This window comes from Magnolia sinica, chromosome 2, assembly GCF_029962835.1.
Source record: "Magnolia sinica isolate HGM2019 chromosome 2, MsV1, whole genome shotgun sequence".
NCBI lineage: Eukaryota > Viridiplantae > Streptophyta > Magnoliopsida > Magnoliales > Magnoliaceae > Magnolia > Magnolia sinica.
Window position 1 is genome coordinate 19764678 of NC_080574.1, and position 235323 is coordinate 20000000.

At 39.5% G+C, this 235323-nt stretch overlaps 14 protein-coding genes, 2 long non-coding RNA genes and 2 other non-coding genes across 24 annotated transcripts in view; 16 read left to right on the top strand and 2 right to left on the bottom strand.

The window, feature by feature from the left end:
- Nucleotides 1–4435: 4435 nt before the first annotated feature.
- On the bottom strand, nt 4436–5986 carry LOC131227086 (uncharacterized). The gene is made up of 2 exons (XR_009162067.1): nt 5821–5986; nt 4436–4689 (listed from the first exon to the last, which is right to left on the bottom strand). It is a non-coding gene; the product is annotated as an uncharacterized LOC131227086 (long non-coding RNA).
- A 9781-nt stretch (nt 5987–15767) lies between these two features.
- Nucleotides 15768–32103, top strand: LOC131224175 (major strawberry allergen Fra a 1.08-like). Its single transcript, XM_058219717.1, has 3 exons — nt 15768–15948; nt 31446–31619; nt 31720–32103. The coding sequence occupies exons 1-3, from the start codon at nt 15768–15770 to the stop codon at nt 32019–32021; spliced, it is 657 nt and encodes a 218-aa protein (XP_058075700.1). The 3' UTR covers nt 32022–32103.
- A 14057-nt stretch (nt 32104–46160) lies between these two features.
- LOC131227098 (pathogenesis-related protein 1-like) lies at nt 46161–47113 on the top strand. Its single transcript, XM_058222808.1, has 2 exons — nt 46161–46587; nt 46688–47113. The coding sequence occupies exons 1-2, from the start codon at nt 46329–46331 to the stop codon at nt 46987–46989; spliced, it is 561 nt and encodes a 186-aa protein (XP_058078791.1). The 5' UTR covers nt 46161–46328; the 3' UTR covers nt 46990–47113.
- Nucleotides 47114–50090: 2977 nt separating this feature from the next.
- LOC131227107 (pathogenesis-related protein STH-2-like) lies at nt 50091–51028 on the top strand. Its single transcript, XM_058222820.1, has 2 exons — nt 50091–50530; nt 50633–51028. Exons 1-2 carry the CDS (start codon nt 50263–50265, stop codon nt 50932–50934), a joined length of 570 nt encoding a protein of 189 aa, XP_058078803.1. The 5' UTR covers nt 50091–50262; the 3' UTR covers nt 50935–51028.
- A 6612-nt stretch (nt 51029–57640) lies between these two features.
- LOC131227114 (pathogenesis-related protein STH-2-like) lies at nt 57641–58285 on the top strand. Its single transcript, XM_058222832.1, has 2 exons — nt 57641–57824; nt 57927–58285. The coding sequence occupies exons 1-2, from the start codon at nt 57641–57643 to the stop codon at nt 58226–58228; spliced, it is 486 nt and encodes a 161-aa protein (XP_058078815.1). The 3' UTR covers nt 58229–58285.
- Nucleotides 58286–61232: 2947 nt separating this feature from the next.
- On the top strand, nt 61233–61820 carry LOC131224184 (pathogenesis-related protein STH-2-like). The gene is made up of 2 exons (XM_058219726.1): nt 61233–61416; nt 61519–61820. The coding sequence occupies exons 1-2, from the start codon at nt 61233–61235 to the stop codon at nt 61818–61820; spliced, it is 486 nt and encodes a 161-aa protein (XP_058075709.1).
- Nucleotides 61821–65454: 3634 nt separating this feature from the next.
- Nucleotides 65455–66039, top strand: LOC131224193 (major strawberry allergen Fra a 1-3-like). Its single transcript, XM_058219735.1, has 2 exons — nt 65455–65638; nt 65741–66039. Exons 1-2 carry the CDS (start codon nt 65455–65457, stop codon nt 66037–66039), a joined length of 483 nt encoding a protein of 160 aa, XP_058075718.1.
- A 3761-nt stretch (nt 66040–69800) lies between these two features.
- Nucleotides 69801–70399, top strand: LOC131224201 (pathogenesis-related protein 1-like). Its single transcript, XM_058219741.1, has 2 exons — nt 69801–69984; nt 70098–70399. The coding sequence occupies exons 1-2, from the start codon at nt 69801–69803 to the stop codon at nt 70397–70399; spliced, it is 486 nt and encodes a 161-aa protein (XP_058075724.1).
- A 4727-nt stretch (nt 70400–75126) lies between these two features.
- Nucleotides 75127–103494, top strand: LOC131236543 (probable methionine--tRNA ligase). Its single transcript, XM_058233794.1, has 17 exons — nt 75127–75367; nt 75498–75642; nt 76249–76402; nt 76576–76731; nt 77041–77271; nt 77468–77611; nt 82965–83055; nt 83309–83415; nt 83525–83639; nt 86695–86813; nt 86928–86993; nt 87084–87212; nt 87363–87503; nt 87622–87742; nt 88770–89002; nt 89105–89206; nt 103103–103494. Exons 1-17 carry the CDS (start codon nt 75241–75243, stop codon nt 103331–103333), a joined length of 2412 nt encoding a protein of 803 aa, XP_058089777.1. The 5' UTR covers nt 75127–75240; the 3' UTR covers nt 103334–103494.
- A 3646-nt stretch (nt 103495–107140) lies between these two features.
- On the top strand, nt 107141–109663 carry LOC131236546 (photosystem I reaction center subunit N, chloroplastic-like). Its single transcript, XM_058233796.1, has 3 exons — nt 107141–107578; nt 108625–108750; nt 109516–109663. Exons 1-3 carry the CDS (start codon nt 107282–107284, stop codon nt 109603–109605), a joined length of 513 nt encoding a protein of 170 aa, XP_058089779.1. The 5' UTR covers nt 107141–107281; the 3' UTR covers nt 109606–109663.
- A 40-nt stretch (nt 109664–109703) lies between these two features.
- LOC131236545 (probable polygalacturonase) lies at nt 109704–114297 on the bottom strand. Its single transcript, XM_058233795.1, has 5 exons — nt 113835–114297; nt 113327–113447; nt 111624–111798; nt 110980–111050; nt 109704–110862 (listed from the first exon to the last, which is right to left on the bottom strand). Exons 1-5 carry the CDS (start codon nt 114267–114269, stop codon nt 110219–110221), a joined length of 1446 nt encoding a protein of 481 aa, XP_058089778.1. The 5' UTR covers nt 114270–114297; the 3' UTR covers nt 109704–110218.
- Nucleotides 114298–129933: 15636 nt separating this feature from the next.
- LOC131236547 (uncharacterized) lies at nt 129934–131193 on the top strand. Its single transcript, XM_058233797.1, has 2 exons — nt 129934–130469; nt 130643–131193. Exons 1-2 carry the CDS (start codon nt 130059–130061, stop codon nt 130727–130729), a joined length of 498 nt encoding a protein of 165 aa, XP_058089780.1. The 5' UTR covers nt 129934–130058; the 3' UTR covers nt 130730–131193.
- Nucleotides 131194–143779: 12586 nt separating this feature from the next.
- Nucleotides 143780–152616, top strand: LOC131236549 (ras-related protein RABC1-like). The gene is made up of 7 exons (XM_058233806.1): nt 143780–143932; nt 144042–144204; nt 145900–145968; nt 148990–149055; nt 150288–150409; nt 150859–150987; nt 152246–152616. The coding sequence occupies exons 2-7, from the start codon at nt 144063–144065 to the stop codon at nt 152351–152353; spliced, it is 636 nt and encodes a 211-aa protein (XP_058089789.1). The 5' UTR covers nt 143780–143932; nt 144042–144062; the 3' UTR covers nt 152354–152616.
- A 6754-nt stretch (nt 152617–159370) lies between these two features.
- LOC131224211 (uncharacterized) lies at nt 159371–166934 on the top strand. Its single transcript, XM_058219750.1, has 4 exons — nt 159371–159712; nt 163087–163392; nt 165972–166110; nt 166536–166934. Exons 1-4 carry the CDS (start codon nt 159371–159373, stop codon nt 166718–166720), a joined length of 972 nt encoding a protein of 323 aa, XP_058075733.1. The 3' UTR covers nt 166721–166934.
- Nucleotides 166935–185317: 18383 nt separating this feature from the next.
- Nucleotides 185318–185424, top strand: LOC131238133 (small nucleolar RNA R71). Its single transcript, XR_009167546.1, has one exon. It is a non-coding gene; the product is annotated as a small nucleolar RNA R71 (small nucleolar RNA).
- Nucleotides 185425–192140: 6716 nt separating this feature from the next.
- On the top strand, nt 192141–192247 carry LOC131238134 (small nucleolar RNA R71). The gene has a single exon (XR_009167547.1). It is a non-coding gene; the product is annotated as a small nucleolar RNA R71 (small nucleolar RNA).
- A 10578-nt stretch (nt 192248–202825) lies between these two features.
- On the top strand, nt 202826–217195 carry LOC131236548 (probable protein phosphatase 2C 11). 7 transcript variants are annotated; one of them, XM_058233799.1, is made up of 9 exons: nt 202830–203013; nt 205379–205521; nt 205790–205888; nt 205984–206142; nt 207975–208061; nt 208184–208275; nt 215677–215748; nt 216476–216616; nt 216703–217195. In XM_058233799.1, exons 1-9 carry the CDS (start codon nt 202964–202966, stop codon nt 216781–216783), a joined length of 924 nt encoding a protein of 307 aa, XP_058089782.1. In that variant the 5' UTR covers nt 202830–202963; the 3' UTR covers nt 216784–217195. The 7 variants fall into 7 exon arrangements, with proteins under 7 accessions (XP_058089786.1, XP_058089788.1, XP_058089782.1 ...); XM_058233800.1 differs by having other exon boundaries at nt 202833–203013; nt 216476–216596; XM_058233802.1 differs by having other exon boundaries at nt 202835–203013; nt 216472–216616.
- Nucleotides 217196–231470: 14275 nt separating this feature from the next.
- LOC131236550 (uncharacterized) overlaps nt 231471–235323 on the top strand; it is a 10816-nt gene continuing 6963 nt past the window's right edge. Inside the window, exon 1 of the long non-coding RNA XR_009166786.1 lies at nt 231471–231757. This is a non-coding gene — a long non-coding RNA (uncharacterized LOC131236550). The remainder of the gene's footprint in view (nt 231758–235323) is intronic.

Below are 235323 nucleotides of genomic sequence, written 5' to 3' on the forward strand. Positions count from 1 at the left end.
GACAAAGGCGGTGATTGTGTAAGTTTGCAAAATTTCCAAGTTTATGTAGAATTGTGAAATTTTTAACTATAAATGATTGTTTTAGACATTCCTAGACATCATAAAGAGAGAGCTTGGAGGAGCACTGACGATACTTTCATTCGCAAATTTCTTCTTTGGTTCTATTAGTTTTTATGTTTTTCTTTTGTTTTTTAGTTAGATATATCTAACTACTTGATCATAATATTTTATTTTATTTTATTCATACATTGGATTTTATAATGATTATTTAATTGAATTAGATTTGAATTTACTTCAAAAGTTTTGAGTTATTTATTTTTTTAAATTCGTTGTGAAATCCGGTTACATTAAACGCTCTAATTCAGTAATTGCTTAGTTTAATTAGAGAATGAATCGATTTGTAAAATTCTTTAATATATTATAAACTTCAGGCATAATAAATGATTATGTGATTAATATTCAAGTGCTTTATAAGAGAACTGCTCAATTAAAATTATATATTTTTGGATGTTTATAATTAATTTAATAGAATTATCTTCCGATTAAAACAAATTGAAATTCAATTCTAATTAAGTTATCAAAAATAAATTGATAAATTAAACATTGTGACTGCTAAAAATGAATCCATGAATCATTTATGTCTTGTTTTTATTGATTTTACCTTAAATTTATTACTAAATTCTTAATTTTAGAAGTAATTTAATCTTATTGTGATGTTAACCATATAATAATCTTGGTCTCATCAAGTTATTACCACATCGCAATCCTACATTTAGAATAGACCATCAAATATGATGGTCAATACACATGAAATATAAAACTTGACGTAGAGTGGGTCGCGGATACTTTCATATCCAAGATTAACCAGAGAAGGCCCGATCAAAGGCAGAAGTCATCAAGACCGTCAAAACCTTAAAATAAGCATATCTCGCAAACCGGAATGAGTTACTCGAAGTGTCATATATGATTTTGAAGTAGGACGAGCTACTTTAGCCAGTCAACCCAGCTATTCCGGGTTGACCACGCCAAATTTGTGAGATTTCATCATATCGACGGTCAAATTCCATGTTTATTTCTGTTTCCACTATAAATAGTAAGTTTTAATTTAATTATAACTCTTCATTCGTTGGGCTTTAGGAGTTGTGTCCAATATGAAAAGTGCTTAGAATAATTAGGAGAATAATATGGTTAAGGAACATAGGAAACTTACTATAAAAAGTAAATTTACTATTTATAGTAAGTTACGAATTTCTATGAGTTTTAATTTTAGTTTGCTTCTGATTTCTCTCCCATTGATTGGTATCTCTATTTAAAGGGTTGTGAACTCGTTTATTTCAATTGATCAATTAAATTTTCAATTTATTAGAATTTATTTCTATTTTCTTGCTTTCTTTCCTCGTGGATTCGAGAAGTCTCTGTGAGGAATCTAGAGAAGTTTTGTGGATTCGAAGTAATTATCCTTGAGGAAGATAGTGATCGACATCATCACGTTCATCCCTTCGTCAATTGATATCAGAGCGAGGATTCCGCTCGGGCCAATGGCAAACAATGAAGGTATGAGCCAAAATCATGTAGATAGTGATCTAGGGATTCGTTATCTCTTAGAAAGAATGAAAGCTTTCTATCGGAATAGTCAGTTGACCATACCAAGGGCTGGGAGCAACCCTCAACCGTATTGAGGATGCTCTAATTTCGCCCCGATCTCGAAGCGATGCTCAACCGCCCGTGGTCGCTGTACGACATAACCCTGATTTCTGCAAACCACCACCAGATGATGGTAAATCTATAACGTCTCAGAAAAATCCGTACAAAGACCCGAGTAGCATCTCAGACAGAAATCACTTAGGACCAAATCCTTTAGAAATTAAACGAAAATTAACCAGTGCTAAACTATATTACTTGTGAAATTAGCAATAATCACTTTAAATACGATCTGTAAGACCCAAACGAGTAAAACCGTTAATGCTACATTACCTAGAAACTTACGATCCATCTCAAAACTCAGTTGCTCTCTGGAGCATCATGAAACTCCGTTTCGGACATGGACCGCACGTCGAAAGTCCGATTACCGCAAAACTATACGGTTATAACCGGCTTTTCTGGACTTGACAACCATCTCAGAAATCAAGTCCTAATAGTATCCTGAAACGCACAACTTGAGCCTGAAGTGAAGTACGTGAGAAACACAAATATCTTTAGAAAATGAACTGAAACTTAAGTGAATTGAGTCGTTTCACTTGCAGGCCAAATCTAAGGGTTCAGACCGTCGGAATCTGACCCAATTACACCCTCGGATCAAGAAAAATTTTCAACACATGTCAGTACACTTGTGACCCTGATTGAGTATCGGTGACCGTTGAACTGAAACTGGTCCGCCACGGTTGATCTGTAAATCCGATCGGACTAAAAACTTAACTCTATATAGATCCAATGTTAGGGAGCTTAAGTCTGACCACATGCAAAAAATGGCTTCCGGAAGTGTTCCGTTGGACCGAAACTGTCGCCCTTTGGCTATAACCTAAGTATACCTTGGCCCTGGGGCCATTTCCATCGGTCCTGGGCTTATATAAAGGCCTAAAACTCTCTCTCACCCTTCACATACGAATTTCTAACCCTAGGTGAGAGAAGAGAAAAAGAAAGAGAAGGAAAGAGAGAGAAAGTATGAGGGAAAGCTAGGGTTTATTGCAAAGATTCTTTCCTGCCGCTCTACGTATCATATCACCGCTACCGTATCGCTATACCAGCGATTTTGGTTCCGTTTTCAGGTAAGAAATTCTAACCCTAACCTATTTTAGGGTTTCAAATAGAGTAAAGGATGAAATAACTAATCTGTTTCATACTGTAGGTTGCAGTTGTGCCGTAGACGACGAGTTAGAGAACGAACTGAATTCGTTACGTGTCTACCGACGTAAGGTGCGGACTATAAACGTTTAGGTTATGGTTTTTCAAGGCTTTCAATGTCAGCAATAATTTATGTCTGACTTGATTGTTATCACATGTACTTAGATACGAGGGTTTCTGTGTATTATGTATATATATAAAAATTATGTTGATTTATAATGCATTCCATGTGTTTGTTGAAATGTGTGAATGAGTATGGAATTGTGATGTATGCTTGTCATGTTTATTGACTGAAAATTCATGATTGTTGTACGTATGGTGAACCCTTTGTAAAGGGATTTACTATAATACCTATTATAACTACCTTACTACATGTATATGATATGTGTAGCCTAAGTGTTTGATAAAATGCTTGAATGTAAAAATGCTTGTTTAAATGCATGTAATGAGGGTGTTGAGGTAGGATTCTCAATCCCTTTAACTATGGTTGTAGTACCCTTTATATAACCTATCTTACTACTATGTGCTGTATGGATGAAATGTCTGTGTATGGTAATATGTGTAGCATGTGTTTGTTAAATTGCTCAAGTAAGATTTATATTTGATTTTCAGTTGTCACATGCTGTTTTGGATTATTATATGTGAATGCTATTATCTGGAATATGATTGGGGCTACGATGTAGTCCAGGTAATCGGTAATTGTCTGTGAACGATGGTTAAACTGCTTAACCACGACAGACATACCCGATGAATCCGAGTCGTACATTGCTTGTCGGCAGTGGTTAGGCCACGCGGAGTGCTTACACGCTCCATGTCGATCGGCTCGACGTATGCTCATACCAGTCGAGCTTGTCAAGCAACTCGGTTGACCTGATGTATGTTTACCATGTATGGATGCTACTATTTGAATATAAGGTACCAATTTACCAGTGTCAAAATCCGTTTAACTTGGTACCTTGATCCGCTAAGACTCATGAGCCGGGCATGGTGGTATGGGACACCGTGGTCGTGCCGTCGGCCTACGCTGGGGCGACGAGCCTCCCCGTAGTATCCAGTGAGCAACCCAAACTCGTGAGCCGAATACGGTGGTATGAGACACTGTATTCGAGTTGTCGACTTACGATCATGTGACGAGCCCGTAGTGACCTCGAGCATACATTAGAAACTACGTTGAGGTGACGAGCCTTTCCGTAGTAAACTAGAGTATAAACCAGGCCTACACTGACAGTGACGAGCCTCTCCATAGCAACCTGAAAATCATCTATCGTATGTGACTACTAGGATTGACGACCTTAGATGGATCAATGTTTGGGTTATAATATAAAGGGAGATACCTTAACTTCTCAATCTTGCTGTATGAATATGACTAATTAAGAACTTGGCTAACACGACCATGCATTGCATTGCACGGTGCTTTGGCGATGAAGTGCATAAAGGAAGGGGTGCATGCCTGTAACGCCCTGGTTTTCAGGACCCGAGTATATGACCCGTGTCCCAAAAACCCGAGTGTTAGCTTTAAAGGATGGTCAAATTCAAGTGTACATTTTTTTTTCCTTCATCAGAGTAAGCAAATGAGCGTAGTGTGGACAAATCGACATAAAGGAAAATTTCATTATCATTCAAATTTACAAGAATCTGCCCATAATGACTTATACAAACCAATGTCTCTGAATTTAACAAGTACAAGATTTACAAGAATTTAATACATGAAGAATAGCGAAAAACATATAAATATAAGCCGCAAGATCATGCAGCTCCTCCAGGTAAATACAGCCATACCTCCCTGGCAATTGTACCCTACTCCTCATCAAGTCTGAACATACATATTACTAAAGCCACCTGTACTACCTGTATGGTTGTATATTTGATGGATGAGTGGCCAACTCAGTGTGAATTCTCCTCAAGATTACACACCGCCGCATTAGGTAAGAGATAGTATAAAACATCCAGACAACCAAAACAGAGTAAATGCAGTCTTATTAGGTGCATGGATGCATGAATGCAATCATCGACCCGGGTAAATCATCCGGACGGTCGGTGCCCCAGGAAAAATATCCAGACGGGCAATGGGATCGTCACCCAAAGATGTGAGTGGTCATCAGCGCAATACGCAGCGTAATCGTATGGGCATGAGTGATCCAAGTCATCATCATAAATCGATCGGCTGGTCATTAGCGCAACTCGCAGCGTAATCGTATGGGCATAATGATCCAAGCCATCATCATATGTCATGCATGCATGATTAGCCAAGTCATTATTAGTCCATTTACAACCAGCCAATTTAGATAAGCTCAAAGGTCACTATGGGGAGCACATGGCCCAGCGTAGGCCGACAGCTCGGGCATAGTGTCCCATTACCACCATCCCCGGCTCATGAGGCTACCATCTTAGGATGTTTAATGGAAACCCGTCGACTAGTGGCCAATCATATTACAGCATATGGGGCTTACCATCGCATGGTTACACAGTATAAAATATCGAACCGATATAGGAAAAATATCAGAACAAAGCCACATAGGGCGATATCAAACAAGCCACATAGGGCAATTATCAAAATAGGCCTCATAGGGCGAGTGTCAAAACCATGCGATAAAAGACCATCCTTAAAAAAAACCATTTGGACACAATAACTCTGGATGGTAGGCCCACATCAATGATCCATTTAGACTACTACTCAATAACCACCAAGTCGAAGGTCCATTTTAATCACAACTAGTCGGGTTACATCCCAAGTATGGGTGTACATTTATAGGTGGGGGTTTTCCACTAATGTACTAGTTCAAAGTCCATAAGCAATACACAAATAATTCACAAGCATGAACATATATACAGGATGAACATTAAGTAGGCAATATAGCAATTCAATTTCCACCAGCTAATACATGTGATTATAAGAGAGAGATATCAATTATAATTTTTAATAAAAACTATAACTTAAGCTAATGAAAAGATGAAAAGCTCAAGGGGAAGAATCATCACCTTATGTTTTGAATTGCCTTCTAGTGTCGCTAAGTGCTTGCGCCCTTAGAATTATATCCTACCACAAATCATGAACTTGTATAATTAGGTCAAAGTTCTAATCACTACCTAGGGTTTAAGATCATAACCTAGGGTTAACTTTTAGGGTTTTAATGTAGAGTTAGGGTTTTCATCTTAGGGTTTAGTTATAGGCTTTAGATTATAGGATTTATTATGCCAATTGATTGTACGATTAACCATAATTATACAAATATTAATATTCATAAAGATCGCCATTGATACTACCGATATATGATTATTATTAGCTAACATGAAACTAATAACCATTGTGATGAAAATGCATAGTACACTCTTAATATCAATGCTAACCTTTAATAATGATAACATGAAACATTAATATTTTACAATTTGTAATTTATCTATAGTAGTTAACATTAGTATAGGTAATTCATAAATGGTTATTCATATATAATATTAATAATTCTAATAAAAATGATAACAGTGCATTGAAACAAGTCCGGAAAGGGGGAGAGCATGTTGACTTACCTTGTTGACTTGGTTCGAGTCGAGTTGACTCGGCTCCACTTAACCGCCACCTTCCCTCATTCTTCTTCCCTCTTCCTTCCTTTCATTTCTTTCTCCCTTCCTATTTTCTTTCTCTTCTCCCTTTCGCTAAAAGATGTCCAGCGATGGACTCAATAAAACACGGGCTAACTCGACCTAGTGACTCATCGAGTTGACCTAGGAGCAAAGCATCCCATGCTCACTCTCTTTCTCTCTCTTTTTGTATTTCTTCTTCTTCCCTTTTTTTTTTCTCCAAACCTAATGTCCAGCAAGGTGGCTAGGTTAAACCAGACCCAACTTACTCAACCCAGGCTAGCCCCATGGCCGACTCGACCCAGCTGACTCAGCGAGTCAACCCATAACTCAAGCCAAACCTCTCCCTTCATCTTTCCCTCTTTTTTTTTTTTCACATTTCCTTCTTCTTCTCCCTAACTCTTTTTTTTCCTATCTCTCTCCCTTTCCCTAGACTTCCCCCAAAACCTGAAATGAACTAAACCTAGCTAGCAACTCGCACCAGCGAGTCAGGGGTTGACGACTCGGATGGCTAGGTCGAGCTCCCAAACTCAACCCATTTCCTTCTTCTTCTCTCATTCTCACTCTTCTTCTTTTTCATCTACCAAGGCCAGCAGCATCACTGGACGATCCAACTCGTCCCGGCCTGAACCGAACTCGGCAGCAATGCAGCAAGGCAGCCCTACTCCTCGTACTCATCCTTTCTTCCTCCTCTCTATTCCTTTCTTCCTTTCTTCTTCCCTCACTGGGAATGCCCAGCAACCAGCCTATACCGGACCAGACCCGCACCCAATCTTGGCAGCGAGTCGGGCTCTTAAGTCCGACCCATTATCAGTGGTTGCACAATGGCTCCCACTACTCTTCCTCACCTTTCTGTTTCTCTGTTGTTCCAGAGATCTGATAGACCCCAAGGCTCAAACCAAGTAGCTTCACAACTCATCCACAACTCAACTGATATAGCAGGGAGGAGGCGGCTCCAACGAGGAAGGAGAAGATGCCATTAATGGCAGATCTCAAACAGATGCTTCCACCTCCGATCGGCTCCTTTCAGAAGGTTCGTATGGACCCCTAATTAAACACATGTATTTTTGAAGCTTGGGAGAGGTCTGGCTAGTGGGTTCGCGGCTGGAAGTTTTTGGTGATTTTTTCTAGGTTTTCTACAAAAAGGCAGGGAAGCTCCCATTGCATTCGATCCTTTCCTCCCTTATAACGTTACCTTAAGCTATCAGAGACCGTCGGATTAAATCGGAAGGCTTGGATGTAATCCCACCATCTGGTTTTCTAAAACTGTGGGGAGAGCTGTGCCAGTTTTCATACGGGAGGCCTAATCCGCTCAGCTGGGACGGAGGGCTGAGATTTTCCTTAATGAATGGCTGAGGTTGAGGGAGAGGAGTTCACGCGGATCGCCCTGCTGGCGCATAGAAAGCAGTTTCCGTTTTTGGAAACTGATGTGTTTGTAAGGATGGTTTGCAGTGAAGATAGTGTGTACATGTGTGCAAGAAAATCTGTAATGACCGTTGGGTTTTGGTCAGGAGGAGTTCCCTGACACGATGGACGGTTTGGATTAGAGATCCGACTTCATTTGGTGGGCCACCGATCAAAATCTCATGGACGTCATCCATCCGTTGCCGTCGCTGAAGGAAGGAGAGGAAATTTCTCCTTTGAGAAGGCTCGGTCAAGGCAATTTTGACTGCCTTTGTAGGTACGGTGCACAGCGAGTGCATCCACTGTGGTGCACATGCGATGCGGGTGTGGGGTCCATCGTGATGATTGTGAAAAATCTACTCTGTCCATTCCATTTGGGAGTCCCCAGGCAGGGCTCAGGATCAAAGATCAGGCCGATGAATGTCTAGGTGGGGCCTACAGCTTGATTTGTAGTCCTAATGGTGGTTTTCCGTCAATCTAGTGGTCGGATGATTCCGAAATTGGACGTCAACGGTTAAAAGGGTCTTAATGGGCCATTTGTAAGGCTTTTGTTATATATTACTAACTGATACTAATATTAATATAATTTTTTTATTATTTTTATATCTTACTTATAATTACAATATTTAAAATCTCATACATATATATAAATATAATTTTAATATTAACATACCACTAATTACATGCTGCCATTAACACATTTATTAATTTACATAATTCTTAATATACAACATTATATTTAATTAAAACTATATTTGTATTTAATAATATTGTTAAATATAAAATTTCATTAAAATATCTAATGATTTTTGTATACATAAGGATATAAAAATATTCACTGCTTCATTATTATTTAAAATTTGATTTTATGTTGTGAAATTATTTTTCATTGTGTTTATTTAATATAATATTATTTTCATAATGTCTTATATACATTAAATACATATGTATCATTTTAGCATGAAATTTTAAATCTTTACAAAGTATATACACTTCACAGTGTATATATATTTAGGTTGTATTATTCTTTGTATTTATATTAAATTAAATTACATGGTAACACTGAGTACTGGAAAGTACGGGGTGTTACAATGCCGCGATCGTAAGATGTTGTCACAAGAGGGAGTGTAGGCGATGACATACATCATTAATACATAGCATGTTTGCATTAACCAGAGTACTTAGGGATGCTTGATTGTATTGCTTTATCATTACTGCTTGATTGAATTGATAACATGTTAACCTTTGCCTTATAGTTTCACTGAGTTGATCACTTACTCCCACGTTCTGAGAAGGTGTTTTAAACATCAACCAAACTCTGTCTTGGATGCAGATTCTGGCGCGACGTATAAGGCCGAGCCAGACTTTTATGATGATGAGGATGAGTTCTCATACATGCAGTTATTAGGCGGGTTTACGTAGGTCGCTCTGATCGATGGGATTACAGGGATATATGATTAGTTAGACATTCACATTTTAACATTCTGTATATATTTTTTGGGGACAGAAATGTATTTATTCAGCTCAGTAATGCTATTATACTCAGGAGGTTGAGAAATATATCTATGTACTTTATATATCTATCACAGTCTTCCGCTTGCAAAATTTAACTGTCTCTGAAGTATGATATGCTGTTTGGTATAATCTCACTCATGTTTAAGGCACTAATACAGGCAACATTTAATCATCATTATCTTTGTTGCATAAGTGATGCGTTGGAACTCGGGAGTCGAGTTTATGCTCGACCCCCGATTTTCAGGGCGTTACAAAATCGCAGGCAACCACTTCGATAATGAGGAAGCCATTATACATGCTAAAGGTAGAAATAGAATTACAGCGAGACAATATCTTTCGAACAAGATGCACTGTAAGCCAAAAAGTCTGTAATGTAATCATCGATGTAAGGAGCAGTGAGAATCTCGTGTCGAAAATAATGGTTGAAAAGCTGTAACTGAAAATAAAAAAGCATTTATCTTCGTACATGATTGGATGGATCAAAGAAGTCAACAAAATAGAGGTAACCGAACAATGTATCGTCTCGTTTTCAATTGGTAAAAATTATAAGGATCAAGTACTTTTTGACATAGTCGACATGAAAGTTTGTCATATGTTACTTGGTTGACTATGACAAAATAATATTGATGTTATCGCTACACATAGAGGTTAAGATAACGTATTTAAATTTACTAAAGATGATAGAAAGATTGGCCTCCTCCCTATGAAAGCGGAGAACTAATCCACGACTTCTAAAGTTGAGGAACAGTCTCTCACAACTGAACATACTTTTGTTAAACAATATAGGAAAACAAGAGATACATATGCATTAGTTAAAAAGAAAAAATATATGAAGCTTATGATCACCCCAGGGGATTTGAAACCAGTGTTGCAGGAGTTCAAAGCGATTGTACTCGATGAACTCCCTAATAAATTGTCTCCCATATGAGATATATAAAACCACATTAATCTTATCACAGGGATAAGTTTGCCTAATTGCTCACATTATCAAAAGGAATGTGAGATCTTGAAGGTAAAAGTGAAGAAACTGATTCATACTAGCCAAGTTAAGGAGAGTGTGAGTACATGTATTGTATCAACTCAAGAGCCTAATGCCAAGTACAAGAAAATGGCTAATAAAATCGGCATAAAAAATTATCTCAATATCATGAACCAAATCCTTTGAATAACTCGAGTACAAGTTTTTTCCAAGTGGAGGGGTCTGACATAAAACGTGTTATAAATACATTCCTAGCATGGTTGGACCAAAAGAAGGTGAATCATAAATTGATCATAACTTTTGATGCGGGTATCGTTACAGTGCACTAGACTGAGTATCATGAATTGAAGCAACACGAGAACTCGAGGACGAGTTCTTTTGAAGCAGAGGGGACTGATGTAGAGCGGGTCGCGGACACTTTCATGTCCAAGATGGACCAGAGAAGGCTCGATAAGAGGCAGAAGTCATCAAGACCATCAGAACCTTAAAACAGGCATACCCGCAAACCGAAATGAGTTACTCAAAGTGCTATATATGATTTTGGGGTATGACGAACTACTTTAACCAACCAACCCGGCTATGCTCACGTCGAATTTGCGAGATTCCATCATATCGACGGTCAAATTGCATGTTTATTTCCGTTTATACTATAAATAGTAAGTTTTAGTTTGATTATAACTCTTCATACGTTGGGCTTTAGGAGTTGTGTTCAACATAAAAAGTGCTTAGAATATTTAGGAGAATAACTTAGTTAAGTAACATAGGAAACTTACTATAAAAAAGTAAATTTATTATTTATAGTAAGTTACGAATTTCCAAAAGATTTTGTTTTAGTATGCTTCTGATTTTTCTCATATTGCTTGGTATCTCTATTTAAAAGATTGTAAACTCGTTTATTTCAATTGATCAATTAAAATTTGAATTTATTAGAATTTATTTCTATTTTCTTACTTTCTTTCCTCGTGGATTTAAGAAGTCTGAAATAATTATCCTTGAGGAAGACGGTGATCATCAAAACTTTACATCTACCATATATTTAGTCAATCAGGCTGACTAAGTCCGGAATCCATTATCCCTATGTAACATTCCCAAAATGAGATCCACGTGGACAATCCTATTATCTTATTTGTGAACACTTATTCGTTAAAAACACATTCTCAATAAGAGGGTAGTTTTGTAATTTAGTAAAAAGAGTCCACCAAATCTTAAGTATTTTAGTGAAACTTGACCAAGTTAATAAAATAGTTTAATAATTTGTACTAGATATAAATTCTATAATAATCAGGCATTGATTTGTAAAAACTTTTATTTATTTATTGTTCTATCTTATGGCCTAAGGCCATTTGCCCTGTTTATTTTTTGAACCAGTCAACACGTGTAATATATACCGTCCAAATGGCTTGGATATGTGACCAGAACCGTCCAACTGGTAAATTCATACCACGAATGCTCTGACAAGGAGACTAAACAGACGCCAGAAATTACGTCTGATCTGTGGCTTCAATAGAAATGGCAAGCATGTTCACATTCAATAAGCAAAAGTCTATTGCTTGGATGGTTGGAATTGTAGAAGCGCTGCGTTTCTTTTCTCATGGCCCATCAATAGTGGGTCCCAGAGGATCGGTGTACATGCAACATTTGAGCAATGGTATCAGACCGAGCCACCGTTTCAAGTGGTCCTTCCACCATTTCAAGTGGTCCTTCGGGCTACCTTGGCCGGCTCACAACTTGCACTGCGCCACTATTTGAAGTAGTCCTTCGGGCTACCTTAGCCGGCCCATGACTTGCACATGGGAGGGGGGTGAATTAGGTGTGCGCAGGGTAAGGGAAATTATGGAGTAGCGTCAGTAGAACAGGAATATTATACACGTGGCAGGATGAAATGTCAATCTGGAACGCCCATCTATTTGCCCCACCTGTGGATGGAAAGGGAATGGATGGACCACCCAGTTAGGTGGTGGTGGGTGCTGTTGGGCCCACCGTGATGTATGTGTTTTATGATCAGGCCGTCCATCGGTATGGCCGGCTCATTTTAAAGCACGAGCACAAAAATGAATCAGATCCAAAGCTCAGGAAACGGTGGGGATAATTACCCCCACCGTTGAAACTTTTCCAGGGCCCGCCTTAATGTTTATTTGTCATCCAACCCGTTGATAAAGTCACACAGATCTGGATGAAGGGATAACGCAAATATAAGCTTGATCCAAAACTTTCATGATCCTCAAGAAGTTTTTAATGGTGGCCGTTCAATCACACGGCTGTTTCTTGTGGTGTGCTCCACTTGAGATTTTGATATGCTTCATTTTTTATATCTTGACCTAAAATGAGTCGGTAGAACGAAGGGACCGTGTAGATAAAACACATACATCACGTTGGTCCCACAACGTTCAACGTCACCTAGCTGGGTGATGCTGGGGTCACCACCCAATCCCCTTCCGGATGGAAAATGGTTAACGATCGCATGCCTGCCTACAGTGTAGTTACCGTACGTTTGACCTTTGTGGTGCCCATTTTATGGTGCATGTGTAGAATCTAGACCGTGCATCTGGTAGGCCTCCTCATTTGTACCGTACATGCCAAAAATGATCATGATCCAAAAACCAGGTGGGATGTGCCACAAGGAACAATGTAAAGTCACTCTTAAAACCTATATATTCGCTGGTTGTGGCCTACCTAAGTTTTGAAATGCCTTGAGTTTAGATGTGCTCCTTCATCTCGGTGGGGGGCTCACTTGATGAATGGTTGGATGATATAAATGCACAGCACAGTGGACCCCACAATCCATCTCGAAGTTTCTATGGTGACCGCTGCCTCTCCAGTGTACCCTAGGGCGCATGAATATCTTCGTGCCCCTGTTGTTGGAAGCTGTATGGGGCTACAGAGATTCTCGTGACAAATCCACTTCGTTCATCAGCTTTGCAAGACCATGATAAGACATAAATCTAAGAGCCAGGAAGATTCAAAACTCAGGTGGGCCACACGTAACGAGACAGTGAGCATGTAAACTTCGTTCATCAGCTTTGCAAGACCATGATAAGACATAAATCTAAGAGCCAGGAAGATTCAAAACTCAGGTGGGCCACACGTAACGAGACAGTGAGCACGTAAACGTCCACTATTCAAACTTTCCTGGAGCTGACCAAGATGTTTATATGCCATCCAATACCACCCAGATAAACTGTAGGCACAGATATCATCCTCCCCTAAAAAGTTTCCAGTGGTGGGCGTTGAATCCCTATTTCATGCGGTATGGTCCACATGAATTTTGGACTTGCTTGATTTCTAGATTTATGTCCAGTGGACTTTTGCTGCAAAATACATTAATGTAAATTTTGTTATATCTGTTTCTTAATGCATATTGCAGCTAAAAAGGCCATCTGCCATAACAGCAGTGCAGGCGCATCTCTTTCATGCAAGTTCCCAATGTCTTCACCATGTACAGTCATTCGAACGCTTGGTTGATTGGTCACTCGGGAGGCCCTCTAATCCTGTACTGATCGAGTATTGAATGTCATCGGTTGTCGTCCATATATATTTTTAATCTAGTATGCGCTCACACGCGCATTTGTGGATACTTAGGATTAGAAACCTAGGAAATTGGTAGAACATTGACAGTTACAAACCCTGAGCTCAAATGACTAGGAAATCCCGAGCGGACTCAAACCTTAAGCAACGTGGAAACTCTTAAGGGTCCGTTTGGCCGGGCGGATTGAAGGGATTGGATGGTATTGGGAGGGATTGGAAGTTAAAGCCTAGGATTGGCCTGGCGTGCCAAACAGACGGGATGATATGATCCCGGGATATAGCAATCCCATAGATTTTAAGACAATCTACTGACAACTACATCATTACCTTTAAATCCCATCCAATCCATCCTAATCCATTCAAATTTGCCTCGCACGTGTTTGGCTCAAGGAATTGGAAGGGATGGAATGGTTTAATTGCAAGATTGGCCGGGCATGCCAAACAGACGCGATATAGCAATCCCATGGATCTCAAGACAATCCACTTACAACACCATCATTGCCTTGAAATCCATGCCATCCACCCTGATACCATTCAATCCCTTCCAATCAACCCGTCCAAACGGGCCCTAAGTGAGACAACCGTGCCCGTAGCGATCAACTAGATTCTTTGGCACCGACTGTGGGACCCAGCTCATCGGATCCTTGGTTTCCATGACCTCATATGTAGAAAGCGTAACTTGTGCCAAAACCCATCTAACGGAACTCTAGGTTCTTGTGTGACACATCGAATCTAACCAACCCGTTTTGTAGATGCCCGTGCTTGGGAGGCCGTCCCAAACGTTGTACTTTAATGCTAGCTCAACCTAGAAAACCTCACTGAACCTTTCCTTGGACATTAGTGTAAGAACTCTATTTAGTGGGCCTTGTTGATCAACGGTCTGGATTGTCATCCAGTTAGACTGGATGAGTGAGTAGAACAGTGGGCCCCACTTCAGGTGATGCGTTGCGCAGTCTATCTGCGCAGCTTTGCGTAATAGGGCTGGAGTGCTATAACTGTCTTACGCAGACAGTAATTTGAGTTGTACTAGGATGCTACAATGTGGAGCATGGGAGAGAGAGTTGTGATGGGTTTCAAACTCTCTCTCCACAGACTCTATAAAAGAGAGCTGGGTCCCCAATCCTACACCATAGCAGAAATTCGAGTCCCATCTACTGATTTGCAGAAAGGGTGTGAAGGAGAGGAAGATCCTAAGCTCTACAGGTTTTCTGGTAATCTTATCCGGCTTCCATGGCGGCATCTCAGCTAGGTAAGCTATCCGACCCCTGATCGCCATGTCCCATGTACAGACAGATCCGTGGGCCTATTCCGCATATAGATTAAGTCCCACAGTAGGTACTAAGTCCCACAGTTGGTATCAAAGCCATCTGTGCAAAGGCATGATGATCAGATTCATCTAATTTTCAGATTCAGGTTCGTATTAGGGATTTCAGATTCAAAACCCATATAGATAATCAGGGTTTAATTTTTCCCAAATTCGAAGCTGTGTTAATGTTTAGGGATTTTAATCCCAAATCCAATATTGGGATTTCAATCTCATAAACCCCAAAAATCCAGCTAAGATTAGGGATTTAGAATCCCTGTATTCAGCAGATAATTAGGGTTTTCAATTTCGAAATCCCCAAATCCAGTTAAATTAGGGATTTTGGATTCGAACCCCTAAACACAAATATCTGATTAGGGATTTTGGAATCAAGATTCCCAAATTCTGACAGTTAGGGATTTTGGATTCAAAACCCCAAATCGGGATTTTGGAATCCAGTCATCCAATTAGGGATTTCGAATCCCAAATTCGGAATTAGGGATTTTAATCCCAAATCCAGATGTTGGGGATTTCAGATTCGAAACCCTAAATCCCGTTAAATAGGGATTGTGATTCCCAAATTGGAATTGGGTATTTTGTACCCTACCTACATAATCTGTGATAATGGACATGGATTCACTGTCCATCTTCGACAGCATCCTCAGCCAGTCGCCTGCCGTGCTTCTCCTCCGCTGCAGCCATGGATTCCGACCATACTTCCATGGATGTCCAGGGTTTCTGAATCATGTAGGAGGTCGCGGCGGCGATCTTCCTTCTTGGCAGCGGCGGGCGGCTTCATACCAGCGTCTTTCAGACGCCGCTTACACTAGGTCGACAACGACCTGCTTTCAGACGCCATAGCACTGGGTCGAGATCGACCTTATATGTAATCGGGTCTTCGGACCCGATTACGAGTATTTGGGTCCGACTCCTGTACCCGCGAACGGGATGTATTCCCATTCTCTCGTGGGCTCATCACTAGTAATGGCCCAATATACTGTTTTGATGGTGGGCCCTGAGTTCAATCTGGTCCATTAAGATTTCTAAATATTGACCATCAAATATTATTTCATATTCATAATATGGGCTGACTTATGGACATATTATATGTCTAATTCGCTTGGTAGATGATTACGTGAACTTTCATCTAATAAATATTAAGCGTTTAAACTAAATCTATCCATCATGTGGACACCAATACATGGACCTAATCATCCAATTGTAAAGTTCCATACTATTTGTCTATCATATGGATATCAGGAACTGGATTAGTCATGCTCATTGAACACTTTCAGATCGTATAGAGTACAGGTGTGACCCTATTATTGGCCCATCACCCATCTTTAAGTGTTGATATGGACCGTTGGAATATAAGGTGTGAAACCTATTTATATATTTCACTTTGAGGAATTCCAAAAGGTCAGTATCAACTAACTTATGGACCGCATCGGACTTATTAAGAAATAATCCATAGAGAGGTAGGATTATAATAGCAATCTTGCAGTCTATATTTATAGTTTTGGATTCGGTTGTGTTAGCCACCATAGTGACCTCAATCGATGAAAATTCTACAAGTACAAACTTGTAACATTGGGATAAACGAATTGCATACAGTTGCGTTCATGTTTTCATGCGTACGGTAACGAAAATATAGATGATTATCGTATGGCAGTCAAGTGAACGAGTGGAGTAAATGGTGTAGGTAATGTAAAGCTGAAAGACTCATCTCACCCACAGGTGTTGAGTGTCTCAGATTTACATCACTGACATCACTTAGCTTCATATTTAGGAGGATTACTAACATGTTGTCATTACCACCCACAGGAGGAATGATGATGATGTAACAGATTCTCACTAGGATGAGATGGTTGGGCCCATCGTCATCCTGGATAATTCAGTTGATGCCTCCCTTAGCAACTGAATCAGTTATCTTTGCCTGATATTTTGTTTACTAAACCGTTTTGTGAAATAATGAACTAATGTGAGTATATGTGTATCTCTTATATTTCAGTCTCAATTCCAACTAATACGCATCAAGTCCCTGCCTTAAATGAGTCTAATTATACTCAATGGAAGAACGCCATTGAAGTTGTACTGGGCTGTCTTCAATTAGATCTTGCCCTGATAACACCAGAACCGCCAAAGCCATCTGATAATGCCACTGAAGCTGAATATAATAGATGGGTTGCATGGTTTAGATCAAATGATACATGCTTGAAAATCATTAAATATTCAATTTCTGAATCGATGAAGGGTGTCATGCCTGAAACAGATAAGGCCAAAGTTTTCCTGACTGAAATGGGAAAACGATTCAAGAAATCTGATAAATCTGAAGTAGGCATTCTTCTGAATAAATTGACTCGCTCGTCCTACGATGGAAAAGGCAACATCCGTGAATACATTGTAGAGCAGATCGAAGTTGTTTCTAAGATTCGTGCTCTAGGGCTTGTACTCACTGATGATCAACTGGTTCATTTGATCATGAACAACCTACCTCCCCAATTCGGCACATTCCTGGTAAACCATAACACTTTGAAGGACATGTGGACATTGGATGAATTCATCACTCAGTGCGTCCAAGAAGAAGACAGGATCAGACAGATGATAAAGGTTCAAAATGTTAACATGGTGACTTCAGGACAAGGGCATGGGCAAGGGAATAAAGGTAGAAGGAAGAGGAAACAAGGTTCTAATAATGGATTCTCTGGTCCTCCATCTGGGAACCATGAGAATCAATCTGGAAATGGATCTAAACGCAAACGGGTTAAAGACAAACCATGCTACTTTTGTAAAAAGACGGGTCATCTAAAGAAAGACTGCGAAGGTTTTAAGGATTGGCTCATAAAGAAAGGTAATCATTCTGTTCTTGTCTGTTTTGAATCTAATCTGACCGATGTGTCAGTGGATTCCTGGTGGATAGATTCAGGAACTACTATTCACATATGCACTTCTATGCAGGAATTACTACAGGCCAGGCCACCAACTGATGCGGAGCGCTCAGTATACGTAGGCAATGGTGTCAAAGTTGACGTGGAGGCAATAGGAGTCTATAGGCTTAAGTTGAAGACTGGTCATTTTTTGAATTTAGTAAATACATTCTGTGTGCCGTCTATAAGGCGCAATTTAGTTTCAATTTTCTGTTTGGATAAGTTGGGATATTCGTTCCACTTTGGAAATAAAAGTTTTAGTATTTACTTTAATTCGATTAAAGTTGGAACCGACTCTTTAGTAAACAACTTATACCAGTTAGACTTGATTGCCTCTCACGTCTATAATATTAATACCTTGCATGGAAATATAGCGGGATCCAAGCGAAGACTAGACTATGAGAATTCCTCCATGTTGTGGCACAGGCGGCTATGCCATATATCTCGTGAGAGATTAGACAGGCTTGTGCGAGAAGGAATTTTGCATTCTCTAGACTTCTCTGACTATAAAGTATGCATTGATTGCATAAAAGGGAAACAGACTAGAATGAGAAAGAAAGGTGCAACCAGGAGTATAGATCTATTAGAGGTTATACATACAGATATCTGTGGACCATTCCCTACAGCCTTATGGAGTGGCTACAAATATTTCATTACCTTTATAGATGACTAATCTCGCTTTGGGTACCTATACCTTATCAGTGAGAAATCAGATGCCCTGGATGCTTTTAAAATCTATAAGGCCGAGGTTGAAAATCAACTCGATAAGAGAATTAAAGTTGTCAGATCTGACCGTGGTGGTGAATACTATGGCAGATATGACGAATCAGGACGCAATCCAGGGCCATTCGCTAAATACCTGCAGGATTGTGGCATTGTTGCTCAATACACTATGCCTGGTACTCTAGAGCAAAATGGTGTGGCTGAGAGGCATAATCGCACCCTTATGAATATGGTGCGAAGTATGGTCAACAATTCAACAATCAGAATCTCCGTGGGGTGATGCGATCAAAACCGCAGTTTCATATATTAAACAGGTTCCCAATAAAAGTAAGCAAAACTCCTTTTGAGTTGTGGAATGGGAGAAAACTAAGTCTTCGATATTTACATGTTTGGGGTTGTTCTGCTGAGGCCAAAATTTATAACCCGCATGAAAAGAAGCTTGATCCTAGAACCATAAGTTGTTTCTTCATTGGATACCCAGAAAGATCAAAAGGCTATCGATTCTACTGTCCTTCCCACTCCATCAGGATTGTTGAGACTGGGAATGCCAGATTCATTGAGGACACTGAAAACAGTGGGAGCACAAACATAAGAAATTTTGTATTTGAGGAACAAAGGACTGTGACTCCTGTCATAGTCAATCCAGATCACTTGAACATTAATGATGCAGTCGATTCTGCAATCACTGCAGAGCACCACGTAGAACCTCATATACAAACCACTAATGAGGAAAATCAAAATCAGACCCAACAAGCTGAACCATTGAGAAGATCTGAAAGAGAGAGAAGGCCTGTAAATCGAGACGATTACATCGTATACTTACAGGAATACGACTTTGACATAGGGGTGGAAAAGGATCCTGAATCCTTTACACAAGTCAAACAAAGTACTGATCCTTCTCGTTGGTTTAATGCCATGAAAGATGAGTTGAAATCCATGCAGGACAATAAAGTATGGGATCTTGTAGAATTACCCACTGGAATAAGGCCGATTGGTTGTAAATGGATATTTAAAACCAAACGGGACTCCAAAGGTAATGTCGAACGATATAAAGCCAGACTTGTTGCCAATGGTTTTAACCAACGTGAGGGCATTGACTTTAAGAAGACTTTCTCACCAGTCTCCAAGAAAGACTCATTCAGGATCATAATGGCTCTTGTAGCTCATATGGATTTAGAGTTACATCAGATGGATGTAAAGACTGCATTTCTCAATGGGGATCTGAATGAGAATGTGTACATGTTGCAGCCCGAAGGTTTTGTAGCTACTGGCTCAGAACATTTGGTTTGCAAACTTAAGAAGTCCATCTATGGGTTGAAACAGGCATCGCGACAGTGGTACCTTAAGTTTCATGAAGTAATTTCTTCATATGGCTTTGTAGAAAACACTGCAGATGAATGCATTTACATTAAAACCAGTGGGAGTAAGTTCGTTATGATGATTTTGTATGTTGATGACATTCTGTTAGCTAGCAGTGATACCAGGATGTTGAGCGACACCAAGAAATTTTTATCTCAAAAGTTTGAAATGAAAGACCTTGGTGAAGCTTCTTATGTCATCGGCATTGAGATTCGCCGTGACAGAACACTTGAACTGGTCAGCTTGTCACAGGGGACCTATATTGCTAGGGTACTCGAAAGGTATGGCATGCAAAATTGTACTTCAAGAAAGTCGCCCATTGTGAAGGGCGACAAATTTGGTTTATTTCAGTGTCCAAAGAATGATTTAGAAAAGAATCGAATGAAAGAATTTCCATACGCATCAGTAGTAGGGAGCATCATGTATGCTCAAGTCTGTACGCGACCGGACATTGCCTTTATCACTGGAATGTTGGGAAGATATCTATCTAATCCAGGAATGCAACATTGGATAGCTGCAAAGAAAGTATTACGGTATCTTCAGAGAACAAAAGACTTCGGACTCACATACAGAAGGTCTGATCAGTTGGAGTTGATCGGATATTCAGATGCAGACTTCGCAGGCTGCGTCGATACTAAGAAGTCTACTTCAGGATACATCTTCATGATGGTGGGAGGAGCTGTGTCGTGGAAAAGCGTGAAACAATCTACCACAGCCTCATCTACTATGGAAGCTGAATTTATTGCCTGCCATGAGGCATCTAATCAGGCACTATGGTTACAGAGTTTCTTTTCAGGTTTGCGGGTACTGGAGCATATCCCAAAACCATTGAAAATATTTTGCGATAATTCGGCTGCTATTTCCTTCTCTAGTAACAACAAGCATTCATGAAGGTCGAGGCATATCGACATCAAGTACCTTGTTGTAAAGGAAAGAGTTCAGAATCATCAAGTGTCCGTGGAATTCATCGGCACTAAGCAGATGATTGCAGATCCGCTCACTAAAGGCCTCCCTATCACGCCATTTCAGGAGCATGTAACATCCATGGGAGTCATTGATCCCACAGATGTTTTCAGTTAGTGGGAGCTGAGCGTACTTTGATTTTCACAGACACTTAGAGATCTCGTTTTATACAGTTTGTTTGGATGATTTTGATATAAAGATTCATGTCTGCTTATTTTTATATATGCGCAAATTTTAAGTAAGTAGAACTACAGTTGTGTCTCGTTGGAGACATGAAAAAGCTTCAGGACCTCTTAAGGATAGACACATATTATCATACTAATGTGTGTAATCCTTATACCACATTTCCTAGTTCGTGATCTATGTCGTTAAGATTGAAAGTATTTGTGATCGTGCTTAGACTCACTTCGCCTAAATTAAATGTTGTGATGACTACTGCGTTTTGATACTGACTGTCTTGATGGACCAGATTTAATAGCATTACTCATACTATCCAACTGTTTCATTGGTTAACCATTTGGATATTTTCTTAAAATATCAAAACTTGTTTACAAAATTATTATATATATGACCATCATTGATGTTGCTCAATGAGGCCCAAGTGGGAGAATGTAAGAACTCTATTTAGTGGGCCTTGCTGATCAACTGTCTGGATTGTCATCTAGTTGGACTGGATGAGTGAGTAGAACAGTGGGCCCCACTTCAGGTGATGCGTTGCGCAGTCTATCTGCGCAGCTTTGCGTAATAGGGCTGGAGTGCTATAACTGTCTTATGCAGACAGTAATTTGAGTTATACTAGGATGCTATAATGTGGAGCATGGGAGAGAGAGTTGTGATGGGTTTCAAACTCTCTCTCCACAGACTCTATAAAAGAGAGCTGGGTCCCCAATCCTACACCATAGCAGAAATTCGAGTCCCATCTACTGATTTGCAGAAAGGGTGTGAAGGAGAGGAAGATCCTAAGCTCTACAGGTTTTCTGGTAATCTTATCCGGCTTCCATGGCGGCATCTCAGCTAGGTAAGCTATCCGACCCCTGATCGCCATGTCCCATGCACAGACAGATCTGTGGGCCTATTCCGCATATAGATTAAGTCCCACAATTAGTGCAGCCAAGGGCCCCATAGGGAGTAGAATTCAAGTTTGGTTAGTCAAATCGATTGGCTTATTGATCCAACCCATCTAAGTGGCCTAGGAAGCCTGAGTATTCGTGTTTGGCTGGCCCGACCGGTAGTTTTATCGATTCTCGCCGGTCAGACCAGTATCACCACTAGTCCAACCATCGAGCTGCATTTTTATTCTATTAACTCTCCTAGTTAGTAAGCCGTCCAACTGAACCCTTGGGGCTATAAAAGCTTTTAATTCTGATTTTTATTTCATTATACTCATTTCTCGGGGGGGGGGCTCGGAGCCCATCTCGTCGGTCGACTTTTGCATTGGGTCAGTCTCAGTCGCTTGTAGGTTGCCCCGGTCTCTTCTGCCACAGAAATCCTTGAGCCAAGGATACGTAGACCGTGTCACAGGCAGTAGCAAGCCTTCCAACCCTTCTACGTAAGTTTTTCCCTTCCATCCTTGTTTATTCAATAGGAATTGCTGTGATTTTCTCGCCAACTCCTTAGGTTCCTCAATATCATAACTCTAGGACTAGTGCAAGTCTGGTTTTGGGTTTTTTGACGGTCTGAGGGATGCACCCCAACCGCATATGTGCGCTGTGCAAGTCCTTAAGGCTGTAGGCCCACATTTATTGTGACAAGGCAAAAAAAGCTCATTAAGAAGAATTAGTCTCATTTCATTTCATTAGTTGCTTAAAAGAAATGCAATATTGGTGGCCAGTAAGACTTTGGATCTTCAATCCTAGCATACAATTTGTCCGTTTTGAAGAAGGGGACACCAACAATTCAATCAACCCTTGAGTTAGGCATACTATGGCATGCCTATGTATCCTACTCTCACATATATTTATACAATCTAGATCTTTGGTCACACGGGTGGTCTTATTTGATTGAATTGGAGTGCAACAGTTGCGATTGAGTATTATATTTGGAGAATGACCATTCAAAATCATTCTTCCAATTTGGATGGTTAAGATTGAGTAGTATATTTCATGTATGCATGTTCCAAATGCATGCATATCAAGAGTCACACTCTATTAGAGCATCGAATGACCCTCTCTACAATCACTTCCCTACCCCTCTCCGATGTCTTGTGAACCAAGCATGTGACAATTTTCTCATGATTCAAACCGGATCTAGTAGAATAAGAGAATAACGTTGCTCGATCGTTGGCTTGTCATGCTGGTTTGAGGTCCACATGGACGAGATTACATAAGCTGAGTGGACTCAATTTCAAGACCGAGTCATAAAGAACATCTGCTCGAGTTGACAAGTGAGGCTATTCAGAAATCAGAACCATAATAGGCAGTAGCTCACAACTCACCCATCTCCACTGTGCACATGGTCCATGTGCAATGGTTGTAATTTGTTCATTTGATTATCTTTGAATCAAATTAATCCCATGATTATAACCACCTAATTAATACCTGAGTTTTGGCTCTTCATGATTTTCATATTCCTGGGCTATTGTGGTTTTTCAAAATCGATGGACGGAGTGGATTTGTCACAGGAATCTCTGTGGGCTCCACACAACTTTTGACAATAGGGGGCACAGAGATATTCCTGCGTCGAGGGGCACAAGTAATCCGCTTCATGAATTGTGCTGGATTTTGGGACCTAGACATTAAATAGGAGGACACATGTAATGAATGGATTGGTTGGCAATCACACATCATGGTGGGCCCCACACAGTCGAAACGTATGGCAATTACAATACCTTCAAAGTTTAAATGTGTGTGGTCCCTCACCATGGTTTCGAAGAACAATTCAATTGAGCCATGGTCCACCATGATAAGGCCCACTAAATGAGTTGTCCCATTCAATATATCTCTTTGCCATCCACATCTAGGAGAGAGGGCTTGACCACTTCTAAGCTAGGAAATTTTAGTGGGACCATCTACAAATCAAGGAGATCAGACAACCATCAGATTCTCCTTTTCTTACCCCCCCTCCCCTATAAGTGGATTAGGTTTGGTCCTAGATTCCGAGCCCATCTAGTAAGAGTTAAGCGTGATCAAACCCTAACCCAACACATTTCCATCCGTAGATGGGCTCTACACCTTTCAAAAGGCTAACCTTCTGAAGTAGTATTTTGAAAACGGAAGCACTTATATCTCCTCTCCTCATCCATGTTGCATTTTTTAGTATTTAGTTCCCTTCGTTAGGTGGCCCACCACATGGCCAGCCCCAGCCTGGGCTGTCCTACTAATTTGATCAGCTGCAGGCGTGTGTAGGTGATCAGTTGTCTTTCATGAAAGTCCCCAATGTCTTCACCATGTACAATAATTTATATCCTTGATTAAGTGGCCACTTTGGAGGCCCTCTTATAAATTTCATGTTGACGGGACTATTTGAACAACTTAATGAATGAATGGAAGGCATGAGCGACTATAGAAAGTTAAGCAAAATACAAATTTGGATGGTTAAAATTGAGTAGTATATTTGGACAATGACCATTCACAACCATTCTTCAGGATGGTTAAGATTGAGTAGCATATTTCATGTATGCCGGATCTAAACGTATGCACATCAAGAGTCACACTCTACTAGAGTATCAAAACTCTCATCTTTACGGTCGCTTCCCCGCCACCTCCCCATGTCTTGCAAACTAATTTCTGTCTCCACATGACATTTTTCTCGTGATTCGAACAAGTTCTAGTATCACAAGAGAATAACATCGTTAGATCTAGATCATAACCATCTAATCAATGCCTTGTTGCTCTCAAAGTGAAACATAGGTAATTATATTTCAAGTTGTCCAATTGATAGGTCAGGATCACCCCATTAATGAATTGTTACACCCCACCACACAAGCAATTCCAACAATCATGGGCCGTATGTATGGGTAGAAATTAGGCAGGGTTCAATAATGGTCATGTAGTTTACCAAATCGAGCCTTCTATATATATAAATAATAAATAACATTTCTTAAGCCACCAGAAAGGCCCTGAAAAGGACTGCTAATTAATACAAACGGAAGTGGCCCCACATGAGTGTGACATTTCATTGGTCCATTAGGTGGTGCCCACCTTCAAAATTACCTTAAGCAAAATGTCTTCAAGTGGGCCACTCCAAAATGAATAGAACAGACGGTTTGAAAAACCCACCAAAGGTGACTCCACATGCATGTCCCCTGCCTACTAAGTGGACCGTCCTGTGATGGGGACATCACGCACACTCACGCCGCCCCCCCTACGCACGTACGTACGTAAAAGGAAGACCCCACCATCGATCTGGCTCGATGACGACGTCTAGGGAGGGCCTCCTAACTAGAAGTCAAGTTTTGGTTCAGAAAAGTGACCCGATAGTCAAGAAAAGCCCACTATGAGATCTCATGATCGTGGCCCTCTCGTCGGATTGATTTTATATTTTAGGTTTTGCTTATTATTATTATTTAGAACATCGTGAACGCTTTAGATTTTCTTGTTTGGTTTTTATTTTAGTTTACTTCATCGCTAAGTAATAGGTGTCGCACATGATGCGAGTTTTTGGGTATAGGGTTCTCCCTATAAATAGGCACCTCTTGTAGTTCTTTTCATTCATTGAAGTTAATAAAAAAAATTATTGCTTTATTTTTCTACTCTCTTTGTGAGTTGTGGAAGAATTCAAAAGTGGGTGCGAATCCCTCCCTTTTCGAAGGGTTAACTACTGTGGTGCGAAGCCACATCTATCCCCATCCGTCCCTACCCTCTCTCATCTATATATCTCATCTTCTATCATCATTATTGCTTTGAATTTCCTAGCTTTTGCAGTTATTCATCCCCCTATAGCCAATTTCCAGAATCTGAACCTGTATTAGAGTTGAAACTTTGGCGGAATCCATCCCTGGCCGACCAGGGCCAAGGTAGTCTTTTTCTGAATAGTGGGCCCTACACACGTGCGGCCGGGATCACACGCACGTCTGTCTGGGCCATTGTTGCTGTCAACACGCGGGATCATCTTTTAGCTCAGGTTTTTATTCTCTTTTATCTTCTCATAGCAGTTTTTCATGAATCCTAACCCTAGATTACATGATCCCTAATTAATTTGCCCATTTTTATCACCTTAGGGTTCCTTCAATTGAAATTAGGGAATCCCTTGGATTATGGACTAATTTTTATGCATGAGTAATTGATTTTATTTCCTTTTGACATCGTTTAGTTTATAATTTTTATTGGTCCAATCCTAGCCTGTGTCGGCTTGGACCCGCATAGATTTCCCTTTTTAATTGAATGTTTGGATTTTCATGTGGGACGTGGAATTTGTGTGATTGTTTCTGAATTGGTAGGATCTAAGCCTGAAATCTTGCATATCATATTTAATTTTCCATGTCCCGCATCATCCTGATTATTTTCATATATTCTTTTCAGGGACCACCTTATACACATGTATGCTGCATGTGAAGGTGATATACAAAAGGGTGCATGTGGGGGAGTTGGGGAATTTCTTTACCGCAGAAGACTTTAAATTCCGTTGCTTGGGACCAAATGCTTTTCTCTACTTTCTCAAAGCATAACACTTTGTTTGCAGTTTGGTCTAAGAGAAGGGCATTTTTTGAAATCATCCACACCGCCATTTTGTGGATAACAGTGTCATGTGGGTGGAATATCTGATCCCTGCAAAAGGTGGGCCGCACTCTGACAATAACCTGTTGTAAAGTCAGACCCATGTACTCATTGGGTGTGCCATACTAATACATCTAAGTCTTGCCATTAGCCGTCCATTGATTTTGACCCGTCCAACTTGACCATGGTTTTAAGATTCAGTGACGGGTCTTGAGTCGAGTCCATCGGGCATAATTTCAATGCTGGATTATGGTATAAACGGACGCGGGTTAGATACTGACAAAGTCAGTAGCCAAATCCTACTGAAGTGACGTCACCAAGCTCTGTGGACCCCACCATGATGCATGTAATGTATCCATACGGTCCATCCATTTGGAGAGATCGTTTTATGGCATGAGAAAATAATGAGATAGATCTAAAGTTCAAGTGGACCCCACCATAGAAAAAAGTAGGGACAGTGACATCCACTATTCAAAACTTCTCAAGGGCCACAGAAGTTTCCGATCAAGCTGATATTTTTGTTTTCAATTCATCTATCTCTATGTTAACTTATGAATAGGTTGGATCTAAAAAATACATCATGATGGGCCCTATAAATATTTCAACGGTAGGTGTGACTGATCCACGGTTTTCTGTGACAGATCCACTTTAACTTTAGATCTATCTCATTCTTTTTCTCATGCCATAAAACGATCTCTACAAATGGTAGGATGAAATGGATATAAAGTATGCATCATGGTGGGTCCACATATCTTAGCAACGTGGCTTCAGTAGCAATTTGGCTACTGACTTTGTCAGTATCTAATCTATGTTGCGTATAAACCTAATTAAACTTAGCAGGTCCCATATAACTTTTGAATTTGATCATCAATAAAGTCGTCATTTTGTTTCGATCAAAAATATAAGTTTGATATTGAAATATCTATGTTTAATACTAATGAAAAAATAATTAAAAACACTTATCATCAAATAACGTCATAATAGTACCAAAACGACCAGTGTGTTAGGGATTGAACCCAAAATCTCTATTTTTGAGTTGGAAATCAAAATATCTATATTTAATATTAACAAAATAATAATTAAAAAAATGCTTGTCATCAAATGATGCCAAAATGAAATAAATTGTCAATCCTTACACTCTACTGGTATGTTTACATGACTTTTAGCACTAAATGATTTTATCATCATGACATTGTGTACCACTGGATGAGTGGTTGGAATTTTACGTGTCTACATACAACGGATTGGACGGTGACATAAATGGTGAAGGACCCCTACTGCTTTCATAAAAAAAAAAAAAAAAAAACGTTTTTAGTGTGTTCTTTGCGAGTATTTGAAAGAGTGGATAGATGAGGTCTTTGGGTTCCATCAACTGCTACCAATGGTCCAACTGTTATTTTCATAGTAGAGGTTGGCTAGCTCTATACGCACCCTTGGTTAGTGGTCCAAATGCCAACCTGGTGCGTGGGACATTTGAATCTGAGCCGTGCATAAGTTGGTCCCCACCGTTAAGATGACCATGTTGAGAAATCACCTTATGAACCCATTGAATGGAATATAAACATTATGGTTGCCAGGGAAAAAAAAAAAAGTTTCAACTGTGGACATTTTCATTCACACTATTTGCTATGGTGTGGCATGAGGGGTGCTAATGGGTCAGATTAGCCCGGTGGGGCTCTTGGGATGGGCTTAGATTCAAGTATTAGGACCGAGGGCTGGACTTGAGCTTGAATTTTAAAGGTCATTTGTAAATAGGCTGGGCTTGGACTAGAAAGTCCAAAAGGCTGTCAATCCGGCCAAGCTTATTAAAATTTACAAAACTCCTTTCCAAGAGTGATTAAGATGCGACATGGTATGTGGGTCTCATGCCTCAGTGGTAGACACCCAAGAGTTTCAACCCGGGGTTATGGGTTCAAGAACCCATTGTGGTGAAAAGTAAAACCACTCTGTGTGAGTGCGTGTTAAAAAAACCTATTGATAAGGTTATACAGACCTGGCTGAAGGGGGAAAATACAATTGGCAACTTGATCTAGAACTTTTGTGGCCCTTAAGAAGATTTTAATGGTGGAGTTCAATTCCTATAGGGTGGTCCACTTGACCCTGGGGGGACCTCACCCACTAAGCTGCTACCTCTGCCTCACTCACTTGTCTGGTCTCATTCTAATTGGTTGGGTTTTTTGGTTAAGATGGCCTTGTATTATGACATGGTCACGGTAGGAGCCTATACGACACACCTGCTTCTTGTACGGTTCTCAAAATCTTAAAGTTTTTTTTTTTGAAATGGACATGGCCCCACAAAAAATTAAAATTTAGCCCACCTCTTGGACGATCTGATCTGTTCATTTTAATTGGACAGCTTAAAACCCATAAAAGAGATTTTTCAGTTTGTTGTTTGAAGATGTTTGTGACCTACAACTACACTAATATTATGCATTAATTTTGAATTATTTCATTTGGTGTCGTCCATTTATGATAAGCTTTGCCCTCAAACTTGAACTGATGACATAAAATTAAAATCTTTACCTATAGACAGGTTGAATTTGCTTCACGACAGCCCAATAGACTTAACATAAGATGTGGATGGGTTCAAAAGGTGATGCCTTTCCGCATGAGGGTTATTTGGTCATTTCGTTCTTCCTTTCTTAGTTTTTTTCTTTTTAAATCATGTGAGGGGAGAAGTGTGTGAAAGAGAAGATGATGTTTTTTTTTTTTGTTCCCTTCTCCTTCATTCTTCCTTCATTGGTTTCCTTTATAGTTGCTTTTTGAGTTATTTTATTTTATTTTATTTGGGTATAAATGATGAGAGTTTGTAAAATGGGGGATGGTAGGAAAGAATGTTGTAATAAATGAATTTTTATAATGTAAGGATGTTGTAACGGATGAATTTCATAATGGAAGAATATTATAATGAATTAATTTTGTAATAACAGAATGTTGTAATAGATGAATGTGATGAATGTTGTATGGTAGATCATCGATATTTACTATGGATCGCCCGTATTCACCGTGGATTGTTGATATATATATAATGTGAATCGCCGATATTCAATGTAGATCATTGATATTCAGTGTGGATCGCCGATATTTACTATGAATCACTGACATTCGTTATGGATTGACGATATTTTTATTGTGAATCGCAAATATTCTCACTATGGATTGCAGATATTCAATATGGGGAACCAATCCCACGAAAATGGCCATAAATCCATTATTACATTGTCTAATCAACGAGACTCTTGGTCATGGTCATCCACTTACGGGACAAAAAAACAGCAATGGCCAGTGCGGCATCATTCTCCCCTTGTCAGAATAAAAACCCACATTTTGTGCAATGATGTGGCCCATTAAACTGACGGAATGAAAGATCCAGGCCAGCCATCTGGGCCATTGAATTTGCGCTTGGCACACATGGCCCACTTGGCCTAGGGGTTGTTTGGGAATATGGATCTCAAAATTTGGATCTTCACTTCTATTTGCACGTTTTATTTTGTAAATCCCCGGATTTAGAAATTGTACCGTTTAGCAATTTGAATTGTTGTCATGAGGATTCCTGAAATTATGAGACGATGAATATGATGAAGTAAATTATCTCCAATGTTTTAATATGATATACATGTGTAACATTTCAAAAAGTATTATACCAAGCCCATTTAAAGATAGCCTTGGCTAAAAAGAAAAGGAAAAAATTCAAGAATCTGGTAGCCCACCAAAGTGGCCCATTAATTCATAAGTGATTGTATAAGCAATTCAAAAGTTTTATATTTTTTTTTGGGTGATTGTCAACTTTTATATCGTATGGTTGATACGTGATTTTGTAAGCTTAATTTTTATAATATCACATCAGCATCACATCATTATAATAGGAACAGAGGTGAAATATCCAACAATGTTAATGAACATGAATACCTATAACACTGGCGTCCTTAGTTCGAGTGCCCATGTGAGGTTTGTGTAGGAAAAACACAAAAAAAAAGAGAGGAGAAAGGGAAAATTATGTTAGTTGGAGAGGTTTGAAAATCCAGAATTTTGCAAGCTACTTGGATTTTGAATCACCATAATCTACTCTATAAATATACTGTTATAATCCATTGTTTGGCAACATATTCATCTTTCATATAGACGGTTTGGTTTCATTTTTCTAAACATCCATTCCTTGGTGTCAACGAATCAAGTAGGACCATTGTGTAAAATAGGGTTTGATCAATTGCTAGGTCTGCTAGGCCCATCTAAGCTCAGGCTTTGGGCTTTGTAGTGTCAGACCGACTTGGCTGAGCCTATTGCGATCCCTGCCCATTTCCAACAAATGCACCGTTTTAACTCAAAACGTATTGAACATGAACTCTTTAAAAGATTTATTTATTGCTATAAACAGTCAAAGCTTAGTTTCCTCTTCCTCTTCCATTCCCCTCATTACAATACAAGCCATAGCATCTCCATATTTTCATAATCATTTGTCTCAACCTCCAAACAAAGCCTAATTAAGATTGGAATATCACATAATTTTTAATGAATTCAATGGAGCTAATTCCTATGAAAGACAAGTCACATCTCCCACCTACCTTTCTACCCTCCACTTGTATAAATCTCCATGAAAATTCTCATCTTTTCACGACCTCAACCCCATCTACTCACTGAAAAAACATATTATAATACAATTGAAATCATGGTTGCAGGTACAGTCAGTCATGAAATCCAATCTCCGATTTCACCATCAAGATTCTGGAATGCGATTGTGAAGGACTCCCACAACCTCATGCCCAAACTTATGCCCGAAATCATAACAAGCATTGTTATCCTTGAAGGTGATGGTGGGGTCGGAACTATCAGACAATCCAACTTCACCGATGGTAACTAACATAACATTTGTGCTTCCCATGTATTTCAATGAGCTCCACAATGGAGTTATAATATTATTGGGAATGTGTTTATTTTGTGAAATTTATGCAGCTATCAAGGACTTCAGTTATTGGAAGGACCGCATAGATGACATCGACAATGATAAGCACTTATTCAAGTACTCAGTGATTGAGGGTGGCCTGCTTGGTAAGAAAGTGAAGTCGACTACATTTACTCTAGAATTCAAAGGTGGCATTGAGGGCGGGAGCTTATGCAAGTTCCATGGGGAGTTTGAGATAGTTGAAGGAAGCGTGCCGAAAGAAGACGAAACAAAGGAGATGAGGGGAAACATGGTAGGAATGTTTAAGGCTGTGGAAGGATATCTTGTTGCAAATCCAAATGCATACATTTAGCTTTGGGTTTTATGTTAGGGAGGTTGTAAAGCCTTTCATGAATGAGTTTCATTTACTTGAATGTGTTTGCTTGGGAATAGGAAGATCGCAATTTCTTTTTCATCTGTACTTCATGTCTTGCTCTAATAATAATAATCTGTTTCTTCATTGTGTTTCTTGTGTCATGGAATCAACTCATGGGACAAAAAATCAGCCAGGTCAGAAACTTTGGTGGGCCACACTACGTGGAGAATTGTAGAGGGATACCTACCCATTAAAACCTTCAAAAACCATTGTGGGCCTAATGTGGTGCCTGTATGACATCCAATCCAAGCATCAGATGCACTCCACTAGGACAAAGGGACATCTTGAAAATCAGGCCATTTCATACCATGTGAATTTAGAGATTTTAGGCTTGATTTTACATTGTTCCATTGCATGGACCATTCTTATAAGGATAGGCAGAAGGGGGTGATTCACCAGCACATGAGCCAACCTAGCTGGCATGCGTGAGCATTCAACACGTGGGGCTGTCCCAAACCAAAGATCAGCTACTGCACTCATCAAGTGGGCCAGATGTGTTTGAGAAAAAAACAGATGGTTCGAAAAAAAATTGACCGTTGTTGAAAACATGCATGTGGCCCACCTAATGAGTTGACTAAGCAATTAATTACACTCTGATCCCCGCGGTCAATATCTGCTTCAGGTATATATAAAAGGAGACCAGCCGGGCTCCTCTCTGCAAGTCCTTGTAGAATATCTCCTTCAAGTATATATAAATGACCAGGTTTCATTTACATGAATGTGTTTGCTTGGGAATAGGAAGATCCCAATTTCTTTTTCATCTGTACTTCATGTCTTGCAATAATAATAATAATCTGTTTCTTCAGTGTCTCGTGTCATGGAATCAACTCATGGGACAAAAAATCAACCGGGTCAGAAACTTTGGTGGGCCACACTACATGGAGAATTTTAGAGGGATACCTACCCATTAAAACCTTCCAATTATGGGCCTAAGGTGTTGCCCGTATGACATCCAATCCAAGCATTAGATGCACCCCACTAGGACAAAGGGACATCTTGAAAATCAGGCCATTTAAAAACCCGGGCGGGCCATCATACCACTTGAATTTAGAGGTTTTAGGCATGATTTTACATTGTTCTGGGACAGTGTTCTATTTCTTGTCCTGATTAGCATAAGATTGAAAAGCATGTTGTCTACAAAATTCAAGTGGGTGAAGGAAATGGAAATATGCCACTAGAGCTTTACGTCAATGTTGTGTACTACTCATATAAGAAGGAAAATTTTATAGGATAATAATGTTAGACTTGGTGTGACCCATTAGACAATTGTTGAGACACACACACACACACACTTGATTATATTGAACTTGTTCGATATTTGAGTTTATATATAGGAATATGATTGCTTAATATTGAGGTATGTTATAAATATTCAAATCCGTTGTTATGATGGGGTGTAGCTAGTATTGATCAATTAAATGTTTTGTTTGCTTCTCGCATGGCATAGATCATTGTGCACCAAACTGACAGCCAAAATTGTGAATTTGTGACAGACAAGAACCGTCACAAAAAGAAATTAGCTAATCTTAACTGATAGTAGCGATCCGTCACGAATATGCGACGGTTTTAGGCCGATTCAAATAAATGACGGATTCGATGTCGCAAAAGATTAATCTGTCGCGAATCTACGGAAAAACCCATTTGAATTATTCGTCATAATAATTTTTTGCGATGGATACGGTTCGTCTCTTACCGTTGGAGATTTTTTATGCAAAAAATGTGAATTTGCGATGGACCAGATTCATCGCAAAAATGCAATTAGCGACGAACTTAGTCCTTCGCGTTTTCCTGCGTCGCAAAAATTGCCAGGCGAGGCAGGTTTTTTTTGTTCTTCGCTAATCGGCGACTGTTCTAACCCGTCCCAAGTAACCAACAACGACGGATCCCATTCATCATAAGAACAAAAATCTGTCGATGAACTACAGGAAAATTCACCCAAATTATTGGTCATTATAAACTTTGGCGATGGATAAAATCCAGGGGTGTACTAGATCCGTCGCTGATCTTAGGAAAATGTATACCAAATTTGCAATTTTGCGACGGACCAGAACCGTCGGAAAACTCAATTAGCAAACAACTTAGCTCTGTCGTGATAAAAATTGAACAATGGATGCGATCACTAATCTGAGACGGTTCTAGTAGTCCCAAATAAATGACACATCCTATCTGCCACAAAAATTAAAATCTGTCACCAAACTACAGAAACCTAACCAATGTCATTATAAAATTTGGCGACGGATACTGTCCGTCGTTGATCTTAGGAATATCCCGAAATTGTGCCTGGTTCCATCGCTAATTGGCCCGTCACTGTTTTCTGTGTCGCAAAAATTAGAAAATGGGTTGTCGCTAATGTGTGACTGTTTGTCCTTCTCAAATAAACGACGGATCCTACCTGTTGCAAAATTTTAAAATCCGTCGCTGAACTACAACCCACTTGAATTATGTCGTTGTAAATTTTTGCGACGGATACGGTCCGTCGCTGAAATTTCTGCAAATTAAGATAAAGAACTGCGTTAAATTTGTTTTTGTTTTTGTTTTTGTTTTTGTTTTTTTTTTGAATATGTTATACCCAAGTCATACAAAAATATAAAATAAAAAAATACACAATTGTTTAATGCGAATCCGATTAACGAAATTCAAAAGATTGCTCTGAATATGAAACCGGACTACATATCATTTTTGTTTGGATGATTAGTTGGCCTGAATAGCAAACTGAACTAAATGTATAATAAATAGACAAATGAAGTGTGACGACATTGCTATCTTACCATTTACTAGTCAAGCATGCATTAATTACGAATATATCTCTTGTATTATCAAGGGACTCCCTCGAGTTCAAAGAATATTGTAACGCCCTGAAATTCAAGGGCCGAGTAAGAACTCGGCTCTCAGATTTTCGAGTGTCATGTGTTCCCTAACGGGCCTCGTATGCATGTAAATATGGATATCAAGAAGTCAAAGAAAGATTAAATCAACATAAGGTAACTAATCATCGAAGACTTGAATATAAACCATCCACAATCCAAGTGCTATTAATAAAGCTATGAACCAGCATAAAAACCTCATAATCTCAAGAAACAAATATTCATTAGGGACCTAGTCCCATCCTCTCGCCTCTCCTAAAGAAAGTTGGGCTCTGGCCCAGGCTCGAGATCATCCATCGCGCTAGTAAGGTCCGCCAAATGTCTGGAAGTACGCTAACTCCCCGTCGTCGTCCACGCAGACATCGTTTAATGCGTCTCGCCTAAGGTTCTTGCATCTATGCCAGTCTGGTTGGTGTTTTAGAACACCGTTCCAGAGTGGGAGTGAGTGATCAACTCAGTGGTACCATTAGCAATAGATAGCACAAATAATCATGTATAGAATAGATTTAGCAAACAACATACATCACAGATTCCTAAATACTCTTGTTAATGAAATGCATGGTTCATGATATGATATATGCCTCTTTCCACCAACATTGCTTCGAGCGACAACATCTAATGATCGCGAATGACCAACACTCCCTCAGTGCGACCTCGACTCCCTAATCGTCAAAGTAAACAATGTAATGTTATGGATCATGTTAGCCGAGTTGATTAATTAGGTTTATTTATCTAGCAGGTTGGGGAAACCGTAATACCCTTAGTAAAACGTTGCCCTAACCTGATCACACGACTGAGGGCCGTGGTCAATTGGCTCTCGCAATCCTTAGCTCTCATGGGTTCAATAATTTCATAGCTCTTAAGCTCATACAAAGTCAATTAGGACTTTTAAGTCCAGCTCGCGGTCACTATGGGAAGGTCGTTACCCCAGCATAGGCTGACAGCGCGGGCACAGTGTCCCATACCACCGTCCCCGGCACATGAGTCTTGGTGCTCATTGGTCACTACGGGGAGGCTCGTCACCCCAGCGTAGGCCGACTGCATGGGTATAGTCCCATACCACCATCCCCGACTCATGAGTCTTGCGGGCCGGATATTATAGTTAATAGTGGGCGCAAAGGTCTCAGGGTATCTCGGGTTCCTACATAGGTATGTGGTCATGGTTAACACACAAGGATGACCAATTGTGAGTCAATATACCCCCATAAGTTGCAATATGAATCGAACGGTTTGAGAGCGACGTCTTGTGTAGTCTAACTACAACCACCGATCCATAGCTGAACTGATCGGGCCAGGTTCACTCGAAGGCAAGACCAACGGAAGGTTGCCCAAATGATTTAGTTAACCGGCTAATCCATAAGGGTCTATGTACTAGTAAACAACATGTATCATCAATTTCAGGAATAAGTCGTACAAAGCAAGTATAAATCAGTAATTTAAATGCATGGACAACAATGCATCAAATTTAGCTAGACTATACAAATCCCATTCAACATGTTCCAACACAAACAACCATAAGGATATCCATGCACAAATGTACAACAGTTCGGTCTTTCATGATTCAACATAAATCGTGCAATTCAGTTGCATGTAGAGGATCAAGTACAAGAAATTCAACAAATCAGGAAGTTGTCAACAATTCATGCCTTCTCTCCTAGCACATTTGACATGCAACAGTGATTCATCCAAAATCAGTAATATTTGGAAAAAATCAATTGCCTATACCCTACAAGAATATGCAAACAACAATTCATACATTGGGGTATTCGGGGCTCAAACCCCCTTCCTTACGAATTTGAGAAATCCCTAGTCTCTAGTCCCATCCATGCAATCCAAAGAAACTTCAACATGCACTAACAATGTACCATACACATTCACTAAACCTATGCTAGGCATGATAATCAGCCACCTAAAGGTAATGGTCCACACTTATTGTTGACCGGAAGTCGGTGAAATCGTGCTAGCGTCGCTGGGTCCACAAACTCGACGTGCCAAGGCCTTGCATTGCATAGAGTGATGGTCAGTGACATGCATGCAACTAGAGATTAGGGAGAAGTGCTTTGGAGCTCAGCCTTACCTTAGATCGGGTAGGATTTCGCTCCAACAACGATTTGGGTTGGCGTTTTCTGGTGATTGGGAGGTGTGGGTGCGGGGATTCCCAAATCTCAAGCACCATAGCCAAATTCACACCCCAAATCACCCTTGCTCTCTCTCTCTCTCTCTCTCTCTCTCTGCTATTAGAGTTTATGGGAGTGAGAGAGAGAGGGTTGGATATTTATATCCAAATTTTTATTTCAGTTGACCCTACAGTTAGGTGAAATCCCTCCAATGGCCCTGTGGGCCCATTTTTTGGCTATTGGGGCCACCCTGATGGGCCCCTGGCCCATCCAATTCATGGATAAGGTGTCTCCTAGTTTGATGAAGGGCTGTGTAAAATTTGACCGCAAACGGATGCGAGGTTTTGCTGTAGCGGTCCGATTTGCGATCAATGGTTATCGGCCTTCGATCAATGATCAGAATTTGTGGGCAAGGGCAATGAAATATTTCTAGCCTTCGGTGTAAATTCAAAAGAGATCCAATGTTTGGAATGTCCGAATTATCTGATCTAAGAAACAGGGCCAATTGATTTAAAATTTTAAGGTTTTTCTTCTTTAGGCCTGGCGATTCGCGATTTACAAGTGCTGGTTGGACGGCCATGGTTTATCCATATCTGGGCATCATTTGAATCCGTAGTCTGCGAGGGACCACAAGCCCAGTGAGGTATATAACTTCCTAGAGTTTCAGAATTTTTGGTCCTTCCTCAGGTGGTACACGGCTTGTACGGACAATCGTCAAGTGTAGACCGACCGTCTGACTCTACGATCCATGTCCAGCCCGAACATAATTTGACCTAATCGCATTAGCGGCTTAATCATGATTAATTTATGGGTAATAAACCCACATGTGTGACCGAAATGTACGGTCCTGCATTAGTTCGCACGGGAGCGCCTCAGGACACTGCTCCAGTTTTGGGCCGAGTGTTACAAATATGCTCGAATCTATCAGCTATACTTACTAGCCCCATATCACCATGATCAATTAAAAACGGGCATAACTCTCTCGTTACATGTTCAATTTAGGTGATCTTATACTCGTTGGAAAGATAATTTGATAAAATTTTAAATGTATTTGGAATTACCTCATTTAGACATCATTTGATTGCCAACAAATGAGCCCAAAGTTCATTATTCATTTGTAGATCATTGATATTTATTGGGGTATACTTTTGGTCAATCAAATGGTGTCTAAGTGAGATGATTCCAAAGCCATTTGAAAGTTCATCCAATTATCTTTCCAAGGAGTATAAGATCATCTAAATTAGATATACAATGAGGGACTTGTGGTCATTTTTGTGGGATTGGTACCCCACTAAATATATGCAATCCATGGTGAGAATATACGCGACCCACAATGAGAAGATTGGTGATTCATACTGAATATATGCGATCCACAATAAATATCGACGATCCACACTAAATATCGACAACCCACAATATATATTGATAATCTACACTGAATATCAATGATTCATAATATAAATATAGATGATCTACAATGAATATGGGTGATTCACATAATGAATATGGGTGATCGACCATACAACATTATTCCATTACAAACATTTATCAATTACAATAGTCACACATTATAACATTCATGTATTCCAATATTCATCATATTTATCTATCAGAACATTCTTCCATTACAGAATTCATCCATTAAAAGATCCTTCCATTATAAAAATTTATCAATTACAATATTCTTACACATCCTCATCTCTTTTACAAACTTGCATGATTCATATCCAATAATTTTTTTTCAAAAAATAACTAAAGGAAACCAATGAAAGAAGAATGAAGTGAACAAAAAATACCATCCTTGCTTTCACATCCTCTCATACCGTGAAAAAACTAAGGAAGAAGAAAATGACCAAATGAATCTCGTGTGGAAGGGCCCACATTTTGAACTTATCCGCATCTTATGTGGGGCCCGCTAGTTGTCGTGAAGCAAATTAAACCCCTCAACGTGTAAGGGGTTTTGATTTCATGTCATCAATACAAGTTTGAGGGCAAAACTCATCAAGTGACAGTTGTGGCAGATGAGCATTTTTGTCCTCTAAAAAAAATGAAAAAGTAATTTTAGGGTTACAAAATCTTAAGTTTGGTTTGTACGGGCTCCTAACATGTAACATCCAGGATTTTCACTATTTTGGATTTTAAAAAATCCTTGAAATTTTTCATTAATTAACTAATAATATCACTTAATGACCATTAACACTCAACGTTAGTTTATACAGGGGTGGTACCAGTAAAAAACCGCACCAGTTCGATTAATCAACTGTAGGAAGCCAACGAATCCGCTCGATCACTTAAAAATCAGGTGTAGCCTCATGATTTACTCACATAGGACCCAAATCTAACCGATCCATCACTAACTAATCAAGACAATTATGACTAAATTAAAGATCTAACCGGGGCCGAGTCAAATAAGGCCCGGATCTTGAATAATAGACCAAATCAACCTCGTTACTCTTCATCCTAAAACCAACGGTTTAGAGTAATCATGACCAAATCTTCACTTTCACTAGTTATAAATAGGCCACACTATGAACATAGTTAATCCAAACCCTAATCATTGCCCATGAGAAATCTCAATACGTAATTCATTTCAGAAATGCCCCGATTTCCCGTACAAGCTCTAGACCGCTCGTTGGTGAGCCACTAGTTCCAAAACTATAGGATAATGTTCTTCTTACTGGGCTTGACGTCCATCGCGGGAGTCAGACCTAGGTGCTGTCCAGAACCGCTCAACTTGAACTAAAGGACGAGTGCATGAGAAGTGCAAATATCCTAAAGGAATGTATATATTGAAACTTAAGTGAATTGGATCGTCCACTTTTATGTAAAGTTGAGGATTTCAAACCGTCGGTTTACGACCAAATTGTACCCATGGAGTAAGGATATTTTCCTGCTCGTATCCGTATAACCGTGGCCCCAATCGACTATCGGTGACCGTTGAACAGACTTCTAATCATATCTGTCAATCGGCGCATCCAAATGGCGGGCTGATTATATACATACATAGATCATCATTATGGCTAACTATCCTACGGTGTATATCAATGTGTACACACCATAGTATAGTAAAAACCTAGCCCATGGGGCCATTTACACCAAATATGGCATTATAAAATGGCCTCATTTGGGCACCCCTCCTCCCATACGAATTTCATGCCCTACTTTGGGTGGAGGAGGAGAAAGAGAATGAGAGATGGAGAGAAGATGAAGAGAAAGATAAGAGAGAGAGTGTTTGTGTGGGTGAGAGAAATCTTGATGCTTGTAGGGTTGGTATTTCCTTAACCAAATCGATGGTTACTACAATACTTCTACCAAACCCACCCATGCTAAGAAGCGGAGGTAAGAATGATTTTTAGGCATTAATGTTGTCTTTCTTAATTTTAATTTAGGAATTAACAGTTTTACCCAAATCTCCAAACCCTAAGATCTTAAAGAATGAAAATCTCCTCTTAAGGTGCGGACTATTATCATTAGGTGGCCTAGCACCAATTTTAGTATAAGTCTAATGATTTTGATTGGTTCGATGATGTATTTAGAGGATCCAGAGAAAGCCTAGGAAAGACCTTTTCTTAATCCTTTCAATCAACATGGAATAGTTAGGGAATGTTTATTGTTGTTCACATGATTGGATATGAATTGTTGATTACATGTCCATGTCTTGTTTGATTCGTATATCCTCTCATTTAACATAAAATAGTTATGGAATGTTGTTGTCTCTCACATGATTGGGCATAAATGTGATGTTTGCATGTTCATGACTTGTTGATTCGTGTATGATGTTACATTATAGCTTGTAGGATTCATTAACCCTTGTGCATTTTGTTCCTATGACATATATATGAAATGCTTAGCTTCCTCACTAACCCACACAACACACATGCATCGTTATTTCATAACATTGTTAGCTTTGCTTGGTAGAAAAATCTGAGTTTTATGTTGAGGAGTATAAATGCATGATATTACATATGCTAGTTGATAACCCTGATTGCTAGCATGTTGCAGATTACTACTAGGACCCTTGGGTTGGTTAGGAATATGAGGAGGGTGAAGATAGTCCCATCGATAGGACTATCCTGAGGCTAAACCTGTGGATTTGGGCACGTGCGTGTGGGCGACAATAGTTAGACTACATGGGTCGCTCGTACCCGATGTCGTCCGTCACGTGCTCGCTTGAAATCGTGCAGTCTAGTCTACTTACTGACCAACCATGTTTGTTAACCATGTCTGTTCATGCCTGAATGGAACCTGGGACACCCTTCGCCCACTGAAGCCCATTGATAACCATTGGAAACTGATCCACTGTCTCGAGAGTTGGGCATGGTGGAATGGGACATTGTGTCCGAGCTGTTGGCCTACGCTGGGGTGACGAGCCTCCTCGTAGTGACCGCGAGCGATCCCTTTCCCAACACTCCCCATGTGCTTGAAATCGAGGATGGGGAACCCGATGAGATCAGGGATCGCGGGGTTTGGGCCTCGCGTATTGAGGGGTCTTGGCCTTGCAATTAGTTAAGATTGATATTGTGGGGTGTACCGGATTCCCCAATCCGCTGGATGAATGGAATTAACTAAATACTCGGTTAACATTATTCATGCATTGCATTAGTTAGGATTTGGCGACTCGGCAGTTGAGGTCGCAATGAGGGAGTACTGGTCATGTGCGATCGTTAGACGGAGTCGCTCGAGAGAGTGTTGTGGCGAGGTCATGCATCATATCATTTATCATGCATATGCATTAACAATATTAGTTAAGAATTTATGAATGCCTGCCTTTCATTAAATTCATAATATGATTGATGCCTGATGTAACTTAAGATTAATAGCACCCACTGAGTTGATTACTCACTCCCACTCTGGGACGGTGTTTTAAAACAGTAACCAGACTCTTTAGTAGATGTAGGTGACGCTGTGTACGAGGAGCCTTTCGGCGTGAGCCTGGATGAGGAGGACGAGCTGTCCTATTTCCAACTAATGGACGGTTCCCCGTCGGCCCAGTAGACAAGATTTGGATCGCTGAGTGGCAGACTTACCTCTATTCTTTTGGACGCCTTGTGCGACTCATTTATATTCTTTTGGACCTATATATATTGATCTCTTTCATTTCGGTAGACTAGTTGTGATCGCTCTTCATGTTTCAAGTAATTTCATATTGCGCATTACCCTGATTACACATAAATTGGTAAAAACTGGATAAAGGTGATACCCGGGAACTTGGGAGTCGAGCGTGTGCACGACCCTCGATTTTCAGGGCGTTACATAAGATGGCCATGTCACAATATGGGGCCATTTGGATAAAATCCTAATCTGTTGGGAGTAGGGCTATCAACGTGCCGGGCTTGGGGTAGGTCTCGGCCCGGATTTTGTAATGTTTCAGGCTAGGTTGTCGGGCTGACCTTACTTAAAATTCTGTTGTTTTAGGCCCAAGCCTGGCCCATTGACACCCCTGGTTGGGAGCGGATTAGGTGAGACCCTGATCCACCAAGGTGGGTGGGACTCCTGACTATGGGGCTCACAATGATGTATGTACCTTGAATCCACACCATCCAACCATTTTGAAAGTTCATTTTAGAATATGATCCCAAAAATGAAGCTGACTCACATCTCAAGTGGACCACACCACAAGAAACAATCGTGATTGAATATCCACCATTAAAAACTTCATGGATTCCACAGGAATGTTTATTTGCCATCCAACCTGTCGATAAGGTCACAAACACCTAGATGAACAGACCACACAAATTTCATCTGGATCTAAGGCTTTTGTAACCCACAAGAAGTTTTTAATGGTGAATCACCATTGTTTACTGTGCTATGGTTCATATGGGATTTGGAATTGCTTCATTTTTTGGATCATGCCTAGATGGGGATGAATGGCGTGGATGTAGTCACATACATCAAAGTGGACCACACATTTAGGGCACCCACCTACCTTGGTGGATCCAGGTTCTCACCTAATACGCTTCCCAATTGATCAGGTGGTGCATTAATTAATGTTAATTAAGAGGAAGGAGACGCGTTGCTGGCTTACGTGGGTCCCACCATAGTTTTGGTTTTTGTGAAATTCACCCTAAACATTATACAAGCTTCATCTGTTTTTAAAGTGGACCACTCAATTGGAAACAGTGTATAATACAATATTCGCCTTCCGAAGTGTTTCCTTTTGGAGCCCAATTTTTACTGTGGTATTTAATAGTTGGAGTGAATTTTATATAATCATCACAGTGGACCTTGTAAAGATCAAGGGCGAATATCTCTCCCAACTATTTCCCTTGATGTGGCCAACTTGAATCATGGGTCAGTTTGGTTTCGTAGACATGAGCCTAATGTACATCTAATCTTCAGAGTGGATCTCACTCACACATCAAGGTGGGCCTACTAAAAGATAAAGTGTGGTGTTTAGAGGAGACTTTTAGGATATATCCTAAAAGAGGGTTGGCGGCTTGGGTGGGCTCCACTTTGGTGTTTATGTAAAATCCACCCCATTCATCACTTGTGTCATACCATGTTAGATCAGTGCCCCAAAAAATCAGCTCCATACGTGATTCGAGTGGGCCACGTGATCCTAAACATTATGCAAGGCAAGGCTTATCTTCCGAACGGTTTCCCTTGGTGTGTCCCACCTGAATCATGGATGGGTGTGAGTTTTGCGTCCTGTATATCTAAATATTAGTGTGGAATCTAATGGTTGGATTGAATTTTTTACAATAATCAAGGTAGGATCTGTAATAATCAAAGGTGGACATCTCTCTAGAAATTGTTTCCTTTGGTGTGGCCCACATGAATCAAAACTAAACCTGATTTGTTGGTCCTTCCCTTAACATTTGTTGGAAATGGACGGAGTATATCTTACATACACAACACAGTGTGCCCCTTAATAAAAATTGTGCATCCCTTTATTTTGAAAATTTCTTCCCTGTATAAAAATTGTGGATGTGCTCGTACTGGACATTTAAAGCCCAGATTAGGTATGAGCTTAGGTGGAAAGATGTGGGCCGTGCTTGGACAGAGCATGGCGCAGCCCTAACCTTGTCCGTTGACACCTCTACATGGCACACATATCCTTAGTGAGCTGGTTCTCCAGTTGGATGAATTGGATATAAGACAAATATCACAATGAGTCACTGTTCTTGAACTTGCAAGTAATCCGCATGCCTTTTATATGGGTCAGATGTTCCACGCATTTGCTGAGTTGTCGTGCTGTGTGTAATGGGTGAGTGTTGGAATAGAAAAGGGATTTATTATCTTCAGTTTTCATTAGTTCATTAATGTGATTATAAACCTTTTTTCACGTGTGAATCACCTTATCATGTATACAAGAAATTAGCATTTCACTTTTTTTTTTTAAAAAGATGTCTTACTCTCTTGATGAAATGAGGAAGTTTCTAACTTAGGATTTAGTGTGCTTTCTCTTTTCTCTATGACATTTCTCTCTTTTCTTTCTTAACCGGAACAAATAAGGAGATATTTGATAATTGAAATCTATATGAATGTATTTGACAACCTATATTTCAAATGCATTAACGGAGAAAAAGGAAAGAACTCTTAAAAAGAAAGCTTTTGGCATATTTGATGTGAATTGGAGGAAAATACACCCTCCCAAATGCACCAATTATCAGTTTGGTTAAGCCCAACCTGGTTCCAATTAAGTGGGGCCGGGTTGAGTTCAGGCTCTATGAATTTTAAGCGAATTGGGCCAGGCCACTGGCAACAGGTCTCTGCTCTGGTTGGGCTAAGCCCAGGCTTCATGGCCCATTCCGTAAACAGGTTGCTGGCCCAACCTAATCAGACCTTGCAATCCGCTTACCACTTTTCTATGGATGATCAAGTTCCCAAGTGTAAAGATAAGCAATGTTGATCATCTTATGAGCCTGGATTTCGAAACACGGGCCATCCTTAATGGGCTGTACAGCATCATTCTCCCCTTTTCAAAATAAAAACCCACATTTTGTGCAATGATGTGGCCCATTAAACTGACGGAATGAAAGATCGAGGCCAGCCATCTAGGCCATTGAATTTGCGCTGGGCATACATGGCCTGGTCGGCCTAGGGGTTGCTTGGGAATATGGATCTCAAAATTCGATTTCGACTTACACATTTTATTTTGTAAATCCCTGGATATAGAAATTGAACTGTTTGGCAATTTGAATTATTGTCATAAGGATTCCTGAAATTATGAGACGATGAATATGATGAAGTAAATTATCTCCAATGTTTTAACATGATATACATGTGTAATATTTTAAAAAATATTATACCATGCTCATTTAAAGATAGCCTTGGCTTAAATTTTTTTTTTTTTAAAAAAAAAAAAAAAAAAAAAAGGTAAAAATTCAAGAACCTGGTGGCCCACGAAAATGGCCCATTAATTTTATAAGTGACTGTACAAGTGATTCAAAATTTTCATTTTTTTTTTTTGGATGATTGTCAATATTTATACTGTGTGGCTAACATGTGATTTAATAAGCTTAATTTTTATAGCATCACATCAGCATCACATCATTATAATACGAATGGAGGTGAAATATCCAACAATGTCAATGAACATGAATACCTGTAAGAGAGGAGACTCAGTGGTAGATGCTATGCATTTCAACACTTGGGTCCTTAGTTCGATTGCCCATGTGAGGTGTGTGCAGGAAAAACAAATAAAGAGAGAGGAGAAAAGGAAAATTATGTTAGTTGGAGAGGTTTGAAAATCCGGAAATTTGCAAGCTACTTGGATTTTGAATCACCATATTCTACTCTATAAATATACTGTTATAATCCTTTGTTTGGCAACATATTCATCTTGCATATAGAGGGTTTGGTTTCATTTTTCTAAACATCCATTGCTTGGTGTCAACGAATCAAGTAGGACCAATGTGTAAAATAGGGTTTGATCAATTGCTAGGTCTGCTAGGCCAATCTAAGCTCAGGCTTTGGGCTGTGTAGTGTCAGACCGACTGGGCTGGGCCTATGCGATCCCTGCCCATTTCCAACAAATGCACCGTTTTAACTCAAAACGTATTGAACATGAACTCTTTAAAAGATTTATTTATTGCTATGAACAGTCAAAGCTTAGTTTCCTCTTCCTCTTTCATTCCCCTCATTACAATACAAGCCATAGCATCTCCATATTTTCATAATCATTTGTCTCAACCTCCAAACAAAGCCTAATTAAGATTGGAATATCACATAATTTTTAATGAATTCAATGGAGCTAATTCCCATGAAAGACAAGTCACTTCTCCCACCTACCTTTCTACCCTCCACTTGTATAAATCTCCATGAAAATTCTCATCTTTTCACAACCTCAACCCCATCTACTCACTGAAAAAACATATTATAATACAATTGAAATCATGGTTGCAGGTACAGTCAGTCATGAAATCCAATCTCCGATTTCACCGTCAAGATTCTGGAATGCGATTGTGAAGGACTCCCACAACCTCATGCCCAAACTTATGCCCGAAATCATAACAAGCATTGTTATCCTTGAAGGTGATGGTGGGGTCGGAACTATCAGACAATCCAACTTCACCGATGGTAACTAACATAACATTTGTGCCTCCCATGTATTTCAATGAGCTCCACAATGGAGTTATAATATTATTGGGAATGTGTTTATTTTGTGAAATTTATGCAGCTATCAAGGACTTCAGTTATTGGAAGGACCGCATAGATGAGATCGACAATGATAAGCACTTATTCAAGTACTCAGTGATCGAGGGTGGCTTGCTTGGTAAGAAAGTGAAGTCGACTACATTTACTCTAGAATTCAAAGGTGGCATTGAGGGTGGGAGCATATGCAAGTTCCATGGGGAGTTTGAGACAGTTGAAGGAAGCGTGCCTAAAGAAGATGAAACAAAGGAGATGATGGGAAACATGGTGGGAATGTTTAAGGCTGTGGAAGGATATCTTGTTGCAAATCCAAATGCATACGTTTAGGTTTGAGTTTTTATGTTAGGGAGGTTGTAAAGACTTTCATGAATAAGTTTCATTTACTTGGAATGTGTTTGCTTGGGAATAGGAGGCTCCCAGTTTCTTTTTCATCTGTACTTCGTGTCTTTCTATAATAATAATGATAATCTCTGTTTCTTCACTGTGTTTCTTGTGTCATGGAATCAACTCATGGGACAAAATCAGCCAGGTCAGAAACTTTGGTGGGCCACACTGCATGGAGAATTTTAGAGGGATACCTACCCATTAAAACCTTCGAAAACCATAGTGGGCCTAATGTGGTGCCTGTATGACGTCCAATCCAAGCATCAGAAGCACTCCACTAGGACAAAGGGACATCTTGAAAATTAGGCCGTTTCAAAACCCAAGTGGGCCATCATACCACATGAATTTAGAGGTTTTAGGCATGATTTTACATTGTCCGGGACAAAATTGAGAAGCATGTTGTCTAAAGAATTCAAGTGGGTGAAAGAAATGGAGATACACCTCTAGTGTGTTTTTCTGTCAATGTTGTGTACTACTCATACAAAGTAGCTAGAAGGAAGATTTTACAGGATAACTATAATGTTAGACTTTGTGTGACCCATTAGACAACCATTGACAGGTTGGATACCATGCACAGACAATGCGCCCCATCTGCAACCAGTATAAGATTAAGCTTATTCTATAAAGACAAAGCAGTCATTTTTCCATTCTCCCAAGTTATACTTTTCTCATTTAATCGAGTGCATTAGCATTCTAATTACGACAACGTGTACGAATGGGAGTTGATTACATTCATGGTGAGGTCCACCTGATCTACAGACCTGATATCCCACACATGTTAGACTGGCACTTGTGATGGGGTGTAGATGTGTATGGAAGAAGCACTCCACTAGGACAAAGGGACATCTTGAAAATTAGGCCGTTTCAAAACCCAAGTGGGCCATCATACCACATGAATTTAGAGGTTTTAGGCATGATTTTACATTGTCCGGGACAAAATTGAGAAGCATGTTGTCTAAAGAATTCAAGTGGGTGAAAGAAATGGAGATACACCTCTAGTGTGTTTTTCTGTCAATGTTGTGTACTACTCATACAAAGTAGCTAGAAGGAAGATTTTACAGGATAACTATAATGTTAGACTTTGTGTGACCCATTAGACAACCATTGACAGGTTGGATACCATGCACAGACAATGCGCCCCATCTGCAACCAGTATAAGATTAAGCTTATTCTATAAAGACAAAGCAGTCATTTTTCCATTCTCCCAAGTTATACTTTTCTCATTTAATCGAGTGCATTAGCATTCTAATTACGACAACGTGTACGAATGGGAGTTGATTACATTCATGGTGAGGTCCACCTGATCTACAGACCTGATATCCCACACATGTTAGACTGGCACTTGTGATGGGGTGTAGATGTGTATGGAAGGAATATTCCTGTGTGGAACTGTTTACATGGACGGAATTAACCATGTTCAAGAATGTTTATACGAATGGATTAAGATGGTATGAAATAAAGGCTCTCTCTGGGTGTTAGTGAATTAATAGAAGCAAGGAAATAACTATTTCTTAATAAGTCATTTTCATCAATTTAAAAAAAGGATGGAAAGAATTCAAGAAAGAAAAAGGTTGGAAATAGAACATTTGTTTGGGAGTTCACAAAATTTTCTTAGAAACCATTTTTTTTTTTTTTTTTTCCATCTTTCCGTTTCTATTTTAAAGTGAATGATGTTCCATGAAATATATTCATAATATTGGAAGGCTGGGATGGCACTAATCCACCATCTCCCTTTGCCAATGTATGTATAGAGAGTAGATGGTTCCTATTAATTATAGCAAAAATGTTGGAATATCTGTTGAATTAAATAGACTATATAAAAAAAATCAAAAACCAAAAAAGAAAATAAAATCTGAGAAAGAAGACTTATTGAACGGAGTGGAGGCGTGACGTGAGCCACTCTGCTTGAAATCGAATTTTCTCCCATTGGACAGCGTCCCAAGTGCAACAGGTTTCCAGAGCAATCGACCTCCAGGATATGATGACTATGACCCGATCCCAGCAGTAGACTCACTATACGCGGGCTCGAACCACTTGCAGTTTAACCCGAAAATGCTAAGTTGACTCAGCAATTAACTTAGCAAAATTTCTTAAACCAGAACCAGAATAACAGAAACAATTTTTAGAAGAGGAGAATAAAATGATTTTTGTACTTTAAAAACTAAAATGGAATGGACATATCTGTCTGGTTTAAAATGAAAAGGCACAAGTGCGCATCGATTATAGCTATTGGCATAATCCTCCCATAGGGCAAAATTCACATGCCCCCTAAATAGGGCTCAAGCCCCAAAGTAAAAAACCTATCTTATAAACAAGAAATTTTTTTTTGAGAAATGCGATGTGGGACAAAACCTACAACCCAAAAGGCACTAAATTTTCAAATGTGGAGGGAAACCGAAAAATTTGAAAATCAAATTTTAATGTTTATTTTGAAACAAAATACAACAAAAAAAAAGGTCTAATCTTAGTTTGGACCATCGATCATGTGAAGCCAATATTTAATGGCTCATTCCTGTAAAAGAAGCAATTTGATTAGTAGATTTTAACTATTTGATTAAAGGCTTGGAGAATGGATGGCTCATGTTGATTATACTACAATTGATCAATGATTTGTTAATCAAAGATCTGGAACGGCCATCATGTGCAGCCCAGCTTTAGTGGGCCATCCCTATTTTAAAAATCACTTTGATAGGTTGTTCTGACAATTTGATTAATGGCATGGAGAATGGACGATCCATACTAAGCATCCTAGAAAAGGCCCGATCATTGATCTGAATCGTCCATCCTTTGCAACCCACCTTTTACGGCCCATCCCTCTCTAAGAAATCAATTTGACAGATTGATCCTAACCATTTGATCAATGCTTAGGAGAATTGGATGGTCAAATTAATTATAGAAGATAAGGTCAAATCATTGACCTGGATCATCCATAGTGTGCGGTTTGTATTTGATGGCCCATAACTCTCAAAATTACTTTCTTTTAAAAAGCTGTAGTATTACTTAGTTAACCTAAGTTTCCTCCTCTTTCATTCCTCTCGTTACAATACAAGCCTTAGTATCTCCACAATTTCATAATTACCATTTGTCTCAACCTCCAAACATAGCCCAAGATTGGAATATTACAGAATTTTTAATGTATTGAAATGGAGCTAATTCCTATGAAAGATAACTCACTTCTCCCACCTTCCTTTCTACCCTCTACCTATATAAATCTCCATGCAAATTCTCATATTTTCACAAGCTCAATCCCATCTATTTACTACCCAAAAAAACCCACAATACATTAATACTATTGAAATCATGGTTGCAGGTACAGTGAGTCATGAAATCCTTTCTCCAATTTCACCGTCTAGACTCTGGAAGGCGATCGTGAAGGACTCCCACAACCTCATGCCCAAGCTCATGCCTGAAATCATATCAAGCATCGTTATCCTTGAAGGTGATGGTGGGGTTGGCACGATCAGACAGTCCAACTTCACTGATGGTAACTACCATAAGCTTATGTACTTCCTATGTATTCCAATGAGTTTGACAATGGAGTTATAATACTATTGGCAATGTGTTTGTTTTATTGGAATATATGCAGCTATCAAGGACTTCAGCTACTGGAAGGACCGCATAGACGAGATCGATGATGATAAGCATGTGTTCAAGTACTCAGTGATCGAGGGTGGCCTTCTTGGTAAGAAAGTGAAGTCGACTACATTTACTCTAGAGTTCAAAGGCGGCGTTGAGGGCGGGAGCGTATGCAAGTTCCATGGAGAGTTTGAAACTGTGGAAGGAAGCGTGCCGAAAGAAGATGAAACAAAGGAGATGATGGGAAACATGGTGGGAATGTTCAAGGCTGTAGAAGGCTATCTCCTTGCAAATCCAAATGCATATGCTTAGCTTTGGTTTTTATGTTGGGAAGATTGTTGTAATCCTTTCATCTTGGGTTTTGCATGATTGTTGAATAAGTTCCATTTCCTTGGAATGTGTTTGAATGGGAATAGGATAGCTCTGTGTTAGCTAGTTTCTCATTTGTAGTCAATGTCTTTCTATAATAATAATCTTTATTTTCTCATTGGGTTTCTTGTATTATTTAATTAATTTCAAGGATGGATATATACATGAGATCTCTGGGTTCTATCGTTAAACGCGATCATAGTAGAGGTAGACGTTTGCTAGCTCCATATGCACGTTTTGTAGCAGTACAAGCGCCAACCTGGCAAGAACCTGTAACATTTGAATCAGAGCCGTAGATTAGTTGGCCTAATTTAGTGGCCCATGCACCAGAAATCTCAGAGATGGAAAATTGGAGCCTCTCAATTAATGGCTAGATGGTTTGATGGAAATTACAGCAATGATCTATATTCAACCAAAAATCCCTGGCTGAAAATTTAACTGCTAGGATCTTTCAATTAGGGGGATTTTCGGTGCAAAAGCATCCAAGGCAGACGCGGATTATCTACTACACTGTTGCGACATGTCTTAAATCTGAGTCCTTTCACACCTGGGATGCGAAAGAGTCCTTTCGCAACTGGGATGCGAAAGGGAAGTTGCCTAAACTATAAATAGGTGTTCCTAGGGCTTTTCTAGGGTATTAGAAATAATTCTCAGGCTTTCTAAAGGAGTTCTAGGGAAATCAAAGGGTGTAGCAAGGGTGAGATTCGAGGTTGTTCGAATCGGGTAAGTCCTCTCTCTTTGTAATTTCTATTTTCATAGTGGAGATCTGTCGCTTTGTGCCGTGGTTTTTTTCCGAAAGGGTTTTTCACGTTAAATTTGTGTTCTCTTATGTGTGCTTAGTGTTATTGTATTATTATCTTAGATCTAGATCTGTGTGATTTCGCAGCACAAATCCCAACAAGTAGTATCAGAGCTATCGTTGGGGCAATAATCTGAATCTGAGGGAATAGTAATAATAGCAAGCAATAGGTATGAGATTGAGAAGTACTCAGGGAAAAATAATTTTGAGTTATGGAAAATCAAGATGATGAGTTCCTTAATCAAGCAAGGCGAAGTTGGTGCTCTTGAGGAGCGGAAGTCTACTATGACTGATGATGATTGGAATACTCTTGATAAGAAAGCTTTATCATCGATCCGTTTATGTCTCACGGATGAAGTTCTCTACAATGTCATGAGGAAAAAAAACTGCGGGTAAGTTATGGGCGAAGTTAAAGGATGTCTATGCGAAAAAATCCTCTGAAAATCGCCTACACTTAAAGCGGCAGTGGTATATATAACTTGAAGATGGCAGAGGGTGGAGATCTAGAGGCTCACATCAGAAACTTTAATAAATTGGTTTGCAAATTACTAGATATGGAGGAAGTGATGAAAGATAAAGAACAAGCATGTTTGTTGCTGAATTCTCTTCAGGAGTCTTATGAGTCATTCAAGGATATAATGTGCTCAGTGAATAAAACCCTGAGTGTCGACACCGTTATTTCGGCTCTTTAAAGGAAGGCCATGAGAAAACTCAACGTTGACATGGGGATATCTTTTGATGTACTGTTTATAAGGGGTAAGAATTCTGAACAAGGTACAAGTTTTTCAGGTTCTAGATCCAAATCCAAGGGCAAGGGCAAAGGAAAGGTAAAGTGCTAAAATTGTGGGAAGGAAGGACATGTGAAGAAGGATTGTGAAAATCAAAAATCGAAGAGAGAAGATTCTGAGGCTTCATACAGGGAGGCCAATGCTGCCACGTCAGATGGATCGAGTGGATGTGATGGTAATGTTTTGTCTATGTCTACTATCAGACGGCTATATGATAATTGTAAGGACGAGTGGATGCTAGACACAGGGGCATCTTTTCACATGACTCCTCATCGAAGTTGGTTCGCCAGCTATAAGGAGTGCGATGGTGGACAGGTGTTTATAGGCAATGGCTTTGCCTGTAATGTTGTGGCTGTTGGTACGGTGTGTATCAGGATGTTTGATGGGGTGGAGCGTACCTTGACTGATGTCAGGCACGTTCCTGATTTGAAACAGAATCTGATTTCTCTTGGTGTACTTGAGGCAAAAGGATGCAAGTACACATGTATTGATAGTGCTCTTAAGGTATCTAAGGGGGCACAGGTAATCATGAAAGCGCAATGACTCGGTAACTTGTACAGGTTGATCGGGAGCACTTCAAAAGGTGGAACTGCAGTGGATGCAACAGATTCCACCTCTACATGTGTGTGGCATGTTGGGCATGGCCACATGAGCGGGCAAGGTAGGAAGGCTGAGACGCGCGGACAGGGATACAAAGCAGGTGGAGCAGCCACCTGTGAGAATAATCACACGGCATGATCGTAGGATATCGGCGAGGTACATGGACGACTCCAATATCGCAGGGGATTTATCTTCTATTCAGATGACTCTAGATGAGCCTGGTGCTGAGAAGTGAAAGGTGACTATGGGCAATGTGATGGATTCGTTATACCAGACTGACATATGAGAGTGGGTGGACCTTCCAGTGAGCCGGAGAGTGGTTGGATGCGGGTGGATCTTCAAGAGGATACAACATAAATACAGGGCGAGGTTGGTAGCGAAGGGTTATGTCCGGAGAGAAGGAATCAGCTTCTTAGAGATATTCACGCTGACGGTATAGTAAGTATCTATTAGATCCGTGATTGGCGCTGGTTGGCTAATGTGATCTTGAGCTGGAAGGATAGATGTGGAGTCTGCACTTCTGTAAGGGGAAAGTGAAGAACAGATCTATATGAAGCAACCAGAGTAGTTCGAAGTTAAAGGAGCTAAGAAAAGACTTTGCAGGAGGTCATGGTTCAACCCGTCGCTTAAGCAGTGGTTTGATTCCTTTATGATGAGTTAGGAATTGATGACATGTAGATCGCCAATTATGACATGTCTGAAATCAATGTACTGAAGACTCGGCTAAGTGGGACATTCAGGATGAAGGATCGGGGGGCTGCAAAGATGGTTCTCGACATTGAAACTGAAGGAGGAGTAGGTTTTGGTACTCACAGGAGGAATACCTTGTGTGTAAGTATTGATCAAGGATGTGATGGGTCAGGTAAAGCCAGAGAGCGTTCCCTACACGTCTCTCCTCAAGTTTTCCTCAGGACATGTCCCAAAACAGATGAGGAAAAACATGATATCTCATGAGCCTTATTCAAATGTGGTTGCATTTACAGGTATGTCATGTCATAAATTAGACGTTATTTCACAACCGTGACTAGTTGTGAGCAAAGAACACTTGAACAATATTGGGTAGCGGTGAGATGGTAAGAAGACAACGTCTTGAGAAGACAAGAGCAAAGATGGTTGGGCATGTGGATTACTGTATCCAATGGACATGCTCTCTGATCTTACCTAGTAAAGAAAGCATAGATCTCCCAAACTTCTATGAGCTTTTGGCGAATGGTAATAAAAGGAAGACTGGATTCAGAAGTAAGCTATGATGTGATGTAGAAATACAGAAGAGAGTCAAACTACATTGATTCAGATTGAAGACATGAGTGGAGATTGTTGCGATATGTCTTTCACAACCTCGAGTCCTTTCGTACACCAGAAGATCGAACAGGTCACTATCAAATCATGGTGAGCGAAAGGAAAGTTGCCAAACCTATAAATAGGTGTTCTTCGGGCTTTTATAGGGTATGAGAAATAATTCTAAGGCTTTCACCAGGGGTTGCCTGATAATCAAATGGTTACTGAAGGGGGTGAGATTCGGAGTTGTTCGTCAATCGGTGTAAATCTCTCTCTTTATAATTGATCTATTTTCATAGTGGAAGATCTTCGCTTTTTTCCTTGTGCAATGTTTTATTGAAAATGGATCTTTCACGTAATTACTTGTAGGTCCTAGTGTGTGATGGGTAGTCATTGTATTGCTATCCTAGATCTAGATCGGGGTGTGATTGATGTCGGTGTATACGATGGAGCCAAGAGTTCAAAGGCGGCGTTGAGTGTGGGAGCGTATGCAAGTTCCATGGGCCCCATGGGCCCCACCATGATCTATGTGTTTTACCCATGAAGCAGATCAAAATCTTAGGTGGATCACGCTGCGGGAAGCAGTGGTGATTGAACGCCCATGATTAAAAACTTAATTACTGGGGGCCATAAAGGTTTTGGATCAAGCTGATATATTTGTTTTCCCTTCATCTAGGTCTTTGTGACCTAATCAACTGGTTGGATGGCAAATAAACATTGCAATGGGCCCTAAGAAGTTTTTAATGGTGGGCGTCCATCAAAGGTGGGTTCCATCATCACAAAGACTTCAATTGTGGAAAATGATTTCCATTTGTACAAACTAATTAAGAGACTTGATTATATAAGCCATTATCAATGAGTTGGTGCGTCCCAGTTTTCCTTAGAATTGAAAAAGAGTGAAAATTTTGAATTTTTTGAAACACCATAAAGTTGAAATCCTGAATTTATTTTAGGGGTGCGACAAATCCCCACTTTTATAAATCCTGGATTTTAATTCCCAACCACACAAAATTCAAGATTTTGGGGGTGCCAGATGATCCCTTGGTCATTTTCGCCAGACTCTTTAGGGAGGGGATGTGTTTTATTCTACATATACGCTGTTCTAATCATTAATTAGCAACAAATGCATCTTGTAAGTAGACAAGGGCCCACTTAATTGGCTTGGTTTTGGGACCAGGCTTGGGCCTATTACCTTGGCCTGTTGTCTGGTCTTAGGCCTGATATGTGTGGCACAATCAATATTGGGGCTAAGCTTGTGCTCAAGGCATTTTAGCACAACTCGATAGGTTGAACCTCATATGTACGTGTATTCTATCTTATAAATATGTTATTCTAATCTTTGGTTTGTCAATAGATTATTCTTTTATATAGATGGTAGGTTTCATTTTTCTAAACATCCAATTTCTTGGTGTTAACCAATCAAGTAAGAAATTTTACATGTAAAACAAGGATTTGATCAATTGCCAAGTCGGGCAGGTCGGGCAAGGCCTATCCAAGTTTTTGGCCTGGTGATGCACCTTTTATTAGCTCAATTTAAGAGAAATGCCTAGCCTATGAATGAAGACCAGTAAGGAAATCTTGCCCATTATTTCTAACTCAAGTGCATTAATAATGCATGGCCAGACCATGTTGCATGCATGGAAAAAGAAAAGAATTTTAGATTACAATGTCTTTAAAATGTTTTTTTGCATGATTTTAAAACTTGAATTTTTGTCTTAAAAAGATGTTCCATGCATTGGAAACCTATGGTTGTTATTAATGTATTTATATAAGGACTATTTGCGATGAGAAAGAAAAAATCTATTATTTTTTAGTTCTAAAATATATAAATATTATTTCTTGCAAATTTTCAGAAGAATAAAGAAATTAGTGATTACTCTTTGATTGCGAGTGAGTCCAACTCATACTGGTCGATTGATTCCCAGTTCATCAGCACTATTGTGATTGCAAAAATTTTCAGTTTGGGTAGGTTTATTGCTTGCAAATTTTTTTACTTCTAGTTAATTAGTGATTTTTATCATTTTTGTGGTAATTCATCATCAAGTTTACTTCATCTTAAAAACTTAATTTCATTTTGATTTTTGAAAAATTATCAAAATTCTTGAAGTACCAGTTGCTTGAAATTGATAATTTTCTGGATAGTTTCAAAATGTCCTGAAATCAACTTTATTTGACTTTAAATTATATATTTTTTTCTTTATTTCTCCATGAGAAAAGACTCGTCAAGGTTTATTTTGATTTTTGAATCACCTCAATTGGATTTGTATTAAAAAAGATATACTATTTTGAAGTTGGTATATGCTAGCTATCAATTGCAGTCAATCCCAACCACATCGAACTGCATCATCTGGAGGTAGGCGACCCTGCTAGCTAGAGTGCGACTTGGCTGTGATCCTGACTGTAGGTCCCACCTCAATGTATGCAATGTATATCCATGCTGCCTATTGGTTTTGCAAAATTATTTTTATGTATAGTCCAAAAATGAAGCAGACACAAATTCCAGGTAGACAACACCACAGGAAACAGAGGTCACTGAACTCTCACTGTTAAAAACTTTCTAGGGTCCACTGTAATGTTTATTGACCACATACAACCTGTTGATAAAGTCATACAGACATGGATGAAAGGAAAAGAAAAAACAAATATCAGCTTCATTCAAAACTGTTGTGGTCGATAAAAGGTTTTTAGTGATCAATAAACGTTGTTTCCTGTAGTATAGTTCACCTGAAATTTGTATCTGTTTCATTTACAGGACCATGCACTAAAATAAGCTGGCAAAACCGATAGACGACGTGGACATACAATACATACATTGAGGTGGGCCCTACGGTTAGGGATGCACTCGCATCGCTGGTTCTGGGTTGCAGCCAAGTCGCTTTCACACTGCTAGGCCCAGTCAAGCTCAGACCTTAGACCTTGTCACAGGACAAGCTATAGAATCTCCGCATTTTCATAATTACCATTTGTCTGAACCTCCAAACATAGCCCAAGATTGGAATATCACAGAATTTTTAATGAATTCAATGGAGCTAATTCCTATGAAAGAGAAGTCACATCCCTCACCTCCCTTTCTACCCTCCACTTGTATAAATCTCCATTCAAATTCTCATCTTTCACAACCTCAACCCCATCTACTTACTGCCAAAAAACTCCATAATACATATTAATACTATTAATTAAAATCATGGTTGCAGGTACAGTGAGCCATGAAATCCTTTCTACAATTTCGCCGGCCAGACTCTGGAAGGCAATTGTGAAGGACTCCCACAACCTCATGCCCAAGCTCATGCCTGAAATCATATCAAGCATCGTTATCCTTGAAGGTGATGGTGGGGTCGGCACCATCAGACAGTCCAACTTCACTGATGGTAACTACCATAAACTTCTGTACTCCCTACAAATTTCAATGTGTTCGGTGATGTCTTTATACTACTTTTGCCAATGTGTTTGATTTATTGAAATATATGCAGTCATCAAAGACTTCAGCTACTGGAAGGATCGCATAGATGCTATCGACGAGGATAAGCACGTGTTCAAGTACTCAGTGATTGAGGGTGGCCTTCTTGGTAAGAAAGTGAAGTCGACTACGTTTACTCTAGAGTTCAAAGGCGGCGTTGAGTGTGGGAGCGTATGCAAGTTCCATGGGGAGTTTGAGACAATTGAAGGAAGTGTGCCAAAAGATGATGAAACAAAGGAGATGATGGGAAACATGGTGGGAATGTTCAAGGCTGTAGAAGGCTATCTCCTCGCAAATCCAAATGCATATGCTTAGCTTTGGTTTTTATGTTAGGGAGATTGCTGTAAGCTTTTCATCTTGGGTTTTTCATGATGGTTGAATAAGTTCCATTTCCTTGGAATGTGTTTGAATGGGAATAGGAAAGCTCCCTGTTAGTTTCTCATTGTAGTCATTATCTTTCTATAATAATAATAATAATAATCTTTGTTTCCTCATTGGGTTTCTTGAGTTATGGAATTTGAAGGATATGCATGGATACATTGAGAGCTTTGGATTCCATCAAGTACTGATACCGCAATTCATGTGATCATAGTAGTAAAGGTAGACGTTTGCTAGCTCCATACGCACCTTTGATAGCAGTTGCCAATATTTCAAGATCCTGGGACATCTGAATCAGAGCCGTGCATTAGTTGGCCAAAATTTAGTGGTCCATGCACCAGAAATCTTGGAGATGGAAAATTGATCACCTTTCAATTGGTGGCGAATGGTTATGGTTGAAATTACAGCAATTGATCTATATTCAATAAAAATACCATGCTGAAAATTTAATTGCTAGGATCATTTTTGGTGCATAACCATCCAAGGTGGGGTCCATCATCAAAACGACTTCGATTATAGACCATTATCAACGACTTGGTGCGTCCCAATCAGACCATTGACCGTTGATCTTCTCTGTGTGACCAATTAAAATGTTGATCATAATCGCTATTCTAATCAGACCATTGATATTCACTATCACACCATGTGAACCATTGATCCTCATTATGGGCCAGATGGGACTGTTGTATAATTATAGGATGAATCCAACTGTTGATCTTCATTATATACCTAATTAGACTGTTCATCTTAAAAATTGGCCTAATCGGACTTGATTTTCATCATCGGATCACTCCAACCATATTCATGTTAGTCAGCATCATAAATTGACAGTTCATCCTACCAATGGGAATAAATTGACTGTTGATCTTAAAAATCAGCCGACTTGAACTACTCGAGTGTTGATCTTCATCAACAGGCCAATGAAACCTTACATCTTCATCAACGGTCTAATCACATGGTTGATCTTAAAAAATTGGCCTAGTCAGACTGTTCATCTTGGACCGTTCATTTTCATCATCAGCCTGATTAGAATGGTGATTTTAATCATGTTCATAGTTGGAGAATACACATTTAGACACAATTACACACATAGTGGCGAATGATACATGAACTCGTTCCTTATAAGGTACATAAATGTACTGAACTTGTACCATCCCCTTATATTCTCTCTGCCAAACAGTGGAGTAGATGGTAGGCCTATTCGTTTGAGTACACGCAATTGGACCACTGGATTTCGTTATCAGCCAAATCGGACGGTCTTTATCATGCTAATCAGACCACATCTTATATATCGGTTAAACCAAGCTGTTAATCTTCAATATCGTGCTATAATCAGACAATTTATTTTACCCAGTTAGTGACGCAGGATGGACGTAATGAGGTCGATCAATGTCTTCCTAAGGTATAACCACTCCGAATCCACTTAGATTTTGTTATCACCTCACAAAGATTCCTCGAATTGGCGAGGAAAAGTAGGAAAATAAAAATAATTTTAATAAATTTGTAAATAAATAAATTAATAATAAAAATAAATTTACAATCCTTCAAATAAATAGTGATATCAAGCATAGGAATAAACTTCATAATCAAACTCCAACATCCTAACCGTCATGATTTCTACTACTTCATGTTTTTTGGCCAAAAATAGATAGTGTCCAATTTAGCCTAACCATGTTATTCTCCCTATTTTTCTAAGTTATTTTTATCTCGTTGACGACTCCTGAAGCTCAAAGGATCAAAAGTTATGATCGAACTAAAATTTACTATAAATAGTAAAAATGAAATTAAAATTGGATTTTAACCGTCGCTATGATGGAATCTTACAAATTCCACGTGGGCAACGCGGCGTAGCAGGTTGGTTCGCTAAAGTAGCTTATCATACCCCAAAATCATATATGGTATGTTGAATAACTCATTCTAGTTCGTGTGATATGCCTAATTTAGGGTTCTGACAATCCTAATCACTTCCACCTCTAATCGAGCCTTCTCTGGTCCATCTTGGCCATGAAAGTGTTGGTGACCTGCTCTACATCAGTTGACCATTGGTTGGTATTCGATGTGGGGCCAATCAAACTCATCTTTGATATCAATCTTCCATCTTCTACATCTGTCCAAAATTCAAGCCTATCGAAAACTTCAGTGGGCCCCACCACAAGGAGAAATTGTGAGGGAATATCTACCCATTAAAATTTTCCACATTTATTTGAGACCCACCATGGAGTGTAATGCTATCCAATACATGCATCAGACACACTCCAATTTGATGAAAGGACATTCTGAAAATTAGTCCATTCCAAAACACTACTGGGCCACACCTGAATTTTACATCAACCTTATATTAAATTAACAGTAATTATGTACTGAACTCTGGAAGGTTTCAATAGTGGACAGTTCCATCCCTACTGTTTCCTGTGGCGTGGCCCACTTAAGTCTTGGATCTGCCTCATTTTTAAGTCATGTCCGAAAATGGGCTAGCACAACCAATGGACGGTACGGATATAACAAAGACACTAAGGTGGCCCCAACGGATCTTGGGGTTACAGGAGAAGTTGCAGTCCATCCACAAACAAACGAAGAGATCTTTTTTTTGTTCCTCAAATGTACCGAACATACATGGACTCCTAAAAGCTATAACATTGAATAGTTTCCTCTTCCTCTTTCATTCCTCTTATTATAATAATTCAAGGCAAAGCATCTCCCCATTTTCATTATCATTTGTCTCATCCTACAATATAGCCTAAGCTTGGAATATCACAGAATTTTTAATGTATTCAAATGGAGTTAATTCCTATGAAAGATAACTCACTTCTTCCACCTCCATTTCTACCCTCCACTTGTATAAATCTCCATGCGAATTCTCATATTTTCACAAGCTCAACCCCATCCACTTACTACAAAAAAACTAAAGGAGTCCATAATACATATTAATACTACACAAATCATGGTTGCGGGTGCAGTGAGTCATGAAATCCTTTCTCAGGTTTCACCGTCCAGATTCTGGAAGGCAATTGTGAAGGACTCCCACAACCTCATGCCCAAGCTAATGCCTGAGATCATATCAAGCATCGTTATCCTTGAAGGTGATGGTGGGGTCGGCACCATCAGACAGTCCAACTTCACTGATGGTAACTACCATAAACTTCGGTAACCCTTATGTATTTCAATGAGTTGGATAATGTGGTTATACTCCTATTGACAATGTGTTTGTTTTATTGAAATATATGTAGCCATCAAAGACTTCAGCTACTGGAAGGACCGCATAGATGCGATCGACGATGATAAACGCGTGTTCAAGTACTCAGTGATTGAGGGGGGCCTTCTTGGTAAGAAAGTGAAGTCGACTACGTTTACTCTAGAGTTCAAAGGTGGCATTGAGGGTGGGAGCGTATGCGAGTTCCATGGAGAGTTTGAGACAGTTGAAGGAAGCGTGCCAAAAGAAGAAGAAACAAAGGAGATGATGGAAAACATTGTGGGAATGTTCAAGGCTGTAGAAGGCTATCTCCTTGCAAATCCAAATGCATATGCTTAGCTTTGGTTTTTATGTTAGGGAGATTGCTATAAGCCTTTCATCTTGGATTTTGCATGATAGTTGAATAAGTTCCATTTCCTTGGAATGTGTTTGCATGCGAATAGGAAAGCTCTCTGTTCATTTAGTTTATCACTTGTAGTCAGTGTCTTTCTATAATATTAATAATCCTTGTTTCGTCATTAGTTTTCTTGTGTTATTGAATTCGAATGATGGATACAAAAGAGCTTTGGGTTCCATAAATGTTTCATTTTTTTTAAAGGAAAAAAAAAAAAAAAAAGGACTATGAAGTGTTTCATGCAATCATAAGTAAAGATAGACGTTTGCATGGGACCATTGATCATTGATCTTCTTTATGGGACCAATGAAATGTTGATCTTGATCATTATCCTAATCTGATTTTTGATATTCATTATCAAACCATGTGAACCATATTGGTCCTCATTATGGGCCAGATGGGACTGTTGATCTTAATTATCAGGTGAATCCAACCATTAATCTTCATTATATACCCAATTAGACTGTTTATGATCTTAGAATTGGCCTAATACCACCGCTTATCTTAATAATTGGATCATTGGACTTGATTTTTATCATTGGAATACTCCAACCATTCATGTTAATCATCATTATAATTGGATGGTTCGTCTTAATTACCAATGGGAATGAATGGACCGTTGATTAAAAAAAAATCAGCCCAAATGAACTACTCAAGTATTGGTCATCAATGGGGCAATGAAACCGTACATCATTGGCCTAATCATATGGTTGATCTTAAAAAATTGGCCTACTCAGACTCTTAAGCTTAATAATTGGCCTAATTTGACCGTTGATTTTCATCAGTTTGATTGTTGCTTTTAGGAGTTGTTTGGATGCTTGTAAAGTTGTTAAGTTTTAAAGGGATTACAGATAATCTGATTATAGGGGTTGTTTGGATGCATGTATTTGCTTGTAATTAAAGGCTGTAAATGTATTATAACTTTTAGCTGTAATATAAAACCTGATAAAAAGTTATATTTCAGATTATAGGTGAAGTATTTACAGCTAAAAAATCATTATATATGTTAGAACATAATGGTTAATATACACTCGTGATATATGGGGCCCACTGTAATGTGTATGGTACATCCAATCTATCCATCATGTGCTTCCCTTGATGCTCTCTTGTGGCCTTAAAAAAAAACAGCTCGTCCATTATCACATGGACCACATGAGGGAAGAATTGGACGTCCACCATTAAAATGCATTTGGGGCTCACTCTGATGGGTGGAAGACATCCAATTTGTTTAATATCGGAATGCTTTGATGCTTCCTTAGGGTCGTTTTTAAAAAATCAAGTCCTTATGTGATTTATGGATTTTGGAAGGTTCATTGCCCAAACTCTACGGTATGAATATCTACTTTATTAATTGTAAACACTTTACATGCTATCCAAACATCCAATCTGTTTACAACCAAATTACCACTTAAAAGACATAAGGAATAAAATATAAACCAATTCAGGTACAATGTTTTTACAACTAAAAAAAATTACAGGCATCCAAATGACCCCTTAGTCATTTTCATTGCCGGAAAACACACTTAGACACATGCGTGCGGTGAATGATACATGAACTTGTTCCTCACAAGTTCCATATATTTGTAGTGAACTTGAAAGGTTGATATCAAAGATAAGTCTTGGGATGTTGAATACCAACGGTCTAATTAAGTGGCTCAATATTGAAGATAAGCTGTTTGATTAGAGAGACATTGAAGATCAGCAGCTTGGTTTGAGGGATATAAAATATGTGTAGTCTGATTAATTAGCCTGATATTGAAAAGATAAACTAATCAACTATACATATATATCAAACATGAGCGGTCTGATTAACCTGATTTTGAAGTTCAACAATCTGAAATGATCAATATCGAAGATGAGCTGTCTCGAGAATCCAATATCAAAGTATAGTTGTCTGGTTAGCCTTATAAAGATCATCAACAGTCTGATTAGGCCGATGATGAAATCTAATGGTCCGAGTAGGCCAATAAAGATGATCAGTAATCAAATTGCAGGCACTCACACGAATACGCCTACCATCTACTCCACTGTTTGGCAGACAGAATATACCGGGATGGTCTATATCTGTCCAGTCAATCTGGATCCTCTGTTGGCAATAAACAAGAAATTATTATTTTCACACATTGTGATTGATTCATGTCATCATTGACGTTGTCAGCACTGCTGGCCTAATCAGTTTGCAACAAACATAAATTTTCTTTTTATGATAAACCAAAAGATCTGAATTCCTGTCCAATTCAATGATTGGTCTTCAATATTAAGTCAAGACTCCACTCTTCCACACACACACCACAGTGGCCCAAGACACAATAAGTTGCGTGAATTTCTCATCTTCAACAGCTTGCAAGTGAGACGTTCCTTAAATATTTGTTACAGAGTGCTCGGATGGTATCAGTACCATAGGGGTACTGAGCTATCATGGGCAAAATATGTGATTTGTGATCAAATCCATCCGTTTGTTAGATTCACCCTTTGAAATTAGGCCATGGACCTAAAAATCAACCCCATTGGAAACTCAGGCAGGCCCAACACAATGAGAAATTGTGAGGGAACATCCACCCATTAAAATCTTCCACATTTATTGGGGCCCACCATGGTATGTTAATGCCATGCGTCAGACACTCCACTATGATGAAAGGACATTAGTCCATTTCAAAACAGGCGGGCTAGATCATGTCAATGTAGAGGTTTTAGGCATGATTTTACATTATACCCTCTGGTGTGCCCCACCTGAATTTTGCATCAACCTGATTTATTGGGCTCTATTGTGTTTGGAGGTTATGCTAGGAGAGAAAGTATTGGCCCTGTTTGGTATACATCTAAAAATAAGTTAATCTCATTTTAATTAACAGTAATTATGTATTAGATTGAACCTAGCTAGGAAGATTTAAACAGTGGACACTTCCATCTCCACTGTTCCCTGTGGCATGGCCCACTCAAGTCTTGGATCTGCCTCATTTTCGGGTTCATGTCCGAAAATGGGCTGGCACAACTGATCAACGTAGTGGATATAACATAGACACCATGGTGGGCCCCACGGAACTTAGGATTAAGAGGATCCTTATAACCCAGGTTACAGGGAATTAAGTTGCCGTCCAGCGTCCATTCACTACCTAAAGAAAGGGACCTTTTTATATATATATCTTCCTCAAATGTGCCGAACATGGACTCTTAAAAGCTATAACATTGAATAGTTATACTTAGTTTATTCTTTTTCATTCCTCTTATTACAATACAAGGTAAAGCATCTCCACATTTTCCTCTTATTACAATACAAGGTAAAGCATCTCCACATTTTCCTCTTATTACAATACAAGGTAAAGCATCTCCACATTTTCATTATCATTTGTCACAACTCGCGCAAACATAGCCTAAGACTGGAATATCAATGAATTTTTAATGTATTCAAATGGAGCTAATTCTTATGAAAGATAACTCACTTCTTTCAACTCCCTTTCCTACCCTCCACCCCTATAAATCTCCATGCAAATTCTCATATTTTCACAAGCTCAACCCCATCCACTTACTACCAAGAAAAAAAAAACCCCATAATATATACATATTAATACAATTGAAATTATGGTTGCGGGTACAGTGAGTCATGAAATCCTTTCTACAATTTCTCCGTCTAGACTCTGGAAGGCAATCGTGAAGGACTCCCACAACCTCATGCCCAAGCTCATGCCTGAAATCATATCAAGCATCGTTATCCTTGAAGGTGATGGTGGGGTCGGCACCATCAGACAGTCCAACTTCACTGATGGTAACTACCATAAACTTGTGTACTTCCTATGTATTTCAATAAGTTTGGTAATGTCGTTATACTACTATTGCCAATGTGTTTGCTTTATTGAAATATATGCAGCCATCAAGGACTTCAGCTACTGGAAGGACCACATAGATGCAATCGACGATGATAAATGCGTGTTCAAGTACTCAGTGATTGAGGGTGGCCATCTTGGTAAGAAAGTGAAGTCGACTACATTTACTCTAGAGTTCAAAGGCGTTGAGGGCGGAAGCGTATGCAAGTTTAATGGAGAGTTTGAGACAATTGAAGGAAGTGTGCGGAAAGACGATGAAACAAAGGAGATGATGGGAAACATGGTGGGAATGTTCAAGGCTGTGGAAGGATATCTCCTTGCAAATCCAAACGCATATGCTTAGCTTTGGTTTTTTTATGTTAGGGAGGTTGTAAGCCTTTCATCTTGGTTTGCCTGATTGTTGAATGAGTTCCATTTCCTCAAGGATGTATTAGCATGGGAACAGAAAGCTTTGGGTTTACCTTTCATTTGTACTTCATGTCCTTCTATGATAATAATCTTTGTTTCTTCATTCTGTTTCTTGGGTTATTGAATTTTCCACAGTGGGTTTGTCACTACCATAACTTATGGTAGCGTCGTTGCCACCAATTCATTTCCCATATGTGGGCGTGTGTAATGCTCGAGAGAACGGTTGTGTTTGTTGTACTCAAATAATCTTTGACTACGTACGAAAACAAACATGATTTTTCAGGAATAGGCGCTTGAGTTAGTTTTATTTTGGGTCATTTTCGTCCAAATATATACAAGGTATTTTTGTGTGGAGAAATGCTCCAATGCTCTGAGTGCACTAAAGTTATGTGCTCCTAGTTGACACTTATCCAGTCCAATCTGTTGATCTAGACCGCTGACCAGGTCCAACAAACTTTTCGTGGCCTACCATGCAAATGACACAGATCTAACAAATATTAACAATTTGATCAATGTCCTTTAATATGGACGGTCATGATTGTTTACACTAAAATATGTCTAACCAACATGGTGATCCTTCTGTTTGGTGAGGACCATCATCGATTGCTTATTCTAAAGAAACACCAATCGTAACTATCCCATCCTTGGTTTGGAGAAAGGATGGCTACGTAAAATAAGGATGTGTTTATGAAGCTTTCATACTTAAATTCAACTTATTGCTCTAAATTTGGGACGTTCTAATCAAATTGTAAACTGGAGGCAATGTGTAAAATATAAGTGGATCCTTACTCTTGCTTCGGTGGTAGACTATCAGGAGTTTCAACACCCGGTCAAGGGTTTGAGTATCCATAGGTGGTGAAATCCTGCTACGGTGTGAGTGTGTGCGTGTGTAAAAAAAATAAAAATAAAAATGGTGTAAAATATAAGTGTTTGTTGCATGTGCTGAGAAAAATTCAATGGTTTCAACTATTTTTGGTTTTAGAATATAAATAATATCATGCGTTGCACACCTTGGTTAGTAATCACATGTCATAATAGTGAAGCCCGCCCACACGTGTATTTAGATCATAGGATAGGTGAAGCCTGTTTCTTTTTGTGGAACTTTTCATCTAACAAGGTAATAGTTTGACATTCCTACCTTCATTAAAAAAGAAAAAGAAAAAAGAAAAAAAAAAGAAAAAAAGTACTGGCCTGCAATTGGCTGATAGAAAAATCTGTCAATGAAATTTGTTTGAAGAGAGATGATCTTTTTTTATTCACACGCTGAAACCGTGAGTATTGATCTTAACCATCCATCTACTATGCATGGATACCACTTTTAACCATTGGAGCATAAAAGTGGATTTAACCAGTGTTCCAAACATCCAGTGATTATAGTGCTTACAGACGGTTACTACAAGTGCCGGGCACCGGTCCATAAAATTAAATTGAGATATTGCTCACCGAAGAGGTGACCCATTGAATGAATGACCAGGACACCATTTTTCAAAATAAGAAATAGGATTAGACGAATTCTGGGGTACACTTGTACGTAGGATTACTCATCTTATTTTAAGGGTATGGCAGATGCGACGCATGTCAATAGAGGAAGGGAGAGAAATTGGGGGCCATGATATCCATACGTGAGACTTTAGATGTGTTGTCGAAATTTCACTATGGATCCTAAAATTCAATTAAATTCAGCTCTTAAATATTACAAACATAAAGAGAGGTGAAAATTATGCTTAAACTCTTTAAATTCAATATCGTGGGGAAGTTCCTTATGGATAAAATATATATAAACTATTGGTTAACTTTTACTAGTGAAATTTTACCCCTCTGTCATTCAATACTAGCCACATTTTCAAGTTTCTTAAATATCCTTATGGATTGTTGAAATTGTGGAAAACAGAGAATAAAGAAAATAACTTTAAAGACATCTCACCATATTTAAATAACAAAGGAAACATCAGATTTCAAAATAACCCAAACAACATTGTCAAATTCTCATGCAAAAAATAGGATGCAACTTTTGCAAGAGCTTTATCAAGATTTTCTCTTAATCCAAATAAAACCTCTAAAATGACATCCAAAAGAACCTAAATTGATATGAAATCTTGGAAAATTATAACTTTCTTTTCTTTTCTTATTTTTCTTATTCCCACCATCCAAACAAGTCCTTAGGCCATGTTAGGAAATCATGGATGTAAAGCCAAACAATTTAAAAGGGAACGAGTGTTTTCCTTTGAAGTGACAATTTATGTAATTTGGATAGCAAATAAAATGGTGGATTACACGAACATATAAATATTATCATTCAATCAATATCGTCTAATATAGACAGTCAAAGACATTTGTGCAAAATAAGTCCAGCCAACAATTTGATCTACTTATTTCTCAGGGTCCATCATGGGTTGCTTATGATTCTAAAGAATCACTTTTTTTGACAACTATACCATCCATCAACGGCTTAGAAAAAGGGATGGTATAGAAAATAAGTCCAAATGAAGGATTGATTACATCATTCAATTAGTATGTGTTCTACACTTAGTAGACAAGTGAGCCAAGTGAACCAATGCAAAAAAGAGCACAATATTTTATAGTGTTCTCAAAGCATTTGACAATTTAATATCTTAGGCCACCAATAGAAAGGTTAAGACTGTCCTATCAATGGTCTAGATAGGCAGCCAATACAAAGGTTAAGAATGTCCAATCAATGAGATTTTTGGGGTATAATCCATGGGGGATATGGGTTGCGTGCTACACCTGCCCACAGGAAGTTCTTGTGGTCGGGAGCTATATATGTAAATCCACCGGTCCCTCAGTTTCTCCTGCTCACGTTGGGACATGATTAAGAAAAAGGCAAGGCCAGAGGAGACGTTTTGGATCAGTCTAATATTTGTGTTTTCAATTCATCTGGGTTAGCATGACTTATGAGCAGTTTGGATGGAATATAAACATCATGGTGGGCCACTAGATGGTTTCATTAATGGTGGGCATTTCCATCCTATACTGTTGCCTGTAGTGTGTTCCACTTAAATCTTAGATCTGTCTATTTTTTGAATCATGTCCTAACATGAACTGAAGAAGCCAATAAATAAGGTGGACATCTCAATGAGACCCACTTAGGGGGTGCATGCAACTTGTAGTACACTAAGATTGCATTTTTGCGATGGATTTTGCGACGGACTTGGTCCGTCTGGATTGCTGAAACCATGGCCCGCACTTCAAGAAATGTATGCCCATGCAAAGCCACGGTTAAAGATCCTTTAGCTCTTGAGAGATAGATTTCTTTTATTTTATTTTATTTGGAGCGGGCTGTTGACATTGAAATAAAACCACCCTCTTGTTCTTCCCTAATCCTAATACGTACAGAGCATGAATACTAAAAAAAAAAACTATATAATATTGCATAGTTAAGCATACTTTCCTCTTCCTCTGTCGTTCCTCTCGTTACAATACAAACCATAGCATCTCCACATTTTCTTAATCATTTGTCTCAACCCACAAACATAGCCAAAGACTGGAATATCTCAGAATTTCTAATGTATTCAAATCGAGCTAATTTCTATGAAAGATTACTCACGTCTCCCACCTCCCTGCCTTCCACTTGTATAAATCTCCATGCAAATTCTTATCTTTTCACAACCTCAACCCCATCTATTTACTACCAAAAAATAAAATAAGTCCATAGTACATAATAATACTACAGAAATCATGGTTGCAGGTGCAGTGAGTCATGAAATCCTTTCTCAGATTTCACCATCCAGACTCTGGAAGGCAATTGTGAAGGACTCCCACAACCTCATGCCGAAGCTCATGCCTGAGATCATATCAAGCATAGTTATCCTTGAAGGTGATGGTGGTGTCGGCACCATCAGACAGTCCAAATTCACTGATGGTAACTACCATAAACTTCTGTAATTAACCCCCATGTATTTCAATGAGTTCGGTAATGTAGTTAAACTCCTAGAGCCTATTGACAATGTGTTTGTTTTATTGACATATTTACAGCCATCAAGGACTTCAGCTACTGGAAGGACCGCATAGATGCGATCGACGATGATAAGCATGTGTTCAAGTACTCAGTGATTGAGGGTGGCCTTCTTGGTAAGAAAGTGAAGTCAACTACGTTTACTCTAGAGTTCAAAGGCAGCGATGAGGGTGGGAGCGTATGCAAGTTCCATGGGGAGTTTGAGACAGTTGAAGGAAGTGTGCCGAAAGAAGATGAAACAAAGGAGATGATGGGAAACATGGTGGGAATGTTCAAGGCTGTGGAAAGCTATCTCCTCGCAAATCCAAATGCATACGCTTAGATTTGGTTTTTTATGTTAAGGAGATTGCCATTAGCCTTTCATGTTGGGTTTTGCATGATCGTTGAATAAGTTCCATTTCCTTGGAATGTTTTTGCCTGGGCATAGGAAAACTCTCTATTAGTTTATAACTTGTAATCAATGCCTTTCTATAATAATAATCTTAATTTGTAATTTCCTCATTGTGTTTCTTGTGTCATTGAATTTGATAGAGAAAAGCTTGACATATATATAATGAGACTGTATCAATAAGTTACTAGGTGTTTTCCCCGCTCGATACAAGTGTTGGACGTGGGCTTGAAAACCAACATGCTCCATGGAAGTTTCCAATGGCCGTTAGTTTGCTTTTCCACTCTCATTAGACAAGAAAATAGTTTATGTTGTACCTACGATCATATCAGCCAGCTGATTGTTTGCATACATACATCACTTGTCGGAAATGATTAACACACATATATTGTTCCGACAGGACGACCAGGGTTGCGATTTGTAAGTCATCTGCTTCAGCTGCTTATGCCTTAAGTAGGACGTCTGAATATGTTTAATTAGTTAATCCTCGAAAGAATTTATAAATTATAATATACATAAATTACTTTTTACAACATCACTTTTAAAGTGGATTACCCACATTCAGACCTACTCTCGATGTGGGGCATTCATCACGTGACGTCCACCTTTAATATTTATAGTCAATCACGTAATCGTTCAACCTTTGATATTGGAGACCAATTATTATATTGGGCCACTGGCCCTATCTTCAACGTAAACCGTTCATCATGTGGGGCCTGCTCTCATTGCAGACCATCCACCTTGTAAGGCTCACTTTTGATCGGGACTATCCATTTTGAAGGGCTCCACTTGGATGACATTAGATGTGGATTGTCCATCATGCATAGCGAACCTTTAATGTGGATTGTCCGTCATACAAGGCCCAACTTTGAAGTGGGTCATCTATCATGCAGAGCCACCTTGGATGTGGGTTATTTATCATTAGAGGCCGACCTCTGATGTGAATTGCCACGTGCACGGTGATTTAAGGCATGTTTAGATAGGTGTAAAATGCATAAAATGAAATGAAATGGGAGGAAATGGGCTTATAAATGAATATTCTCTTTGAGAGAAGATTTGAAAGTTCACCATACATGTGGCGCACTAATGATACTCCAGAACAATCTAACTCTTGACTACATAACTAAAATCACACTAATAGAATGATCCAAACCATACGAAGGGTGGGCATCTAAATGGATGGTTAAAAAATGTTGACAAGTTGCTTGTTTGCGATCCTTACTTTTGTGGGCCACTTGAGGTTTGAAATTTTCTCATTTTTAGCACGGGTGCACGTGCGCGTGCACATACACACACATATATATATCAATGGATTTATTATAATCATTTTGTTAAATATCATATATGTACGCTAGTTTGGGATATTAAAGCTAATTTGAGACATTACAATACATTGAAAATTTTCAATACATTTTAATTACTCACATTTATTCTAATTCAAGCACAATATTTAAATGTCAACTAGGCAAATTAGCTAGGAGAGGACAAATTAGTGTAAGGGCTCACCATGATGTATTTGTTTATCCATGCCATCCATCCCTTTTCTGGTATCATTTTAAGGTATGAGCCCAAAAAATGATACATATCCAATGCCACAAATGACTTCTGCATTTAATGTAACCCCAGGTGATTTGCATTTACTGCTTTGTGCATTTAATGCAATCTAAGGTTACTATTTGGTGTGGTCCGCTTAAGTGTTGAATTTGCCTCATTTTTGGGCTCTTACTTTAAATTTTTTGAGAAAATGAATGGACAACGTGGATAAATAGATACATCACGGTGGCCCCCACATGGATCTGCCCATTCCTGGTTACGGACAGGCTAGTAGGTAGCAATCTGCTTTTTAAATTTCAAATGCAATTCAGTTACTCCCATTTAAACACAACTTTGTAAGCCATTTACTCCTTATTCATTTACCTCCATTTACAGGCTCCTAAACGAACTCTAAGTTTTAATCTCATAAATACGTGTGAGAAAAAGGTCGGAAATCTTGAGACGGGTTGTACTAATCTTGTACATATATGTGAGAAGTACCATGTGCACTTTGATTGCTAATATGGGTGCATATCGAACCAGTAGAACCATGTAACCGGACTGGAACCGTTGGATCGGTTCGGTTTGGTTTGGTTCTAGAGTGCTAACGGTTCGGTTCCGGTTCCAAAATTCCGAGAACCGTTGGATACGAATCGATTCCGGTTTAGGACCCTGTAGAACCGAACCGTGACTCGAACTTATTGTTCTTAATAATAATAAACAGACTCTACGATCCTGCCCGAACAAATTCAAATTCCTAAGCAAATTCCTTTATAAGTCAAAATGCATTTGCTGGTCATGACTAGAGATTAAAGTTAACAGCCCGTTCATATTAGCGGGCTAAAATACCTTTCATACGGAACCCTATGGGGCTGTGTTGCTTGACGGTTATAGAAACTCCTCACGAGAAGCCTATGGATGTATATAAAAGCCTCTTTTTTATTTTCTCTTTTATTAAGTTTAAGCTTTTTTTCCTTTAAAAGAGAAGAAAACAAATATAGAAGTACATAGAACAAAGAGCCCCACCATGGGACCTTAGTAGTACTGACATTTCTGAGTAACAAAAACACAAAACAGCAGGACCAAGCACGCCCATGTAGCAGGCGACATCAAATTGATTGAACTTTTACCTTCAATCAACAGAGAGGCCCAACAAGACGCAAAAAAAAAATCAGCTACTTTCCACAGAATCAAGCCTTACTTAGCTCAAGAAATAGCATTGCGTGCGATATACATGAACTGTGGAACCAATCCGGAACCGAACCGTTTTTCACGGTCCGGTTCCGGTTCGGTTCTAGGGTACTAATGGTCTGGTTCCGGTTCCCAAAATCATAGAACCATTAGGAACGGTTCGATTCCAGTTTCACCCCAGAACCGGACCGAACCGACCCGTGTGCACCCCTAATTGCTAACATGTGAATCCACCCGAGTAGAAAAACATACAATACACCCACGTATTGTTTCTATTGCCTATAGGTGTGCCCCTGGACACCTCTTTGAACAAGGTTGTGTAGGGTTATGCTACTAAGTTATTATATATAGTGAAATGCTCACTTGTGCACCCGTTCTCATAAAGAGCTCTTAAGAATTTTTGAGAGCTCCTCTCACCTGATATGTGCCAAAAATTTAAACACTCCATGTTATGTAGCACCCCATGAAACCCAATGGGCCCAAAATTTGAATGGTCCATGTGAGCATGACTCTCTCTCTCTCTCTCTCTCTCTACACACACACACACACACACACACATACATACACGTATAGAGGAGTGCTCACTAGCACACCTTCTTACGTGGGCACCCATGTGCACTTTTACACACGTGTCATGGGCACAAATTTTGAACAATTCATATAATGCGGAACCCCTTGAAACTCTATGGGCCCAATTTTTAGCCAGATCCAAAACTCTAGTCAGCCATAATAAAGAGAAGTGTAAATCATGAAGGAAATTGTTTCCTTTTGTCATGGCCCATTAAAGTTTTATATCGAGTTGAATGTTAGGCTTATATAGTTTCAAGGGGTGCCACATCACGTGGACCGTTCAGATTCTATGTCTATGACACGTGTACAAAGGTGCACATAGGTGCTCAAGTAAGAAGTGCATAGGTGAGCATAGGCATTTTTGAGAAATCATCACCCGTTATAAGTCCAAAATTCGAATCGTCCACGTGATGCAGCATCCCATGAAACCCCTTGGGCCTAACTTTTACCTTGATTTAAAACTTTGGTGGGCCATGGAAAAAGATCAAAAAGGTAAATCAAGTGAAACTATTTCATTTTGACATGGCTTACTAAAGTTTCCAATCAGGGCAAAAGTTGAGCCCTCGGAGTTTTACTGGGTGCTGCATCTCATGGATATTTCAGATTTTACACTTATAATAGGTGATGTGTTCTCATAAAGTTCTCATGAATTCTCGTGAGAACTAGTATGGGTGCTGCATCTCATGAACATTTTAGATTTTACACTTACAATAGGTGATGAGTTCTCATAAAATTCTCGTGAATTCTGGTGAGAACTACTGTGCAGGAGTGTGTGTGTGTGTGAAAAAGGTTCTATGCGGTGGAACTCATGGGAGCTTCCCATGAGGTCGAGCTATGCCCCCCCCTGCCATATATATATTAGCTCCCAAGTCTAATAAGTTGGACTATAATTTGCAGCCTGCACATCAAATAACTTCCAACCTGTGAAGTCTGTGCATCATCCAACCCATCTAATAGGATTGCCCTTTCATGAAGATAGCAAAAATCAACCGCATCCACTTTTCAGGTGGCCCGAACTTGTAACTTGCTAGTTATCATTGACTAAAAAGTGTTTCACATGTGGTCCAGCCAATGAGCAGATGAGGTTGATTTTTTAACTAGGCAATCCTTATGGTTGGGCCAACCTATTCAAGGGGTTCGATGTCATATGCTCTTAATTGGTTGGAAGTTATTAACTGGATGGACTATGCCAACTCTCCAACTACCCCAAGGGAAGAAAAGAGCCGGGTTTGAACTGGGCAATCATCTTAATGAAAAGCCCAAGCCAGGCCCAAAGCAACCTCGACTCGGACGGGCCAGGCCAGTTACCAAACTAATCGGAGGCTTAGGGGTAATTTCGTCATCCGTGCCCTAAGACGTAGCTTTTTCCATTTGCCAAACCAAGAGAAATAACACTAGCATTTATGCGCACTGAACTCATCTCCTCCTCCCACCTCTCTATACAGTGGAAGGATAAACCCTAACCCTAGAGAAGAGAAGCCATGGGAGATGTCCCACCATCGAAGGGCAAAGATCGGAAGGTTCCGATCCCTGGCCAAAGAAACATCTTGATTACCAGCGCCTTGCCCTATGTTAACAACGTCCCTCATCTTGGCAACATCATCGGAAGTATCTCTCTCTCCCTGCTTCCTTCCTTCTCTCCTCATCTCATTTTGTAACCGAAGATTACATTTACATGCCTGCAGAAATCTCTGATCTCTCTCTCTCTCTCTCTCTCTCTCTCTCTCTCTCTGTTCAGGTGTTTTGAGTGCAGATGTGTTTGCTCGCTACTGCCGTCTTCGTGGCTACAACACAATATACATGTGTGGGACGGACGAGTACGGGACGGCGACCGAGACGAAAGCCATGGAAGAGAACTGCACCCCTAAGCAGATCTGCGATAAGTCAGACTTCAATTCCGTGCTTTTAAATTCTAATTTATCTTGTTTTCTTGAAAATCTGCTTAGTTTTGGAATTGCTTTATCTGAGATGGCCAGTTGTATTTTACTATGGTAGCTAAAAGTCTGCTTAGTTTCCCCTCACTAAATCTTGTTTTCTTGAAAATCTGTTTAGTTTTGGAATTATACCTCCAAGTAATATTCCTAGCAATATGGATAATGGACATACTCCCACTGAATGTGGACTGTTGCCTATATTTTTATTTTAACCATCCATTTGCAGGCCAAAATGGAATGGGTAGTGTTTTTTGTTTTTGTTTTTGTTTTTGTTTTTGTTTTGTGGGAGCATCTCTCATTCATGTTCACCAGATGAATGGTTCTGATCACTGAAAGTGGGCCCACCTCTATGATAGGCTGGCCCAACCCTCAAGAATTGCACATTTCCTACTTTTCCTCCTTTCCGCTGTCTCTTTTTGTATTATTGCTCGTGTTGACATTTTCCATTCCCCAACTTTACCTGTTCTTGTTGCTCACATTCACTTTCCATTCCCCAACTTTACCTGTTCTCCATATCCATGCCACTGTCTCAACCTAGCTATCCTTCTTATGTAGATACCATGCAATCCACAAGGAGGTCTATGATTGGTTTGATATAAGTTTTGATGAGTTCGGGCGGACATCAAGTCCCCAGCAGACTGAAGTTTGCCAAGCAATATTCAAGAAGCTGATGGAGAACAATTGGCTTTCTGAAAACACAATGCAACAGGTATGTTTTTTCCTCGTTCTCACTAGATGCTGTCTGATCTTTTTGTGTTGGTAAAGATGCTTATGAATTTTCTTTTCAAGGGATCTGTTCTGCTATTGACTTGCATTTAGATTGGTTTTCTTCGCCAAATACAATACTGGCTCTTGTGTTTATCTTGGCTTTCAACTGTGCAGCTTTACTGTGACACATGCAACCGCTTCCTAGCTGACCGTCTTGTGGAGGGCATATGCCCTACGAAAGATTGCAACTACGAGTCTGCACGAGGGGACCAGTGTGAAAAATGTGGAAAGTTGTTGAATCCAACTGAACTTAAGGATCCCAAGTGCAAGGTACACCATTTCTTCTTAGGAGGTCCTAGTCCCACTTTGCCTTGTTTGTTCACTTCACTGCTGTCAACCTGATTTAAATTCATTGTTTTGGAGGTGTTCAAAACCATACATATCTCCTTACTATTTTCTCTACTTTAGAGATGGTATGATTAAAATTCCATGATTCAAATGTTCAGGACCTTACAGTTCTCCTTAACTTTGAACTACTTATAAAAATAAATAAATTCCGTGTTCTAGAGGTTTTCATGACCATCCGCACTTCTCCTTTCTATATGCGCCATTTCAGATTTGATCTTCTTTTGCTTGTAGGTATGTCGGACCACTCCACGTATTCGTGATACAGATCACTTGTTTCTAGAGCTCCCATTGTTGAAGGATAAATTGGAAGATTATATCAATCATATGTCAGTGGCTGGATCCTGGAGTCAAAATGCTATCCAAGCAACACATGCTTGGTTGAAGGAAGGTTTGAAACCCCGATGTATAACTAGGGATCTTAAGTGGGGTGTTCCTGTTCCACATGATAAGTTTAAAGACAAGGTCTAGTAAGTCTGTTTCAATTATGTAACTCATACGTTTCTTCCATGATCCTTTTACTGTAATTCTATTCCTTGTTGTGACACGAACTATGTTGTCTGTCTTTTGTATATAAATATGTTATACCACTTCTCAACTTAAAAGTAGCATTTCATGAATTTATTGCTTGCATCTGAAAAAAAGTTATTGTCATGTTCAGGTTTTTTATGTATGGTTTGATGCACCAATTGGGTATATCTCAATCACTGCATGCTATACCCCTGATTGGGAGAAGTGGTGGAAGAATCCAGAAAATGTGGAGTTGTATCAGTTTATGGGCAAAGATAATGTGCCATTCCATACGGTAAGAATGCTTGCAGCTGCTGCAACTTGCTCCCCCTGATGCCCTTAAGATTACATTATTACTTTGTCAAACTATACTGTGATGTTTTTTGTTGGATAAATGAGATTTTAGTAGGCGGACTATGGTTGCATGAAGCATGAAGGCGAAGCGGCAACAAATTGGGGAGTGGGAGTGGGAGCAGGGAAGTGTCTCTTTCAAAATATAAACAAATAGAGATTGTTAGGAAGCGGGAGTGAGAGTGGAGTCCAAAGTAGGGATTCGAAGTGGGAGTGGCACCTAGTTTGAAAGATCTTGCACCCAAGAGGTGGACCCGACCCAATTTTTAAGGGTCCAGGTCCAATTTTCTACAGCTGTTTAGAAATCGGGTCAGGTTCAGATCCACCCTTTTGGACCTAGATAAAAGTCAGGTCTAGTTGGGTTCGGGTTGGGTCTAGTCCACCATATTAGACTGGTTAAAATTGGTTTGGGATGGTTCCAGTAAATTTTATTACCATTTGCTTATATATCAATTGAGATTTGCTAAGCCACACACATGTAAGAGAGCCCGTTTATGCACCATGCATGTTTCAAAGGAGCACATAGGTGTGCAATCTAAGCCATCTGTTGGGTGGTCTTGACCATGTAAATGCCATTTTTTTAAAGGATGACAAAAGATTTTATTTATTTATTTGAAAGATGAAGGGTTTCATTAAGTAAAAGGCAAAAAACAAAGAGAATGATTGCAGAGAGAGCAGCCCACAATTACAGGCGTAAGAAGAAAAAGTCTTGACCATAAAGGTCTTTAACATTGGAGGCTCACTCAATCATCAGACGCTTGGCCTTAGTTGCCACTGAGCTAGGCATATTAGAAATATTCCTGAAACATCTACTGTTCCCCTCCCCCCATACCGACGACCAAATTGCAAGAACCGACATTCTCCAGATGATTGTCTTCACCCTGCCAATATGCACCCCGTGCCATGCTTGAAGGAATTGGTTAAACTCACCCGGAAAGCACCAATGTAAATTGAACTCATTCGTAATCTCAACCCAAATGGATTGAACGAACAGACAATGCAACAACAGATGGTCCACTGTCTCTTCAGCCCGCATGCAGCATAAGCATATGTTGGGGAGAACCTCTCCCTTTTTCCTCAGATTTTCCACCGTAAGGATTTTCTTTTTCCCTGCCAGCCATCCAAACACTATGATTTTCGGGGGAGCATCGTACTTCTAGAGAAAGGAGAGGTTTTTCTTAAGGATGACAAAAGATTTTATTAAGCTAAGAAAGAGGATGACAAGGCGTCATCTAGAATACAAAGATGAGAAGACCGCCAAAACCCTTACATCAATCCCTTAATGCACAACCCCAAGTTACCCAACCTGAAATACATTTGCTCATTCAAATATTTGGCGTTTGACCCTAACAAAGACAACATCAGGGTGACTTGTCTTGTGATGAAAGGTCTAGTTATTCTGCTCAGCCCACACCTCCCACATGACAATCACAATAACCATCCACCAAACTTTTACAATTCTTTTACTACCCTTTCTACTCCCATGCCAAACTTCCATAAGCTCTCCAATAGATTGAAGCATTGACTAAGAGACCCCAAAAAGAGGTAAGATCTTCCCCCATATGTCATGTACAAATGAGTAATGCGTGAACAAGTGATCCACTGTTTCCGCCTCCCAGAAACACATTATGCAACCATTCGTGATGTACATACGACTCTTCCTTGGGTTGACAATGGTAAGGATCTTCCTTTTACCCACCAACCATGACGAATTGAGAGTCTGAGGCTAGCACTCATACTTCCATATGCGAGAAATGGGATTCGTAGGCCGGTTAGTACCACCTGCAACAAGGGCACGTAAAATGATTTCACTGAGAAGAATTTGCTTGAATTTGCTTTCCACATCCGGGAATTCTAGTCCGGTCACACTATTCTGCATTGTTGAATGAGACTCATGAGGCAAATATATTCTTCAATCTCTTTGTCAGATAAATTCATCCGAAAAGTTGGAGCCCATATTATCACGCCCTCATCTAGGCCGGATGCGAGAGAAGAAATGGATCTTTCTCTCTTAGATGCTGCCATGAATAGCATTGGAAAAAAAAAACTAAAAGGGAGCAATCCTCGCACCAACGATCTAACCAAAACCTCATTATGGTTCCCTCCTAGGGTCTGAATGAGGTTTCCCTAAGGAAAGAAGGCTCCATTTTCAACACTTTCAAAGCCTCGAAGCTCTATATCTCAATGAAAATTGTAGACTCCCCCCTTCATCGACACCATATTTGCTTCTAACGTCTCTGTTCCATAAGCAACCTTCCTCTCGTGCAAACTTCCATAGCAATTTGCCTAGCAAACTTGAATTAAGCTCCTTAAAGTTTCTCATATCTAGACCGCCATTCTCTTTAGGTTTGCATACATCATTCCCACTGACTAGGTGGAATTGGCTTCTTTTTTTTGTTTCAGAACCTTGCAATAAGAAATCCCTTTGGATCTTTTCCAATTTTCCTACAATGCTTGCTAGGCACTAAAATAGAGACATAAAGTAAATCAACGTACTGGTGAGTGTTGCTTTGATGAGCTTAAAGTCTTCCCCACCTAACGAAAGATGTCTACTTTTCCACCCAGACAATTTCTGCTCAATTCTTTCCACCATCACATGCCATAAGCGCTTGGCCAGGTTGCCAATGCACAAAGGGAGGCCCAAGTATGTGGATGGGAGACTCCCCACTTTGCAGCTGAACCCAATGGCTAAAGACTTCACGTCTTCCTCATTCATCTGGATACCTAGCAGCTTGCTATTATGAATATTAATTTTTAGCCCAGACGCAACCTAAAAGTATTGGAGAACTTCCCTTAAATTGTCAACTTGCCCCTTATTTGAGTGATACATTAACATACTCTCTCATCCAACCTCGAAATCCCTTACCAAATCTTCAATCACATCTTCATATTAGCCGCTATATCTTCAATTGCATCTCCGCATGTCTCCGATCACATCTTTAAATCAACCTCCATATTTTTCACTAATAGTAAATTGCAAATCTTGATATTTAGGCCCCAAATTTATAAATAAATAGTCTAAATCAGCATATGTTGGGCTTTGAGGTTGGTCATGGGCTAAGTCAGTTGTGGGCCTGCATCAATTCTCTCTGGCTATGAAGAACTCGTCCACGAGTTGAACACCATTCTCAACCTTTGAACTTGTACTACCTTTATGATGAATCTTCTTCTTTGGTGGAAGCTAGTAGTGCAACCCTAAGCGTCAGCTCAACGCGACAGTTGTTGGAGTCCACTGTAGATGATGTCTCTTTCGCTTGCATTATTGTGGGTTACAACATGTTTGTTGTGGCTTTAAAGTTCTTTGTGGATCCTGAAACATTTGCCTTATTTTCATGCCACAATCATCTTTTGCAAATGTGCGTAAATTTGAGTGTTGATACATATTTGCATGTCTATCAATCAAGGTGTTCAAAAACGGTAACGGTGGCCACAATGGCCAGCACCGTTTTTGTTATAATATGGGTCGTAATGGCTATTACAGCCCCCGTATCAGCTATTACGACCCTTTTTTTATTTTTCTGAAAAAAACTGTTACAGGACCATTACGGGCCGTTACGACCTATTTTTCTATAACGGCCGTTACGGCTGTAATGCGTAACAATAACGGAACGGCTGTTATGGCTGTTACGTAACCGATTTTGAATACCTTGCTATCAATGTGACTACCACCATCAGTGGATCCATTAATTGATCAATTGGTGAATTCAAGTGTAGGTCCAATGTTAATGCATCAATTACTTTAGATGTCAACTTTTCCTTTAATTTTGTGGATCTTTTTATCGTTTCTAGAATTTTTACTTCAATTTTGAGTTCTTTGTCATGTTGCAACAATCGAAAGATTCGATCATTAGTCTCTTCATGAGCTGGGGCTGCCCGTTGTTGGATAGGATCTTGATGGGACTTTTCCTATGTGTCCACATGCTCAAACTTCAGTCTCCAGATTCATTCTATGTCGGAGCTCCCCCACTTGATTAGTGAGATTGCCTACCGCAAACATGAGTTGATCTACCCGCTCTACGAATGCGTGGATCAATTGGAGTACTTGCACAAACTCTTCTAGTGTCACCCATTTCAAAGCCATTAAGAGGTGATATAGAGTCGGTAGTTTTCCAACAATCACACGCCCTAATACCAAAATGTTGCAATCCGGTTATTGAGATGATGGTGACACTCGAATTGCAAAGAAATGGACAAGAGTAGGCTCATAAGAATATTTTAGAGAGAGAGAGAGAGAGAGAGAGAGAGAGAGAGAGAGATTATTGATTTCGAACTTCTTACAATACTTACGAATACACTCACACTTAGAAAATTTTGATTTGTATTTCTTTTGATTTAGTTTGTAGAAAATTTTGATCTGTATTTCTTTTGATTTAGTTGGTAGAAAATTTGGATCTGTATTTCTTTTGATTTAATTGGTAGAAAATTTGGATATGTATTTCTTTTGATTTAGTTGGTGTGTCTAGTTTAATGTTGGCGACCAGTAGCTTTGTGTTTGATGAAGTGACAAGAGAATCACTTGTTATTGGCCTAATCCTTTCCTTGTATCAGTGTGTCCCCTATCTTTTGGTTAATAAATTTTTCCTCATTCAAAAAAATAAAATCATCATCGCCTTATAGTAGTTGGCTACATGAATCCTTTTCCACCATTCCACTCTATCTCTACCCTTGCCCTTTTATAAGCTTCAACCGGTACGAACTCCTCCTAACTGGCACAATTCTCGGTCTCGGTTGCACATGACCAAACCACGTAAGTCTACTTTCCCTTATCTTGTTACCTATTGGTGCTACTTCTAACTTCCCTTGAACACATTCATTTCTAATTTTATCCTTGTCTTGCCAATCATCCATCTCAACATCCTTATTTTATTTGCACTCATCCTATGGACATGTTGCTCCTTAACCGCCCAACATTCTATCCCATAAAGCATGGCTGGTCAGTAAAAAATTTTTTTAAAAAAAAATTAACAAAAGCTCAACTCTGGTATTCTAAAGGTTATAGGAGACGTCAGCCCTCATGCATGTCATGGACTTGGACTAATGAGCACACTTGCATGTGCATGTAGATAGGGCAGGCTTCAGGATTGAATAGGTCTCTGTTTGTACCACTGAATTTTATTATGCTTTACTAATCCTTATTTCGAGATAAATGATGCATGTTCGCCTTTTACAAATGGATATTCATCAAATCAACTCTTATATTGAAAATAAAGTTTCTTTGATTGATTACGGTAACCATGTGGAATTCTGTCTATTGTATTTATCACATAGCTCAAAGTTTCTCCATATTCTGATTTCAGGTAATGTTTCCTTCAAGCCTTCTTGGAACTGGCGAAAACTGGACGTTGATGAAGACTATCAGTGTTACGGAATATCTGAACTATGAAGCAGGTCTGCGTAGCTATTCGGTCATTGTTCTCAGCATTGGCACTAATGTAGTGGTTTTCACTTTGGAAAGATGCTGAAATTATGTATCGTTGTTGCAGTGTCACGACTGTCATCTTCCCTTTTCAGTATTGACTGCTGTGTTATAGTTCGAATGTTTTAACCACATAGTATATCCATCTTGTGTCTGTTGACTTTCTAGACTCCTGAATGTTTTTTATTTATTTATCTGGCATCCTGCTGTGAATCATATATGCAGGGAAGTTCTCCAAGAGTAAGGGTGTGGGAGTTTTTGGCAATGATGCAAAAGATACAAACATTCCAGCAGAAGTATGGCGGTACTACTTGCTGACTAATAGGCCGGAGGCAAGTTCTATTACTGAACCATACAGTTTGGTTTGCCTTTTACTTGTTTGCTGACATTGCTGTATGTGTTGGAATGATGGAAAATGCTTACTGGTTATGTGTGAATCAGGTTTCAGACACATTGTTTACATGGGCAGACTTGCAGGCCAAACTAAACAGCGAGTTGCTGAGTAACTTGGGCAATTTTGTTAATCGGGTCCTGAGTTTCGTTGCTAAACCTCCAGGTTGACAAGTTGTGTTTGAAAGAAATGTGTTAGTTTGAATTATCAGCAGTTTCTTGAACATGCAAGTGCTATTATGAAATCTAATTTAATGAATTTTGATATTCCTACAAAAAATGAAATGCTTCACTCTCCAAGTGGACCAAAAAATGATGGGAGCCAGTGGCTGATAATCTGAATTTTCCACTGCCATGAAAACTGCAGCTTTATTGTGTAGTTTGTGTTCTCGACCATCGGAGCATCATGGTTTTGTTGCTTTAAATATAGTTTGCATATTATTTATATTGACAAGGAAAGAACCCCAGGTTGGGTCTCTATAGCTTATTCATGAAATTCAATGATTCACTCGAGGCATTCCAGAGAAGAAGGGTGTCTAGAGACAACAAAGGGTCCTAGATGTATTTTACTTGGACTGAAAAACATAGCTTATTGAAAAGGAAAATAGCATGTTGGTATCATCCCATGAAAAGAGAGCACCCTTTTTCTTTCCCAATAAAGTGCACGCTAATCCTTAATGCGTCTATGGTAGGGTGTAGGTATCAATCAAGGTATTCAAAATCGGTTACGTAATGTCCGTTACATAACGGTAACAGTCATAACCATTACATGTTATGGGGTCGAAACGACCGTAACGGCTGTTACAGAAAAAACAAGCCGTAACGGTTTTTTTCAAAAAACAAAAAAGGGCTGTAACGGCCGTTACGGCCCGTATCATAACGGCAATGGTGGTGGCTGTTACAGCCACTGTTACCATTTTGGAACACCTTGGTATCAATACATCCATCCATCCATCCACATCCACACACACGCATGTGTGCACACATATCTCGATAATGAGAAACTTTATTAAAGACATTTTCATTCTAAAGATTCACATAAAGGAAAGTACATGCATATGTAATGGATTTTATTATGGATTATGGTTTAAACTTTGAAGTTGCCTTCTGTTTAAATTGATCTTCAAACTTTTTGCCAAGGTTTCATTAAGAAAGCTTTCCAGTCATATAACATGTGAAACCCAAACAACGTCCACTGAGCTCTGCTTATTCTCTGATGTCTACTCCATCTTGTTGCTATCATAGAATGGCAATCTTAAGTAGTTCTTCCATCTCCATCTAATGAACTGTAAACAACTTGATGGTGTGTATGCAAGTTATCATTCATTTCTATGATCTATCACTTTTAGCTATAAAGCCTATAATGTGTTGGAAAGTGGTCCTTACTGGTTCTGATTGAAGTACATAATTCCCTTTCTTTCTGGCTTGATTTACCACCCATTTGGCATTGCCTTTAAAACCCTTCAAAATGAGAATAAGAAGTTCCAATTCTAAACCCTTCCCCAGTAGAAATATTTTTATGTGCATGCATTATCATGTGTAGAAATATTTTCATGTGCATGCATCATCATGTTTACTTAGGTAAGAAATAGTTTTTAAACAAAATCTTGTTTGGAGCGAGGTTTACCATTGCGGTAACGGTGGGTGTAACAGTGCCCACCATTACCGATACGGTTACGGGCCGTATCGGCCGTTACGGCCGCTTCAACGGTCAGAATTTTTTTGTTCTAAAAACATTCAAAAAATATCTATTAAATCCAGAAAATTCTAAATATTCCAAATACTTCATTTATAATTTTGAACGTGTTTATGGTGGTGTAACGGTTCACTCTTTGGTGAGAAAGCTGTATTGGGTGGTTCAATGAATTTATGAACCCGACAGCCTGGAATTGACTGCAAAACTCATATATTTAATTTTCTAACTATCTAATAGCAATGATAGATATATTATAATGAATTTAATATCAAAATATCTCACATGTGTATGTGTTTGCTAAATTTAAAAAATTGACCGAAAATAGTCCGGAAATTTAGAAAATACAAAAAAAAAGAAAAAAAAAAAAAGAAAATCAGTTGCATAATCTATAAAATGCACATTCATATGTTGTAATTTGAATAACGCATCATATTCAACTATAACAACAAAGATTTTTTTTTTTATAAAAAGGAGGTATAAATACCTATGTTTGAAGATTTTTTGAAAAATGGTCCACAGAGCTTCGATTCAACAAAATCCTTGAAATAACTTGTTTTGATACTCAAATTCAAGCTAAGAGTGGTCGGAATTTGCAGTAGAATAGTTTAGGAAAGAATTCGGAAGAGAAAAGTGCCAAAAAAAAAAATGAAAGAAAAATCGCAACTTAAAAAGAAAAGAAAAGAAAAAAAACTAGCCGTTTATGACGGTTACGGGGCAGTGACGGCTATTATGGGGCGTAACGGCCGATCCGAGCCGTGGGAGGAAAGAAACGGGGGGGTTGTTTCTTGGCGGTCTGGTGGTCGGTTTGGGAGGAAAGAAACGGAAGATGTTTCAACAACACTTCTAATTCAGTGGATGTTGTTCTTCAGAGAGTTCAGCAGCACACAGCGGAATGGGCCCTGTATTTCCTTAATATCAAGGTTGTAATCTGTTTGCTTTGGGAGGATCCCTTTCTCGCTAACTCAGCGGGTCGATCCTCCCCCTTGTAATCCTTTCTTCTTTAATATATTTTCTGTTATCTCTAAAAAAAAAAAAAAAAACCAGCCGATCCGAGCCAAAAACTGGGGGTTCACCGTTTTGACCCCCATATCGCGTGACATATCGGCTGTTACCGTTACGTATCAGCCATTACGGCCGATACGTAACCGATTTGGTACACCTTGGTTTGGAAATACATTGACATGTCATTAGGGTAAAACTACAGTTTTCTTCCTTTTTCTGTTTGCTGTTTGGTAATTCCGTTTTTTGCAATATGATTGTAATTCTGTTGACAGTTTTCTCTTTTTGCAATATGATTGTAATTCTGTTGCGATGCACTTGTATATAATGTGTCCTTAGAATTAGAGGTACTTCTATATAATGAGATATCTTTAGTTACTACTGTATAACCTGATAGGCAAATGCTTGTAGAGTTTCACTAGACCGCCAAGTTGGCCTCCTTGTATCCATCTCTCACACTGATCGTGTCTGTGTCCAAGCCATATAGGTTGAATGCTGCTCTTATCAGTAACCTGCTCCTTTGCAGGATCAGGATACAATTGCACCATTCCTGATGCTCCAGATGCAGAATCGCATCTCTTAACTAAGACGTTAGCAGAGAAAGTTGGCAAATACATGGAGCAGTATGTAGAAGCCATGGAGAAGGTGATTAAATGCATCATTGGCTTGCGAGGCTTTTCCTTGCTTTTTAAAACTGGACATGAAGCCTGAATCATGCAAATAATCAGACGGAAACATTTTTTGTGTCGTAATATGTAGGTTAAGCTAAAACAAGGTCTCAAAACTGCAATGAGCATTTCTAGTGAAGGAAATGCATATCTACAGGTAAGCTAGTATTATTTTGTTCTCCTTCCATTTTAAAAGCCTATTTATTGCAGTGCTCAAGTATAACTGCCCTTGTAATTCATTATATAGGACAGCCAATTTTGGAAGCTTTATAAGGAAGATCCAACTTCATGTTCCATTGTGATGAAGACTTCAGTTGGGCTTGTTTTTCTTCTTGCATCTTTGTTAGAACCCTTCCTGCCATCCTTTTCTGTTGAGGTAATATAACTGAGCCCCGTATATGCATTTGTCAGTCAGCAAGAAACTCAATTTGCAGCCAGATGTTTCAACTGCTAATGCTGTTGTATCTTATCAAGTTTTTAAGTTCTGCCATACTGAGGCTCTCTTTGTTTCCTGATGGTATTTAAGGTACTGAAGCAGCTTAATTTACCTCCTGAAAAACTCTCATTGTGCGATGAAAAAGGAGATGTTGACAGGGCAAGAAGACCTTGGGATATAGTTCCTACTGGCCACAAAATAGGGACACCAGAACCCTTGTTTAAGGAACTGGTATTTTATCATTTCTTTTGTTTTATCCTCCTTACACAGGCATGTGGGTGTTTCATTCACCTGCTAGCTGCCAATGGCATGATGCTTTATTCATCTGGTGAAACTCATTTTCCTACAGAAAGATGAAACTGTGGAGTTCTTGAGAGAGAAGTTTGCTGGAAGTCAAGCTGATAGGATTGAGAAAGCAGCAGCTGAAGAACAAAAGATTGCTGAGCAGCTAAAGAAAACGAAAGTCTCAGGTAGTCATCTTTTCATTTTTCATTTGACTTTGTCAAGTTTTCGTTTTCTTCATAGCAGATGCATTAAATAAGTTACCCTAGTGGCATCTAGGTATTATGTGAATATGGAAATTGTCATGCGATACTCCTCAAAGAAAATCCTTTATTGACTAGGGTTTTTCTAATGTCCACCATATTGGTCTAGTATGTTAATGTTTACCAGATGACATGTTTATTGATCTGGATTGTCAAATGTATAGCTTGCCTCCTGGCTTAGTCTTATTCCAAAATGTAAACCAATTAGACACTCAACTTCCTAAAAATGGACATTTTGTGGATGCTTGTCAACCCTCCAAATGTTAGGTGATTGATTGAACAGTTAATCCAAATGCTGTGGTTTTTTGGTCTGGATTGTTTGGATACTTACGTAATGACTTTTAGTGGTTGTCTATCAATTGTAATGTCCAGATTTGTGAGGAAGAATAGCACATTGCCCGAATGTTTGATGCGATTGTCGGCAACAGTGGATTTTTTTTATTTTTTATTTGGGAGAAGAAAAATGGAGAGATTTTATTGAAAAGGGAAAAAGAAAAGAACTGCAAAAGAGAAACCCCTACTAAAGCAGAGCAGCAAGAGTACCACACTATTACAACATCGCTTGACAGTGGTCTAAAAGAGATAATGAGGCTTGCTGCCCTCCATCCTTGGCCAGCCTGTCAGCCCAGGAATTAGCCGACTGGTGGACATGGGAGAAAGACACCATGATCGCTCAGCTCTAAGACTTCCTCTAAAATATTAGCAATCATCCAAGGAATATGACCCTCTTTGATCAATTTTATCGTGTTGCCTGAATCCCACTCAATAATGATTATAGTCTACCACAAGTTTGATTCCAAAACTGTTTTTGAATTTCGGACACTAATGTAATTTCCTTTGTCATGGAACAGATTCCATAAAAGCATTTGTTGATGTAGATGATAGAGATATAGTTACACCATTCAGTTTTAGTCTTAATAAGTTCCTGTGTAATTTTTAAAATTTCACGCAGATGGAAATGTTAAGAAACAACGCCAAACTAAGCCTGCAGCAGAAGGAAAACCGAACGCAGCTGAAGTGGAAATATCTGTTTCGAGACTCAATATTCGTGTAGGCCTCATTACGAAAGTTCAGAAGCATCCAGATGCTGATTCCCTTTATGTGGAAGAGATTGATGTGGGTGAACAGTCACCACGTACTGTTGTTAGTGGCCTTGTCAAATACATTCCTCTTGAAGAGATGCAGGTTCGTTTTCTTTGCCAGAATCAGTTAAAGAAGTCTCTTTGGACATTTGTAAGCGCTGCTTGTTGATACCATCCATGTTTCTGTTCGTTAACCCATTGTCAGAATCGGAAAGTTTGTGTTCTTTGTAATCTGAAACCAGCTACCATGCGTGGGATAAAATCACAGGCAATGGTGTTGGCTACTTCTAATGATGACCACACAAAGGTAAGCAACAAAAGAGACCTTCAAGCTTTTGGTCTTTTCTTGGTTTACTAATGTAGCGTAGGTAGACAATGCTTGTACCTGCAGCGATTGATAGATATATGCTCCATTTTCTACTTTGGCAATGCAATTGTAGCAACAGTAGGAATAGAAGGTGTGTTTATCAATCAAGCTGAGTCCAGATATTGATTTCCATAATTCAAACAAACTCATAATTTTTCATTTATCAAAACGAATTGCTTTTAATTTGAAAGAGAAAATGATTTTGTTCCAATTGGTACAGTGGAGTGGCACACCCTAGTTGGACAGGAACTGCACTTGGAATGCAATCACATGAGTATCAATTGGAACACATGAGTCAGGACGACCATACCAGCTTCATGGGCTTCATCATTTTTTTAAAAAATATTTATATTCTACTATATGTAGTGGTGAAAATTATTGAAACTTCCCAATCTCTTTGATTGAATGACTGTGGATGGATTAAGAAAGGAGGAAAGAGAAGAAAGGAGAGAGAATGAGGATTGGGGGTCGCATGTCCCTACATAGCTCGAGTTTATTAACATGGTTTTCAATATTTACAAGGATGTCATTAATAACAAAAGCAAAAATACCCATTATGTCGTAAACCTAGATGGGCTTAAGAATGGGCCATATAAGAGCCCACATTCACATTCGATAACATTCCCCCTCAAGCTGGAGCATATATATCATGCATGTCTAGCTTGATAAAGAAACAATCCAGTTAAGTACGACAAAGAGCTTTTATAGTGAAGTGCCAATCAACTTCGATGTGCTTGTTCCTCTCATGATAGACATGGTTATGAGCAATATGAGAGGCTATTGGATTATTACATTATAGCTTCATAGAAACCTCAACTAAAACCCAAGTTCACCCGTTTTTGTTTTTAGCCAAATAAGCTTACATTTGGCATGGGCCATTGCTTTGTATTCCACCTCATCACTTGAACAAGCCACAACACCTTTGCTTTTTACTCTTCTAGATAATAAGATTACCACCTACAAAAGTACAACAACCAAATGTAGATTGCCTATTGGATGTTCACGAGTCGAGCTAGCTCGAATAACTCGCTCGACTCGGCTCGAGTCAGCTCGGATTGACTCGGCTTGAATGGTTGAGTTGAGCCGAGTCAAGCTGAAATACTGCAGCTCGAGGTGAGTACGAGCCGAGTTCGACCATGACCCGTTTTAACTCGACTCGACTCGAACTCGAACTCGACTCGAAACTCGAACTCGTGCTCGACTCGGCTCGTTAGAAATAGGTTTTTATATATATATATATATATATATATATATATATATATAAAATCGTAAAAATTAAAAACCCTACCTCACGTCCCCACCCCACCCGCAACTGCCTCCCTTTCCGTTTCTCCCTATTCTAATTTTCTTCTCTTTCTCATCTCTACCCCACGGTCCCCACCCAGCCCGCTGCCCCTGCTCGCCGCACGCCCACCCGACCAACATCATTAAGGTAAGTTCTTTTTCTTCTTCTTTTTTTCTTCTTTCTTGATTCTGTTGGAGAATGGGGTCCACCTGATGAGTGGCTTGGATCTCAAATCGGGTTCTGTGATGGCCCGCCTGATGAGTGGATGGATTAGATCTCTCATGTATCTGCCTAGCGTAGCGTGGGTATAAGAACAATGGTAGGATGTAGGAGGTTGGAGGTGAAAAGGATGGAATGGATTGGCTACTTCCCGGAGAATAGGGATGCAGGATAGGGACGCAGGTTTTTTTTTTTTTTTTTCAGAGAACGAGATACGGATTGGCTACTCCCCCTGACACGAGCCCCAGAGGTGGTGGTGGGTGCTCTATGGGCCCCACCATGATGTATATGTTTCATCCATTCTGTTTGTCCATTTTTACATATCATTTTAGGTTTTCATCCTAGAAATTAGGGGATATAAATTTCAAGTGGACCACACCACAGGAAAACAACATTGATTGGATATCCATCATTTAAATCCTCCTAAGGCCCACTGTACTGTTTATTTGACATCCCATCTGTTGATTAGGTCATAAAGACCCAGATGAAGGGAAAAAACAAAGATCAACTTAATCCACTACTTTTATGGCCCTGAAAAGGTTTTTAATGGTCGAAGTTCATTCAACACTGTTTCCTGTAATGTGGTCCACTTGAGACCGGGATGTATCTCATTTTTTGTGTATTACCATAAATTGATCTAGAAAAATAGATGGACGGAATGGATGAAACACATACCTCATGATGGGGCCCACAGAGCACCGACCACGAGTAGCCCATCCGTTTCAAAATAAGTCAAAAAGAGATTTGCTGAAACGTCATCTCAGGCATGGCTGTGAAGCTCCTCCTTGGAATCTACGCTGGAGGAAAGGATTTTGTGTGCCCAGTGGTTGGTGCTACTTGGGGCCCACCATGATGTATGTGTTTTATCTATGCCGTCCATCCATTTTGAAATATAAATTTAGGGCTTGACCACAAAATTGAGGTAGATATAAATCTCAGGTGGACCACACCGTGGGAAAACAGTAGTGATTGAACTACACCATTAAAAATCTCCTAGAGCCAACTGTAATGGTTATTTGACATTTAATCCGTTGATTAGGTAATAAAGACTTGGAAGAAGGGAAAAAATATTTATCAGCTTGATCCAAAACTTTTGTGGCTCCCATAGGGTTTTTAATGGTGGGCGTTCAATCAACACTGTGCGGTCCACTTGAGATTTGGATCGAACTCATTTTTGGGCTGATATCATAAAATGATCTGAAAGAATGGGTGGACCGTATGGATGAAACACATACATCATGGTGGGGCCCAAAGTGCTTGGGCTCCACAACCTACCATTATATTAATATGCCTGGATCTCTCACCGAGAAACACCTTTGATACTCTGGCGAAGTATCATAGACGATACGCATGCACTTGAGACATGCATACATGGCATAAAATTAGTTCAAATTAAATTGTCTGAATTATGGGTATCAGTTTATATTTAGGAAAAAATTATGCCCACTTGATCATCTAATATCAAATTTATGAAAAAATATTAGACAGTTAGAAATTAATCCTATCATATGGTTTGATTTCAACAAACAAGTGTTTACCACTCAGAGGTTATGATTTTTTAAGATATGGTGGATTCTGTAATTTAATTTGTTTAATTTGAGTTAATATATTCTAAAAATATACCATTTTTAAGTGACTGCATATCAAGCGTCATAGGTAGGCAAGTAGAGTATCAAGTAATTTCCCATCTCTCTCTCTCTCTCTCCGAGTTTACATTGGTATACAAATAATTCAAATGAAACCATTCAAATATTGGGTACTGGATTTTATGTATCATGGATCCAAATATGAGATTATTAGATAATCTAACAAGTGTTTAAGAATCAAAGGCCAGGATTGTTCAACTAATCTGATTTTTGGATGGTAACTCAATGAGGGTGGATCCTACGAGGAAAAACCAATTGTACAGGTGATGATTTCTCTTTCATCCATGACGCACACTTATATTGATATACAGTGCCCAAATCACGGCCCCCAATAGTCACATTGATCAAATGGTCCTGATTATCTAAGTATGGCCACCAAATGGACGGTTAAAAAGATGATCATCTATGGTCCAAACCTTATAGGTAAGGCCGTATCCTAAGTGAGCTATTTTGGATGGTCGGGATTAACAGACATGCATGCCACTTACATGGTTAATAAGTCATCAATATTTAAACAATTGTACAAAAAGTACACAGGAAGGTAGCTATGTTGGTAGTAATTGACTTAATTAGAATTACTGGCTGTAAGATATCATAAAAATATAATAATTACAAATTACAATCTCTCTTTGATTTATTTATTTATTTTAACGTAACTTGACTAACCATTTTTATATTTGAATATAAGTGGTAAAATCATAATAATAATATTTTTACATTACTAAAATATTAAATTAATAGAAAAAATATTATACAAATTATTTTTTTCCATACAATACAATATAAAATTATGATGATCACAAATATCTTTTAAAGTCCACTTGATGAATTACATGTGACTGTGGCAACTAATTAGTATCGAATTTTACAAATATTCGGAGAATATAGGGAGGTGCTGCCGATATTGTTTGTATTATATATTTATACTTGTTAACTTTTGATTTTTAGATGACTACTGAAGAAAACCCAAGTACTCCTGGCCCTGGTGCGTCAATCAATTCTCCTTTTTCTGTGGATGAAAAAAAATTAGAGAACAAAGTTGAAACAGCTTCAGGTTCTGTGAGGGGGGAAAAAAGATCGGCAATATGGGAATCTTTTGATGAGATCACGCAACCAGATGGTTCTGTCAAGATTAGATGCAAGTTTTGTAAGACTCTTTACAGCAAGCATTCTGGTTCTTCTACAACTCACTATCAGAGGCATCTAGATAAATGTGTGAAGAGACCAAGAATATCGAAGGGTGGATTGCAGCAACTGCTTTCATTTAATATTTCTGAAGATGACGACTCTAAAGCTGCACTCTCAACGTATAAGTATGACCCGGATAAACTAAATGAGTGGTTTGCGAGGTTAGTGATAGTCAATGAGAAGCCATTCAGCATGGTGGAAAGCAAGGTTTTCATGGGATTTTGTAAATTTCTAAATCCCAGATGTGAGAAGGCCTCTCGATCTACTGTGAAAAGAGAGTACATGAAGATGTATGCCGTTGAGAAAGCTAACTTGAAAGCTCTCCTTGAATCTGTATCCAGAATAAGCTTGACATCTGATATGTGGACGGCCTCAAATCAGAGAAAAGGATATATGTCATTAACCGCACACTTTGTTGATGTGGATTGGAAACTACAAAAGAGGACTTTAAACTTCTGCCACGTTCCTCCTCCCTATACCAGTGTAGTCATGTCCGATTACATTTACAACTGTCTTGTTGAGTGGGGCATTGAAAAGAAAATTTTATCAACTACTTTAGATAATGCCTCGTCCAACGATACGTTGATTTCTTTCTTACGTACTTAGTTCAAAGTTGTTGGAAATTTATTTTTTGAAGGTAAAATATTCCAAGTTAGATGTTGTGCTCGTATACTTAACTTGATTGTACAAAAAGGGCTGAAAGCAATTGATTCAACGATTGCAAACATATGACATAGAGTTAAATATATAAAGGGGTCACCTTCAAGAATGAGTACATGGAATGATATAATCAAATGCTTGGATTTGAAATCTAAACAGCAGTTGAAGTTAGATGTCTACACTCGCTGGAATTCCACTTATGAAATGTTGGATACGACTTTTCAATTTAAAGTTACATTCCCTGAACTTGCGGCGCGTGATAAAATGTACGCATACGTGCCAAGTGATAAAGACTGGAAAAAAGCTGAAGATGTTCATCGGTTTCTCAAAGTTTTTTACGACTGCACGAAGATTTTTTCAGGAAATAAGTATCCCACGGCAAATTTATTTCTTCCTGAAATTATTTTCATTATGAACGCGCTTAAAAAATGTGCTGCTGATGGTCCGGAATTTTTAAAAGTGATGGCTCTAGGAATGCAGATGAAATTTGATAAGTATTGGGCTGAATGCCACTTGTTAATGGCTATTGCAGTTGTCCTGGATCCACGATACAAGATAGCAATGGTTAGATTTGTTTTCAGATCGCTTTATTTCAGTTCTGAAAGAGTTTCAGCAGAGACCGCCATTATTAATGCTGCAATTGAAGAGCTGTTCGCATCATATGTTGATAATTCGGCCGATCCATCAAGTGCAATAGGTGCTTCTCAAATTGCGAATAGTTCTTCTACTACTAGCGGGCGACTTCATGACTTTATGTCTTTTTTAGACGAAGAAGAAACGGAGACGCAGAAAACTGAATCCGAAGTGGACAAGTATTTAAAAGAACCGGTCATAAGGATAAAAGATAATGATTTCGATGTTTTGCAATGGTGGAAGTCTCGAGCTTGTGAATACCCTAGACTTTCTTTGATGGCACGAGACATTTTATCAATTCCAATTTCGACCGTGGCATCGAAATTAGCTTTTAGCACCGGAGCAGGGTAGTTAGCAAGTATCGAAGCTCACTCGCCTCGAATACAATTGAAGCACTGATATGTACGCAAGATTGGTTGCATCCAGTTTGGGGCGGTAGCACTTTCGATGCTGAAGAGTATGAAGAGGACAATGAAATTGAAAGCGTGGGCCAGAATACTTGAAGGAATGAAAGCTTTAAAAATTTTCATGAACGGATTTATAATTTTTAATATATTTTAACTATTTTGAATTGATGTTGATGTTGATTGTTGAGGACAAATTATGTTTTTGTGGTATGATATTGATAGTATCTAGAGGTTTATCATTTATGTCTTAGTAATATGGCATTTAATATATATTTTTTAGCCAAAATTTTAATAACTTAACCTATGATGAATGATATGAACAAGCTCGAGCTCGACTCGAGGTAAACTCGACTCGACTCGAACCACTAGCTCGACTCGAACTCGACTCGATAGCTTCGGCAAACAAGCCAAGCTTCAATGTTGAGCTCGAGGCTGAGCTCGAGCTCGAGCTCGAACTCGAGTACACCATGGACAAGCCAAGCCAAGCTTAGCCCAGCTCGACTCGGCTCGGCTCGATGCCCACCTCTATAGATTGCCTATTGGATGAAGAACCAACCCAATTTGCATCTGAATATCCCTCCACTTGAAGATGACCATTCCACTTATAGAAGATATGATGGCTAGAAGCTTTCTTTAAATACCTAAGGGTAAGAAGCACGGTCTCCATATGAGCAACCTGGGAAGCTTGTATAAACTGGCTAACTATGCTAATTGAATCTGTAATATCAAGTCAGGTAATTATTATATAAATTAATTTTCCTATCTCATTGGATCATCAATTAATTCACCTTGATCCACACCAAGTTTCTAATTTGTATCCATGGCAAGGTGTTCCAAAACTGTAACAGTGGCCGTAACGGCCACCACCATAACCTTTATGATACGGGCCGTAACAGCCATTACGGCACCCATATTGGCGGTTACTAACCTTTTTTTATTTCTTGAAAAAACTATTACAGGACCGTTACGGTCCATTACAGGGCCTTTACGACCTTTTTTTTCTGTAACGGCCATTCTGACCGTTTTGACCCCATAACGCGTAACGGTTATGACCGTTACTATTACGTTACGGCCATTAGGTAACCGATTTTGAATACCTTGATCTATGGGAGTTTTGGCATGGTTAGCTCCTAGAAGACCTCATCTAATAAATCCATCATACATTTTCATTATGACAAGTTGATCACCTTGGACCTAACCATCTCTACACCCAAGAAATATCAAAGACAACCCAAGTCCTTACATAGGTGTTGTTATAAGTTTTTTTTTTTCCTTGTCAAAACATGTACTATTGCTGCCTATGACAATGATGTCGTCTACATTTTCAACCAATACAATAATGCATGTCTTAGTTTGTTGGACAAAAACAGAATGGTCAGCCTAGCCACGTTTCATCCCGAAGTTGAACACCACTTTACTAAACTTGTTGAACTAAGGTCTTAGAGACTATTTCAATAGCATAAATTGATTTCTTGAAACGTATACCTTATCTGACTCCCCCTGAGCAACAAACCCAAGTGATTGCTTCATATAAACTTATTCAACCAAATCTCCACTAAGAAAAGCATTCTTCACATGCAATTGGAATAATGGCCAATCAAAATTTGCAGCACTACTTGCACTAAATGAAGCTTTGCCATGGGTGAGAATGCTTTTAAATAGTTGACCCCAAGAGTGTAACGGTATCCTTTGGTAACTAACTAAGCTTTTAAACGATCCACTAAGCCATTAAAGTTGTATTTTTCTGTATACACCCACCCATCTACACCCAACTGCAAGCTTTTCAAGAGCTAATTCAATTAATGTCCAAATTTGATTTTGATAAAAATGCAACCATTTCTTCTTCCATTGCTCGTTTTCACCCATCATAACTCAAAGCCTCATGAAAAGAATGAGGAATGAACACAAATAACAGAGAACAAATTGCCGAAATGATGTAGATAAATCACTGAACGAAATAAAGTTGGAAATATGTTGTGTGCTTGAACAAATGCTCTTACGAAAAGCAATGGGTGGATCACCTTCATCTGATAGTGGAGGCAAGGACTTGGACGAATGACCATCTTCTTAATGGGTCAAGAGGATTGGTAGGTGTCATGATCATATGTACCCCGTCTCCACATTTGAAATGTCTAAAGGAAACCTGCAAAGGCTGATCTGCACGTAGCATAGACATCTCCCCAACTCTAGTAGTAATATCCGGTATAATGGAAAGAGTAGTTATGAATCTCTCTTCAAACTATAAAGACTTTCCTTCCCCTTAGAAATATAGAGCTTATTCAAAGAATGTGACTTCGGCTAATGCATAACATCTCCGATAGACAGGATTATAATATTTGTATTCCCATTGGGTATGAGAATATCCAAGAAAGATACATGTGATAACTCATGGTTCAAACTCGTCATGAACCTGATCAAGCTGATGTGCAAAGCATACACAACCAAACACCTAGGGAGGAATAGAGTTGGAGGAAATATGAGTACACAAGACAGTGGTTTCTTTCCATTCAAGGATAATTAAAGGCATCCGATTTATTAAGTAGCATGCAGTTAAGACTGCATCACTCCAAAATATTTTCGGAACCTTCATATTCAACAATAAAGCTCTAACAACCTCAATTAAATGACGATTCTTACATTCCATGACCCCATTTTGTTGTGGTATGGGTATATGAAGTTCGATGAATAATGCCATGAAATGAAAGGTATAATTAAATTCATGAGATAAATATTCTATAGTATTATCTCAGGAGTTTCAACACCCGGTCAAGGGTTCGAGCATCCATAGGTGGTGAAATTCCACTAGCGTGAGCGTGTGTAAAAAAAAAAAATATATATTCTATAGTATTATCTAAATGTAAAACACAAACCCTAGAATCAAATTGAGTTTGTGCTTCTATATGAAATTCTTTAAAGCAATAAAACACTTCTAATCAATCTTTCATCAAATATAGCCATGTCATAGGAGAATAATTATCTACAAAAACAACAAAGTACTTGAAAACGAATAAACCAGTAAGATGAATTGGAACCCAAGTATAGGGTTGTGATGTAGTAATAAACTCGGTGAGACCGAGGTCGAATCCACAATGACTGAAACCTGTACGTAATTCGAAACTAACTAGAACTAGAATTAGAATAAGATAAAATCTAAATCAGATGAATTTGAGGAATAATGGTGAAATAGTAAACTAAAATATGTAGAATTCAGAGGTAGGGAACTAGGGATTCAGAGGATCCGCTTGTAGAGATCAGGGAGATCTACGCTTGATTCATGAACTCAACTGGACTTTGAGTCCCATCTTCATCCAGTTGGAAGATATATCACTAAAGCACAATCTGAACTTCCTTTGATCTAGTTTTTAAAGAGATGAAAGGTATAAGAATTAGATATGAATCCATCACAAATCCATGCCCATGAGACAAGGTAAACAATAGAACTAAACCAATCCACAACCAATCAGAAGACATATGAATGTTAAGAAGAATTCTATCATCCCACCATGTCTAAGGGGCAATGGTGAACAACAGGGCTTCCTAACTGCATAATCACAATAAGCGAATGGACATACTCAAAGCCATCGCAGATATATTGTAATTTAAGTCACAATACATCATTAAAAACTGAAAGCATTCCATAATATCAACTAGCATCAAAATCAAGTCAACATGAATCAAAGCCGTAGGAGTACTCCCATCACGCCACAAGCTTCACCTCTTAGCCCTAGCTAAGAGGTTTAGCCTGGCATAATTGGGCTAAATCTCTCAAAAATAATAATAAAAAAAAACAAATAAAAACTCAAAAAAATAATACTCTCTCTGTCTCTTCCACGGCTGCCTCCAACCTGCCCGTCCAAAGCTTGGATCCCAAATCCCCCTGGTTCGATCCCCTCCTCTCTCACTCTTTCTCCGTTTTATAGCTGAGAAGGTCGGCTGGGAGTTGGTGCATGTGCGTAAATCATTACGCGGCAACGTCTTGCGTATCACAACGGAGCTTCTTTCGGATGAAGATCTCGTCCACCTTGGAGTTCGTCTCTACATTCAACAGGTCGGGTCTAAGACAATTTTGTATGGGCTTCCTGATGGACGGTGTGGATCGGAGAGATAGCTCATCATGGTGGCCCACAGCCGCCTGCAAAACGCAGATAGCTTCCGATTTCCGCAAACAGAGCCGCAGGAAATGGAAATTTCCGTTTTCGTGGCTGAGGTCGGTGGGGTCCACTTAGCGACTACACACCTCATCAGAGCTGGCCATTGGCTCTGTGGGGTTGATTTAGCACATAATTCCGATTTTGAAGAGGATCTGAGCTTTTGGTGGGCCACCGCGTGAATCAACGTCCGGTGAAAGCTCCAGCACTAGCGATCTTATCTGTATAAATGATTGCAAGAAAGGTAGGGGTTTTGGTTAGAATTCTTGTCTGGATACAATGGACAGTCCGGATTGGCCGTCCGATCACGATCAAGAAGGTCGTATCGCCCACGGTGATTGGTCATCCGTTACGCACGTATGTGCGTATGGAGTTACGCTGGGATGCTCGGACGGCCCCTGATCATCTCTAGAGAAGAGATCCACTCCATCCAATAGACTCATGTCGAAAAACCGTTCGACCATGGACGTTTTTGTATTGGATTCGGTGTGACCCACCGAGTTTTCAGTAAACCATCTGAATTGTGTTTGCACGGTGAGAAATCGATCATGCTGCTCTCTTCAAATTCTCTCTCCTAGGTCCACATTATCTGGGCTGTTGGAGTCTACTGAACGGTCCAGATCGGCCTGAAGACCTCAGATGGTGGCCCACTACAAGATCACAACTGCCCGTTCCTTGAAACAAAGCCTTCTCTGTTGCGTGCAGCAGCTGTTTGACCGCTCGTGTTAGTTCAGTGCACAGCGCGTGCACAGTCGACTGTGCACTCCTGGCATGCAAAGTGGGTCCCATATTGATGTATATGTGAAATCGGATCCGTCCATCTGTTGTCCTATCTCAGTTAAGGGATTGAGACCAAACGTGAAGTATATCCAGATGTTAGATGGGCCGTAAATCGACGATTTCTGGGCGGATTTGTCTATTAGACTACTTCCACCAGGATCCAGTGGCTCAAATTTTATGTGTATGGTTCATTTATAGGCCTCAGTCCACGTATGAAGTTTTGGGCTGAACGGATGGTGGAAACTTTGTTGTCTAGCATTCTAGACATCTTTCAGACCACTTGAGCTTCAATTTCTCGATTTTTGCAGATCCTTGGTGTGTAATTCCATCGATCTTGGTCCCTTGGAGTCCGTTCCTTGCCTTTGGTGTCATCGGAGCGTTAAATCCATGCTTTAAGCACCCTTTTTCAGTCCATGCTCGTAAATATACTCTGCATCACAAACACGATTAAATCGGGTCATTAAACGGTATCATGCTTGTAAATCCAGGCAATAATTTGGGTCTAATATGCAATATTTGACCCTCAACAGAACCCAAATATAAGAATGTACTAAATAAAAAAGCTTTATCACTTCTCTTGTCTAGACGACAAGAAAAGATACTCTATGGTGTTTATCACTTCTCTTGTCTAGACACATGTGACAACGAATCAACGATGAGATTAGATCTTCAAACTACTTAAAGAGGGATGACCAAGCCTAGAATGCTACCAATGAGGAGAGATGTATGTCTATAATGTAGCTCCAGTTATTCTACGATTGAGGTAATAGAGTCCATTTGCTTCATATCCTCTACCAATCGTCCACCCTGTTTTTAGATCTTGAAATTCACAATACGAAGAATTAAATGTGACGGAACAATTTAAAGATTTAGTTAGCTTACTCATTGATAACAAACTCAAAGAAAATTTAGGAATGTAAAGTATTGATGACAATGAAAGCAATGGGCTAGGACAGGCTGTACCCAACCCAGACACAGGTTGAAGTACCATCTATTAAAGTGATAGAAGACATAGATGACGATTGTCCTAACTGAGATGACTGACGCACTATGCTTACCTATCATATGATTGGAAGCTCATGAGTCAATGACCCGAGGTACACGATCAGATGGTGTAAGACAAATGGTATCTGACTACGCGAGATGGTGAGAGTAGCTATGGATGATGATGCATGGGTGGAACGGATCTTCGAAAGTTCGGCATATTCTTCCCTAGACAGTGTAACTATATCACCTAAGTATTGTGCTCATAAGTGGAGGAGATAGGATTGGAGACATAACCCTCGATGCCATCATGGAGGAGATAGGATTGGAGACATAACCCCTGATGCCATCATCAGAGGAACAAACTTGATTCCCAAGTAGGCTTATCAATAAGATCCCGACATGTGTCCACTGTGTGGTTACTAGACGGCAGTGAGTGCACTGTCGATTACAACAACCACGGCTGCATTACCATTGAAATCTGTACCACGGCCTCCCTAAATATTTTGGCCTCTAAAGCGACCTCTCCCTGTATCTCTATCACCAAAACAGCGGCGGCCACCACGACTTCCCCCATCTCCTCTACCAGATGCAGACATTAGTGCAGAACTATCTGATGAACTTTGTCGACTGACCACATGTTGAACATGAGCAAAAGCCTTAGTAGTAGATGGAATCTTGCTTGCTACCTCCAAGAATCTAAGTTTGATCAGGCTTGAACTCAGGATGAAAATCAGAGAGGAATTTGGCAACATGGAATTCTTCTCCCTACCATCGCATAGTCTCATAATCTGTTGATAGGGGCTGCTATACGATTTAGTTCCTCACATATACCTTGCAAGGCAGAAAAGCAACCCAAGCTCTCATTCCATAACATGTAATGTCTCTCTCACCAAAGGGCGAAAGTCCTGAAGGTGCTCCATCAACCTCAAGAATTCACCTACTTCTTCATCTGTCAGATTCCTGTGACATTGAGTGGTCTAAACCATGAGATTGACCGACCAAGAAAGCACCACGCTATAGGAATGTTCGCTTCCGGGGAAAAGCCTGGCTAAACTCGGAAAGTCTTCTTTAAGCTTCCTCTTGCCAAGCCATACGTCCTCCTAGAATGGTATCGTGTTTTCATCTCCTACTGAAAATCCAATCTCCTCCTTGATCAAAACATATTTTTAATTTGATCAGGACATAAATCTCCATGAGAATCAGCTCAGAGATGAATATGTTCTGTTACAAGCTTGGTGACAATTCTTGTTCCTGGAAATTTCTCAGGACATCTTCATATTTTGAGGGTTTTCTCAGGATGTCGTTGGGAAAATCATGCTTAAAATGACTATTAGAAAATATCAATAAACAATCTTAGAAGTCTTCATCCTTCAAAAAAGAAAAAATCTTAAAGTCTTAAATATATAGAATGGAATCACAAAAATTAACTCAAAATAGCGATGATATCACAAGAAAATTGTGGAAATGTTAAGACTCAGATTTTTTAAGTTCCTGTGATATTAACACAATTATATTGTTCAGTTAATAATTTGCAAAAATATCGTGAGATTCTCTTAATCTTGGGGACCTTTGTCGCAGTGGTTAGAAGGTGCAGCCCGTAGTGCTCTTTTAACATCCCTCTCCTGGCCTTGTGAACACAAGGCCCACCCTTTTAAGACACTCAATCCTCTGTTGTTGTTGATGGGTGCAAGTATGCCCATCAATGTCAAATTACAGTTGAGAACTGTTTCTTTGAAAAAAAATACAACAAAAAAGAAAGAAAGAAAGAAAGAAAGAAAGAAAAACCCTTCCCATAGTGGTTCCCTATCATTATAATATTTTCAGATTGGCATATAAATTTTGAGAAGAACTGGCGGTGATTGATTATGGACATGGGATTTCAGGTGGAGTTGGTGGATCCACCTCAGTCCGCTCCTGTTGGAGAGAGAGTAATGATTCCAGGGTTTCCTGGGGAGCCAGATGATGTGCTCAACCCGAAGAAGAAGGTTTGGGAGACGGTGCAAACTGATCTACATACTAATGCAGAGCTGGTGGCCTGTTACAAAGATGTGCCCTTCACTACTTCAGCAGGTGTTTGTAAGGTCTCGTCCATATCTGGTGGGTCTATAAGGTAGACATCTCATGCAAAGATATTGCATTCATCTTCTCGCATGCATGGATGGATGTAACACTAGTTTGTGTCCTGCACTGTGGGCTCAATGTGCGCGTTTGGCTGCCTGGTGACATGGTAAATTTGGTTTTGCATGTTATGCACTATTTTGCCAAGAAAGGGAAAGGAAAAGAAACAGTAGACGGTAGAGATGTGCCGCATGTGTTCTGAAGTCAATTTTGACACTATTGTTTTTCTTATATTCCTATAGTTGCTCATTTCGTTGTCACATTTCATATTATGGTCCTGTCCAGTATTTCTGTGGAGTCTAATAATGTATGAGTCTAATAATGCATGAGACTTGTCAAAAGATATGGTGTTAAATTTGAATTTCTTGAAATATTTATTGCCCATATTTTTCAGTGTTGGTAGAAAGAATTGAGTTGAATGTCGGTAAAAGAATGAATTGAAAAGTGCCTATTTGTTTAATCAGTTACCACTGTAATGTAAAGGAAATGTGCAATGATTACAAATTACTTTATTTGTCCTGACAACATATGCATTTGACCATTGATTGCCGCATTTGGTTGGTCGGTTGTAAAATTGTAATGGTGGCATTTTTACAATACTTTAATGGTAAATCATCACCAAAATACACTATTGTCATAGTTATACGAAAAAGTGCAATGATTACAAATTCTGTAATCCCTTTGTCTCCTAAATGCATCTGCATTTGACCAACCATTCTCATGTCGTAATGATGACATATTTTCTTTACATTGCTAGGGAAAATAGCCCTAAAAATCTGTTGATTGCTTCCATAGTAATAGTAAATGATGGTTAAGAACAGGTTTAAAATATCCGCCCCAAACTGCTATGTATTGGCCGATCTGTACTTGTCCATGAATGATACGGCTGTATTGGCCCGTAACAGCCTGATACAGGTTGATATGGCACGATACGGATGCTGGTGATGCTGGTGAACGATATGGCACCACTACATTAAACACCTTGGTTATGAATAATCTTTCTTAAACATAGCAGGTACAAGAAAACAGGAAAATGGGGATTGATGGTGCTTTTCCTTTTTGCTATGGTAGGATAAAGGATCTAGCTGGCTAACTGTATAGAGACCTTCCCATGCACCTAGTTGCATTAGGATACGTGGACAATCCATAGCACCAATCTGGCCATCTATTTGTCTTGACTCACTCTTTATACGCTGCTTTTAGAAACCATAGCAATTAATGATCCAAGCTGTCCTTTCAATGGCATGAAAAGACGGATGGATTCGATTGTTCATAGAATATATTGTCCAGTCATGGATGTTCTAAGGCCATCCTATTGCCGTGGTTTTTGCACTGCAGCAGAAAATAAGAGTACATTGGACACGATGGACGGTCCAGATGGGTGATGGGAATGGTAGTGGATCTAACTGCAACTAGGTGCATGGAAAAGTTTTTATACGCATGCTACATTAGCTCTGTTTCTCATATATGCCAATTGACAGCGGTTTTATCCCTATTTGCATTGACAAATACTAGGGTGATTTGCTGCCATGTGTCAATTTGACAACCTGGTTTTGTCATCAGGTGGAGCCAATAGCTATTACTCATCACATGGGCTGCACCTGAATGAGGGTGCAAAAAAAAAAAAAAAAAAAAAAAAAGGATGGCTAGAGAATAGGGTAATCAACACTGTTAATTCATTGTACACATGGCCCTCCGTGATGTGAAGATCGCCAATATTTTTGGGGCAGGGTCCGCTCAAAGTTCCACTTGCCTGATGAATGGTTTAGATGGCGCTGTCTTCATGTTGACTGGTGTGCTGAGAATTGATTTTCCCTGCGCAAATGCCCATAGCATTTCTCATTTACGTCAATTTCAGCTGTAATGGTGTAGAAACTGGCACTTCAGACCTTTGGTTTCACACCAAATCAGCTGATACTATCTGCCCAGTTGCGGTGGAGAGATTGTATTGAAACTCAATTTTACGTGGGAACCATGAAGAACCCCAATTGAGTATCTCTCATTCATTTATAGGACTGCCCAATCCAGCGTGTTGAGTGTACTATTTAATAAGTGGTATCATCTTCGTCATTTATAAGATTGGTGATGACTGATAAGAGCTGTTGATCAATCCAATATATTGGGTGGTCCCATGGGCCTACCAATCTGACATGGTTAAAAGATGGACTTTGGTTGAGCTTAGCAGGTTTGTACTGGGTTTGGGTCACAAAATTGTAGCCTGTTAAGTAAGCTGGTGAGGCTCCCAACACATCTTTCTACAAGTGGGTCATATTGGGTCGGGCTTGAGATACCTAGAATCCACGGGGAAGAATATAAATTAATTTTAGAAAATTCGAAATAACTTTATTGATAGATAATTGTCTGATATGTCCCTGTTATAATATTAATATATAAAAAAAAATCAAAATTTGTAATTACCAAAAATAATAAAATTTCAAGTCTAATAAAAATCCTAATTTTAATAAAACTCTTCTAAAATCTAATTTTTAAAAATAAAAATTCCAAATAAACTTTTGCTAGAAGAGTCCTAGCATGATTACAAGCTGTTTCTAAAAAAAAAAGAGGAAAGAATAAAACTCTAAAACTAAGAAAATATTAAAAGTTGGAATTACTAAAAATAATAATTTTTCCTTAAATTTCGTTTTTGAGATGAAAGCACGTGTTTTCTGGCGAAATGGAAAAAAGCTGGGTTGGTTCACCTCAGATGACCCATTTCAGTAAAGATTGATAGGTTGTGCGTCCCGTTATGATACCCAGATCAAAAGTTACGATTAATTTATGGTCCATCTTCTTTTGGTCCAACCATGCTAGGAATATATATGTGCCACGTCCTACGTCAGCCTGGGCCTGGGAGTCTGCTCATGGAACGGGTCTGGTAGTCTCATCTTTGGTCCGAGCCTGATCTATTGCAATCTGTAACCCGAACTGAGCGACTGAGAGCAGGTACCAAGGATGGGCCGCTCAGAAATTGTAGGAGGCTCTTCTTCTATGTATCAATTCCTCTAAAATTTCATTGACGATGCGTATTTTGGGCTATGGCTTATCCAAAAGGGGTGGTCTGCCGATTGAATGGTCCCGTACATCAGATGGATCCGACTCTGTAGATGCCCCATTCCAAAAATCAAACTGTGTCCATTCATCAGGTGGCCACTGTGTTAGAATTTAGAAACAGGTAAGCAGCTTAGAATAGCTTTGCCAAGTTTTTTCCACTGTCCATTGTTTTCCAAACTGTGGCCCATCTGATGATTGGACTAGCCTGATTTTTGGGCTTAGATATCTACATGGACGGTGTGGATTTCACATACATATTCCACTCGGGAACACGTGGCTGCATACAGAAAGGAGGCTTGGCAAAAAAAGCTTTTCTTTTAGTAAGCAATAGCATTGATCAGACTGGCCAACTGATGGGCCACCTCTTGAATAAGCGATAGAATCCTGACCATTTGACAAATGGACTTTTGTGGATTGCCACTCAATTTTCGATTACCGTTCAAGCGTGGGCCATTGATTAAGCATACGAGTAAGATTTTATTACAAGATAGCTCAGCCCAACAGATGGTCCATCGATTCATCGGTGTGGATCAATAGGCACGTGCAAAGGTTGAACACCACCCTTCAGTTGGTACATGCCCCTCCATTTCAAAATTCTGTTATGGACCAAAATACCTGTCTTCCTATGGAGATTTTGCTTGTGTGGGGCCAGCCATTATTAAAGTTCTACCACTCAAAACTACTTGTGGGGGCAGTGGAACAAGAAAAGATGTATCCTGCCAATGGGCATGAGGCAATCTCACCTTATCCACACTCTCACCACATTCCTCTATCTCTTCCATCCACACCCTTCAACAAAAAAAACAAACTTCAAAAACTCGCAGCAATCTGTTTTTTAGTCTCTCTAGCACTAGCACTTGATCCATCTTCACTTCGATCTCTATAGAGAGGCAATGGCAGCAATGAATTCAAGTGTCTTGTCATGCAATTACGCTCTCATGGGCACACCTGCTTCCGATGCAAGTTGGAAGCTGGCGTCGTTGCCACCTGCTTCAGCATCTTATCCGAAACTCCCAGTGATCAGAGCCCAAAAGACTAGAACCTCTGGCTTGAAGGAAGGTGAAAGAAGTGAGGGAAGAAGAGCTGCACTTCTTGGCCTGGCTGCAGCCCTTCTCACTACCGCCGCCACAGCTTCATCTGCCAATGCCGGCGTCATCGAAGAGTACCTTGAGAAGAGCAAGTCTAACAAGGTCTGCTATTTGTTGATCCTATTGCATTCATCTTGATAATCATTGTTGAATTCAGTAGACCCTCAGCACAACGACATTCTTAGCGTGTGCAGTGCTTCTAGATACATGGACATGGACCGTCAGGATTGCGTATTAGGTTAACTCCACTTTTCATGGGCTAGCATGAAGTTTTCACAATGATTAAGAGGAACTCTCTATCTGATCAAAATGGATGGTTTGGATCAAAGATGGTCCAATTTTTCAATAGTAGTCCCTTCAATTAGAGACCACTATGGATAAAATGTCTGTTAGGAATTATTTTGATGAGATGACCATTACCATCCCATAAGTAGCTTGGAAAACCAACAGTTATGAAAAGAGAAGCCAGCTTCATCCAACCAACATGAATTTTCATGATGTCCCATGAAAAGTGGGCCAAGCCTAATGGGTGGTCCAGCTTGATGATTAGACTTTCCATGTGTCTAAAAGCATGTAGGCACGCTAAGTGTGTGAGTGCGCCATGGGTGCAGATGAGCTTTTTCATATTATTAAAACTACTACAACCGCCGTAGATGCATGGACCTGACTGTTCTTCCAATGGACCCCACCATGGATGAGCCATATCCCAAAGATCACACATTTAGGGGGACTTTCTCCTGTTGAATGTGAACTATAGATTAAGTTCTTGCGATCTGTTGCTGTGTACTTCTGAAAGTCCTCTGATTAGATGGATATGATTGTTCAACTACTGACTTTCTGGCTTTGGCCTTTCCATGGTGAGGATTCTCAGATGAACATTCATGATCCTGTATACATGTGTTCCATATGGAGGGAAGGACATGTTTCCTGTTGAATATGGAGCACAGATCAACTTCTGCTGTATTTCTGAAAGTCATCTGATTGGATAGATAGGATTGTTTAATCAGTGCGACTTTCCGGCCTTGGCCCTTCCATTGTGGAACTTGTTAGATAAACATTCATGATCCTCTATATGTTTGTGCCGTATGTGTGGTACTGAAGCTCAAAGTTTCAATAAAAGCTTACTAGAGAATATGAATGCGTTGTAGGAGCTGAATGACAAGAAGAGGTTAGCCACAAGCGGAGCGAACTTTGCGCGGGCGTACACAGTAGAGTTTGGCACATGCAAATTCCCTGAGAACTTCACTGGGTGTCAAGATCTTGCAAAGCAAAAGGTTTGAACTGATACACAGATTTCCTTCTTTCTATTTTCGGTACCTGAGATCTGCATTCACTTGTGTGCTTTTGTCGATGTTCAAGAACTTGTAGATTGACTAGGAACTCAGCTGAGATAAATTGGGTTTCCTAATTCCAAGTTCAGAGTGCCGAGCTAAATTCGGTTTCCTAATTCCAAGTTCAGAGTGCTGATTTGATACTTTGGCTTAAAAGTTTTTCATCATCTAGGGCAAGTCCAACTAAAACAGGAGTCCAAAACCAAGCTATTGAACATTGGCCAAGAATTTGCAGATTGACTCAGAACTCAGCCTTGCCAACTTGGTTTTCCTAATTCCAAGTTCAGAGTACTGATTTTCATACTTTGAGTCGATAAGAACTGGGCCTTGTCTATGATCAACTTGACCTTTTGAGTTTTTATTGACTAGGCCAAATCCAACCCAAAAACCAGTTCAAAACGAGTTCTTGAACCATGTTCGAGAACTTGATGATCGACTCAAGACCCGGCTGAGCTGAGTTGGGTTTTCCAAAATTCCAAGTTCGGAGCGCCGAGCTTGATAAGAACTGGGTTCTTGTCTATGATCAATTTGACATTAGAGTTTTTCATTGACTAGGCCTAGTCCAAGTCAAAAATAAGTTTGAAACCAAGTTCTTGAACATGGGTTGTCTGCTTTTGAGTTATTTCCATTGTGAAGCTAATCAGGCCCTGTCGCTTCTGTTAATTTTTATTTATTTATTTATTTATTTTTTCTATTTGGGTGATGCAGAAAGTGCCATTTATATCTGATGACTTGGAGTTGGAGTGCAAAGGGAAGGACAAATACAAGTGTGGTTCCAATGTGTTCTGGAAATGGTGAACTAGTAAGCCCAATCTGTATTTAGTTCCTCTCAATTAAATGCTCCTTTTTAGCCCTTTTAGATTCAATTCAAAATAAATAAATAAATAACAAAACAATTCATGAAAGAATATCCTCTTCTCCTTTTACTTCCTCATTCACATGGATTAGTAAATGAAAATGCATCATACAACCCACTTCTTTACATCATTAGCGATAACAATATAAAAAATAAAAAATCTACTTACAAGGGGGTCTGATAAACCCCGATTGACCTGTCAAATAAATTTAAAAGGAAAAAAGTAATAATAATCCAACCCAGATCCTGTGACACTTATTTTGTGGTCCCTATCTTAAGGAGTTTGCATTGATTCATTCATAACACATTGACAAACATTTCAATCCGAGCAGATTTTTTTGAAGTATATTTGTATGGTAAATGAGGCTCAAGCATAACAAGATTGCCAGACCATGCCAATAAGAAAACACATTGAGAATGTGATCACCTGAGGTTGCGTGAGTGAATCACATCCCATCCATCAAAGAACACGTTTAAGTTCAACCTTAGTTTTTGGTTTGTCGTGTCAGCTAATGCGAGTGCAACGTCGAATCTATTTTCAAATCCAACTTCTTACTAGGCAGTGTTAAGACCGCTACACCATGATGAAGAATCATTACTCTTGAGTTGTGGGCACGGCTCTGGAAAAACTCCAATTGCATCACCTGCAACAAATTCACAATGCCATTTTGCTGGTGGAGCTATCCCATCTAACTGAATATTGATCATACATATCTGTTCAAAGGGTGCGCCGTCCAGCCCATCTAAGACAGGTGCCCTGCCAATGCCCCTCCCAACCACATTATTTATGTAAACACCCTTCACCACCGGAAGGGCCTTAGAGTCCCACCCCTCATCCGGGTGGTCATTAGCACCCCTACTAAATCTTATGGGTATCTTCACCCTGTCCAAAGTCATGTTGGTTATGGTAATGTTGGTTATGTATCCCCCTCTGCCCCTGTCTGTCTTCATACGCACCCCTGCTGCTGAATCCCACACATGCAAATCCTCAACAACAATATTCGATATCCCACCAGACATCTCACTCCCGATCCCGACCCCAGAGCATGTGGGAGTCGTACCGGACACCCTCCTCACGATGATGTTTGAACTTGGGCGGGACATAGCAATCCCATATTGGTCCCATCCACTCTTCACTGCTACTAGATCATCCCCGCTCTCAATGTAACAGTCTTCAATGCACACGTGTGAGCTCGAGTCTGTAAAATTACATAGAAGATTAGCATCCAGTGTATCATCATCATCAATGCAGTCCATGCTAGACACCTATTAGTAAAAAGTACATGAATGAGTGCAGACATGAAAGGCCTACACACCTGGGTCTATACCATCTGTGTTCGGGGAGTTGAGAGGTGCCAAAATCGTCACTTCTTTTATCACCACATTACTGATAATGAAGAAATGTTTCTGAATTAGTTCCTTTTAAGAAATAATCTGTAGAATTTGAAAAAACTGATTCACCTACAACCAATCCTGCTCAAAACATTAATAGAGGAACTAACCACTGTGAATCTTATCACCGTCCAATCAAGATCAGAACATACACCCTACTTGGCCTTGGCTTTTTAGGTGTGGAAAGAGTAATTGTTGCCCACTTCACATTAGAATCAGAAGGTGATAATATTCATGAAGCGGAAGCCTATGGTATTGGTTTTCTGCACCTGAACATTTCCCACGTGTAAAGAGAATGATCTAATGGGCGTCTTCCAGCTCAAATTTCAGAGAGAGTTGTCATTACTGCCTTCAGTTCTAGATGGAACAACTTTGTGGAACCATCACCAGGTGGTGGGTGGTCCCACATGTGGTGGGCGAGAGAAGGTGTTCCAAACACTTGAAAAGCAACTAACCAATCAAGAACTGACGGTTTTCATGTGAACTCACTGAAATTCTGCATCAGTCATGTGTATATTAAGAAGAAGATGAAAAATGAAGATAAGGAAACTAGAAAAGAAAATGGGACCTGCAAAAAACAGGATGGATGGTCCAAAATGGAGAGTTGAGGAAAGTGAGGTTGGAGATGAGAATATTGTGAGAATTCATGAATTCAACGAGGTGACCCCTTGTGTGTTCTAAGGTCCTGTTCCACCACAGCTCCCACCACATTCTTCCCTGGCCGTCAATTGTCCCGTTCTGTCCTGTAACCACACAAAAACCTTCAATTTTCACTTTGGAACATCGAGGCTGTGTTCGGATGGACGACAATTTAATTGAATTGTGCACATTCAGTTTAATCAGGAAAATAGCAAGAACTAACAACGTCTTCTAGTATTCATGGTGGGGAAGTAGCTTTCAAACTGCAATTGTGTTTCGTAAAACATGAAAGTAATGTGATTGTTGTTTGGACCAGCAAAATGAATCTAAAGAAGCAAATTATATATTTCCACTTTATTAGGCTAATATTACAACTCCATTTGATAGTCTATCCAAGCGCCCTTTTTTAGTAGTCACATACTTCACAAAGAATTATGTTTCTAATAAAGAAATTGTAGCATGGAACCCAGACACTCAACATGAATCCAAGTAAGAAAATTACAATTTGGTTATTTCCACTTTAGTAGGCTAATGACTGCAATTCAATTTGATAGTGTATCCAAACAGCCTCAGAAAGTATTGACATCTTTCCCTAGAAAGGGAAATGAAAAACTAAAGGAAATAAGATGAGGAATATCCATTCATGAAATAATGTCCTCTGCAGGATGCAGATGTCAAGAGGAGGGTATAAGAGATGTAAGTGCCTGTTTGGTAGGCGCCTAAAAATGTATTCATCTCATTTTAGTTAATCATAATTATGTTAGAGATCGTGTTCCTTTTTGGTAAGGATGAAAAACAGTCTTAATAACCAACAATCATAATCTCTAATCCATAACTACAATTAAATAAAATGAGATGAACTCATTTTCAACTGGCACCCAAACAGGCCCTAAACAATTTGGGACCATGCAAAGCTTCATACAAATTTCTTAGTTCATTTAGCAAAAACCACCCAGTGTTTAAGGACAACTAAAACCTTAAAGAACTTCTAGTCAACGATGAATAGTATAAATATTTTATACAATTTGATTAAACCCATGATCAAAACATCCAATCCTAGACCTAATGTACTTATTAGGATAATGATATGTGAAGACCAGTTCATCAGAAAGATCCAACTGGATACCTTTCTCATTGGCACCTTACACCACGACCCACAAACAGATTGTCGATCGGCTATTTCAGTTGTTGCGAGCAGGCCCTGTTGTACAGCACCAACAAAAGGTGCCATCTTTCATTTGTCAGATGGGTTCGATGGTGTAGGCCCACTCACCCAGCTCCAGCACAAGCCTGAGCCAGGGCCAGCCGGCCCATTTTCGGGCAGATTGGTAGAATAAATAAAGCAACCCAATTGTAACATTGTATTAGAGAAGGGAAGGGATTATTTAAATCATTAAAAAAAGAAATATATGAATATTAAAAGATGTTGACTTCTTCATAATATGCTCAGGCCTGTAAAGAAATGGAACCAATGTCCACACCACCTGATTGATTTGCATATAAAACAACCATATTACAACGAACTATTTCAATTCCCAAAATATTTTTAAAAGGGTGTATGAAAATCAACCAATGTAGATTGTATATATTAATTTCCAAAACAAATAAGAACAAATAGATAAGTTGGATTACCTGTAACGACAACATCATTGAGATAATCTCCATGTATTAGGCTAATATGCCGGCCTCCTAATCTCTCCCTCCCACGCCCATACGAAGGCAATGGCTCTATAATAGGCCATTCCTTGGGATCCTATTCCATCATTCAAAACAAGGAAAAACACCCAAATGAATAAACAAATACTACAAAATTTGTAGGATTTGAGGTGGAAACATGCTCAATAATCTAAAATTTTAGACCTTGTTAACAACGATACAAGGCCACAAAACAACGATTACACCGTTCGATCTATCAAGGGAAACAGATAACAGTATACCAGAAATAATGAAACCCAATTACTCATGTTCTTAACATGATCCGAAAGATGGTTTTCGAAAAATCATACGATAGAAATACAACAAAACTCATCATATGATTAATCTGAACCATTCAATCCATGGACCATCTTTTTGACTATCTGTTTGCATTAATCAACAACATACATATAAAAAACAAAATAAACAAGAATTGTAAACTTACCGTAGAACCCAAAATAACTGCACCCTTCTCCAAATACAAGGTGAAATTGCTTGTGAGATTGAAACTACCAGTCACCCATCTCCCCTCGGGTATATTAAGCTGTGATCCTCCCTTATCACCATACCCCTTGAGATATTCTACAGCCCTATGGAATGCGCCGGTGTTCGATGTCTTTCCATCGCCGACGCCACCGAAATCGGCTATAGACATGACCATCTTCCTTGGTGGGCTTGATTGATAGAACCATGAACAAGTCATCGGGTCCGCTGGACAGCTAGTACTGGCATCGTTGGAGACTACCGTTGGAAAAACCTTCGTGGATGTCATGTGGAGCCATGACACTGTTAAAATGGTCATGACTATCAATATAAAACCCCATGAAGGCCTTGTAAAACCAGCCAGTATGGTAGTAAGCAATGGCTTTTCGGCATCCATGTTTGAAAACAAGAAACAACGAGATGAATATATATATTTATACAGAGAGAGAGAGAGAGAGAGAGAGAGAGAGAGCTGGCGTTCTGTAATCGCCTACCATAACTGTTTTACGCAGCACGTACGTAAAACATACGAAATATGTGGGGTCGACTATGCTGTGAATGTAAAATCCACTCCGTCTATCAGATGACCACAATTGTTTGGACCGTGTATTTAGAAGATTAATCCAATTAGAAACCTCACATGGGCCACGCCAATGGGAAAAGTATAAAATTGATTTTTGTATCTTCTCTTCATCTTGGTGAGTCACATCTGATTAACGTGTTTGATGAAAGATTAATAACATGGTGGGCCCACACACGAAGCTATGGTCGGTAATCTCATCTCCATTGTTCCATGTGGTGTGGCCAATAAGAGTTCTGAGTCTAGCTGATTTTTGGTATTAGGGCCTAACATTGAGTGTAGAACCTGATAGACGGAGTGGATTTTACATATACAATATAGTGGGCCTTGGAGACTAAGTGGGGCCCACTACAGGTTGTACGTGTATCTTGCACGGACGCAGATCTGAAATTGTAATGCCTTTTTTGTTTTTTTTGGCTTTGATATATGTTTGGGTAGAAGCAAGGGCGGAGAACGCGTGATCCGTTTTGTTCGGCGCGGACGTGTTTCCACAATTGAAAAGCGCATGCCATTAAAGGCATCTCCCCGCCTTTCACGGGGCTCGGATTTCCTACGATTCGGGGAGCAGGTGAAAGAGAAGGTTTCATGGAGCCCCACCGTAATGCCTGTGCGACATCCACTCCGTCCATCAGTTGCGGCAGCTTATGGTGGGACGTCAAACCAAAAAATAGATAGTTCAAATGGTTGAGTGGGCCACACAACAGGAAACAGTGGAGATGGGAATGCCCGCCATTCTCCTTCTTGCGGTCCACCCAAGTAACAGATGTGCGGTGCATGCATCACCCTTCAGCACATTCAACCAAATGTCAAACGACACGCACGAGGAATATAACGGAAATTTCTGGAACGTGGAACAGAGCAATGCGGATTAGGTGTTACCCGGTAAGACCTTAGCGGGTGTTACCGTTACCGTTTGGGGAACACATTGATGAATTTATTGTAAATCTACGCCGTCCATCCATTTTTAAAGATCAGTTTTGGACTTGATCCAAAAAAAATTTAAGAAGACTCATTTCTCATATGGACCACACCACTGGAAAAAGTGGTGAATAACCATTAATTTTTGAAAATTTTAGCACCGCAGACGCTGTGTTTATATGTAATTTTTTTCAACGGCTGCAAGTTTTTATCCCCAAAGTAGGTTTTTAAGGTACGGAAATAGAATTTTGGATGAATATACCCCCGATTTCAGGTAAGAGCAGGTGAAAAAGGAGGGGTAATTTCGTCCGAAAGTAGGTTATCCGTACAACAGGAGCTACATTGGTGAGGTAAGTTTAGGGTCGAGAAATTTACAATGTACGACCCATTTATGGCCCATCCACATTCGTAAATCCACCTCTTTTTACCTTTCAAGAATAATCCCCGTACGTACGGACGGATTGCCAAAGGTCGAAAATGCGCCTGCTTTTCCTTCCGCAGAGGATCGGCCGCTGACGCTCCTCGAACTCCGAGTTGTACGAACGGTTCAAAAGAAATCAAAGTTACATGGGCCCCACAGTTATGTATTTATTATATCCACAACGTTCATCCATATTTTGAGATCATTTCGGAGCATTATCAAAAAGAAAAAATCATACCCAAAGATCAACTGGACCACACCACAAAGAGCAGCCAGAAAATTGATTTTCACCGTTAAATATTTTGTAGGGCCCACCATAACATTTATTTTCCATCCAATCTATTCGTAAGGTCACAAAGACCTGGATGAAGAGGAAAAACAAATTTCATAATGATCCAAAACTTCTACGACCCCTAAAGGGTTTCAACAGTAGACGTTCAATCCTCCACTGCCTTTTACAGTGTGGTCCACTTGATAGCTAAATCTTTCTTATTTTTCGTCTCAAGACTTAATACGAGTTTGTCAAATAGATGGACGGTTTGGATATAACACATACCTCGTAAAAGGACCCACAAAGGCCGTGGAGATTATAATAGGAAAAAAAACCTGGATCTATGGCTACGGATTATAACCGTAGCCATAACCGAAGCCATGCTTTTAAAATATGTCCTTTGCTATGTATTGGAGGTCTTTCGACATGCACTAATATATCGAAGGTCTTTCAATATGATCGAAAAGGGTTTAGAACTGTTCAACGAGTTTGCATAAAAAATCCTGCAATTTTCGATACGTATCGAAGTGTATTTGATATTATCTAAGCTATTGCTACGGATTATAGCCGTAGCCATAACTGTTGGCTGTAAATGTCTGTGCAAATTTTTTATTTTTTTATTTTTTTATTTTTATTTTTGACATGGAGAACTTTATTCTGCCTACAATTTTCTCTAATACATATTTATAAAAATATGTGTATATAAGTATATTGAATTTTTTTCTCTCTTTTTTACATTTCTTTCTTTATTCATTAAACAAGAATATCTTTTAAACCAAAATTAGTTACTTGACGAACCATATATGATTTTGGGGTAGGAGAAGCTACTTTAGCCAACTAACCTTGTTGTTTTCCAAGATTCCATCAAGTTGATGGTCGAAAATCCATTTCATTCACTTCATAGACAATTTCAATCAGTTTGCAGTCATTTTCATTTATTTTATTTACTTCACGATCAATTCCATGCATTTTAATGAGAAAAATTAGAATAATTATAAATTTCTCCTAAAAAATCAAATGCATTTCACTGATCATTTCCATTCACTTCACGGTCATTTCCACATATTTCAACACATAGAACATGTTACTATCCATATGCATTTCATGTCATTTATGCATTTCACTGTCATTTTCGGCGATTGTGTTTAGATTCACGGTCATTTCCATGCACTTCACGATCAATTACCTTCACTTCACGGTCATTTCCATGCACATCATGGTCATTTCCATGTATTTCACGGTCATTTTCGACGATTCCGTTTAGATTCACGGTCATTTCCATGCACTTCACGATCAATTCCCTTCACTTCACGGTCATTTCCATGCATTTCATGGTCAATTCACTTCACTTCACGGTCATTTCCATTCATTTCACGGTCATTTTTGGCGATTCCGTTTAGATTCACGGTCATTTCCATGCACTTCACGGTCAATTGCCTTCACTTCACGGTCATTTTCAAGCATTTCAAGGCCAATTCGCTTCACGTTAGGGTCATTTTCATGCATTTCACGGTCATTTCCGGCGATTCCATTTAGATTTACCGTCATTTCCATACACTTCACAGTCAATTCCCTTCACTTCATGATCATTTCCATGCATTTCATAGTCAATTCGCTTCACTTCACGGTCATTCCCATGCATTTCACGGTCATTCGGTGATTCCGTTTAGAGTCACGGTCATTTCCATGCACTTCACGATCAATTGCCTTCACTTCACAGTCATTTCCATGCATTTCACGGCCAATTCGCTTCACTTTAGGGTCATTTTCATGCATTTCACGGTCATTTTCGGCGATTCCGTTTAGATTCACGGTCATTTCCATGCACTTCACAGTCAATTCCCTTCACTTCTCGATCATTTCCATGCATTTCACGGTCAATTCGCTTCACTTCACGGTCATTTCCATGCATTTCACCGTCATTTCTGGCGATTCTGTTTAGATTCACAGTCATTTCCAAGCACTTCATGGTCAATTGCCTTCACTTCACGTTCATTTCCATGCATTTCACAATCAATTCCTTTCACTTTAGGGTCATTTTCATGCATTTCATGGTCATTTTCGACGATTCTGTTTAGATTCACGGTCATTTCCATGCACTTCACGGTCAATTGCCTTCACTTCACGGTCATTTTCATGCATTTCATGGTCAATTCACTTCACTACACGGTCATTTTCATGCATTTCACGTTTATTTCCAGCGATTCCGTTTAGATTCACGGTCATTTCCATGCACTTCATGGTCATTTCCACGCATTTCACGGCCAATTCGCTTCACTTTGGGGTCATTTTCATGCATTTCATGGTCATTTCGCATCACTTCATGATCACGATGCATTTCACCATTAATTCCCTTCACTTCACGTCATTTCCATGCATTCGGTCAATTTTCTTCACTTCACGGTCATTTCCATGCATTTCACGGTCAATCCGATTAGTTTGATTCCATTTTCATTTTCCGGCATTCCCTTCATCAGTTCATTTCCATGCATTATGGTCGCTTATTCACGGCATTTCACATTTAAATCCCGACGATTCCATTTCATTTCACGGTCATTTCATGCATGGAATTGGCCGTAAAGTGAAGGGAATTGACAACGGAATCGCCGGAATTGTGAAATGCATGAAAATGATCATGAAATGAAGCAAAGAGATTGGCCGTGAAATGCATGGAAATGACCGTAAGTGAAGCGAATTAACCATGAAATGCATGGAAATGACCGTGAAGTGAAGGAATTGACATGAAATGTATGGAAATGATCATGAATTGCCAGGATTAACCGTGAAATGCATGGAAATGACCGTAAGTGAAGGAATTGACCGTGAAATGTATGGAAATGATTGTGAAGTAAAGGGTATTGACCGTGAAATGCATGGACATGACCGGGAATCAAAACAGAATCGGGATTGGCCGTGAAATGCATGAAAATGACCGTGAAGTGAAGCGATTCCGTGAAATGCATGGAAATGACCGATAAGTGAATGTAATTGACCATGAAATGCATGAAATGACCGTAAATCAACATAATTGTTGGGATTGATCGTGAAATGCATGGAAATGACCGTGAAGTAAATTAATCGTGAAATGCATGGAAATGACCGTGAAATGAAGTGAAATTGACGTGAAATGCATGGAAATGACCATAAAGTGAAGGTATTGACCATGAAATGCATGGAAATGACCAGTAAATCCAAACGGAATCGCCGAAATGCATGGAAATGACCATGAAGTGAAGGAATTGACCGTGAAATGCATGGAAATGAGTGGGAATCAAAAGAAGCGAATTGCCGTGAAATGCATGGAAATGACCGTGAAGTGAAGTAAATGGCCAGTGAAATGCATGGAAATGATCGTGAAGTGATAGGGAATATGCGTGGAAATGACAATGAAGTGAAATGACCGTGAAATGAAGAAAAATGACCGTAATCAATCTCGGCTCGATGAAATGCATGGAAAAATAACCATGAAGTGTAGGGAAATGACCATGAAATGCATGGAAATGACCATGAAGTGAAGGAAAATGACCGTGAAATGCATGAAAATGACCATGAATCAAAACGAAATCACCTGGATTGACCATGAAATGCATGGAAATGACCGTGAAGTGTAGGGAAATGACCATGAAATGCATGAAAATGATCGTGAAGTGAAGGGAATTGACCATGAAATGCATGGAAATGGGCGGGACAAATATGAAATTGAGCGAGGCAAACTAGAAATTGATCGGGGCAAACATGAAATTGAGCGGGGCAAACCAAAAATTGAGCGGAGCAAACATAAAAATGATCGTGAAGTAAATGAAATGACTGAAATTGACGGCGAAGTGAATGAAATGGATTTTCGACCATCGACCTAATGGAATCTTGAAAATTAACTTGGTTGGTTGGCTAAAGTAGCTTCTCCTACCCCAAAATCATATAGGGTATGTCAAGTAACTAATTTTGGTTTAGAAGATATTCTTGTTAAATGAATAAATAAAGAAATGAAAAAAAAGAAAAAAAAATTATATTCTAATATATAAATATTTATATAAACATGTATTAGAGAAAATTGTTGGTAAAATAAAGTTCTCCATGTAAAAAAATTTAAAATAAAAAAATTTTGCATGGAGTGACACCGACTACAGTTATAGCTACAGTTTTAATCTGTAGCTATAGGTAAAATGACCTTCGATACATATCGAATATTCTTCTGTATGTATTGAAAATTACAAAAATTTTGAGGCAAACCCGCTGGACAATTCTAGATCTTTTTCGATCATATCGAAAGACCTTCCATACATATCAAAGGACATTTCGAAAAAACAGGGGCTACAACTATAGCTACGGATAAAAACCGTAGCCACATGAAATCCGTAGCCATAAGTTCCTGGTTTTTATTATTGTTATTATTATTATTATTATTATTATTATTATTATTTTCTGTTTTAATTCCGTCGCTTTTTGTGGGTCCTATTATGAGGTATGTGTTATATCCAAACCGTCCATCTATTTGGTGAACTCGTATTAAGGCTTGAGACGAGAAATGAGACAGATCTAGCGATGGAGTGGACCACACGGTAAAAGGCAGTGTAGGATTGAACGTCTACCATTGAAACCCTTTTAGGGGTCACAGAAGTTTTGGATCATTATGAAATTTGTTTTTCCTCTTCATCCAGGTCTTTGTGACCTTATGAATAGATTGGATGGAAAATAAATGTTATGGGCCCTACAAAATTTTTAACGGTGAAAATCAATTTTCCCGTTGCTCTTTGTGGTGTGGTCCAGTTGATCTTTGGATATGATTTTTTTTCGATAATGCTCCCAAATGATCTCGAAATATGGATGAACGTTGTGGATATAATAAATACGTAACTGTGGGGCCCATGTAACTTTGATATCTTTTGAACCGTTCGTACAACTCAGAGTGCGAGGAGCGTCAGCGCTCGTCTTCGAGCACCACCGATCCGCTTGAAGGAAAAAGCAGGGCATTTTCGACCTTTGGCAAGCCGTCCGTACATACGGGGCTTATTTTTGAAAGGTAAAAAGAAGTGGGTTTCCAAATGTAAATGGGCCCTAAATGGGTCGTACAGTTGTAAATTTCTCTTTAGGATCGGTTGAGAAAAGGGAGGAGGGTAAAAGGTGGTGTATATATTAAAAAATTACCCTTAATTTTTTTAAGCCACAAAAGTTTTGGATCAAGCTGATATTTTAATTTACCCTTCATCCAGGTCTAGTTGACCTTATCAAGTGGTTGGATGGCAAATAAACATTACAGTAAGCCCCGTGGAGTTTTTAATGGTAACCGTTCAATCACCACTGTTTCCTGTGGTGTGGTCTAGTTAATATTTGGATCTTCTTGATTCTTGGCATCTGTGAATAAAATGTACTGGAAAAATGGATGGACGGCGTTGATATACATTACATAATTAGGTTAGGGCCCACGGGAAGGGTAACACCCACTAAGGTGGATAACACTCGATCCGCTCCCGGAATAGAGACGTGTGGAATTTGAATTCGTTTGCGTTATCTGAAACGTGCGGCCGAGCTGCCATGTTTCGGGCCATTTTCCACAAAGTTGCTTGCCCCACTCGAGGAGAAATGTTTAGATACAAAGGTTGTATTTTATAGTATCACACATCCAGTTTAGTTCCCGCCAACGTGTGACATGTGTTGAATATCCAATCCCTGAGAAGGTGGACCCCACCATGAAGATCACTTGATATTAGAATCAGACCAATCCACTCATTGATCGGAACAAAATCAAAATCAATGGACAGAAAATGGTATAACTCATTGTACTGTTGTGGGCCACTGAATGAGTCGCTCGTCCTGGTTTCTGTTTTAGAAGATAATCATGGTGTGGTCCACCCTTTGTGTTGATTGGATATGCTCTACATGTCCTAACTTGTGAGATGTATCTGATCATTTTGATTGGACTACTCGGAGAATGACTGACAAGCTTAAATGATTATACCCACCTTTAATTCGATTGAAAACTTGTTTTTTTCTTCTTTTTAATTTTAAATGTGGTAAACCATCATCATAAATCATATGCTTTTTTTTTTCTTTTTAATCTGCTTTACGATGACAAACCTTCAAATTGATTTTTTTTTTAAAGTGGTCGCACCATCGAACTTTCCACGATCACACCATATGGCCCACCATCAGGTAGGGATGTGTATGGCCCACCGATCAGGTCCATACATGCTCATATCTACATACTTGATAGCCATTGAAATAGCATGTTGTCAAGGTGTTGATGGTTTTTCCGAGCCATATGAAACAGAAAAGGTGCGGCAACGTGCTGGGCTAGGGCCTGGCCGGGGTTGGACCTAGCCCCGGCCCGACTCCGGGCTTGGCCATTTCTTTTCTAAGGGTGGCAGTGGACCGTGCGGCCTGGACCAATAGGGCCAGGGCTTGGACCACTAAACTCAGCCCACCGGGCTTGAAATCTATGCCTGGTGATCAGACCAGCCTGTTGGCTGGTCCAATCATCAACTTAGAAATGCTTTTGAACGGTCCTCGTTGAATGTACATGTATACTTTAAAAGTAGCTTTTGGGTGTTGTTTGTTTGATCAAAACCATTTAGACCCATCGTAGACTGAGGGAATGCTCCAAGAAGTTTCTTAGATTTGGATTAATTAAGACCTTCCATCATTTCAGGGTTTCCCTTACAAGGCAGGCCCTATGCAGAGGGAGTGGATTGGGTGAGACACCCTCCTCACCCAAGGCAGTGCGGCCCTTACCATGGGTTCCACCTTGATGTATGTATTCTGTACTCACCGTCCATCCCTTTTTCCAGATCATTTTAGTGAAATGAAGCAGATCCAATTATCAGGTGGACCATACCATAGGAAACAGAGGTGAGTGGCAGGCTGCAAAAGTTTTAGATTAAGCTGATGTTTGTTTTTTCTTTTTATCAGGTTTATGTGACCTTATCAATGAATTGGATGGGAAATAAACACTACATGAACATTAAAGTGTGCCCTAAGAAGTTTTTAATAGTAGGCATTCAATCGGTATTGTTTCCTAAAGTATGGTTCATAAACAACATGGATAAAGAATAGATACATAAAAGTGGGCCCAACGGTGAGGGCCGCACTGAGTACCAGTCTCATCTAATCCGCTCCCATGCGGGGAAGGCCTTGCTAGCCAGATCAGGTCTAGGACTAGAGGGTTCGCGTGGAGCTAAGGCCGACCCCTGTCCACCCTTCAAAAACAAAATAAAAAATAAAAAATTTAGGCCATTGTTTTCATAACCATACATTGGTTGATTAATTGTGGCCCACCTAACTTCTGGACCAACCTGATTCTTTGAATAGGACATATATATATATATATATATATATATATATATATGGGAAAAGGTACTATGCGATTGACCTCACGAGTCCGTCCAATGAGGTTGAGCTGTGTAGGCCCCATCTTGATGCGTTTTGAACATCTAACCCATCAGTCAGAAGAACCATTCCGTCTCAGGACTAGTCTCAAAAATCAAGTCAATCCGACATACAGAAGTGGGGAGGGGCCGTGTACCATTAAAACATTCATAATCAGTTTTTTAGGCCCACAGAGATGTGTTTTACCAATCCAGCCCATCCATTATGTGTGTACTACTTGCATTAGGGTTCAGACCAAGTTTCAGCAGCATTCAAAACTCAGGTGGGCCCCACCAAGCTTTTATATGTTTTAACGGTGTTTCACATGATTTTAGATGGTATGGCCCACCTGAGTTCCATATACGGCTGAATTTTGGGGTATCCCATAATTTAGAGGGTACCCATCAAATGCACGGTGTTGATGGTCGACACGCATGACGGTGGGGCCCACACAGCTCGACTTCAGGAGGATTGCTGAAATGGAGAGAGCTTAGACTCGAAAGCTCTTTTTGGTCATCATCCTTATAAATGAATAAGATCCTATAATTTGTCAGATCACTGATATATTTGAGGCAAGGGGCCATTCATTCCACGATGTGGCAAATGCTGACAAATGTATTAAACACTGCCGCCAACCTGCGGACGAGATGGGACAAAGGGCTGTCAATGGGCCGGGCCTATTCAAAATTCAGATTTTTAAGACCCCAACCCAGCCCATTAACACCACCGCAAAGGGCCACTCTTATTGTCCCCGGTCCAATTTCGCCCGAGCCCTGGACCTAGATTTCAAGCCCGTGCCTGGTCCTCAGGCCGAGTACCATGCCATAGAGGCCTGGGCCACCCCCAAAACAGAGGCATCAAGCCAGATTTGTTTTGTATGATCCATTTCTGCCCACTGGCACTCAATGTACATCGAGTTGAACCGAGGTGAGCTGGCCTCGGCTCGGCTACTAGCTGATATGAGCTCGAACTCGGCTCGGTCCTTGAGCCTAACTTGCCGGCTTAGCTTGGTTTGGTCAGCAGCCCGGGTCAATTCGAGGCGAGTTCACCCTGACAGCATTTTCACAAACAACTAAACTGTGACCTTCAAAATCTCACTGTATTTGAGACAGCAGCAATGGTTTTACAAATATTTTATCAAAAACCTTTTAAGCAATATGAAAATCAAGAAAGAAATAGTATTTGTTTTATATACACTTTTCTTGCTGCCAGCCACACTTCTTTAAGTCATTTCATTTAACACTTAGTGAACAACATTAATATCAAAGTAACCAAATCACCGAATTAGTTCAATCCAAGTTGAGTCGAGCCGGGCCAGCTTGAACTCGGCTCAAACTCATTTTTGAGCTCAAAAAATCAACTGGAACTCAGCTTCAAACTGAGTCGAATCGAGCAGCTTTTTTGAGTCAAGTACAACAAGCTAACCGAGCTAGCTCGGTTCCTGTACACCTGACACTCATGAAATGGGCCATGTGGGACCAACATGTTTCCGAATCGGCATTGAATATAAGGCCCACTGCGGTTTTGTATCTTGGGCTTGATCTCAGCCCACTCACTAACAAAGGGCCCAGATCTTCCTCTTCAGTTTAAGGGCCACCGGCATAGCTGGAAAGGTACAGGAACTCGCCAAAAGAAGGAAAAGATATGGAATAATATAAACAAATGCCCCTACATTGGACAGTCGCATTTTAATTTCTTACGACAAGATAGTGATTGTGATGTAAAACAAACTTGCCTCGTTTAAATACTTACGATAGTAACATAGGAATGATATTTACACCCCTTCAAATTTGTAACTGCACCCAAACACTGGCGATTTGGTTCATCTGTGTATGATCTGGTCCATACACCAGGTGGGCCCATGATGCATGTATCATATTCTAAAAACCATCTAGGAGAACTCATTAGGTGGAGTACATATACGTGAACGTGGAGAGTTGATTATTTATTTCGAACCGTCTATTGTTCCTCACATATGTGTGCCCCAGATAGTGACTGGAATAGATTACTTTTGGGCTAGGCAACTGTCACTCTGGGCGACACATCACGAATGGTCCGGATATCTCACAAGTGCGCTACGTTTGCGGATGTGATCCGCTTGTGTTTTTTTAATTTTTTTAATTTTTTTTTAATTTTTAATTTTTAAAGTTCCAAAATCTAAACGTATCGATTTTCCAAACATCGGTTACCAAATTAGGGCCCACCAGACGAACAATCCAGATTCCCCGATGGTACGTCAGCGCGTACGAGAACGATCGGCAGTGTAACGCTGACGCAAGACTCGTTTACATGAACCGCGACTAAGCTACATAATCGCTGACCGAGAGCCACGTGGATTTAGCTTTCATAAGATCCACTCCGTCCATCAAGTGTGCTGCCTTATTTTCACCATGAAATCCCGAAAGTCATGATGATCCAACACTCAAGTAGACCCACCATATGAAATAGTTGGTATGAGACGGACACCATTAGTTTTGTGCAGGGCCCACCACAGTTTTTTCTTTCTTTCTATCCAATCCATTCATATGATGTGCCGCATCAGGATGAAAGAATCACCAAACAATCACAGTATTGTAAATGGACCATACTCTACATGAATTATACGTTTTACATATAATTCTTTTGGGGTGGGCCGCATGAGTTTTGCATCAGCTTGATGTATGCGTTTATATCCACCCCGTCCACCCGTTTTTTAAACTCATGTTGGGGCATGAACCTTAATAAAGAGGCAGATCCAAAGCTCAAGTGGACCACACCACAGGAAATAGTGGGATAATGACACGTACTATTGAAACTTTTCTAGGGCCCACCGTAATGCTTATTTGCCATCCAACTTGTTGATAAGATCACTCAGAGGTAGATGAAGTGGTAATACAAATATCAGCCTAATCCAAAACTTTTGTGGCCCCCAAGTAGTTTTTAATGGTGGTCGTTCATTCACCACTGTTTCCCTGGTGTATCCCACTTGAGCTTCGGATATGATTTTTGGTACATAAAACCACAATATTTACGGTTACGATTGACGGTCCACTCATTTGTAGGCCCCAGTGGGCGGCGACACACGGTGAATTCTCAGTCGCGACAGAGGCAAAATGACCAAAGCGTGTTGACTTGACCAGATCCACGCGCGTTTAAGAACCGAACCCTCAAAGAAGCTTCCTTGACAAAGTCTGGCGGAATGAACACGCTGTCCTTGACGAAACGAGCCTAAGCAAACCGCTCCAAGGTGTTGCTACTTTAAACCCCGATTGATCAAAAATTGCAGAAATGCCACTCACTTGGCAGCGGATTCCCATATGGGCGAGAGCGGCTTAGGTGGGGTTACGGTCGGGCCCACCTTGATGTATTTATTATCTATCCAAGCTGTCCATCCGATTTTGGAGATAATTTTAGGACATTATGCCAAAAATGAAGTAGATCCAATTATCAGGTGGGAAACATTGGTGACGGACCGTACTACCGTTAAAAACTTCGCAGGGCGTACCTTTAATGTTTCCGCAGTTTTTATTTACCATCCAATCCGTTGACAAGGTCACATAAGCCTGGATGAAGGGTTAAAACAAATATCATATTGATCCAAAACTTTTGTGTCCATTAATGGTCAATCACCACTGTTTCTTATGGTATGGTCCACCTGATTATTGGATCTTCTTAATTTTTTTGGATAATATCGTAAAATGATCTTTAAAAACGGATGGACGGCTTGGATACATAATATATACATCAAGGTGGACCCCAAAGTAAAGGCCGCACCGTCTTGCGTGCGGCCCGGGTCTCACCTAATACGCTCTCCATCTCGGCTGTTCACGCAGCCGTAAATATGGTGATCCGGACCGTCCTTCCTGTGCGCCTCGCGAGTAAATGCCCTAACCGCTGACTGGCTGAGCCTGGCCATCGAATCTGGAGCCTGCAATTGCTTGAATAAAGGTGGGGGATGGTCCACCTTGACCGAGCAGAAGAAAATGAATGGTTGAGGCCATCCGATAAGTGTGACTTTAGAGGTTATGGTCAACTGATGCTTAGGTGCCACCAGATAAACGGTCCAGATCACCATACACGTCACGTAACAGATGAACGGTCAACATCACTGTACGGAGTGTCCAGACGGAATAGGGACGGCAGTGAATTTTTCTTCTCTGTGGGGTTTGTCGTAGAAAAAGAGAATCTAAGCTTTTTTTTTCTTTTTCTTTTTCTTTTTCCTTTTCTGTACACGTGGCATGTGTACGATGATGATCCGAGCCAATCATTCAGTGGGCCCATCACTGATAAGAAACCAAGTCAAATTTGCATAGATATGACAATCATGATCGTCCAATAAATGAACATTTTCTTGCAGAACATGAGCCGTTGCTGCTTTTTATCTTTCATTGTCCAATTGTTGCCGCCAATTAAAGGGTCAAGATTGAGCCAACGAGGCAAATGGTTGGGAGATTCCTATACATCAGGTGTTCCCACAATTTAGAGACCCTTGCACAAAAAGCTGATTAGATGCACAGCAGATTATATAGCCTGCCGTCCATTTGTTTCTAACGCTATGGCCCACCCGATGAGGTCTACTGCATCACATCAGGGTCGTTTCCTTTTTTAACTGTCTATACCACCTTTTGGGGCCCACCGATCTTTTGGAAAGCTTGCTCACACATGAATCACACTCACACATGTGGTTGCAATGGTACAAGCGCGTTGGGTTAACCAGCCTCACTATTTTAATAATAATAACCTTCCAACAAACCCACTCTGTACTTTTTTTGTTGAGAGATGATCCAATCCACATAGCTACATCGGGACATCCTCACGGTCCATTTGGTTGATCTAGACTGTCCATTAGGTCCAGTACACATCTCGTAAGCCACCATGCAAAAATTACACTAATGGCACGATTTTAACCATCCAATCAGTAAATAAAAGTTGGACAGCCAGTTCATTTATGTAAAAAAAAAAAAAAAATGCCAATCTACAATCTAAGCCACCCATCTGTACCCATCATGGTATGGTTCTCAAGAATCACATTGATAGGACATATTAACCATCCCATCCATGGCTTGGGAAACGGATGGCTATAAGAAAAACCAACCAACTTATAACTGTGCCATCAATACGACTTTTGGATATATGATGAACCTAATTAACGGTCCGGATCAATATGAATGTCCAAGAGTACCAATGTAACGAGGAGAGTGCAAAAGGATTTACAGCAAATGTGTCGGTGGCTCTGGTGGGCCTGCTGTGATGTTGATGTGGAATCCACTCCAACAACCATAGCACGTGCTTTATTTGTGATTCAAGTGAACCACACTATTTGGAATAGTCTACAGTGCAATGCTTACCATCCAAATTGTTTCTATTACGTGGCCCGTGATTCACGGATGGATATGATATTTGGGATACACGCCTATGATATTACGTGGAATGTAATTGTTGAAGTGAATTTTATATAATTATTACTGTAGACCTTGTAAAAATCAAGGGTGAAAATTTCTTCCCCAACTCTTTCCTCTAACGTGGGCCACCGGATCACAATTCAGCCCGATTTATTTATTATTATTATTTTTTTAAGACCTAATGTGGGACTAAATATTTAATGATCATAATGGATTTTACATGACATAAAGCCAAGAAAGTTGATTTTTGGTGGGTTAATGTATATGTGAAATCTACTCATGCCACTAGACGCAAGGTGACTTGTGATTCTACTCGGACGCACTGGAAAATAGTTGAAAGAGGGAGGACCATGCTTGATATTTTAATGGTATCTGATGATTATATGAAATCCACTCTAACCATTAGATGTGTACGTAACAATCTAAATCCATCTATGACTCAAGTGGGTTGTACTTAAAAATCAATTCCATCCGTGAATTAGGTGGACCATATCGAGGAAAATAATTTAGATAGTGTTCATTACCCTATACACTATTTCAATCAATTGGACCATTGAATCACATTTAGATGTAAATTTTGAGCCCTTGTCTACAATAAGGCTACACACCTAATGGTTAGGATGGATTTCATGTAAAAATCCCATAATTGAAGGTAGGAAAGTGGTGATTGACTATTAAAGACAATACAAAAGCTTTGGATCAAGATGATATTTGTGTGGTCTATTCATACAGGTGTTTGTGACCTTATCAATAATTTGGATGGCAAATAAACAATCAGGTGGAATATATAAGTTTTTAATTGTTTTATGTAGTGTGGTCCTCCTAAGATTCAAGTCAGCTTCATTTTTTGGATCATGACCTAAAATGAGCTTTCAAAATGGTTGAACGGTGTGGATTTAAAGCACACACATTACTTTGAGCCCACATTCAAGGGTCCCACCCACCTCGGTGGATCACTTAATCCGCTACCGCAACGGAAGTTCGTGGAATGATAACATATTAGAACCTCTTTTTCAGAAAGGTATCGTAATATGAATTTCATATTAATTAGGTAGTTTCTTGTGAACTTCCCGTCATTTATTTACATCCCTTCCAGGGTTTGTAATTTATGCAAAGACTAGTGGCATTTTCCAGATCCAAAGTCCACCTAATCTTTATATCTCTGTCCCGAACAAAATCCCAACCCCATCTTTCCTTCGCTCCAATCTCTCCGATCCAATTTCCTCCCAATCCAAAACCCTTCTCTCCAATTCATGGATAGAGAACCTGAAGAACTCCAATTCCTTGGAGTCTTTGGCATCTACAAAGAAGCCTACAAGATCTTCACAACATGTCAAAAGATCTTTTCCAAGATCACCCTAGCTCTAATCCTCCCTCTATCCTTCATCTTTTTAGCCCACATCCAAATATCCGATCTCCTTTTCTCCAAGATCGACCACAACGAAGAAGCCCTAGACACCACCCAGGTTGGAAGTCCCACTCAAAAAGAGATCCTCCACCGTCTATCTTCCGAATGGACCACCTATATATTATTCAAGGCCGCTTATCTCGTCCTCGTCCTCATCCTCTCTCTCCTATCCACATCCGCCGTCGTCTACACAATCGCTTGTGTTTACACAGCCAAGAACCTAACCTTTCGAAAGGTCATGAGCGTCGTCCCTAAGGTATGGAAGCGGCTCATGCTCACATTTTTCTGGACCTTCATAATTCTGTTAGGTTACAACGCAGTTACAGGTTTGATTATGGTTCTATTCATAATCCTCCTTCCAAATACCTTCGGTTTAACAATACTCTTCATATTGATTGTTGTCTACTTCATCGGACTCGTATACATCAGCATCGTCTGGCATCTGGCCAGCGTCATATCAGTATTAGAGGATGTTTATGGACTTGCAGCGATGCAGAAGAGCAAATCATTGATTAAAGGCAAGGCATGGGTTGCAAGTGTTATTTTTCTTAAGCTCAATGTCGCTGTGACTATTGTCCATATATTGTTCGCGATCTTTGTTGTACATGGGGAATTTGTTGGTCCCATCGCTCGGATTGGGTGTGCGATCGTGTTCTTCCTTTTGCTATCGGCGTTGATCCTTATCTGGCTCGTAGTCCAGACCGTAATTTACTTCGTTTGCAAGTCTTACCACCATGAAAACATCGATAAGTCGTGCTTGGCGGACCATCTTGAGGTTTACTTGGGAGAGTATGTTCCCCTTAATGAGAAATCAGTGCAATTGGAGCAGCTGTATGTTTGATTCCGTTCTATAGCAGAAAGGGGAAGTTCTACTTCAGTGTATTAATTTCTTATGGAATTATGGTTAGCTAAAATTGTGTTGTATTATAGTTGAGAAACATGTTTGATAAGGCAATGAAATGCTTGGAGATGTTATACAATTGCTTTGTTAAGCAGTTTATTTTGCAAAATAGAATAGAGTTGGGATTGGATGTCTTGTTTGGGGCTTCCATTTCAGACTAGGTCCATCAGATCAATGGCCTGGATCATGAAACCATAGACCCCACAAGTTGTGTCATGCAGATTAAGATCATCAAAAACAGAACCATGCCCTGTTTGTATGAAGACTGTGGCAATGTATAAAATAGTATCTTGCTTATTTCATTCCAAATTATATCCATATAACTATTTGTAGTACCCATTTCTATGCTCTCAAAAGAATCAGAGAAAGGTGAAATGGGAACTTATTATAGATGGTTAGTTCCAGGATGAGTTGTGTTCCATCTTCTTTTTACTTAGTTTGAGGTGCCATGTCCCATCCTTGACCAAAAAGGTTCAAAATTCAACAGATTCAGAAACAGAAATCCCAAATTGGTATTGCTTTATTTCATTCAAGATTCTCAATACTATCCAACACATCAAATTCCCCATGCGTGTTTGCATAGATCATGTGTGCATATATATAGCAAACAGTACAAAAGCCAGAATATTCAGCTTATGTAAGGCATGGCACTGGTACTACAGCTCATGGCTGGCATAGACCTTGTTGATGTCATTAGCTATGCTTTGTGCATCCATTGAAACTCCAGCCAATCCTCTCCTTTAGAGACCTACACAGTAGAGCCCATTTCTTCCCTTCCAATGGTTAGTAAAGCCGGGCCTCTGCTTCCCATCTTCGTTGAGTAGATAGTCAAACATCCTGTAATGGAATACATCAACATTTACTCGAAACATAACATGAGGAAGAGGGAAACCATAAGTAGGGCAGTCAATGGACCGAATTGGCTCAGACGGAGCTGTTGGTTCTAAAATACAAATATACATAATAAAAAATCCAAGAAATAATAAAGTAGAATCTCCTAGGTACATTACTGTCACTGTCTTAAATACAGGTTTGCCTAGAGGAAGACGATCCCTTATGCATTGGGTCCAGCCATGAACCATGTGTGTGCAAGGTTGCTCCCATGGCATATATTTGTTTTCTAATTCAAAGGATTAGTGAGGGATTTTAATTTAAAGGATTAATTTTCATAACAATTTTTCAACGTGGGACAAAACTAAACACAATTAAGACAAGTTAGTTAACAAAGAAAAAAATATTTTTTATATTTTCAAATCATTTTTAAAACTCATTTTAATCTAACAAGAGCGGCCATCATGGGCCCACTTGGTTCCCATTTTTAGGCCATGACTGCAGGATACAAAATAGGCATTGAGTCATTCTTTGGTTGTGCATATGTAGTTGATGGCAAAGATTATAGCATCAAAGTGGTGTATCTTTACGTTTGCAAAGACTGCCTCTCATGCTCACCAATGCAGGCATGACCTCCTGTCATTGCACACATGTGATTAATGGCCAGGCCTAAGATGGTGTTGTGTGTGCCCACCCCATGGCATGCCAGGGCTTAACTAGGCATGGCGCCATGGCTCGACACATGCATGTCATGGCCTACATTTTCCCAACTTATGGTGGTCCTGTAATGGGCCAATCCCACATGGGCAACCAAGTGCTTGACACATGGCAAGCAATAAAAACGGGGCCAATTCCACATGGACAATCAATGACATGGCCCAACCATCTAGCCATCCGATTGATGGGCCACCTCATAGATCGGGCATCCCTTTAAAATGCACAAACAAACAGAAGCATCCCAACCATACAATCAAAATAATTAGGAACATCTTATCTGTGATTTATCAAGCAGTCAGGGAATCTTATCGAAGAGATGGGCCATTGATAGGACACTCTAGACCGGTTGCACATAGTGATGTTTCGTAAGCAAAATTTCATGGAAGCATTATTTAGGTTGCAAATGGGTTGGCCGCATGGGTCTGATCCCGTTCCGGATTAGTATGCATTACAATAGTTTTGAACTAAGCTTATTGAAAGTGCACTTGTTTGTTAATCACGTGTATCAATGTGTTAGTAAGTCAGTTGAGCTCATGGAAGCTGAAAACTGAAGACACATAAAAGCTTGGAGCATCAAGGAGTGAAGAAACAGGTAAATTGAATTGCCTTGGTAACCCTGACCTTTTACCCTTTTCGGTTCAAAATAACCTTAGTCTCTAAATGATGTATTCCATAATAGGCAAACCTTTGTTTAATCATTTTATAACCTTGGGAGTTTTTATTTGATCATGGCTAGTTAGGCTTTAGAGGTGCAAAGCTGCTGATAAACAAACAACCCAAAACAACAGTTTTGAGTGGATCTTGATCATATCGACAAGCCGTTGATAAGACTTGATATGATCGAAGACCCCACTCAATTTGATCGAAGATCGGTCTACAAATATCTAACAACCAAATTGCATATATCTTGAATTATTCGATTGAAGGACTCTTTGATCCTATTGAATGAGAGTTTGATCGAATCGATGACTAATTTGATCTTATCGACAGTGTCGTTGAATTAGTCATTTTATGGCCATTGCAAACATTCTTGCCACTCAACCCAGCCATCAAGATCATGCCATGTGACAATATTGAATTCTAGCCATCCAAACACTTACTAACCCTACAGTTGCCAAGAATTACCAGAAAATTAGGCTTGGTGCTATAAATAGCCCTCTTCCCCTCTCATTTTCATGATCCCTTAGAATCCAAGCATCCTCAATGCACCTTCCCATTTCCAAGCCTCTCCCACACTACTCTTAGCCCTTTTCATTCCTCCACTAAGGAGAGGAAAGAGCATTGAGGAGTTCAACCTATGACAACTTAGTATAGCCCAATCCTTAGACTCATGAGCAACTAAAGCCTTGATCTAATACTTGCATTATTATCGTCCAACTTTCAATCAGCTTTGTTTATCTTAGCATTAGCATTATGCAAACATCCATCCATCAATCTTGCATGGCATTGTGCACCTAATTGACAAAAGCGTATACTCTCTGGCTTGCCTATCCATAAAAAATTCTGGTCGATTAGTCTACGCATGACAAGTGGGAGAGTCAATGTAGATTTATCCAGCCTGGGTTATAACTTGTCATAGGCGTTGCATTTAGCACCCCATCACACACGCAATATATATGTAACATTCTGAAAATCGGCACCCGAGTACAAAAACTCTGATCTCGAGTTCCCGGGTGTTAACTAAATGAAAATGCACGTGTGACCTCATTCAGATTCACATTTATTTCACACACGAGCAATCAGAGTAGCGTAATTCAATTTAGCGAATATAAAGCGAGGTAGAGATAACAAAAATCAGAAATATAGGGCTAACAATAAAAAATACAATTCAAATAATGGTGATCACCCACAATGAGGATTACACAAGCCACAATGAACATACCATAAAATCAACATACAGAGCACATTGAGTCAGAACTCCAACATATACAAGCACAAGATTAAATAAGTGCATGGTATTCCAGTTTCGCCTGACGCTCCTAAGGCATCACGGTGAAAGTGCAAGCCGATCCAAGCCTACTCGCCAGAGGCCTCGATAGAATCTGCATTAACAATAATGTCTGGTTGGTGTTTTAAAACACCGTCCCAGGTGGGAGTGAGCAGCTAACTCAATGGTCTCATTAGTTCTAAGTTAAACATGTTATCAACCCAATCAGCGCAGGTAATGATAAAGCAAGAAATTAAACAATTCCTAAATACTCTTATTAAATACGCATATGAAGATATGACATTATGCATACTCTTTTTAAACAACGCTCCCTCTTGAGTGACTTCAACGCCTATTTTACATATGCCAACACTCCCTCATCACGCGACTTCAATGCCAAATTGTTACATCCTATCTAATGCAATGCGATTAATGCATATGTTAGACGAGTAATTATTAAGTTCTATTCATCCAACATATTGGCGAAGCTAGGATACCGACGTCATATCACTAATCTTTATCCGAATTACGTAGCTCATTACGGCACGTAACGGCTCCTCACTAGTGTCCATCGATCCAAATTTAGATGTCACCTGTTTTTCTCACAAATCAACGATTACAAATATATGACATGATACCTAAATGTACGAGGATCAACCCGGCATGAGTTGTCACCCGAACACCGAGTATGATCACTCTGTTTCGAGGTGCGAGATTGTCATATAAAATCAAATCACTACAAAGGAAAGGGCTCGTCATCCAATTTCATTCAGGCCCAAGTCGTTCGAATAGTACTCTAGCATGGAAACATTGGCCGAGTAATTTGCCAAGGCCTATTTGAATAATGATTTATCACCTCTATTAGTGCTCACTGGTCACTATGGGCAAGCTCATCACCCTAGCGTAGGTAGGCAGCTCGGACACGGTGTCCCATACCACCATGCTCGGCTCATGAGTCTTAGTAGAATCGTATCGCACTAACAGTTATGAATGGACTCATCCATTGGGAACGGAGTATCTTATATTTTATTTGGTCGGCTTACACATTTTGAACATACATGATCAGTTGGCTAGTGGACTAATTTAATTGACCTGGGAGAACCCCAGTGTAACTAGCATTGGGTGTAAGCATCTCGTGTAGTCCAACTACTGTCGGTCATCCGTGTTTAACTTGAGTCGATCGAATAAGCCTAGGGTGGTCACCCCAACTCGGCTCACCCCTTTTGTTCTGCAGTTAGCTAACTAACCCAACATCATAACAATCATAAGTATCGGTATGGACTAAGCACAATTTCACTCAATTATAGCATAAGTTCTACTACATAACAATTTAGGCATTTTATAAACTTGTAAGCATCAATAGAAGCAACACACCTTACTTAGGCATTTTATCAAACATGTAAGCATTAATAAAGCAACACATCTATTTAGGCATTTTATCAAACATGTGAGCATCAACAAAATAACACATTCAATTGAGCATTTAATCAAACATATGAATATCCATAAAACAACACATTCAATCACCTAAACATTTTATCAAACATGTGAGCATCCATATCCAACCAATAACATATATTATAGACAAATCAAAATATTAACATATTAGTATGCACAAATTCATTTACAAGCATCTACTCGTTAATTGAGACCCTTATGGGTCGATAAATGATAACCTAGAGATAATGATCCGCACCTTTATAATGATTCGCCCGACTCAAAGTGTTCATAGGATTAGAGTTATAGGAAAAATCCACCAAAGCCTAAACAATTATATAAACCATTGTAAGGACTAGAAAACTTAACCCAAATATTAGATTAGATAGTATAATCTATTTCTTACCTCCAATCACCGCCGAGAAAATTCCGACGACGGCTCTTATTATGGCGAAGCGACTAGAGAGTGGACGAAAGGGTAGAGGTGCACCATCACTCACACCCAAGCTCTCTCTCTCTCTCTCTCTCTCTCTCTCTCCCCCCCCCCCCTCTTTTATTTCTCGTCCCTTTCTCCATTTTTCTCTTGTTGAAATTCGTATGGGATGAGGGGGTACCCAAATAAGGGCCTTATATAGTGCCAAAAGTAGTGTAAATGGCCCTAATGACCCTTTATTCATTATACTAACCCTGTAAGGGATTGTTTCCAATCAATAGGACCCATTATGAGGCATACAGGTCAATCCAAGCAATGAAATAAGTGTCCAACAATGCATTCTTTGTTTGGACATAAATATACGATGATCGGACGTGTCGATCAACCAAAAAGGCCCTAACTTAGATCGACGGTTACCGATGATCAATCAGGGCCGTGGCGATATGAATATGTGTGGAGAAATATCTTTAGTCGGTACCCCGAATTTAGTCATGAATCGATGATTCGGAAGTTACAACTTCACGAAAGAGCAAATGGGTCAGTTTCACTTAAGTTCCAGATTTACATGTAAGGTATTCGCATAACTCAAACACTCCCTTTGCAAGTCCAAGTTGATCGATTCGATGTCCCACGATGGACGTCAAGTTCACTAAGACGAATGTCTTTCTATAATCTCAGATTTAGTGGCCCATTGACAAGCAGTTTAAAGCTTGTTTGAATAGTCATGGCATTTTTGAAATGAGTTGGATATCGAGATTTCTTGTACGCAATTATTAGGGTTTAGATTAGCTAAGTTCATAGTGTGGCCTATTTGTAATTAGCGAAAACAACGATTCAATCCTAATAATCATAAACCATTGGTTCTTAGGCTAAAGGAGTAACTAAATTGATTTGCTTTGTTAATTAAAATCGGATCCCTAGTTGTTTCAGCTTTTGGCGGGTCTTTTTTTAGTTACGATCATCTCGATTAATTAGTGATAGGTCGGCTAGATTTGGACCCTACGGGAGCAAATCCTGAGGCTAAGCTCGATGTTTAGGTGATCGAGCGGATTTGTTGGCTTCCTATGATTGATTAATCGGATTTATGCGATTCTTTACTGGTACCACCATCGTATAGGTTCACTTCGAGCGTCAAGAGCCAATAAGTGACAATGTAAGCTAGTCATATCAAAAGTTTTCAAGGGTTTTTGAAAATTCAAAATAGCGAAAATTCGGGAGGTTACAATATAGCGTTGAACACTCGATGAGTACATATGCTATACAACTTGCTAAGTTAGTTGGATCTTGTCCATAAAAAAAACTTGGACTGATTGATTGATTGCATGACAAGTTGGAGAATCAGGGCGAATTTAGCCAACCTAGGCTATAGCTTGTCATAGGCTCTACATTTAACATGTCATTGCACACACCTTGCATCATTAGTGCACACAAAGTAATTCTAATTGTCAATAGTTCATGAGATCTTGTGAAGTGGAAACCGTACATCTGTACGGGTAGTGGGTGCCTAGCTCCCTTCCCTATATGTAATTGTGCATGGTTCCTTACTCAAATTCTTCAGCCAAAGATCAAAGAGTCATCTTAGGGCATGGAATCCGTAGATCGTTTATCCTAACGTTTCTATGAGGTCTAACTGACCGTGGAATCAAATTAAATAGCTGGTGGTGACTCCAGTCAAATACAATCTTACGTGACAATCTATACAATCATTACATAGGATCCACTAAATCATAAGATGATTCATCCCCCTTGCAATACCTAGGCTTACATGATCTAACTAGACATGGAGCACGTGCTGATCTATATGGGATTTCATCTTGATCATCTCATAGATTTAGGGAGAGGTACATCTCATATATGCATGCATTTCAACATACAATACTTTTATTGGATTTACCGACATAATGATTTATGTTGTTTGAGAAGCAGACCAAGCCTTTTAATCCATGAACATCAATGAAAAGTTATTTGACAATGTAGACACCCTACCCCGGGCTAACAAGCTGATGAAATTTGACCAAGTCAACTCGTTAAACCCTGACCCTATGAATCATAACCTTGTAAACCTTAACCCTAACCAAATCATATAATCCTAGAACCTTAACTCATCCCAGTCCGACCCATTCAAACTCAACCCAGTTGAGCTCAATTAAACCCTGCCAAAACCTAGCGAAAATCTGGTCACACCTGGAGTCAACCTGTCAAGTCAACTCACCCAATCAACCTATCCAGTCAACCCATCGAGTCAAATCAAGCCAAAAAACAAGCTCAATCTCAAGGCCCAGAAAAAACAGTGCAATAACATTACAACTCCAAAAGAGATAGAGCCTCCACACATGCACCCTCACCCACCTACCAAAGTAGAGGGTGTAGAGTGGCTCTAGCGGCACCTTGGATGCTACCGGCCACGTGGCACACCCCATCTTGGCGGGAGGGGTGCAACGCAAGTGGGGTTCTCCCTAGCTCGGGGTATACACATGTGGCAAAACAAAATGACTAGGTACCCCATACTTGAGCAATATTTACCATTTTACCACTTAATCCAGCCATCAAGATCATGCCATATGGCAACCTTGAATCCTAGCCATCCAAACACTTTCTAACCTTACTCTTGCTAAGAATTACTAGAAACTCGAGCTTAGTTTTATAAATAGCCCCCTCCCCCTGTCATTTCCGTGATCCCTTAGAATCCAAGCATCCTCAACACATCTTCCCATTTCCAAGCCTCTCTCGAGCCATTCTTAGCCCTTTTTATTCCTCCACCAAGGAGAGGAAAGAGTATTGAGAATGAGTTAGCCTATGACAACTTAGTCTAGCCCAATCCTTAGCCTCTTGAGCAACTAAAGCCTCAATCTAGTCCTTGCAGTATTACCGTCTGTCTAACCGTCCAACTTTCAATCAGCTTCATCTATCTCAGCATTGGCATTGTGCAAACATCCATCCATCAATCTTGCATGGCATTGTGCACTTAATTGACAAGAGTGTATGCTTTGTAGCTTGCTGATATAATTATATTATACCCATCAGAAATTCTGGTCGATTAATCTATGCATGACAAGTGGGAGTGTCAATATAGATTTATCTAGCCTGAGCTATAACCTGTTATAGGCGTTGCATTTAACACCCCATTACACACAATATTACATACAGAATTTCATTTCTTGGCACATATAGCACTCAACACTCGATCAGTTCAAACATATGCTCTGCGACTTGCTGAGTTAGTCAGATCTTGTCCATAAAAAACTTGGACGGATTGGTTTATCATATGACAAGTGGGAGAGTCTGGGCGGATTTAGCTAGCCTAGGCTATAACTTGTCATAGGCACTACATTTAACATGACATTGCACACACTTTGCATAATTAGTGCACAAAAAGTAATTTTAATTATCGATAGTTCGTGAGATCTCGAGAAGTAGAGACCGTACATCTGTATGGGTAGAGTGGGTGCCTAACCCCTTCCATCTCTGTAACTGTGCATACTTCCGTACTCAAAATCTTCAGTTGTAAATCAATGAGTCATCATAAGGCAGTGACTCCTCAGATTTTCTATCATAATGTTTCTACAAAGTCTAATCGACTGCGGAATCGAATTAATTAGCTAGTGTTGACTCCAGTCAAATACAATCTATTTATAATCACCACACTTAAAACGTTAATCCATCCGTACGAGCACGATCCACCCAGGATCCAACGTTCACAGATAGTCAACTCAAATAATTACTCGTTATATGCATGTTTGATTATATCATACCATGTAGTTGTACCATACCTTGAAAAGTATCCACTTAAAACAATTCTTCTAAAGTGCAATAGCCGAATTTCTCTACCAGGTCATTTGCACAATTAGCAATTTCATGTGACATTTAGATGTTTTGGACAAGCACAAGTAGGGGTGGCAATGTGTTAGGTTCCTGGCTATGCAGGGGCAGCCTAAAACATGAAGAGAGCTTGGGCAGCCTTGGCACGGTCCAATCACCAAGTCATATTTGAACCATCCAAACTGTTTATATGATAGGCCTAGCCATAGTAAGAAGACACGAAGACGGAGAAGATAAAATCTTAGATTAGACTATCTTTACCTTGGATCATTTATTCTCCTGGTATCCCAAGAGACGTGAACCATCGTATGCTCTGGTTTTAAATTTATGCAAGCGCCAACCCCCGTTCCCTTGGTATGATGAGTATGGCCCACGAACGAGGATCTCCATGCCTAGAAGATCCTAGCCATTCAAAATTTGGCCTTTCTACAGTGAAATACGGACGGTAGAGAGGTAGAAGTTGGACTCTTGATAAAAAAATAAAAATACAGACTATCAATACGGTGCAACGCTTAGGTTACAACCAGCGGAGAAAATGCCCCATCTTCTAAAGAAGTTGTAATGAGATGGGTTTATTTATTTAGGATTTTTGGTAGACTCATTTTAGGTGGCCTAACCATTAAGTTAATTTGGTGGCACCAACTACCTTACCTTTCCGTTGATTTTTATATTTTAATTTAAGAGAAAAAACAAAAAGGTTAGAATGATAGATTGGTATGATACACAGGTCTTCAATTCCGATAAGTAGGGCCCATGGTTCTGTAATTCATTTCAGACCATGGTTCTGTTGTGTCCCACCTATCACTGGAAAGAGGTGGGCCTTTCTGTTTGTCCATTTGGGGCGCGGATTGCCTGCAACACCTAGTGGGCAGTGAGTTCCTGCTTGGAAGCTAAGACGGGGCCCACCATGATGTTTGTAAGAAATCCACCCTGTTCATTTATTTTTTCAGCTCATTTTAAGTTATGCAACTAAAAATGAGGTAGATCCAAAACTCAAGTGGGTCACACGAGAGGAAACAGTCGGTTTTGAACAAGCACCATTGAAATATTCATAAGGCCATAGAAATTTTGCATAAGTTTTTCGTGTTTTCAGTTCATCTCAATGGGAATGACCGTACGAATAGTTTGGATGGCACGTAAACATCAAGGTGGACCGAGAAAGGTTTCAACGGTAGACATTTCTTTCCACTCTTTTTGCTATCTTGTGGCCCACTCGAATATTGGATCTGCCTCATTTTTTATCGAGATTTCCTAAAATGAGCAGGCAAAATGGATGGATGGGATGGATTTCTCGCAAACATCATGATCGGGGCCCCACCTAGCTTCGGAGCACATGAACTTCCTACTACGGGTGTCCCAGGCAATCCGCGTCCGTTCATTACGTTTCGACCCCTTCAGGTCGTAGATTTTACAAGTGAAGCTCATGGTTCAGGTGCGTTTGGTTGCTCCAATGTTTTAGATACAATGGAACGATCTACCCTACACACAAACACATGGTAGATCTGGAAGAACCTCAAGGCAGACATCTCCTCCGTACACATGGTTGGACTGTATAGATTGGGATCGTTCATATTCTGGGCCCTATCATGGATGTCCTATTATTGGAAAATTAAAAGAATCTTATCATTTCCACATTGGTTGAATCTTATCATTGGATGTCCTATCATGTTTGCTTTCTACCGTCTGTTAGAATGCCAGTTAAAGGATGGAAAGGATCACCTGAATCCTGCGGTTTTTAGAGGATAGGCCGTTTAGAGTACAACCCACTTGATGGATGATCCGGATTGATTGATAATCCTATTTTACTATGTCATTCCCACATGCAACTTCCACCACTACATTAGTTGTTTGCCATTTGAAATAATAATGTGTGGAAAATATAATTTTAAAACATAGAAATTTATATAATATAATAAAGTAAGAAAAAATAATTTATTTGTTTGATTTGAGGTGTGATCGAGTCACTCAACTTAAAACTAAATTTATTCTTTTACACCGCATCTCAAGTGCAATATGTATCCTGGACAACCGGCTTCTAGAATACAATGACTATTATCCAATACCAACAGTGCAATTGTTGTACGCAGGCTCAAATCAATGTGTAGAACTTAACTGAAGTAAATTGGTTTGATAACGAACTTAGTTGGTAAAACAACACTAAATCATAAATGAATTTTAAAAAACTAGAGAGAAAACATTAATTTTTAATTAATGAATTCAGAAAAGAAGTAGGTCTATATATAAATAATGATAAGGTGCTTAAAACACTGCTTCAAATGAGTTAAGTTCATTGGGTTGGAACTCAACTAGTGCGACCACTCTAGCAAACACATCCCTGGTTTAAAATTCATACAAAACTAACAATTGTGGGTATACTCACGGAGAATGAAACCAAACTGCTAGTGTGAGTATACTCTCAGTCATCATGTAGATCTGGACCTAAAAATACATTAAAAGTAAAACACTTCTACCATATGAAATGAAAAAAAATTAAAATTTTAAAACACATTTTTTAAAAATACCACACTCATCCCATCCCCATCCATTGATGGGAGACACACGGTTTCACCCACACACGGCTTTAATTGATGGTTGAAAACAAATAACCCATCGCTCGGGGGGTGAATATTTCTAAATAAAGATAAAGGCAGTCAGCACCGTTACTTGATACTCTGACTCAGTGCGGTAGCCTATATGCAGGCCCCATCCACGTCATGCGACGCACGTTAACAAATGGAATAACTGTAAGCACTTCCACTCTGGTTAGTTTCACTCATGTTATACGGTAATCAGAGAGCGTACGACGCTTGATATGCGGGCAAGAAAATTTGCATACGTGGCATGCATTACCTCAGTTAAACCAACCGCCCACTTCTTTAATTCACCGCCAAAAATCCAACTGGTTGAACGATCCTAACCAACGGTTGGTAGACAGGACCATGGGAGACTTTTCATTTTCAACCGTGGCTTTAATGTCCACCAATCCATAGTCAGAAAATCAAATAAGTGTGATTTTCCGATCGTAATAAATCTAAACTGGAACCCTAATCTGGACAACTTAATCTGATTTAATTGTCTACCACGTGTGCCATTTCTAAGTGTCTGCGTATCACCATTACACCCTACCAGAGTATCAAAGTTTTTCTCTAACCAGTAAAACCTTAGATTGTGGTACCCACTTTATATAGGCAAACGTCCATAGTTCATATTGGTTGAACGATCCTAGCCACTGATTAATTAGACTTTTGTTAGCTAAATTGGGACATATGATTAGTTTTTATTTAAACCACTCGCTAAAGTCTATGAATCTGCCATTTATGGAATAAAAAAATGCAATTCACTGTCAAAATGAAATTTAAAATGACATACAAGATTTGGACGGTTTAATTTAAGTTACCTTTACTTCAAGTGCGCAATTTTTTGAGAGGCTGCGTATCAACCATCGCACTCTCCCAGAGTATCAAACATTCTCTCTTCCGCAAATAGGAAAACGACTTTCGCCTCTCTTTCACCGTTCTTCAAAAAGTCCATCTCTTTACGAAAACCCATATATGATATTTAACGATTCGCCATCGCATTGCAGATAGCAAGCATCAGATCTCTTTGTTTCACACTCACTCCAATCTTTTCAAGGGATATACATACAGTTTCGGTGTTTGTCCCTCGATCGATCCCTTCTTCTTATTATTTAATTTTCTTTTATTTTTCTGTAATATGAACGTGGATTGGGCGTGTTTGTGGAATTGAAATTTCATTTTTTTAGGGTTTGGAGAGGTCGAATTCGATGGATTCGTCTATGACGAGCCAGGCTCCGGAATTCGATTATCTATTCAAGTTGTTGCTGATCGGAGACTCTGGGGTTGGAAAGAGCAGCCTCCTCTTGAGTTTCACCTCCGATACCTTTGAAGATCTCTCTCCCACCATCGGTACTTGTTCGCTTCCTTATATGAAATATCTATGACAATGCCATATGTTTTGATTTTGCTCGAGTTTCGATGAGTTGTCTGGATTTGTATGCTGCGGGTGGGGTGCGTTTGGACGCCCGATCAGATTGAATTGCAATTTCGGAGTCATATGTTACTCAAGCAGTGTAGGGACGCTTGAATTGCTAACTCTAATTAAAACGACTGAATCGCGGAACTCTCTGTTGCAATGTCACAAACCTAAAATCAGATTGGTTGAACAATCATGATCTCTGATTATTGAGCGCTTGTTTGTTGAAGTAGGACCATGGGATTTTTATTTTTCATTTTAACTGTGCAATAAATGTCCACCTATCTAACAGTCGGATAATAATCAAATAAGTTTGATGTTTGGTATATGATGCATTGAAATTGGGAAACATAATTTGGACAGTTTAATTTGACTTATTTGTATGTGAATGCAATTTGTAAGTAATTTTTAAGTATTTCCATATCATCCCAAAGTTTTGATTTTTAAGTGCCTTTGTATCATCCATCACATGCTGCCAAAGTAACAAAAATTTTCTCTTGTCTAATAATAAAATGGAAAATAACTATATTACCCTGTAATCGATACTAGGAATGCCATACAATTCGTGTCATATCTTCCTGTTTAAACCGAGTGCTTGGAATTCAGTTCCTGATGTGCATCCAAACCCAGCCCTAGGGTGTTTTTATTTCAATTTCAATTTTGTTCTTTGTAGATTCTGATATAAGTGTGGGAAAAAAAAACAGGTTGATCTACAGTAATGGATGTTCTTCATAGCCATCATTTTTGTGTGAACTTGTACAGCTTGCATTGAGTGTATTTGATTCTATGATTGGAATGTGTTAAAATGGATTTAATTGTTCAGGAATGGTTACTTCATCTTTTTCTTTATTATGAAGAGTGGCAGAAACAGCTCATATTAAGTTGGTATTGGAAATGTACATGATGTTGCATGAAAGAAAGGTTAATCTGCTATTGAGGAATTATAAGATCCTCAACCCAAGGATATGGATAGCTTACTCAGGCTTTGGGTTTGTCCAGGCCGTGCCTCAGTTGACGATTCAGACCATTGTCTGTTAATTCCCATGCCCCAAAAATCTTTTGGATAGGAAAAACATACCTTTCAATTTATTGCCAACAAATAGACAGTTAAGGGAAAAATACAGCAGCGGTCCATGGAACAGGAAAAGGCTGGACATTGGGAATTGGATCTTTCAATCTGGGAGATTTTCTGTGCTGCTGTCCATCATGGCAGGTTGCATCAGACCAATTGTCAAGATCACTGAACAATGAGGCTCACTTGTATAAACTGAAAACCCAAGTATACTATGCATATCCTCATGTGGAGGATCTTTTATTCCCTCTTTGCATCAGCACTTGTGCTGTGCAGTTTGTATTCTTACACTGTAAACCATCTAAAATGTTGATAGTGCTGAACTCATTTCATTTTCCCAACTAAGCTCTCTTGCAACTGCATCAAAGTAATTTTTATTCCAGTCCAATGACGAGTATATGATTACCAAAATTCAGCAATATTTCCCGTGTCTAAAATTCTACCGGATTACGTCTGCTACGGGAAAACTGGACATTTAATATATTTGTTTATTCAAGTTTATAGTTGCATTTTCTTGTTTCTTTGTTGTGCTAATTTCCATTCGTTTCTTTTTAAGGCGTGGACTTTAAGGTAAAATTGGTTACCATTGGGGGAAAGAAATTGAAGCTTGCAATTTGGGACACAGGTAACTGCAGTTTTTGGCTTTTTTTCTTTTTTACTTCTGAAATAAATAGTCAACATTAAGGATCATGAAACAAATTTCTCCTTTTTAGTTATCATCATCCTATTTCCCTCTCTTGATTTCTTGTTGCATATCTTTTAAGCTCATCTTTTTCCACTCCATAAGCCTTATTGTTCTTTTTTCATCAAATCGATAATTCATAAAACAAGGAATAGATAATGTCACAAATTACAACTCGATTTTGATTCTTTTCCTTGTTCTCTTGCCCATAGGTAGCAGTGGAGCTTGGGTTTTGGCCCTAAGGCCACATTAGTTTGTTCGGGTATCCTCTATGTCACCTTTGCTTCCCAACCTATAGAGTTCTAATTCGATGAGGTATCAATAGATAACTATTAGTGGGCTGCAGTTGGAAACAAGTAAAGTGAGTACAAACATTTCAGAAAAGAAAAGAAAAGAAAAAACATGGAAAGCGAGTACACACTTTCGGCAAAAAATGCTACTCTTCTCCATGGGTTCTTAAAGAAACATAGATCTTTAAACTTGAAAAGGCAAAGATAAACATGGATCTTAGAACTTGAAAAGCAATCTTTACAAACTTCTGCTCAGGCATTGCCTTTGAATATCAGAGCCATTCAATGCCAAAATAAAGGGTGACAGGTCTTTCAAATTTTGCCTGATTTGGTAGAACTCAACAAAAAAAAAAGGGGGTCGCTAATCAAGGAATCGATGTTGCTCTAATACCATGAAAGACTTGGAAGATGATGAAGGGAAACAACTGGGGTTAAAAATGTGTTTCCATATAACATACAGTTGTTCATAAATTTTATGTTAAGAAAACAATTACTTGCCTTTGGCGGATAAAGAATAAGCAATATACCCCTTCTTAATTATCAAAAAGGAAAAATAGAACCTATTTCTTAATTATTAATTGGCTTTGATAACATGTGAATGTGGGCTGATATTTGGGCTGCTGATTCAGAATTCAATTGGAGGTGAAGAAGAAGAAGAAAGAATGTAGCTCGGATGAGGGTTCTTTACCAAGATAATTTACGTTGTATAAATCTTGTCTGCTATTGTATTGAGGGTATCACACGTGCACACAGATATATATAAAATGACTAAATCTTAACTGATAATCCATAATCTACTGTACATCTGGGCACACGATGCGCAGAGGGAGGGAGGGAGGGAGGGAGATTGAGTGGGTTAACTTTCAGCCATCCATGGACTTTTCGTCGGGAGAATCTTAACCATGTTTTGCCAAGCAGCTACACCGTCAAATGCCCTTATCATTAATTCAAATACCTTCTCATATCATTTAAATATTCAAAGTTAGGTGCTTTTGGAAAAATAATTGTGGATAAAATTGTCCTTCGCTACTCGCATTGTATGTTGTAGAGATCAGATACCTAATATCTATCATATAGCTGTACACATGCCTATACTTATACTAGCACAACAAGTCGTGGTGCTTCTATACTGCACATTAGGAACCTTTTTTTTGGCTACATATCTCAGTGCATTACAATTTAAGGTGTGGTCTATTTGAGGCAAGTTTGTCACATGGCCTTTCCACGTCAGAAAGATAAAACCTCACAATGTTGATTGGTGAGAATAAGATTGCATGCAAACCTATTGGTTGATTTGGAACCTCAGTCTCCTATATTTTGGCAGTGCTGTGAGGGATCAGAATGAGGATTAATTTTCATTTTGTGCACAGATTTCCTTTCTCTATGTCTCTTCCCAGGCTTAACTTGCTGCTTCCGATTGAAGGGCTACGCCTAAGTATTGACTTTTAAGCATACATGCAAGTCCCTTTTCACCAAGAAACATATTTGGAAACTCCACATGCTGCTAATTTCTGGAGAATGAGTTCTCCCCTTTGAAAACAGTTATTAAGATAAATTTTGGGTAGCATACTTACTTGGAACCGCTGAAGATGCATTCACTTTTGCACCATGTTCTAATATTTTAGTGTTAAGACTGTTTGTCCTCTAGGAATGTCTCATTATGATCTGAATTGCATTCTTATCTTATCCTTAGGACCAATCCGCTCTAATCTAATAGAATCAATAGAATCTGCTATAACTAATATGGATTTAGTTATATATAACTATTTCAAACGTAATATTTTGCATTTAAAGAAAAAAAAAATCGAAATCAAAGAAATAGAAATTTCTAATAATAAAATTTCTAATCTAATAATAATAGAAAATAGAATAAGAATTAATAGAATGATAATATAAATCACTCGAATTTTCAATAAAAATTCTATATAGTTATAGTTATATTATAATATACAAGAATATTCCCATTGGTGCTGTTTCTTGTGTTCATTTACTTTTTTCAGCATGATGCTGTTTTTCCATAAGATCATGGTAGTAGACAAACATCTGTCATTATAGACAATCCAAGATGTGTCTTTTTTTTTGGAAAGATGACGATATTATTAAAAGAAGAACAGAAAACAGAAACAAAGATGATCCGCTGAGATAGCAGATCGGAGGCTAGAAACCTAGAAAAAGACAATCCAAGATGTGTCTGTCTGTGGTTTTCTAATATTTGTGAATATTAGAACTGTTCTTTTTGTCAGAAGAGGCTGTGTATTAGTGAATTTAATCACCATGCTCTCTCTCTCTCTCTCCTGACTTTCTTTACTTGTTGATCATACAGGACCTGTAAAAGCTAAAGCAGCCTATGAGCTTGTTTATCACCTTTAATAACAGTGTTATAGGACTTTTTTACATGTGTTCTCATATCGTTGGGTTTTTTCTTGTTATTGTTAAAATTTGTTCTGGTCCTGTAGAACTTTTTGTCAGTTTTTCTTCTCCTTTCTTACCAAGTGAATGAGGTTCCTCGATCTGGCACAATTACCTTATCTGGGTGTGATGTTGGATAAGATGTTGTGATCGTCTTAAATTGGTCTCAATAAAGAACTTTTAATTGAAAATCTCAACACTTCTAAATATAGATGTTGCTTGTGTAAATATGCTCTTAACTATGGATGTCTTGCTCATCTTGCAGCTGGACAGGAGAGGTTCAGAACATTAACAAGCTCATATTATAGAGGAGCACAAGGTGTTATAATGGGTATGCTTTTTCTGATTTTCTATTTTCTTCCATTCACATGGAGAGTGCTGTGTGTTTCTGTATTCATGCCATTTCCTTTTGGTCCTACATTCCCCATGCCAAGATTTCATGTGCGCAGCCTTATTGATATCATATGTGTAGCCTTAGTGATATCATGTGTGAATCACATGGCTATATCAAACCTATCAAAGCAATCCCATTCCTAAATATTTTTTCCTATCCACAGCAATCTCATTCCTAAATATTTTTCCCTATCCAATCCCTCTATTCTGTGATCCAATATTGTGCTTAGGACTGCTGAGCACTAGTTTAATACCTTGGAATTCAAGGCATAGCGGGAGCAGGAACCTGGAATCTGGACTCAAGAGTTTGGAGTGCAAAAGGGTTGTCCTTATCTATTTTTAATGGACCTGCATTGCTGACCTTTAAATGGCTTAGGAAAGCAGGCCATGTTATCATGGCCATTCAATTGCAGCCAGCAGAATTCAGTGGCTTCTTCAACGGCCGCTACTGCTACATTCCAAGAGCAGCACATTGCATCTTTTCCCACACATAGGAAATAGTACTTGCTTTTCAGTCACTTATTGCAGATCTCTCTTTCATAGACTTTGAGGACTATCAGTAGAGCAACCAGAAATTGGTTAGGCTTGCATGTGGAAATAGGAGATGTTCACAAATCATCTAGCAAAAACTTCGTTTGTGCAATATTATTGGGTTTTTTTTTTTTAAGGTTTTCTCATGGTTATTTAGGAAGGAGTCATTCATCATGCCATTAAAAAGAGGAGCCATTCGTCATGCATTAAACTGCATTGGTTAGGAGTGAGTTGGTTCAAGTTGAAGGCTCTAAAATGGTAAGGGGAAGGCCCAAAAGGACATGGGTGGAGGTAATAAGAAAAGATTTGTGGAACTATGGATTAAATGAGGATTTGGCCCATGACAGAGTGGAATGGCATAACAGGGATCATGTAGCTGACCCCCATTACTTGGGATAAGGCTTTGATGATGCTGATGATGATAGTTAAAGCAGGGGGCTGCTCTTGATTTCTTGTGCTCGAGCACATTTGGCCTTCCCACACATATAGCCATGGAGGGAGGGAGGGTGGAAAAAAAGGACTGGATGTCTCATTCTGTTGCTCTTTGTAGTGATACTTACTGTTAATTCTAGGTTTTAGTTTTCTATAATGTGGAAATTTTGCATAAAGCTATTGTAACTTTATTTGCAATGTTTCCAGTTTATGATGTAACAAGACGAGACACATTTACAAATCTTGCGGATATATGGGCTAAGGAAATCGATCTCTACTCAACTAATCAAGATTGCATCAAGATGCTTGTTGGAAACAAAGTTGATAAGGTAATTCCTACAAAGGTTTACAACAACTATACCTCCATTCTCAGAGGACTTAAATTGGCTGGTCGGTGCCAAATAGATAACAGTTCAAACATTTCTATCTCATGTATATTACTACCTCGGGCTGCTTTTGGGGTACCTTTCAATTGTGCTTCAGCAGAATTGATTTTCATCCAAAATTGATAGCCTGCTCGTTTCATCTCCTGCATGAAACAAGTGGAATAACAATTTCGGGTCAGTTTGATGGAAACAGATAGCGACTTAACAAGGAAAGCAGTTGCCTTGCATTTCAAGATGTGGGGCCTTTTCAACGCAGGGTGGCCTCAGAACTTCTATGCTGTAAATGTGGTTTAAGTGCACTTCCAATCACAGCCTTATTCTCTTGAATTATATATCATAAAGATTTCCACAGTTTAAATACAAGATATGCATCTTGATGTTTAATTTTGCAGGAAAGTGGAAGGGTTGTCACAAAGAAAGAGGGAATTGATTTTGCTCGGGAGTATGGATGCCTTTTCCTTGAATGTAGTGCAAAAACTCGAATTAATGTACAGCAGTGTTTTGAAGAGCTTGTTTTAAAGGTGCACGCTCTGTCAACATTTATTTTTATTTTATTTCTGGATAATCATGTGGACATGGAAAAAGTTGTCCTTGGCATTTGTGATGGAAGTCTCTGCCGCCCAATAAAACCGATTAAAAGAAACATCTGCTCCTGCTACTATGGGATTTAGTATCTTCAAAGAGTGGTCTGACGGATCGATTTCCGTCAGAAAAACCGCATAAAACAGATAGCCCACTTGTTTCAACTCATAGTAGAAATGAGTGGAGTCTGTTATTTCAGGCCGTTCAGCAGGAAATAGAGAGCCTAGTAACTGCAGAATCCATTTCCTCATCGTAAAGCTGCTTTTTCAGCTATAGGTGGCCTCAGAAAGTTTCCTCTAGAAATGTAGCTTTGAGGGCTACTTCCAGTGCATAATTAAATCACCAAACCCCCTACATTTTCCATTCTGTATCGTGCAATCCAGACTATGGGTCTTTTGCTCCAGATTTCTATTTTTACTGATGCAAAAGGATGGTCCTATATGCTTATTGTTGATTAAGTTTTACTGGGAATTTATAATTAGTATTTAGGTTTTTATACTTTGATTTTGCAATAGGCTGCATACAATATAACACTATGTATGCAGGGTCTATAATAATAGCATTCATCATTTCATATATAAATTGCAATATGAATCTGTAGAGCTATGCTAAGCGCATCATGTACGCATGGTACATGATAGGTCTGAGATCCAATCCATCCATCTGGAAGGAACCATTGTATTTATGCCCTAGCCCAAGAACCAGGATGATCCACTGGTCAGGTGGGCAACTGTTTGCAAAACAAATATATGGCTCTGAAAAACTCGAAGAAGTTGACCAGATTTATTTTTTGGGAAAATGTGTGGAAGTTCGGACCAGCCTGATGGATGGATTCGACACCCATGTGCTGTGCTGGCACATGTGTGTCGTCTACACAAGCTTTAATGCAACAAGCGTGTGGGCTTAACAAAGCGCTCGGTTCGTATATAAGAAATTATATTTTACAGTGTGTGTACTGGAGCAATCCACATGATCCTTCCCCAGCATACCACCTATTGGAGGAAGTAGCGTACCACATCGTCATTACCATACCATGTACCAGGCAACAACTTTGTCCATTGCAGCCCAAGTCCCTGATAAAGTTCCAATAACCTTAATTTTTGGGTACTTAGCCTGTGGATTTAAACTTTTTTCTGGCTTATTTTTTCAATAACATGGAAGGTTGTGAAGGATAATATGCCATGAATGGTGGTGCAGATATTGGATACACCTAGTCTCTTGGCGGACGGATCAACAGGTGTCAGGAGGAACATTTTCAAACAGAAACCACCGCCTACTGATGCTTCTACTAGTGGCTGTTGTTGACAAATGATGATTATAGGTACACTTTGTTTTTCACACATTTGCAAAATCTCCTTGACAGATGCAGTGGGTGTAATGATGGTGTTGGTGGTAGTGATGGATTTCTTCTTTTTCTATGTTCGATGTGAATCTGTAAAGTAAGACTCAAGATATTTCATTTGATTGCAAGTTTGCTACCCTTGGTAAAGTATATTCCTGAAACCCCACCACCCTTCAGTGGAATTTTTGCATCTCTTTTGTAATAATATCTGCACCATTTAGTCCTACATTGATTTTCATCCTTTCAGTTGCAAAATCTCCTCCGATCTAAGGGTGTGTTTTTCAAGGTGCATTGGGTTCACCAAGAGTTGTATGCCTATTCTATTATCTTTTGCCATTCAAAGATGGATGGCTGTAATCGCAGCAGCATTTCAAAATTCAAAAGAATGTATGTTAAGATTCCCACCCATCATTTTTATGTGGGAGGTGAGTGTTTGCTGACTCTTGGTGAACAATGGGTGCTCTGCATTGTGATATTTACTCATTAAAAAATCCCTACCTAGTTCGTGTCAGACTGTCATTTCATTCACAAAAAATGTCCCTACCTATTAGATTCCAATTTGAAGTTTTGTTCAGGTTTTTGGTGATATATTTCCATAAACCACCATCCATATTATTGTGGATGTCAACTCCAATGAAGCATTTGTAATCTCATGTCCAATCACCATTCCTTTTATTTTTATTTTAGTAGGGTACCAGGCCATCGCCTGCTGAATGCCCGAGGAAAGACTCAATCCCAGGAAATACAACACTTTTCGGGTAATAACTTTACAGCACTATTTAAATATTTGTGCCAGTTATTCCCAAGATAGGCTATTGTTCAGTTGCAACTAGGTAATCCAAAATTTTGTTACTCTCAAAATGTTGGCAATTTTTCACCGTATAATGGTAGATAATCAGGCTATTAATCAATACACGAGTTCCTACATCAAAACTCAGTTTATAAACATATTCTGTTACCTGGGCCAGTTATATGCCACTGTGCCAAAACAGTCTGATGCATAATTTGATGCATCGTCCAACCATGCTAACCCAACGGTAGTTGGCCTGTGGCCCAATACAATACTAGACCCAAACCAAGCCTAACCCAAAGTATTGAATACTCAAGCCTAATTCAATTCGGGTGGGTTCGTTTAACACCTGAAACTAGTAAACTACCACATAAAATCATACGGCTCACTATTAAATAACACATGTAACTATTGAAATAATTATAGTAAAATAAAGTCTGCAATCACCACCTGTAAACAAATAAAACAAAAGAAATAGATTTTATATATATATATATATATATATATATATATATATATATATAAAAGAAACTCCGTAATGCACCTTCAGGCAAAGAGAGATTATAAAATACGAGGACATTCAGCACCTCGTAAATAGGGGGATTTGGGGGGAAATGGATTTGGATACCTCTGAATCCTCCTGAAAGCGTCGTTTCGAAATCTCAGCTCTCTTTCTCTCTCCAGTGGCCTCTTCTGCTGCTGCCACGCTGTTCCAGAGCTTGCCATTGCTGTGCGTCAGTGGCATTCTGCCACTTGCCTTGGATATGCATCCTAACAGCACCTCAGTTGTGCCATCCTCCTGCTCGCCATTGCTGTGTGTCCTAACAGCACCTCAGTTGCACCATCCTCCTGCTTCCAAACCGCTTCTCAATGAATCTCCACTGACTCCCATGTATTTTACCATTTTCTGCCATTCTTTTCCTAAAAGAAATCACTTTCTGCTTCCTGTGTTTATTTTGCTTCTTCTTCTTTTTTTCAATGATGCGTTGCTTGGAGAGTGGCTTTTTCTTGGATTGAAATGGGTCAGCTCTGTTTTTGGTTGATGGGTTTCTTTTATTTCTTGGATCTTGAATGGATTTGGGGACTTGTTTTTCTTTGTTTTTTTAGACCATTTGTGAACAACAGTTGAAGAAAAACTAGTTGTGCATTGTTTTTTAATTTCCTTTTTTTTTTTTTTTAGTTGATAGGTTATTGTTATTTCTTGGATCTTGCATGAATTTGAAGGCTCTTTTTTTTTTTGGTTCTTCTTTTCGTTGCAATTGGAAGGAATGGTTGTGATAATTATTTATTTTCTAATTCAAATGTTGTTGAAAACAATGTACTTTGTACGGTGCATGGGTTTGGACCGTAGATTTATACAAGAGAATGGATAGCTTTCATCATCTTTAACATGTAAGGTTTTGCGTTGCGGGCCCACTTCTGTGGCCCTACTGAGTCTCGGAATTACCTCCTAATTAGGAAAAGCATATATTTCAATGGGCTTGTTGCAATGAATGTTTAAAGTGTTACATATGCATGCTATTTTTGGATATTCAAGGTAACCAAATTCAGGTTTTTATGAAAAACTAAATTCAATGCATTCTAAATTTGGGATGCCAAATGTACATAATTTTTGGATTCCACATGATTTCAAGTACAGGCTGCTGAACAAAATTGAGGATTCCATAACACTTCGATTCCATAGTGACTGGGATTCAGATTCCAATACATTTCAAATACAAGGTACCAAATGGACCCAAAACTGAGGATAACCTTTGAATTAGATGGTTGAATCTTATTGCTTAGGAGACCATTTGGCACCCTATCTACCATGGAGATCAGAAAATCAACCATTTGATTGGGTGACTATGAGACCTACTTGTACACCAACATTGCTGCCGTGAATACTATTGTCCCATGATCGTGATTCATTGGTGATCCTAACCTTTGGTTTTTAGAGTAAGCCACACACACACACACACACACACACAATATATATATATATATATATATATATATATATATATATATATATATATATATATATATATATATATATATATATATATATATATATATTTGAAATTCATCTAAAGATGGTGATGGTAAAAAGTCATCCCTTAATGCAACTTTGTTGTCATGGCAAGCATAACATAAGAGGCCAGAGCATGGATGGCTCCTATAGGGGACTGCCCGGATTATGAACCCCGACTATGAACCCTATTTTCCATGCGTAGATTGATTTAATTGCGAGCCCTATATAGCATAGGGTAAATTACCCGAGGATTTCAATCATGAACCCTATTTACCATAGACCATGATTTTTGCATTTATGTTATATATGTTAGTCATAACTCATATATATATATATATATATATATATATATATATATATATATATATATATATATATATATATATATATATATATATATATATATATATACTGGCCAACAATCCAAAGCCAACCAACCTATGTTGGGTTGAGGATTTTTAGTCCAAGCCCAACCTAACCTTGACCTAACTGACCTGGAGTTTTGAGTTCAGGTCGGCCCAACCCCAGTTGACCCTTGGCATGTGTGGTTCTGTCTTCCGACCTGGTGCAAAAGATACATTTTCAAGATGTTCACTGTACTTATATGAGAAACAAGTTATAGAGCTCCTAGTTGTTTTGGGAACCTAGACAGTACAATCCATTGATCTATAGACTGTTTAGTAGTTCGAACACATATTTCATGGGCTACCGTGAACACACCACACTGATTTAACAAATTTAACTATTTGATCATTGGTCTTAAAAATGGGCGGTCAAGATCATTTATACAGAAGTAGGTCCAATCAACAATTTGATTAATCTATTTGCTAGGGACTGTCATGGATTGCTTATGATTCTAAAGAATTACTTTTGTTAGGAATTTGCAACCATTGCAACCATCCCATCCTTGTCTTGGAAAAAAAAAAAGCTCAACTTAATAGGTGGTTCCGGTCAATCGATAAAGTTTTTAATGGTAGGTGTTCAATCTTCATTCTGTGGGGGGTGTCCATTCAAGCTTTGGATCTGACTCATTCATTGGCTCATGCCCTAAAATGGTCGCTCCAAATGGATAGACGGTGTGGATACAACACATACATCATGGTGGTCTAGCCACTCAACTTGTCGGTAATCCACGTTTTAGCGCACATTCTTGGGCTATCACCCATACCCGAAGATAAAGCTGATCTAACAAATATTAGTGTTTATCAATATTCTTGAACATGAACATTGTTATGGGTAAAAACTGGGCTGACCAGGCAACTGGAATCCAAGGCAAACAACTCTGTTGAGAGATTGGGAAAGAGCTTGGCCCCATATGCCGAGCACAACCTTTGCGACTAATTCAGGCACTAGCTATGAGTTGTGGCATTGATTGTCAAGTCGACATTTCACCGTCACGACCAAGGGACAACTATGAACACCGACTTAATCACGTAACTCGACCCTGATCTTGATCATCGACGAAGCTTGGTCTACAGGACCCAACTAAAACGACTTAGAAGTCAGCTTCAGTTATCAACCACAACCTCCTCGAATGCTAACTACTAGGAGATGTCCTCTCCGTATACAAAATGGATTACCTCCCCGAGATCTTTGCCGAGGATCACGCCGAGATAAGCGTCATATACACAGGAAAAGATTACTTGTGTGATTCTTATCTACACAGCAGACTCATTATCATATATCGAAGTAGAGCTGTACATCGAGCCCAGTCGAATCGAGGTGGGCTAAGATTGGCTTGACTCGTCCATGCTTTCCTCGAGTTCAAGCTCGAGCTTGAGCTTACCATTGGAGCTTGGCTTGTTTTTCGAACCTTTCAAGTCAAGTTTGAGGCGAGCTAGTGGATGGAGTTGAGGCAAGCTTACCTCAAATCAAGTCGATACTGCTCCCAATCCGACCCAACCCAACACCCAACTTGCACCTGACTCAACTCAGCAAACCGACCCAACCCACACTTGATTTAACCCAGCCAACTGACCCAACCCAACTTCCAAATCAAATATTTAATTAATATATATATATATATATATATATATATATATATATAGAGAGAGAGAGAGAGAGAGAGAGAGAGAGAGAGAGAGAGAGAGAGAGACTGTGGAGCTCGAGCGCGGCGAGTTAATATCATATAGGCGGCGGCGCCAACCAACCAAGTCGAATCCAACCAAATATATATATATATATAATTAAAGAGTGTCCAATCCAACAAAATTTCTACCAAGTTTTAGTTAAATTCATCTGCTTGGGGTGTAAGATGATTGTGTTTGGATTAGAGCTGGGCAGGACCCGACTCAAGCCGAGTCAAGCTAAGCTCGATCGAGCTGGGCCAAGCGAGCTTTTTGAGGTAGCTTGGCTCATGTACAGCCCTACATGGAAGAAGTCCGGAAAGGTTATAAATAAGCCCCAATTTAATTAAACCCCTAATGTGTTTATTCTAACATATGCATATAAGGGTTTATGACTACAATCAATGCCCCCGTTGTCAGTTATTATCCAACTCAGCTCTGATGGACGAGGTAATTGATTCTTGAACACGAGCCATAATTTCCAAAAGGTTATAAATAAGCCCCAATTTAATTAAACCCCTAATGTGTTTATTCTAACATATGCATATAAGGGTTTATGACTACAATCAATGCCCCCGTTGTCAGTTGGTTTTATAGGTACACTGCTGTCCAGCAGAGATGACTGGATGTTTACATCAACAAATGTCAATATATTTCCAAACAAAAATAGGTTCAATCAACAATTTCATCCGTCTATTTTTTAGGGAGCCACCGTGAAATGCCTGCGATTTGAAAGAATAATTTTTTATTAGGCAATTGTAACTCTCCCGTCCATGGCATGCCAAACCATTAGGGTAACAGGAATTCTCTGTTGACCTGATAACAGAGGATCCCGACTCGCTGATGAAATATGTCTGGAGTTAAATGGACAGTTTAGATCAATTAAATGGACTGTCCAGATGAACCAATGCAACTAAGCGCACGGTAACTTATGCTTCTCGGAGAGCACTGCTGCATTTCTTTCTCCAATAACCAACCATCCTTCTTCTCCCCAAATCGACAGAGCGGATTCCGTACTCAGTGCGCTATAGCGTGCTGCTGAGTAAACCCTGTGGAGGCCAACCATGATGTATGTATCTTTATCCATGCCGTCCATCCGTTTTTAAAAATCATATCAAGGCATGAATCCAAAATTGAATTATATCGTAAGCTTAAATGACCACACCACAAGAAACGGTAGAGATAATGACTTCCACCGTTGAAACCTTCCTACGGCCCGCAGTGATGTTTATTTGTCATCCAACCGTGCATAAAAGTGATGTTTATTTGTTATCCACAAATATCGGCTTGATCCAAAACTTCTGTGGCCCCAAAGAAGTTTTCAACAGTAGCTATTTAATTCCCACTTTTTACTGTGGTGTGGTCCACTTGAGCTTCTGATATGCTTAGATTTTGTGATCATGTCGTAAAATAAGCTTTAAAAACGGATGGACGGCGTGGATAAGAAACATACAACACGGTGGGCCAACAGAGTTTACCACGTACGAAATCTGCTTCCAAGTCCATAACACATGCAGGAACCCCAACGGAAGGAAGCGGATTGCGTGGTAACCCCAACGCCACCTAGTTACGTGGTTTCACGAACGTGGGGCCCACCGTGATGTATGTGTTTTACCCAGCCGTCCAACGCCTTTTTGAACTCATTTTTGGGTACGCTCCCAAAATTGAAGCATTTACAAAGCTTAAATGGACCACAGTTATGTTTATTTCTCATCCAACCTGTTCATAAGAAGTTTTCAACGGCAGTTGTTCAATCTTTACTGTTTCGTCTGGTGTGGTCCACTTCAGCTTTGGATGTGCTTCAATTTTGTGTCGATACCTTAAAATGAGCTTCTAAAGTGGATGGACGGCATGGATAGAACACATACATCACGGTGGGTCTCACGGAGTCTTGTCAACACGTTGCAACGTGGTGTCGGGGTCACCACGCAATCCGCATTCGAGTAAAACAAGAGGCGGTCAGGTCAGGCCCCATCGATCAGATGGTCAGGATTAAAGGATTGCCGTCCATACAGTGGAGATTGTGTGAGGGGGAAAAAAAAAAAGACGGGTTAGAGAGAGAAGAAGAGGCCATCATCGCTGAATTGCAAAATAAAATAAAAAATAAAAAATGGGTGCTGCCAAACCGTCCCTCCTTCATCTTCTTCCCTCGAGCCCAAAACCCAAAACCTGCAAAAGCGGTAGCAGCCTACAAAAGCCCTCTGCAATCCAACCAACAACGAGGAGAAGTATTCTCTTCTCTCTACCAATCTCCACCACTCTCCTTCTCTTCCCCAACCCCACTCCCATTTCCTCCGCTCCCCTTCCCAACTTCGACCCTGTCAGCCCTTCCGAGAAGGATGCCAGTCTGGCACTCTCCCGCCGCATCTCCATAGCCGTCGGATTACTCGATAAAGGCAGGGAATTTCAGGCCCAGGGTGACTTCAGCTTAGCCCTGGAGTACTTCACTCAGGTACCCATTTCTTGCTTCTTGTCCACATCTTCCTTTCTGTCGAAATTCGCAAAATTCTCTAAGATCGGTCTTTCGGGGCATAATTTTGATTCTTTATTTGATTCACATGATTCTGTTCTTAGTACCCAATTCATGGGTTTTGTTGAATTGCCTTGTTCACCTTCGATTTCTTATTAAGGGCCAGTTTGGTAGCTGCAAAAGTTTAGTCATGGACAACCTATCTAGTGAGGCTCGCCCTGGCTGGTCATCTTGTCCTAGACTAATTATTCTCATGCTGTTTGTCAAGCACTTGGAGTATATTAGTATTTGGTATATGTGGCGCATTTGCACATTGAAAACTCGGAACATGTGGCATATGTGTGGTGCTTGAAAATATATGGTGGAATATGTGGTGCATGCAGGTTGTTCATAGATGCACGGGGAATTTGTGGAATGATTAGGGTGCTTGATAATGTATGGTGGCACACGTCACATGCATCAGCCAGTACAATGTGGCCCATGTGGCAAGCATGATGCATGAAGTTCACAAAATGTTGAATATGACATACTTGTTGCCCTTGAAGATGAAAGATGACCCTTGTGACATATTAGCTCATGTTTCACATGTGTACCAAAAGAGAATGGTCTACTGTGTACTATAATGAGGACAAGATGGTCTCTTTTTTTTTTTTTTTTTTGAGGAAAAACAAAGCTTTATGATGGATAAAAAAGAATAAAAATTCTACAACTTGTTTGGATTTTTCTTTGAAACTTCAGGACATGCCTAAATACACATATTTATATATTAAGGAATGAAAATTTTGCAAAAAGAATGCTTTAAATTAGAAGTTTCCATTTAATGGGGGCCAAAAAAGTATGCGTTGTCGTAAGAAATCACTCAAACAGTAACTAAAATTAGTTTATATAATACAAATGCAAGCTTACAACAATTAATAAATGCAAAAGTAAATGAATTGAAAAAAATAAACATTTATGGACATGTTTCATCACAACATAGATTGAAGAGGTGGCTAGAAATCATTGTCAGGATCTGTGGCGGTTGAGAGTAATACTGCTGCCCAACATATTGGCAGTATTGTTCCCAAGTCATCCTCTGCTCATACCAATTGAGGAACTCTCTTATGTACCTCGATAGTCATCCTCCCCAAACTGTACGAGACGCCCAGACGTGGGAATTGCGTGACATACATCGACGGTATTTCCTGAGCGGGTGCCGAGGGAACAGATCAAGTCCAACCCAGACTCCTTGATAGTATTACTGTCAGTCATACGGGTACCCCGAATCCTCCTGTCAAAGGGTCATGACTCGAAGAACTATCTTCCGGCCTATACCCATGGGTAGAAGAGCGTGGTGAATGTTAGAGTTGTCATGGCCATACCCGTGATATCTCCCATGAGCATAAGGTGGGACGGAGGTGGAGCTCCCCTGATCGAACTTATGTCCATAGATGACAAGTTGCGTGTGAGAGCATCAGCCGCGGCGCGTCCGGCTTTCTTCTTCGAACGACGCTCGAACATATATCTCTGATGCTCTCGCCCTAGATGGTGGACGAGATCCATGAATGGAAGGAAAATGAAACAGTGGGAATAATGATCTGGGCTCTGGGCTCTCGCCCTAGATGCTCTCGCCCTTCGAACCAAATTTGAAGCACATACAAAGCTCAAAGTGGACCATAGAAAAGGAAACAGTGGGAATAATGATTTCCACCGTTGAAACCTTGCTAGGCCCCAGAGTGATGTTTATTTATCATCCAACCTGTTTATAACATTAAAAAAAACATGGATTAAGGGAAAACACAAATATAAGCTTAATCCAAAACTTCAGTGGCCCTCAAGAAATTTACAATGGTAGATATTCAATTCACATTGTTTCGGTGGTGTGGTCCATTTGAGCTTTTGATATGCTTCATTTTTTGGCTTAAATCATAAAATTATATGGTAATATGAATGGAAGGAATGGATAAAATATATAAATCACGGTGGACCTAACAGAGTTTACTCAGTACGGTCAATCCGCCTCCGTGTTGAAACGGGTATCACCACTCAGGCTGCATTTTGAGCTGTGCTTCTGGGCGTCTTTGGCTACAGCTTTTATCTGTAGCCAATCCAGAAATCAGCTTCCCTCCTGATTTCAACAATACGTTCTAAGTTGGGCCCACTTTTCCCTTGCCATGCTCTGTGGGCCCCACCATGAGGTATGTATTTCATCCATGCCATCCATCTATTTTTATAAATTATTTTATGGTAAGAAAAAAAAAAGGATGTATATCCCATTCTCAATTGGACCACATTAAAAGAAACAGTGTTGAATGAACTTTGACCATTAAAAACTTTTTGGGGACCATAAAGATTTTGGAACAACCTGATCTTTGTTTTTTCCCTTCATCTGAGTCTTCATGAGCTAATTAACAGATTGGATGTCAACTAAACAATACAGTGGGCCTTAGGAGGATTTAAATGGTGTATATCCAATCACTACTGTTTTCCCGTGGTGTGGTCCACCTGAGACTTAGATCTACCTCATTTTTTGAGGAAAGCTATAAAATAATATTTAAAAATTAATGAACAGCGTGGATACAACAGATGCATCATGGTGGAGCCTATATAGCACCTGCCTGCACCAAAGTCCAAGCCGTGGTGGGTGGTGAGATTCCAACGGTGAAAGTGAAGCAACCGCTTGCATCGTCAAAGCCCACCTGTGGGTCCACCATGATTTATGTAATTTATCCACTCCGTCCATCTATTTTAACAGATAATTTTAGGTCTTGAGCCTAAAAATTAAATTTATCGAAACCTCAAGTGGACCACACCATAGGAAACAGTAAGAATTGAACATTTACCGTTGAAAACATCTTGGGGGCCACAGAAGTTTTGGATCAAACTTCTATTTGTTTTTTCCCTTCATCCATGTCCGTGTGATCTTATGAACAGGTTGGATGAGAAATAAACATCACCGTGGGCCCTAGAAAATTTTTAACGGTGGATGTCATTCTTCAAACTGTTTTCAATGGTGTGGTCCACTTGATCTTTTGGTACCCTTAAGTTTTTGTCTCAACCCCTAAAATAATATAGAAAAACGGATGGACCGCATGGATGGACTAGATGCATTCTTGGTGGGCCCAACTGAGTGTGCTCAGTACGATAAAAGCGTACAGAGTAACCCGGTACGCAATCCTATTCACCCCGCGGCCCTCCCGATCCCCAAATTGGGAAAAAAACCTCAAATCCCTCTCCCATTTTGAAAATTTTAAAAATTCCTTCCTTCCCACCGATTTCTCCGAGGTTTTCGACCGCAAATCTCTCTTCCTCATCACAAATTTTTTAAAAAAACCTCTAATTTCGAAGAAATCTCGGCCCGCAAGCGGCTTCCGCAGCTTGCAGAGGATTCTTCGACGGGAAAAAAAAGCGGTAGCAGCCTACAAAAGCCCTCTGCAATCCAACCAACAACGAGGAGAAGTATTCTCTTCTCTCTACCAATCTCCACCACTCTCCTTCTCTTCCCCAACCCCACTCCCATTTCCTCCGCTCCCCTTCCCAACTTCGACCCTGTCAGCCCTTCCGAGAAGGATGCCAGTCTGGCACTCTCCCGCCGCATCTCCATAGCCGTCGGATTACTCGATAAAGGCAGGGAATTTCAGGCCCAGGGTGACTTCAGCTTAGCCCTGGAGTACTTCACTCAGGTACCCATTTCTTGCTTCTTGTCCACATCTTCCTTTCTGTCGAAATTCGCAAAATTCTCTAAGATCGGTCTTTCGGGGCATAATTTCGATTCTTTATTTGATTCACATGATTCTGTTCTTAGTACCCAATTCATGGGTTTTGTTGAATTGCCTTGTTCACCTTCGATTTCTTATTAAGGGCCAGTTTGGTAGCTGCAAAAGTTTAGTCATGGACAACCTATCTAGTGAGGCTCGCCCTGGCTGGTCATCTTGTCCTAGACTAATTATTCTCATGCTGTTTGTCAAGCACTTGGAGTATATTAGTATTTGGTATATGTGGCGCATTTGCACATTGAAAACTCGGAACATGTGGCATATGTGTGGTGCTTGAAAATATATGGTGGAATATGTGGTATATGCAGGTTGTTCATAGATGCACGGGGAATTTGTGGAATGATTAGGGTGCTTGATAATGTATGGTGGCACACGTCACATGCATCAGCCAGTACAATGTGGCCCATGTGGCAAGCATGATGCATGAAGTTCACAAAATGTTGAATGTGACATACTTGTTGCCCTTGAAGATGAAAGATGACCCTTGTGACATATTAGCTCATGTTTCACATGTGTACCAAAAGAGAATGGTCTACTGTGTACTATAATGAGGACAAGATGGTCTCTTTTTTTTTTTTTTTTTTGAGGAAAAACAAAGCTTTATGATGGATAAAAAAGAATAAAAATTCTACAACTTGTTTGGATTTTTCTTTTAAGATTCTGTGACCGAGTAGTAGACAAACCATGGACAGGTCTTAGGACTCAACTTTTGCGGCTAACAAACAGCTCCTTATTCCCCGAACATGACTGAAACTTTTCAGAATTTTTGTGTTGTTCCCTCAGTTTTGTCAAAATCCACAAATTTCCATTTGGCAGACTAATCCATGTACAATTTGAGTTTGTTATTCAATCCACATGACAAAAAAAAAACCATACGTACTCACACTCCACATAGACCCACGCACTGACACCACAATGGGCACTCGAACCCATGACCTTGTGTTGAAACTCTTGTGAGTCTACCACCGAGGCATGAGTAAGGACCCATTCAATCCACACGACATTTCTTGTTTTTCTATGAATAAATGTCGCCTTAGTTTTCACTGAAAATTAAAAAATCATAAGGTTAGTGTATCCATCCCATGGCCATATGGTACTATCTATATACAAGTGTATCGTGTTTGGACATGTATGAAACCTAAGACTTACTTGAACCTCTCCATTACAGTCTGCTCCCAATGTAAAGTGCATTTTTCACCAGCTATAGAATAGTCAACTCTAATCATTTGACCAAAATGTTGATCCTTCGATGTATGATACTAAACTTGGATCTCTTTCAGCTTAGTTCAGACAAATTGAGATGCTTATTGCATGGTTTCAAATATTATTCGATACTGAGTCAAGTTGGCTGAGACAATTCGGAATCAGTGGTGAAAGAAATACTCACTGGTTGGTTCACTACAAAATCAGACCGAGTAGAGGAACCAGTTAGGGAGAGTCGCAATTAGATACTGGATCGACGCAGAACTTCTGTGGGTGAATCGTACTAGTTTTGCTCTCCAAATGAGTCACACTTTGAGACCAATATTTAAAACCTTGGGCTTGGTGTGAATATGGCTGGATGTGTGATTTATGAGGAAGAAAATGATATGCTACGAAGGTATAGCATGCTCTTTGATTCATTTAATAGAATCATTATAGACATGTATTGTTGTTTTTCCAGGCCTGGGGGTGCTGCTAGAAGGTTGTGTGTATGCGTGCACGCGCAGGTGTGTGGTGTGGGTGCGTGCGCGTGTGAGTGCACCTGTGCATGGTTTGGATGGGCGGGCATGGATGTGGGTTCGCACGCCATACTAGAAGGCTAAAGGGGGCTACTAGAAAGTTGCTTGCCAACATGGTTCCACTGAAAGAGCGCTGGCTCTCCCATTACTTAAACCGGGACAACTTGCCCCAACTCGTCTGGTCTCACAGTTTGACTTGCCTAATGATGTGTTCATTCTCCACTGATACTGATTTGACTCAGTTTCAGATGATTTATAACCATGAGCTTCCCCCGGAGTACATGTAGTTGTAGCTAAAAGTGTTTGGCGTGTATACTGTATAATGACTTAAAGAGTTCAGAAGAATGTTGCTTCATCTTGATTTGGAGAAGGTTTAAGCTAGGAGTAGTGGCCTTCTGATTTATGGGAGCACGAGTGATGAGCATATGGAGCGGCTTCAATGACGTTTATCACTGGTCCAAGCCCAGTGATGACTGATGAAGCATGCAGGTTTTTTGCTTGCTAGACAGAAAATAAAATGATCATCAAACTGCTGCATGCGGCATGATTTGGCCATTTTCATGCTTGTTGCTTGCATAGCTTGAAAGCTCCAGGCAAACCTGCAACATCAAATGCTGAAATGTCAAGCTCACACGAGTAATTAACACGCGCGCATATGTATGTTTGTACATATGTATATGTATGTATGCTGTTGTGCCTCGTTTGTTAGGTTGTGTCCACAAGCCAGCCTTTTTTATGGCATCTCATTAGTTCTCATCCTTTCAGGTGGTCAATGATTATAAAGAATTTGCATTTTCGGACTATGCAAGAGTTGGGAGGGCATTGGCCTTGTACGAGGTTGGTGATAGAGAAGAAGCCATTGCAGAGATGGAGGATGTTTCCATATCTCTAAAGGGATATCCAGGTACCATTGGTATTAGAGGTGTTCCTTAAATTAACATAAATGATCATCTTGTCAAGAGGTTTGCTAGCCCCAGACTCACCCTCTACAATCTACATGCAGCACACATGCCGACTTGGACTGTACACGGGACATCTGTTCAGTGTATATAAGGCGGCTCCATCCCATAATCAGTCTGGCCACGCATTGAATGTGGACTGTTGGCATGTTTTCTCCTTATCTGTTCATTATTCCCATACATGGTGGCCTGCCCAATCCATTGACCGGCCTATTTTTGCTCCGGGTCATTGTCCCACCTCACAAAGGGCTCAGGTGACCCACGCGCAGGCTAGGTTGGCACACTTACTGCATGTAATTGCATGTTGGGCTAGCAAACCTCTCTTTTAAAATGTTCTCATTGGATTTTTCTTCTGTTGGGCTCTCCACAGAAGTTCATGCAGCTCTAGCCGCAGCCTTGTATACAGACAAGCATGCTCCATTGCTAGCTGAAAACCAGTTCACAATTGCAACTTTGCTTGATCCTCACTATACAGACATCTCGTATGTAAGAGAAATGAAGCATTGGCCTCCGAGCCTGGTTTGTTCTTTGCAACACTTCATCACCCTTTCCTAGAATTTCAGTAAATGTGTATTATCAAAATGATTTTTTAATCTTTCCATACTCCACAGTCATATATCAATTAAAAGTAAATATATAGCCATTTGTTCTTTTTTCTTCTTTTTTCCATTTCTCTATTGATTTTGTATCACCATCATGTCATAAGCATTCATCAATGCTAATGTATCATGTTATTAACTAAAAAATTATGGTGGAAGTTTTTATAGTATGATGAGTTTCTTTCGTTCTTCCAAGTTGTTCATTTTGGTCCCTTGAACATTTGATTTGGGATGCCACCTTTCCTAGTTCGTGTCTCCAGTACTTGTAAATGTTGGAAGAATCATGAAAAGGAAATTATAAAAGCTATAGAAGATTTCTCCATCCACTGCTGAGGAAAATGTTTACCTTCCTCACTAATTTCTCCATTGACAATAAGATATTTCCTATTGCAGAGATATATGGGTTTGGCCATTCCATCAGATGGCCCACACCAAATACATCATCTGCTTCATCATTCACTCATGTCATGTGTAGTAAGGAGGGACAGTCAGTGTCACCTGGGTTTTTAATCCTTGGCCCATCTGGTGCAAAATATTCTCTTAGATCCTGAGATGTTGAATGGTACCTTGAATGGTCAGCATTCATTTCCTTGTATTTAAGAAGAGAAACCATATGATGTTCTTAGTGCACGTCATAATCTATTCAAGTACAAAGCCGTGTTTGTGTCAGATGTTTATGACAATCAGGACCAGTTCTCTGATGGTCCCTCTATGACAAACTACAATATGAATTTCGCAATCATACACAATCCTGATTGCCTAATCAGTGGCTTGGGAATGGTTGGCGAATGACAGATGGTTTAAAACAAATGAGCAATCGCCCAACTTTAAAGTCAACCTCTTGGGTGATTAGATCCTACATCTAGTTTACAGGTGGGATCCTCAGATGAACTGTCAAGATGACCATGTGCATGTGCTGCATGTATGTTCTTGATAGCCCTACACACACAATCTGTGGGCCCAAAAAATCATATAATTCCACCCTTTTGAAAAGGGTTTGTTTCCTATCTGCATGGATAGAAAGCATTCACTGTGGAATGTATGATGATGTAGACTGTCCATCTAGTGGCCTACAATGTACAGGAGATGACCCAAGTTTTTCACTTATTGCACAATCCTATGCTCTGAAAATTGATGACTAAAACAAAAGGGGACTGATTCAATTTCATTAGCAAAACTCCATTATTACATCTTGTATCTTGGATGGTGCCTTGTCATCCTCTTTTTCCATTCGGTAAAATTTTTGGTATCCTTGAAGAAAAGAACTCCATTATTACATGGGTTATGCTTGGATAGATACAGATATCTAGCTGTCTCATTTTTATTGCGGGATCATTCGTTCCCACTTCCTGTCTATTTATAATTGTTTACATTTTGAAATAGACATTTGCCTGCTCTCATTTCGTGTAACTATGGTCTCATCTAGGGCTGCCAATTGGCATGATCGGCCCATACATCATGTACACCACCTTGTATTTTTCGCCTTGATCCTAGAAAGCATGTCGATTCAACGCTCGAGAGTAGGCCGAACAATATGAAATTCTCCTAGTGTAGCCCACCTGAGTTTTCGAATTGTGATTTTTGGCTAGTTCTTTCATCCTGATGAGGTACATCATATGAATGGATTGGACGGCATACAAACATGGCGGACCCTACACAAAACTAATGGTGGGAGTGCCCATCCAAACTATTTCTTAGTGTGTGGCCTACCTGAGCTTTGGATCATTATGATTTTTGGGTTCCAAGATGTGTTGATATCTCATGCCTCCACATACCAACGCAGTAATGTGAGCCTCAATGCTACAAGAATACCCCTACCTTTAATTTAAATGCCTTCCTATATTTTTCCTATGAATGTTCAAAGCTGGATGCTGTTGTAAAACTAATTGCATGGGTAAAATCATCCCCGGCTACTCGTGTTATATATCATCAACGTGAAAGATTGCATGACCAATCCAAGTAGCTGATCATCCCATGGCTAGGGAGATCAGCTCCGTGCGTGGCCCCCCAAACTTTATCATGGCCCAAGCACTTGGTTGTCTTTGATATTGAAGCATAAGAACATGGTCCCTTGAAATTTATGAAAGCACGGCTGGCCAGTTCGTTTTACAATTATAGTTGAACTGTGCTGCATAAGGGGGTGGGTCCCTTATCACCTGCCCATGCGCTGTCAACTTGCTGGTGGTTGTGGCTCACCATCTTCCTTGCCAAAAAGGTGTAGGTAGACATAATGGAAGGAGGAACTAGATGATCCTTCACCTGAGGATATGAATCATGTTCTCAGACCCTCGATTTGTTTAGGTGGGGTCCAGCGTTTGGTGATCTAGACCATTGATCTGGTGGGCCCCACTATGGATGAATCATTGCCACAAAATTTGCCAGCTAGGAAGATATAGGAATTCAATCTGGGGGTGATTCGCACCGGGAGAAAGTGAAAAGACTATTTCAGCACGAGTGCCAACATGGCACGTGTGTGAAAGATCCGGTCTGGTCATCGGGTGGACAACAGTGCGGACGTTTTCTGTCCCAAAAATTAGGCTCCTAAACTCATGTAGGTGAGCCACACGTGTGAGAAACTTTTGATGGTTAGGAAATATGTGGTCATTGATCTACACCCAGTTCAAATTTGGCCCACCTGATGAGAGTGCCATCTCGATTTTTTTTAGTATTAGGGTATTTAAATGGTGGGACCCACCTGCATGATTAGCCGATCTTATCACGTGTGACGCAATAGCGCAATTGTTGTAAATTGCCTTTTAAATCATTAAATTGCAACACTCAGCTACCTAATTTTCTTCCTCTGGAATATGGATCCTCATTCAATGGGACGAGGAATCCTGCTGACGCCGTCAGTAACCAGTAGGTACTGGACGGTGCTCGGTGGGCCTATCATGATGCATGTGTTTTATCCACGCTGTCCATACATTTTGAAAGATCATTTTAGAGCATGAGCCCAAAAACGAAGCATATCTAAATCTCATGTGGACCGCACCACATGAAGCAGTGGTGATTAAACGGCCACCATTAAAAACTTCTTCAGGCCACAAAAAGTTTTGAATAAAGCTGATACTTGTGTTTTCCCCTTATTTAGGCCTGTGCAACCTAATCGTAAGTAGACATTACAGTCGACCCTAGGAAAAATGGTGAGCGTTCAATCAGCACTGTTTTCTTGTGGTGTGGTCGACCTGAGACTCGGATATGTCTCATTTGGGTTCATGCTCTAAATAACCTTAAAAAATAAAGGGACGGCGTGGATAAAATACATACATCATGGTAAGGCCCACAGAACACTATCCATTGGGCACCTCTCCAGTGGCGGCGTCGGAATGCAATCCGCGTCCCATTCAACGATGGGTCCTCGTGTTGGATGATGGAACAGGAGAGTGGATTGGCACAGCCAGATCCATAGCTCAACTGGCAGACTGAGTGGAGATACATCGCTTCAACACTTGAGGTTTTGGTATCAATCCCTATTAGGGGTGGCTCACATGGAGTGTGTGTACTGACATGGGTGTGTACTAACAAGCTAACCCAAAAAAAAGAAAAAAAAAAAGGAAGCGGATTGGCTGCCAACCCCTGCTTCAGAGAGTGGGGCCCGCCGTTTGTGAGAAATCCAATCCACCCATCCGCTTTTCCAGCTCATGTTAGGACATAATACCGAAAATGAGGGACGCGGATTGCGTCCTACCCCCGCCTGCCGAAAATGAGGGACGCGGATTGCGTCCTACCCCCGCCTGCGAAATCGGATTGAAACTCAGTACGCTTTTATCGTACTGAGTAAACTCAGTTGGGCCCACCGTGAATTTATGTGGTTTATCCACACCATCGTCCATTTTTACTGCTAATTTTAAGGGTTGATCCCAAAATTGAAGTAAATCCAAAGCTAAAGTGGACTACTACACAGGAAACAGTGTGGAATAATGATTTCCACCGTTGAAACCTTACTATGGTCTAAAATAATTTTTATTTGTCATCCAACCTGTTCATAAGATCACAAATACATGGACGAAGAGAAACCACAAACATCAGCTTGATCCAAAACTTCTTTAGTCTCCAAAAAATTTTCAATGGTAGAGGTTCAATCAAACTGTTTCCTGTAGTGTGGTCCACTTGAGATTTTAATTTTCTTCATTTTTGGGATGAAGCTCTAAAATTATCTGTTAACATGGATTAACGGAATGGATAAAATAAATAAATAACAGTGGACCCCACACAGTTTACTCAGTACGCTAAGGGTAGTGTTCTTCTCAGTACGCAATCCGCTTCCGCCGCCTGGACGGTAATCCGTCTGGGCAGGGCTCCGTGGGGCCAGCGTGATGTAAGTGTTTTATCTCCGCCGTAGTCGCTTTTCTCAGATCATTCTAACGTATTATGCTAAAGTTGAATCAGGTCCGCAGCTCTAGGGAGCACAGTAAAGGAAGCTGCCGTGATAATGACACCCACCGTTGGAACCTTTCTAAGGCCCAACGTAATATTTTTTTTACCATCCAACCTATTCACGGGGTCATGTAGGATGGACTTGAGAAAATATGTAATTCACGGTGGACCCCACGGAGTTTAATCAATACGCTTACCGTACTGAGTTACTCAGTATGCAATCTGCTTCCGCACCTGCCTTATTTTTAGGCTCATACCTTAAACTGATCAAGAAAAACTGGCTTGGATAAATCACTTACATTACGGTCGGCCCCACAGATCCCTGGGGGCAGGACGCAGTTGGCATCCCAAAATGAGATAGTTCCAAAACTCAGTGGGCCACACAACAGGAAAGTATGGATTGAACACTCACCGTTGGAGCATTTGCAGGGCCATAGAAGTTTTGGATAAGGCTAATATTTTTTGTTTTCAGTTCATCACAGTGATAATGACCTTATGAACGGCTTGGATGCCATATAAACATCAATGATTACCCTGAAAAAGTTTCAATGGCAGGCATTTCCCTTCCCACCTTTTCCTGCTGCATCGCCCACTTGAGTTTTAGATCTACCTCATTTTTGACTTAATGACCTAACATGAGCTGGAAAAATGGACCGACCAAGTGGATTTCTCACAAATATCACAGTGGGCTCCACCTAGCTTCTAACGGGTGTCGGACCTTACCTACTGTCCCTCTGTGATGTGTATCTGGCATCTCAACCATCTACGATGCCTTCAAAATCAGATGCCTAAAAGCTTTATAATTACTTGTTGGAATATTTAGTTGAATTAAATAAACTATTAAAAATTGAGAAAAAAATAATATTAAAGATAAAAAACTTATATATTTAAGTCAAGGCGTAACTTGAGTCACTCGGCAATTTGCTTCCACTTGTAGTTTAACTCAAAAATGCTGAGTTGACACAACAATCAAAAATTCGTAAATCAGAATAAGAGAAAGGGACCAAGGCGCAAGTGCGAGTATAGCGCATGTGTGCAGTCAATGGCATGGATTAAAGCTATTAGCATAGCTCCCCTACAGTACCAAATTCACATGCCTCCTGAATGGGGTAAGCCCTAAGGCAAAAAAGCTTATATTATATACAATAAGATTTTTTTGAAAATTCGATACGGAACAAAACCCATAACTCAAAATATCAAAAATTTCAAATGTTAGGGGAAAACAAATATTTCAAATTTAAATATAAATTTTGAAACAAAATACAACATTGGCATCTCAACCGTGTACAGAAAATGGAATGCCTAAAAGCTTTATAATTACTTGGTGGGCCAACCTGAGTTTTGTAGTGGACTGACATTTGGTCAGCCCCTCATCCAGGTGGGGCCCACACAATGAATAGTTCGGATGTCCTGTTTCCTATGGCATGGCCCAAATAAGTCATATATTAGTCTTGTTTTGCAACTGCTGGCCAAATTGGAAGTCGGGCCCACTTTTCTCAACACTGTCCAATCGGCATGTGAGAATACTCCAGTGTATAGGCCATCCATTGAGAGGTCCACCATATCAATGGCTGAAATTTAAAAAAGCAACAAAAAGAAGAAGAAGAAGAAGAAGAAGCTTGGATCACTAAATCGTGGACCCCACTAACACACATTAAAAGGCCTGAACAGAACTAAATGATCCTTCTCATTCAATTGGTGGCCATCAGATATGCGCCAATTGATAAGAGAATTACCAGGACTCTGATTTGACTGAAAAGGTTGGATGATTAAGATCGTTAGATCAGTTTGATCTTACCATAATGGGACCATGATTTGGACGGGCCAGATTAACATGCATGGATACAGTTTACTCGCAAAATATGAGGCCATGGTTTGGCGAGATAGGAGCAGATGATGTCTTTCTTGAAAATCTTCAAGATTGGAAGATCCTAACCTTTTATCATTGCCAATAGGAAGATGATCTATTATGGAATGGAAGGAGTTCAATGATAAAATGGGCATCAATGGTGAGGCCCATCATATTAACGGTTTGGATAACTAAAACAAGGCCCTACATGTATGGAATATTCATTCATGTTTCTAATGAGCAAGACCCTAGTATTCATCCTAGAAAGAAATATGATTCTGATTCCATGCCTACTGATGAGGTCGGATCCTCTAAAGAAGTTTGTAATAAAAGCTTTTTCACTTTGGTCTAAAGGTTATTAACATGCCATAAGTTATTAAAAACATGCATGGAACTTGCATGTAAATGCTTACTGTCTGTGTGTGGTCCAACATGTTATTGTTGTTAGAGTAGATATGTATATATAATCTTGATTAGATTGGTATAATATTTTATTAGGAAAATTTTAGATGATTATATCTTAGTGTATTTTAAATTTATCATAGTACCAGAGTCATGGTTTAGCTTAAACCCTAAACATGCATCGTTTTTTTCTTTTTCTTTTTTCTTTTTTGTGTCCAACTGTTCTTATGTTCAGTCCACCATCCCCCTGCTCCTGACCAATTTGCACCAACACTCAACTTCTTCTTGCTACAAACCCACCAACGATCATATCCATTGTTAGACCTGTGCCTTGCCATCAGATCCGGTAACCCTAACCTCCACTGATCCATTCTCACTTACCATCATCAAACCTACATCAACAAATTTTTTTTTTTCTCAAAACTCAAAGGAATAAAACATGATTTAAGAAGTCCAGATTTTAAGAATACCCTCATGAATCTCTGTTTTGATGTATGCCATATTTATAAAACACAAAAACATATAAAGACAACTTCGTACTTAGTCGTGCAAACCGTTCTGTTTTTTTTATTTATAATTTTTCAACATAAAAAGTCTCTTCTTGATCTATTATAGATGTAAGAGAGGTGGAGAACTACAGCCAAACCCTGGGTTCCCCTTCTGAATCTAGTGATGACGTTCAAAGGGTGGACCCCTCATGTTAGTGGTGCATGTGGAGACATGAGTGCACCTCTCTCTCTCTCTCTCTCACTTACCATCATCAAACCTACATCAACAAATTTTTTTTTTTCTCAAAACTCAAAGGAATAAAACATGATTTAAGAAGTCCAGATTTTAAGAATACCCTCATGAATCTCTGTTTTGATGTATGCCATATTTATAAAACACAAAAACATATAAAGACAACTTCGTACTTAGTCGTGCAAACCGTTCTGTTTTTTTTATTTATAATTTTTCAACATAAAAAGTCTCTTCTTGATCTATTATAGATGTAAGAGAGGTGGAGAACTACAGCCAAACCCTGGGTTCCCCTTCTGAATCTAGTGATGACGTTCAAAGGGTGGACCCCTCATGTTAGTGGTGCATGTGGAGACATGAGTGCACCTCTCTCTCTCTCTCTCTCTCTCTCTCTCTCACACACACACACACACACACACGGGGGCTCTAGTGATGATGCCCAAATCTATTTCTAATAAGGAAGACTTTGGTACTCGAAGGGCATCTGTTTAACTGCCTAATCCTTGCAACTTAACCATCCAATTCTCTTCCCTCGCAGTGGTTACCCTCCTTGGGTAATTTCCATGTTGACTCAAAGAATAGATCAAAAAATATTAGTCGTCTGATATCCATAAAGTATGATTAATAATAAATCAATGGTTAAAAATAAAAATTAATGATTGAAAACTTATAACTAACTAATAAAAAAATCTTAAATGTGCCGGCCAACTTTTGAAAACTTGGTAGACCCAAACCATAAGACCAACCTACTAATTGTGTCTTGGGTAAAGTGGATTACTTATTGAATCGTGTGTACTTTGATGATCCTTATGAATGCACCCTATTACACTTACCTTCAATGGCCAATATGATCTCATAAACTGAGTCAAAGCACATTTAATCAAGACCTCTCCATCCACACATCCTCAAATTTAGGAATTTGACAGAGCTAGTACATTTATAAATCTCACTGGTTTGGGCAAAATGATTTCCTAACCTAGATGCTTGCAATTTCCAAGGTAAAGTGGCTAAAGATTCCACCAAAATACCATCCATGGCACGCTCAAGCATTCATGTGGAGTAGGGCTAAAGCATATGACACCAAGTTGGACCCAAAGGTAAAGACTGTCCACCCAGACGGACCCAATGGTAGAGGCCCAATGTGAGGTAGGGCTAAAGCACATGTATGTTATGCATATGGTTACTGATATTAATGATTAGATAACAATCAGTCTTTCATCCTGTAGTCTTTAAATTTATTGGTTGTATGCCGTCTAGCCAGCAAAGTGAGTCTTCTTTAGACGGTGAAATTCCTATAAACTCAGCTCTCACAATCATTCGGTGGGCCACTCCGTAGAAAAAAAATAAAAATCTACTAACCTCCAAATTCTCGTGGCAGACAATGTCATGGTTGGATCCGCCGTCTTTTCGGGGCTTCCTCACCCACGGATGTTCCAAAGTTTATTGCTCTTTTCAATTACGCATTTTCAACCACCTCTATCTGTCTGAGCTCTTTTCAATTACGCATTAATAATAATAATAATAATAAAGATTTAAAAAAATTCTTGGGAAGGCTGACCACCTCTGTCTGAGCTATTACCCTCTCTTGCATTTCTACCATACATGGGGCGTGTGTTGAGGGTGATCGGGACAATTAGCCTGGTGGACCACAACATATATGATTCTTTGATCTGACCATCTCAGACGTTGCATCCGGCTTGAAAATTTGACGATAATAAAATGTGAGAACTCCGATCCAATGTGCAAACAATGACTATAAATTGAGAGCTGGAACTTGGTAGTATTGAACAATATGTTATATATCTTTATAAATAAATTATTTTTGGGCTAAATCAATATAGACAATAAGTAGAATTTTCCAAAATATCTCCAATTTCCTGAGTTATCAAGGTATTAAAGTGGTTCATGTAGGTTGTTGATATTTGAGTCATTTTCTCCTTGAGTCACCGCCATTGTCATGATTCATTGCTCGTTGTCATCGTTTTGCATATTATTGTTGTCAACTCGTCACAAATCCTGCTGTCCCTCGAACTCATCATCGTCCGAAACCCCAGTTGTTGTCCTGCAACCCCATCCGCATTTCTACCTTGATAGCCAATCAAACTCTTCCCCATCACCTTACAAACCCATCTTCCCAAATCACACCTATCTTCCCCAAACCCTTGTCTGATGACCCTTTCCAAATCATGCCGCGGACTTGTCTTCAAAACCCAAACCCATCGCCCACGGAAACCCTGCTCATTTCAATCCAAAATCCTGGTCAGCAGCCCTTGCACCCCTATAGTGTCTACCATAAAAACTTGTTAGTGCACTGATTTGTTTATCTTGTTGGGATTTGGTTTGCAGAATCACACAGGTCTAGATCTAGGACAGTAATCTAATAGCACCAAGTACACACAAGAGAGCACAAAGATTTAACGTAGAAAACCCTTGCAGGAAAAAACCACAGCACAAAGCGACAAAAATCCACTATGAAAGTATAAATTACAAATTGAGAGGACTTACCCGATCGAACAACCTCGAATCTCACTTTTGCTACACCCTTTAGAAACCCTAGAACCCTTTAGATTATCTTTAGGAAGCCTTAGAATACTTTAGAATAGTCTTAGGGATCCCTATTTATGGTTTAGGAAACTCCACTTACGCACCTCCTTTGAAAAAGTTCGGAAACCGTCTCAAATTTATGCAGTCTACGCAGGATCTGCGTAACTCTCGACTAGTCAAAGGAGGGCCTCAACTGGTCGAGCATCACGGACACCCAAAAAACGAGCTTGTTGGACTTTGAGTCGAGCAGCTCCCTCAACCGGTCGAGCCACCTTGAAAATTTAAGGCATCTGTTTGAATAACAATCTCCACCATGTCTTCAATCTTCAAACGTGTAACTCTTTGACCTCTTCTCTTATCTCTGCATCACATCATAGCTTCTCTTGCACACTCTATCCTTCTTTTCCACCATCGCTAAGCCTAGAGAAATTGCACATAACTTTAACTTCTCTTCGGGAACGATCTAGGAGAGCATGTCTGCCGGATCTGAATCTGCATGCCCAACCACCATTGCTCTTGTCTTCTCAAAAGGAAAGACGTAGTCTTCTTACCATCTCACCGTTACCCAATATTGTTTGTCAGGGTATTTGCTCACAACACTGATAGCCTGTGAAATAACTGGTCTAATCCAGACCATGGCATATACTGTCAACTGCATTCGAATAAGGCTCATGAGATATCATGCTTTTCCTCATCTGTTTTGGGACATGTCCTAAGGAAAACTTGAGAAGAGACGCGTAGGGAACACTCTCCAGCTTTACCTGGCCCATCACATCCTTAATCAATACCTACACACAAGATATTCCTCCTGTGATTACCAAAGCTTACTTCTCCTTCAGTCTCAATGCCGAGAACCATCTTTGCAGCCTCCCCGATCCTTCAGCCTGAATGTCTCACTTAACCAAGTCTTCAGTACATTGATTTCATATATGTCATAATTTGCGATCTATATATCATCAATTCCTAACTCACTATAAAGGAATCAAACCACTGCCTAGGCGACAGGTCGAACCACGACCTCCTGCAAAGCTCAGCCCATTTAACTTCGAACCGCTCTGGTTGCTTCATGTAGATATGTTTTTCTAATTTTTCTTACAGAAGTGCAGACTCCACATCCATCATTTCAACTCAAGATCACATTGGCCAACTAGCACCAATCACAGATCTAATAGACACCTGCTATATTGTCGGCGCGAATATATCTGAGAAGCATATCCCTTCTCTCTGAGCATAACCCTTTGGCACCAACCTCGCTTTGTATCTATGTTGTATCCTCCTGCATCTAACAGCTTCCTGGCCCACTGAAAGCTCTACCAGCTCCCATGTGTCGATCTGGTACAACGAGTCCATCATATCGCCCATAGTCACATTCCACTTCTCAGCACCAGGCTCACCTAGAGCCATCAGAATAGAAGACGGATCCTCCTGCGATATTGGAGTCGTCTAAGTACCTCGCTGATATCCTACGATCATGCCGTGTGATTCTTCTCATAGGTGGCTGCTCTACCGGCTCTGTATCCCTGTCCGTGCGTTTCAGCCTTCCTCCCCTGCCTGCTCATGTGGCCATGTCCAACATGCCACATACGTGCAGAGGTGAAATCCGCTACATCCACTGCAGCTTCACCTTTTGAAGTGCTCTTGATCAACTGTAAATATTATTGAGTCGTTACACTTTCATAATCACCCGTGCCCCCTTAGATACTTTAAGAGCATCATCAATACATGTGTACTTGCAGCCCATTGCCTCAAGTACACTAAGAGAAATCAGATTCTTCTTCAAATCAGGAACGTGCCTCATATCAGTCAAGGTATGCTCCACCTCATCAACCATCTTAATGCGCACCGAACCAACAACCACAACATTATAGGCAATGTTATTGCCTATAAATACCTGTCCACCATCGCACTCCCTGTAGCTAATTAACCAACTTCGATGAGGAGTCATGTGAAAAGATGCTCCTGTGTCTAGCATCCACTCGTCCTTACAATCATCGTATGGTCGCCTGATCGTAGACACAGACAAAACATTACCATCACATCCACTCGATCCATCTGAAGTGGTAGCATTGGCCTCCTTGTACGAAGCCTCAGAATCCTCTCTCTTAGATTTAGGATTTCCACAATCTTTTTTCACATGTCCTTTCATCCCACAATTTCAACACTTTACCTTTCCTTTGCCATTGCCCTTGGATTTAGATCTAGAACCTGAAGAACATGTACATTGTTCAAAATTCTTACCCCCTTGTAAACAGTGCATCAGAAGAAATACCCATGTCGACGTTAAGCTTTCTCATGACCTTCCCTTGAAGGGCTGAGATAATAGTTTCGACACTCAGGGTTTTATTCGTGGAGCACATTGTGTCCTTGAATGACTCATACGATGCCGGAAGAGAATTCAAAAACATACATGCTTATTCTTCATCTTTCATCACTTCCTCCATATCCAGCAATTTACAAACCAATTTATTAAAGTTGTCGATGTGAGCCTCCAGATCTCCACCCTCTGTCATCTTAAAGTTATATCATTGCCGCTTTAAGTGTATGCGATTTTCAAAGGATTTTTTCGCATAGACGTCCTCTAACTTCGCCTATAACTTAGCCGTAGTTTTCTCCCTCATGACATCGTGAGACATAAACGGATCTACGATAAAGCCTTCTTATCAAGAGTATTCCATTCATCATCAGTCATAGGAAACTACACTTACACACTTCCTTTAGAAAAGTTCGAAAACCGCCTTAAATTTACGCAGTCCGCACAGGATCTGCGTAACCCTCGACTAGTCGAAAGAGGGTCTCAACTGGTCGTGTAACCCGCTCGACTGGTTGAGCCTGACCCTTGATTGGTCGAGCATCATGGACACCAAAAAAACAAGCTCGCTGGACTTTAAGTCAAGCGTGCCTTGACTAATCGAGCAACTCCCTTGACCGGTTGAGTAACCCCCTCGACCGGTTGAGCCACCTTGAAGATTTAAGGCATCTGTTTGAACAACATATCACGAATCGGATGTAGATACGGTACGTATTACGAGATCGTTCCCACGAGGACTGGTCGTCACAATTCAAATCTATGATTCTCCTTAACTAATCCAACAAATAATAGAATGAATTACTAAGCACAATTTTATGAAAAATAATTAATTAAGAACAAGGAAGAAAATTCAATCAGAAAGAGAGCACTAGGACTTTCGAATCCACCCCTAACTATCCTAACCCTTGTTTTGTCTGTTGATTCACCTTGATCTAGATTGATACCACTTATACAGAGAAAGCACAATCTGTGTCCTTAATCGGGCATACAGACTGTCTAATTCCTTTAAGCAATGCCATGAATGACATATCCCATATCCTTGGTCGGGCATAAGGGATGTACAATTCATTAAAGCATCCTGTTACTCCCTCTATAGGAAACCTGTTCTTGCTCGGACACAAGCACCTATAATAAGCATCCAAACAACATCCATATATATACTTTGGTCAAGTTCATAGATGGAGAAGTTTAGAATTTAAACCCATAAAGCCTACTTAAAGAAAGAAACAAATTAATTGAAATTCAAAGTAAATCAACCAATACAAGAGCTAATCAAATTAGGGGCTTCATCTCAGCCCTAGCTGAAAGATTAGTGACCCATAAAATCCATAAAAAATATTAAATAAAATTCATAAGAAAAAACGTCAAACCAAACAATCTCTTTCTCTCTTCTTTCTTCTCTTTCTTCTCTTTCTTCTCTCCCTTGCTCTAGATCTGGAATCCCCTGGTTCTGAATGACTTTCCCACGTCCAAAACTCCCCTTCTATAGTTGCTGGATGGCTGGGGTCGGTGGCAGAGTCGTAGAAGGACTCGAAGTACAATTTTTCACAGCCGTGATCGGTGGGCCCCACAGAGGCATTTTCTGGAAAATCTACCCCGTCCATTGGATTCAGGACGAAATTTCAGTCAAGAATAGGTGGTTTTGAAGGTCCATTAGTGCGGCCCAGAGAAGAAAATAAAAAAAATCAGTTTTGAACGTCGCCAGGTAGCCCTTTTGTGGCCTCTGTACCGCACATGTGTGTCCCCATGGGAGTGGAATATCAGCATAGTTTTGAAGATCTCAAGCCCTCTACACGATGGACGGCTCGGATCGGCCGTACGGTGTACGGGGCCCACAATCCTTCGCAAAACGGCCAGCGGTCGTCCGACGCCAAACCGACGCTGCGATGATGGTGGGGCCCATTCCTGGACTTTTCACAGAATCCACGTCGTCCATTGGTTTTTCCAGCAAAAAATCGGTAGGAATTGACTGGTTTTGGGGTGAATTCCCACCGAGTTTTGAACTCACCGTCCGTTTTGCGTTTTTCAGCGATCAACGTCCGTACACATGCATGGAACCAAACGGACATCTAGGCGATGATGATATCGGCCCCGGGAAGCGGATGGACGGTTCGGATTGTCCATTTGGACACTAGGTGGGCCCCACAACCGAGGACAGCGGTCGGTTCCGCGGACGCTGGAAACGGCATCTCTTACACAGGGCTCACCGTGATGTTTACGAGAACTCCAATCCGTCCATCCTATTTGTCATCTATTTTCAACCATCAGCTCCAAGTTTGAGGCAGTTCCAAATATCAGGTGGGCCCCAAGGTGAAGATTAATGGGCTGATCTGTCCGTTGGACCACTTCCCGCGATCTTCAATGGCTGAAATTTAATATGTACGGTTAATTTACGGCCCTCATCTCATGTATGAAGTTTCGAACTGATCGGATAGTGGGAACCATGTGATCTTGCATTCTGGACCCTGTTCGGGCCCCTTTGGCTTGCTTTCCTCAGATCCCAGACGTGTAAAATCTTCATTATTGGTTCCCTGGAGTCCACCCCGTGCTCTGGAGACTTTGGATCATGAAATCCATGCCTTTAACACCAATTTTCAATTAACGCTCCTGACTTTATCCTGTAATAAAAATACAATTAAAATACTCCATTAAGCATTATCATATACATAAAATCTGGTAATTACTGGGGTCTGATATGCAATATTTGACCCTGATCACAACCCCCAACCAGCATTTTGCTAGTCCCGAGCAAAGTATGCGAAAAATAATTTTAGAAATAAAAGATGATTCCTATAAACTCAAGTGACTTGTGAACAGATAGCTGAGATGTGAAAATTCTAAGATTCATGATTGGTGTGTGGAATTTTTCTCTTGGAATCAAGCTCTCATTAAACTTCATAATCAAGTTCAACATATTAATCCATTAATTATAACATTCCTAAACATTGAGTTCCATGAGTGTAAAGTGTAATCTCGACTTACAATCAATTGTCAATTTTCATGATATCGTTAGTAATTCGTGACAACCAAGCTTGAAACCAATACTGGCATTTTAGATTAACTTTCCATTCAACTAGCCTTTGATTTTCTTTATGAACAGTACACCAAGGAACTCAAATCCTCGCCTATAGGGAGCAAACCTATGGCGAAAACTTGTCGCCCAACTTTTTTATAAGTCAACTATGGAGAATCAAAGCTATACCTATAGGGAGCAAACCTATGGTAAAGATTTTGTGACTTAGCCTTTTAATTCTTCTTTTTACCAAGTTAATCATTCAGTTATCGAACCGAAAACTTAATGTGTAAGCGAGATGTGATATGTGAAATCATGACTCAATCAATGTTTACAACGTCTAATCATGGATTAACAATTCAAAATTGACTGTGAAATCAAGCAGATGGCCGAATCCAAGAGTCATAAGTTACCAACGTCATGTATCTTATAATGGTAAAATCACAACTATCCTTCAAAATCACTTTGAATTCAATAGAAATTCCAGAAAATTTTTTTTTAAAGTTTTCACGAATTTTGCTCAAGACCAAGAAAATACTGATTAGGTAACCTAATCTCCCACCCCCAACCTAAAATCTACATTGTCCTCGATGTAAAAGAAATAAACAAGCAATGCACATGGAACAACGAGAATAAAAGAGGAGTGATGAAAAGATAATACCTGGATGGAGAATCAAGAAGCTTTCTCAAAATTTGTGAAAAATTTCAACGTAAAAGCGAGTTAGCACAAGAGAGAAATCAACATAAGCAAAAATAACAAAAAGAAAAACAAAAGAAGATCCTACCTATACCACTTTCGCAGGTGCTCTCGATTGCATTTAGCGCATGCAACAAGCCTTTAAACCCCTAGGTTACCCCTATTCGACGAGTTGTAGACTCGTGAGGGTTTTGTAATGTTACCCACAAACATTGAAGTAACTAACTAAGAAAATTGAAAATGAATGAAATAAAAAGCAATACAATAAAGCAAAAGGCATGGTTGCCTCCCATGAGCGCTAAGTTTAACGTCTTCAGCCAGACAAGAACGGACCATGAATGAAATAATCTTTATAACCAGGGTCCGCCAAAGAAATTACCTCAACATCTTGATTAACCAATCCCAGACAAGTGATGTGAGTTCTCATGAACTGTGCCATCTGAAATGAAGGCAACTGACACTGTCGTCAAATAATTTAAGGACTTCTGCTCGAACAACTTCTTCCATGTTAGGATCACGCTTCCTTTGCATTTCACGCGACATTTCCACAGCATGATCCATACATATCGTGGGGCATACTCCCTGTATTTCCATTATCTTCCGTTCAATTGCTGCCTTATATGCTCTGAGAACATTAAGCAGCCTGCTCGCCTTTGTCTTTACATACTGTGCTGTCAGGAAGAGTCTCAGAGGGATGAAGAGGTTCCACTTTCGCTCTCCATTTTTCAGTCTCAATATAGGAGTAGAGTCGAGCAATGCATTGACTTCATGGATGGGACTATCAATGTCAAAATCCATGCCCGATTGTGCTAAGCAGGGCTCTAGAGGATCTTCAAAAGATGTACGGAAGGAGTCCTGCACAAGGCTCTCGATCATGTCCACTTCAAATATGTCATCCAAATCGGAGGGTTGTTGTCCTGCATTAAAAACATTGAGTTTAATATTCATGTTACCAAAGGACAATTTCATAACTCCATTCCTGCAATTGATAATAGCATTAGATGTGGCCAAAAATGGACGACCCAAAATGACTGGGATCTGACTATGAAGATTCTGGACAGGCCGAGTATCTATAACTATGAAATCCACTGGAAAATAAAATTTATCAACCTGGATTAACACATCTTCAATAATACCCCGGGGCACCTTGACAGATCTATCAGCTAGTTGTAATGTTACCTTAGTCGGTTTCAACTCACCAAGTCCTAGCTGCTCATAGACTGAATATGGTAACAAATTGACACTCGCCCCTAAATCAAGTAATGCCTTCCCGATCTTATGATCTCCTATGCCGCAAGAAATGGTGGGAGCTCCTGGATCCCTAAATTTAGGAGGGGTGTTATGTTGAATCATGGAGCTGCTGAGCTGCTCTGCAAGGAAGACTTTCTTATGAACATTCTGCTTACGCTTTTGAGTGCATAAATCTTTAAGAAACTTAGCGTAAGCGGGGACTTGCTTGATAGCGTCAAGCAACGGGATGTTGACTTGCACTTTTTGAAACACATCCAAGATTTCATCAAAGTTATTTCTTTTCTTTATTGGTGCCAGACGTTGAGGGAAGGGTGCTTTGGGCACATAAGGTGGCACATTAGTGGCTCTTGGAGAGTCAGAGAGCTTTTGGACTTTGGATGCATTGGTATGACTCTCTGCTTTATCTTGATCTTCTGTTTTAGAATTTGATTCATCCCCAGGCATCTCTATTCTGTTATCAATCTGCTTGCCTGACCTAAGGGTAGTGATCGATTTGGCCTGTTCATGATATTGCCCTTGGTTGGAATTAGAGCCAATCTCATACTGTCCCTTTGGATTAGCCTCAGGTTGGCTAGGGAGCTTGCCCTTCTCTCTCTCACTCAATGTGGCAGCTAGTTGACCCAGTTGTACTTCCAGCTTGGCAATGGATTGTGCATTTGCATGTAAGCTTTGCTGGTTGGCCAATAAGGTTTGTTGGGTGTCTTTTTGGAATTGGAGAGAACTCTGCATGAAAAGATGGAGTGTATCCTCAAGAGATGGTTTCCTTGATTGTGTAGGCAGTTGTTGATATTATGGAAACTGTTGAGGTTGTTGACTGCCAACTTGGAGGTGCGGTTGCATGGGAGGATTTCCAGATGGTCCTCCTTGTTGTGGTCCTTTTGCCCAAGAGAAATTTGGATGTCTAGCCCACCCTGGGTTGTATGTGTTCGAGTAAGGATCATTCCCAGATTTTTGAAAAGTGTTCATAGCATGAACTTGTTCAGAGAGAAGTTTGGAAATGCTGCACCAGATGGACAAGACTGCATAGGATGGGCAGGACTGGAACATGTGGCATATGCCTCGACTTGAGCTGTTTGTGGTGGTCCATTATTCAATACCAGAGCATCAACTTTCTTTGTCAGGTTATCAAGCTTGGCACTTAGCTCTGGTATGACTCCTATCTCATATATACCACCTCTCTTTTGTTGTTGGGGACTTCTATCACCTCTATTTGAATAATCCCATTGCTGGGAATTTTCGCACAAAGTTTCAAAGAAGTTCCACGCTTCGACATCACTTTTGGTCATGAATGACCCTCCACTGGTGGCATCAACCATGCGACGGTTTTGTGGTGTCAGACCGTCATAGAAGTATTGAACTTGTTGCCACTTCTCAAAACCATGGTGAGGACATTTAAGAAGCAAGTCCTTCCATCTTTCCCAACATTCATGAAAGTGCTCGCCCTCTTTTTGTGTGAAGTTAGTGATTTCTCTACGGAGGGCATTGGTTTTGTGAACGGGGAAGAACTTGTTTAAGAACTTCTTAGAAATATGGTCCCAAGTAGTGATAGATCCAACTTCTAGAGAATTCAACCATGCTTTCGCCTTATCCTTCAAAGAAAAAGGAAACAGGCGTAGGCGAATCGTCTGAGTAGTTTTGTAACTTAAAGGTGGATCATATGTTTAAGAATTCTTTCAAATGATGATTTTGTCCTCTTTGTCAAATCCTTAAAATGCTTGCTACTATTGTTTGACTCCAGTTTTAAGTTCAAAGTGTGTTGCCGTAGTGGTTGGCAACACTATGCATGAAGGCGCATTAAATTGGACAGACCTGAATAATCTTTGAGAGCTTTAACTTCAATCTCATTCGCCATTTCAACAAAATTATTTCTCAATCTTTCACAAATTGTTCTTTCAATCTCATGAAAAAACGCTGCGAGTTCTAAATCCAGAGATAAACGTCCAAGCATAAAAAGTGAGAATCTAAAACAAGATAAAATTATGAAAATTAAAATGGGAAGAAATAACACAGAAAAGGAGATGAATGATGTCCAAGACGAGCTCCTCCTTTTGAAGACAATGTTATTTATCAGCTTCCTTCCTTAATTCCTATAAACAAAAAGAAAACAAAAATAAATTAAATTTACTAAAATAATGCTAGAAAAAATCCTAAGCAACGGTTAATTTCTAAAAAAAAAAAAATAATAAAAAATAAAAAAAAATAGAAAATTTGGAAAGAGATTACCAAATTAGTAGTTTATGTCAGGTCCCTACAAAACAGGAAATAGGTTAGTTTCTAAAAAAAAAATTAACCAAAAGTTAGTTAAAAAAATAAAAAAAATAAACTAAGACTATGAATTATGATAAGAGAGAATCCTAAATCCAATTGGAACAAAACAGTCCCCGGCAACGGCGCCAAAAACTTGATGTTTTATTTAAACCAACATGATTTAAATGATTTTTAAACTCGCAAGTATACGAATCAGATGTAGATACGGTACGTATTACGAGATCGTTCCCACGAGGACTGGTCGTCACAATTCAAATCTATGATTCTCCTTAACTAATCCAACAAATAATGGAATGAATTACTAAGCACAATTTTATGAAAAATAATTAATTAAGAACAGGGAAGAAAATTCAATCAGAGAGAGGGCACTAGGACTTTCGAATCCACCCCTAATTATCCTAACCCTTGTTTTGTCTGTTGATTCACCTTGATCTAGATTGATACCACTTAAATAGAGAAAGCACAATCTGTGTCCTTAATCGGGCATACAGACTGTCTAATTCCTTTAAGCAATGCCATGAATGATATATCCCATGTCCTTGGTCGGGTACATGGAATGTACATTCATTAAAGCACCCTGTTTCTTCCTCTATAGGAAACCGGTTCTTGCTCAGACACAAGCACCTATAATAAACATCCAAACAACATCCATATATATACTTTGGTCAAGTTCATAGATGGAGAAGTATAGAATTTAAACCCATAAAGCCCACTTAAAGAAAGAAACAAATTAATTGAAATTCAAAGTAAATCAACCAATACAAGAGCTAATCAAATTAGGGGCTTCATCTCAGCCGGAGAGATTAGTGACCCATAAAATCCATAAAAAAATATTAAATAAAATTCATAAAAAAAACGACAAACCAAACAATCTCTCTCTCTTTTCTTTCTTCTCTTTCTTCTCTTTCTTCTCTCCCTTGCTCCAGATCTGGAATCCCCTGGTTCTGAATGCCTTTCCCACGTCCAAAACTCCCCTTTTATAGCTGCTGGATGGCTGGGGTCGGTGGCAGAGTCGTAGAAGGACTCGAAGTGCAATTTTTCGCAGCCGTGATCGGTGGGCCCCACAGAGGTGTTTTCTGGAAAATCCACCCCATCCATTGGATTCAGAACGAAATTTCAGTCAAGAATGGGTGGTTTTGAAGGTTCATTATCGCGGCCCAGAGAAGAAAATACAAAAAAAATCAGTTTTGAACGTCGCCAGGTAGCCCTTTTGTGGCCTCTGTACCGCACATGTGTGTCCCCATGGGAGTGGAATATCAGCATAGTTTTGAAGATCTCGAAGCCCTCTACACGATGGACGGCTCGGATCGGCCGTACGGGTGACGTACGGGGCCCACAATCCTTCGCAAAAACGGCCAGCGGAAGACGCTACGCGGACGCCAAACCGACGCTGCGATGATGGTTGGGTCCATTATTGGACTTTTCACAGGAATCCACGCCGTCCATTGGATGGAGGATGAAAAAACGGCTAGGAATGCCCAATTTCGAGTTAGAGTTGCGGTGGCCCACAGAGTTTTGAACTCACCGTCCGTTTTGCATTTTTCAGCGATCAACGTCCGTACACATGCATGGAACCAAACGGACATCTAGGCGATGATGATATCGGCCCCAGGAAGTGGATGGACGGTTCGGATTGTCCATTTGGACACTAGGTGGGCCCCACAACCGATGACAGCGGTCGGTTCCGCGGACGCTGGAAACGGAAACTTCCGTTTTCCAAAGACGAAGTCGGGTCAGCGCTGCTGACCGACGCTCGTCCGTTTGGTGCGCAGCCGATGCACCTGTGCACTGTGTACACATCTCTTACACAGGGCTCACCGTGATGTTTACGAGAAATCCAATCCGTCCATCCTATTTGTCATCTATTTTCAACCATCAGCTCCAAGTTTGAGGCAGTTCCAAATATCAGGTGGGCCCCAAGGTGAAGATTAATGGGCTGATCTGTCCGTTGGACCACTTCCGCGATCTTCAATGGCTGAAATTTAATATGTACGGTTAATTTACGGCCCTCATCTCATGTATGAAGTTTCGAACTGATCGGATAGTGGGAACCATGTGATCTTGCATTCTGGACCCTTTTCGGGCCCCTTTGGCTTGCTTTCCTCAGATCCCAGACGTGTAAAATCTTCATTATTGGTTCCCTGGAGTCCACCCCGTGCTCTGGAGACTTTGGATCATGAAATCCATGCCTTTAACACCAATTTTCAATTAACGCTCCTGACTTTATCCTGTAATAAAAATACAATTAAAATACTCCATTAAGCATTATCATATACATAAAATCTGGTAATTACTGGGGTCTGATATGCAATATTTGACCCTGATCACAACCCCCAACCAGCATTTTGCTAGTCCCGAGCAAAGTATGCGAAAAATAATTTTAGAAATAAAAGATGATTCCTATAAACTCAAGTGACTTGTGAACAGATAGCTGAGATGTGAAAATTCTAAGATTCATGATTGGTGTGTGGAATTTTTCTCTTGGAATCAAGCTCTCAGCAAACTTCATAATCAAGTTCAACATATTAATCCATTAATTATAACATTCCTAAACATTGAGTTCCATGAGTGTAAAGTGTAATCTCGACTTACAATCAATTGTCAATTTTCATGATATCGTTAGTAATTCGTGACAACCAAGCTTGAAACCAATACTGGCATTTTAGATTAACTTTCCATTCAACTAGCCTTTGATTTTCTTTATGAACAGTACACCAAGGAACTCAAATCCTCGCCTATAGGGAGCAAACCTATGGCGAAAACTTGTCGCCCAACTTTTTTATAAGTCAACTATGGAGAATCAAAGCTATACCTATAGGGAGCAAACCTATGGTAAAGATTTTGTGACTTAGCCTTTTAATTCTTCTTTTTACCAAGTTAATCATTCAGTTATCGAACCGAAAACTTAATGTGTAAGCGAGATGTGATATGTGAAATCATGACTCAATCAATGTTTACAACCTCTAATCATGGATTAACAATTCAAAATGGACTGTGAAATCAAGCAGATGGCCGAATCCAAGAGTCATTAGTTACCAACATCATGTATCTTATAATGGTAAAATCACAACTATCCTTCAAAATCACTTTGAGTTCAATAGAAATTCCAGAAAAAATTTTAAAATTTTCAAAAATTTTGCTCAAAACCAAGAAAATACTGATTAGGTAACCTAATCTTCCACCCCTAACCTAAAATCTACATTGTCCTCAATGTAAAAGAAATAAACAAGCAATGCACATGGGACAACGAGAATAAAAAAGGAGTGATGAAAAGATAATACCTGGATGGAGAATCAAGAAGCTTTCTCAAAATTTGTGAAAAATTTCAACGTAAAAGCGAGTTAGCACAAGAGAGAAATCAACATAAGCAAAAATAACAAAAAGAAAAAAAAAAGAATATCCTACCTATACCACTTTCGCAGGTGCTCTCGATTGCATTTAGCGCATGCAACAAGCCTTTAAACCCCTAGGTTACCCCTAGTGGACGAGTTGTAGTCTCGTGAGGGTTTGCAGTAATTTTACCCACAATCATTGAAGTAACTAACTAAGAAAATTGACAATGAATGAAATAAAAAGCAATACAATAAAGCAAAAGGCTGGGTTGCCTCCCATGAGCGCTAAGTTTAACGTCTTCAGCCGACAAGAACGGACCATGAATGAAATAATCTTTATAACCAGGGTCCGCCAAAGAAATTACCTCAACATCTTGATTAACCGATCCCAGACAAGTGACGTGAGTTCCCATGAACTGTGCTATCTGAAATAAGGCAACTGACACTGTCGTCAAATAATTTAAGGACTTCTGCTCGAACAACTTCTTCCATGTTAGGATCACGCTTCCTTTGCATTTCACGCGACATTTCCACAGCATGATCCATACATATCGTGGGGCATACTCCCTGTATTTCCATTATCTTCCGTTCAATTGCTGCCTTATATGCTCTGAGAACATTAAGCAGCCTGCTCGCCTTTGTCTTCTCAGAGTTACAAACTGTGTTGTCAGGAAGAGTCTCAGAGGGATGAAGAGGTTCCACTTTCGTTCTCCATTTTTCAGTCTCCAATATAGGAGTAGAGTCGAGCAATGCATTGACTTCATGGATGGGACTATCAATGTTAAAATCCATGCCCGATTGTGCTAAGCAGGTCTCAAGAGGATCTTCAAAAGATGTACGGAAGGAGTCCCGCACAAGGCTCTCGATCATGTCCACTTCAAATATGTCATCCAAATCTGAGGGTTGTTGTCCTCCATTAAAAACATTGAGTTTAATATTCATGTTACCAAAGGACAATTTCATAACTCCATTCCGCAATTGATAATAGCATTAGATGTGGCCAAAAATGGACGACCCAAAATGACTGGGATCTGACTATGAAGATTCTGGACAGGCTGAGTATCTATAACTATGAAATCCACTGGAAAATAAAATTTATCAACCTGGATTAACACATCTTCAATAACACCCCGGGGCACCTTGATAGATCTATCGGCTAGTTGTAATGTTACCTTAGTCGGTTTCAACTCACCAAGTCCTATGGTTAGACTGAATATGGTAACAAATTGACACTCGCTCCTAAATCAAGTAATGCCTTCCCGATCTTATGATCTCCTATGCCGCAAGAAATGGTGGGAGCTCCTGAATCCCTAAATTTAGGAGGGGTGTTATGTTGAATCATGGAGCTGAGCGCTCTGCAAGGAAGACTTTCTTATGAACATTCTGCTTACGCTTTTGAGTGCATAAATCTTTAAGAAACTTAGCGTAAGAAGGGACTTGCTTGATAGCGTCAAGCAACGGGATGTTGACTTGCACTTTTTGAAACACATCCAAGATTTCATCAAAGTTATTTCTTTTCTTTATTGGTGCCAGACGTTGAGGAAAGGGTGCTTTGGGCACATAAGGTGGCACATTAGTGGCTCTTGGAGAGTCAGAGAGCTTTTGGACTTTGGATGCATTGGTATGGCTCTCTGCTTCATCTTGATCTTCTGTTTTAGAATTTGATTCATCCCCAGCATCTCTATTCTGTTATCAATCTGCTTGCCTGACCTAAGGGTAGTGATCGATTTGGCCTGTTCATGATATTGCCCTTGGTTGGAATTAGAGCCAATCTCATACTGTCCCTTTGGATTAGCCTCAGGTTGGCTAGGGAACTTGCCCTTCTCTCTCTCACTCAATGTGGCAGTTAGTTGACCCATTTGTACTTCCAGCTTGGCAATGGATTGTGCATTTGCATGTAAGCTTTGCTGGTTGGCCAGTAAGGTTTGTTGGGTGTCTTTTTAGAATTGGAGAGAACTCTGCATGAAAAGATGGAGTGTATCCTCAAGAGATGGTTTCCTTGATTGTGTAGGCAGTTGTTGATATTGTGGAAACTGTTGAGGTTGTTGACTGCCAACTTGGAGGTGCGGTTGCATGGGAGGATTTTCAGATGGTCCTCTTTGTTGTGGTCCTTTTGCCCAAGAGAAATTTGGATGTCTAGCCCACCCTGGGTTGTATGTGTTCGAGTAAGGATCATTCCCAGATTTTTGAAAAGTGTTCATAGCATGAACTTGTTATGAGAGAAGTTCTGTGAATGCTGCACCTGATGGACAAGACTGCATAGGAGGGGCAGGACGCGACCATGTGGCATAGGCCTCGACTAGAGCTGTTTGTGGTGGTCCATTATTCAATACCAGAGCATCAACTTTCTTTGTCAGGTTATCAAGCTTGGCACTTAGCTCTGGTATGACTCCTATCTCATATATACCACCTCTCTTTTGTTGTTGGGGACTTCTATCACCTCTATTTGAATAATCCCATTGCTGGGAATTTTCGCACAAAGTTTCAAAGAAGTTCCACGCTTCGACATCACTTTTGGTCATGAATGACCCTCCACTGGTGGCATCAACCATGCGACGGTACCGTCATAGAAGTATTGAACTTGTTGCCACTTCTCAAAACCATGGTGAGGACATTTAAGAAGCAAGTCCTTCCATCTTTCCCAACATTCATGAAAGTGCTCGCCCTCTTTTTGTGTGAAGTTAGTGATTTCTCTACGGAGGGCATTGGTTTTGTGAACGGGGAAGAACTTGTTTAAGAACTTCTTAGACAGTTGGTCCCATGTAGTGATAGATCCAACTTCTAGAGAATTCAACCATGCTTTCGCCTTATCCTTCAAAGAAAAAGGAAACAGCGTAGGCGGATCGAATCGTCTGAGAAGTTTTGGAACTTAAAGGTGGAGCAAATGTTTAAGAATTCTTTACATGATGATATGGGTCCTCTTTGTCCAATCCATAAAAGGATGGCAACAATTGTATGACTCCAGGTTTAAGTTCAAAGTGTGCTGCCGTAGTGGTTGGCAACACTATGCATGAAGGCGCATTAAATTGGACAGGAGCTGAATAATCTTTGAGAGCTTTAACTTCAGTCTCATTCGCCATTTCAACAAAATTATTTCTCAATCTTTCACGAATTGTTCTTTCAATCTCAGGATCAAACGGTGCTAGTTCTAAATCCAGAGATCTACGTCCTAGCATAAACTGTGAGATTCTAAAACAAGTTAAAATTATGTAAATGAGAATGGGAAGAAAGAACCCAGAAAAGGAGATGATTGATGTCTGAAGAAGAGCTCCTCCTTTTGAAGACAATGTTATTTAGCAGCTTCCTTCCTTAATTCCTATAAACAAAAAGAAAACAAAAATAAATTAAATTTACTAAAATAATGCTAGAAAAAATCCTAAGCAACGGTTAATTTCTAAATAAATAAATAAAAAAAAATAAAAAAAAAAAAAAAGAAAATTTGGAAAGAGATTACCAAATTAGTAGTTTATGTCAGGTCCCTACAAAACAGGAAATAGGTTAGTTTCAAAAAAAAAATTTAACCTAGAGTTAGTAAAAAAAAAAAACCTAAGACTATGAATTATGATAAGAGAGAATCCTAAATCCAATTGGAACAAAACAGTCCCCGGCAACGGCGCCAAAAACTTGATGTTTTATTTAAACCAACATGATTTAAATGATTTTTAAACTCGCAAGTATACGAATCAGATGTAGATACGGTACGTATTACGAGATCGTTCCCACGAGGACTGGTCGTCACAATTCAAATCTATGATTCTCCTTAACTAATCCAACAAATAATGGAATGAATTACTAAGCACAATTTTATGAAAAATAATTAATTAAGAACAGGGAAGAAAATTCAATCAGAGAGAGGGCACTAGGACTTTCGAATCCACCCCTAATTATCCTAACCCTTGTTTTGTCTGTTGATTCACCTTAATCTAGATTGATACCACTTAAATAGAGAAAGCACAATCTGTGTCCTTAATCTGGCATACAGATGTCTAATTCCTTTAAGCAATGCCATGAATGATATATCCCATGTCCTTGGTCGGGTACATGGAATGTACATTCATTAAAGCACCCTGTTTCTTCCTCTATAGGAAACCTGTTCTTGATCAGATACAAGCACCTATAATAAGCATCCAAACAACATCCATATATATACTTTGGTCAAGTTCATAGATGGAGAAGTATAGAATTTAAACCCATAAAGCCCACTTAGAAAGAAACAAATTAATTGAAATTCAAAGTAAATCAACCAATACAAGAGCTAATCAAATTAAGGGCTTCATCTCAGCCCTAGCTGAGAGATTAGTGAACCCATAAAATCCATAAAAAATATTAAATAAAATTCATAAAAAAACATCAAACCAAACAATCTCTCTCTCTCTTCTTTCTTCTCTTTCTTCTCTTTCTTCTCTCCCTTGCTCCAGATCTGGAATCCCCTGGTTCTCAATGCCTTTCCCACGTCCAAAACTCCCCTTTTATAGCTGCTGGTTGGGTGGGGTCGTAGAAGGACTCGAAGTGCAATTTTCGCAGCCGTGATCGGTGGGCCCCACAGAGGTATTTTCTGGAAAATCCACCCCGTCCATTGGATTCAGAACGAAATTTCGATCAAGAATGGGTGGTTTTGAACGTCCATTGACGCGGCCCAGAGAAGAAAAAAAAATCAGTTTTGAACGTCGCCAGGAGCCCTTTTGTGGCCTCTGTACCGCACATGTGTGTCCCCATGGGAGTGGAATATCAGCATAGTTTTGAAGATCTCGAAGCCCTCTACACGATGGACGGCTCGGATCGGCCGTACGGGTGACGTACGGGGCCCACAATCCTTCGCAAAAACGGCCAGCGGAAGACGCTACGCGGACGCCAAACCGACGCTGCGATGATGGTGGGGCCCATTCCTGGACTTTTCACAGGAATCCACGTCGTCCATTGGTTTCAGCTCGAAAAATCAGTAGGAATTGACTGGTTTTGGGGTGAATTTGGTGCAGCCCACGGAGTTTTGAACTCACCGTCCGTTTTGCGTTTTTTCAGCGATCAACGTCCGTACACATGCATGGAACCAAACGGACATCTAGGCGATGATGATATCGGCCCCGGGAAGCGGATGGACGGTTCGGATTGTCCATTTGGACACTAGGTGGGCCCCACAACCGATGACAGCGGTCGGTTCCGCGGACGCTGGAAACGGAAACTTCCGTTTTCCAAAGACGAAGTCGGGTCAGCGCTGCTGACCGACGCTCGTCCGTTTGGTGCGCAGCCGATGCACCTGTGCACTGTGTACACATCTCTTACACAGGGCTCACCGTGATGTTTACGAGAAATCCAATCCGTCCATCCTATTTGTCATCTATTTTCAACCATCAGCTCCAAGTTTGAGGCAGTTCCAAATATCAGGTGGGCCCCAAGGTGAAGATTAATGGGCTGATCTGTCCGTTGGACCACTTCCCGCGATCTTCAATGGCTGAAATTTAATATGTACGGTTAATTTACGGCCCTCATCTCATGTATGAAGTTTCGAACTGATCGGATAGTGGGAACCATGTGATCTTGCATTCTGGACCCTTTTCGGGCCCCTTTGGCTTGCTTTCCTCAGATCCCAGACGTGTAAAATCTTCATTATTGGTTCCCTGGAGTCCACCCCGTGCTCTGGAGACTTTGGATCATGAAATCCATGCCTTTAACACCAATTTTCAATTAACGCTCCTGACTTTATCCTGTAATAAAAATACAATTAAAATACTCCATTAAGCATTATCATATACATAAAATCTGGTAATTACTGGGGTCTGATATGCAATATTTGACCGGTTGAGTAACCCCCTCGACCGGTCGAGCCACCTTGAAGATTTAAGGCATCTGTTTGAACAACATATCTTGTTTGTTAATCACATGAATCCTTATATCATGTAGTCGGTTAATCTTTTAAAAGCTGAAGACCGAAGACATAAGAAGACAAAAATATTAGGGAGCAAAGAACTGGTAAATGAGATGCCTTGGTGACCCTAACCCTTGACCCAAAACAACCCTTGAATCTCTAGATGATCTTGGTTTAATAGGTAAACTTTGTTGATCACCCCTTAGCCTTAGAAACTTAATTGGAAGATGATAAGTAAGGCTAGAAGAGGTGCGAAGCTGCTGTGAAATCATATCCCCCAAAACAACATATTTTGATTGTTGGTTGATCCTATCAAGTAGATCTTGAAGGGTCTTCGATTGAATCGAAGACCACTCGATGGAATTGATTAGGTAACTTAGATATGTCTATCAAATTATTTGAGTTTCTCAATGGAATTGAAGGATCTTCGATGGCATCAAAGGATATCCTCGATGCCATCAAAGATTACTCGTTGGCATCGGATAAAACAGTGTGTAAACTGTCCAACAACAATTCAACTGAAAATTCATTTTCTTCGATGCCATCAAAGCCCTGCTGGATGCCATAAAAAGAGAAATTATTTGCCCATTTTCTGATCTTTGGAACTTAAAGTTCTTATAAAAGGCATTCAGTTCTTGAGTATATGGATGGTTTTTTATGCAATAAAAGCTTATATTATTTCATAATCATATCATTCATCCCAAGCTCTCTAAATTGATAAGTTCTAAGTCATTTTCCTTAATATTAATACTCTATGATGGATTCCAATATTTACCTTGAAGATGAGCTTAAACTCCACCATTTTCTAGATATTAAACTTAGTATATATAGGTGTATTCTTATCTAAATCCTCCAAAAGACCCTTTTAGGTAAAACATATAGGAATTATAACTCTCCATTAGTTGTAGGAGATTATACCAACCTCCCATCACCTTGACTACCTCAAAGGAGTATCACATGCAAGGTGGTTGATTTTAGATCTGAAGTGTTGACAACGCATCGGCATCACAATCGAGGGAGCAAAGAGGAGTTAGTTGAAGCATGTGAGAGCATTGATCAAGCAACTTGAGAAGGGACTATCAAAGGAGCTCAATTCGACAAGTAAGTTGTCATGTGTGAGAGTTCGTATACACGCATTCCTTATGTATGATCGGGTGTAAGAGTTTGAATTATTAAACTCAACTAAGTTCTTATGTAGGACATTGGCTCTTTTGTAGGATATTGACTCTTATGTAGGTCATAAATCAAAGTCCTTGTGTAAGCCACTGGACACAAGTGCGTACATGTTAGTCTCCACGGGAGCCTCTGACGGGAGTAAACGTGGGTCCTTGGATTAAGATCAAGGTTGTTCGTTAGCTTAAAAAAACCAATTAAAGTCTCTTACGGGAGCCTCCGGCGGAATGTACGTTAGTAGATTTTTGTGTAGGACTGAGGTTCGTGGCAAGCCTATAGAAAACTATAGAAAGTCTCTTGTGGGAGTCGGTCCTTGTATATGATTATAAAGGTTAAAAGTGAACCTAATTTAAAGCCTTCAATAATGAAATCCAGTATACTCACAGGTTGAATGTGTCTACCGAAAGTGGAGTTGGAAAACCAAACCACTATTTATAACGACATTGTAATATTGTAATTTACTTTTCTTTCATTATAACGAGATTCATATATTGTATATTTCTATAAATAAACTCTTTTAGGGACTAAATCAATATAGACAACTCAAGGAGAATTCTTCAAAATATCTCCAGTTTCTTAAGTTATTAGAACATTCATTCTCCTGCCTTATGCATTTCAAATATAAGGGATGTTCTTGATCACCTTGAGGTGCGACTTCGGTGGATCCTCGGATCCACCGAGGTGGGTGGGATCCCTAACTGTGGGGTCCATCATGATGTATGAGCCTTACATCCACACCATCATTCTATATTGAAAACACATTTTAAAGCATTATCCAGAAAATGAAGTGGATCCAAATGTCAGGTGGACAATAGTACATGAAATAGTAGTAAATGACCATTAACAACTTCTTGTGGGCCAAAAATATTTAGGACTACGATTATATTTATGCGGTCTCTTCATCCAGGTCCTTTTGACCTTATCAATAGGTTGGATACGCATTTCAGAGGACCCCATGAAGTTTTTAATGGTGAGGATCCAGCCACGACTGCTTCTAATACTATGGTTCACCGAAGATTTGGATCTGCTTTATTTTTTGAATCACGCCTTAAAATGAGTTTTCAATAAAGATGGATAATGTCGATGTAAGCCACGTACATCATAATAGGCCCCCACCGTGAGGATCCCACCCACCTCGGTGGAACCGAGATCCACCCAAGCCACGCCCTCACCTTGGAGTCTGAAATTAGCCTTTGCCACGATTCAAATAGCAGCAAGCAACTATCTACTATAGTCATGATGGTCATGGATGCAAATTTACTGTGAAAGCCTTTTGCATAAAAATATTGTAATGGAAAGTTAGGTGGGGCTCACCATGATGTTTGTGAGAAATCCACCTATTCATCAATTTTGTGAGCTCATCTTAGGATCTGCATCCAGAAATTAGGTGAATCAAAAACTCAAGAGGGAAAACTGGGGAAAGAAATGTTGACAGATGCCTTAAATATGTCTTTTTTGGATCTCTCGACCAGTCGAGCATTTCGCTCGACCGGTTGAGTGAGCAGCTCGACTTGTCGAGCCCTGCTCGACTCAAAGTCCAGTGAGCACATGTTTTTAGGTGTCCGTGATGCTCAACCAGTCAAGGGTCAGGCTCGACCGGTCGAGCGAGTTGCTCAACCAATCGAGGTCATCCTTCGACTAGCCGAGGTTATGCAGATCCTTCGCGGACTGCGTAAATTTGAGGCAGTTTCCGGACTTTTCCGGACTAGGTGCGTAAGTGGAGTTTTATAAACTATAAATAGGGGTCTCTAGGGCTATTATAAGGTATTCTAAAGCTTTCTAAAGGGGTTCTAGGGTTATCAAAGGGTGTAGCAAGGGTGAGATTCGAGATTGTTTAAATCGGGTAAGTCCTCTTTCTTATAATTTCTATTTCATAGTGGATTTCTGTCGCTTTGTGCCGTGATTTTTTCCCGCAAGGATTTTCCACGTTAAATATTTGTGTTCTCTTGTGATTGCTTATTGCCCTTGGATTGCTATCCTAGATCTAGATCTGTGTGATTCCGTAGCACAAATCCCCAACAAGAAATGCCTATGGTTGAAACCTTCCTAGGCTCCACCTTGACAAGGCCATATTTATCTGCCATCCAAAGCCTTTATAAGGCCATTCCCATCTAGATAAACGGAAAACACCCATGAAAAAAAAAAAAAAAAAAAAAAACACCCTTAACCCAATTCAAAACATAATATTTCAACTGTTGTCATTCAATCCCCACCGTTTCCTCATGTATGACTTTATTTTGCAGCCGCCTCATTTTTTAGCATGTCCTGAAATGAACTCAAAATGGATAGATGAATTTCTCACAAATAATAGGGTGGAGCCCACCTAGCTGAACTGCTATTGTCAGGAAATTCGCGCCTGTCGTGATATGCATGTATCTCAAACTAGGTCGTCCAAATCATGGCTCCAGGAAGTTACACTGATTTTTAAGATTCTAACCGCTCAATTGCTTTCCAGTAGATGGATTCGTTGCAAAAAGGGGCTGTGGTCTTTCCGTACGTGGATTGCTTGCTGAATAGACGCGGATTGCGTCCTACATCCGTCCCGACAAGGCTCTGTGAGGCCCACGATTGTTTTTATCGACGCCGTTCATCGCTTTTCACAGATCATTTTAAGGTATTATCATAAAAATTAAGCAGGTCCACATCTCCAGTGGACCACACCAAAGGAAGCTGCATTGATAATGACACCTATCGTTGAAACCTTTCTAAGGGCCACCGTGATGTTTTTTTACCATCCAAACTATTCGTAAGGTCACGTAGACGTGGATGAGGTGAAAATACAAATATCAGCTTGATCAGAAACTTCTCCAGCTCTTAAGAGGTTTTTAATGGTGGAAGTTCAATCCTCACTTTGTGGTCCACTGGAGATGTACCTGCCTAATTTTTTAGCTCATATCTTAAATTGATATGTGAAAAGCGATGGAATGCCTGGATAAAACACTTACATTATGTTGGCCCTCACAGAACCCTATCGGACGGATTACCGTCCTGGCGGTGGTAGGACCCAACCCGCGTCCTTGCTGAATAATCATACTGACTAAACCCTGTGGGCCCACCGTAGTTGTATGCATCTTTCCACGTCTCCATCCATTCTATCGGCTTATTTTAGGGCATGAGCCAAAATTGAAGCATGCAGCAATCTGAATGAATACCGTGGGGCCTACCATGATATTTGTGTCTCATCCACACCATCCATCCATTTTACCAGCTAATTTATGGGATAATATCAAAATTGAAGGATATCCAAAGCTCAAGTGGACCACACCAAGGAAACAATGTGAATTGACGCTTACTGCTGATAGCTTCTTGAAGGACATAATTTTCAGTTGTTGATAAAGATGGATAACAAATAAACATCATTGTAGGCCCTAGGAATGTACAACAATGTGGTACAATTGAGCATTGGAAATGCTTTCATTTCAAGCTCATGCCCTGTTTGGCTGAACCAAACCCACGGTATTAGGAGGGATGGGATCGCGATATCCTGGGATATGCATGACGAGCCAAACAGACCCGGTGAACTTGTCCCGAAATATAAGCAACCCCATTGATCTTAAAACAATCCATTGACTTTACCATCATTACCTTAAAATTGATCCCATCCCTTGGTTGGATGGATTGGAAGGTAAAATCCTGGGATATGCCGAGTGTGCCAAACAGACCCAATGAACTTGTCCCGGGATATAGCAATCCCATGGATCTTAAACCAATCCACTAACACCACCATCATTACCTTAAAATCCATCCCATCCCTCCTAATCCCATGAGATTTGCCCGGCCAAATTGGACCTAAAATGTACGTAGGGTGTCAATAAGACACATTAATCATGGTGGGCCCACATACCTCTCCGTCAACTCGAGGCTGAATATGTCCTAACCCAACACCACCGATATCCTTGGTGACTGGCGTATATGGGGCCCACCGTGGTGCATGTGTTTTTATACATGCTTTTCATTTATTTTTATTGCTTCCTTTGGAGCATGAGCCCAAAATTGAAGCATATTCAAAGCTCAAAGTAGACCACATGACATAGATCATTGAGGTAATAATGTCCATTGTCAAAACCTTTGTAGGGCCCATGGTGATGTTTAATTTCCATCTAACCTGTTGCTAGGTCACATGGACCAGACTGAGGAGAAAATACATATATTAGCAAATATTAGCTTGATCCAAAACTTTTATAACCTATGCAGTGCAGTGAGCCCTCATTGAGTCCGGTCACCAAGGATATAGTTGGTGTTGAGGTCACCACGCAAACCGCTCGGACGGAGATTTCCTGACAAGCCCTTTTCGCATAAAGTTCCTGTGCTGGAAACTAGGTGAGCCCAATGTTTGTGATAAATCCACACCATCCATCCATTTTGTGAGCTGATTTTAGAGATGAACTGAACATGCAAATATTGGCCTGATTCAAACTCCCCGGACCTCACAAATATTTCAACTGTGGACGTTTAGTCATCACATTTTTGGCTTACTTGGGTACCGGATTCGGCTCATTTTTTACTTTAATTTCTAATATAAGCTCCAAAAACGAATTAACAGAATAGTTTTCTCACAAACATCACGGTGGGCCAAGGTTACCGGTACCTTACTTGGGAAACGCTTTACCCGGAAATCCGCATCTTGAACTCACATGATAGGTAATGATTGCTCAACCGGACGCGGAACAAGTGGGACGCGTCGCCCCGCCGTCTCTGGCCCAAAAGGGAAGTTCTGTGGGTGGCCCCACCCTGATGTATCTGTTTATCCAAGCCGTACATCCTTTTTATTTTAAGAAATGAACAAAAAAATTAGAAAAATTCAGCGCTTACACCGAAGAATAAGCTTAGTCGCATTAAATGCACAAGGCATTAAATGTCAAGCATATTAAATGGAAGAGTCATCCGCTGTGTGGTACATCTAACTTATTTTTGTTCCTATGCATTAAAATAATATGGCAAAAAAAAAGAGGAATGGACGGCATGGATAAACAAATAGATAGGCCTGCCCACTGCCCGTTCGTGCTAGAGACGGGAGGCGTTTGGATGCGATCCGCTTCCGATCAAGTGGTGTTGCTAACACCAGCGGTGGCGTCTCGATGTGTTGGACGACGTAGCCTAACGTGATGTATGTGTTTTATATCTAAGCCGTCCATCGGTTTTACCCTCTCATGGTAGGGTATTAATTAAAAGAATTAAACAGTTCCGAAGCTCAACTTGACCATACCACTGGAAAGAGTGGTGATTGAATGCCCACCGTTAAAAACTTTTCGGTGGCCACGGTAGTTTTGGTTCAGGTTGATATCTGTGTTTTTCCTTCAACCAGACCTGAGTAACCTTATCAAGAGGTTGGATGATATCCCTAATTTTTTTGCGTGGTGTCACTATCCTTAATCTTCCATGTGGTCTACTAACTTCCTGCCTTCTTCATTTTTGGGTTTACGCGACAAATCGAGGGAAAAAAGCTGAAGAACTGAGTGGATATAAAAAAACAATAAAACAGAATGAGCTCCACGGCGCTTAACACATCAACCCCACCCCACGAAAGCTGATGGTGTACCGAGTTATCCTTATATATTATTTTAATGCTTTCATTCTAAACATAGTATTAAAAAACATGAGATACATTTCTTATCTTAGGCATACATTTCTTTAAACTTTTACAATTCCATCCACCTTAATCCCACCTAATGCATTTATTTTGAACTAATGTAAGTCATTAGTCCTAAATAAAGCGTATCAAAACTTCAAGTGGACAACACCACCAAAGATGGTGTGAATTGAACATCTATCATTGAAAATTTCATAAGGCCAGAAAAGTTTTAGATCAATATGATATTTGTTTTTTCACTTCATCCATGTCTTTTTAATGTTATAAATAGCTTGGATGAAAAATAAATATCACTGTGAGCCATATAAAGGTTTCAACGGTTCCCACGGTTTCCTTTCCTGTGGTGTGGTCCAGTTGAGCTTTAGATATACATAAATTTTGAAGTCAACCACTAAAATAATCTTGAAAAACGGATGGATCGGAATGGATAAGACAAATACATTCACGGTGGCCCAGTTGAGTTTACTACATACGATAATAGTACACTGAGTAACTCAGTACGCAATCCGATTTCCCATCCGCGTCCCTACCTCCATCCATACGCCACGACCTACGTGCACGATTCATGTGTCCCCACATTTTAACAAGTCGTGGAGAACTCATCCAATAAGTTGTCAGTTTATACAGGTTCTCCAATCAAAAGGGCAATATCGTCATTTTGAAGCTCAGCATTTAAGAACCCTCCTCGAGCAGAGACATTTCTTTATAAGCAGTCTTTCTAGTCTCCAACGTTTTATCTCGCCCTCTTCAGCCCTCCGTCCGTCGCGGCGTTCGGGGATGAAGGGAAAGAAGCCATGATGCATCAAAGAGATCCCGACGCCCCTTTCAGCGGTGGTGGAATAAGGTTATCACTCTCTCTGAAAAAAAAATCACACACACACATCATTTGGGTTATCTTAATTTCCTGTTTTTATTGTATATTTCAATGGAAATCGTCGTTCTTACTTCATTTATCTTTGATGGGTCTGTCGCAGATTTTTGGGATCTTCTCACTGTCGGGTTCTTTTCTATTGCGAAGAGTTTCTTGCATTACCCATTTTATTTTTATTTTTTGTATATTTCCACATGTATATATATTTTTAAATATGCATCCGCTCGCTTTTGAGTTTTGGAGTCCGTATTTTGTAGAATTCTTTGTTTTGGTGTTTGAATTAGGGTGGAACTACCTCTCAAACAAAAAAAAAAGGGTGGAACTTTGAAGATTGATTGCTGTTTTCAGTAGAAAAGAGAAAACACTGTAAAGTTATGTGCAGTATTTAAGCTTAGGATTCTGAGTAGAATATGGGTATACGGTGGAATGATGAAAAAGGATACAGAATCATGTTTTTATGTGAGTGATGTATACTTCGGCTTGTCTAGAGTGTGTTTGGTTGCGCTAAATATCCTGAAAATTTCATGATTAATCAGTCTAATTTGGTGCAGAATATTATGAAATATCATGATATTTGGTGCAACCAAACATACTCTTTAGTTATGTTTGAATATGAAAAAATGTAATAAGTTCCACTCCTGAAAACGTTATCAGGGCTGTGAAATGCAGCATTCGGAAATCCACCCCTTCCAATGTGCCATAAATATTGAATATTTGGAAATTGAATTTGTACTAAAAGGGGGGGGGGGTGTTGGTGCAAAACAGTCATGGGTTTGTTTCTCATGCCTTTTGACTGGGAAATAGTCACATAGCTTTTCCCTCGTTGTAGCATCCATGGTACACAACGGCCTGGTGTTAGCGGGAATTCCATTAAACAAGCAAAACATCGTCTGAGGAAATAGTCTAGTTGGAACTTGGACTCGTGAAAAAAGTCCGACAGACTATAGAGTTGAAATGTAGGTTACCAAGATGTTTGTATCAGCACAATGAACCAGTGCCGTGCCATACAGTGGTGGCAATTGTCAGGCCTGAACATTGAACTGTTCAAGCCTCACCTAGCCGGAATTTAGTTTTTGATCAACCCATGCCTGGCCTGTTGCCAGACATAGTACTATGGTGTTGCTAATACTGGTACTGGATACTGCTTGGAGGCCTGTAACACACCATTAAACATTCTCCTATTTGTTTGGTTCATTATTTTCTGAAACCTTGGCAACATTTTCATAGCACTAATGTATTGGGTGGATACCTGCATCTGTTTTTGGGTCCTAGATTTTCAGAAAGGCAGAGTTGTATCTCTGTGTCCTTCATCTGTTTGTATCTTTACCTGGGCTTCATTTGTTGAAACTGAGACACTTATATAAATCCACTGAGCAACAATGCAAGTATGAAAGTGGACCGTTGGATCAACTCCTTGTGATGAATGTGGTATCGAAAACTAGGCCTGCTGTACACGTCTCTGGACTCTTAAGCATGATTTCTTTCTCTTGCAGCTGATTGATGTCTTTTGCAGCTATGATACTTTCTGCCTTATAGATCCACCACTGCTGCAACCGCAGTCCTTGTGCACTGAAATGGATAATTCAATTTTCTTCCATGAGCAATCTTCATTTTTTTTTTTTTTCCATGCTTTTTTCTGTAATCAGGCAACTCTCCAAGATCCTTATATTTGGGTTGTCGGACCATCTTGACTCTCCTACTGCCATTTGAACAAAATGTGTGCATGTATAATCTCAGATGCCCCTCAAAGAGATCCTCCAAACTAAACATTATCTTTTGCAGCATAACTCTAGCCTGTAGAAATCCGTAGTCGGCCGCTTTGTCATTTTGACTTAGCAAACCAAGTGATGAGAGTTCTTGGCAGCATTAATACCGCACCTTAGTTTCAATTGATGTTGTAGGAAATGTAGAATGCCTCTAAGTACATCGTTTTGAAAATCTACATAACACACAAGACAAGCTCCATTGCAGATCACATGGTCAACATAAACAAACCAAGATATGTACAATCCCCTAACTGTTTGAGTGCCCTGTCGAACACAATCAATTCGGTCACATCATGCATGCACAGTATACTGAAATGCATCTGTTTTGAAGATCCTTGTAGCTTTTATTGATCTGTTTGGTTGCTACATCAGCTGAGTTATTTGTTGGCATCGATCAGGTGATGTGTTTTTTTTTTTGGTTTGTTCCCCCCTTTTAAGTTGATTTCATGGACACTTTAGCTTTTATGGACACAAGGTTGGTGATTGCGTATAGAGTTGATTTTTGTGTCGTAATTCTTTTGAAGTGGTAATTGCATGTATAGCTTAAATCTCTAGTTCCATCTTCTTGCTAGCTTCCTCACCGGGAACAAAAATGGAAGGTTCAGCTACGGATATTCCAGTTTTAAGGGTAAAAGGTCATCAATGGAGGATTTCTATGAAACAAGCATATCAGAAGTTGATGGTCAGATGGTTGCATTCTTTGGTGTTTTTGATGGTACGTTTCAATATCTCAATTCCCCCTCGTCAGCTTATGCCAGCTACATTGAGTCTAATGTAGATTCCCTGACACAAAGTTCACTGCTGATGGTACTCTGTAATGCGCACCTGATTGGACCATGTTCCGTAATATCATGGAATGTTTTTGTCATTTTTTAAATTCCTTTATTCATTTTAGTACTAGAAAATGGTATGTTTTGTAGTGTTAGTGAGAGTCTATTATCTTTCATTTATTGGTTTCTCATTGACATTATGCTCTAATTTAGGTCATGGAGGTTCCCGGGCTGCAGAATATGTCAAAAAGAACCTTTTCAAGAATTTGAGTAGTCATCCAGACTTTATCAACGACACAAAGACCGCTATTGGTCTGTGGCTGGTGCTTTTTCAATGCCCGCTTTCTAATCCCTACCTGCAAATGCAGTTTATGCATCACTTAACCATATAACACTCTTGATTGCAGTTGAAGCTTTTAGACAAACTGACACTGATTACCTCAATGAAGAAAAGGGTCAACAAAGAGATGCTGGTACAACTGCATCAACGGCTGTATTGTTAGGAGATCGACTGCTTGTGGCAAACGTGGGAGATTCCAGAGTGGTTGCTTGTAGAGCTGGTTCAGGTTGGTCTTCTCCCTGAAGATGTTTCATGACTTGAAATTGGGAAACTTTATGGTAGCATGCAATAAAACCGGTTATCGTCACCATCACCACCATCATCATCAACATCATCATCTAAGCCTTATCCCAACTAATTGGGTTTAGTACATGAATCCTTCTCCGCTATTCCACTCTAGCAAGGCCATAACTTCAGCTAGACCACCGGTCATCAAGTCTTTACTTACTGCATCCACTCATGATGAGTCATCTAAGCCTTCCCCTTGCCCTTTTAAAGCCTTCAAGTTGTATGAACTCACTCCTAACCAGCATAGTTCTTGGTCCGCACATGACCAAACCATCTAAGTCTGCTTCCCTCATCTTGTTACCTATCGGTGTTACTCCTAAATTTGCTCAAATGCATTAATTTCTAATTATGTTCTTATTTGTCTTGCCACTCATCCATCTCAACATCCTCTACACTCATCCTATTGAGATGTTGTTCCTTAACTCCCCAACATTCTGTCCCATAAAGCATGGTTGGTCTTATAACCAACCTATAAAATTTCCCTTTCAATTTGAGTGGTACATGATGATCACATAAAATTCTAGAGGCACATCTCCATTTCTTCCATCCTGCTTGGATTCTATTGTCAAGATCCTTCTAAATCTCTCCACTCATGAATTATCGACCCAATATATTGAAAGTGGTCATTTTGGGAAACTTCTTGGTTAATTCATGTTGGAAGTTGTGACATAAGTTTGACGCTGGCTGCGAACCTGATGCAACCCTCCTTTATCAGGGCTGCACACCAACAATGAGAGCATGAAACACCCATAGCCCATAGGTGCAATGTAATCCACTACTGCATAGGTTGATTACAATCAGCAGGTTTATTACAATCAAAGAGTTTGGATGAAAATAAAACTGGTTATCATAAAAATAAATAAATAATAAACAGTAAGGGTCGGTTTGGATGAAATTTCAGGAAAGTAAATCTTTTCATTTGGAACCACATGGTGTTTTGCAAGAGGTACTCCTGCAAATAAGAACTCATATATTTCCACAAGAACCTCACCGTGTTTCAGAGATTCCCTTCCAGAAATTGTGTTCAAAGTTCAAACTTGTGCTAAAAGAATAACCATTTCTATTAGGTGCATAGATTGGACGAAATTTCAGGAAAGGAAATCCTTTCACTTGAACCTGCTTGCTGTTTTGTAAGAGGAACTGCTGCCAAGAAACATGTATTTTTCCAGAACTTGCCTTATTTCACAGATTCTCTTAAAATTTGTTCAAGCAGGCTGTAAAAGAGTAACTATTTGTATGAGGTGTGCTTGAATAGACTAACATCGGAAAAGATATATTTTGATGCCTAATGAGGTATAGAAAGGTCCCAAGTCCATCACTATGTTCTTGTATCACCATTGCCCATGCAAAGCTTCTAGAATACATTCTAGAACATTCATTTTCCAACATTTGGAAAATAGTCCATTAAGCAATGGACTTGTTTTCATGCATAAGATAACCATTTATTAGACAAATATGAAGTATGAACATCATTATCTCTCATATGGTTTAATGTTATCTAGAATACTTAAAAGAATGGATTTCAATGAGTGGTGTAATTTGGGGTGTAGGTGTATATTCAGATCACGTGTATCGTATTTGATTTTGTATAGACTTGTGTAAATCATGCAAAGTGCTTTATATGTTGATATGGTAGCAAAGTAGCTGTGAGACAGGAGCTTTGTTCAATAACATTTTTTTTTTTTTTTTTCAATTGTATGAGGATATGCCTTTGGCAGATGACTTCTGATCTTTTATTTGTTGGGTTATAATGGTCATGTTCTACCACAGCAATTCCATTATCTATTGATCACAAACCTGATAGGTCTGATGAGCGCCAACGGATTGAAGATGCTGGAGGTTTTATTATTTGGGCGGGTAAAGTTTATCTTCTCAGTCTTGGATGATTTACCTGATTTTCTATTACTTCATTCATATGAAAAGTGGAGTCTCTATATAATTGCTTTTACTAACTTTCAGGTAACGATGAACATTGTTAGGAACTTGGCGGGTTGGCGGGGTACTTGCTGTTTCTCGTGCATTTGGAGACAAACTGCTTAAGCCATTTGTTGTTGCTGAACCAGAAATTCAGGTAATTTGTAGCAGATTCTCTTGTCAACGCAGAAGGTGGTCCAAACTATAGATTCGTCATCATCACCCAAACCTCATCCCAACCAGTGTTTCAAGTATCAACGGGATTATTGATAACATAGCCGATAGTATCGGTATCACCGAGCTGGTGATACCAATAACATTGGTAGTATCAGAAATTCCAAGTATTTTTTGAAGTATTGACAATTTATCGATGTCACCAATGTATTGGCAGTGTTTTCAACTGTGTAAATTCCCGGTGTCGCTTCTATTGCCAATGTATCGGTGATATTTCGATAATATCGGCAATGTATGCCAATGTATCGATATCAGCAAAAATCTGAATTTTTTTAATAGGTGCAAGGTGGTATGATGAAATGCATGTTTTTATGTGTGTATATGTATGCATGCATGGATGTATGTATGCATGGATGGATGGTTGGAATGATGGATGGATGCATATATCCGTGTATGTGTGTATCTCTCAAAAAAATGTGTGTATGTGTGTATGCATGCATGGATGAATTATGCATGTGTCATTTCATGTATGTATGCGTGGTTGGATGATGGATGGATGGATCATGCGTGTGTTTGTATGATGTATGTGCATGCATGGATGGGTGATTGGATGTATGTATGTATGGATAGATCCACCATTGTCCCCATGTTTATGTAATGTTTCCCCTGAGTCTACGATACATGCTTTAAGGCCTTCATTAAAGGAAAACTTATTATTTAATTCCTAAATATGCAAATATGGATGGTTGGATGTATGTATGTATGTATGGATGGATCCACTTATTATTATTTGATTCTTAATTATGCAATTATGTGTATTTTAGTCTCTCGTGAAGTATCATTAAAAAATTCCACAATTTCCCCCATGTTTCCCCAATGTTTCCTTGAGTCAGTGTGACATGCTTTTAGGCCCCCATTAAAGGGAAATTAATTATGCATGTGTCTTTTCTGTAATCATTTGATACCTTAATATGCAAATAATGTGTTTTAACATCTCTTGAAGTTTCATTGAGAAATTCCACCTTCCCTATGTCTCTCCAATATCTCCCTCAGTCAGTGATATTCATGTTTTCGTATCCCCAGCCAGCGATATGTATAACAATATCGATACTAGTAATGTTGATCCCAACCAATGGGGGTCGACTACATGAATCTTGTTTCGCCATTCCACTATACGACAGATCATATATACTCAGGTAAACCATAGGTCATCAAATATTTTTTTACTATCTCTACCATATCTTTTTGGGCTTTCCCTTTGCCTTTTTTGAGCCTTCAACTTGAACCAATTCACTCTATAGTTTTGGGTCTCCATTCCACATGGCTAAACCACCTAAGTTTAATTTCCCTTCTTATTGTCTATTATTGCTACTCGTAAGTTCCCCCGAATGCATTCATTTCTAATTCTATTTCTAATAACTAAGCATTGACAGGAATGAGGGCAGCAAATGAACCAATAGTAATCCTTTAACCAAGAAAAAGAATGCTATCAATTCAAGGTATTAAAAAACGGTTACGTAATGGTAATAGTGGTAACCATTAGCGTTATGGGGCTGTAATGGGCACTATAGAAAAAATGCATAACGGAAAAAAAAAAGGCATTGTAGCCGTTGCCAAGGTATTTTGTAATGGTAACAGTGGTTGTAAGCCTATAACGGCCATTACAGTCTCTCTCTCTCTCTCTCTCTCTCTCTCTCTCTCTCTCTCTTAATGAATAAAACTTGAAAAACCTGTATTGGCCTCGTAATGGATCGTTTTAGGGTCATTACAGCCTTTGCAGGGGGCTCTAATGACCGTTATGTCTATTACGACCCTGTAACGTCTAACGGTTGCCACCATTACTAATGCAGGGGCATTTTCACACTGGGCTTGAGTGGGGTTGCTTGTGAGATGCGGGGATACACTCGGGGTGGGCGGCCCGTGTGAGGCGGGCCTCACCCGTGTGAGGCGGGTGGCTCATGTTGGGTAGTACCCATGTGATTTGGGACCCACGAGGGGGGTTTGGCTGTGGTCTTAACCCATGAGATGTGGGGTCTAGGCTACGAGATAAAAGGGATTAATTCGCCATGCTCTATCAGTTCAAGCTTTTAGAGCAAGTGGTTAATCGTCCTGCATTAAATTGGTATCAGAGCGGGAGGTTTTGTGTTTGAGACTTCTCATCGGGGGTGATTAATGCAGGGGCATTTTCACACTGGGCTCGAGTGAGGTTGCCTCTGGGATGCGGGGACACTCGGGGTGGGCGGCCCGTGTGAGGAAAGCCACACCCGTGAGAGGCGCAAGGTGTTCGAAAATGGTTACATAACGTCAGACACGTAACAGAAATGGCCATGACCGTTATGCGTTACGAGGTCGTAATAGCCACTCCCTCCTTTTTGTGTCCGTAACGGCCGTTACGGGACCGTAACAACTGTTATGGACCATAAACCTAAAGAAAATAGGAAAAAATGAAAAAAAACAACATACCTTTTTTTTTTTTTTTTCTTTCTTTCTTTTCTTCTTCTTCTTATTGGGCTGCGGTGGCAATAGTTGCTGCCCTTCTTCTTCTTCTTTCTTCCCCCCCCCCCCCCTCTCTCTCTCTCTCTCTCTCTCTCTCTCCCTCTTTTTAGTTCTCTGTCTCCCTTACCTCATTTACTTTTCGGTTTCCCTCTCTTCTTTTCATTTTCGGTCTGGGAAAAATGAGTGGACCACGCACTTCAATTTATTTATTTTTAAATGTACTGCGGTGTACGCAGCACAGTGCACTTGCACTGTTTTGTTACGTGGGGCCCACCTTGATTTGTGCAGTATATCCATGCCGTCCATCAATTTTTCAGGTTCATTTTATGGCACTATCTTTGAAATGAAGGGATCCAAATCTCAATTGGACCATACAGTTGGGATTGAATGCCCACTGTTAAAATCTTCCCAGGGCCCACTATAGTGTTTATTTTCCATTGAACCTGTTCATAAGGTCACTGTGGTTCACTTAAGATTTGGATTAGCCTCATTTTTTAGACCATGCCCTAAAATAAATTGGCAAAAAGGATGGACCACGTGGATATACAACAAATGCATTGAGGTGGGCCCCACTTTTAAAGGGATACTCAGTAGTGGTCCACCGAAGATTTAGATCTACTTGAATTTTTGGACCATGCCTTAAAATGAGTTGGCAAAACAGATTGATGGCATGGATGTACAAATACATTGAGGTGGCCCACCTGGCCCACTAGTGGTCCACCTAAGATCTGGATTTACCTTATTTTTTTTCCAGTGCCCTTAAATGAGTTGCCAAAATGGATGGATGACATGGATATATAATATATAGTCGAGTGGACCCCAGTACATGGCCCTAAAAATTTATACATGAGGTATATATCAACTCAAAATTAAGCAAATAAATTTTGGGACCATTGTTGCCAAGTCACAATCCCAAAATTAAATAACTCCCACAATTTTCACTATTAGTTTGCAGACACTTGTTTTTTGAAATAGGATCATTTGATATTTTTCATGTTTCACTGTCCAATGAATGTCCACCAATCCATTAGTGGGATAAGTGCCAATAGATTGCATTAATTTGAGGCTAGTTTGGGGCATCAAATGGTCCCCAAATCAACCCCGAATCGACAACACTATTTACCTCAATTTAATTTTAATTTTTTAAAAGATTTATGGGGGAAAATGATATCAAATTGTTAGGTATATGGATTACATAATAGGATACAAAAGTCCCTAAATTCTATATATTGAAATGAAATGTATGTGAGTCACGAAGTATGCAATGCACTAGCACTATAAATAAAAGGAAAACTTGAAAATATGAGATGTTTTGGTATTACATTCATTGTAGTAAATTTATATAGATATTATATAGTAAGAAAACTAAATATAGAAGGTTTGCTATTAATTCCAAGTTGTCAGGGTTATAAATCCATTAGACATCCCGATATAGCATTCTCACCAAAGAGTGGACCGTTACACCACCATAAACATGTTTCAATTTATAAATGAATGCATATTTGGAATATTTAGAATATTCTGGATTTAATAGAAAATTTTCATAATTTTTTGACCAAAAAAAAATAAATTTGCACTGTTACACAAGTCGTATCGGCCGATACGGAGCGTATCGGTAACGGTGGGCACCGTTACGCCCACCGATACCGCAACGGAACACCTTGGTGAGGCGGGTGGCTCATGTGAGGCGGTACCCATGTGATTTGGAGCCCACGAGGAGGGTTCGGCCGAGGTCCTAACCCATGAGATGTGGGGCCTGGGCTATGAGATAAAGGGATTGATTCGCCATGCTCTATCAGTTCGAGCTTTTAGAGCAAGTGGTTAATCGTCCTACATCAATTATCTTTACGTAATGGCCGTTACAACACACCATGCCCGTTGTGGCCCATATCATTATGGTAACAGCCGTGTCCATTATGGCCACCATTACCGTTATTGAATACCTTGGCTATCATCCTTTTGGTTAATGGATAATAACCTCTCATTCTATTTCTTGAGGAAAAACACCAAGAGATCTTTGTTTGAGATGTATTTGCTCTTCATGTTGACTGAAAGAGGAGAGGCAACTATTTTGGAAAGAGAGAATGGTCTTGGACAACAGAATTCAATCTTCTGATTCTATTTTCAACTGTATATGTGTTCATAACGAAGCCGGGGTGAACTCTGGGAACTGGTTCCTGGGTGTCACAGAATAGGTTCTAGAAATCCAAAACTGAAATCTGCAAGTACCAGTAAGATTTGTGACTGTAAGTAATGATTGTATTAACAAGGAACTCCAAATCTTATGAAAAACGTCAATAACACACCAGAATAAACGCCGGGAGACATGGAATAGGATGTAAAGAAAAAAATAGTAGTAATAAAAGGCTGTGAAGACCTTCAACAGCCCTCTAATGGAGTTTGCTCCACTAGAAAAGATACCCAGAAGGTACAGTCATACAACCTATTGGACAGTCTCACCCAAAAAAGGATTCAATTCAAATACAAGAAGCATCAAATATTAATTGCATTCATCAACTGTATCTTAGAAGTTAATATGCATGGCTAATATAGAAACCCTTGACACTTGTAGGCTAGTGCTAATAGCTTGCCCAACAAGCTTAATGAATTAAGAAAATGAAATGAAACTTCCTAGGACTCTTTTACTAATTGGGTACTGTTAGAAGATTTGCTAATTAAACTAGGAAATTAATAGGAAACTTGCTAAATAGCCCTACTGTGTGACCGTATGGGATGTGGGCCTCACATTGGTCCAACAGTCCAATCTATTGGTCCAGTGGACCCATAGGTCAATATTGTAGCACGCTACTGTAGCGTGGTACTCTTTTTTACAATTGTGGTACTTTAAAGAAGCCCTTCATAATTGCAGGCTAGTGCTAATAGCTTGCCCAACAAGCTTAATGAATTAAGAAAACTGGGCACTATTAGAAGATTTGCTAATTAAACTAGGAAATTAATAGGAAACTTGCTAAATATCTCTACGGTGTGACCATATGGGACATGTGGACCCTATATTGGTCCTGTGGACCCGTAGGTCAATATTGTAGCACGGTATGTAGCATGGTACTCTTTTTACAATTGTGGTACTGTAACTCAGTACTGTAGCATGGTATTCTTTTTAAGCAGGTGCATGAGATTGATCAGATGGATTTTTGGGGTCTGATTATTGGTTACATAGGCTGTGGATTCCACCCCTTGATCGTCGGTGGTTGGCATGAGTTCTACTTTCATGCCAACCCATTGCCATGGGCCCCCCCCCCCCCCCCCCCCCTCCCTGTTTTTTTTTTTTTTTTTTAATTATCTCATCTTCTTCTGCTTTGGTGGGGATTGATGATGTACTTGCATGCATCTCCTTTGTCACAACTCCAAGAAGAGTCCACTGTATATAGATCGCATTGCTTCTGCTTGTGCTTTTGTTTGAATATTTCATGGACTGTAAAACAGTTTGTTTTTTTTACTTTTTTGAAAGATGACAAATTTATTTAATAAAGAAGAGCAAAAGCTCAATATACGAATTTACAAAACTACTAGCAGAGATCGAACAATTAAAATCCTTCAAAGCGGAAATCCAACCTATTACATCCATTTTGACCCTTCTATATACATGATCCTCCAATTCGCTTCGGTTTTGGAAGCATCAGTTGTTCCTCTCTCTCCAAATAGCCCAAATAACTGCCATCATTTCTAGGCTTCGCCACTGTAAAACATTTGTTTCAATCTTTGGATCTCCATAGATGTCATCCTTGATTCAATATACTGCTTATCAATATTAGTTATTTCGATAATTGATCTGTTTGCTAAATCTGTCTGACTGCATTGCCTATTCATTGATATTTTTCAAGAGTTGGTCCAACTGCCGATGCATCAGGTGGTCCATCATGGATCCATTGGCAGACCTAATTTTTGCAGGCCATTCTTTTGATCCGGTTGTTGATCCAAGAATCCTTGCTCATTTGTGGATAGGGCTGCCAACTGGCATGGCTCGTTCTGAGTTAGGTATGTCCAAGCCTAATGCGGGAAGTGAAGCTTGGGTCCAAGCTTGGCCTGAGCCATGATCAGGCAAAATAGTAGGCCCGAGCCCAGTAAGGCAGAAGTCTGGAACGTTTCCAAGGGAATCATCATGGTTTCATCCCTGCATGTACCACCAGTTTTGATCCATGATGGACCTACTGGCATAGGAGTATTTCTTGAAAATTTGGAAGACCCCATAACTCTTGGATCAGTGGCTTGCAAATAAATGGTTATGAACAAAAGTTTATGGAAATAATCTTATAGTCGTTAAATTTTTTTAGAGGGAGGGGGTGGGATTAGGGTTTCACAACTTACATGCTTGCTTAGCTAAAATAACAAAAATGCCCTCGTTATTATGTTATATAATCTTAACACAACTTGATGGCCAGCTTGGGCCATTTTTCCATAGCCTGTGGCCCAGTTAGATTGATAAATGGGTTTAATTATCAGGCCTGAATCCAGTTCTTGGGCTTGAGTGAAAATTATAAAAAATAAAAAAAGTAATTAATTAACAGAAAAACCGGGGGAATTTTTATTTTTTATTTTTTTAAAAAATTGCACAGATTTTAAAGAGCAAGTTTGGATATTTTATGGAGCCTGGAATCCTGAGATGCCACTCTGGAATCCACCACCTATTTGGAAGTCGAGCATAAAAAATATAATTTTGAAATGTGTTGGGATTTGCACCAACCATTGTTGGATGGTTGGAGATTTGTGCACCATCTAACAGTGCACACTATGTGCACAGATTCACAATGTTTTCCCTTTCTTATTAATGTCATCAATTAGGTTAACGTGCAAAGCTTGGCCAGATCTAGACTTTAAGATCGTTGCTTATCCTTTTATTGTTCTTACTCCTGTCATTTCCCATCCTTAGGAAGAAGAAATTGATAGCATTGAGTTTCTAATTATTGCAAGTGATGGACTTTGGAATGTTGTATCGAATACGGTAAGTGCTCATCTCCAAATTTATGATATTGCAATTCAACTCCCCACAAGACCAAAAGCATTTTTCCATTGAAATTGGTTTTTGTTTTAATTTGTTTCTTTTGTAATTTTTTCTCGCTTCAGCCCTTATTCAATAAAGTGATCATTGTTTGAAAATAAAAATAAAAATGAAGGTTAGGCCTCTATGTTACTTTTGCAGTTGCTGGTGGTAGCTCAATCCACTTCTATTTTGAAAAACTGGAAAAAGAAAGGGACCACAAATTTCCCACCCTGTTAAAGTTAACCAAGTTACCAACTTAAAGTTAAATGTGTTCTTTTGTTTCTACATGCCCCACCCCACCACCAGTCTCTCTCTAAGATGGACAAAAATATTCCCACCTTTTTTTAAAAAAAAAGAAAAAAGAAAAAAAAAAGAGTGTTAACAGGTCAGGCCAGCTTGTCGGGTCTTGATGCCTATGGTCCCAGGTCCGTCAGGTCGTGTCAGTTCAGGCCTGATTAGTGATAATGTTGAGCTTGAATCAAAGTCATTCATCTATCAGGTAGGGTTGCGTCGGGGGAAACTTGCAATGGCTTGGGTTGTCTCCTACCTGAGCTAGTTGCCCTGCCCTTTGACATCCCTACTCGATTTGATTGAAACAACCAACTTAGATCCAAGCCATAACTATAGGATGCATAAATTGACTTCTTCGATTCCACAATCTGAAAACCTCTGTGTTGCATTTAGGAAGCTGTGGCGATGGTGCAAGCTACATCGGACGCAGAGACTTCAGCAAGAAAACTCACTGAAGAAGCCTATGCTCGAGGGAGCTCAGACAACATCACTTGTGTTGTTGTTCGATTTGAAGATTTGTGAGTGCACTGCGTGTCAGGTTTTCATTGCATTCAGCAGAATCAGAGTCATCCCTTGATGTGAAGGTGTTTTTCATCACTGAAATTGGCTTGCTTGATTCGGCAGGTTTTAACATGGCACATTGGTAGGACTCAAGTTGACATTTGGAAGGTTTCTGCTGATGCATGTGCCTTCCCCATCCCTTGAATTTTATGGTCAGCTTTCATCAATCAATTCATTGGACAAAGTAGGATCCCAAGGGCTTTCTTCTTCTTTATTTAGTGAAATGTGCTTTCCTTCCATGTTTAATTTGCATTTATGTAATCCCAAACACTTGTTTTTCATTTCTTTTTTCTTTTTCTATATATGATATTTGAGTCCCTTGAAAGCTAGCCATGATTGTGGGACTCAAAAAGTACTTGGGGTTGTAGTCAGTTTGAAGGACAGGTTATGGGAGAAAAGAGATTATTGACGAGACCAACTGGGTCTATACACGATCTACATATCTATATACATGTACTAGGTAGATAATATAAAAATCTCAGGTTGGATGGATTTTGAATTATTGTCTTATCTGGGGGATCTTTTCAATGATAGACTCGATGATTGTTGGCATGCAGCTTGTACACCTGATAATTCCTCATTAGTTGTTAATTGTTTTTATCTCATTATAAGCTTTGAGGCACTTTTGTAAATCAGCTACCATGGCATATTTTAAAAAATGAGATGAAATGGTATATTAAGAATTCATATGTGAGTGTGGATTATAAATGGGTTGTCGTCATCCTCTTCATCTTCTTCTTTTATCTTCATCTTCTCCTTTTTATTGACTTGTCCCTACTATTTGGGATTGGCTTTACAGATCCTGTGCCTCATCCTAACATGGCTCATTTCTCATGTTAGGACTTTAGGTTGCCTAAAGTTCTGCTTACAAGACATCAACCCCCTCTCTCTCTCTCCCTCTCTCTCCCTCTCTCTCTTATTTTTTTATTTTTTCCTAGGCAGGGGTCTAACGGGTGAAAGTGGAAAGGGATTTTTATGAAATGCCACATTTCTTTAGCCTAATTAGACCACCACTCCTTTTATTTATTTATTTTTTAGATGTAACTGCCTTACCGCCCACATTTTTTGACCAGCTTCTTTATTTTACCACTTCCCGTCAAATCTAAGCAGCAATGGTTAGCTCATTTCTAAAAATGGTGAAAATGCCTCTAAGAAGTGGGAATTGTGAACAACAATTTCCACTGTTCACAAGTAAGTCGACAACAATCTACATCGTTTCAAAATGGTGGACAATGATCTAAACCGTTCAACATTAGGTGGTTAACAATTTGGACCATTTAAAATAAGTGGATAGTTATCTAGACTGTTCAAAGTATGTGGGCAGCGATTTAGACTATTTTAAGATAGTCGACAACAATCTAAACTGTTCAAAAGTAGGACAGTGATATGGATTGTTCCAAGATTGTTGGGCATCTATGTAGATTGATCGTTCCGTTAATATATGCAAAGATATGACTACTTAGTGCTATTTTTGTTAATTTCTAGAAATAGTTGACCGTGGCTTTGCATTTAATGGAATGTGGTAAAACGAAGAGACTCCTCAAAATGTGAGGGATGGTAGCGACCTCAGTGCCATGCAGTTGCCATGTGTCTAAAGGGTCTTCTATATGTGTGTTTTTCAAAAACCTACTCACACAATGAAAAAATCAGTCTTTTTTGTTGGCGACTCTCTCAGTATTTCTTATTTACTTTTTGGTATTTGAGCATCAACTATTGACTATTGTGGTGATTAAGTTGACGATCTTTCATCAATCAACGATTGTATTCCAAAGATTGGTGCAACAGATCATCTGTACCATCTGACTGGTCTGAGGTAGTTGCGCGAATTGTTTTCAGGAAAGCGACCTGGTCATGCACCTCTGTTGGATTTATTATTCTCCTTGTATTTCTTTCATCGATTCGTAAATTAGGTGCACACGTTCTCAATTTTTTCTACATTATTAATTGTTATATCCTGTATTGTAAATTGTGTAAATATATATTATTATTGATGATTTATCAGGTGTTGGAATAACAATTTGAAGACGATTTGTATTTTCGGTGCCCGATAATACTAAATTGTATTTACACTATCATGTTAACCCTCCTACAACTGTGATATTATAATTCTTGTGCTAACTGCCCAATGAATTTTATATCTTTGCTGTATTAATTTGTTTGATAATTCAGATCCATTTAATAATTCAGATCTGTTTGATAATTTATATCTAATTCATGTCTGCTTGATAATTCAGATCTATTTGATAATTCATATCTAATTCAGACTTGTTTGATAATTTAAAGGTAGTTTTCTAGCATTAATTTATTGATTTATTGTTTTAGAGTTTAATAAATTCCAGTTCCTAATATGTGTTATTCAATTATATTAGAATAGTTTTTATGACTTTCTTTTGTTGAATTTGTATAATGGCATCATCCAAATGTCTCTCTTACTCTTCTGTAATTTAAGATATGTTTGATGGATCCAATTTCAAAATGTGGAAGAAAAACATTGAATTCCTACCTAAGAAAGAGAAACTACTTTATATATTAAAGGAGGAAATAGATACCTAGATTATAGAACCTTATTGTTGTTGGAGATTAAATAAATGGAAAGAAGATAACGAGTTATGCAAGGATCATATCTTGAATTGTACGACGAATCCCACGTTTGATCTCCATTGTGGTTTCAAATCGTCTAAGGAACTCTAGAATGCTCTAATTAAAAAATACTATACTGAAGATGTTAGATCCAAGTAATATGCAGTTAGTTACTTTAACCACTATATGATGGCGGACGATAAATCTTTAGTATTTTAAACCGAGGAAATTCAACTCTTCTTCAATGAAGTATCGCAAGAGGGAATGAATATTGATGAGTAATATTTAATAACTTTTGTCATTAACAAGCTGCCTCCCTTGTGGAAGGAATTTCAGAAGAATATTAGACGAAAAACAAATGAGCTCACAATGAAAAAAATTAATAATGGATATTTGTATAGAAGAGGAGGCTTGTCTCCAAGACAGAGGAATATAACTATTCTAAGGTCCATTATATAGAGATCAAAAATCAAAATCCTAGGAAAACATATCAATCCCAACCAAAGATTAATTTGGACTCGGAAAAACCACAAAAAAAAAAGAAAGAAAAGAAAAGAAAAGAAAAGCAAGGCTATATTAGGTTGTTTTGTGTGTGGTATTCTCGGCCATGATGCATGGAATTGTTGACAACGCAAAGGGAATGTCCAAGTTAATGCTGCAAAAGCTGATGAAACTATCAAAGAAGAACACATGGTGGCCATGATCACAAAGACGTCGAAATAAATGGTGGCTGGTGGCTTGACTCTAGAGCAACAGGACACATTGGGTCTGACCGAACCTGGCTCAAAGTATACGAACCATCCCAGCATTATCAAGTTATCCATCTAACTGGTTCAGCAACTGCAAAAGTCGCTGGAAAAAGAACTGTGGTTCTGAAGTTCACATTTGGTCAAGAGCTGACTCTGAATGATGTTATGCATATCCCTATACTTAGGAATAATCTAGTGTTTCACCACTTAATGAAGCCGGCATAAAAGCTATAACCGAATGTAAACATGTAGTTTTTCTTAGAATTGGAAGTTTGCGGCTAAGGCATAAAAAATAGATGGAATGTATAAACTTTTTGTCTATAGAAATTTTTCTGCTTACTCTGTTAGTGTTTGCAATGAGAAAGTTTGTCATGGTAGGTTGTGTCACATTAATCCCAAATATGTGAAACGTATGGTGCATGTAAGGCTAAAATAATTAGGAAACCTTTTAGATCAATTGAGAGAAATTCTGAACTCTTAGGTTTAGATCATTCAGACATCTGTGATTTGAAATAAACCCATACTAGAGTAGTTAAAAGGTACTTTATTACCTTTATGGATGACTACCATGGGTTTTGCCATGTATATCTTCTTAGTTCCAAGAATGAAGCCCTTGACATGTTTAAAATATTTAAGGTTGAAGTAGAGAATCCACTTACTCGTAAGATTGAAAATCTTAGAAGTGATGTGGAGATGAGTATACCTCAGTACACTGCACCCTATACCTCTTAGCAAAATAGAGTTGCTAAGAGAAAAAATAGGACCCTGATAGATCTAGTAAATGGAATGCTTAGTTCTTCAGGTCTACCTCACAATCTATGGGGCGAAGTTATTCTTGTAGTTGCCTATGTCCTAGATTGAATTCCTTCTAGTAAGTCAGATCGAACTCCATACGAGTTATGGAAAGGTTGGGCCTCTAACCTAAACTACTCTAGGACTCGGAGATGTCTATCTAATGTTTGGACTACTTAACCCTAACAAACTCTTTAGATTCCTCCATGTTGATCTTCTCATCGACATCTCCATGCAAGAAAGTGATTTTGATATCCATCTGATGAATAATCAGATTGTGCAAAGATGCGATAGCTATGAGGACTGTAATAGATGCAATCCTTGAGACTGGAGAATAGGTGTCAAAGGGGACCATCCCCTCATTCTGTCTATACCCTATGGTTACAAGCCTAGCTTTATTTTATTCCGTAGACCCATCGGATTTTAGTTTCTTTTTAAAAATCCACTTACATCCAAATGATTTCAAAATAAAAGATAAGTCAACTAGATTATAGGTATGATTAGCCACGATGGAATCCATCTCGTTATCTATAGTCTCCTTTCAAAAGGATGCACTACAGGATGACATGGCCTCTTTATATGAAACTGGATCGCCTTTTGCGTTCTATGTATAAAAATTATGTCCAGAATCCTTCTTGAATCTGTCCCTCTTACTAGAACTAAAAATTTTGTTTTGGACATAGGCAACTGTAAGAATAGATTTGCCCCACAGATTGTGAGGTAGCCTTCCAGAACCATGCACAACATTTACCAGATCTATCACGGTCTTTTTTTAACTTGACTGCAGTGCACACATTTCCTAAATGAGTGTATATCACTTGGGGATTAATTTCAAAGCACTCATATGTTTCACATATTTGGGATCAATGTGATACAACCTACCATGCTAAACGTTCCCATTGTAAATATTAGTGGAGTAAGAAAAAGAAGAAACTTTATCCATATCAATAGAGAGTATAGATCGCATCTATTTTATATACCTTCCCTACAAACTTACCATTCTTAGAAAAAAAATTACTTGCCTACACTTGTCACAACTTTTATGCCAACTTCATTAAGTGGTGAGATACTAGATTTTTCTTAAGTTCGGGGACATGCGGAACATCCTTCAGGGTCAATTCTCAACCAGAGGTGAACTTCAGAATCATAATTTCTTTTCTAATGACTTGTGCAGTTGTTGAACTAGCTAGATGGATAACTTGGTCATGCCGGGATGGTTCGTATACTTTGAATCAGGTTCAGTTAGACTTAGTATGCCTCATCCTCCGGAATGAAGCCACCAGTCATCATTTATTTTGACAATACTTGTCTCTATGATCATGATCACCAGGCATTCCTCCTTGATAGCTTCATCAGCTTTTGCAACATTAGCTTGAATATTCCATTTGTGTTATCTATAATATCGTGCATAGTGGTCTAGAATAACACATATAAATAACCTAATTTAGCTTTGGTTTTCTTAATTTCTTGTGTGTTTCTTTTCAAGTCCAAATTAATTCTTGGTTTGGATTGATATATTTTATTAGGATTTTGATTTTTTTTCTCTATATAATGAACATTATGATGGTTATATTCATTGCGGTTTTGGAGATAAGTTTCATTTTCTATACAAATATCCACTATTATTTTCTTCATTGTGATTTCATTTTTTTTCATCTACAATTTCTTCCACGAGGGAGGTAGCTTGTCAATAACAGATGCTAGTAAATATTGCTTATCAACCTTTATTTTATTTTGCAATACTTCATTGAAGAATAGTTGAATTTCCTCGATTTGAGATACGGCGAATTTATTGTCTATTATTATATAACGGTTAAAGTGACTAACCGCATATTTCTTGGATCCAACCTCTTCAATGTGGTATTTTTTAAGCAGAGCATTCCAAAATTCCTTAAAAAACGATTTAAAATTGCAATAGAGATCAAATATGGAATTCGTTAGGGTCCTTACTCTTGCTTCGGTGGTACTCTCAGGAGTTTCAACACCTGGTCAGGGGATCGTGTACCCATAGGTGGTGAAATTCCACTAGTGTGAGCGTGTTATATATTGAGTGTTATATATATATATATATGGAATTCTTTATGTAGCTCAAGATGTGGTCATTGCATAAAACCAATCTTCTTCTCCCACCTTTTGAAATTAAATTCATCTAATAGATTTAAAATTGTAGTAGAGTATGAGAGACATTCGGATGATGCCATTATACAAATTCAACGAAGGAAGTTATAAAGGCTATTATGATATAACTAGAACACCATATATTAGGAACTAAAATTTATTAAACTCTAAAAATAATAAATCAATAAATTATTGCTAGCAAACTACCTTTAAATTATCAAACTGATCTGAATTATAACACGAGTAATTTCAGGAAGATATAAAATTCGCTGGGCGCTTAGCTCATGAATTATTACATCACAGCTATATGAGGGTTTCTACAATGGTGCAAATACGATCTAAAAAAATAATCATTAGGTGGTTCTGTTGAATTATGCATAGAAAGATTGGCATTTCATAAAAATCCAGAAGGAAATAGGATTTCTTCTTCTTTAACCTGCCTAAATGGAAATAGGATTCATCTTTAAATATCCATAGTCACCGTCATCATCATCATCATGTTGTTCCTGCTTACTTGGGTCTGCTTTACAAATCCCGTTTCATCAGCCAATAGGTACCTGATATCAACCCTCTCTTTTACGTAGGCTACACCTCTTTAAAACAAGTCGGCTTATAAGAAGCTTTTGAGTAGTAACTGCTGTGATATTTCGAAACCTGCATTTAGATGTATAAGTGAATTGTAATTCAGAGATTCAGATATGAGAAATGATGTTTCGTAGCATTCATGGTGAGGAAGAAGCCCTCAAAACTGTAGCCACATCTCCTTTGAGTCCAACTTGAAAGTAATGAAATTCCAATTTAGAGGGGTCGGTTAATCAGGCTGGATGGGCCATTGCCCAAATATTTCTTTCCTGGTGCTCCAAAGATGCTAGAACAGGTTACTCTGTAGTTAGGCTGTGCAGCATACTCCTGTAGATTGGGCATACCCTTTGAAGGGATGGTCCACAAGATGAATAGGCAATGGGTGAATTACCTCTCCTTATTAATTATATGTTGGTTTAGTGGTTAGTCTCTCTCATTGGCAGATTATTTTCTTCATGGGCAATCCATGGCGTGGTTTGCCCCTTGGGTGGTTCTGATTAGAAGAATACATATGTCCAGTTAGAATTACGGATTTGAATTTGACAAATCTTTAACTCTTTTGATAATCAAGCTACAGATCCATGAATTTGGGGAGCTAGGCATTTATCGCAAAAGCATAGCTTCCATTAATTTTAGGAGACTCATTTTGTAGATTTGCTGGGTTTTTATTTTTATTTTGGGGGTTATAGATTTGGGAAATCCTCCAACATGGCAAATCTTATTGAAAGAGGGGAGGGCACATTAAATTCAAATCTGTTGATTTTTCAAATCCCTCGACCTATTCATTTTTGAGGCATTTTAGACTGGTGAACTTTCAGATGTGTGGGATCCCTATGCATCCACACGCAGGCAGATTTATATTGGGTCGGGCTGTTCGGCCCAGCCCTACACGGCTAGGGCTTGGGCCTCCAATTTTGGCCCAAGGGTGCACCTGGGGTTGAAATGTAGGCCCAATGCTGGGACAAGGGCTGTTGATGAATGGCTCCACTTGTGGCCCAATCCAATCATTAAGTTGGTCACTGTTATAATCGTTTAAAGGATGCTGTTAATGTTTTCCTATGGCATGTGTTATTTAAATATAATAGGAATTTCACAAAAAAAAAAAGAAAAAAAGAAAAAAAAAAGAGAGACTACTAAATCGATGGTTGGAAACAGTGTATAGGCAACACTCACCCTCCAAATAGTTTCCCTTAGTGTGACCCCACCTAAATCAGGGGATGACCTGGTGTTTGGGCCCCAGGCATAAATTTTGGTGTGGCATCCAATGGCTGAAGTGGATTGCATATAATCATCACAATAGGCTTTACAGAAAATCAAGGTTGGACGTTCTTCTCCCAATTGTTTTTTTGGTGTGGTTGATGTGGATTACATATCAACTCAATTTTTTGGTTGGGCCATTTGAGGGATTATACATCTAATGGTTGGAGTGGATTTCACATATACATTATGGTGGCCCGGAAAAAAGGGAGGTGTCCCTCTTGTAATTGTTCCACACAAGAAATTTAAACGAGAAGTTTTTGAGACGGCTTGATGAGTGCATGAGATCTACTTCAACCATTAGATGTGTAACAGTTAAGAGAGATACCTCCACCCTTGATTTTTGTAGGGCCAACCATAATGATTATATGAAATTCATTCCAATTATTACATGCAACACAAGAATTTATTCCTAGGCTCCAAAACTAGGCCCATCAGTGATTCAGGAGGGCAACGTAATGGGTAGTAGTTTGGAGGATGATGGTTGCCTTGCATATGGTTTTCAATTATGTGCTTGGCCTAAATCACGGATGAGGTTGATTTTTGGGCCCTATGCCTATCATGAGGTGATGCACTTGGTTGGGGTGGATTTTATATAAACATCACAATGAGGTGCACCTGAGCCATCAACCCCTTTTCTTACATGGCCTACCCAAATTTAGTGGCAAGAAATCAATTGAAATGTACAAAAAATTGATCAGAAAATTAAACGGGCAGCTTATTGAAAGCTTTTTTGAAAAGGTACCAAAATGTTAATTCCATAATAAGTAGGTAGTTTATATATATATATATATATATATAGAGAGAGAGAGAGAGAGAGAGAGAGAGAGAGAGAGAGAGAGAGAGAGAGAGAGAGAGAGAGAGGCATGCTCACATACGCACGTGCACACCTTTGCACAAGTGTCATGGGTGTTGAATCCCAATGGTCCATAAGATACGAAATCCCATGAAACCTTAGGAGGTGAATTTTCACTTTGATCTAGATTCTGGTGGGCCATAGCAAAGAGAAATTCAAATCAAGGGAAGAAACTGTTTGCATTTTTCATGGCCCACCGAAGTTTTGGATCAAAGTAAAAATTCGCACTAGGGGGTTTCATGAGGTTCTGCTTCATGTGGACCGTTCAGATTTGCGAGACTCATCAGATATGATGAGCTCTCAAAAAAGTTCGTATGTAGTACGTATGAACTGGTTCGCAGGTGAGCGTTTCCATGTGTGTGTGTGTGTGTGTATAAAATTCTGGAATATAATAATTGGTTCCAGATTCATGTTTCAACAATCTAACCTTGTAATGGCCTGAAATTCGGGGGTGGGGTTAAGCAGGAGCTTAACTCTCGAGTTCCAATGCATCACTTATGCAACATAGATAATAATGGTTAAATGTTGTCTGTATTAGCACGTTAAACATGAATGAGATTAAGCTGAAACAACATATCATACTCCAGAGACGATTAATTTAGGCAAGCAGAAGACTGTAATAGATATATAAAACGTATAAGTAATCATAGGTCTCCAGAGTATGATCATTTTACTAGGTCAGTAATTACATGTGAATTCTCAAAATATACAAGATGATAATGTGTAGTGTCATCTACTCCAAAATCCCATAACCTTGACAGCGCAACTCCAGGTCTACATAGACCCGTTAGAGAGTTGCATATAGGAGAACTCCTCCTCGTCATCGAAATAGTCCGGCTCTACTTCATAAGCATCGTCATCACCTGCAACTAAGACAGAGTCTGGTTGGTGTGTACAACACCGTCCCAAAATGTGGAAGTGAGTGATCAACTTAGTGGAGCTATAGAGCAAAGGTTAACATGTTATCAATTCAATCAAACAGTAATGATAAAGCAATACAACCAAACATCCTTAAGTACTCTGGTTAATGCAAATATGATATGTATTAATGATGCATGCCCTCGCATGCACTCCCTCTGCGATCTTCCTCTTACGGTCGCGGCATGCACCCCTTCCTCCGTGGTCAACACCAACGCCAAAGGCACATGCAGTGCGATGTTATGAGCGTGATTACCGAGTTCTTATTAGTCCTTTTCATAGAGCAGGATTAGGAAGCTAAGGCACCTTCCTTTATATCATAACCCAAACATTGATTTTTCTAGGGTCGTTAATCCTAGTAGCCATATACGATAGATAGTTTTCTAGGTCGCTACAAAGAGGCTCATCACCGTCAGCGTAGGCTAGGTTTATACTCTAGTTTACTACAGAAAGGCTCATCACCTCAGTGCAGTTTCAGAGTATGCTCGAGGTCACTACGAATGGCTTGTCACTTAGTCGTAGGCCAACAGCTCGAATACAGTGTCCCATACCACTGTATTCGGCTCACGAGTTTGGATTGCTTACTGGTCACTACGGGGAGGCTCGTCACCCCAGTGTAGGCCGACAGCTCGACCACGGTGCTCATACCACTATGCTCGGCTTATGAGTCTTAGCGGATCGACGTACCAAGGTTAAATGGAGTTTCCACTGGTGAGTTTGATACCTTAGGTTCAAGGAGTAGCGTCCATACATGGTGAACATACATTGGATCAATTGGGTTACTTGACGAGCTCAACTAGTACAAGCGTATGTCGAGCCGATCAACATGGAGCGCGTAAGCACTCCGCGTGGCCTAACCACTGTCGACTAGCAGCGTACGACTCGGATTCATCGGGCGTGTCTATAATGGCTAAGTAGTACGACCACCTATCATAAACCATTACCGATTGCCTGGACTATGTCGTAGCCCCAATCATATTCTAAAGATAGCATTCACGTATGGTAATCCAAAACAACATGTGACAATAGAAATCAGGTATAAGCCGTACTTGAGCAATTTAACAAATATATACTACACATAGTATCATACATAGACATTTCATCCATACCGCATATAGTGGTAAGATAGGTTTATATAAAGGATACTATAACCATAATTAAAGGGATTAAGAATTCTATCCCAACACCCTCATTACATGCATTTAAATAAGCATTTTCACATTCAGGCATTTCATCAAACGCTTAAACTTCACATATGACATACATGTAATAATTTAATTAAAACACATATTATAGCAAATCCTTCCACGTAGGAGTTGCTATACGTACAACAATCATGTATTCCCAACTATCAATCATGACAAGCACCAATCATAATTTCATATTCATTCAGACATTTTAACAAATACATGGAATGCATTTAAAACCAATATAATTCATATATGTGTAAAGTGCGGGAAACATCATTTCTAAGCATGTAATAGCAATCAAGTCAGGCATAAATCATTAACTGACATTGTAAGCCTTAAAAACCATAACCTAAACACTTATAGTCCGCACCTTTCGCCGGTAGACTCATAACGAACTCAGTTTAAAAGCTAAGTCTTTGTCTACGGCACCACAACAACCTATAATAGGGAATAAGTTAGCTATTCCACCATTTACACTATTGGAAACCCTAAAACATATTAGGGTTAGGTTTTCTTACCTAAGAACTGAATTGGAATTGCCCGAATAGTGATATAGGAAGTGGTGGATAAGCACGTGAATAATGGGATTGAATCCCAGGAAGAAACACCGACTCTCTCTCACTTTCTCTCTCTTTTTTTCTTTTTTCTCTCTTCTCTTTCTTAGGGTTTTCCAAATTCGTATGGAATGAGAGAGAGAGAGAGGGTTTAAGACCCTTATATAAGCCCAGGACTGATGGAAATGGCCCCAGGGCCAAGGTATACTGTTTCAGTCCAACGGAGCTGCTCTAGAGGCCCATTTTCTTCGTGCGGTCGGACTTAAGCTCCCTGACATTGGATCTAGGTCAAGCTGAGTTTTCGGTCCGATCGGATTTACAGATCAACCGTGGCGGACCAGTTTCAGTTCAATAGTCACCGATACTCAATCAGGGCCACAAGTACATTGACATGTGTTGGAAATTTTTCCTAATCCGAGAGTGTAATTGGGTCAGATTATGACGGTCTGAATCCTTAGATTTGGCTTGCAAGCAAAACAACTCAATTCACTTAAGTCCCAGTTCATTTTCTAAAGATATTCATGTTTCTCACACACTTCACTCCGGTCTCAAGTTGTGCGTTTCTGGATACTATTATGACTTGATTTCTGAGGTGGTTGTCAAGTCCAGGAATGCGGTCCTAACTGTATGGTTTCGCAGTAATCAGACTGTCGACGCGGGGTCCAAGTCTAATACGGAGTTTCAAGGTGCTCCCAAGAGCAAACGGGTTTTGAGATTGATTCTAGATTTCAGGGTAAAGTAGCGTTCATGATTCTACAAGTTTTGGGTCTTACCGATCGTATGTAATACGATTAGTGCTAATTTTACAAGAAATCTGGTTTAGCACTTAGTTATTTCTCGTCTAATTTCTAAAGGATTTGGTCCTTAGTGATTTCTGTCTGAGGTGGTAATCGGGTCTTTGCACGGATTTTCAGAGACGTTACAAACCTGTTTATATGTAGGGTTTATTTTGGAGTGGGAGTATTTTTATTTATTTATTTTCCTTTTCTGAAGTTGAGCCTATTAAAAACCTTTATCACTCAACCTCTTTTCCTTTATACAGCTGGCCTAGCTGGTTCTTGTGAGAGCTAGAGGTGGGCATCGAGTCAAGTCGGACTGGATTGAGTCTAACTCGACTTGGTCCGAAACTTTCAATGCCCTAACCGAACTCGATCTAATCCGGGACCGAGTTCGGGTCCTTTGACTCGATCCGATCCATCGCACTGCTGGCCTGACCCGAACCGAGCCCGACTCGGTCAGGGAAACTGAGTCGAATTGGGTTGGGTACGGTTCAGATCAAATCCCCTGTTTCAATGGTAGACGTTCAACCCCTACTGCTTTTTGCAGTGTGGTCCACTTGATCTTTAGATCTGTCTTATTTTTTGGCTCAAGCCTTAAGACGAGCCCGCCAAATGGATGGACAGTTTGGATATAACACATACCTCATGATGGGACCCACAGAGCTTGCTTGCGTCAATACACTAGTAGCAGCTGGCATGGTGCATGGTACACTTGCCAGTCTGCTTATGTACACATGCTAGAGGGGTTGCGGTTACCCTCCCATTAAAACATCATGATTTTTTTTAGGCCCATCAAAGTGTGGTTCACAAATTTAGACCATCCATTATGTGTGTCCTGCTTGGATGAGGGGTCAACCAAGTTTCAGATGCATCTAAATTTTAGGTTGGCTCCACCAAGTGCTTTTATATGTTTTAGGAATGTCTTCACATAATTTTAAATGGTATGGCCCACTTGAGAACTGTATACGGCTGATTTTTGGGATATCCCATAATTTAAAGGGGTCCCATCAAATGGATGGTGTTGATGTTTGACACACATCATGGTGGGGCCCACATAGCTCGAACTCACGGGAAGTTCCCATGAACTGGACGACATAGAACCTATTCCCCTGCTCTGTGTAGATCAGTGCTCGATGCACCTCAAGCCTTGAGCATAGCAAATGGATTGACTACTCCTTCCACCAGCCAATGGTGGATGGTCAGTGCTCTGTGGACCCCAGCATGATGTATTTATTTCATCCATGCCGTCTATATATTTTTCTAGATTATTTTATGATATTAAAGGAAAAATGAGGTATATCCCAATCTTACGTGGACAACATTACAGTAAATAATGTTGAATGAAGATTGTGTGGATTGAGTCGGATCGGATCGAATCGGATCCATTCGGATTGGATTTTGAATCAGATTGGTCCGGATTGTCCATGATCCGAACTCGATCCAAAAAACTGTCGGATCTGAATGGCCCTACTCGATCCGCACCGATCTAGGCCATTGGTTCGGAACGGGTTGGATTGGGTCTGATTGGGTTGGATCCACCGAATTGGGCCAGACATGCCCAACTCTAGTGAGAGCTAAGACCGTCTGTAGCATGCCATTGCAACCACGCCTATGTGAGCTATACCGTGCCATTTCACACCTTTGATGGACACAATAGGTTAAAACAAATGGCTAAAAAAAAACCTATCACTTCTAATAGGTAGAGGCCCACATCATGAAATTGTCCGATCTTTAGACAAAATCTAAACGTTGTTTGAAACCTAACGGAAAGCTGGGTACATAATATTTCTCAAAAAAAAAAAAATAATAATAATAATTCTTGATTATACAAAAATGAACCAAATCAAGCAGCTAGAGCACCGACATACACAACGGGATGTAATCGTGCACATGGAACCGGTAGAATTGGTAAACCAGACTAGAACCGATCTGGTTTGGTTCTCGATTTGGGGTTATGTAGAACCGAATTGAACCATGTAACCGAACTTAGAACCAATCCTTGAACGGACCATCCCAAGTAGTAAATATTTTAAAAAAACTTTAAAAAAATCCTAATATTTTAATTGGGCTTGTCTTAAAAATATTTTGTAAGTTTACAACATATTTTAGTTGTTTATTTAACTTATGATTTTATTTTACAATAAGTCTTTTAATTGTTTCCGTAATTGTATTTTTACATACCTTAAACAATATCTAGACTATTTATCAAATGGATCACAACACGAATGTACATGGGCTGGATTAAAAAAAAAAAAAAAAAAAAACATGCAATTAGGCGGGATTATAAAAAGCCCAAAACCATAGCACCTATCCAGAACCGAATCGGTTTTTATGGTTCCGGTTCGGTTCTAGGGTGCAAACGGTCCGTTTCGGTTCCGTTTTCCCTGAAACAGTTAGGAACGGTTCGGTCCTGGTTTCACCCCGGAACCGGACCGAACCGACCTGCACCCCAAACTTCCACCGGTTTTTCCTATAGCTTCCGTGGTCCTTTTCACGGAGAGAGAGAGAGAGAGAGAGAGAGAGAGAGAGGATGCGCTGCACGTGTTCCCTAACGCGGAGCTGAAGAGGAAGGAGAAGCAGAAGTAGGGGAAATCGGGCGGCTCAGAATCGTCGGGCCTCAACTCCAACGTCTTCCGTGGCATCAAGTGCAAGGGCTACCCTGTCCCCACCCCCATCCAACGCAAGACCCTACCCCTCATCCTCTCCCTCCAGACCTTGGAAATTCACCAAAGAGCTTGTACAGGTCCGTTATTATTATTATTATTTTAATGCTGGATTATAAGATTACGTTCTGGATTTCATTAGATATTTCACCATCATTTTCAAAATGGTGGTGAACTCATCTTCCTCATATGCTGGATTCATGTTTATCTGTCTATCCAGACAATCCAAATTGTCGTTGCACATTGTCCTTTAAACTTGAACTTATTTAGAAATCCTAACTATCCAATTGATGGCCATCAAATGAATGGTTATGAGTAAAATAGTCAGTGGTCCAAATTCCAAAACAATCACTAATCATTTTGGTTATGGTCCCTCCAAAATGAAGTCACTGATTTGGTCGCTCTGGATGGTCGTACAACTATATGATGTGTACGGTTGAGGAGTTACCATCATTTTTAAAATGTTGGTGAACTATCATAGAATTCAGATTACACAATTGTGCACACCACAGTATCCATGTCCATCTTCTCTATGTGGAATTATAGGGATCTAGATGTAAATCAAGACCATTCATGTACTGGGTCCTTGCCATGGATTAACCATGGCCTAAAAGGTCAATCTCTAATGGGATGATCCTAGTTGTCTGATGTGAACAGTCCACAGTTAATGAACAGAAGTTTTCCAATAGAATAGTCAGGGCCATTCAACTGGCTCGGTTTTTGGGCCACGGGATAATCAATGGAAGCCCCACCAGATGAAGGCTTTGGATTGTGCTGGCCTTACTCCACATATTCGGGGTCCAATGCTTTGGTTTGATGAAGATTAGTCTCATCCTGCAGTTTCTTTGATGAAGAATGCTGATGGCACCTGAGTATATTCAAATGAAAACTCACAAGAATTTTCATGGAGACACATGGCACATTCATGTGGTGGGCCCACCGTGGATGGGCCATGGCTGAAAAGTTACATTGGTTGGTAGATCCCAATTGGTCAATTGGATGATTTAGTTCTTAATTTTGGTTTCGTAGCATATTTGATGTGGACCATTGTACTGGCTTATTAGTTGGTGGTAATTGCATGGAAAATCATTATGAAGAACTTGCACAAAACCCTGATATTATTATTACAATCCTTGGTCAACCTATGCATGCTGAGATTGAAGGCATGTCTTTGTGCACTGTAGAGTATGTGTTCACGACCCCAAGTTTAGGGTTGCGATGTAGTAATAATCTTGGTAAAACTGAGGTTGAATCCACAGGGACTGATCTTGTACAATTTTGAAATTAACTAGAAGTAGAACTAGAAGAAGATGTGAAACTAATTCTGAAGTGATTGAGAGAGTAATTGTGAATTAAGTAATTAAAACTAAGAATTTAAAGGTGGGAACTAGGGTGTCAAGGATCCACTTGTAATGATTAGGGAGCCTTCTTACTTGATTCAAGTAACACAATTAGAATTGGAGTCCTATCATATCCAATTGAAAAATATATCAATAAAACCAAATCTAAACTTCCATTGATATAATTCTCAATGAAGGAGAACTATAATAATTGTCAGGGATTCCATCACTAAACCATACCTAGGAGACAATGGCAAACAACAGGATTTACCAATCCCATAATCTCAAAGTAGGAGAATTATAAAGATTAGGAAGGATTTCATTACCCTACCATGCCCAAGGGACGATGTTGAACAACAGGATTAACTAATTTCACAATTTCAAATCAGGAAAAGAAGATACTCAAAGCTGTTATAGATCTACTGTAATTTGAGTCATAATAAATCGTTAAAAACTGAAAGTATTCCTTAAATATCAAAATAGAATCCATGGAGTTCAACATAAACATGGGTAAAAGTAATAGAAACATCCTATCATGGTACAAGCTTCACCTCTTAGCCTTAACTAAGAGGTTTAGCCAACCATAGACATGATTGGACCAAAGTCTCTACGAAAAATATGAAAACAACTAAAGAAGAAGAAGAAAAACTCTTGGTGATGGCTTCTTCACCATTTTGCTCCACTCCTTAAACCTCAGAAGACGCTTAAAAACATCCTAGGGAGTCCTATTTATAGTCGTGGAACTCCAACTTTCGCACTTAGTTGGAAAATTCTAAAACCGTCTCAAATTTATGTAGTTTGCTAAAATAAACTTCACTCTGCGCAGTTTCTCAAAATAGACTTCACTCTGCGCAATTTCACAAAATGACCGAGAGTTTCAGAATATGTTATTTCAGGACAATTTTAGGATTCATTTTCTTTACTTCAAATCTTTGATTCTCTTCATTCCTCACTTGGTTTTCTTAGATCTTTGGCTTGTGAATTCTTCAATCTTGGTCTTCTAAGATCCATCTCTTGCCTCGGTGATTCTAGAGCATCAAATCCATGCTTTTAACATCCTGTTAATCCAAGCTCTTAAATTTACCTTGCAACACAAACATGAGTAAAATATAACATTAAGCATTATCATGTTCATAAAACCAAGATATAAATGGGGGATAATATGTAATACTTGACCCTCAATACAATCCCCAACCAACATTTTTCTAGTCCCGAGCAAAGTATGTGAAAAATATTTCGAGAACCACATGATAATTTCTATAAGCTCAAGTGGTTTAAAAAAAAAAAACAATCCAAATAATAGAATTCTAAAATACATCAATGTTGTGCATTACCTTATCCTAAACTCTAGCACTCGGTAAATTTCATAATGAAGTTCAAAGCATTAATCCTCCAATTAGAACAATTCCAAACATTGAGTTCCATGGGTGTATAATGAAGTCTAGACTTATCACAATCAAAGGTTCAATACGTCACTTTCATGATAACATGGATAATTAAAAGAGCATTCAGGACAACCAAAACCTAAACTGAAACTTGCCTTACAATTCATCTTTTAGTTCCCTTTTTTATTCCTCCAGCTTTTGATTTTTCCATTGATGGCTTTCACGTTATGTCAACCTTTTTAAAGATCTTTAATAGGTAGCCCTTTTCGACGACAATTGTTTTTTTTTTTTTTTTTGGCTACGGATTTTCTTTTTCTTTCTTTTCAATTCTTCCCATTGAACATGATGGACATATTCCCCAGGTTGGTTCCTTCCATGCTTAATAATCATCAAGTCAATAATTCAATATCAAACTGACATTTTAATGTATAAGCTGGATGTGACATATGAAATCATGACTCAATCAATGTTTAAAGCTTCTAATTGAGGATTAATGACTTTAACTTAATTTTGAGATCTCCCACGTGACTAAAATCCAAGAGACATAAGGCATCAACATTAAGTATTTTGTAATCTAATTTATGGATTAACTTCGAGATCACTTAAATTTGCAGAAATTTCAGAAAATTTTCTCAATTTTTCACAACTTCGCCCAAAGACTAAGAAAACAACTGATTAGCCTGCCTAATCCACACCTCCAACCTAAAATCTACATTGTCCTTAATGTAAAAGAGATAAACATTTAATGCAAATGAGGCAATGAAAAGAAAAGGAAAGTGGTGGAAAGGTAGTACCTGAAGAAGGAATTTTTGAGGCTTTTCTAATGATCTCAGTGTGAAAATGGGTTAGCACAAAAGACTCAATAGACAATAAGCAAATTATCCTAAACAGCGGAAAACAAACTATCCTAATCTTAAATTC

Excerpts from the sequence above, each read along its gene's own strand:
- LOC131224175 (XM_058219717.1), top strand. The coding sequence starts at position 15,768 with ATGGACATGGATTCACTGTCCATCTTCGACAGCATCCTCAGCCAGTCG. Across the intron at positions 15,949-31,445 it reads GCGGGCGGCTTCATACCAGC|GTACAGTCAGTCATGAAATC; the intron begins GTCTTTCAGACG and ends TCATGGTTGCAG. Across the intron at positions 31,620-31,719 it reads ACAATCCAACTTCACCGATG|CTATCAAGGACTTCAGTTAT; the intron begins GTAACTAACATA and ends AAATTTATGCAG.
- LOC131227098 (XM_058222808.1), top strand. The coding sequence starts at position 46,329 with ATGAAAATTCTCATCTTTTCACAACCTCAACCCCATCTACTCACTGAA. Across the intron at positions 46,588-46,687 it reads ACAATCCAACTTCACCGATG|CTATCAAGGACTTCAGTTAT; the intron begins GTAACTAACATA and ends AAATTTATGCAG.
- LOC131227107 (XM_058222820.1), top strand. The coding sequence starts at position 50,263 with ATGCAAATTCTCATATTTTCACAAGCTCAATCCCATCTATTTACTACC. Across the intron at positions 50,531-50,632 it reads ACAGTCCAACTTCACTGATG|CTATCAAGGACTTCAGCTAC; the intron begins GTAACTACCATA and ends GAATATATGCAG.
- LOC131227114 (XM_058222832.1), top strand. The coding sequence starts at position 57,641 with ATGGTTGCAGGTACAGTGAGCCATGAAATCCTTTCTACAATTTCGCCG. Across the intron at positions 57,825-57,926 it reads ACAGTCCAACTTCACTGATG|TCATCAAAGACTTCAGCTAC; the intron begins GTAACTACCATA and ends AAATATATGCAG.
- LOC131224184 (XM_058219726.1), top strand. The coding sequence starts at position 61,233 with ATGGTTGCGGGTGCAGTGAGTCATGAAATCCTTTCTCAGGTTTCACCG. Across the intron at positions 61,417-61,518 it reads ACAGTCCAACTTCACTGATG|CCATCAAAGACTTCAGCTAC; the intron begins GTAACTACCATA and ends AAATATATGTAG.
- LOC131224193 (XM_058219735.1), top strand. The coding sequence starts at position 65,455 with ATGGTTGCGGGTACAGTGAGTCATGAAATCCTTTCTACAATTTCTCCG. Across the intron at positions 65,639-65,740 it reads ACAGTCCAACTTCACTGATG|CCATCAAGGACTTCAGCTAC; the intron begins GTAACTACCATA and ends AAATATATGCAG.
- LOC131224201 (XM_058219741.1), top strand. The coding sequence starts at position 69,801 with ATGGTTGCAGGTGCAGTGAGTCATGAAATCCTTTCTCAGATTTCACCA. Across the intron at positions 69,985-70,097 it reads ACAGTCCAAATTCACTGATG|CCATCAAGGACTTCAGCTAC; the intron begins GTAACTACCATA and ends ACATATTTACAG.
- LOC131236543 (XM_058233794.1), top strand. The coding sequence starts at position 75,241 with ATGGGAGATGTCCCACCATCGAAGGGCAAAGATCGGAAGGTTCCGATC. Across the intron at positions 76,403-76,575 it reads CTGAAAACACAATGCAACAG|CTTTACTGTGACACATGCAA; the intron begins GTATGTTTTTTC and ends TCAACTGTGCAG. Across the intron at positions 83,056-83,308 it reads ATATCTGAACTATGAAGCAG|GGAAGTTCTCCAAGAGTAAG; the intron begins GTCTGCGTAGCT and ends TCATATATGCAG.
- LOC131236546 (XM_058233796.1), top strand. The coding sequence starts at position 107,282 with ATGGCAGCAATGAATTCAAGTGTCTTGTCATGCAATTACGCTCTCATG. Across the intron at positions 107,579-108,624 it reads AGAAGAGCAAGTCTAACAAG|GAGCTGAATGACAAGAAGAG; the intron begins GTCTGCTATTTG and ends AATGCGTTGTAG. Across the intron at positions 108,751-109,515 it reads AAGATCTTGCAAAGCAAAAG|AAAGTGCCATTTATATCTGA; the intron begins GTTTGAACTGAT and ends TGGGTGATGCAG.
- LOC131236545 (XM_058233795.1), bottom strand. The coding sequence starts at position 114,269 with ATGGATGCCGAAAAGCCATTGCTTACTACCATACTGGCTGGTTTTACA. Across the intron at positions 111,799-113,326 it reads CAATGATGTTGTCGTTACAG|GACAGAACGGGACAATTGAC; the intron begins GTAATCCAACTT and ends GTGTGGTTACAG. Across the intron at positions 111,051-111,623 it reads ATCCATCCTGTTTTTTGCAG|TAATGTGGTGATAAAAGAAG; the intron begins GTCCCATTTTCT and ends CTTCATTATCAG.
- LOC131236547 (XM_058233797.1), top strand. The coding sequence starts at position 130,059 with ATGGATAGAGAACCTGAAGAACTCCAATTCCTTGGAGTCTTTGGCATC. Across the intron at positions 130,470-130,642 it reads TCATGAGCGTCGTCCCTAAG|CATCGTCTGGCATCTGGCCA; the intron begins GTATGGAAGCGG and ends CGTATACATCAG.
- LOC131236549 (XM_058233806.1), top strand. The coding sequence starts at position 144,063 with ATGGATTCGTCTATGACGAGCCAGGCTCCGGAATTCGATTATCTATTC. Across the intron at positions 144,205-145,899 it reads AGATCTCTCTCCCACCATCG|GCGTGGACTTTAAGGTAAAA; the intron begins GTACTTGTTCGC and ends TTTCTTTTTAAG. Across the intron at positions 145,969-148,989 it reads GCTTGCAATTTGGGACACAG|CTGGACAGGAGAGGTTCAGA; the intron begins GTAACTGCAGTT and ends CTCATCTTGCAG.
- LOC131224211 (XM_058219750.1), top strand. The coding sequence starts at position 159,371 with ATGGGTGCTGCCAAACCGTCCCTCCTTCATCTTCTTCCCTCGAGCCCA. Across the intron at positions 163,393-165,971 it reads CCCTGGAGTACTTCACTCAG|GTGGTCAATGATTATAAAGA; the intron begins GTACCCATTTCT and ends TCATCCTTTCAG. Across the intron at positions 166,111-166,535 it reads ATCTCTAAAGGGATATCCAG|AAGTTCATGCAGCTCTAGCC; the intron begins GTACCATTGGTA and ends GGCTCTCCACAG.
- LOC131236548 (XM_058233799.1), top strand. The coding sequence starts at position 202,964 with ATGATGCATCAAAGAGATCCCGACGCCCCTTTCAGCGGTGGTGGAATA. Across the intron at positions 203,014-205,378 it reads TTCAGCGGTGGTGGAATAAG|CTTCCTCACCGGGAACAAAA; the intron begins GTTATCACTCTC and ends TCTTCTTGCTAG. Across the intron at positions 205,889-205,983 it reads CGACACAAAGACCGCTATTG|TTGAAGCTTTTAGACAAACT; the intron begins GTCTGTGGCTGG and ends TCTTGATTGCAG.